Below are 211776 nucleotides of genomic sequence, written 5' to 3'. Positions count from 1 at the left end.
ATTAAATGACATTTAAAATACATTGTTATATTTGATTTGTTGTTTCAGTGTGCTTAAGAAGGTTGTACCCTTGTCTTCATCTTTTTCATATAGAAATAGGAGCACAATGGTCCACAGCAGAAGTAATTCTCACACATAAATAACTAATTTATGGCAGCTCATAACCTAATTATTAGTTAGAAAATACATCACTCTCTATAGCAGGTTTTACAAGCTGTGTGAAGTGGTATAAAGCTACAGTACTCTATACATCTGCACAGCCCTTTTGTCATGCACACAACTGCGTGTGCATTTGTTATGCACAGTGAAAAACTGTGAGTTTTTCGCACTGAGGCATACTGTAGAGGCTCTCACAACAATACAAACTTTTTTTTTTAAACTCTGGCCATTGTTCCAAGTGAGCTTATAAATCGGGGAATCAGGGGGGAGAGAAGAATGCAAGACACATATTTCGAACTGGCTGTGTAAACGATCTGGGGATAAAAATACCCTAACAAATATGACTTAACAACTCGGAATAAAAAGGTTGCTTCTTTAGCCAGTACCTAATCCAATGGACATTATGTATTTTAGCCAATACATAATACCCCCACATCAGTGTATTAAAACAACTGAGGAGACAGCAAAAAGCATCCCAACACTAAAACTCATGCAGACACATAAACCAAGGCACGGAGAATCCTCCTTGCCAGTATTACATTTATGAGAAACTGAGGAAAAGCAAAGATTGAAACCGTGAGCACAGAAGAAACTTACTTACTGAGCAAGGCTGAAGCTCAGTAGTTCCCCTTTATCCATGTGGGGTTTGTTTTTTGCCTTTTTTTTTTTAAAGTGAGGGAAGAAGGAAAGCTGAAAGGACTTTTTTTTTTTTTTTTTTACTGAGAAGTGTGTTTCTTTCTTACTTTTTAAATAAAAATACCTTTCAGAGCCCTTTCTTAGACCTTCTTCCAAAACAAGCAGTAACAGCAGAGGAAAAGCCGGGCTGCCAGCGCGGGGGCTTTGCGTGAGGCAGGTCTCCCTCGACCCCCCAGCTCCTAGAGGCGTGCGATTTCACACTGTCCTCCCGTCCCCGTCCCCCCCACCCCACGCCGCACCCGGCAGGCGGCCTGACGACGACAGGGACCAGCCGCCACCCAGCGCAACCCGTGGGAAGGCTGCTTTGATGTCCCTGCCTGTAAGCGAAGAGGGACAGGCAGGGGGCAGGATCCGCTCCCAGCGCCCACCCCAGAAGGAAACCACCCCGCGGCCTGCCCCGACCCCGCTCTCCCCCTCACCTCCCGGCCGCGGACAGCGGGACGGCGGGCGGGGAGGAGGCGCGAGCGCCCTCGGCCGCCCCTGGTTGCCACGGCAACCGCACGCCAACAGCCGAGGAGGCAAGAACGCTCCCGCCGCCGGCTGCGGCGCGCGCCCTTCCCACCCAATCAGCGTTGAGGAGAGAGCACCGGCGGGGGGAGGGCGGGGACTGCGCCTGCGCAGCACAGGCCGTCGAGCACAGGCGCGCGGGATTCTTCGACGGCGTCGGGCGAGTGGCTCTGGTCGGCGGCCTGAGACGCCTTGTGGGGAAAGGGCTGCTCGGGCTCGCTAGTGGCCATGCCTCCCCTGGCTAGACCCCTTATGTGGCCACAACGGTGAGCTCGGGTGGGGGACTGGGTGTGGCTTTTTAGCCTGTGGTCATGGGCCTGGCTACGCGTCTGAGGCAAGAGTGTTGCTATGCCTCAGGTCAGGGGCACAGGCACGTCCTGCAGCGAGGGTGGCCCCTCGGCTAGCTGGGGCCAGTTAGCCCACTTCAGGAGTCTGTAGAAGAGGAAACACAACAGGGGAATTTCCGGAAGAAAACTTTGAAACCTGCTAATGCGAATGGACTTGGAACAACATCTCCCCTACAAAGAGCTCATTGCCTTATTAATAGCTTAATAATGCTATGTGTTCTTAAATTTTGTTTACCTGCAGGTTTTCCATCTGGTGTTAACCCTTCCTGCATGCCAGGCATTTTTGTGAGCATGAATTACTGGCAAAACCAAAATTATATGGTTCATTTCCCCCATGCCTAAATTAGAAGGGTTAATAGTTTAATAAATTGAGTGGATACTGTATTTAACAGTAATGTTTTATAAAAAAAAGGTTAGCAAGTGTTTAATAAATATTTCCTAAGATGAAACATTCCAATTTGGGGTGTTTTTTGGTTTTTTTAAATCAGTATTACATCAACCTTTTTGGTGCCTTTTAAAATGAATTAATTAATTGCTGATGACACAAAACTGGGAGGAGTGGCTGATACACCAGAGGGTCATGCTGCCACCCAGAGTGGCCTTGACAGGCTGGAGAAATGGGCTGGCAGGCGCCCGAAGAAGTTCAACAAGGGGAAGTGCAAAGCCCTGCCCCTGGGGAGGAACAACCCCAGGCACCAGCACAGGCTGGGGGCCTACCAGCAGGAAAGCAGCTTGGCAAAAAAGGACCTGGGGGTCCTGGTGGACACCAAATTAAACATGAGCCATCAATGCACCCTTGCTGCAAAGAAAGCAAATGGTATCCTGGGCTTCATGAGAGGAGTATTGCCAGTTGTGGAAGGAGGTGATCCTGTCCCTTTATTGGGCACTGGTGAAGCCACACCTGGAGTACTGTGTCTGGTTCTGGGCTCTTGAGTACAAGAGAGACATGGACATACTGGAGAGAGTTCAGCTAAGGGCCATTATGATGAAGGGACTGGAGCATCTCTCTTTTGAGGAGAGGCTGAGAGAGCTGGGACTGTTCAGCCTGGAGAAGAGAAGGCTCAGGGGGGATCTCATAAACATATATAAATACCTGAAGGGAGGGTGCAAAGAGGATGGAGCCAGGCTCTTTTCAGTGGTGCCCAGTGATAGGACCAGAGGCAATGGGCACACACTGAAACACAGGAGGTTCCTCTGAACGTCAGGAAGCACTTTTTCACTGTGAGGTGACCAAGCTCTGGTACAGGTTGCCCAGGGAGGTTGTGGAGTCTCCATCCTTGCAGATATTCAAAAGCTGTCTGGACATGGTCCTGGGCAAGCAGCTCTAGGGGGCCCTGCATGAGTGGGTACATTGGGCCAGTTGACCTCCAGAGGTCCCTTCCCACCTTGACCATTCTGTGATTCTATCAATGAAGTATATGAATGACTCACTGAAGTCAATAAACTTCATACATGTTACGTGCTTGCTGTGTTGGAGCATAAAAGTGCATCAGCTGGTCAGTGACAAAATATATTGCTTCCAATGAAACCAAGATTAGGACTTTATTTCTCTTATAGGAAAAATGACACAAAATGTTGTTACAAGCAAGCATGTTCCACTTTGACCTTTGTTAGAAATGCAGACAAGGTATAAAGAATCCCATCCTTCCAACCTCGAATTTCCTATATCCTCCTCTCTGAGGATACGAAAGATCATAAGATGTCCTTATTTCTGTGGTGGAAACCAAACTGAGCATGCCCTGGAGCTGCTTGTTCTGGGAAATGTTTCTGTAAAAAAAGTATGTTAATATTCTGAAAGTTAATTTTGGACTTAGTTTGTTCTCCCTCATGGCTGTAGATTTTGCAGGTGTCTAGGGCTGTCTGTTAGTAATTTGATTTAAAGGCAGAAAAAGCTATGAGAAGTTTCAGAGAGAGTATTTATTCATTAAGATTTGAAATGGGATTCTCATCTGGTGGCACAGAGTATTAAACAATCATCTGTGTATTCTCCAGGATGGCAGTAATTTGGCTGAGTACAAAAAGTCCTTGTCTTCAGAAAAGCTTTTGGAAATACCTGTGTAAAATCATTGATGGCTATATTTCTTATAGTTCCAGACTGGAACATTGAACTGAAATTTACTTCTGAGGACATAAAACACTTTAAGGGCCTCCCTTGCATAAGCACTACCATGCATTTTACATAGTGCTATTTCTGCGTATCTGGGTTCTATATGTGGCGTGTGTCACACAATGAATAAGACAAATATCCTTAGAAGATACTCACACTACTAATTGTAAAACATGAAATTCAAGCCTAACAATTTCTGACAAACTTTTTCAGGGTCCAGTTTTAAACTTCTTATTCAGTCAAACTTTTTCCTGAGCATCTCTTGCCTTCCTCTTTTGTGGCTAGATAGCTATATAAAATGGAATCAACACAGTTGCTTCAGTATAGTTGTTTTAATATGTAAAATATGTCTGAAACAACTTTTTCCACTGAATTTAAATTTGTTTTGGTTTTTATCTTTTCTAAGAGGCAAATATAAGCTTCTCAAAAACACAGGGCAGAGCAAATAGTGCTTTAATTTCAATAAACTTGCAGGCAGCTATACTGAAATGTGTTTGTTCGAAAAATAAAGCTATAATCTGTTATGTCGGACATTGTCAGTCTGGTTTCTTAAGGACATGGTGCTTACCCGTTCTTTCTGTCTGTGTCTGTATGTACTGCCTTGTAACTTTTAAACCCATCAAGCCAGCTCTGGCTGAAACTGGCAAAGAGCAGAGGTATAGGAAGATAATAAATTCTACTATTTACAAAAATCATCAACTGGTTAGAAAAAGATTCCTAGCTTAGTGTCCTCATTTGAGGGAGGGGCTGAAGCGTAACCTGCACAGTTACCTGCTCGTCTGGCGGGTGGGCATTAGTCTGCCTCCGTCGGAAGTCCGACAGCTTGCCTTCAGCCACGGCCCGGTAGGCAGAAGGGAGAGCGGGAGCGGCGTGGAGGGCCTGTTACAGACGTGGGGATGGGGACTCCAGCTGTGACCCACTAACCTTTTAGTTACAGTCAATAGGGAATAAGATGTCTCCTGTAGGAGACAGGGCATCGTTATTTTTGCTGCTCATGAATAATAATTCTGGTAAAGATGTAGTTTCCTCGGTTTTGTCCACATGTCAAACTTCTTCTGAAATAGGTGTATGGCAGCATAACCCTACATGTTTATATTTCTATCCTGGAAGTGGTTTAGCTGAGACAGGTACCTGGAATAATTATTTATGTCAAGCCCTAACCTTGCATGCAGTGCTTCAAGTTCTTGGACTTGTTCTGTTGCATGACAACTACTTGACAACACCTCTTGATTCTTGATTTTGTTTGAGCAGGATCTCATGCACGCATGAGTAACAGATTACGCATTCAGAGCTAAGCTAATTCTTCTCCCCTGTGCTGGAGAAGCACTGGACTGGAGTTCTGTCCCTGCAGTGCCACCTTTTCCTCACTGACCATGCACAATTCATGTCTCATGCTACTGCTGTTTCACTGGTTAGACCTTATCACTTCCTCCATGATTGGATTAACACTTTTGATCATACTGACTGCTGATACCAACAGAACTGTGCAAGCCTAAGCAAAACCGGAGCTAAGACAGAAAACCACTAACATGATTAAAATGAGATAGATAACAGGCTGGCTGTTACAAAAGTTCCTAAAATTCTTTCTGCAAATACAACGAAAATCGAGGTAAAATATGTCCAATACCAGACAAGGCCTGAAGCCCAATATGGATAATTATTATTACAAAACTTTAAGGTCTGTTATTAGTACGAAACTGTTGTCATTCATATTATTGGCAGATGCCAAAAAGTGAAATAGCCTTTCTGCATCTCCCGGCATGAAAATCTGTTAGAGCCTAGAAGTAAAAGTGAAGTTATTAGAAAACTGTCTGTTTGTGAGGACAAACAGTTTATAGTGTTTATAATGCTTTTTAATGAACATTGTATCTTACCTCCAGCAGAGACTACAATGTTAATTTGGAAAATGCAAGATTCTGTCTCCAAAGATGAGTGATAAGAAATAATTCAAAACACACTTTTACAGTTTTCACCATAGAGAAGACAACAGCTTTCCAAATATTGTAATGAAGTTTGACAAATGAACCAAGAAGAGAAAGTAAAAACTATTACATGCTGCTATTATTCAGAAACAGTCAGAAGATGTACCAGTATCTCAGCATTATTTTGTCAAACACTGTACAGAGAGCAAATCTGAGTATTCACACAGTCATTCTTCTTTGTTCTTAAATAGATGTAGGATGTTATTTACATGTTATTTCTCCCTGGCTGATGTTTTACATAAATATTTGTGTTAAAACATTTTGCCACTTTCAGAATTTTATCTAGTTGTCCTAAGAAGAATTTTTAAAGTGGAAAAAAGGAAGATGTTCCACAAAAACTTGGTATAATGAGGAGCTAGTTTGCAGTTTGTATCACCATATAGAATACATACATCTTGTTTAAGTTGGAAGACTACCTGCCATTTTAGTACCTCTAGGTTTCTCCAGTTGTACCTCCAGCTTTGTGGAACTCAGACTGAAAGTGCCTCCCTTAGAAACACATTAAAAATATAAGCTTAATTCTAACCTCAAATGATACAGTAAGTGAATGCAACTTGTCTTCAGCTGGAGAAGTTCAGATGGTTGTAATTACTACAGATTGCATGCCATTAGATGCAGGCACATAAATTAATTTCCTTTCATAATAAAGTAATGCCACTGCAGTTATACACAAGCCCTAAGGTAATCGGGTCTAAAGCAAACAGAGAAATTCACACAGGAAATGATGGACAAATTACATAGGAGTTGAATGCATGTTTCAGTTGAAAATGAAGAGTTCCTAAAACAATATATTTATAATCCCCTCAAAGGACTTAGGCATTTCCTATCCGTGATGATCTAAACAGACAAACTATGCAAAACAGAGTAAACATTCTTTGCTAACAGCATTATTAAGAATTTCTATTTAAGGTGGTAATGTCTGACAAACTGGAGATGTAGCGATGACCTTTAGTGCATAAAAATGGTAATACTTACATATCCTTTTTCATCTGTATGTTTAAAAGGCTAATGATCAATCTCATGATTTCATAGAGAGGAAGACAGACACTAGCTCTGGCAAAAATGCCTTGCTAAAGTTTATGCACTCCTCGTTTGTGAAAAGTCAGGAAGAAAACCCAATTCTCCTGAGATGCAGTCCTATGACCTATCCACTGGACCATGCTACTTCCCAGAATACTGTAGTTTTCAGAAAGCCCTGTATGAAGCAATTTTTCATAATTAAAAACAAACCAAACGTCACAGCAAATATTTCATATGTTAGAAGTTTCATCTGAGGGTCAAAATTAACTTTCCTAAATTACATATTTCCTTGTGGATATTATTCCTAGGCTCTGAAAAGTAAGACTACAGCTCATAAAAAATACACCCCGAGGAACAAGATACTTCATTAATTCCTTAAAGGTTTAGCATAATTGTTTTTAACTCCAGAAAAATCCTTCAACTAACTGGAGACTCTCTGATGTCAGTTCTTCAAGACTTGACACAAGAAAAAAATTCTACGTGCATGTAATTAATCTTATCTATTATCACCCCATATTTTAATAATTTTCACCTCTTAGGGACTTGCACCCTTAAAATGATGCTAGCTCAACTCTGTAGTATTTAAATTTTTTCTGGTTTTGTATTTTTGAAAGTATTTGTTTTTACCATTTTGTCTTAACCTAGTTTATGGTATGATATACAAAATCTTTTATATTGGGATTTCAATAAATACTTTAAATATTGTATATAAACATATTATGTTAATTGTGTGTTAGTAGTATAAGGAGAGTCCAATTCTGATTTGGACTTTTTGGAGCACAGCAATAAAAATAGATAAAATAAATAGTATGTTTATCAAAGAGAAAGTAACATACCAAGCTTATTTTAAAACACTGACCTGAAATAAAAAAATCTCCAAAGTTTAGCAAAGGGGAGAAAATAAGTGAGATAATTAATGTTTAATTATATTTAGTATATTTTTAACCTTATAAACAAAATAGTAACATGTCAGCAATTAGCTTTACATCTTGGATTCTTGCATTTTTAATAATCAACATTAAATAATCAACTAGCATTACAGTTCATAATAAATGGAGGAGTACTATAGAAACACTGTATGCCTTGGGGCAACGTACTATGCTGTGCAGGAGTGATCCAGTACCCAAGTTCGTGGCAACCTTACACCTTCTAAAGCTACTGTATCTGTAGGAATAGCCTGCCACACTGAAGTTTCATGAAACACAAGACAGGTTAAGGTAAAAACAAAATATCCAAAACCAGATGCAGTCGAAGCTTTATAAAGGCACAAGTGATAGAAATGCAAGATAATTATGCTTCATTTACTAAATAGCAAGTTTAAAAGAGCTTATTCTATTTAATCTGAGCTCATGTGCACAAACTGAAGGCAAAGAAAACAAGAGAGTCCCTTGTAAAATAGGGCTCTGAACAGAGACATTGTGGCGTAAGGGGAGTTTTCCAGGGAATATCAAAGACAGACAGTCAACAGAGCTGTTGTAGCCAGCTCACAGCTGCCTGTTATTCCAGTACTGGAATTAAAGATAATTTATGAAAAGCTCAAGGAATATTTCTTCTGGCCTGGCGTGAATGTGAGGTAGAGGACTACTGAAGAACTTGTGACACTGCTCAAAAGCAAAAGACTAAGGTTAGCCTTTTTATTAGCTTTTCCTAAAGCAAAAATATTTCTTGACTTCAGTGAGGTTGTTCATACAAAGCTTGCTTATAAGTGTAAAGATTTACAGAGCTAGTATCAAAATCCAGATACTTGTGGCTAATGGTGGCTGAGAGAGTTTTTGGGAGCAAAACATTTTTTAAAATTTGGATTTCTTCAGTATATTGAGACTATTGCTTAAAACTCCCAATTAGGGCTAATCCTTCAGAAAGGCTCAGTCTCCAGTAGACATCTAATGTAAGAGACCTAGGGAAACACTTAACATCTAGTAACTCCTATTTTCCCTCTGAGTAGGTGCTGATTTTTGAAGATCTGGGTGTTTGGTGGTACAAATGGGGGCTGCTGAATGCAGAATTATTTAGAAAAAATTGGCCCTAACAGCCTGATCACCTAATTTAGCTTTTTACAGTTTTGTTCAACACTATCCACAAGCATTGCTAAAGCAAATGCAACCAGAGTGAAGATGTTACATTTTACAGATTAGTTAAGAATATATCTACTGAGTAGGTAATCTAATTGTTTATGTGGACTTCAAAGCAAAATTTCACTACCTTAAGTGTCTTGGCTACATATAAAACCTGAGAAATACTGCTTTATATGACCAGATACCTCAGATATACCATATACATAAAAATTTGAAATATTTCTATTGCCGTTAGTTACTTTTAAAATAATCCAGGAATACAACTTTGCAAGGTTCTGAAGTGCTTATTTTCAGTTCCATATATATATATATGGCAGTCAGATACAGTGCAGGCATATGCAAGATTAAATGAATAATTGTGCGTGCATGAGTCCTACATCTGCACCTCATCATTTATGCACTAGTCCTGAAACCATCTACTTCTCCAGTGTACAGCCTTTAGAAAAGAGGAAAACATTCTCCCCCACAGTCACTGCAATTCAATGTGTGTCCTCCAATGTGTTTATTTTCAAAAGTTTGTCTTACAGTTGAGTTACTATTCTCTGTGCAGTATTCTGGTTATTCAGAACACGAAACAATGGCTAGACATTGTACTAAATTATAAAGACAACCCAAGCTTGAATTTTGTTACAGACAGCACAATACTTCACATTTGACTTTACTGTCCAAAAGCATGGCAATACATTATAAAATACAGTCAGTATCATCGGGGTAAACTCCTCTCTGAAATGAGCACGTCAATCAGATGAAACCCCGAAGAGTTGAAGACAACTAAATATCTCAAAGTTTTCAGCTGGTATGGTAACTTGGCTCTTCTGGGTAGTCAAATAATGCGCTGATGGTGAGGAACTCCAAAAGGATCTCACAGAACTGAGTGAGCAAAAATGTAGCAGAGGAGCTTCAATGTAGATAAATGCATCTTGGGAAAACCTGAACCATGCCTACACAATGCTTTCCAGAGTTGTACCTACCAATTCAAACTTAAGCAGTTTTTAAGATTTTTAAATCATCTGCTTGATGTGCAGCAGCAACCAAATAAGCCAACGAAACACTGGGTGTCACCAGGAAGGGTACTAAGAACAAGGCAGAACTATTTTGCCTCTCTCTCAAACTTTGGTGCACCCAAATCTTGAGTACAGTGCAGCTCTGGGCTCTGCGTGTCAAGGACAAAGCAGGATGAGACATGGTATGGAGGGCAACTAACATGATCAAGTGGGTAAAGTGGCAGCTTTATAACAAAAGCATGAAAAAGCTGAAACTTCTCAATTTGGAGAGAAGGCTGAGGTGACGACACGATAAAAGCTAATAAATCATACAGGTGGAGGGTAAGGCAAACAAAACTTAATCAGCACATGCCACGCTATTAGAACTAGAAATACTCTATAAAGCTACTAGATCCATTCAAAACAGGTAAAAAAGTGGCCAGGTTCACATGCTCTTGCCCAGCAGCACTCCTACGGCTGCTGTTAGAGACAGCCAACCAGCAGGGCGCTTCCCATAACCCCTTACCTTCTCTCGTCTATTTGCATTTTAGGTAGACTGGAAGACAGGACAACAGGTGAACAGAAACAGAAGCCAGTCTCTCACAGCTGCATCACTCCATTCAGTAAATTTAAAAAAGAAAAAGGCAAGAAAAATTACGTCTTTTTTCTGGTTCCATGTGGCAACAGAAGCACAACCATTCAATCTTCAGGCAAGAAAATGAATTTATAGGAGCTGCCATTCCAGTTCTTACCAAATATTTGAAGGGAAATTCAAAGGAGAAGGAGGTCTGATAGGGCAATGAAGCATCTTTTGACTATCCCAGTAATCACAGAATAAACCTGAAAGGCTCTTCTTAAAGCCTGTGCACAATAAAGGCAAACTGGTACTCTATCAGGAATTACAGCTTAGTCCTTGGTATTTGATTGTTACAAATATGCATATATTTCTTTGGATTTTGTTGAGATTAGAATGTATAAATTGGTTAAAAATGCAATTTGCATACATGAGAAAGGTGAGCATACAGGACAACTTCAAAAAAGAAAAACAGAAGAACAGGAGAGGGAAGAAGTTCAAACACAATTCAGCATTTTCAGCATTCCACAATTTTAATATCTGTTGGCAAATACAGTTAGATGAAGAAATTAACTGTGGTCATTGAATTAATTTTTATTTATTAAAATGTCAAAGGCACTCAGAATTTTTGTATGCATGCTTGTCTCAAAAATCTAAATAAAGGGAACCTATTTGCATGTGCTTTAGTATGTACTGAATTACTTTAGCTGTCAAAATAATTACCTGGTATGTGGCACTCATTTGCATAAAATAATTTTTAAATAAAAAGTGGGTGCAAATGTGGAAGAATGAATTCACCTATTTTTTGATATACAACATGTATTGTTCTCAAGAATACCTTTATTCCTAATATTTTTAAAGTCTCAAAACTATTTGGTAGAATTAAGGCATACTTTCTATCCCTTAATGATTCTCCATCGTTCAGGATACACTTGTGTGCATGTGTGTACATATTGAATGACTCCTTTGTAGTAATCATCTTCAATGCATAGAATTCTGATCTCCGCTAAAGCAGAATTTGGAATAACGCTAGCATTAAAAATAGTTAATCAAAGACAAGAGCATTGTTAGTTTGGTTCCTGAACACTGCAGAAAGGATCCTATATAGGCCACAGGTATAGCCACACTACACGTATGATTTTAAATTGTGTTATAACACTATATGCTCAGCAAGTAACAACACATGTAACTCAATGGATAACTGTTTACATCAGCATTCAAGCATCAGCATTCATATTGCTACAGTTTATAAAACGACTTGGTATTTTGAAGCCAACTGTGACTAAAAACATTCAGTCTGAGCCTACATGCGTGAAATTTCAGCTCATTGCTATCACAAAGGAGGACAGTTTAAATACACTAAATAGACCAATATGAGATTAAACTATTATTTTATATTTCAGGTAGATACAAGATGTCCAAAACTTTTGGATCATGTTATGCAAAGAGAATTCCATAAAGTGGCAACATAGGTTATATTTCCTAATAGGTATTTATCTCACAAAAGCAGCATACTTCTTTGTGTAAACACATACTGAGTGGGACAATGGCTGTGTGCTAAAATTTAAAGTCTCACAAACACCTGTGGAAGAAAGTAAGTAGGAAAAGTTACTGGCCAGGTATATTTGCTGGGTATTCCTTGAACTTAAAAGGTACTGCTGTGGGCTTATGTACTGTGCTTGCTTGTACAGAAGTCTATCGCTGCCATTTCCAAGAAAATTAATAGCTTTGAATATTAAAATACCACAGCTTTCTTCTCCTGCCTCCCCACCACCACTGCCATGCTAGAAGAAGCATAAAATTGTTCTTCTATCAAACTGCACATCTGATAATTATCTCAACTTTACTAGCTCCGATTAAATATATTTTTCCTATACTGTTGGATGCTGCTGTTTTAAAACTCTTGATGAATTTCTGCTTCAGGGTATCTGCATTTCCCTGCTGAATGATAACTTTCCATTGTATAACTTGCATCTTAGCTTCAAATACACTGGAATCCATTTGGATGCAAAGCCCCAAATGAGTAATAGCTATTAAAATTTCCAGACCAAAACAAAAACAAAACCCACATCAAGGCAGAGTTAAGGTTGAAAAGGAGTATCAGTTACTTAAGGTATAAAGTGTAATGGCATATTGTATAAAGCATAAATTATCCCCAAAGTAAACATTCCAAAACCCCCAGGAAACTCAGGATTAAGGATAAAAACTTAAAAGAAATCCAAACATCTTGAATTATTGAAATGCAGTATGAAAGCCTCCAAAACAAACTTAGATCAGCCCTGCGGCAGCCCCATGTTGCAAGCCAGCAATGATGATTAATGCATTTTAGTATCTGTGGCCGTATTTCAGAGATAGTAATTTTTCATTTTGTTCCTTTGCATGCAACAAGTGACTATGACAAGCAATAGAAGGTGAGCAGGAGAAAAATAATGGTATATAACCATATTATTAGTTTCACTGCGGAACCGGTCATTACTTGACTACTTAGAAATATAAAGTGTCCATCATAAGTGTGAAGCTACAAGTAAAATACTGTTGTATCATGCACGAATGTTTCATCATTGTGAGAAGAAACCATTTCTGGCTGGACCAGTAAAACTAAATCAGGAAAGGCTCCATTATATTTAATAACTTGTTAAAAGATAAGCAAATGGGATTTCAATTCTTAAAAATTAAACACAGCAATGAAAATCTGAGAAACAAACTTCTTATACCGCATAGGTTACCTACCTAATCTGAGTGGACAGAACTTTTCTATGTAACAATAAGAAAAAGAGTAAGAAGAGATGAATGTTTGCCAAAAAATTCAAGCCCCAAAACACTCACTCATTTTCAAAATTGTTTTATTGCAGTTGGATAATAGAGATAAATACCTAAGAGCAAAATCCAGTAAGTCACATTTATTTTTCTTTTGGAACAGGTCTCCAAACTTGTTGTGTTTTATGATAAAGAACAAAAAGTTGCACTACATTTCAGAACATTTTGTTCTTTAGAACTGGTCAGACAGGTGGGAAATATTAAAGTACTACAAATTAAATGAATAATTTTCCACTCCAGCTTCATTTCCCAAATTGAACAAGTCCAAGCGAAAGAAACCATGACTTTTTCTGCTTTGGAGATGCATATCAGCTGGTGATGCACTTCAAGCTATATTAATTTGATTAAAAAGTTTATCCTTAATAACCTGAGACATCAATCCATGTATAGCTTCTATGGTGGTCTTGCAGCTGAAAAACAAGCATAAATTCAACATTGGCCAAACACCGAACTGAACTGTCATTTTATTTGAAGATACTCAGCTGTTTTGGAAGTTCAAGGTGCCCATAACCCCATGAATCTTAACAACTGTCCAGAAAGGAAAAGTCACACACAGCAATTTAGCCATTGTTGCCAATAGCTTTTTGTTACTTAAAAAGCAAACTTATGAGCGCTATACACAAAGACCAATTCCAGAAAACTTCTTTGTCTGGCAATTTAGGACATCTTACATTAACAATAGCAAGTGAGCTCTCTGGTCACCTGAATCAAAAAATAATAATAAAAAAAAAATCCCTGGGGGAATGAATGGAGCTACCAGCTGTTAGCAATACCTGAAGGCTCTCACTGTTCCTTGCCCAACCCCAGGCCAGTAGTGCACAGTAACCATAGCTCCTCTGAGAAACTTTACAGAGAACGTTAAAGGAAGAGTTTATAGAGCTCATCAGTTATTAGTCAAAATATGTAACATTTGCAAAACCCCCGAACAGCTGAGAGGATTCCTATTGATCCAAGTTTCATCCAGTGTGCCTGGCTTAGGGGGATGTAGTGTCAAAATAACAAATAGTAATGTCTCAGAATATACAAATGCAAAAGATGAATCAGCCCTGAAGGCATGGAGAACAGGGACAAAATACTACTAAATAGATAAAGGAATCCTAGGCAAAGGAAGCTGGCTTGGAGCAGAGTTTGGCTAATGCATATGTACTCTTAGAAAACAGCTCTTAGGATATGTATGTACAGTAACAGAAGATATCATATAGTCAAGTGTAAGCACCTTTATGCTAATGTCTTACAGTATTGTTTTTCCTAAAACGGGTATACCCAATAATCCTTTAGCAACCTTTGCAACCTTATTTCTTGAAAGTAATTTAGGTGCCACTAAATCAATTGTCCTGGTGTCTGCACATGTCTCCTGCTGGCTTTTCTCTTTTCTTACAAAAGCTTATTAGTTGAAGAAAAACATGAATCTGTAAAAGTGTTACAATCCATTTTGGGAACTACAGTAGCCTCTGTTACACAGGAAAGCAGAATTGATGACAACAACAATCCCTTCCAGTCTTACAATTTATAAACGAACTACTGATGATGACTAAATAAAAACAGAGAAGAAAAATCTCTAGAAACACTGCAAGAAATCATATAGTAGGATGTTCTTAGAATAACTGTAAGCACGTGAGAATAATGTGAAAATAAAATGCAGTCAGTATTATGGGACACCAAACAGGGATCAAAATCAAAGCAAACTTGTCAGCAACTCTGTCCTTCTCATGTCTTTAAAGCATTGTTATTGTAACTGTTTCACTACAGGAACTGGGAGGTATCACTTAACCTGGCTGTTGTCAGTTAGCAACAGCCTTAACTCCATTGCAAATGTATTCTGCAACTAAAATAGTCTACATGAGTATTAACTTCTATAAAGTCAACCCCCCTCCAACTCGATCATGTTTGTTAGAAAAATTGTAAGAGCTGTTAACTTTCCATAACAAGCAAACAAATGCACAGAAGACACTAGTGCAACAGCAACTCTGATTCTATTTAGCAATGACCACATTACATTTGCAGGTATTCCCCCACTGCTTACTGTGGAACAAAGGCTTGTCCAACACAAGCTGACTCCTCTCTTTATTAAGGCAAAGCCCGTGTTCACCTGAGTCATATTGAGCAAGATGTAAATAAAGTAATTTATTTATAAATCAGTCTCTTCACACAAGGCCTCCTTTTTGTCTCCTGTTTTTTTGGCCTATCATTAAACTCACCACTCATCTGGTATCTCAAAAATCAGTTCCTTAGTAAAGTTTGTACTATAGCACATGTTGCTAACATGGGGGGGGAAGAGAATACAAGAAAACTGTTCTACTTATCAGGATAAAATGATGAGGAAGAGGACCAGAAAACCTCCAAATCTGAAAAGTAGAACATCCCAGATTTTATTCAATTTTTGCAGTCTGTTCCAAGGGATTCTACAGAATTGTTCTGTATTAAATGGAACGATATCTCACTCAGAACACTCCTAAGATGCATGCAAGTGAGTCCTGTCTTCTCCACAGATGGACCTGAGATTGTACTAGCATGTACAGTGCAGTACTTCTTGGTTTTCAAAATCTGGAATTTGCCAAATACAATGTTCTTGAACAGCCCAAGGTACTGTATGACTTATTGGATACTATTACCCTTTGTTAAAGATTTTACTTGGAAAAATGGTGACTATAACATTATATAGATAGTCTAAGCACACATATCATTCTTAAGACTATTGGGAGAGAGATGTGAGTATTAGTGAGAAGCAACTTTTGTTCTTCAAAGCTCAAAAAAGGAAAGAGCTGATTACCAACAAACATATAAGGAACACGGAGGGAAAAACACTACAACTTCTTTGAAATACTGCTGTACACCCAGTAAACTTACTGGACTATTAGCTCTAGTTCTTAAAATCATGTCCTATATAATAATTTTATTTACTGTTAGTTTAAACCTGATTAACCACATAAAATGTGCTATTTTCTAGCAATGCTACCATTTTGCATTTGACAGAAAACAATCTTTTTTGGTTTGCTGTATCCTGATGGAATTTAACAGGGATTTTTTTGTTTAATAAACTGTAAACTAGAGTTGAATTTATTCCAGAAACAAAGACCGAAAAGCCATTGTAGGTTTAATAAAGGCAAGATTTTCTTAAACTTTCAAAAATAACAAGTGACATTTGGAGTCTCTCATTCCTATCTATAATCTAATCATTCTTATCTATAATCTTGGTAGGTTACAATTTAATTGGTAGGTTACAACTAAATGCATGATAAAAGTTTAAAACAAAATAACACTTTTTACAGAGAAGAACACAAGTATTCGTTATCTTACCTGTCTCTTGTTGCTTTTGCAAGTTTGTCTTCCGATTTCTTATCATGAGTCTCTAAACCCAGCATGAAACTGCCCCTTCCAAGCTGAGCTTCTGACTGTTCTAATTTTTCAGACAAATCAAAGACTTGGCCGGTGGTGTAGTCAGCATTCTTGGGAGAAAGAAGGCAATAAACATATTGAATTCTAAGCTATAAATTCAAGCATTTATACACAAAATAAACAGAATCTGAAAGGAGCCTTTAAGACTGTAGTACTGCACATTTTAACCTATATCTGCAATTGAAGTGATACAGAACTTGAGTGGCACACGAGTGGTGGTTGAGAACAGAAGCTGAGCATCTGACAAACGCTCAATACCTAAAGCCTGAAATGGGCGCTCTTTATTACTTTCCGCCCATGCCCTAAGTTATGAAAGAGTAAGTAAAACGCAGTTGGTTTTGACCAAGAGAAAAGGTATAAAAGTTGCTTTTGCAGAAGGAAGGTTTTGATGCTGAGCTGTTACACTGAAGGTCTACCTGCAGTATTTCTGTTGCAACCTCGTTTTAATAGTTCCATTGGTTTTTTGGGGTTGGTTTTTTTTTTTTTTTGAAGCGTTTACTCATTCAATACCATTATTTTAAGGCATACTATTCATTACAGTGCTGTAAAGAGATATAAGGTTAAAAGGTGTTTAAGACAAAATCTAAGCGTATAGAGAACTCAGTAAAATTAAACATAAGTTATTCCCACCTTCTGCTTTTAAAGAGCAGATATAAGGAACGTTTCAGTATTTATGATTAGGAAAACCTTCCTTTCTTGTTTAATCCGACAAATAGATTCTTAATGTGGATCTATATCTATCAGTGTCCCGTTAAGCATTTTTCAGTAGAGGGTCTGGCTTTCAGCACTAATGAATTAATATATGCACACGATAGCATACTATGGTACTTACAGTAAGCAAGCTAGAAGAACTGAGAGTGTTCACCCAGTATTTGTTCCACAAAAGCTCAAGCAATTTACGATCCAAAGATGATTTAAAGTACGAGACTTCTAAAGCATAATACCTTTAAAAACAAACATGCAAACAAAATAAGCTTCCATCTAAATATGTCTTGTTTGGCTGTGACACCCAAAGTACATGCATCGCAAATATCTTCAAAAATTCAAAGCACTGAACAATAAAAAAGTTACCCCCAGTTCCAATTCTAAACTCTAAGAGATTTTCCATAAGTATTTCACATATAGCTTTAATACAGGTATACATAATCCCCACGCATACTGGTGTGTTCCATTTAATGAGATTGCAAGGTTTTTTAAATTAGTCTCTTAACAACTTCTTGTGCAATGCAATGATGCCCTGTTCCACGCTTGGGATCTTCAATACTGTAATAATTGTTACTTACAGATGACTGCAGTTTTGCATATATCACCTCTAATTCAATTAGGAATGTTTGATGGCAGTAAATGTTACAAACAGGCAAACAATCTTACGTTCTACCACACCTATTTTGAAAGCCAGGCTTTAGTGGTGCTACAGAATTCACATGAGATGATAAAGCAGATAGAAAGCTGAGCTATGCAAAGTCATTAGTGTAGGTGAGTTACAGCAACATTAAAGAGCTATATTAAACTTTATTTTGATCAGGAAATTCTTGAGCAGGTTATCAATAATCCTATTATCTCCTGATTTCTCTGGAAAGTTATTTTGCTTGGCATTTCTGTAAGAAATTCCATCTGAGATAACAATGCTTTAAAATCTACCAACACACCACACTTCAATATTTCTGTGACAGAAGAAATGCCCTTATTTCACATATACTAAGAAAAATGAGGTACTAAGTCAGTTCTTCAAAGAGATGTGTGGCAGATTGAAAATTAGAAATCCAAGTTGTTTGAGAAATAGTGTAATAAACTTACTTAAAAAGATTAAATGGAAGCAGTTTCACATTGGGCATTGAACACCAATTAAAGAAGTTTGACTAAGATTATCCAGACTGCTACTATGAAGCAATTAGTGGTCACTGGCATTCCAAACAGACAGGATAATTAAGGGTCTAGAGCACAAGTCCTATGAGGAGCAGCTGAGGGAACTGGAGTTGTTTAGCCTGGAGAAAAGGAGACTGAGGGGAGACCATATTGCTCTCCACAACTACCTGAAAGGAGGTTGTAGCGAGGTGGGTGTTGGTCTCTTCTCCCAAGTAGCAACTGATAGAATGAGAGGAAATGGCCTCAAGTTGTGCCAGGGGAGGTTTAGATTGGATATTAGGAAAAATTTCTTCACTGAAAGGGTTGTCAAGCATTGGAACAGGCTGCCCAGGGAAGTGGTTGAGTCACCATCCCTGGAGGTATTTAAAAGACATGTAGATGTGGTGCTTAGGGACATGGTTTAGTGGTGGACTTGGCAGTGTTAACAGTTGGACTCAATTATCTTAGGTCTTTTCCAACCCAAATGATTCTATGGTTCTATGATCACCATTCAAGTTCTCTAAACTTTTAATTCTTAGTCAGACTACCCATACTACTGAGAGGACATCACCACTCTAGCCTTTCGTATTATCAGTAATTCAGTAACGTGACAAATTTCCACTTTTAATTCCCTCTCTTTGCCTAACTGCTGTTTCCTTCTAGGAAAGACTGGAAAATATTTTCTTGGTTTCGATGGAAAGAAATGGCTTGTACAAGAAGCCAACTTCCTGAGACGGAGATTATAATGATAACTATTAAGCACTTCCAACTTCAAAAAACCACCAAATGAACTCTCCCAAATGAGAGAGTTGACCACCTCTAAAATAGAAAGGATAAAACATATCCTCTTTTTATGCTTAAAAGCATGGGTTTATGGCCAATGCCAGACTTAAAAGGGCTACTCTGAAACGACAGGAACATTACAGTTCTACAAAGATTTCTGTGTAGCTACTGTTCTGGATTTTTCCTGAAATTGGATAGGAAGACCAATTCCAATTGTTTTAATTTCTTCATCTCTTCAGGGTCAGACTTTGCATGCAACTATAAATGCACTGAAGAACAGATATCCATGCACCAAAAACGTGAAAAAACTATGCAACAGCCTACAGGACACACTGGTGTCAATAAGATCTTCAAGTTCTTTGTACACAGATGCTTAAGCTGTAGTGCTTGTCAAACATCTGAAGGTAGAATTGAAACCAGGCCGTTATTGAAAGAAGCGGTCCCATCTTTCCTTAGCAGTTCTTTGCAAACACTGTGCCTCCAACATCTGTCTCTACTTTTCACCCCACCTTAGCTTAACCAGCAAGAATGTGTGTGCTCCCACAAGCTGGACCAGATCAGGGGACTGATCCAGCAAAACAAATGCCTCATCAAATAAGAAAATGTAAGTATGAAGTGAGGAACGTGTGGCTGGGGATAGAACAGTTAAAGAAAGAATGGTTAAAACTAAACTACCTTTTTAATTCATGGAAAGTAAACTAGCAGGAGAGAAAAAGCAGTAATTCTTCCTGTTGCTGTCATCCTTGAAGCAGCTCCACTTTCCAATCCTACCAAAGACAGAAACAATCTTAACATGCCCAGTGACACAAGATAAAGAGATGCACAGCACTTGCCACTACTCAGAAGAGCAGACAGATTACAGTCTCCCTAGCCCTGCTGCTAAATCTACATCTGACTCTTTCCTCCCTGCCCTACGAAAGTACCACTACTTAAAGGTGTTCGGGAATCAACTGCTAAAGCTTTTAAACAGGTTCACCTTCATCTTTGTAACAGTTCTCCCTTAAAATATCTCCTGCTAAATGACACCAACAGTGCTAAAGCAACAAAGAACTTCAAGATTTGAAACACTTCAAGAAATGTACTTTTTCATACTGAATCACTAACCTGAACACAAAAATTGAGAACTTGTGCTAGAGTTAGTAGCTTTTATGTTACTTACTGTTTACAATGTACACCAAAGTCTTCTATTTTATTAAGCGGAATAGTCTGGTATTCAGAGGGACCTTCATCTGGAGGTTTATAGCCCTAAAAATTCAACAAAGGGCAAAGATGACACAGTAATTTTCGGACATTTTTAAATGCCTAAACTTTTTGAAAGCACTTCACAAAAATTCTATTTTATGCAATTCTAGTTTATTTTTCCTAGGGAAAATGAAATTTCCCCCAGTAGCCTGAAATTCGGAATTTTCTCGGATCTCAGATTTACATTTGGCTTTCCTAGCAGTCATTACATTTGCAGGTCTATCAAAAAGCATGTTGGAAGCAAACTAGTGGTCATAGTTGAGATTTTTCAAACAAGTAAGATGGCAAGCTATGATTAGATCATTTCCTAGATCAAAGAAAGAGCAAGCTGCTTCTAAGATAATATTTCTCTACCTATTCTTGGCAGTGACTTCAGTCCTCTTTTGAGGGAAGATAGGAGGCATGAGAAGAGGGAAGAAACATCCATGCCTTGGATATGCCTTAGGGATACCTAAAACTTCAGTTACTTATTTAGCCGAGATGGTGCCACTCACAGCTACTGACTAGGCAAGAACTGCCCACAGACCACCGTGAGGACTCTCTAAAAATACACTTCTAACGTGCATTTTCTATATATGATTTGGTTTTCAGGTGCATGATTCTTCTCCCTGCTCAAAATTCTGAAAGTATTTATGAAGTGGTTTTGCCTACAGAAGTGAATACTCTCCTGAATCACTAACTGTTCCAAGATCTCTCGCATATTTGTCAACACAAAAATAATGCTTGAATGCAACTGGGAACCTCTCACAAACATTTTTGTTAATTACAGTTTTACTGGATGTCAGCCTGAGTCAATAACTGGCAATTTGAAGGATATACCTGAACTTTATTAGACTGAAATTAAATAGCACAGTTATATCTCTGCCAGAAGTATAAACAAAAGACTGCATTTGGAGATCTAGATCTCCAATATTTCTGTGATTTTCTAGTTTTTAGCCTAACCCTTCCATGTTGTTTAATTAACTGGTTTTTTGTACATTATTTTGTGAACACTCATAATATTTATTTGAAAGAGTTAAGTACATAGTTTTGAATCTTCCTTTTCTAAAATGAAAAGCAGATTACAACATATTGAACACGCTATTAACATTTGGTTTTAGGTCTAAAAAATGATAGAGAAGAATTAACATAAATCTATTTTGATGAATGCTACCTACAACTGTATCCCTTAAAAAGTGGCTATATGGAACTATATAATTTTAGGACAGCTGCACTATCTAGACAGTCTGTTTGAATTAACTGCCAAAAATCTATGAAAAACAAACTAGAAGTCAACCTTTGTAAATGTAATCAATATCCAAAGACACACAATAACCAGTATATCAGCATGTCTTTCTTTTAGAATGAACAATGACACACAGTACAGCACAGCAGATTAAACTGTCAGATGATCAAACTGCAGTAATCTTTAGAACCAATCTATTACTTACTTAAGGACAGTTTAGTGATCACACACTAGATAATTTTAACTATTTACCTTAGGATATGTCCTAAATGCCCCAAGATTTACTTTTCCTGCAGATATTGTTCTTGTTGGATCAATCTGTAGAAACATAAGTAATGCTTGTTATACGCACTTTATGAATTATTACAGGCATAAATTAACTTTACAGTAATTGTATTTCAGAAACATAATTAGTGCAAATTGTATTAGTTTTGTCATAAACAGTACTTTTTCAGCTGGCATCTGTTGGTATGAGACTCTTTAAAAAGATGGGAATATCAATAGCCTTCTATGTACCATTTTTTCAAACTCATTTTCCTTATTTCCCAAATACTTTGAAGAAATTGCACTTAAGAGCAATCAATAAACCAGAATAAAAATCTGCATTTTAATCTTATAACCACTAGAGGTTAAGAAAAAATATTATGTGATCTGCTGCATTTTGGTGGAAAATACAGGAAACCAATGAAGGAATCTCCTTGCTAACATACATACTAATGCCCTGTCTAATTTTAAAAGTAATTAAAAAAAGAAGGGGGGAAAAAAAAAAAGCAGTCCCAAGGAAAGTGTTCTGAACCTGTGAAATTATGTCATAACATAGGAGAACTCACACGGTGGAAATATTTCTTAAGGGTCATTTATCCTTTTCTAATGTAATTCTTCCATCAGAGTTATAGTCCTTCTTTCTGACTAATTTCAGTCTTTTTTCCTTTACTTCCTTCAGTAGCAATGGTTATACAAGTAGTATCTAAGATAAGGTTTACTTTTGATTTCAAATGTGATCTGAAGCCTGGGAGACCTTGAAGGGCCCAAAGAGTTTCTTCAGATTTTTTCTTCAAAGATAGATTTCCTAGTGTCTTCTACCTTGTACTATGCCATTGATTTAATCTAAAAGGCATTTTATGTGCAAAGTAACAGAACTCTGTGAACACGCTTTGCTCTATTTCGACAGATGAAGCAACGAAGAGAACAAAAGAAACAGATGTTTGTTCTATTGCAGGAAGTTGAATATGGATTGCTCAGTACAATTTTTTTCAAAAGTACCAAGTAGAACTTTAAGTTAAGAGTAATGTATGGATTTGTACAGAGCTACCATACCTGGAACAATGCAGTGAAAACGGCCTCAGTATGCAATACTACTGGTTTGACCAGTGTGTGGCCAGCAGAGCAAAAGGAGCAATACCAATTTAAAATTTGGATCTAACACTTTCATCATGCAAAAGACACACTACTAGAATGATAAAAGACAGAAATCTAAAAATTATTTCCCCCTCAACATAACTTGCTATGCAGTTTTATCAACTATCAGCCAGTACTTACAACCACTGCTACAAAGGGCTCTTGAAATTGCTGATTAAGCATCTGGGTACTGACGTCGATCCCAGAGAGCCAGCAGCCATAGCCAGGGTGACTGTGATACCAGCCAATTGCATTTTCTAGACGACCAACCTAACAGCAGGGAAGGAAAATAAACCCAGTGTTAACCTCCATTCCGAAAGTATCAGCTGCCCTCTATTGGGCCTTCCAGCATACTACAATACGGTGAGAGGATAAAAAAGAATACACACACAGCCCACAATAGTAACTTATTAATACTAAACATACACCTTACTTTGCTAAACTATTTTCTAGAAACCATACAATCTGTAGTATTAGCCTTCTCTGTTACAGCTAGTACCGCAGAACAAAGAACTTCAAGGAGCCAGGAGCTCCTTCTTCAGTGACAACTGAAGTACAGAAGAGATTCCACATGGTGAGATGGTAAGCAAGCTGGGACTCTTCAGCGTGGATGAGAAATTTCTTAGGGTGGATATGACGTGAGTATATATAATCTCATATAATGTATGGTACGTCAGCAGAGAACGAATGTTCATTATTTAGTACAGTAACACATCTCAGAGACATATAGAGAGATTATTGGTAGGTTTAAAAAATAACTTGAGAGGCATGTTTTCCAACAACAGAAGTGACAGAAATTATTGCCAGAGCATGATCTGAAAGCCAAAAGATGAATTTTTGAGATTTTTAGGATCAGAAAAAGTCAAAATAGGAATTTCCAAATAATACCCCTGGCTGTCTCTATAAATACTGGAAGAAAAACAAACAAACAAACCAAAAAAACCTCCAGGAGAACAAACACCCATTGCACCTAATTTTGTAATCCTCTCTCAGGAATTGCTTACTGGCTGCTCCATACTGAGCTGAATAATTTTGGTGTGACCTTATATGCCAGTTCTTAACTGAGAGTTGTGTGTTTGGATGCATCACCTGCTTGGTTTTGCCAAATACTGAATATGTCAGGAAGGTTAAATCAGAAAAATGTTAAGATGAGACAGAACACACAAACTGCCAGCTGAATGGAACATTTATTTTATTTTTGAATTGGTGAATAATATTCATATTTTCTTTACATCTCCCATAACAGAGAAGGAGAGACCAAGAAAACACTAAGAACGTGTTATTTTTCAAAGCCAAATAATATATTTTGACTGTATTAACACCAGATCCTGCCCATGAAAAGCAAATAACTGGAACGTTGGCATCTGTAAAGTACTTATGCAGGGGAATATATCAACTTGCAATCTAATATTAAAAAGAGTTATTCCAGGAACAACTGCTTGCCAAAATCAAATGTGGAACAGCCAGCACGCAAACTCTGCCAGAGCACCAGTAAAGCTGAGTTATTATATTTGCCCGCAAGTTCAATTTCAAAATTGTGAGACCAACTATAAACAAAACTGTACAATATAAACAACTAGAAAAAACTTTTATCATATGAGTACTCCTACATAAACCTGGACTGTTTTAAACATAAGACAAACTAACTGTATATAAAAAATACTAATTTTATGCTATATACTTACTATTTTGAAACCCATTATTTCTACCTAAGAACTGGATAGTATGAATATATCTTTAGGTAAAGACATCTTTTCAAGTTACCTACTTTTCTGCAACAACAGTATTAGCATCATGACATTAATAGTTTCCAGATAAAAGGAACTAGATTAAATAAATTATTTCTAAATTTTCTCGTAAACAGGGGTGAATTATTACAAAAAGTCCCAGAATACACCTACTTCTGGATTATGTTTACTCTTTTCTGATGGTATGATCCAACCTAATTCACATCGATTTAAATCTCTCTAACTGTATGTAAGGCTGTGAATGTAAGTACAACTCTCCAAAATAACCCAAATACTGCTCTGTTATCTCCAGTGAATAAGTAAGGGGCCTCTAATCTTAGCTGGTTTAAAATACTTTGCGGATTAAAGAAAAATCAAAGGGTAAACTGGGTCTCAAAACTATTTAAGCTTGGAGAGTTAGAGTTATTTCTACGCTTATTCGTAGTATAGGATTGCCCTGTATTGGAAGAAGCATGTCAGCAGGTGCTCTGATGTGCCATGCTGGTTTCTACATCAGCCACAGAGCAGATTCATATTTCTGTTACCCTTCTGCATGTGAGAATTTTACTGCACAGTCAGGCTTAATGTGACATGGATCTCTGAATACAGGGTGATGAAGAGGTGGAACAGACATCTGAGTCAGTTCATCTAAATTTCCAAATTATAAATATGAATAATTAAGTTGCACTGAAACTTACTTATTCCTTCATTGGCATTTTCTTCACAAATGTCTTTATTTTTATGGAAAACAGCAGCATGGCTATGCAGCAAGACTTCAGAAAGCAAGAAGGTAAGAATAAATGTCATATTCCTATCTACAAATAGTAAGTATCTCTGACACATACATATTTTATATTTAATTTTGCATACTGTTTTTAGAAACATGCATTATATCAGTTATTTTAGAAACACACTCCCTCCTTGTTCCATCCACAAGCCACCAGCTGCAGCCACAAAAACACTTCCTGAGCAATGAAAATAATTTCTAAAGGAAAGGAAAATCCAGTACTCGATGACCTACTGTAAGACATGGAAATATATATGTGAAAATGTTTAAAGGGGACTGTGTTCTTTGCTGCCGACACAGTTCTCTTAGCCATGTTTGAGAAGAAACAGGGCAACTGGACAGCACTGTGGGAGGGGGGAAGGCAGGGAAGCCTGCAAACCCCATAACGTATTCCTCCGTGATTAGCTGACAAGATCCACAGCCAGACCATGGAGGGAGAGAAACACCCTCTGGCACTTCTCCTTACCTGCTTTGCGTTTTCAATGTATGCAGCCATGTACTCGTAGGCGGCCGCCTGAGCGTTGACGCGAGTCTCGGTGCCCTCCACCGGTAGGGCGAAGCTGTCCATGATGATCATGGTTTCCCCGTCCACCTTGCCCAGCATGAGCCCCATCACCTCCAGGTTGCCCCCTGACCTGGCGTGCATCACCATCTTCAGGAGCGCCAGCGCCGAGATCTTGCAGTACTTGAAGTAATGGTGGCTGCAAGGGAGAGGCCGCGGAAGCCATCAGGGCCGGCCCCGCCGCCCGGCCCGCGCCTCAGGCCCTCGCCGCCCGCCCGCCTGCCCCTCCGGCCCCACCGCCCGGCCCAGCCCGGCCCGGCCCCGCTCTCACTCACTCTTTAGTCCAGGGTTTGGCCGCCAGGATCTCCTGCTGCTGCTTGCGGTCGTACTTGTAGATCTCGTCGATGCTCTGCGCCTCCTGCATGTTGTTGGCCAACTCCCACGTCTTCTGCGCCATCCCGCTCCCGGAGGCGCCGCTCCCCGCCGCCGCCGCCGCCGCCGCCATACTCCCCCTCACCGGGCCCGGCCCTAGCCCTGGCCCGCCTCACCGGGCCGCCGGCGGAACCACGCGAGGTGGGGGGGTTGCGGGGGGAGGTGGTACGGTCCGCGCAGGCCCCGGGCGGGCGGCGCTGCACCGCCAGCGGGGGCGCTCGGTTTTGCGCCGCGGCCGGGTCAGTACAGCCGCTGTCGGAGTCTGCGGGTGACTGTGGGGCAGCTCGGCGTGCTCCGGTTATAGCATGTTGCGGCCCGACAGAAGCGTTCGGAGGCCACAGTGCGTTCTCTCTCCTCGCCGCCGGTCGGCTGGCCAAGCAGTGTTTCACGGGGGGCGGCCCGCGAAGGCCCCCGTTGAGGGGAGACCGCCGCCGCCGCCTCCCTTCCCGCTCCCTTTCGCCGGTTAAAGCCGCGCCAGTGCGACCCCGGCCCTGCTCTCGCCCGGAGAGGCGGCGAGCCACTGCCGGCTGCGGGATAGGAGGGCCGCGTCGCGCCGCCCTCCGGAGCAGCAGGGGGCGCTGCTCGGCGCCGCCCGCCGGTTTCCGGGGAGGCGGTAAAGCGCGCGGGACGCGGGGAGAGCTGCGGCCGCCGGCGCCGGTGAGCGGTGCGCTCGGGACAGCGCCCGGGAACCCTCCCCCCGCAGCCCGGTCTGCCGGCCCCGCCGCACGGCGGCCGAGTGGCCGCCCTATTCACATCCCTGGGCGGGCCCTCCCGCTCTCCTCTGCGGCAGGCGGGACGGGGGCGGGAGGCGGCACAGGGAGCGGGCTGGGGCTGGGGCGGGGGCGCGCCGGCCGGGGCCGGGGCGGGGCCCGGGCCACGGCGCCGGGCTCGGGCGTCCCCGCGGGGGGCAGCGGGGCTCCGTGAGGCCTTCCGGTGGGAGCCGTTTGTTGTGCGGCCGTTGCCTAACAACGGCGCCGCGCTCCTTAAAGGGGCCGAGCCCGAAGTGCCGCCTCCCCGCCCGGCCCACAGCCTCCTGCGGTCGCGGTCTCGGGCGGGCGGCAGCGCTTCGCACCTGGCCCGAGGCGGGGTCGGTGCTTCCGGGGCTGCCTGAGAAATGCTGCCGAGGAGGGAGGTTGGGAGGCGGGGGCGGCCTGTGCGCGGGCGGGCGGTGCAGGCCGGGGAGAGGCCCTTCCCCGAGCTGTCACGCTTGGAGAAATAAAGCTGCTCTCCAGGCTCTGAAGGTTTTCCGAAATTAATGTCTTTTTTGGATCAGAGTACGTGTTCTGGAAAAGCAGATAAGCCCTTATGGCGAGGGGAAGTAACCCGCGAAACTTGTTGGCTGGTAGTTCTGAGGGTTAATTGCCCTCACAGTTACAAAAAAGTCGTGTTGTTTTAGTCAGAGTTTATGAATTGTGGGCGTCCAGACCCTGGAATTTTTTGTGCTTTTTCAAATAAGAATTTGAAAGAAACGAAGGTGAAAGGTACAGGAAGCATGTCGCTGACAGCAAGAGTTTATTCTAAATGCCATTCACAGGGGAAGAGAAGCAGCCAGTGCTGGCCTTTACGAGGCCTTAGGAAGTCTGGGTGAAACTTTGAAAGATATTTCTTAATGAAACACTTACGTGATCATATAATCTGTAAGTACAATTACTAAACGTGGCATATAGTTGCTTTTTTAAAGCACTTCCCTCCTTCCCACCCTTGTTGCAGTTCATATGCATGGGAATTGCCATTTTGCCAGTTTTCGTGATGTTATTTTTATATTATGGTAGCACAGAAGAGATTAAATCTGTCTACTTTCACATGCTGATTTTAAATTTTGTGCCCTGTTTTCCTGAACAAATAGGAGGGGATGGGAAAGAATAAAAAGGAATGCAGTAAACATTGCTTTAGATCATAAAGTAGATACACAATATACAGCTAGATATATTATATATGATACAATACATATGCACATACATGTTTTGAATATCTTGAATAGAGACACATGCATTAACAGCTCTGGGTATAGATCCAATAAAAATCTCATATTCAAACTTATTTTCTTGAATATCTATATGCTTTCTAAATATATATTTTTATGGGACATTTTCAGACACTAGCTGAGTATATAGCAGCAGTATGTTTAATAGAATTTCACTCTGAATAATACAATGTTTTGGGAATGCAAATACATCCAAAAGATACGAGAACTAAAGGAAAAGTTGATATATCTATGCTATCAAACATTTTTTAAAAACAGTAGTTACAAAATACTGTGTTTTTGAAAAAACATGAAAAATATGTTGTTTGCACCTCGTAATTTTGGGGGCATATGGTTTATCCTTGGGTTTTCAAATGTTTATGGCATGTTCTGACTTTCCCTTTTGTTCAGTGCATGTGCCCATGGAGCAATGTCTCCAAGCTTAGTTTTGAATCCGCTACTTTTACTAGTAATTGCAAGGGTCTAGAAATGCACAAAATGCATTCAGACACATTGCTAAACTGAAAATGGATTATTTTGTTTTGAATTGAAGTGGTTTTATAGTGGCAGGCTTTAGCTTGGTACGTTTGTGCAGTCATATGAAGCCAGTTTGAAGTTAACGGTTCGCTGTGAGTTTAGTGCTGTCACTTCCGAGGTAGTTCACTGCGGAACTGGGGACTGTGGTAACACTCTTTTCAGATAGAAATGTATTGTTTCTTTATTTTTAATGTGATTAGTCATGATCTCTTTACTTGATACAGTAGATGATAAAATTGATTAATATTCAGTAAGATATTTGCTCACATACTGGCATATGCTGCTAAGTTCAGAAAATATACATCACATTCAAATTGTCAGTCTTTTACTTAGAATATGTAAGATTTTTTGATTTTTTTTTTCTTTTTCAGTATAATATACTCTTTTTGCTTGTCTCATAAAGTTTGCACTCATACGTATTTTAAGAAGATCAACTCAAGCAGAAGGATGTAAGACATAAAATGTCTAGCTATTTTCTAAGAGGCATTTGGCCACTTTTGCTGACTATTTAGCTGTATTAAAGGTATACTGAATCAACAGTGCTGTAGCATTAGTCATCTTAGTGTTCTCCAAGGCCTGGAGTTGTGAGCTTTCTTCACGCCAATTGAATTGCCTGCGTAGTTCAACTGTAACTGTTTTGTCTTTGTTTTTTGATTTATTATATTGCTCAAAAGAGCAATATGATAGGAGTGCAGAATGCTAGAATATTCATTGTGTTCCTTGTGCTAGATAGAAAATATACTGCAAATATTCCTTTTCTTATACAGTCTCTCAGAATAGGTTTGGTACCATTCCAATACAGTGATTTGGAAACAGTTCTAGAGTTTATAAATGTTATTGTAAATAGAGGTAAGAAATCCAGATGTTAGAGTCAATGAACTTGTGGAAAGGGTTCTCACAGTGCCTCCTTCTACATGCGGTAATTTTCTTCTTGGTGGCTATGCAGCACTGGATAGGTGATGAGACCAACTTTTAAATTCTTTAGTATGACAAGTTGTTTCACCCATTCAGAACAGTTTTTTCGTTATTCTTATGTAACCTAATAGGCTGAATAAAATTTATCAGTGCCTGGAAACTTACCCTCTTTTAGATTTCTTTTATCCTTTATCAGTGTGCAAAACTAATGAGATTAAAGATTTAGGTCAAATCAGATGGGGGAATTTATTTTTGGAATTGATTGTCCTGTATTACCACTAGGAGTTGTAAATAGGTTGTCCTAGTTCTGCCTCCTTTGTAACAATATTATAATTTTATATTATGAATCAAAAAATGGCATTAATGTAAGAGGAAAAAGTTCAAAGGAATACATTTTAGGGAATACAACAAGCAGATGTATTCCTTAAGTTAGCATGCAATTATTTGAATTTATCTGATGGAGTTTTGGCATTTTTTTCTCTTCATCTTACTTCTGGTAAGCATTTATCTCAGTCTCTCTGGACACATTATTTTGTTTACCTACGTAGTATCTTATTCTGCTGGTCTTTAGGGTGGGTTTTTTTGGTTTTGTTTTTTTTAAATTCTTTGATCCTCTTCCTAAAAGTGTTTGCTAATACACTTTTATCATTGGCCTAGTGTTTACTTCATACAATCTGTAGGCTTTAGAAAGATGCTGAATTAGCCTCAATAAAACTGCTGTACAATCTGAGTTTAGATACTGGATGTGATGGGATTGCTTAGGAACCTGCATAAGCAATCCTATTGCTTAAGTTGTGTGGGTAGTATTAGAGGGATTTGAGGGTTATAATTTTCTTCTCAGTTTCATGCTTCCTTTAAGGGTGGAATATAATATATGGATTTTTTTATCTGTAGGCTTGGTTTTGCAAAACTTCTCCTCCAGTGGAGTTGGTGAAAATGCTGAGTGGAGATTAGGATGAGTAGACTTGTATGCAGTCATTCTTTTTGGTTTTGTCTTTCTTCTTTCCATGGTTACTTAGTATACAGCTGTGCAGTATTTTTAGTTCTGATAAGACTATCCTAACAAAGAATATTCAAAGTCTGAGTGTGTGCCTTAACTTCTGTACAGTTCCATTGTCATGAGTTTGATTCACTTTAATTTTTATTATGAGGTTATCTAGGAGCAGTAATATACAACAAATTGCACAAGTAAGATGCTAAAATTTCTGCTCTGAAGGGCTTTCAGTTAAATAGGCAAGATGCACAACTAATAGAAGAGAGGTAATCAGTTGTTCCTCAATACATGTTTTCTTACAGATGAGTGGCTTGTCTGATTGCAAGTCAATGCTGCCTGATATCCACGGTCTTACAATTATTGCAGAATTGTAGCTGTTCTTATTGCCTCTGCTATTTTATTGGTACGGGAGGTAATGGTACACTGTTGGCTCCAACTCCAGAAACACTATGCATGTATTTTCTGGTTTGGGGCGGGGGTGTGTGTGTGTGTTATTTTTTTACTGTGGTGTTTTTTGTGGATTTTTTTTTGTTTTGAATAAGCTTGATGATTGTTAAGATACTAAGTTAAGCACAGAATTGATTGTATGATTTAGTCCTTATTTTAGAGTATACGTGTATTTTGCACTTTTTGTACTTTTTTGTCTAATGATTCCTTTATCCTGTTTATTCTTTTATGTTGTCTCAATTTTTATTTTATAATTCACTAACAATAAGCTCGTGCTAGTGTGTAGTGAAGGGCCATTGGTAGACTTGCAGTTAAAAAAAAACAACCCCAAAACACTTTAATCAAGTTAGAAAAAAAGATTAGAGAAATATCTTCAATTTTATAATCTGGAATCTTTGAATGTTCTCTCTGGTGAAACATCAAGTAATCTCCTCCATGGATGGGTTTCCTGAGTCAGGTGTTTCATTGACCGAGAAAACATCTTAAGGCTTGTAGTTCTGAGGGAGAAACTTGAATATTACTTAACTGCTGTCTTAAGCAACTGTAATTGAGCTTTAAATTTTTGAGCTTCTGATGTAGATGCAATGTTCTGTGTCTTTTCTGTAACCTTAGAAATGATGGCGGATGATTTAGACAAATTTATTGAAGATCAGAAGGCCAAGTTGGCACAAGATAAGGCAGAACTTGAAAATGATCCACCTTACATGGAAATGAGGGTAAGAGTATTAAATAGTTTTCCTGAATTTAGACAATTCTATTGCTAGGGTCTTGATTTAAGCTTGCTTTTACTGTGCTCTTAAAACTGTATTTGTTGTTAAAGTATATATTAAAGATTTATTTATTCAAAGTAATTTCTAACTTAAATACTCTGTATTTGTATTTATGTAGATTTTTAAAAACTTGTTTGCCACCAGGCATACAGAGTAACATTTGTATTTTACAAGTGGGAAAACTCTTGTAAATGGTTATCATTGTTCCTTCCCCCCTCCTTAGGGAAGTGGACTAGCAGGGATCTGCTGTCTGCCCACTCCAGAGCATGGGTGTTGGGGTGGGGATGGAAGGTATAAATATCCTCAAAATTTCTGTTACAGAAACTAGGAAATATAAAAGGCAAATTACTTAATCCAATCAATTAAACAAAACCTGTTCTTATCACAATTTCCCTATTAGAAATTTTAGTACCTAATTCTAAAGCTTTAAAGATTTTATAATTTGCAGATCACCATTAAGTTGTTTAGTAGTGCCAGTACCTGGCAAAAAGCTATATCTAAATAATTCAAGCTAGCTAAGTGTTATGGTAACTAGATAAAGTCCTCAGTAAAAAAAGGCGTTTTGATTTGTCTGTTGTTTGACTTACAAAGCCCCAAACAGCTTGAGCTTTTACAGCAATTATAATATCGAGTTTTCACTCCCTTTTTTGTTTCATCAGAAGGTTATACGAATTCATCTTTCCCCTTCTGTGGGTAATATAAGTATTTTTACCTAGTTATAATAATTCTCTCTGGAAAGTTTTATTAATTCACTCTAGAAAGTTAATTCTTAGGGAGCTGTGAGGAGTTGGGCTTCCTTTATTTTTGCCTCCTCTGCTCGGAGCAAATTTAAAGAGAAGGAGAATGTGTCCAGCCTATAGTTTGATAAAGTCCTAAGCTGTATGGTGAAAGTGTAGTTACAGGGAACAGGTGTGTTAAACTTGCCCTGTAATACCCTGTAATTCTTTCACAGTTTCAAGCAGGGTGCAGTATGTCAAATCAGCCCCCATAAAAAAACAGAGAGGATATGTGTAAAGTATGAAACAATTGTGGATTATGACATGTGGTTTATGACATACATCGCAATATATATTGTCAACATATTTCATGACATGAAATATATTGAATATATTGAACCAGTAATTCCTGTGTTGTAGAGGAGAACTACTTTTTTGGTAGTATTAGTGAAATGTATTAACTTGCTTAATGTGTTAATCCAACATCACTTTCAATCTCTCTATTCTCCAGTGCTAATAATTATGTTAATAATGCTATTCTTACATGTGATATTTCTTTTACCTAGTGATGCAGCAACGCATTTTGTTTTGCTTTCAGAATAAGGAATCAGAGAAGCTTTCTGAGACTAGCAAAATGTTAATCTCCATGGCTAAAGAAAATATACCTCCAAATAGTCAACAGAACTATCCTTTAGGTATAGTATATTTTTTTAAATATGTCTTCTAGATTTAAGTAGCATTTAATTACCTTTGAGAATTTTTGGAAGGGAATTACTGCTTTGGATTTTTAATTATAAGATGATCTTTATAATTCAGGTGCATACCAATTCTTCAGTCTTCCAAACATCTTGGGATTGTGTGGAATTTTTTTTGTAGTTATGTTTTTTTTTGAATAAGGAAAACATGCCAAGCACTTTCTTTTTCTTCTTGTAAAGGTAGCTCCATTAAAACAAAACAAAGCAAACAAAAAAAAAAACCAAAACAAAAAGCTGCTTGCCAGTCCTTGATAGATGATCTGTCCTTTCCTGTTGTATTTGGGTGGAGCAAAAGCTTTGGAAGTCCATCTTTCATCTGGACTTTACTGCAAAAGGATGCAGTCCCTGTACTTTGTGCCAGGAAAGTAAGGATGCCTTTTCTTTCAGCCTCTAAGCTTAAGAGTCCTAGTCCAACTTGGCTAAAATGCACACAGTTAAACTAATTTTTCTTTTAAATGCTAAGTGTCTTTTAAATATTTAGGCATAGAGTACTAAACTGATTGTATTGCTTTTGTAATTTTGTTATAATGTAGTCATTTATTATGCAAGGAAAGAACAAGGACTTAGTTTTGGTTGAAATCTTAACCAAGTGAAATGGCTAGATTTGTTTTGCTGTGACTATTGGTTTAATCACTGTTTTCTTTAAAAATATACATTGCCGTATTTTCTTCTTTTCTCTGTTATTTGTGATTTCTGTTTGAAAATGTGTGATAGTGTTCCTTTCTCCATTTTACTGTTTCTGCAATGTGCCACCTTTCCTTACTTGTCCTACCATCTCCTTTCTGTAGGCACTACTGGTTTTTCTTAGTTACACTTGTGTAGCTCAGGTTTGTCTTGACAGCTTTAGAGCTTTTCTGTGTCCTACTTCTTGTTGATAGGTAACTCTTTTCTTTCATGTGTAGACACGTTGGGTTTGTACCTCATTAATTTTCATACTGTGCTTACTGTAATTCTGCAGCTTCCAGTGGGAGTAAAAGCTGTCCTTTTATTTTAAAGAAGATAAGTCAATGGATATTTGATGTTGTTTACCTAATACCAATCTAATCTATCTTTTAAATAAGTACTCCTGCTATGCTTAATGTTATGTTCCCTCTATAATTTTAACAGAATTTGTGACCAGAAAAGTGCATGTCAAATTAAAAAATGGAGCCTGAGCTTGTGAATCTTGGGGCCTGAACTGAGCTTAGCTGCATAAATAAAAACATGGTTTTTATAAGGATGTTGTGTAAGTAGAACTTCCAGCCATCAGCAAGGCAAGCTCCTCTAAAACCTTTACAGGAAAACTTCACTAAAAATTACCTGAAATGGTAATTGAATATTCCTTGCTGCCAGAAGTCACAATGGATAAACTTGGTTAGAGGACAACTCTTGAATAAGTATCTACCTCACATTTTTGGCAGTTTTATTATGATCAGCAGGTTAGTCTTGGTGTTGATAATTCTTTGCTTAACTGTGAAAACATATGATACAGAAAATAGAACACAGTACGCAGTATTTCAATGGCTGTGACAGACCACTACATAACAGTTAAGCTATTTGAATATTAAAATAATTTATCTCTTGTTGGAGAGCTATAATAGCACATGTCATGTTGTGTTTATTATTATAAATCGGACTTAACTGTTGACACCTAAATAAAGTAACACACATAATGAAGTATTACAGATGAGGGGCATTCAGGTGGTCTTCAATGAAAAGCAACAAGTAGGTATTGCTATGTCGTGGTTTAACCCCAGCCGGCAGCTAAGCACCACACAGCCGCTCACTCACTCCCCCACAGCGGGATGGGGGGAGAGAATCAGAAGGGTATGGTGGGTTGAGATAAAAACAGTTTAATAATTGAAATATAATAATAATAATGATTAATAAATTGTAATGAAAAGGAAAATAACAAAGAGAGAAGTAAAACCCAAGAAAGACAAGTGGTGCAAATGAAAACGATTGCTCACCACCAACCAACCAATGCCCAGCCAGTCCCCGAGCAGCGGCTTCCCCACCAACCTCCCTCCTAGTTTTATTGCTGAGCATGACGTCATATGGTATGGAATATCCCTTTGGTCAGTTGGGGTCAGCTGTCCCGGCTGTGTCCCCTCCCAACTTCTTGTGCACCCCCAGCCTCCTCGCTGGTGGGCTGGGGTGAGACGCAGAAAAGGCCTTGACTCTGTGTAAGCACTGCTCAGCAGTAACTAAAACATCCCTGTATTATCAACCCTGTTTTCAGCACAAGTCCAAAACATAGCCTTATATTAGCTACTGTGAAGAAAATTAACTCTATCCCAGCCAAAATCAGCACATTCTGTAATAATAATTTGGGTGCTGAACACATTTGGCTATCAGTGGATGGTTGTTGATGTTATTGGCTGGTTCTGCTTTAAAGCAATGTAATTTCCTTTTGATTAAATTAGACAGGGACTTGTTCCTTGGTAGCTGCTAAGTATGTTCTGTAGTTCTAGCAGTAGTGTTGAGAATCAGGCTGAATGAAGTTATAGTTATTTCTCAACATATTAAATGCATGCAAACTTTTATGTAAAAATGCATTTAAAACCTTAACTTTTTTCTAAGGAAAAAAAAAAGTTGTCAGTGTGATTGTGTGTGATTAACAGAATGTGAAATGGCAAATAAATACAGCAAATACAGAATAAACAAAAGCAGAAAACCAATGAAAAAGAAAGTATATCTCTTATTCCGGTGGAAGAATTCAGACAAATTGTGCATGAAATTAGGATGAATGTATGTTAACTGGAGTATTTTTGCCCTGCTAGGCTCTCCTAAAGTAAGTTTTTGAAGTAGATAGTTTTCAGATATCTCCTAAATTACTACCCGTAATTGTTACCTCAGTGCTTTTCTGGTGGCCAAAGAAAGGTCGTCTTTAGTAAAATTAACTTTAAACCCTCTTTTGTTTGAATACTTCACGTATTTGAATCAGAGCACTTGATTCTCACTGTTTTTTTTTCTATACTGAATTTTGCTGGCTTCTGTGAAGTTACTGAATGAATCTGCACTCTGACGTGTTAGTTGCTTTTCATTTTCTTCTTGGTTTCCTATAGTTAATCCAACAATAATTTCATGTGAAAATAAAAGGCAAGAGCAAGTAACTGAAACAAACCATTTCCTCTTCTGTATTCTACTCCTCTTTACACTTACCCCTTTTTTGAGGGTTGAAATGGTACATTATTTTTTAATGGAACTCACACCTTGTGTGCAAAATTAGGAAAAAAGTAACTTGCAAGTTGGAGAAGAGACTCCCATGCAGATTTCGGTTAGTAGTTGAACTCTGCAAGCTGTTTCAAAATAGCGTATGACATATTTAATCAGGTATTAGGTCCTTTGGTTCTACAGAACATGAGGCTGACTCCTGTTCTGGCTTGTGAGGATACATTCTGACTTAGCTGAAACTATCTCCAGCCAAGCCAGCTAAGTGTATTTTTGCTAAGTATATTTCAACCTTTTATCTGTTTCAGTAGCAGAGTGATTCCCAAGTTAGCAATTTTCAGCATTTATATAATGTCATTTTTACTGTACAGACACTGATTAATGCCCTAAACATTTAAAACAGTGGAGTCAAACAAAGTACCATGCAGTAAATTGGGACTGATGTAAGAGTAAATCGTAAATATTCCTCTCTTCCCTCTTACTCCTTGCTACTCATTTTACATAGACCACAAGATGTAGAAATGCTTTCAGAGAAACAATAGGAAATAAAAAAACCCAAACAGTTGCAATCTATGTCTCTTGTTGTATGGTTTTGTGGAACTCACTAGCTCTCTGTGGAGAGTGGTGAAAGTGGCTGCAGAGGTGGGCTTCTGGGGCAGAAGATATTTCTTATAAAGTACTTTAAAATGTGTTTTGGGAACAGCAAACGACTTGCATAGCATTATATTTTGAGAATGCAGCTGTTACGAGACCTGACAGTAATGCTGGAAAAGTACTAAATGTGTGTTTTGGGTCTACTACAATTAAAAACACTGAGGTGGAAAGAAAAAAAATGATTATTATTATTATCATATGGTCAGATTCCTTCTAGTTGTGTGGAAGCCAACATATTTTTCACATGTTTCGTGCTAAACTAGTAGCTTGTTGCTTTCTAGTTGCAAAGTATATTTTCTATTATGTGATAAGCACAGCTTAAAATATCAAAGTAATTTAGAAACTAACATGTCAAAGGAGATTTCCTTTAAAACATACATTGACAAAAGAAATATGTACAATATTTTGTTATTGTTATAGGTTATTTTATACTATTTGTCAAACTATCCAAATAAATTCAATTTATGTTGCTTTTTTTTTCTAGTGGGGAGAAGTGCAAGGACTAGAGGAAAACTAGTATCCAAAACCCAATCCATTTTTCTATGCTTTCTGCCCAACTATGCATACAGAGAAGGTGGTTTCTATTTCAGCTGTTTTGTAATTACTGGTTGCATAGTTAATTATTTTTATTGCTGATGTCTAATAAAAATCCAGATGTAGCTTTTGCAAGATGTGCTTTGTATTGATACAAAATAGCAGAATAATAATATTTAACGGCATTAAACTTGCAGGTGACTATGGCTTGAGTTTACCTCTTGGAGAAGAATATGAACGAAAAAAACATAAACTCAAAGAGGAACTTCGACAAGATTATAGGCGATATCTTTCTCAGGTAAAGCTTCTTGTCTGGTTGCCTGAATTTAGTGAGTCTTTTAAAATGACTCTCATTTTAATTGAATGAAAATTAATAAAATCTGTGGAAAATCTTTATAAGGCGGCATTCATTATGAGTGATGGCTGATTTCGAAGACTCGAGTAAAAGTAATTTCAAAATGTCACCGCTAGGAAGGGTTATATATTTTAGGCTTCTACAGATCTCATTGCCATGAGACTACAACTTACTTAGTACATTTTATTCTGAATACTTTTATTTATTTGTCTCTACTTCTTTCTTAGTTTCTTCTTAAGAATTTAGAATATCATCTGTTACTTCCTTAAGTACTTATGTATTCTATGGTCTGTAATTCAGGTAAGAATATTCCTATAATTAGTGTGAGTCCATTTGACAGCTGCTTTTCAATTTTAGAAATAAAACTTTGATGTTCTGCTTAGCATGATTTATTAAATGTCACAGTAAATTTAAAATTGAAATGGTATGTATGAAATGTCATAATCTTGGGAATATTCTGTATCCCTTCTCAGTCAAACAGAAAAAAATCAGGAACCAAATAATTTCTGTTGTCTGAAAATCCTAATTATCAGTGTCTTTAGTTCTTAAAATGAAAGAATGGATTGGCTTTAAGAAAAGAAGTCTTTTTTGTTAAGTCAAATATTTTTGAATGAAAGACTCTTTTTGAATAGTATCTTTTCCCTGACTTTTAGGGTATTTCACAGGCAAAAAGAAAGGTAGGGTGCCTGCAATATAAATTTTTTTTTTTCTTCAAATCAGTCGCTTTTTTCTTTGGTTGAAAGCTTTGTGCTCTTTGAATTTAAAAAAAATCATTACATTTTCTGTGCTTTGTGTGTTTGTGCATGCTGTAGTGGTTAGTTGTCATTAACAGCATTGTTTGCTTTGTGCAAAATGATTGCTTATATTTATTATTTTCCATTAATAAGATTTTAAAACACTTGTTAATTTCTTTTTTCCTTTGCAATTGCTATTGTTGCTATCTAATGCTGACTCTACAAAAGTTTTTCTTTAGTTCTTTCTTTAAGTAAAGGCTTATCAGTTACATAGATGTTATGAGTTCAGATTTTTTTTTTCTTGATATACGTGCTTTATAAAGCTGGAATAAAATCGTAAACTCTGAAATATTATAATATGTCATTGGAACCAGAGTAAGGGCTTTTTTCTTCCCTATCACTGTGAAATCTCATCAGTCGTGCTTAGGAAAGCAGTAGAGCCAGTTATTCAGCACCTAGTGGCCAGAATGCAAGAATACAAGTATTGTGAAGAAAAAATCATACCAGAGGCACATTTTTGCAAGCTTTGTTCAATTACAGTAATTTTTAATTATTTATATCATTATACTGTCATGTATATATAATTTTCAAATTTAACGCTGTCCATCCAGGTTGTTCAAATTAAGCAACTTCAGTAAAGGACGGGGAGGTAATGTGGTAGAAGCACAACCTTCTGGTTTTTCTGGGGCTTTGAATAACATACATATGATACAAATTAACTATATTAGCATGCACTAGAATTCCTGAATAACAATAGCAACAGCAGAATTAACTGGCTTCTTAACCTCTAATCAAAATGATGCTTATATAATTGTTCCTTCTTGTTTAATCTTAAATTTCGGATTATTTTCAAAGTTAGAATATTGTGTTAAAACTTAAAGTTTCATAATTCTCACCAAAGTACCCAAATAATATAATTTTTACATTAACTTCTAGTGTTTTATTCTCAATTGAACTTCAGTTTTACAAATTTAGGTTTAGAAGGGTTTGGTTTTTTTTAATGTAGTACACGTTAGCTATATTAAGCTTCTGAGGCCTGAGGAAGAGAGAGGATCACAATCTCTATTTTCTTTTCCCCACATAAAGAGAAAGTGCAACTTTTAGCAGCTCTCATAGTGATAATATTTTGGTTAATAACTTGTTTAGTCTCACTTATGTAGAAAATGCAGTTTACATATTAGCTTCTGGTTTTTGGCAAATACCGTTTTAACATCAGAGGTAATCTCTACATATGTGTTCAAAGTGTGAAAGAATTACTTAATAATGAGGATTACAATTTATTTACTTTTTCTAGTAAAAATAACTTGGTTCTCCATATTAATCTAGTTGTCTCGGTGCTTGAATATTTGCATGGTTATCAAATCCCTTAAATCTTTTAATGTGTAGTTGTGAAATATAATTCATAAGGATGTGGTTTTGTACTGGAACAGGTAGAGCTCTTTACCTGTTGACATGCCTCTAAGCTTTTAAGCTACGTTATGACATAGATAATGGGAGGAAACAATGCTAGTGAAATACCGTATCTAACCCATTCCCCTCGTCAGCCCATGCCACACAAATAGGTGATCTTTTTGTTAAAGATAATCGGATTTATAAAACATAGGTGATTGACTGAGAATGGCCTGGGGATGCTTTTAGTAAATGAGTGATGTATGAAGAAGCCACTAGACCTGGAAGCTAAGGACCTGTTCCAGCATTGGTGTTTGATTTGAAAGGCTGATACTTTGACTTGCTGCGCAGTCCAGTTCCCAAGCTGCGTCCCAGGGAGCTATGTGGAACAACATCATTGTGTTTTCAATGGAACGTTCTGTTCTGAACGTGACTGATGGTCCATAAGGAACTACAAGACGTGGTGATGGGTCATTATCCTGAAAAGTTTAGGGACTGCTGTTGTAGAAAACAGATAGTGTTGAGATGCAGAGTGGTGACTGTGCTAGTGTTAGCATGGATCCCATCTGTTAAAATAAGAGGTAGACATACATTTTTCTGCAGTTAGAAAAAGCAGTTTTTCATATTAAGTAAGGTAGTGTCTTGGAAAGTTCTCTTACGCTTGTACAGATGCTTGTGCTTATGCTGCTTGCTTACAGGAGAATTGAGTAATGGTGGGGGTTTTTTGAATAAAAATATATTTTTGTAATATACAGAGACTAACTTATGTAATCCTTGAAATGGTGTAACAGGGAAGAAGTGACAAACACTTTCAAACTCAAGCTTAAAGCTTGACAAAGCCCTTACTTTCCGTATTCCTTGACTTCACTTCATTCATGTGTTCCAAGAACATCCTACATTTTCAAAATGTGAAGGTTGTATTCAGTCTTTATTTCATTAAATTGATCAGATTTATTTCAGAAAATATAATTCCTAGCAACTATTTAGCAAGTAATATTTGATATTTTAAAATATACTGAATGATTTTTATTTTTTTTTAATGTAGAAAAATTATCTGACTACTGGTGAAGTAGATCCATATACTCAGGGATTATCTCTTCCTATTGATGAGCGAAGATCTGCCAAGGTAAATAGCTGGAGGAAATTAAGTAAGTGGTGTATAACTTGAAAATGAACCTGGATGTTTAAACTGTTGTGGAAAAATTATTTCCTCTGAAGTTTTTTTTTGTTTGGTTGGGTTTTTTTACACTGTCTACAAATGAACATTTTTGGATGTTGTCATTAGAATAATTTTCAGAAAAGTCAAGTCTTCAAATTTTGTTCTTGTTTTTAAATTTTTAATCCTAGGTTACCTGCACTCTTAACTTTTAGATAGTTAGATGTGTAATTCTATACTGATACTAGTTTGAGGTTTGCTACTTCTAATTCGCACCTGCAGGGCACTTGGTGTGTTCAAAAGCTCTAGTCGTTGTGCTTTGGTTTTGTTCAGCAATAAATATTGATCTGATAAAGAACATTGTTTTTCTTATATATATACACTTTTCTAATTTATTACTCTTGTTACTGCAGCCTGGGGATAATTTTAAAAATATTCGCTTGTAGTTGTTTCTACAGTGATATTCTTATCAGTCCCTATCAGAACTAAAGGAAGTGTACTTTCTGCTGTACACAATTTGTTTTGATGTCTTTGTGTATGCTTAACTGACCTGCTTATCCTCCTGTGATTTTTTGTGAACAGATAAATCCAGGACTCTAGATAAAAGCTGGTCTCATATTTCACGCATTGCCTTCTGTTAATATAGGAATCTTTCCAGTTTCCGATCTTTCTTTGAGAGTACAGATACTAATGTGTTTTGTGAAAGGAGTACACATTCTCTCTCTGCGTTTAGCCCCTTTGACTTCCCTGAGGTTTCTTACCAGTTTGTGGTCTTGCTTTCATATGTTGGAGAAAGATACCAGCCGTAACAGTCTCTCTGCTATTGGAGGTTTATGGAGGTTAGAATATGAAGATGCAACATGCATATGTGGATTTTCTTAACCTCTTAACCTCCATTCCTCTGATGCATAGCATGATTCTGTGAAAGCCTAAATCAGCGTTACAGGGCTCACCTCTCCTCCTGCCCTCACACTGTTGGCCTTATATTCCCAGTTCCTTTCTTGTGTTTGCTTGTAAATTGATGCAGGAAGTTGAATCAGCAGAAACATTGTAATTTAGCAAATATTTTTGCTGACTCAATGAACACCACTGGTTGGTTGGTAGGATCCATCAAACCCCAGTGGAGATGCAAGGCAGAAAGAGAAACTGTGTTGCTGGAGGAGGACTGGACTGTTGCACCTTTGGGGGTTTTACTCGTTTTTGGTTTTTTAACCTATGTTGCCTTGGAGTTGCATTGTTGCTCTGTGTTTGGGGCTACGCTGTCACTGTAGTCTGGCGCAAGACTTCTGCTATGGAATGTGTTGGTCTTGCCCTTGCTGTGCTTACTTATGCTTTCTGCATCTCTTGTGCTGGCAATAATGTTTGGCCATATGAGGAGCCAGGTGAGAACTCAAATAAGTGAAAATGGCTCTTATGAGAAAGTCCCAAACTCCAAATTATACTAGTGTTAAAAAAAAAAAAAAGGGAGGCAACAAGAAGAATGAAATGCCCAGGAAGGGGAATGGACTCCTTCTCAGTGGAAGCATGCACTTGTGCTGAGTTTATGTTAGCTTCAAGTTCTTGTGAGCTTTGTGTTAACCACTGCAAGTATGTGTGCTGAAACAGTGAAAGATAAAGTATCTTTGATTAATTCTGTGGAAATTAAAGATGTATCTGAACTGGGAACATTTCTGATAGTTGATGGTTTTATATCATAGCAGCTCAACGTTCATTGAGATTTTCTGTACAACTGCGTTGTATCTTTTTTACCCGTTTATTTATTGCTATTGCAGAACCTAAAAGCTGCCAGAAGGTGTCACACTGTGCCCTGCTAAACGGTTAGCCTCTGGGCAGATGATGATTAGAGGTTAACATTTGCATTTTGGTTTCCTCTATTAGGTAAAATGTGCAGTCACACAGCATATTGAATTTTCTGCTTAGTGTTTTGCCACCTGTTAAAGACAATGCTAGTTTCTCAGCTTTGGAAGATACCCCTCAGGCAGCTTTCATAGCTGTCTGTAGGTTTTATATTGTCACTGTCAGAAACCCTATAGACACAAATTTTGGAAAAAAAAAACAGTTTTGGGGAGTATTGGTCTCATTTGCAAAACTGTTACTAAGCTGGTATTTCCATGGTGATTGATATATAAATTAATTCTGTTTGAAATTTGTTCATGGGAAAGTAAATGTATATATAATGTTCAGATTTTTTAATACTTTTTGCTTTTTTTATTGGAAAATACTGCAGTGGAGAAGAGCATGATTCATAATACTGTAATATAATTATCTTTTTTTCATTTATATGATGGTTGAAATGAGGTAGTATAAGAGATGCCCCGTGCTCTAAACATAAGGTACTAATATAGGGGAATAATGCAAATTAGAGTTTGCTTTACCTGGAGACTTTTGTATTTCATATTACATTATTAGGCTATTGATGTACAATTCCTGCATATTTTTAGACCTGAGCAAACTGATTATAAATGTTATCACCTTGCAAAAGCAGCTAGGACAAGATGGATAGATCATGTTTTTCTTAGTTTTCCTTGCATTCTTTATGCTTTTGACTCTTTTTGCAGTCAGCTTAACTGCTCATTTGAATTTGGCAGTTCAAGTTATGTCCTAAGCTGTAATTGACACATCTTGTATTTGTTGTCTGTTTTAATTATGAGTGGGGCAAGTCACAACTAACCTTAACACAAAAAAAAAATTGTATGTTTAAAAATAATCTGTAAATACATTCAGATTGGAAATTAGAAGGTGATTTCTAATTGTGAAAGGAGTGAGGCTTTGGAACAATTTTGGAATAGATTTAGCAAGAAGAAACCTAACTGGTTTTAAGATGGAACTTGATATACAGTAGTGTTACTGGGGACTAGACTTCATGCCCAAGAAGCTGACTTCTACTTACAGATTTCAGATTAAGAGAAAGTACTGTGTTCAAGAAGGAACAAAAACCTCAAAGCAATTCTAGCCCTATTTGTACATCACAAAGCAGGGGGAGAGCAAACACACAGCTCGCATGTATTCATTTAATACTGCAGTTCTATGAAGTTAAAAGCTACTCAAAAATGCAAAATTATGATGCCCTTTTCAATGCTTGTTTTAGGAGAAACTACGGCTTGAAAGAAACAAGGAGTACAATCAATATCTCAGGGACAAAGAAGAATGGAATGAAAGGCTAAGGAAATTAGGGAAGAAAAACACAGAGGTAATACAGTTTTACTGAAGCTGATGCAAAGAAGAACATAAATGATCTTGTCAATTGTTTTGTCACTGACTGAGATATACAAAGACAAAATAAGCGAAGAATGTTGTTCAGTTAGGCCACAGTTTTATTAATATATCTAGCAAGTCCTGGTTACGAGTCATATAGTACAGTTCTTGGTTCCTGCTTCAGTCATGTCTATCTGGTAGGAGGATGCTTTCATTCTTCTGTGTGTCTGAAGCAAGTCCCTGGATTGTTCTTGGTGATAAAAGTGGTGGCCAAAAAAGCTGTATCTTTGGACAAAATGTTGAGCTCCACACAGTTCCTCCTTAGCTTTTATTTGTAGCTGCTTTTTCCTCAGTCTTTTTCCAGTATATGAGAAAGCAAGGGAAGTGCAGGCAACTGTCTAGTATATGATGCTGTGCATTTGCCAATCAAAAAAAAAGTCTTTACTACTGAAAGTGAGCTAGACACATGCATAATTGAACTCATATTCTGAGTTGAGGCCTTTGATTTGTATGGCAGTAGGCAGCTAAATGCCATGCAGCCACTCGCTCACTACCCCCCTCTGGTGGGATCGGGGAGAGAATCAGAAGAGTAAAAGTGAAAAAACTCGTGGGTTGAGATAAAGACAGTTTAATAGGTAAAGCAAAAGCCACGCGTGCAAGCAAACCAAAACAAGGAATTCATTCACTACTTCCCATCGGCAGGCAGGTGTTCAGCCATCTCCAGGAAAGCAGGGCTTCATCATGCATAATGGTTACTTGGGAAGACAAACGCCATCACTGCAAACATCCCCTGCTTCCTCCTTCTTCCCCCAGCTTTATATGCTGAGCATGCTGTCATATGGTATGGAATATCCCTTTGGTCAGTCGGGGTCAGCTGTCCCAGCTGTGTCCCCTCCCAGCTTCTCGTGCACCCCCAGCCTACTTGCTGGTGGGGCAGCGTGAGAAGCAGAAGAGGCCTTGACTCTGTGTAAGCACTGCTCAGCAGTAACTAACACATCCCTGTATTATCAACACTGTTTTCCTCACAAATCTAAAACATAGCCCCATGCAAGCTACTGTGAAGAAATTTAACTCTATCCCAGCCAAAACCAGTACAACAGTCAACAGGGGATTTTTAGGTCTAATTAGCATTGTTGTGAGACTGTTTTAGTAATCTGGAAGCCATATATTGATCTGAGAAAGCGTCTCTACTGCTTGTTAATTCTAAAATCTTGTGTAGAATGGGTAAGTTTTCTTTTTTACATATTGTTGTCTTAGTTTAGTGATGGACTGCAATAATTTGGAACTCTCATCTAATGCAGGTTTGATTTAGGAAGGCCTTCCACTTTTTTTTTTAATATGGAAATTCTTAAGTGTACAGTAGTGTGAGCGCTAGGTCGTTCTATGAAGGGACTTGTATTTGTACTCACAACAGCTGAAAGTGTATTGTCTTTCTTAACAGCAGTCGGCAAGTGCAAATACCCATGTATTTATAAGTTCTATCTAGAAGAATGTTTCTTGTCTGTCTCCCGAAAGATTGTTTTCGTATGAGAAAGATCTTTTCCTCCAAGTGCATTGGAGTGTCATATAGTTGAAAATTATTTTAATCTGTGAAGACAACTATAAGACAGTATTCAGGCATTGTTTAGACATTGGAATTCAATATCTGATTCTTCTTGGCTTTTTCAGGGGTTGGAGTGCTACACAACAGTGATCCCTAGGAAATAAGTGGCAAAAATGCAGCTTGTGTTTGTGTAACTGAGTCTATAAATCTCTAAAGATTTTTCTACATGTTTGGGCGTTTATGTTTCCTCAGCTGACTTATCTAATCAAATCTATTTAGGGAGTCAAGGTTCTTTCTTTCTGCTTTTGTTTGTCATCCCATTGGACCTTTACATCATATTTTTATTGTTCTTGTGTAGAAACAATTTTGCTGTCATAAAAGAACAAATAGGAAAAAAACCTTGTGAGAATTTGTTGAGGTTCTTCCATGTCTGAGGGATATTTGACTTGGAGTGAGAATCAAATGAATGGGTGTCATGATTAACATATGTGACCTCAAAAGTTTGATCCAACAGTTTAGATAATCATGGGATAAACTTCAGTTGCAAGGAACCTGTGGAAATCATGTAGTACAATCCCCTGCTCAGAGCAGGGTTAACTTCACAGTATAGATCAGGTTGGTCAGGCCTTACCTGGTTGAGTTTTGAAAGGATGGAGAATCCTCAGTTCCTCTAGGCAACCTGTTCCACTGCTTTAACTGCTTGATCTGAACTTCTTTCCCTCCGTATCCCATCAGAATTTCCTTTGCTGCAACTTGTGACCATTGGTTCTTTGAAAACCATGATTCTGATATCTCTGTAACCACCCGTTAGGTAGAGACTGCAATTACTAGTTCCTCCTGCCCCCATACATACCCTCCTTAACCTTCTTTTTCCAGGCTGAACAAACCCAGCTCTGTCAGCTTCTCCTTTCTGAGCTCAAGTGCCTTGACCATCTCAGTAGCCATCCTCTGCACTTTCTCCAGTTTGTCAGTATCAATGGGGAGGGGGGGAAACTGAGCACACTACACCAGAACCTGAATACTGAATAAATACTGAGCAGAGGAGAAGGATCGCTTCGCTTGAGCTGCTGACGACAGTCTTGCTAATGCAGCCCAGGGTATGGTTGGCCATCATCACTGCAAGGGAGCTCTGCTGACTCATGTTCACCTAGTTGCCCACCACTAACCCAGGCCTTTTTCTGCAAAACTGCTTTCTAGACAGTCAGTGCCCAGCCTGTACTGGTGCATGGCATTATTCTGTCTTAGATGCAGAATTTTGCATTTGCATTTGTTGATCTTCATGAGCTTTTTGTCAGCATATTTCTCCAGTTTGTCAAGACCCTTCTGAGTGGCAGTCATACCCTCTAGTATATTGATCCCTCTTCCCAGTTTGGTGTCCTTTTCATCTTTAATTTATTTGTCATTACATTTTGTAAAGTATGAGTTACTGTTGTCTTTATTCTACAGATGAAAGATCAGTGCACAGAAATACTACAGGGTTTATTCAAAACCATGTTGTTTGCTAGAACTGTGTATTGAACACTGGTCCAGTGTGTCATAAGGTTGTTTTTTAGCCACTAAACTGTCCTTTCTTATAGTGACATCTCTTGGGGAGCAAAGAAATAGATTAAGAAATGGTCAGGTTAAAAGGTTGTGCTCATAGGTAAGAAGTATTACAGACTTGCCTGAATCTGTATAGAATAAAGACATCTAGTCTCTTGATGAGGTGTAAAGTTCAAAGTGTTTTTTGATTCTTTGCACCTCTGAATCTGAAGGTCAAACTGGAGTTCGTAAAAGGCACATTCAGGATTGATAGCCATTCTTCTGAAAAACATTAGATAAGAGGAAGAGTGCTTCTTTTTCCTCCAGACAAAAAAAAAAATCCACAGCTTTTAAGCCCTCTTTGAAGTGTTTTTCTTGCTCACCTCCTACCTTTTCTCCAGTACCTGTTTAGGGATTGTTTGAATAAATACAAAACCAAGTTTTTGCTCAATGTGATTTGTTTATATTCAGATCTCTTAATATTTTTTTTCCATTAAACAGAATGAGATGGACAGGAATAAAAAACCTATTGCTGTTACCAGGCTCCAGCCAGAACTACATACAGAAGTACAGCCCTGTAATACAGGTGCAGAACCTCCCAAGAAGGATGCCTTTACTTCTACAGAAGGTTATGAAGAGCTGCTAAATAAGAGGTGGCTGGAGGAAGACAGGTATCATAGGTTAGAGGATGAGGTTGAATTAAGAAGTCGACTATTAAATAAAAGACTTGATGAAGATTTGGATGTTCCCAATCGAAGACATCGTGAATTTGCTAGCCAGTCTGTAATTAGGAAGCATCACAGACTTGATGAGGATCGTGATTTTGGTAAAAGATACTACAGAATGGACTATGATCCTGAGATAAGTGAAGGAATGGACCCTAGATTTAGATGTGAAAGCGCTTATGACAGAAAAACTCCCCGGGTTTTTTATGCTGAAAGGTATTCTTAATTCCTTTTTCTCCTTTATTTCTGTAGTGCTTGTTGACAGCCATGGTTTGCTCTCATTAAAAGTTAGACAAGATTCTCATGTGAAAGCAGGATTATTGTACTTACTTTAAAAAGGAGCTTTGCAATAATTTTTAGAAACAATATTTAAGAATTGGACTAGTACCCAAGACTACACATCATACATTAGGGAGCAGAGGGTGTTTTAGATAAATCATTCAGGAGTAAAACTGATATTGTGTATTGTTCATTATTAAATAGTCTTTACTGTGTTAACTGATAAATCAGTTTGGTTACTTTGTCATAAATTGTTAATCTTTCTCTTCTAGCTCACTCATTTAAAAGGAAAAAAAGAGCATAACCTTCACAATCATTCCGTTTGGCAGTCTGTCTGCCTTTGGTTATTCCATTGCAAGAACTGGTTGCTTTCAAAAGCAGATGGATTGTGGTGTGAAATAGTACCAAACTTAAAACAGCTGTGTTTTATACAGCTAAATTCAAATGAAATAAAGCAGTAAAGTTTCTTGTAAATAAATTTTAAAAAGGTGCTTGAAGAATGTTCATTTGTTCACTTTACAGATCTTGGGAACCATGAGTGGTGTAGATGCCTTTTTTTTTTTTTTTTTTTTTTTTTTTTTTTTTTTTGGCCTTTGTGTTAAGCCTGTTGCCAGAATTATTTTCCTGCAGTTGCTTCAGTGAAGGAAACACCACTGTCTTTCCCTTGTTAGGCAAAATAACCACTTTTTTTTTCTAGAATTAACACTTCTAGAAAAAACAGAAGGCAAATTGTACCACTCTCAACAGTGTTAAATATTATGATCATGTTTCATTGTTAATAGCTGGTGGACAGGTTAAATGATCTTTTGAGTCATTGTTTACAGGGATGATTTTCTGGATAGTACTGCAAAATAATAACTGGGAAAAACAAACCCTAAAATGCTCTTTTACTGCAAAAGCGTTTTCTAAATTGAATGAAGTCATGCTTCTTTTCCAGTTTCAAATGCCAATAGAGTTAAAATAACTTCTCTACAAAAATAGCTTTTGATAGTCTTTTGCAGCCTTTTAAAAAAAAAAAAACGGTGAAGGAATTAAATAACTATGGAGAAAATGAAATGTCTGGAAGCATTTGGGAGATGCAGACTAAATAAATGGGTTATTTCAGAGTTTCAAACTGTATGTTCAGATGTGCTTCTGAAAGCATGTATTTATTCATACAATGTTTCTGAAAAAGACTAGCAAATGGAAACAGTGGTTAAATAGATAGCAGGAACAAGATTGCCCGTTTTCTGCTGAATGAGATTTAGAGAAGAGAATGCAAAATACAAAAATTGTTCCATCCTGTAGTGTAATATTGGTAGAAATGAGCAAAGGAGGTTTTAGGGTAGGGTCTTCTTGTCCTACAACTTTTCAGAAAGAAAAATATTAGAAGCTTGACTTGGTGTCTTAACAAAGATAACCAAAATGTCCATATTTTTGAGACTAACAGCGACGTTAATCCTCTATGTTAACTAACACCCAGAAGGAAGAATGTCCTCTTTTTACTAGGTAGCTGTTTGCCACTGTCTAATGCAATTGGACACAGAGTCTAATATTTAAATAAAAATGACCGTTTGATAAAGTTTGAGGGTTTACTTTGTTTCTCAAAGAATATATACAGAATTATATGTGTAAAATATCAGCAAGGATGGTGTTTGAACCAACAGTAGACAGTATCATGTTGAATAGAAGTATACTAGTTCTTAGTTATTCCAGAAAACACTGATGGTGCTTATATAAAAGTCTGTGACCAATATATCACTAGGCAATTCATTGCTTATTTGGAGAGGCCTCTGAAACAGTTCTAGTTCCAGGTATTTTTTTAAAGAAAGTACGGAAGATAGTCTTATCTTTGTTACTGGCAAACTTGGTGCATCTTCCTAAAAGAAGCTGCTGAACCATCACCTGAATTGCCTGAACTTAAATTTATTAAGGTTTCGGTTTTTTGGTGTGTATTTTCTACTTTGCTGAATTTTTATTGAAAATTACTTTTAATTGGGTTTTTATTAAATATGCTTTGTAATCTAGTACTTTTTTCCTCCTTCGCAAGGAGCTCCACTTAACCTTTTATGAACTATATTCAGTCTCTCTTCAAGAAGGAGAAACACATCTGTTAGTTACTGACAGCTCAGCTTCTGAGGCTAGCAGTTTTTTTTCTACATTTCAGCCAAAGTCAGCTTTTCCAGAACACATTTGATTCATGACAGAAACTAAATTAATAAGGAGGAATATTTTTATTTGCTGTACTAAAGTTTTAATGTTTTTAAATGGGCTTTATTAGTTTGGAGAGGCAGGTGTTAGTAACGGGACTTTTCAGAAAGGTTTCTGTTTTGACGGAGGCACAAGGACTGTGGCATAATTCAGCAAATAGAAATGGTGACAGGAAACTGAGAGGAACTGCAAAATGTTTTGGTTCTTATGAGTGGAATGCTTTAGTCCATCCCCAGCAGCCAGGTCTGTCCTATAACCAGGATACAACAGCTTCTTGATTGAATTGGGCCAACATGTCTGGGCCTGCCATGCTAAGCTTGCTGCTTTTTACAAAAAAGGTTGCCTCTTGAATGCCAAGGTTTGTTTCTTTGCTTCCTTCCTGCATCCTTTCATCATGCTATGGACTAGGCTTTCTATTTCCTGACTGTGTTTCAGGCTTATGTGACCAGCCTTGTAAGTAGCAGATTGATCATTATGAAAAAGATGATCTTGATCACGAAGGAAGATCATGTTATGCCAAGAGGACAGATGTTGTTCTTTCATGTTGTTCTTGTGGGTTGTTAAGATGCCAAATCAGTGTTTAATAATCTGCTTGCATCATTTTGCCCTTGATTATTGGCTTTTATTTAAATTACAGAGATGGGCAGAACTGTGGATCTTTTTACATAAAAGAATAAGATGGTTTTTTTTCTATATTTACCTAGGATTTTTTTTGGTTTGCTTAATAGCAAGTCCATGGCTCTGTCCAGCTCTGGAAAATACATAACTTTGTTAGCATCTGTTGGGTACTTTGTTTTTCATTGAATACCTATTCTTGCCTAATTTTATCAAGATAACTTGAAGTTCTCATTAAAGAGTACTTAATTTGCAAGGCAAGAAGAGCCTGCAAATTCAACTACTCTGGATCTTTTCAGGAAAAGCTCCCTTGTGTCCATACAATTTTTGGCATCTTTGTAATTATTTGAAGTTTCAATTATATAACTTCATATGTAGATGATTCAAATTTTAGCTCCTGAATTTTTGTATTCACGATGTTACCTGTCTTTTATCTTGATCAAAAGTCACCTCTCTCTTTTAAATGCTGTCAGGTGCATAGTGAAGGGTAGGTTGTCACTGAAGAAGCTTTTCATGTCTGAATTAACTGTTTTACCAGACTTGCCCAATAGCTGTGTGCTGAAATCTGTTGTAGACTTTGCTGGCTCCTGGGGATTAAGAGCCGCAAGATCTGTTTCAATTAATGCAGTGTGAATGCTGAATGCTCTTCAGCTCTCAAAACTCTTAACCAGGCTCAACAGGTAAAGGTTGCATGAAAGCAGGCTTCGGAATTCAAACTGCAGACAGAGAGCTGCCTTGACAATGCTAGCAGAGTGGATTATTTCTAGAAATTTTGTGTGATATTTTCAGAACTTGTTCTACTGTCCAGTGTGCAATCAGGCTGAGGATCCATTTGCACGAAACTGCTGGACCTTCCATTTCAGAGTGGATGTTTTTAGGCAAGCATAGCTGAATATTTTCTATTTCTTTAAGGCCCTATCTGGATGGAATAGTAAGAGATCTACCTGCAGATTATGAAGACGAATTAAAGGAGAGATCACGTATGCAGCAGATCTCAAGAACTGGAAATTCTAGGTGTGGTATACAGTATATTTTTCTGATAATTGCACTACAAAATCATGGTGAAAGAAAAATGTTTATTTAAAAATCCCTAATATGCTGTTTGAAATGACTGATAGTTTTTCCTGCAGCTAGGATATAGTAGAACAAGAAAAACGTGTTTCCTTTGAGAAAGCTATGGAAGCTTGCATACCAGTTTTCTTTTTGAAATAGATCACCTATTTTCCAACTGAAGACTTTTAATGATTAGAATAACGTGGAATCCTTTTTTGATAGTAGTTTTAAAATTCCTTTTTTTCCCTCTTGTCTTGGTTTTGCAAGTCCTGAAGTGATCTAAGTGGATGAGGCAGAAGCAGAACACTTACAAAGCCCTTACATAAACTCTTGACTGGCACCACTCAGTCTGTCAACATTGTTGAAGTGCTCAACTGAGTCAGTGTTTCTGATGACTTCAGAAACCGCAGGCAAATGAGAACTGTGAGAAATGCCTTTTTGCCAGGCAGTTTCTTCTTTTGCTTGTGATATTTCTTTGGATTTTAGGAAAGCTGTTTGTCATAAATGTATCACAGTGATGTAAGTGCATCTATCATGTTTCACACAGACTGCAAGTAAATTCTCGAGTTTGATCTTTCCATTTTCTTTTTTGTCTTTGCCAGAAATCAGGTACAAATTAGTTCTTCAGCTAATGAACAGGCCAAGTCTGCAGCTGAAATGCCGTATGCAACAGGCCTCGTTCTTGGTATGTATAAAAACCTAACTAATGACACTAAGTTAGCCTTTCCTTGCATATTTTATTTTTCTTTGGAAATAATTAAAAACTAGAAAAATTACCTTTTTCTTTGTGCTAGTTGTCCCCAAGACTGGCAAAGAAGTATTATTTGCACAGAGAAAATAAAAAAAACCAAAACCATGTTCCTTTTCCCCCTTAAAGTAACAGGGCTTTCTAATTAATTTTGAAGAGCCCAAGTTTCTTCTTAGGTTTCATTAACAGTTTAAGGCCCAGATACATTCTTAAGATTTTTTACAAAATGAAGTATAGGAGAAATATTAACCTTTGTATTTTTAAAGACAGGACTTGGTATTGAATTTTAATTGCAGAAATATGGGAAATGGTACTGTTCACAACCTTGTGCAAGAACAAATGATTCTGATCATCTCTTACTGCTTAAATGTAGCCATAAAATTGAGCAGGAAACATCATTATTGAACGTAGTAGAGAGAAATACTGTTGAAAACATAGCATCCCTAGCTAAATTCAGAAAATTATAAGGCAAGAATAAAAGAACTCTAGTAGTTCTTCAGATGGGAGCCTTTGAAGGCAAGCTAGGTTTGAATTGTGGAAAAATTGACTAACAGTTGTCAGAGTAATTTCTATTTATTTTTACATTTGAATTTACCCGATCTTCAGTGCTATATGTGGCAGGTCATTTTTTTGGAACTGTTTAAAGGCAGCATTAAAACGGTGGTGTTGTAATGGTCAGTCTCTCTGATCTGTTCAGTCACCTCATTTGTAGTCACTTGAGTACACGAAGCTGTGAATTTGTATTCCTAGCAGTCCTGGTTAGGAGAAGACTATTGTTAACTATGTTGTATAAAGATTAAGTAAATTAAAACTTGAAATTTTTGAAAATGAGAAGTGGTTTTGGACTCCCCCAAAATCACAAACCATGAGATTATCTTGCACATTTTTGTCGCTTTGCAGTCCCAGCACAATAATTGAATAAAAAATTCAGTCAGTCATGCATCATGGTTTTTGTTGGTGTGTTTTGTTGGTGTGTTTTGTTGGTGTGTTTTGTTGGTGTGTTTTGTTGGTGTGTTTTGTTGGTGTGTTTTGTTGGTGTGTTTTGTTGGTGTGTTTTGTTGGTGTGTTTTGTTGGTGTGTTTTGTTGGTGTGTTTTTGCAGCTTCCTTCACTTTATTGTTCAGGTCTACTTCACTGGAAATCCACAGTGACTTTGTGTATGGAAATATGTTGGGAGTCCTTGCGTCTGATAGTCATACTATATAGAAAGTGGTGATGATGGGTCTTTTTGTTTTGTTTTTAAAATAGTAGAAGACTCCACGCTTATTGTGGGGGAACTACCACAAGTTGAAAGTTTTTTGGGTTCCTTAAAATCCATGTGAGATGTTGTTACTGTTTCCTTTTACATATACATATCTGCCAATACTTTGCTAGTTCTTAGTAGTCGTGGGAACCATCCTAAAAGTGGAGCAATTTGCCTTCCTCCCTGTTGGTTTGACTCTCTTCAGTTTTAACTTTCATTTTTATGCAGAGCAGTGCCTCATAATTTTTGAGTGCCATAGTGTATCTTCCTTAGTTGAGCATTAGGGAGAAAAAAATACAAAATTTCAGTAACTTTTTTTAGTTGCTGTTGTATCACATAGCTTTGAAATTTGTAGCTTCCTGACTATACAAAAACAGGCAAACTAGGAAAATAATAATGAAAATTTTAGTAGTTTTGATCATCGTATTCCAAATAAGCTGCATATTAAAACTAGATTCCCCCCCCGCCACCCCCCCCAGTCAGTAAAGATCCAGCGTTCTTGTGCACATTTCCGGATCGTATACTCTGCTGTGTTTCTTGTTTTAAATTGACTGAAATGCGATGTTTTTGTCCAGTACCTTTTGTGTATTTTGTGGAGCATTTATGCAAATGTGTGGTCATTTCCATTAGGTGGTCAGGACCAAGAACTTCTCCAAAGGAAAAAAGAGAAATACAGGCAAGAACTAATAGAACAGATGGCTGAGCAACAGCGAAATAAGAGACGGTAATGTATTTTTAAAAGATAATGGCTGAAATTTAAAGGAATTTCATGAATCCAATGTGGTAAGAATAATTTTCATAACTAAGGAATTCCAGCTAGCTAGGTAATATTGCATCCAATTAAACTCACTGGCATGAGAGCTTTAGTTTTTAATAAACAAATTCACCAGCTTTCAATGGAACAAAAGAAAAACCAGACTTTTTTAATTTTTAAAAAATTATTTTTAGTTTCTTAAGGGTAAAGAAGCTCTGACTGAAGTTATCTTTTTTGCTGGTAAAGGAGTGTCTAATTACTTTGCAAAGTTGAAAATGAATCTTGTTTTGCCCTCCAATTTAGGAGAGTAACATTTCACTATCAAAGCACTTGACCATCTGGCTTATGCAGAATAATAAAATATAAATTTCTTGCTTACCTCTTAGTAGCTGGCTGCTGAATGATAGTATGGATACATAAAAACACATAGTGATATTAGTGAAGGGATAAGGAATTAAAAATAAGTTACTGTTGACGGTTTCACTGTGATGAAAAATTGTACATGCTGAACAAGCCTGAGCCCTGAAATTACAATATACTACTTATTGCTGTACTTTTGCATCATTAATTTCAATATGTTTATAATAAACTTCTTGCTGTAACGTCAATAAAGATCAATTTTTAAGAAATGCCCTGAAAGGTTGTGGTAAAAAGCAATGTGGTGGTTTGTCCTTTTATGGTAGTTGGAATTAGGCGGAATAGATGATAGCCAGATACTTCTTGAGAGTTCTGTTTAGTTATGAATAATATACAGTATCCTTCTTCCCTGATTCCAGAAGAAATCAAGCGGAATCATGTCTTCTGTTGTCCTGTATTTTCAGAGTTATTTTAACTACAGATTTGTGAGGTCTGTGCTTTGAAAGAATGAGTATAGTTCTTACTGCTTTCGGATTTGATCTTTTTTTTTTTTTTCCTCTTTTAAAATAAAAACAGTGAGAAGGAACTTCAGCTCTCAGTTGCTGCTTCTGGAGCTCGAGACCCAGAAAAGAAGGTAAGGAACTTGGATTTTCTTTCACCTATATAGACTTTTTTTTTTTTTGTTACATGTACACTTGTAATTGTTGGTTGCTCATTCATAAAACTCTGTAGGGCTTTTATAGAATGATAAATGTTGTGTTTTTTTCTAATAGGGCATTAGCATAGAATAAAATTGAAGCCAAGGATGATAAGGCTGTAACTCATCACACATGCTTTCAGCTTAAGAGGAAAATATTTTCATGGAAGTTATTGAACATTTTCTTTTGCTGTAACCAAGTGGAAATTTTGTACAAGCAGTGGGTATCATGGAAAAAATACTTAGGGTCCAGTGGTAGCCTGTACATGCACACGTTAGTAACCTTTCTTTGGGAATGTAAAGTATGCTGCAGAAAGTTTTTGCTCTTTTTCAATTAAAAAAAAAAAATCCAGTTGTTTTGCAGCAGAGTTGATCTCATTGTAGCAATTTTAAATTTCAAATTTGTAATTCTTTTTTAAACTATCAAACGTAGTGTTCAGGATTACAAGCATTTTTATAGGATTTTGTAAAGAGCAAGATGTTTAATATTGTGTTGCTTGTAAGACTTGATGCAGAGTTACTACTGTCTCCACTTCCTTAGTAAGGTGATTATTGTACTAAGAATTTTGACTAGCATGTATGAAGGAGTAGATTGTCAGCATTAGTAACAGTAGTAGCAGACTGATTGTCACAGAACTAGTATGATTTGCATGTGTGTTTGCTAAGTGCCCGAAGCCATTGCATCTTGGGTGCAGTAGAGATCTGCTGTTGGAGATGTAGGATGGGTAACTTTCTCAAGCAAGAGTAAACTGGTTATTAATTTAACTGGTTACCAGTTTAAATTATCAATGATGCTGTTTTTTGGGGGAGGCTACGACACAGAAATAAACTGGTGTTGTTTCTGGAGAGTTCAGCAGAGCTGAAAGGAGCTCTTATTTTCTAGAAGATGACGATGAATGAATAGCTGTAAGATGCTGTTAGTCAGCATGTGAGGCAGGAGACTGAGAATCCACGTAGATAAGCAACGAAGCTGAATCAAAATTCTTACTCCTAAATGGGGAGGGAGAACACTGACAAGTGGTCTGGCTGCATGTTCCTGCCCTCTCTCCTTAAAGTATCTGTGGTGCTTGTTTGATCCCTTTTGCGAAATGATTCAGCCTGGTTAGCTGGCAAAAATCTGAATTTTTTTTGCTGCTTTAGTTGGCTTAGAGAGGTCAGTTGGCTGATCAGGGATTCAGATGGTGAAAGGGAGAGGGATGGGGTGTACAGCTGGGAGACAGGCAGGAAAAGAGGAAGAACGGAGCAGAGGATGCTGGCTCTTTTGGCACAGCAGGCTGTAAGCTCAGTGTAAACAGTTTTGTCTAATCAAAGCTGACTAGGCAGAAGCATGCTGTGCTGCAGCACTCTATATACCGTACGCATCTCAGAGACTGAAAAGTGCCTGTTGTAGGAACAAAATTATATCCAGAGCAAGTCCAGGGCATGTACAATGTTTTAAAACCATTAATTTAGCTGAAAGCCTTCAATTAAGTAGAATTGCTACATTCATCAAGCATCAGTCACTGTTAGCTTTAAATTGCCTCTCAGGGAGAGATTCTAATTAGGTAGATTTCTTGATTAATTACAGGTTGGTTAAATAGCAATGCCTGATTAAGAATCTATAAATGTAGACTGTTGTATATACTGCTTGTTTAAAATAAAACAATCCCCAGAATGAACTGAGTACCATAGTCACATCTGAAATTAGCTACAGAGCTGAAATCTGGGGCACTTTGGGAGCAGTTCACATTAAACTTGTTAGTGAGAAAGACTGTTTTAAATGTTCTTCTGCTCAAGACACTGGATTTGAAAAGACAAGTCAAAAAAAAAAAGTCTGTAGGCTGCTTTATAATTTTCAATTGCTGTAGCTCATATCTGTTACGTAATTTTGTATTCACATCTAGAAATTTGAAGTTAAATGTTATAAACAAATATTCATGTCTAGTAGATTTTGAGAATTTTCATTTTAATGCTGTAGTTCGTGATTGGTGAGTACTAACTGCCTTGTATATACTGTCTTGCAGCTAAGTGATGAGGAGGTAAACATTTAATATTTTGCTGAAATAGTTCTATATTGTAGGGTATGTGGTTTGCTGTTAGATATTTAATATTTAGCTGGTTGCTGGTATTACTTTGTCTGAATGCATGTTAATTGAAGCACTACAATGTTAGGACTAGTAAATTCAGAAGCAAAATCTGGTTTACTTATACAATGTATGAATTTTTTCTGATCTTCTATTATATTGACTCATTTAAACAAACATTAAAATATTTATGCATAGCAGCTGGTGTAAGGGCTTTCTGGGTTTGATAGGATAGTTCTGAAACTGACCTGCATGCCTTTGTGTTATTTGCATGTTGCCTTTGACTTTCTTCTGAGGCTGCCAGTTATCAATAAACATTTGATACTTTCATTTTAAAAAGAAAATCCCCAAAATTTTTTAATTGTTGTGGTTGAAAAATTTAACAAAATCAAAGGAACTTAAAAAATAAAATAATGGTATTGCAAGGAAATGTTTATTGGAAAAAGTCTCAGTATGTGGGTTTTTTTTTTAGTTTTTACTGATGGTGAACTATTTTAATCTTGGGGTGGGGGTGAGGGATTTCAGAAACTTTTCCTATGCATAATATGAGAATACTGTCCGTGTAGGAAATTGGCAGCTGTAGATAACCTGTACTACAAACAACTGTGGAAATACTTCTTTTTTTCTGGACAATAACGAGAACCATATACTTCCTGAAACCTGCCGTAGAGGCTGGTTTTTGTAAATCTGTGATAAACATGCTAGATATCCTTGTAGTATTAGATTTCCAGTAATTCCTTGGGAGAAAAAAATGCAATGACTAGAAATTTGAACAGCTAGTTGGGACTCAGTGAAGTGTTTAATGCAACCTAAATGGAGGTTCAGAATATTTCGTAGTAATAACAAGGTAACTGTTTGGGGTTTTTCTCTCTCTTTTTCTATGCCCCCCCCGCCGCCTTCAGCCAAATAGATTGAAGCAGTTTGGCTTGACAGCAAGAGCTTCTGAAGAGAAAGTACCTCCTGAAAGGCCTAGGGTGGCTTTCCAAACTCCAGTGCCCGTCCCTTCAGCCTCTCCAGTGAATGAAGACTTTCACAGGGGGCTAGCCAGCACTCTTGGTGAAATAGCAGCTCCCAGGTGCTTCACCATCATGTTCATTTTGCATATTAAATAAGATTGTTGTTAAGCATGTTATTACTGCTAAGGTAGAGCTCAGTGGTGCTATCAATTCTTCTCCAAGGAACTAATGAAGGTAGAAATAATATTTTGACAATTAACGGAAAACTAGACTACTTTGTGCTGAAATAAACTTTTAATGTCTATTTCTTCACAGTTTATTTTGAAAAATCTGGGGAGGCTGGATTATCTGTGAAGACAGCTCTCTCAGTGGATGTTTGTGTAGAATAAGGGACGTGCTGTAGAAATGGTGTCCATGCTTGTAATGTTGAACCATGTTGCGAGGATGCTTGGGGCACATGCCCAGCAGTGTCCATATTGTTAGAAGGCTGGTATGGCATCAGTTTGGCCCCTATCAATTAAGCGATCGCCCAGGGCTAAGCTCGGGAATGCAGTGTAGGCAAGGACAGCTTCCAGTAGACGCTGTGATTGAGACTAAACTGTTTAGGGAGAGAGAAGGAGCTTCAAGCACGTGGCTGAAGCTGTGCTGTGCCACTTGCCCTTTGACCAGAGACTAATCCTTGGCTTGTTTGATTTACTGTTACTGATGTAACCAGTAAGTATCATTAACTGAACCAGTTAAAGAAGGCATGCTTGTTTTATGTTCTTTAGATCTCTGGAATAATGTGGGTTCATGTACTGCTCCCTAAGGGAAGGTTAATTACCCACTGAGGCTTATTGTGTCTTGTTCCTGCATGGCGCTAATGAGAGGTCTTGGGCTGAGCTAAATCTAGAGTTTTCCTATGGCGAATTCTCTCTCTCTCTTTTTTCCTTTCTTTCTTCTTTTGATGATGTCTTTTTTTGTTGTGATCTCACAACAAAACAAAAAATTGTGTTCCTTTTTTCTTTAAGGCTTGCACCGATGCCACCGCCTCCACCACCAGTTTTGACAGACAACTATAGAACACCTTATGATGATGCATATTACTTTTATGGGGTTAGGAATCCTTTGGATCCCAATCTTGCATACTGTAAGTTGATGATTTCAGGTGAATCGGTTGTTAGAGTGATTCAGATGACGGATTTTAATCTAGTTAAACGACGAATAATGTAGAACTAGTAACAGCAATTTAAACCCATTTCTTAGATGTGTATTGAATGAGAAATAGGCTTTTTTTCAATACTGGTTTTGAATAAAGTAGTTTTCTCCAGCTGCAAAAGGGGCTATGGCTTCCAGAAATCTTGTTCACCGCTTGAACAAGCTCTAGTCTCAGCTACTTAGCCATTACTCCTCCCAGATAATTTTCTTTATAGTTTTGATAATCAAAACATTGTTTTCTAAAATTGCTTAAATTATATTATAATTGATTACATGTTTAGGTGTTGTTACAATTTCAGATATAATTTTAAATATTTTTAAAGGAACTATATGAAGTAATCAAACTTTTTAAGAACTCTTTTTTTTTTTATGTACCCTTTGACTGCTTCATGATGATTTCATGAGTGAAACACCTGTGATGTGTGTGGGCAGGGACTGGATTGTGTGGTGTTTGGTTTTTTCTTTTTTTCTTTTTTTGCTTTTTTAGAGGAAAAACCAGAAATACTTTTAAAAAAATGTTGTGCTACCTTCACAGAAAAGTTAAAATAAAGGAGAAAAAAACCTTACAATAATAACTCTTTTACTGGTTGATTTGAATGAGATTTGTATTCACTAGGGAATTTCAGGAATGCTAGAGGTTCAAGAGCAAAAGTTTTTAGAGGTTCCCCCCCCCCCTCCAGTGTAAATTTCTCCCTATCTTGAAATGTAATAGCTTATGGTTTGAGAAAGATTTTTTTTTTTTAATTTTTTTTATTTTTTTTTTTTTTTTACCTTTTCATTGTAATCTTATTTTCAGAGCACAGTTTTAACTCACAGAAGTTTTGGTGTGGTTTTGGTGTGGGGTTGTTTTTTGTGTGTTTTATTTTGGTGTTCTGTTTGTTTGTTTTTTTTACCCTTGTGTCAATATAACCTCTAGGGTAAAATGATCTACAGTTTGAAGTATTAAAGAAACTAAGACTTATAATTCACATACAAGAGTTAGGTTGTCTTAGAGCTTGTTGTCACAAACTGGAATATTGCTAGTGCTTAAAATTTGAAAGTGTGAAATTGTTTTAGAGATGCATCTCTTACTGTCTTGAACACAAGCAGTAGTATGCACAGTAATTTCAAGCCCTACTGTGGCAGAGTGCTGCAGGTCCTATTTCAGTAAGAGTACAGATGCCAAATGTACTGCATTTCTGCAGGAGGCAATGGGGCTCTCCTCACAATAGAGGACACATTTGGAAAGCATGAGGACAAGTGTTACATTAAACAAGTTACTTCTTTTTCATTGTAGAATATGTTAATGAAGACATTTGTAAATTTTAAAGGGATTTAGTTGAATTTAAGAAATAGATTTGTACCTTGGCATTGTATTTCTTGCTTTAGAAGGCATTAAGGATTAGCTAAGTTTGTTATAGAAGTTGAGAGTCCTGTTTGTAATTCTGCAGTCACAGAGTTTGAGCAGTGAGTTCTGTTCTTTTAAGTAATGGCAATTGTTTATATCTGAGCATTCAAAATTTAAAATAGTAATTTTTTGACTGTGTAGATGGTACAGGTATGATGGGAATGCAACCCACTTCTAATCTGGATCCTCCTTTAGGCCAAGCCCCAGTGGAGCAATCTGTGTAAGTATCATCTGTATTCATATTCTTTGTTTATATTTGTCTGTATTGATGCGCTTTTCATGTTGGGAGTATTTTGCTGACAACGGATATGCCTTTGAAATAAAGTGTGTTAAAGACAGCTCTTCAAACTTCTGATTAAGAATTTCTATCTAAACAATAATTCAGTGAACTCCTATTTTTATATGGATTTATGAAAGTGTTTGAGATTATAAACTACCAGGCTGTGGAAAACCACAGCTCTTAAATATTTCAGGCAGGGATGTTTGGGGTTTTTTTTTAATTTTTTTTAAACCTCCCCCCTCCTTGGACCCTATGATGTTTTCCTTTTATATGTGTGGTTTTCTAATTCAGAAGTAACATTGGACAGAGGAATACAGGAGACAGACAAAGAAGCACAGGAGTATTTTCTGAAGAAAAAACAAAGCCTTCCAAAGAGGCAACATTATCTTATCAACAAGAATTACAACAGCAGGTACTGAGGGATAAAGCTTCTGACATTTTCTTCTTTTACTTTTTAACATACAATGGTTGTAACTGTAGTACTCTTTCAAACATATTTATTTAGTTTACAAGTAAAAAGCTTTCTTAACTCTCTTTCCCTTCATCACTTCCTTCCTCCCATTCCTCTGACCCTGCTTTAGCTCATTTTAGCTCTTCAGGTGGACAGTAAGCTCTCTTCAATTTTTTTTTTTTTCCAGAGGCAGAGAGAATGTTAAGACTGACAGCAAACAGATTAGTTCCAGGCATGGAGTTTTATATAATTATTTTCATAAACATAAGAACCTGCATCTTAAAAGCAATGAATTCTATTGCTCTGATATTCCTACTGAAAGATTGCTTTTGAGCATTATTGCTATAATTATTAGGAACACTCTAATTTCAGTAAGTTCTTCATGATCATTTGGATACTAATTCAAAAGCTTCCCTAATGTTTACTTCCAGTGTGTTTGTAGGTGGTGTCTTGCCTCATTTCAGCTTCCTTTTTGATAGACTAGACAAATTTCTTGAGTCTCCTGTCTTCCAGTAGACATCCTTGTCACCTACTCATTTTCGTGGCCTTGCGCTGCTGCATCTTGTGGGAGTTTATAAAATGTATTTGACCATGATAAGACATGTTATTTCAGAAGAGATTTTGCTAGAACCCAGTTCAGTGGCACTAACATTTTCTTACCTTACTCTTCTTTATGTATTTCTTCAGTGGACGTAAATAATTGGTATAAAAATATTCTAGTTCTAATTATGATTGTGCATAGGGATAAAGGAGAGGCTGGCAATCAAGGTCAAATTAAGAATAAAATAAACATTTAGGAATAGTGTCTGATATTGCACTTACACTTCTCTGAAGGCGTTTTCTCACTATAGTCTTAAGAAGTAAATTTTATCTTGCCATATGAGAGACTGCACAATTTGACATAAAGGCCTAATAAGCATGGCACGATACAGTCTTTCGAAGTTATTATGCTGCTTATGGTTGAAAGTGAACAGAAAGTATTCTGCTTTTTTTTCCTATAGACAAACCTGACTGACCATTTTTGTAAACAGTTGAAGGGGCTAGATGGGTCTTTGTGTTGACTCATTATATCTCTTCTGAAATTGTCTGACTGCTCGATAAAGGGAAATATTTATCTAATGCACAGAAGAAACAAATTTAAGAAAAACACATTAATATATTTAAGCTACATAAATAGTAGCTAATGTTTTAAAAGCTTTGAATAGAAGATGGACTTTTTTTAACAGCTGTTCTCTTTATAAATGCTTCATTAAGTTATTAGGAGACTTAGTCATATAAATTTAACCTGATTTTGAAGAAAAGGAAGAACAAACCATATGAACAGTTCTGCATTATTTGCATACATCATCATGGATTACTGCAGAAAACTATTTCATGAATAGTTATAGAATTGTGTAGCATTCTATTAAGGCATTTATTGTTAGGAGTCTTTCTTTATCTCGTGTCATCTCTAGTCTAAGTTTTGGTTAAACAAAATATACCAGGTTGAGAGAAGCAAGTGCTGTAGTATTGTAGAATTTTGCCTGTTTAATTTTCAGGCAGTATAAACTCCTGTATCAAAGATCCAAAGATATGGGACTTCCGATCTACTGCAAGTGTCAGATGTGAACATTTCTGGAACTTGGAAGTCTTATAATGTGTGTCTGGATGTTTCTCTGTGATTATGCGCAACTGGATGTGCACGTTTTCACAACAGCATTCAATGCACTGTCTGCAGTATAGGCAGTGAAATGTTTGCGATTTGCTTGATACAGATGGGGGAATAGGTAATGATAGCATTCAGCTTGCTCTGTTAACTTTTTATTAAAATTATACTTAATGTGATATTTTCATGCAACTGACTTTGGTTTGTTTGGCTTTAGATAAAAGAGAGAGAGGAACGACGCAGACAAGAGAGAGAGGAGAAGGAACGCTACGAAGCCAAGTTAGAAGCAGAAATGAGGAATTACAACCCCTGGGGAAAAGGTGGTGGTGGTGCTCCTCTCAGAGATGCAAAAGGAAATCTGATAAGTATGTTTGCCAAAATTATGGGTTGTCTTTTCAAGATTGATGTTTTCTTGCTCTCATAAGGAGTCTATTCAGATATGTTATTCCTTGTTTTGTAACACTGGTAGCCCTTTATTGACAAATAGACATACTGCTTTCAAGCAGATGCACTCTAGGAATATTTGAGTAATTATTTTGATTTCTGTAGAATCATTCAAAAAGTACAATTTGAACAAAATGAGAAACATAGGATATGTCAACTGTAAGTGAAGACACAATGCAATAGTAAAGGGAGAGGGAGGAAAACAGGCTGTTAGAATCATCTGCAATACAAATGTGCTAAAGTCTGTTGTGAAGACTTTTATTTAAACATTTTCCAGGAACGGGGTTTTTTATTGTTTTTCTTTTTTAAAATAACTTCTAGGCTTAGAAAGCTCTACTTGTGACATGGAAAATGGAAGCAGGTTTGAATAAATATATAAAGCTAAGTGGAATATTTAAATTTCCGCAAGTAACACTGCTGGTAAATGGCTATATAAATAGCAGTCAACAGTAGTGTTTTTTAAGTTGTGTTCCCCCCCCCCCCCGCCAAGTGCTCTTTTATACAAGATGGGAGTAGTGAGCTGGGAGATAGCTATGATCCGGGCAAGTTGTTCATCCACCCCTCCAGTAAATCAGAGATAGATGTAAGATTAAAACTCAAATTCCTGATCCCGGTTCCTAGTGAACCCTACAAGAACAGTTAATCTAAAATAAAAATAGTACTCAGTAGGCACAATAAGATTTGTATATTTCAAAATCTTGGCCTGTGCAAGCTCACTTCATTCTTGCCTTTAGCATCTGAGCAAGTGAGTCTTACAATTTTATAACTATTGATTTCTAATGTGAAACAAATTGATTTTCTTGTTATTGGAATATGATGTTGAATTCTGATTAGATTTTTAAAATATGTCTGCTGGTAATAAAATATGAGAGCATGGAGCACTTACTGGATAACAGTTTATATATAAATAATCAGTTTCAGTTTTATGACACCTAAGCAACGTATGGCTAAATTCATAGTGTAGTTTGAGGGTAGGGGGTAAAGTTTAAATGCTTTTTAAAGATTGTGTGCCCAAATAATAAGTTTAGAAGCTTGTGTTGAGGATCCAAGCTTGTGTTTATTCCCAGAGCAGATAGAGGTGTTCACACTGCCTAACTTTACACACTGCATTTAAGTGTCTGGCTTCTTTCTCTAGGCTTTACAATGGTATGAGTAGAGTGGATCAGAGGAAAATGTAGGTCTCTCGTATTAGCCTGAGCTCTGCATATACCTGCTGAGAAGCTTATCTCCATTCGAAAATGAGGAACCAAGAGAAAGAAGTTTCTTAGCCTGTTTTCCTGTATTACACATGTAAAGTTATTTTTCCCAGCGTAGTTTAGCAGCATGATGGATAAGCTATGAGTCAAATGTCATGAAACGTAACATGCTTTCTGCCATGTCTTTTCTTTATGCAGTGTGACTTGTCTTTTTATCCTCTTGAAAATGTCTGTAAATAGCTTTTGAGACTCTGATGTATGCAAAGGCTGCTTTACAGAGAGGGATGTAATTTAAAGTTCTTGGAATCTGTGTGCTTAAATGACTACAGTAATTTGTAATTATCAGAAACACTATTTTAAAAGATAATCTGAAAACTGAGTAGTACTTTTTTGTTTTGAAATGAGCCTTCTACGTATAGTATGGTAACACTTCAAAATGAGCTGAAATTAACATCTTTGATCAGGGGTTTTATGGTAACTGAGAGGCACCATGTAAATTTTGGTGAAAATGTTGGATGATGTTGTTTTGCTTACGTACAGAAATCTGCACCTGAATTATTACCAAAGACATGAAGACCAAAATACAGTTTAATGGTTCAGTTGTGCTTATCACCCTTAGCAGTAATCAAATAGAGATTCAGTACTTAAAATACCAATACTAAACTCAAAAGTATTTTACAGCTTTAGGGAAATAGAAGAAGGAGTGGTTTCTAAATACATGCTTGTCAACACAGACTTGTCAGTCATTTTTGTCTTTGAGCTCTTTATCTTTCCATTTCATAGTATTTTTGGCTGGGGAGGGGGAAGGTTTGCTGTGAAGAATCATTCTTGGCAAAAGAAAACCAACAAAGTAAATCTTTTAATCAGTGAATTCCTAATGACTAGTATTTCACCTATAGTTTCTATATTCTTGTCTTTGCTTAATTTTTCGTTCCCATAGTTGGTATGCCCAGGAAAAATGGAGTCTGCTCAAAAATCCCTGTATTTTTGAGAATCTAAGGTGAACATGCCTTTTATGAGAATAAAATATTTTAAACAGTTATTTCCCCTTTCCTTTAGCGGACTTGAATATGATGCACAAGCAAAACGAAGATGCATATCATAATCCAGAGGCAAGACTATATGAAGATAAAAGGGCTATTGTATCTGTTGACCTAAGTTTGGCCTCCCCAAGACCTGAGAACACAGAAGCATCTACAAATAAAATAGCAGGTTTTTAAGAATACTGTATTACAGCTCTAATTACTTATAAGTCTTAGTGATCAAAATTCTCTAGTTTCTTTACTCCTTTCTAGTAGTTCTCTAATAGTGTTAGTGCTCTCTACCTGCGAAGTCAGTATCATGCTTCTTTCCCAAACTTCTTTATTGCTGTCACTGTGTGCACTGAAAATGTATTTTCTTAGCTGTCTTGTCAGTAATGATAACTAATAATTGTTTTAGCACTGAACAGTCAGGATCTGTATATTAGTTTTCCAGGTTCAATGTTATCTAATCAAATCTTCATACATACTTGTTTTACTTTTAAATGACAGTAAAATACAACTGTATAGTAGGAGAGAAGATGAAATAAAAAGAGGAGGAGGGTCTGCATATGTATGATGTTACAGGTTAAGATGAAATTGGTACAGTAACTAGATTAACAAGTTCTAAAAAGTTACAGGTAAATTGGGTACGTGCCCTGTGCACTGCCTCCAAGTTTTAGGGATTTTATTTTATTTTCCTATTTAAAAACTAATGCATCTTTCTCTTATGTTTTGTGAGACATCTAAATGAGAGAGCTGTAGTACTCCAGATCTGTCCCTAGTCTGGGATGGGCAAAGGCCAGGATTGGTGGTGGTCATCTGAAGTTAGCTTACATGCTGCTTTTCTTTATCCTGTCTGAACTGGTGCACTCCTATGGTGTATTTGGGGCATGGATCTGCTTCGCACGATTGCAATTCAGTGTCCTGACTGCTGGCTGTAGAACCAATTTTTTTTGTTCCTTCTGTCCCCACTCTTGCTCTTTCTCCCTAATACAGCATGTATTCAACCATTTAGGAAGAAGTGTAACAGGCAAGGCCAATAAAGTAATAATACAGAACAGCAAAGAGCCCCCTGGTTAGATCACTTACTTTGGGATCAGGAGGTGGTGCAGATCAGTGATGGGAACTTTATAGTCTTGCACCTTCCATTTGATCAGTCAGGCAGTAAAGTGGCTTTGTGTAGGTTTTGGGTTTTGTTTTGTTTGTTTTTGTGGGTTTTTTGTACACCACCCCATTAAAAGAGGAACTTGCAGGATAGTAGCTGGTACACAGTAAGTTCATTCCTCGATACCTTCCATAGTAACTTTTCTGTCTTGTGTCCATGCCTTTCAAATGGTATATAAACTTTATTCTGCTTTTTTGCATGGAATATATCCGTGTGAAGTAAATCCATTCTGAAAGAGCCACATGTAAATTTAGTTATATTTTGGAAGGATTCAAACAGTGATTCCATGTAAGGAAAAACAATATTAACCTCAAAGTGTATTCCTTGGTATGCAAGCAAATGCTCCTAAGGCTAGGCTGTAGCAGTGAACATGTGCATTCCTATGGGAATAAGTGTATGTGTTATTTCTGCTTTCATCTGACTTGGGTGGTACATCACCATATAGGGAAGTGTAAGGGAGGAACATGAGAACAGCTACAGCTGTGTTCATCTCAGCTCAGTGGATGGCTCTTGCACATCCTTGAGGCACTGTCCTTTGGAGCAGACATGATATGAAGGAAGAACATGCTGTGTCAGCCAAAAAGTTAACACAACTTACTCTACTTTTCCTTTACTTACTTCCTTTCTCCTCTGCTTCCTGTAGGGATCCTGTTCTGCAAAACCTGTTCTGTGTGGTATCTGAGTTAATCCTCCTATCTAGAGCTTTTGGGACTGTATGGTTATGACACATTTGTAACTCAGGGCTAAAGGACACCTGACATTTCAAACTTCATAGTATGGAAGGCACCTTATACTGGCAGAATTCAATATGCTGACTGCTTAGAATTTTATTTGCCAGTTTTGGGCTTTGTTTTTTGTAGCATCCATTGCTATTTTACCTAAATATTTGTTCTGTTAGGATGTTCTGTTTTTAAAGAGTGAATAAACCTAAGGAACAGAACTATGTGTGCTAAGTCAGAGTAATTGCAAGCAGTAAAGTTATGAGATGTAAAATCTTTGCTATTCTGATTAATTTACAGGTAACATTTTTAGATACTAAACTGTAGATTGGCCAGTAGAATATATGACTTTTATAGGTGTTATTTTGTAAAAAGACAACTCGCTTGGACATTATTAATTGAGCAGTTAAAACCTGACAGTATTCTAGGCAGACAACATAAGAACTTTTAATCCCAGCTATTGTTTTCAGCTATAGCCTTGAATTATGGCTGTCGTAAACTACCTTTTGAAACAAGTGTCTCACATTCCCGCTTCTTCACTCTGGCTTGCTGTCTTAAATTTGCTTTGATTTTTATCTTTAACTTCCTCCCCCTTAGGTTTTACATTTGCACAGGCCTCTCCCTTTGCTCGAGGTAATGTGTTCGGTGAACCACCATCTCCACAGCATCTTAAGCGACAGGAGTCGTACAAGAACTTTCTTCGTCTACAGGTGAATGTGCACACCAGTTATCACCTAGTTAAATAAATTTAAAAAAGAGGGATTACAGTCAAAGTAAATCATCAGATACTGCTGACGAAAGACCTTATCCAATCATAGCCAATTCTGTACACAAGAAGTGTACTAAGAGCTATATGCTATTGAGTCTCCCAGATTTTGCCTTACATAAGAAATGCCTATAAGAGTGATGCTATTAATAGTTGGCTTCATTAATCTAGATTCTTTTTTTTCTAAGTACAGCTCTAAATACAGTACTGAGTTCTCAAACTGTGCATACAGTGCAAGTTTGCATACATAAATATGTAAAGAAACAAAGCTGTTTGCCCTTGAAAGTCTATATGATACAAGTGCGTGTTCATCAGAATGAAATGGTGATCAGTGAGACAATAATAGTGTAGTTATTTATTGATGGGTATATAAAACATGATTGTTCTTCTACCAGCTTCTGTCTTCTGTCCGTAATACTTTGCATATAATCTTATGCCACAAGAATTAAATATCAATTTAATTAACTACCAGTATCAAGGAAATCCTAGATAATTTAACAGAGTACAAATGTCATATGGTAATTTGATGTGGATCTCTTAAAAAGAAAAGATCAAGGTTTTTTCCATGTATAGTACTGCCAAAAAGAATAAAGAATGGGCAGACCTTTGGCTTCAGTAAGTCAGCACTGTGTCTACAAATACTATAACTGTGGAAAGGAAAAAGATAATTGCTATGTCTTTTTTGTTTTGGTTTCCCATCTTCCATTATTTCATCACTGAAGAAAAGTGTTATTCCAGCACATCCAGAATAGAGTAAGTGTTAGAAAAAATATTCAGGTTTTATTAGTAGCATTTATAATTAGTGTTCTTACTGGAGGGTGGTTCAGTAAATAGTGGCCAAAAAGAAATAGTAAAATATCATCTCATTTTAAAGGAATTCTGAAGCTGAAATGTAAGACTGGCCCTAGAATTCTTTCATTTGCTCCATACAATCTTTGCTTGTGCAAGTAGGTACTGCAAAAGTCCATAGAAGATCATGGTGGTAAATTCATCAGATTATTGCTGGCTATTGACAGTTGAATACTTCTTGCTTTATTTTCTAGATTGAAGAAAAGAGACGTAGGGAAGAAGCAGAGCGAGAAAAACTTAGAATGGAAGAAGAAAAAGAAGAAAAACGACTAGCTGAACAGAGGATGAGAATTCAAAAAGCATATGAAGATGAACAAGAAGAGAAAAGAAAGAAAGAGGAGGAGGTGTAGTATTTTGATACCTTGACTTTTTTCCATCCTAAACTAATCCTTTGTAATATTTGTCCTCTAGATTAAGAAGGTAAACTGAGAAGTGTCCTGTGAATTGGTCTTTGTTTTTAAAAGGGTCTACATTACCCAGAGGAGAGGTAGAAAATTGTATTAACTAGCACATTCTTCTCACTCTTTATGGTATGCTCCCACTTGAAGGACTATTAATTCTTTTAAGAAAAATTGTATCGTTTTATAATTGACAGTGGTGCTCTCCTTTTAAAAGAAATTGTTTGTGAGGCCAATAAAAAGCTTTGTCAAATTGGTGAATTTAAGAACAAAACAAAACTTTTTTTGTTAGCCTCTTAAATCTAACTCTCATGGAATTATTTGTATTCTGAATGTAGCTATACAGGAAGATTTCGTAAAGCCTGTTTTTGAATTGGTCAGGCTGTGTCTTTGAGATACTTGTTTTGAAAGAATGCCAAGCAAATCTAATGAATACTTTTCATGGAGGTAAACTTGTGATTTAATTCAAACCCAAAAGCTTTATTTATCAGGTTTGAAAAATTGAATGAAATTGCATAATTCAGAATCTCATAAATAATTGTAGGAAAAGCACACAAGGCCATCAGAGATGGAAAAAAATCTTTCAGTACCCTGCGGGATGGTGAAAGATGAGTTCAGGATGTAGGACTTCAAGATTTCTAAGACAGAACACTTGGCTTATACTCTAGATTCTCTTCTCTAGTATGAGCAAGTTAGTTGGATGAGTCTTGTCTTCTGGATAATAGTGCTGGTCAAGTATAGAGTAGGAAGCTAACTGGTATCATCGCTTTTCACATACACGAGACCAAAATTGAGACTGGATGATAGTTTTCTCTGTGGGCTTGTGATAGGGTGGTGCATGTGCGTATGTTTTGTTGGAATCTGAATTTTTAGAAATTACTCCTACAGTTTAGTCTTAACTGGCAGCAGATCTGGGGATACAAACTGGTGTTTATTGAAGTTATTAGGAATTCTGTTAAATGATGTTAGCAGAGCCAGGACTGCACATGTTTAATATTTGCATGGCATAGTTTTTAATTTGAATGTTTGAAGTCAGCCTAATGAAATATGCTTTTCATTTCATACTAATCACTTTGATGTGTAATTTTAACTTCTCAAAGAAAAACAAAGCAAAACTTTAATAATGTCTTTTATGTACTAATAATGTTTATGTTACAGCGAAGATTGAAAAATAAAGAAATAAGTCGATTAGATGAAGAGAGGCAAAAAGAGGCAGAAAAAAGAAGAAAAGAAAAAGAAGAAAAGCAAGATGAACAACTTAGACAATATTTTGAGAAAGAAAAGGTGGAAGAGGAAAAGAAGATGGTATGGTTCAGTGACTTTCTAAGATACAAATACTTCTTCCTAACTTTTAAAAATAACTGAATTTTGAAGAAATTGCATGATTTCTTAGACCTCTACCTTCAGTGTTGTTCCCCTCTTAGTTTATCAAGCTATGGTACACTTAGTGCACACACAGAGAACAGCTGATTGAAAAATCAGACATACTAAAATGGAAACTTATCTTGCTGATCAAATTCGCATTAAAAAAATAGTAAAAACAAGATAAATAAGAGCAAGCTGCACTCTATAGTTGATTTTTATATCTGCTATGAAGTACCGTGGCCTGCTTTTGCTGAGGTCCAAACACAAATAAAGTTACATAATTTAGAGGACTGGAGGACTGTTCATCTTTAACAGTGGTGTTCTTTGTAATTTAATTATTTTCCTTTGACCTGGATGATGTAAGAAGTCCATCACATAGAATTCTGATGGATAAAATCTAAGTAAATTATAGAACTGTTTCTCTTCTAGAAATTTCTACATGTCATTTCTCTAAAATTGACAGATACAATGGAAGGGTCTAGAGGAAAAAAGATACGTAACTTAACCATAAATTTAAAAAACTACATCATAGCAAAAATATTAAAATTACTATAGGTAGCAAATAAAATCACATGATATAATTTTGGCAATAATTTCATGTGGTTAAGAGTTGAAAGCAAATTAAATACAAAAATAATTCAATTAAGCAAAAGCATTTTTCTGTCAAATGAAAAATATTAGCCAAGCTCTTCCTGTCCAAAATAATACTTTATTCAGAATCTATAGGAATGTAGTTTCAGCCTTGCTTTCTTCCTTGCAGTTTTCAAGGCAGCCTTCTCCCATCATTCCTGCTCATCAGAACAAATCAATAAGGAAAGAAGAAAGGATTCCCTCTGCTGAGAGCCACATATCATACTATGCACAAGTATGATTTTTATAGTCAACATTTACTGATTTATTTAAGACAGTGCAGTGTATGAAATCCTACCAGGTTTTTAATGTTTGCCAGTTATTACTGGAATACCACAAATAACTGGAGGCAGTCTTTATGTTAGCCAGTCTCGTAGCTCTGAAATTTAATGTGCAATTTTATTCAAAGTATTGAAGAAATTTTTGGAGGGTGTGTTACTTTAATTTTTTTTTCTGCATGCACATTTTCAGTAGAGATGCGCACCTCATTTTTGAGTGTAGATGCTCTGTCCAGCTTACCAAGGGTCTAGCGATCTCATGGTTTAGGATAAGAAAGTTTACATCTAATCTAGCAACTCGTTGTGTTCACTCAGAGAAGAACTTAGCTCAGGCATGAAGTTTAATGTTGATTCCTAGCTTACAGACATTATTGTTTTATCTTTTTGGTTTTGAAGGTACAAAAAGATTATAACTCCTAATACACTTCACTTTCTTCTTTGCATCACGAATGAGTTACAGTAGTGGTCCCGAGACCACTCATTTCTTTCACTTGATTTAATCTTCCCTGGGACAATTTTTTTTTTTTTTAAATAAATTTCTCCTGTGAAGAGTAGGTTAAGTAATCATCTATGATATTTGAATCTCAGACTACATTTCTGACTTTTTATTGGAAATGTTTTTTTACCAACTGTCTGTGTGAACTGGGCTAAAAATTTACAAAATGAATTTGCCATGAAAATGATAATTTAACAAAATACTTTATAGTGCAGTTTCAGAAAATGTTTTAAGTAAGACTTTAAACCTTATTTAAAACTGTTGCTTTCCCTAAATGTTAAGAATGCTCTGGAGGAAGGTCAGTTTATTTCTGTGTCTTTGCAGTGCTTGGTATAGCTTTGTCTAGATCACTGAATAGTGCATTATAGGTATTATCATAGTAATTTGGAGTATGCATTTAAAGATCAGATTTTAAAAAACCTCAAGCATTAACAACCTGTAAGGTTACTATTCTGTCTTTCAGTAGTAGTGGTAGTTAATGTAAATTGGACATAACATAAGGAAATAAAAATGTACTTATGTCTGCTATATTTTCTTCCTTTGACATATTAAAATTTCATATTCATTATGATCACTAGGATCCTCCACAACCAAGGGTTCCTTCTCCACCTGTCCCTGCTAGAAGAAATCAGTTGCGTGCATTTGGTAGGTATTGTCTTTATTGCAAGCTCACTTTCTGTTATAACGAAATTGTTCTCGGTTACAGTTCTCTTTCTTGCCTGGAAAGGAATAGTCTTATGAAGTTTGCATTTCTATGTCAGTGTTCTCTCTGTCTTACTATTATCAGTGTATTAGTATGGTGTGTCTGAAGTATTAATACAAAATAAAAATGCATTTATTATGTGTCTTCATCAGGAAATTTTTTTTTCTAAAAACTCTGATAATGGAATAGTCTGCATGGGAAGTGCTGGGACAGTGGTGACCACTGTGACCAGAACATTGCAAAATGGGAGAGTTTTGGATTGGCTGAGTAATGGATTAGACCAACAATGTGTAGAGCATTGCAGTCCTAACTCTTAAATTCTACTTCCTTTTGTTAATCTGCCTAATCCTCTGCTCATTCCTCTTAGCTTTCACTGGTGGTTTTAAAATTCAGACATGCTGGGAGGATCTCCTTTGCTCTTTATATGTTGGTTATCTTGGCAATATGTGGGTGGAAAGAACTATTTTTCTTCTGATTCTTTTTTACAAGTATAAAAGAAACAACACGTGGAATGTAAAAGTAAATTATGTCCTTACAAATGCTAAACCCCAGCAGTCAGTACCTGGGTCCATTCTGGAGAGTTACAGCTCTTCCACTAAATGGAAGGCAGAGTGGTTCTTAATACAGCTCTTGGAAATCGATTGATGCAGACCATCTGTCATGAGAGAAATAAAGACATATGAATTAAATCTTGTGTTTGAGGATTTAAGCTAGTAAAACTTGCTAGCCTGCTAGGTTCTGGACTCAGACTAAAAGTCAGTAAAAAATTAAGCATGTTATTTGGAAAATAAAGAATTTATGAAACTGTTTTAACTTGTGGAGGAATGCTGTCCTGAGCACAAAACCCGATCTTAGACCCAAAGTAGGTCTAAAAAGTCAACATAAGCACATACTAAAAATAAGTGTTGAAGTTAGAACTCTTGAACGCTTAAGAGAGTCTGCACTGAGCAGACAGATTCCCACTTTTGAGTCAGGAAACAGAAATGAGGTTGTATGCTTGCTGATACCACCTCAGTTCCTGTCATCTGCCTCTGGGACTCTGAGGACTGTGTAGATTTGCTAATTTCAGAATAAGGCTATTTACTGGCAGCGTCCACTTGCTGGTATTTCATAGCTTTTCCTTTTTTAAATACAGCAAAACATTTCCATTGAAGTTTGGATGCTTTCTGCTGTTCAGGGGATCTGGGCCTTGTGCTGTCTCAAAATACAAGCTTTGACCTAATTTCTAGTGTATGAAATGCTGCGATTCTTGTGTTTGTATAATCCATGTTTTAATTAACAGTTCATTATCTCTTTTTTTCACCTTACATTTATGAGGTAGGCAGAAAAGTGTCTCTGACACTCTTTATTTTTAAATTATTTGTGTTAAATTCCAGAGGAAAGAAAGAATGTGATAAATGAATTATCAGAGATGAGGAAACAGCTTCGTAGCGAAGAGAGGCGACTGCAGGAACAGTTGCTAAATGTGGCCGGTGATGATGATGTACCGATTACACGGTAAGAATTTCATCTTCAGTTTTTAAAGTTAGATTTTGCACAGGAACTCAAAGCTACTGTGTATTAATAGCTAGCGTTAGTTGGCTAATATAGGAGTGAAATGAAAATACAAAGACAGAACTTGTATGTAAAATTTTCTTCATTTTTTCTAATGTGTATGGGGTTTTTCCAAGAATCTCACTGAAGTTTAGTGTAAGAATGGCTGTACTGGTAAGATTGGAAGTTGCAATACTCTGTCTTGGAGAGTGGTCCAAAACAGATGTCTAAGGCAGAATTTTATCTCATTACCTTTTTTCCTAGGGCATAATTTGTGCCTGTAAACTGCAGTACTACTGCTGATGAATATGCTTAATGAATAGCATAGTGCTGTGGTAGTACTTTCTTTGTTATTGAAAATCCTACCCTTTTTATTTAACTAATACATTTTGGAAGTAAACCAAATATTTTAATCATATCAGTTGGAAAAGACTCATCAGATCATCAGTCTTAGTTCCACTCCATAAAGTATGAGGGTTTTTTTTTTTATTTTAAGTAGGTTATCCCTTTTTATTTATTTTTATAACACAATATGCAATGTCATTACTTTCAAATTTATTTTGCTAGTTTGATAGCTTTATTTAAGGATAAAAGATGTGAGCTTTATCAATATTGTATTTCCATCCAACTCATTAATATTACAGTGTTAAATTATATTCTGCTTGTTTTACAAACTTTTCAAGCGGGAGGAGAGAGAAGAATCCAAAGGACATATTTGAGATGGCCAGGCTTCGTCTGCAGGCTCCAGTAAGGCGACCATCATCAAAGGAGGCACAAGATCCTGTCAATATACAGAATATCTGGGAATTTAATGAACTTAAATACAAAGGCAAGTTGATCTTCTTGTTATTGATGAAGAAAGGTAGTGAAACATCTGTTCTTTTCCTCCATCTTCCATGCCACCCAGGATTTAAAGACAAAAATAAAAATCAGCCTCTTGACAGCTACTGCCCGTACACAACATACTCTGTGGACGGCATTTTGTATGTGTGTATATCTCTCTGTGTGGCCATTTCTACAAGTGCACACAATTCACGGCATTGCAATGCTGAGTTATCACTCAGAGCACTCACCTAGCTTCCAGTCCTTGCTGCTTAAACCTCTCAAACTTCTTATGCATTTAATTTTATGATGGTACTGAAAGTAGAGTGAATTTGATTTTTTTTTTCTTTTTTACCCACCAACAAAATATGATTCTGTGTAACTTTGTTTCTCCTTTACCAGAAAATATATTTTTTAATATAGTAAAATTGTAAAATCATTGCTGAAGTGGCTCATCCTCTTGGCAATTGTCACCATTATTTTTAATATTTTTATGACTTTGTATCTGTAGGTAGTTCTTTAAAAATGTTTTTCAGAAATGTTGGTTTAGGGAAAAATTTAAATTTCGTATCTTTGCTCTAGATTCTGAAACGCGTGTGGGCTTGAGGCACATGTATCCTGATCCTCCAAAAGATGACAAGACTCTAGAGATTCAACAGCAGGCACTGTTGAGGGAGCAGCAGAAGAAACTTGACAGAATGAGAATGAGGAGAGAAACGGAAGGTAAGGAATGAACGGTCCGAGATAATGTCAGTGATTTTTGTTTATTTGTTTTGTATTTGATAAGAATTAAAAAAACACCAGCTCTAGTTTTACTTCTTTCAAGTTCAATGTCAGCACTGCAGTACAAAACAGTAAAACACCGGAATGCTTAACTAGTGCTTCATACTTCAGAAAAATGCAAGAGAAAAGTAGTTTGGTTACTGTTTCTTAAAGAAAACTACAGAGCGGTAAAACTTGTCAGCTGATTTGTGATAAAAGCGTTAGCATGTAAGTTCCTTGTGGCATTTCTTCAGTTCTCACAGAGGAAGTAGATGGCTTTGAACTGTGAATTGGTTAAAATGCAGCCAGTGTGTCTTCACCTTGGTCTCCTTTTAATGGATTAAATTTCTTTTATTTCCATAGTCTTGGGTTGACTATTTCAAAGTTTCAGAAATCTGTATCCATAAACACGCTTTGCTTTAGAAACCACATGTAAGATACCATAACTAGTTTGAGGTTCCAGAATGAAAATGTTGCTTGTATCGCTTAATAGAGGTCATCCTAATATAGTAAAATATTAACATCCTAGCATAGTAAAATATTTTAGCTGCATATTGCAGAAGCAGTGAAAAGTAAATGTAATGCCCCTTTTTTGCATGCTGCACTTAACTCCAAATGTAATGTTCATTCAGATATCTTTTACGAACAGTCATGAAAGAGCAGTATCTCAAGTTATTTTAGATGTTATTTAAAAATATCATGAGAGTTGCTTCAACCTTTCCAAAAGTTACAGTTGCAACTGTACAAATGAACTCAGTTTTGAGTGCAAGATACAGATTTCTCAGAAGAGTGTTTGTCTCTGTAATTCATACTGGCCTAACTAAATTTTTTAAGAGAAAGTAACTTTATTTCTGTGGTGGGTTAGCCTTGGCTAGCAGCCAAAGTCCCACCCAGCTGCTCACCTGCCTATGTCCCCTCACTCTTGCCCCTTGGCAAGATGGGGGAAACAGGAAGAAGAAAGCTTGTTGGCCGAGGTACAGACAGGGAGACTGCTTACCAGTTGCTGTTGCAGGCAAAACAGACTCAACCTGGGGAAAAGTAACCTAATTTATTATCAGTTTAAATAAATATTTAATTACTGATTTTGAGAAGTGGGAAACAAAAAGACAAACATTAAAACCACACCTTTCATGCCCCCTTCCCCAGGCCCAACTTCACTCCTTCACTCCTGATGCCCCTGCTCCCCTTCCTTGGTACCACCCCAGGTTACGCTCATTCCTTTCGATGACTCAATGAGTGGCATAAGGTGGCGGGGGGATTACGGTCTGTATACAGCAGTTTCTCTCTGCTGCTCCTGTCTTCTTGCACCTTTCCGTCTGCTCCACCATGGTCTCCTCCAGGGGCTGCAGGGTAATATCTGCTCCGGCACCTGGAGCACCTCCTCCCCCTCCTTCTTCTATGACCTTGGTGTCTGCAGGGCTGCTTCTCACACTTCTGTCCTCACTGCCATGCTTTGCTTTGCCCTTTCTTAAATACGTTTTCACAGAGGCACCACAGGCTTTGCTGATGGGCTCAGCTGTGTCCTGCGGTGGGTCTGTTGTGGTACCAGCTGTGCCTGGCACAGGGCAGCCCCTGGTATCTTCTCACGGAGGCCACCCCTGCAGCCCCTGCCTTGCCACAGACACCCAGTACAATTTCAGATTGCTCCTTAGACTTTTCTTAGCTTTAGAGGTGAGGTGAAAGTTTGGCATAAAAAACCCCAAACACATATGAAAGGAAAATAGTTACACCTTTCCATACTGCTTTAGAAAAACTGAATGCCTCTTCTTATCACTGGTTGTGCTTTCAGGCTTGTTTGTGTTACCTGTTAATGTGAGTAAGATGAACAAAATTGATACCAAGATGTGAAGGGTGACAGTTACTTGCAGGGTGTTTTGTTTGGTACCCTGGTGAGTGTTAAAGATGATTCCTATTCCATCTCGGACAGATGTGCTGGTGTTCAAGCAATGTGTGCAATATTGCTTATGGATAACATAACATCGCAGTTGCAAATAAGCATATCTGTACCACTTTCTGTGTTAACTACAAGCTCTTGAATATCATTCAATGTCTAAATGGAATGTATAGGGTTGTCTTCAATCTTCCTCTTTGTGAGATTGACTGAAATGGTGAAAAATAATTCACTAGCTTCAACTGAGATCTGTGTGGGGTTTGGTTTTGTTTTTCCGCCATTAGAATATTTTTCAATAGGCCAGTCTGAGAAGGCTTTAATTTAATGTTGTCTGGAGAGGAACCTTTACCAGCTAGAAAGCAAATTTGCCTTTTTTCATTAATTTTAAGGACAAGCAGTCATTTTAGACATATGCTAATGCTAAATGGATAATGCAGGCTTACATGGTGACAAACTAAAGAGGCATTTGCTCGGACAATTTAGATTAGTTGGTAGACAAGCAGCTGATTTTTAAAACGATTTTCGACTGATGCTTATAGAGGATCGTCAAGCAGTCTTTCCTCTCTTTCTCTCTCCTACTGCTTTACAACATCATTTAACTTTATAGTCTGTCACTGTGTCCTGAGCGAGAGAACTAATTAGTTGCCATGTATCTCTGTTTCCAGTTTATTTTCCTCAGAGGCAAGTTCATCATCTTCCCCTCACTGAAAATAGATGAGTGGTTTTATTGTCTGATTTAAGGCAGAAAGAAAGATGAATTAAAGCAATATGTATTTTTGTACTGTGGCCAAACTGTCATATTGTAGGCTGTAGTGGCAAAGGCTTACCTGCTTTCCCACACTATATGTAAGTGTTCTTTACCCTACATGCTTTATATACTGTTTTCACTCTGATACGCTTTTTCTTTTTTTTTTTTCTCTTTATGTAAAAGAGAAATACGTGGACTATTAGTGGAAGTATAACCTGAGAAAGTAATGATTTTTTAAATGTCCCAAATTTTTAAAATGCTTTCTGTGTCCCTATAAGGCAGTCTTTTTGCAGACTTATGGATGTTTATTATTTTGGGGGATAAGAGGGAAGGGCACAGGAGCAGGTTTGATGTTGTTGAGCTGCAGTGCTGGGCTCTGCTTGACTAGAGTAGTGTATCAGGAATGGGCTGGTTGTCAGTCCAGGAGGAGTGACAGCCTGTGTGCTATGGTTTTTAGTGCTAGACAGAAGGTCAGCTGCATGCTGACTGTTCGCTAGACAGAGATGCAAGAAATAAAAACTATGTTATTAAATATTTTAGTTGAAGATTTAAACCAAATATGAAGAGTAACTTCAGTTTTGCTTCTTTGCATTTCCAGTGTGCATGAGGTCATTGTTAGATTAACTTTCAGGATGGTTCTCTGTGCTCTCCAGAGTTGAGGTTTTATCCTTAGACAAGTACTTTCCTCTGTGAAATGATCGCTGTCTAGTTCAACCTCTCAGCCTCTCTTTGAAAGCTGCAAACGCTGTGTGCTCAGCATGTTGAGCGTACATTCACTCTTGGGGCTTTCTGCAGTCTCCTCCTCTGATTATTACACACTGACAGAAGCCAAGAGAACTGATTTAATCTAATAGAGTTTATTCTGACACAGCATCCTTCTTGCTAGTCCATTTGACTGTTGAGATGTCCCACCTAGGGGAGAACATCATTAGGCTTGAGTTCTGTTGATATAAATACGATTGTTTAGCTACACAAACATGCCTATTCTGGGCAAACAGGTGTCTGGAATACAGAATAAATATTTTTTTGAGTATCCATGAGTTTTAACTACAGAACTGTTGTAATGTTTAGCTTCACTACATATAAATGAGACTCCTGACTCCCTTCATCTAGCTCTTGATAGACCACTAAAAATAATGGCAAAAACCAAAGTGGGGTCAGGAAATATGTGGCTCAGGTGATCCCTAATTATGGAAGAAATAATTCATTTTTGGCTCTCTAATTTTTGAAATTTGACGCAATATTGGTTTGTTTTTCTACTTGGTTCATAGCAAGTTTAAACAAAAATTGATAAATTAGAGAGATTTCTCTCCATCATTGTTTTTTTTTGTCCTAGCTGTGGAGTTCAGATGGAGTGTCAGATGGAGTGTAAAGCGTTGCAGTTTAGTACTAGCAACCACTGGGATGTTGAATACCATTAACTTCCACTCTTTTTTTTAATTCACAAATATTTTTAATATAAGGAAAATATGTGACGTATAAAATTTAATATGTGAAGATGATGGCAAGAAAACCAAAATACTTATGCTAGGGAAGGGAGGGTAATCTTTATTATAGTAAGAAGGCCATCGACTTTGAGTTCTTGGGTACACTTTGGAAAGTAGGTTTCTGTTTAAATGCTTTTTCATCTGAAGTTACTTAACCTGGTGTGCTTTCTCAGTACCATATTCCAGTTGCATTAGGATTCAGCAGTGTGCAGAACATATGATGAAAAAAAACATTTCTTGCTAGCTGTGTGACTGGATATTGTTTAAGATGCAGTAATTCAAATAATAAAGATCTTAGGGTATCAACAAACGAAACATAAGAGGGTAAAAGAGAGAAACCAAGTATTCATGCGGCAACCTTTTGTGCCCTAATGTGTTGCTTTGATGGCTTAAACCATGCTGCCTTCCCACAAATTGATGTTTTTTACATTATTCAGTCATACTTGGACATGACCTTTCTATAACAAGTGTTTACAATATTGTAGACATAGCACAAAAGTAGTTCTGACTTGCAGTATAGAGAACTTTTTCAGAATTCAGCGCAATTTAGTGCAATTGTAGCATTTAATGAAGTGTGATTATATCTTCTTAAAAAATTGGTTTTCAATAGCCACAAAAATAGTTATGCTTCCTTTTGCTGGATAACAAATCAGGTTTTGAACACGACCGGAAATGGCTGATTTTTATTAGCGATGAACAATATAGTTCTAATATGAAAAGTATGTTTGCTCTTTGGGAGAGACTGATGAATCCAGCCTTAAGAACGGCTTGCACATGCTCAATGTTCTTAGAAATAATATATTACCAAATTCTGTTTGATTTCTCTGATTCTACTTAAATTGACATAAGGAAACTGGAATAAACATTGCATTCAAATGTTTTAAAAATATTCATTAAGATGTGTGTAATTTTAAAGAAGTAATGCATAGTGGTCTTCATTTTTGTAATAATATGCTCATAATGTGTTTTAGTGTTAACTGTTTTTATGTCAATACTATCATTTTGTCCCTTGTCTATGTGGCTTTTGTTGATCAAGATGATGCTGCTTCTGGCGGTAATCCACAAACCATGGGACTGGTAAGGATAAAACGGGGTTTTTTATTATATTACTTTGCCTTTTTCAAGTGTGAGAAATATTGTGTCTTTCACAGATTTGGAGAAAGGAATTACACTTAAGTAACGAGACAGCAAGCTTATTTACTTCTCTTGCTTGTCAATACAATGAGTAACAGCTTCTTTAAACTTGACATACAAGTTGTTTATCTTGGTATATAGAGATGGTTTGATTCTTTAACTCCTTTCTTTTTATATTCATTGGTACTTATTTTATATTCATATGATGTTAGATTGCTGCTGGGCGTGGGAATTAGTAGAAAAAGCCAAGCCAGAAGCAGTTGCTCTGAATTCAGTTGGCTTAAGTGATGCGCATGGCAGTCAATAATTAGAACCATTGTTTCAAATGGGACGTTTATTTTCTGACTTGGTGAAAAGAGTGAAAGTGCTATCAAATTGGAATTCTGCTCTAACCCAAACTACAGAATAACAGAGTTCAATTGTGTCTCATGGGAATCTGAAACCATACAAAATGGAAGGCTGTGCAAGAGCAAAGCCATTAGCCTCAAGGATGATACTGTAACTACATGCAGACATGAAACATTTTTTATTAAAGAAAATCACCTTAACACATTTTATAGTTGTAATATATTGCCTGAAAGTCTTCTTCACAGCAATGCTTTGCAGTAAAAAATTTGTTTTCTCTTGTTCTGTTTCCTCTGATAGTTTCTACTGCTTTTATTTCAGAGTGGTTTTCAACATAAATTATTCCATAGTAGAATTTCTGTAACAAATTGTTGCAACTATGCAGTGAACTAGAAGTATTACTCTTAGTGCTTGTTATTACTATGAAGAAATGTGTTATTTTAATGCTTTAATATCAGAGATGTGGTGGGATAGGTGAAACATAAGGAATCATTCTTCATTTGATCAATACTTCATAACAAACCTTAGGTGCAAAGCTCACTTCTAGTGCTGACTGTTCTGAAACTCAAGCAGAGTGACGAGGATGTATTTCTTGATGGAAATGTCTGTGTTACACAAATCACCACAACAGTTGCCATGTGTAGGCAATTTCAGCAAATGGGATTACTACAGAAAAGTAAAAAAACCCTAATGCTTAAAGAGAACATGAGTTATTTAAAAATGTATAGGTTTTTTTATAGCCATAAAGTAAGGAATAGTACAGAACACTGTAGAGCTGCTGTTTGCTTTGCAGAAGTTTGGCAATTAATTTACATTAATTATAATTTGGCCCCAGAAAGATATTGACGCATCTAAATTTGCATCTCTTCTGTTTCGCTTTTGTAGTTCAGGAATGAATCTAACGAATTCTTGAAAAATTCACTGTTGGAATCAGATAGCGCTTTTATCGGTGAGTTTATACCTCCCCTTAACCATGTTATGAATGTACAAACATGTCACTTAATCTAATGATGTGTCTCTAAAATAATTATTACTGTTTTAAAAGTTGCAGTGGGTGTAGCTATGGTGATTAGAAAGTTATGCTTCCAAATTAAAACGCAGATCTTTATGGAATTGTACTGCAATAAATTTGTGTAGGTCACACCTAAAATTAATGATGCTGCTCACTTGGCTTATACCACTTCACATCTTTTCATGAGAAAGCATCTTTCCATGCTCATTGTGCTCTGACTGGGATGTTAGCCTTGTCAAGGAGCTTTTTTTGACATCTTCCCAGCTTTGGATAAGGAAAAGCTAATATTTGTTCAGCAAATGTGTTACAATGGTAGAATATGCAATGCTCTTCTATTGTTCTGCAGCAAATAAAATAATCTATTAGCAATCACAGCTTACAATTATGAGCTGTCCATAGTGAAATATAAAAGTGTTGGGCAGCCAGCGATTCTTTTCTTTTTTTTTTTCCTTTGTTTTACAAGCATGCTCGATTTTAAGTATGATTATTGGGTATAAAATAGTGATTCATTCTAAATTACTCACTTTTCTGCTGTTCACACATTACTTCATTTCTTTGAAGTGCATAACTTGCAACATCGTAGTTGTAAACATTGTCACTTCTTAATCATCTGAAGTAGATGATTTTTAGTTTTCTTAAGATTTTTGTATGGAGGACTATGTCTCATGTTGTCTTATGTCTCTTTATTCAGCCTTTATATGCATATATGTAAAAGTGCTGTTTCAGATGTGTTTTGTTTCTAGTCACTAGAAATAATAAGGCTAGAACTTCTCTTTTTTAAAAAACCCAGCCAGCTTAGGCCTCTACACATTATTTTCCATTAGTAGGCGTTACAGTACCATGAAATTCTCTTCAATCATCTACGAGAAGTCATCTTACAAGGTTTTATTCTTTGCTGTAGGGGAGATGCAGTAGATTCCTGCAAGTGCTTTTTAATGAAACTAGATATGTTTCTATATACCGATGATTGTTATCTCTGGCTTTGGTTAAAAGCAGAATTTTTCATTTGAAGTGTATTCTGTTATTTGTGTTATTCTGTATTTGAAGCTTATTCTGTTAACGTGCAGGTCCTGGAGTACGGGATAGAACCGGGCATTGGGAAGGGCACAGGATGGGGCTTTCAGGCTTGTTCAATGTATTTGGTACTCTCTGTAGTCTGCAATACATTCTTCTTCAGGTTAGGAAATACTATTTATTAGTTACAGCCCAAATGATGAAAGGATGCTCTAGGAGAGTCTATCGGTCTAGAATCTGGCTGAATATCCTGTCTCCAACAGTAGCCAGAATAGGCGCATGGGGAAGAATACAAGGCAGAGGGCAGACATGCAGCAACCCTGCAGAGTACTCTTCCAGCCTCCAGTGACTTGTACCTCAGAAGCTTCCTGAGTCAAATGCTGTGTGTTTGCGTTTAATAAGTCTTGCTAAGTTGGGTCTTTAATAGGTTGTCTTTCATGAATCAGAATCGGCATTTTTGAATCCCTCTAATTGTTTACTATCAGCAGTATTGTGTGGATAAATTTCCACACTATGCCTTCTGTAAACTATCTCCTTTCATCTGCTCCGAATCTGCCCCCTGTGTAATGGGGTGCTCCTTGGTTTTATTCACCACTTTCAAAAGATTCATGGTATTTATAGTCCTCTCTCCTCTTTCCTTCTTCTCCCCATCCAGCTGATTCTTGCAGCCTAGTGAGGTGATGGAGTTAACTTGTGATACTGTTAATCCCCTCCCCCCTTTTTTTTCTTCTTCTTTTTTTCCCAGATCATTTATAACTGTGGTGAAAAGCATGTTCCCCAATACTGAGGTGTAGGCACTAACTAAAACTTTGTTACCCTTTGCATTATTTGGGCTTTATAAATAGCTATTAAAATTCTGAATATGAATCTGGTGACTTCCATCCCTGAAATGAAAAATAACTCTCATTATCTGTGGGCTGCCTTCTCTGTGAATTGTGCTGCTCACATCGTCTGAGGGTCTTTTGTGAAATACTTGTGGTGTATTATGACAATGTTTTTCATTTCCTAAGAAGAGCATAACACTACCCTCTGTTTTGGGGTTTTTTTTGACATGGGTTTAAAATCTAACTCAATTTTGTAATAGGTATCAGCATTACAAATGAATTTGCCTTTATCTCCTAGGGCTCAGAAATTTGAGGCAGTTAGGAATAAAGAGGTTTATCAATTTCTTTTTCCCTTTTTTTGCCTCACTTCAAACCCTAGAATTCATTAGTGTTAATGCAGTGATTTGAAAGCATGTCTGCGCAGCAGCATCTGAATGATAGATGCTTAAAGGAACAGGTAGCATCTTTTACTGATTAAACACTAAAGGTACAAATAAATTGTTCTTTAGCTTGTACTTTGTTTCTGTTGTGATAAATTCATATGATTAAACAATTTTTTGTATTCTGAGTAATAGCACTATTTTGAATATAACGAAGTTCAACTGATCTTGTAACTAGAATTCTGATAAGTGGATTGTTAGCCATATACCATTTCAAAATTATGCTTTGATTTTTTTACTTGAAACATTTGTGATGAGAGCATGAGTACCTTTGGTGAAACTGGGGAAGGGAAAAGAGGAGAGGGGAATAAAATTTTTATTTCTAGGAAAAAACCAACTGGCAATATGAAAGAATTTTTTAAAATATCTGTCTTTGTTTCTCTGAACTTCCTTGATATCAATCAAATTTATTTTTCAAACCTAAATATTTCAATTTTCAACCAAAATAATTGTTTGTTACTTTTAAAATTTCATTTGAAGATCTTTGAAACTCGTGAATGGTATAAAATATTTCATTAAAATTTATTTTCAAATTGCTAGGAAATGAAAAACCTATTCCACAGTTGTGGTTTATTTTTAATGTCACAGTATGTCATTTCAGACAAATGCTGCAGAATTGTTCACTACTCAGTGTTTGTGTGTGTGTGTATATATTTACACACTTTTTTTTTTTTAACTTAATGTGTGTCCTGGTTTCAGCTGGGATAGAGTTAATTCTCTTCTTAGTAGCTGGTACAGTGCTGTGTTTTGGATTTAGTGTGAGAATAATGTTGATAACACGCTGATGTTTTAGTTGTTGCTAAGTAGCGCTTATCTTAAGCCAAGGATTTTTCAGTTTCCCATGCTCTGCCAGCAAGCAGGTGGGCAAGGAGCTGGGAGGGAGCAGAGCCGGGGCAGCTGACCTGAACTAGCCAAAGGGGTATTCCATACCATGGAACCTCATGCCCAGTATATAAATGGGGGGGAGTTGGCCGGGAGGTGCGGATCACTGCTCAGGCATCGGTCAGCGGGTGGTGAGCAACTGCATTGTGCATCACTGTTTTTTTCTTTTTTTTTTTCTTTTTTTCCCTCTTCTTTTTTTTTTGTTATATTCCTTTTCATTACTATTATTATATTTCACTATTATTATTGTTAGTATTATATTTTACTTTAGTTATTAAACTGTTCTTATCTCAACCCACGAGTTTTACCTTCTTTCCTGATTCTCCTCCCCATCCCACTGGGAGTGGGGGGCAGGGGGAGTGAGGGAGCGGCTGCGTGGTGCTTAGCTGCTGGCTGGGGTTAAACCACGACAATGTGTCATACTAGACTAAGAGCCTTTCCAAAAGGTGACTTCATTATCACAAAGAGTAATTGGTGGTAATGGATTCTGTACTGGTTTTGTTAAGCAGAGTCCTTTCTTTTTCTGGGAGGCTCTGTTCTTGGAGGTGCTAGAGGGACTGAACTAGAAAACAGAGCCCGCTGTCTGCAACATGCAGCGGCAAAGCCATAAACCAGCCCCCAAGCAGTGGTTACTGGTCCTGGACAGAAAAAAAAGTATCTGAAACAGGTTGTATTTGAAGTAGTTTCCAGAATCAGTAAAGGAGGGGGAAATAGACAAAACAAGTGTGAAGCAGAGACATCACCTTAGGGTTCATTTATATTATAAAAATAGATTAAACTCCCCCCACTGTAATGTGATAGAGGTATGATCAAAAATTTATTTAGTTATTTATTTTTGTATGAACAGATTTTAACACTTTATTATATGAAAAGGCTAAGATATGACTAAGGATATGTGATTAAGGCATTGATTATGTTACCATATTCCATGTAACATTATAATTCCATGTAACATTATTATATATTCCATGTAACATATTTTCTTACATAATTTATTACACAATTGTATCTTTTTATGCCTCCGATTTGCCTAGTGTTCTCTCTTTCAAGCAGAGATACTATACTCATTTGAGTACTTGTTTTCTTTAAAGGTCTAGGTATAAACAAGATATGGTGAAGTAAGGTAGGTGATGGATTTACAGGATGTGAAATGCCTTATCCTCTACATAAGAGAGATCTCAGTATATATCTCAAGGTATTCCTTGCCTTTGCCTGAAGTTCATCCCTTGCTGCTGTTGTGGTACCTTGTTCTTTCGTCTGCATCCACATTATCACTGGCTTCATGCAAGGTGTCCTAATGAATACATTCTTTTGATTCCTGTGATTGAATCAAGTACAATATATTGGCGCATTTCAAAACATAAGCAGGTTTGAACACTGTCTAGTATCTTGATTTCTTTGAAAATGATTTCACCTGTTTTTTCCAGGTGCTAATGGGGAAACGTTTCCTGCCTTAGGAGAAGTTAATTTATCACCACAGCTTCCACCTTCTGCAAGGGAGAGGAGACGAATGAAGCAGAAAGCTTTGGAGTGTGCTGTATGTATGATAAATGGATTGCTTTAAATATGAAGGTAGACCACAGATCCAACATCAGACAGTTCCTGTGGTTCCTTAGTGGCTAGATGATATGGATACTGACAGTGTACATGTATAGCTATTTGCCCTTTTGAAAAGGACGCTATTTAACTGAAGGATTTGTGCATTTTTGGATTTTCTGCAGGAGGAGGTTCCACCGGGCCAGACACTATTGCTGCAGCCTGACAGCTGCTCTTTGCACTCGAGCTTCAGCCTCGATGTTGATCAGTTGAAAGGCAAGAATGAAGAACGATTGCACAGACTGACGGAACTCCAGCAGAAATCTGCTTACTTAGGTATGCTCTGTGTAGTAGAGATGATGCAGTGAATACTAAGTAATTACAATAATTAAAGGAACAAATATTAATAGTTCAACTACTGCCTGTAGTTGAACTGTGAGCAACTGGCTCAAACGTAGGAATTATTTATAGAGCTCTGTAGCTGGTGCAAGAGGTTCCCCAGCAAACTTCAACATAGCTTTTTAGAGTAAGTTTAGAGGAGGGTAATAGGAAAAGATGCTCTAATTCCCGTCTGATCAGCCACTCATAGTTGTCCTGTATGTACCACTTTTAATATTGCAGTGTGTCACTGCTAGCAGTAAGATGTGGATATCCAGTTGCATAGCTGAAATGTTAGTGGAAAGAAATGAAACTCCTGGCTGATTAATGTTGATGGGGTGCCTGTGTGAGTTTATTGGCATTCCTTAGGAATCAGATGTCTGTTGTCCAACCAGCATGAAGATATGCCAAAAAATCACGTATAAAGAAGTATTTCAATTTCTAGTTAATTTGGATTTTCTATTGGTTTGTTAACATAAACGATCATTCAGTATTTGAGGTTGATATTGATACCTCTTTCACTATACATGCACTTGAATTTATTATGTATGTCTTGTGACTGTATAATACATCAAACTCTGGGAGTTATCTCAGAGCTTCTCCATAGGCTGACTGCCTGATGTAGATCCACTTTGTGTATGAGGTACCAATTAATGGCAGCCATTAATGGCCTTTAATTTCTCACATGGATTGTGACCCAGTTGATACACTTTGTGCTAATGATTCTTTCACATGAGTCTGAAATCTCCCTTTTTTTAGGAGGCGGTTGCTATGCTGTCTAGGCAATTACAGTATCAGTATCCTTTTTATAAACTTAATGAGAGTACAGATGCTGACAGTTTTTCTGATTCTGTTGCTATGGGTACTCTTACAAGCACTGCATCCTTTTTTTGTTTGTTTTAACCATCTCACTGTGATTTTTAAGTCACTAAAAAAAACCCCCGTTCATATACATTTCTTCTCTAATCTAAACAAATGCTTTACTAATTTTACTCCACCCAAACATTTTTGCTATGTGAACTTCTTTTACTGCTCTGCCCTTGTTCTATCTCACCTCTTTTATAATTTCACCTCATATCATGTGAACTACACTTTTTATTTTGTTTGCCCGCTGTTTGTTGCGGTCTCCAGAGCTTCAGCCTTTAGATACATGTAATTTGTGTGTGTGTGTGTGTGTGTGTGTGTATATATATATTTATATGTCTGTATGTAGCTTGTTTTTTGGAACATGTGGGGACCATCACTCAGCGTATGTGCCTCTTGGAAATGTAGCAACAGATCCTTTTGCTCAGCTGTGGTCGTTAGGGCTGCACTGCTGCCTGCGCTCCTGTTCCCTCCTCATACTCAGTGACATTACAAAAAAAAAAAAAAAAGTGAAGCCAAGTGGGTTTATTCCTTTTCCCTAGCAGTTTGACAGAACCCTTGTGGCGTCCTCTTGCTTTCCTAACAGCTAAGACTGTTATTTCTCCTTCACCCTCAGAGACACTGCTGGGAGAAAACGACTCTGTCAAATATATAACTAAGGAACTCTAACTGGTTACCTTCCTTGTAAATGACCGGGAGATGGCAATTTACAGGCTTTGGTAAATTTTAAGAACTGATCCTGTTGGCACAGTAAGGAGGCTCTGTTCACAGCAGTTCACTTTCCTTTATGGGACTGATGTGGGAATCCTAAAGCCACCCTAGAGTTATTTTCTTAATTGGAAAATTAGTGCATATTGGAGCCAGGCCTCCTCCTCTGTTTTCACCCATCCAAAAAAACCATTTCCATTAACGTAGACTTGGTGAGTACTTTGGGCGATGAAGTCTGCGAGCCAGCAGCTACTTTCTCCGGCGGGCATTGTAAGCATGTTCCTAACTGCATAAACAAGAGCAGACTCAGATACAGAATAGAGAATTCTCACAGCTTTGAGCACATTAGATATGTGGCTGAGACCCTGCTACATGTAAGAGAAGTTGCCTAAATTGCTTGAGACTTTTTAGGCATTCCTCTGTGCCTTTAAGTAAAGGAATGCCGGAGCCTGCAATGATCTACAGCAGGCAGCAGCACAGATTCCTGGTAAGTGCAGGCTGACAGAAGACAAACGCTAATATCCACTCCAGGGTGCCGAAGGAGTTTGTTCTCATCTAGGGGCAGGATGTGCTGCAGTCAGTGTTTAGCGGGAGTCCAGACACCACTCAATTTCTACATCAGTATTTCATGAGAAGGAAAGAGGTCTGCTTATCCCCAGCCTCCAGATACAAACTCTGAATTATCAAGTGGCAACTCCAAAGAAAATTGTTTATATGTAGCCCAATTAAGAACAGGTTTTTATGGAGTATACAAAATGTTGAAATTCATGATGAAGCAAGTTTTGTACTGTAGCTGATCTGTTGTGCTTTCTAAAAGCAGCACCAAATGAGTCTGATACAGTGATGTGTACTATGAGCTTATCTCTGACAAAACAGTTCTTACCTCTGACTGCTGGAAGATCTAATGGCTTTGTCTTTGAAGGCAGTAATAGTTAAACTCGGGGAAGTGCAGCCTTCTGGCCTGCAAGTCCACAGTTTGTTTGACTCTAAACAAATACATTACCTTATTTTTATTGTTTCTAAATGTCATCTCTTAAAAAAGTAGCAAAGAGAAAATTAGTTTTCTTTAGGTATTGTTTTTCCTGCCGTGTACTGTTGTTAAGCCCACCATAACTTATGTATGTAAAAACTGTGGGTTCCAACCCACAGGAGAGTTCATCTGACGCAGGATTTAGGAGACAAAGAGGTTCACTCTGCCAGCTTTACATCCAGCATCAAGCAAAGGAGATGACAGGCCCTAGGGAGAGGGAGGCCTGTTCACACTTTTCATGTTACAGAGAAGTTTTGTTTTAGCCAGACTGAGGCAGCTTGGAGGGTGATCAGATCACCGTCTGTATGATGTGACAGAACTCGTGGATTCACTGCCAAGTTCTTTTTGAACAAAAAGTGTTTGGCATTTTGTTTTAGAACCTGCATCCCGCCTTAGGCACCAAGAGGAAAACGGAGCCTTTGCTCCCAGTGTATGTGGGATTGTGCCGTTTCTGTCCTTCCCTTCACGTCTGCACACCTGGCTGCTGGTTCTGCAGGACTTGGGTTCTCACACCCATGCTTACACCATCGACTTTCAAGTTTTAATGAGAAGCTTCAGAGAAGCTTTGGTTTAAAGACAAATTTTAAAAAGTCTTTTTTTTTCCAGAATAAAAATCTCAAGTTTGGAAAAATCACCCAAATACTTAAATTACATGACACTTATTTAACTTAAGCAATTCATATTTCATCACTAAAGAACATACAATTCTGTTAGGTTTTACTGGAATGCGTATGTTTCTGCTTTTTTCCTAATCCAGAGTCTTCAAACATTTTTCTGCCCAGCTTAAAAAACCCCCAACAAACCAGAACCTCCTCGTTTACATGACTCAGCTTTAAAGAGGAAAACATTGCAATTTCCAGTTGTTATAAGCGTGGGGGTTTTGCATTATTTTTTGGTTTAGATATGTAAAAATTAAATGTTGTGAATCTGAAAAATGAAGAGCACAGAGAAATGATACATTTATATCCTTTTATATTTATATATAATAAAAATTTATGTTGTTTGATAATCCACACTAAAACCCATCTGTTTAAGGTATTAGGTACGTATGATTGCTGACTGAATTGAAACAAGTAATAGTAGAGGAGTTCAGAGTGATAACGACCCCAAGTTCAAAGGCAAGGCTGTTTTGGTTTTTTTGGTTTGTTTGGGGTTTTTTTTGTGTGTGGTTTGTTTTGTAGCTGGAAGATGGCGACTTACTTACTTACCCAGTATGCATTTCAGAACAACATTGCATTAAGGTTACTAGCTATGCTGGACTGTGATGTAGAGCCTTGCTTGCATCTGCACTGTTTACCAGTCTTAAAATAATTCTTCCCGAGTTCTCTCCTGAGTAAGAGGCTGTCTGTACAAGAGTGTTTAGCCATAACACTGTAATTTAATGATCTTATTTTTATATGCATTTTCTATGCATATATGCACTGACAGATTTGACTTCTCCCTATAATAGGAGGCTTTGGGAAAGCAAGAACCTTCTCCATCCAAGGTTGCCTGTATCGCCCCCTTGTTGATCTGGCAGGGGGAGGAGCTGTTGGCATTAGACATCAAGGACTTGGAGTCTTTAGCTGTTGACTCTAGCATGATTTATGCATTTATTGCAGACAGATAAGCCTGTTCAGTGTAACAAAACGTGATAAGCTTTTGTCCCCTTTAACATATGTATGTTGCTCTCCTCCTCTCTCAGGTGATAACACTTCCTTAGGAGAAGCGGATGACCTTTGGAAGCACGCTCCAGCTGACACTGGCAGACGGCCCAGTTCTGTTGACACAGTTGCAACAGAGCCCTGGCTGCGACCGGGGACTTCAGAGACGCTCCAAAGATTCATGGCTGAACAGGCCAGCCCAGCAAAGCTTTCACCCGAAAACAGGCTGCCGCTTAGCTGGCAAGGCCTCTCAACCGCGCATGGCTGACTCCGGCCCCCGTGTGAACCGGCTGTGCCTTGCAGCAGAGGAGGGACCGCTCAGCACTACTGCACTTTCCAGGGTCTCTTGTAGGGATAGTTCTCTTCCGTGTACAGCGTGTGGAGCCGTACGTATAATTTAAAATAGCAATAATAAAGTAACAGAGGCTGCAGCGTAACAGAGATGTAGAGCAGGGATGTTTTATTTTACGTGACGTGGGAAGTGGAGGAATGGCTTGGCGGGTTTTGCACTTTTTATACAAGTTAAGTTTCAGCTGCAGAGCTGGACTTACCACAAAAACTGTGTGTGTGTGTGAATTTGATATTAAATCAAAGTTATTTTCTAGCTTTGTTTATAGCCAAACTCCAAAACTGTCTGGAAATAGAGTAACCCAACAGCAGAGGTGCATTTTAAGCTTTTACCAAAAGAGTAAAATAACTTGGAAAAGGGCACTTTGCTTTTCATACAGTGATGAGTGCTGTCCTGCATGAAAGCTCAGCAAACAGTTTCGTGGAAAAATGACTATTAGCAATGTATCTTATGTTCCCTAACCTGTTATGTGCTGGAAATACAGATATTGTTGCATATATTTAATTTATGGTTCTGATTTAAGAGTTAATAAATTATTTTGTTACTAAAAATGTAAAAGCAGACAAATTTTTCTTAATCACTTGCTTCAACTTACATTTACTCATGAACAAACTAGAACATTAAGGCTGTCTTCAAAGCAGCAGGAAAAACACATGGAAAAGTTGCTGAATAAAAGCACAGAGCTTTAGCAAGAAGGACATGTAGATGGAAGCAAGACTTCAGGAGTTCAGTGAACTGAAACACCAAGGTGAAGCAAGGGTAATGATGGGTGATGCAAGGGTAAAGGGTGCCTGATGACTCTTTTCAGTTGCTTCCCGAGTTGAACTTTCTGGTAACATTCACTGTACTAACTCTAGGCTGCGTACAGAACTTACCTTTTCTTCTTCCTCATCTCATGGCCTACACAGGTTTTCTTTATTCCCTGAACTTTAATCAAAGTTTTACCCCCTGATAGAAGCATAAAGTTAGTGTTATCCTAAAAAGCCAGCCTCATTTAACTAACTGCAAGAATTTTTGTACATGTCACCAACCACCACAGGCTGGCATTAGTTTCCTCCAGTTCAAGCCTAGGACACCGCACAGCCCCCCCTTTAAGTTGGTTCCTTTACCCCTGCAGTGACCTGAAACCACTGAACTTCTCTTAACCTCGCTGCTCAACAGTATTGAGCACAGTGACTTACACTCTTCCTTGCAGCTACCCTCCCTTTGGCATCTAGGCTGCTCTTCAGGAGACTCTCGGTCCTTCACACCTTTCCACTTCTTTCCTTCAGCTTTCTCTGCATATCCAAAGGGTGTTTCTGCCTGCCTTCCTAAATTTATTTTTTATCATGACTGTCTCATCTGCAAAATAAATGCAGCTGCAATTATTTTGAGTTGAGATGACTAACATAGAACCCCTTTCCTGCGCCCGACCACGCTTTTCTGATAATCGTCATAGACATCAGCATTTAGAGAGCTGCAAGTTGAACGTGATACCCAGAGTACAGCGAGTGCAGTTCTGGCACTGCAAGAACTCAAGAGAGGTACAGAGAAGAGTAATGCTGATACAGGAGGAGTTCAGTTTCCAATGAACCAAGACTAAACAGCTATTAGGCCTTTTCCAGGTAAGCAATAAATAAGGTAAGGCATGAGAAGGTCATGCTGTAAAAAAAGTCATTACTAAATAGGAGTACACAACAGAACACAATGAAGCAGTAAGGTTTAAAACAAAAAAAAAATAAAAAACCAACCCAAACTACCAAACTTTTTAGATAATCTATTGTACTCACTGCCACTGAATGCTGTATCTTGAACACAGGCATTTAAAAAGGGATTAGGCAGGCACATGGATAACAGATACATAAACGGCTGTTAAAACAGCGCTCTGGCTAAGTGTCGGGAACACCTCGATAATGGTACCGAGATCTCTCTTTGCCACAGGCATGGGGGAAGAGTATGACATCAACAGGCATGGAACACTACTTTTAAGAATTATTACTGATCACCGTCAAACAGACAAGAAAGACCTCAGGTCTGGCCTAGTACAGTGGTTTAAGATTTAAACATTACAAAACAAACTGAAAAAATAAAATACGGCCCAAGAGGAAAGGCTGTACAATTACAATTAATGAAAACCACCTCAATTCTCCCCCTTCTGACTTACAAATGCGATTTGGTTTTGCTCCACCCCAATTAACATTATGAGAAAACTCACAGTCACAGGTCTTTTCCATAGCTTTTTCACTGAACTGCTTACGCTTATTTTTGGAGCCTGCTGTGAACGGCTACAGGGAGATTCATTCCTCTGTGAGATCAGGCTCCCTCATCCACTTTCTCAGTCTTCACGCTTCTCTCCTTTGGTAGTCGCGAGTTTTGTGAGAACACATCAGAGAACAAGCCAATTCCACTTCTACTTACAAAATCAAAGAGGCTGACAAGGCTTAGCTGGCTGATGTATTCCGGGTCAGCAGTCAGATGAACTGTAATCCCAGCCTTTCCCTCCCATCCACCCTTATCCTGTAGTCCGTTTTGTATTAATATTTTAATCCCCAGAAAGCAAAACGCGGTATTTGAGTTTCCATCTGTGCAGCACTACAGGGTTCATTTGACTAGCCCACCTACAAGCACTTTTTTTTTTTTTTTTTTTTTTTTTTTTAAAAACTTACCATGCTTTTTCACCCTGTATTTGCCTAATAGTGAGAAGACACATCCTAGTGAACGGAAGGGCACCCACCCATCTGTCCCTGGAGGGCTGGGGTTTGTTCCTTTGAAAGGAGAGCATGAGAGGCAAAGGAAATTGGAAAACAAGTAGCTGTGGATTAGACTGGTTTTGATTGCACTGATGAAAGAGTTCAAAAACTTTATTGACCTATAACCTGATTAGAATATGCCAGATGAGAACCAAATATTGTACAGAAAGTTGTACAGAATTTTTTTACATAGAAAACTTTACATATCTGTACCATATACATTTTGTCCATCTGAAAAAAATTTCTACATCCATTGTAATACAGAATGCTTGACAATCCTGTCTTTTAACCATCAGAGCACAATTCACAGTATGAATACATTTCCAATAAATTTAACCATCCCCAAACCATGCCAGATTTGTTACTTGAATATATTCAACATTAAATTCTGTACATAAGAGTGAAATCTACATCAAACAAAAAACATCTGACAGCAGACACAACCTAGACTTGTTTGCAGTGATTCAAGTTCCAGTCCTTTGAAGGATCATCATTTCAATGGCTCGTTATATTTAAAAGCCCTAAAACAAGTATATTACAGGTAGTTATGTCAGTCGTGATATTTCTACCTCTGTTCTTGACAAAAGTCAGCAACACTAACTTCTGGGCTACAACGAAACCAAAAAAAAAAAAGAAAAAAAAAGAAAAAAATCACAACCCAAAAAAATAACCCCAAACTTCTAGTGCATTTGGTAAACAATGAAGTGTTACGGGTTTTCAGCAAATCAATAATACAGAAATAAAACAATTCAGGAAGAACTGTATAGTGTTAAAGAGTTTATATTACAGACCTGCATCTCTGTACATTTTTCACAGAAGGATGATCACCAATGTCTCAGACAGCCTGAGTGTGCAAAAATCTTAGAATAAGAATATCAGACATAGTTGCTAAATATCTTTTACCATGAACAATAATCTCCATTTTCTTTTCACTATAAACATTTTATCCTTCAAAATACAGCTCTCCTGAGTTGTACTTCTTGCAGAAGCTCAAACCTTTACATATATAGTTCTTTGGGTACATTTTACTTTCACACCTGCCATAAACATCTGTTGCTATACTGCTGTCTAGGACAGTAAAGGATATTGCAGCCCATGCTGACAAGAGGACTGTGCTAAAAACTGGCTCTGTGCTCAGCATGAGCCAGATGAGAGAAACCGACAGAGATAATCCATCAGGAAATAAAGGGACTGGAGTGTTGCAAGCCTTAATTACAGTTGTAAGCATCCGTACCGTTAACCCCTGGATACACACTGCCCTACAAAGAAACCATTTTTATGGATATCCAGACAGAATGGCTCAGCTACCTGGTCCTTTTATTTAGCTGAGGAATATGAACTTTTAAACAGAGCAATACTCAGTCATTATCTGCTACTGCTTGCTTATTCCAGACTCTTGTTCTGGTGGTTGGGATATTTGGAAAACCACACCAATCCGCAGGAAAAACCTTCGTAGAACAGCTCGAAGTTCAGGAATAAGGTCAAACTGCATAATTTCACACAGCAGAGGATAGTAGAATGAGGCATGAGCCTTGAACTGAGGAGAAAATGAACAGAAGAAAGTATTCTATTATGCATCAATACACCTCAGAAAGCGTGTTGCAAGTGAAAAATTTTAAATACTCCCCCAAGTCGAGGTGAGAAACCCACAGTGACGAGTAGAAATTTCTTTATAACTGAAGCTAGCGGTGCTAGAATGAGGCTAAGACAGCTGTGATGTACCCTGACAGATGCTCACTAGCTACGCACTGCTCCTTGCTAAAGCTTATTCTTCCGAGAGGAAGAATTTTTCTATTATCAGTTAATTTTTTCGTCGTAGTTGGCCCCTTTCACTTAGTATTTCAGCTAATTTTTGTTAGAAATAGAGGCAGATCTAAGTACGGATTTATTTACTGCAGAATTGCTTTGGAGAAGGTCAAGGTGATGTGCATGTAGGACAGGAAGCAGAAATAGGAGTTATTTCTTTGAATAAAGTATCAGCCACTAATCCTCCTCCTCAGCCGGAGAGGGGTAAAAGCAACCTAACGCACACTACTAAAGGATTTTAGCATCTTTTAAATTTTCTCAGACACATTTTATTTTATCACTCACTGCACCCTCACTCTGCATTACTACTGTCAGTATCTGTCAAGTGCAGTTTCAATGTACATTCCCTCAACAACGAGTGTCTAAGAGCAGCAGGAGCTTTTAAAGTCAAGTATATATAACTGTGCGTGAAGAACCGGTCTAGAACTACTTCCTACTTGTAAACGTTGTCTTAAATACCATTCCAAACAGTTACTTACCCTTTCATCACTTATCTTCAGGACTTTAGTCAAAAATAAGAGTAATAGATTAGTCCAGGCTTCCCGATGACTTTCTGACGTAAGAGTGAGGAAATAACTCAGAGCCTCACTGCAGACACTAGAGAGAAAAGACACAAAACCTAACATTTTATTTTGAGCTCTACTGCAGAGAGGGAGCTTTGGCTTTGCAACTATACCAGTGTAGAGCCCTGGTGTAGAACAGCATCGTTTTATGAAAGTTACTGTAAGCCTGATTACTAATAGAAAGCAGTGATTTTATTCAACTCTAAACCAAAGTCCTAGGACTTCAGTATTAAATATGCTGATAAAACATGATTGCGCTGCTTGTACATGTATTTAAAGTGTATAGAGTACTCTTCGAGAGGTACTAAAATGCATGTGACAAAATGATACACAGACTTTAAAAATTAATCTCATGCTGATGTAACCAGGCAGTTTTAGGCTCTGCTCCCTGGTCTACAAACCTTAAAATACTTTCACGGTGTTACTGCCATGGTTTTAAGCCCTGTTATTCCAACGCTTGCTTGAACAACTTTGTAAACTAAAAACATTCAGGTGAACCTTAGTATTCACAGTAATGAATAACCAAAAGCTGCTGTATGCCCATAGGCTCCTCAAGCCCAGCGCTCATTTCTGCAGATGAGAACAAACAGCATCAGTTCCCTAAAACATCTGCGGTTACTGAAAGAAAAAAGCAGGGTTTAGGTGACAGTCGCTTTTCTTTTTAAAGAGGAGCCATAACAATCCCCCACCTACCCACATGCTACAAAAAAAGGTGACAAAACCTTTGTTCTCTCCTGCAAAACACGTAATCAGAACCAAAAGCAGAGGCAGCATTAGTAGCTGGAGGCACAGCACTCTCCACACAACATAAAAACTCTTAATATTAGCTGTGACCACCACCATTCTGTGTTAGCTCTAGGAATTTTACTGCAAACAGAGGAGGTCTATATCCTTTTACATAAAAATAAACATTCTTTAACATCAGAAATAACATCAACAGGTTCAGCTACATGGACCTTACTTTAGTAGTCTTTGCTGGACTTCCTCCCACGCACTGGTACGGCTTTCATCCATGTACATACGGAACAGAATGCGCAACCCACAGGCAAGACTACTAGTCTCCTGTTTCAGAAGATTAGGCTTTGATTTGCCTTTGAAACCTAGAGAAATTCCAAGCATCCATTTACATTTTTGTTTCATCTGACATTTTTCCTTACAGTCCTCCACTTCTCCTCCTAAGCATCTTCTGCACGTAGACAGCTAGAAGGACCACCTTACGTAATTAATTTCTCATGATGTTTAGTACAATGGAGTACTGCTAAAAATTAGCCTATGTATGTACACCATAATTGTGTGTGGCACCCATTTTTACACAAGCTGCCAAGTAGATGTGAAACCTGGGTGTACAATAAAAGTGCATTCTAACCACTTGAACAACGGATCATTTTGTCTCAATTATGTCTCTCTAGTGTATACTGTTTTATTGCTTGTGTTTGATAAAAATGTCTACAATACTACTGTTTCCAAAGCTGTTACTGTATAATTAAACTCAGTTTGCTAGTGGAGGTCCATACTGGCAAAAAGCATACCCATAAATATTAATACCACCTCGCTCAAGCTGAAGCGGCTCTTTGTATGCATACACCAATGCACAAAACAGCTTGCTGCATATTCACAGTATGCACTCACCATTAAAAATGTTAATGTAGCTAACTTTGGTGCAAGGAATAGATTAAACACAATGCTACAGAGAGTCCGTTTTCCATCTGTTTCAGAAAAATGACATATTTTTCACTTATACACTGGTAGGTAAAACAACCCCCCCTAACAAGTTTTGGGGTTTTGTGCCTGCAGCTTCCAAGCATGGGACTCACACCTACAGCCACGGATCAGCTTGGCAGCTGTCATCCAGTGAAACCTTAAATTTTAGGAAATCGAAAAGATATTTGCACCTGCACAGATGAGGTCTGCTTCCCTTAGGGATTCTAGGGTCATAAAGTTATAGCCTGATACTAAATTTTACATTCGGCATCAAAGTACTTTTGACCTATTTTTGTGTCAATTCAAAGCACAGTAACACATTCTCGCAAAATATTTCTCCAAGGTGACTGACTCACCTGCTTTCCAGAGAGCAGTTCTTTGTTCATTGTTTGAATTAAATGCTTTAGCAAATCTGTGAGATTCCAGCAGACAATCGAGAAGTTTGAAAAGCTGCTGTGATGTTAGAAAACGATACATCCCTTGATCTTGTGTATCCACATGGACATCGAAGTCTACTGCATCTCTCTATTAAAAGAAAAAAAGAAAAAAAAAAAAGGTATTTCAAGTAAAAATTCACAATTGTCTTCAGCGAGCTCCTGTGATAACTCAATCCTACCCTGGTTTCATCTGTGCTTGTATTTAAACTTAAAACTGTATTAAAAGTTGTATCCACATCCCAGTTACATAAATCCCTTTGAACAATACATGTTTTAATCTCCACAGTGTGCTGCCCCAGCACAGCAAATGCAATTTAATGCAAGGTGTAAAAGACCTCAACAGTCTGCTGGAAGTTCTCAAGGGCTTCTAAAAATTGTAAATTAGAAGATGTTACAGGAGTTTATGAAAATTTATCCACTAGAGAAAAAGCTGTTAAAAAGAGAGATACCTATCAGTTCTACTTACTTGTGCTGCTGCTAGATTCTCTGCATCCTCTTTTTTGCTCGTTGCTGGGAAGAACACAATATTGTCGATAGTCTGAATGAGTTCCAGTTGTACAACGCATTTGATCAAAAGAGCAGCAAATAACTTCTGTTCTGGAAATTCTTTAAAGGAAAGAAAAAGAAAATTGCTTGTTAACTAAAGAACTGCAATACTTTTTTCTTTTTTGAGCTATTTTGAGGGTAAGTTGAAGACCAGCTTAACTTCAAGCACATTCATAAACCAAACCTGGAGTCCACCCATCTGAATTACTCTTCTAAAACCAGGACTGATCATCATGTTAACAATTGGCAGGTTTTAAAAAACTATTTCCTAACTTTAAAGTTGCCTGCCGTATATTGGACAAATATTCAACGTTACCTAAAAATCACCAAAATTAGTGACCTTGTTGTTAGCATCACTGCAACGGCAAGAACCAGAGGCTGAGACCGTCCACAGGCAGAGGCGGCTTAGGATAGCACTGGTATCACTGATGCTTGTTTGTACTTGTGGCAAGTACCAATACCACCAGACATGAGCATTTTAAGCACCAACACATAATTCTGCACAAGTATCTTAAGGGTTTGATATACTCTCTTCAAATCAGTCTAAATACACTTTTTTTTTTTTTTTTCCAGCTATCGCTTCTGTTGCATTCTGCACAGGAAGAACTTTGCTTTTAAGAAAAAAAAAAAATTACTCATTTACATAGCATTATAAGGCGAGTACTATTTTTAATATTTTGCTTTGGGTAAAAAGCCTGCAAGTTAGCAGCTGAACTCTGTATTTTTAAAGCACAGGTCAAAAATGTGGACCCACAAGAGTCCAACAGAATTCTGTCATACTACATGAAGACAAAAATTTAACCAATGTAATTTTCTTCACATCATGTTTCTAAAATTATAGCTGGGGCTCTAAAGATACCAAACATCTGCTAAATACTACTCTTAACAGATATAAAATGCCAAAGCATTACAAAACACGCACTTGCTGTTGGCCTGGTTTTACTCATTTCTTCACCTACTGTGGACCCTGCGCTGGGTTGATATGGACGTCCATCTGAAGATCTAGGCTGAATAGAATCATGAATATCTACTGACTTCTGTGAGATTGTATCCTGAAAAGAAAGCCAAAAAAAAAAAAAAATTAATTTACAGAAAACTTCTGCGAGCTAATCGTCAATAGCGTTGTGCTCTTCATAGCTTAAGACATTTGCTGTTTCAACACTACACTTTTTCATTCACTTCAGTCATATTTGATATTAGCATTCAAGAAAGATGTACTAAAAAGATGACCTACTAAGAAAAAACTGAATATTTAACAAGCAACAAATACTTGCACAGCAAAGTCAATGAGTAGTATTCAAACAATATGAGGTATCATCAAACTTTAATCTTTACTTGCCTTTACTCCCTTGAATGTTCTGAATTACAAGCTCCTACTAACATGTTTGTAGGTGCTACAGGGATTTACGACAGTATAATGATGGAGGAGGAGAATATATGCATATCAAGAAAATGCTCTAATTCAAAGTCCTTTTGCCAGAGAGCTGCTTCAGCAGACTACTGCAATGTGTTCTGATTCTCCATACTGTATTGTGTTATCTCATCTTCAATGACTTTGGAAGATGAATTGTTGGGTTTTTGTTTTATTTTTTAATTAATATCTTCATTCTTGATCATTTGAATGTAAAGCATTAGAATCAATGGTAATACCTATTGTTTTCATTTCAGAAAGCATTCATTGAAAAAGAGGAAAATGTAATTAATGTAATGAATAACAAAATATGTTATCAATAACTGTGAAGGAGTTATATATAGCTATTACTGTTCCTTTCAATAACCCACCATTTCTATTGGCATTTGTTCCATAAGTGCCACTGGAGACTACGCATCAATTCCCTGCATTGTGGTGTTAGCAAGATTTCAATCTACACATACAGTTCCTATAAAGAACATATCAACTTCTCATACCAGTAAATAACCAAGGCTTTAATCTCTATTAAGTATAAATATACTTTTAATAGATACTATGTCTATAGATAGTAGAATGCTTCATTATATTTGAACTACCTGAAGAAAAATTAGATGAAAATATTTAAAGCTTGCAAAAATTCTATCCTACCAGATGAAAGGATCCAAAATATCTCTCCTTTAACACTTTATTATACAAGTTCTGTTAATTTTGAAGTTGTAAAGTCTTTTTACACTGAAGACAAAAAAGATTTTTGAAAACATTCATGTTAAAACTATTTCAAAGAGAAAAGATCTTTCAATTTATTCATGACTAAGACATTTAATATATTTGCCATTTTTGCATGCTATTATATTTGACATAAACGGACCAAGAACATCGCCAACATTTAGATCAAACGTTTTATACATCAAACCACTACAAATGAGTCACGATATAGCAAAGCACATTCAGTCACACAGATGTAAAACACCTGTATAATGAGAACTGGCCATCACAAACATTTACACTCTGTTTTAAGTAAATTATGTTAACACTCCATAAAGATAAATGGAGGGAGTCAGTCTCTCTTAGTAGAACTCATTTGGGACCATATCCTTGAATAATTTTTATCAAATACTTCATTAATCTATAAAGAACTTCATGCAGCAATCCTGTGAGAATGTCCAAAAGCTAAACTAATTCTCATCAGTAGTAAAGTAGCTACAGGGGTACCACTTGTACGCAAGTCCAAATTTCACATCAGTTTATTCAATCAGTGCTAAGAAATCTGACGGTTATACGTATTTTCTATTTTAAACACTGATGTTTAAGTTTTTATTACCAGAGAAAATTTGAAGGAAAAAGAAGTCGATCTAACTGGCAATCTCACCACCTCCAGCATTTTCTCATCATGCCAATATATCAAAGAGAATATTGAGCAAATGAAAGAAAAACCATGCCCCAAACCAGAAAACAACTCAAACCCTAAATACAGTATTACAGAGACCTACCAGACACAGGACACGACCTAAAACATACACAGGTAACGACCCACAGCCAACTTCTGGAAGCCAGCTTTGCTGCAAACAAATACATACTTTTCCTTCTCAATTAATTCCTTGCCATTTTTAAGCATTACATAGCACTTTATCTGGAAAAAACTTTTTCAAGTAAATAAAAATTGAAAAATGAGTTTAAACTAAGTATACTTTTCACTTGTTCCACATCACAATACATTTGCAACAAACTCTTGCAAGCTTTTAATATTTTTTATTTCAGCAGCTTACCAGTTTTTCTTTTGCATCAGAGGGAGATCCAGACCCAAACTCCCCACTGACTGGTCGCCAAGTCAGCAGCCTTGAAAACACAAAACCAGTACCAAATTTAGTAAGTTTGAAATACAAATCAGAACCGGTATTCTAAAGAGTCCACTTCAGTATGGTGGGTTTTTTTGTTTTAATTTAAATTAATGGAAGCCAAACATTAAAAGAGTCGGATATAGATACTTTCATAAATTAATAAGCTATTTTCAGTTTTAAGTATACATTTTAATCTTTTACACATATTGAAAAAATTTAAGTATTGTGTTTTTTGAACGTCAACGTTTCTGCCAATTGCCTTGGACAGACAACTGGATTATGTGGAGGTGGATTCATTTTTCTCAGAAATATTCGATTTGGCTGCAGGCCGTGCCCTAGTGCCACTAGTGGGCCTTGTTCTCCCACACTGCCTTAAGCTTTACCTGGAATAAGGAATGAATCTACCCCAGGACATATCAGCATGACCATCTGGAGATGTTTTGCGTTCTCTGCATGGGATATGTTCCAGCATTGTGGTCCTATTTCCACTTAGGATTCAACACTTCCACTTAGGATTCATTGCTGTTATGAGGTACCAAGTCACTGACAATACTCTGATCTCTTCCCTGCTGTTTTCCTATAGCACGTTGCTGTCTCGAGGATCTTCGCCTTAAGCACTAAAAAATTTCTACATTAATTGTAACTTACTGAGGCTGTCTGTGCCTGCCAAGAATTGAGGGAAATTGGATTGAACAACCGAAGTGGTCCCATCATCTCTTGTTCTATCAAATCTATTGCTACAAAGTAAGACTAAAGTTATTTGTCATTGTTAAGATCTCCAACTATTTAGCCTCAATCTGTACGAGGCAATGCTTGAGGGACATTTGTGTCTGCGTATCCTAAGTGAGATCTTTCCCATTGTGTTAAGGATCCTAAGTTAACATATCATTGATCTCCATACAAATAAAGACAATATAACTAAAAAGACAAATCGGAGATACAAAAAGATAAAACCTTGGGGCATGTAATGAGATAACAAATAAAGCAGAGCAGAGAACTGAATTGATTCTTTAAAGCTACCAGGACACGTATTGCAGATTATTCTGGATTAGAGGTTGTTAAATACAGTGTAATTTATTTTGGGCTATAAAGTCTTAAACGTCCATCTGAATAATGAGCCATTATGAGCCAGTAGAGGCCAGATCATCGTAATTTGTGCAAGGAACCAATTCTAACTCTTGGATTTCCCGAGGACAAGAGGGCATTCACCCTGGCTTTCTCAGCACCAGCGAGGCAAGACTTGCTCTCATGAAGCCTCAGAAAATTTCAATTAAAAAAAAATTATAAACAGAATAGAAATGAAATAAAAAGAAGAATCAAAGAAACTATTAAAATGAGCTAATGAAGTACACGCTGGATAAGCAAACAGTGAGGTGGATTGAAAACTGGCTGAACAGCTGAGCCAAGAGGGTGGTGATCAGGGGCATAAAGTCTAGTTAGAAGCCAGTAACTAGTGGTGTACCCCAGGGGTCAATACTGGGTCCAATTCTGCTCAAGGTCTTCATTAATGATCTGGATGACGGGGCGGAGTGGACCCTCAGCAAGTTTGCTGATGACACAAAACTGGGAGGAGTGGCTGATACACCAGAGGGTCATGCTGCCATCCAGAAGGACCTCGACAGGCTGGAGAAATGGAGTGACAGGAATGTCATGCAGTTCAACAAGGGGAAGTGCAAAGTTCTTCACCTGGAGAGGAACAACCCCATGCCACCAGTACATGCTAGGGGCCAGCCAGCTGGAAAGCAGCTTGGTAGAGAAGGCCCTGTGGGTCCTGGTGGACACCAGGTTGGACATGAGTCAGTAATGTGCCCTTGCTGCAAAGAAAGCAAATGGTATCCTGGGCTGCATTAGGAGAGTTGCCAGCAGGTGGAGGGAGGTGATCCTGCCCCTCTACTCAGCACTGTGTCCAGTCCTGGGCTCCCCAGTATGAGACACACATGGACATATTGGAGAGAGTCCAGCAAAAGGCCATGAAGATGATTAAGGGACTGGAGCATCTTTCCTATGAGGAAAGGCTGAGAGAGCTGGGACTGTTCAGTCTGGAGAAAAGAAGGCTCAGGGGGGATCTCATCAATGTATATAAATACCTGAAGGGAGGATGCAAAGAGGACGGAGCCAGGCTCCTTCCAGTGGTGCCCAGTGACAGCACCAGAGGCAAGAGGCACAAACTGAAACACACACGGCTCCCTCTCAACATCAGAAGACACTTTTTCACTGTGAGGGTGACTGAGCACTGGCACAGGTTGCCCAGGGAGGCTGTGGAGCTTCCCTCCTTGCAGATACTCAAAAGCCAGGACATGGTCCTGGGGAAACTGCTCTAGGTGGCCATGCTTGAGCGGGGGGATGGGACCAGACAAGCTCCAGAGCCCCTTCCAACCTCAGCCATTCTGTGTGATTCTGTGTTAGTATCTTCAGCTATCAACACCTCAATGATTTTGTGGAAGCTTGGCAGGAGTACAGTTTGGGTTTTTCTAGTAAGTGATCGTTGCTGAAATCGGTAGCTGAGTAAATATTCTAGTACTAAGTTTTCCAAACAAGGAAATAATATGATCATCTCTCTTTGCAAAAAGGTAACTTGCCAAGAACCAACAGAGGCTAGAACTGCAACTAAGAACTCCTGCAGTCAATGCTGCAACTCTTAAACTGAAGAAGTTACACAATACCTGGAAGATGTTTTATATGAATGCTAAAAAAGAACAGATGTAAAAACCTCTGCCAGAAGATACTTCACACTCTAGAGATTCATAGCATCTGACTATTTCAAGACAATTAGCAATAAAGCACTTGCCCATAAAACTTTCATATATACCACTGTGCGATTTGTCTCTGTCTTCATTTCAACATTAACTATTGCGTTACTTCCAGACATAGGGAAACAAAGGTAGAAGGAGCATTTGCCGCCTTCTCTTAAGTACTGGGGCAGCCTCCACTACAAGCTGGGTATTAAAACTGTGTTGTCAAAAAAAAAAAAGAATTTAGGCTGGGAGGCCAGGAAAAGCACCATCACAAAAATAACGCTAACAGAGGGACTAAGAAATATAAATATGAAATGCCAGCCAAACCAGGAGTCACAGAAAAAGAACCAGATCCCACAAAAAGAGAGGAAAAAAAGGAGCTGTACAGAAGGAGAAAGAAGTAGCCTCCTAGGGCTCAGAAAGAGAAGGAAAAAAAATAAGTACAAAGTCTCCATTAAAAATATGAACAAATACCTGTATATTGTTATCATGATTTTTTCTTACCCATCTAAAAAGCTTCAGCTTTAATTGAATATGGTCAAAGGGAAAAGACTGTTTTGAGCAGTTGTGTGTCACCCAACAATTATTTGGAAAAGAGCAGGCGTACTTTCACCATGGGAAAGGAGACTGACTACATATGCTCAAGGGATTACTGATGTATAAAATCCAAGTAAGATTTACTTTACCCTGCAAAAGTTGGGAACCTCCCAGAAATATAAGTAGGAATAATATAATGAAGTTCTCAAAGAAGGCATAGAAAGATTAAAAAAGGAGATGAGAAGTAAAGAACAGAAATCTATGGATGGAGTCAGACACCCTCCTAGGAAAAAGAACCCCTTTGAAAAGCAGAAGTGCCATAAACATCAAAGGGAATAATGCACATATTTCAAATCAGATATAGCTAAAGGCAACAAGAGTATTTTGAATATGTCTAAATATTAAGATATCCAAAATGCTGCTCTAGAAGGGTTTCTAATACTCAGCTCTAAGAATACCCAGAAACCTAAGTTTTGATCATATGTCGAAACCAAAGCAAATGTTCTGCTAGTGAGTATTCACTTCAAAATCTTTCCAAGTACGGGACATAGTAAGTTAGGGCCAATTCAATTGGACTTTTACATCCAGAGATTTGGTTTCAAATTTTATTTTTGGCAGTTACCAAAATGCAAAAAAAAAAAAATCTTGCTAGGTCCCAGATGTTTCAGCTTTATTTTAGTATTATTTTTTGGATGCAGTTGATTCATATCTACTCACATAGAAAAGCAGGTGAGGTAGTGACAGATGGATTAACTTATCTTTTAAGCATGAACAAAGCTCTCTTACAGTGCTACCTGATACATAACTCTAAAATTAAGGAAAGACTGATGTGCAGAAGGTTCCCTTTTGCTTCAGTTTTCTTCAGGCCTGAACTAGGCGATACCCAGAAGCAAACGCTATGAACTAGTTGACAGACATAGGACAAGTAATAATACAACAGTTCAACATTAAGACTATGCGATTTGAAAACAAGTAGTGTTTCACCTCAGTGTTGGTAGGGTATGGGAAAAAAAACCCTCATCTTTGATATAATGCTGGATGTGATTTCTTGTTATTCTGCTCTACGATGTATATGTGTAACACACTACTCAGAATAGTACAGCCTTGTTCCAAGAAACTTCACATAGTTATAACACAAAGGGAAAAACAGTTACCAAATATGCAAGATAATTCTCATACGAAGATTAGGATTCATAGAAACATATGATGGAAGTTAACCATCAACCACAGAGACTTAAATCTGTAAGACTGTTGCAGTATTTTAGTATTTTGTGGAAAAAGCTTCACATGTAATTACAAATTGCAAAGTCTGCCTATCAACAGCATTTTTCTATTAAAAAAAGAAAATGACCAAAAAAATCAGATAGTACTTCTCAAAAAATCCAGCATTTTAAAATTGAATCAAGTTACAGTTTTGGTTTTTGGTTTGGTTTTTTTGCTTATCTCCCATATGGTATTTCTAGTTTTTAACAGTTTACAACAAAACAGTAGTATATCTAGCACCTAATTTATTATTATGTTCCAAGAAAGTCTGCTTCTATTTAGACCACACATAACAGCTTTTTTTTCACCCCACCTATTAGATATCCAACAGTTTGAAATCAGTAAGTTGTCTAGCTAAACTATTTTACAAAGTACAAATATTAACAGTCATCTTACGCATGAGGGATTGTAGTTTTGAAAATGTCCAGCATGCAAGTACAAGTTTTATCCCAGATTTCTAGGGTAAACTTTTCACCATTTAGGATGACAACATTCTCCAAACAGTTTGTACCAGACCGTGCCAGTTGTTCATTGTCTGGAAAAGACAAACAGTGCATTTGTTTATTCACATTCAACAGAGTAAAATGTTAACATTGTTTAATATAATTTGGTACAGTCCTACCTTGCTGCACACACCAATACAGCTGTGCAAATATATCATCCAAAAGAACATCACTAAGTACTTCTAAATACTGTGTGAATACATCACATATTGCATAAAGTGCATGGTTGCAAGTAGTTGTCATCCATTCAGCTTTCTAGGAGGGGGGGAAAAAAAAAGTTACAACTTTGTTTAAGGTGAAACATTTAGGATACACATCCCTACAGGCAGACGGATATATGTATTTACTCAATTTGAATTGCTTTATAGTGACATGCAACTCCTTTCTATATCTCAAAACCGTCAAAACTTGGAGCCCCAACTTCTGCTTTGCTAACCAGCAGGTTTAAAAAAAACTACAGAAACAGACAAACAACTATTCTTGGAGACTAGATTATAGGACTGACAAGCACTTACCATCATGAGATACTGAGTTTGACATTAAACTTAGTGTCTAACCCTAGCTCAATAGTTTAACACCAAGCTAAGTGTTCTGTGTTTCTTCTGAATACTTTCCAGGGAATAAAAATTTAAAAAGTGAGACATGTCCTTCTACAAATAGTCAGACAGAGCCTCCCAAACAGCTGACAGCTTTGATCAAACTTCTAATATTAATAATTTACAAATAATTTACATTAGTAAGCCCATTTCTGTTTCACTTCCTTGTCAGGACAGTACCTGGTCCTGGTTTGGCAGGTCAAAACCTGTTTGGCTGGTCAAAAGGGTGCAGTGAAAGCACAGTGTTGTTTTGGGGGGTTTCTTTCCTAGTCATCAAAAAGTTTTGAACTAGCAGAACTTATTTCTTCTAATTGTGACTTCACTGATTACAAGCCTCATTCCATTGAGCATGTTGCCATGAAATGATGTGTGTCTCAGATTCCAGACATCATGTGTAAAAGCTGCAGTTCTTCTTACAAACCCTAGATATGGTGCATTTTATGCTATTCTTCTATTGTTCGTAAACCACTACGCCTTGTACACACATGGTTTAAAAAAATGAGAAAACTGACAATACCTCCAACAGAATTCTAATAACACAAAATAAGGCTACTAGAACCACAGGTCAACCATTCAAGTTTTGAGGTTTGCCTTACATTACTTTATAAGCTACATTACTAATCAGGTTTTCTACTGTAAATACAGATCTCATGTAAATTATCTTCCTCTGCTTTTTTCACCTCAGTCTGCTGTTCTGGCAGTTTCATGTTGTCAAATATCCTGAAGACAATCCGAAACAAATCTTGCCACCAGTGTTTTTCGTAAGTATGGCCGTATGTCTTCATTATTTCAAACATTACTGTTAAGCCCCTGAAATGAAGAAAGAACAACATATATTAAGAGTTACAAAAAGACAGTCACTAGACCAAATATGTCCAACTGCAACAGCAATAACAAACTTGAATACTGTTAACATTATACATTGATCTGATGCGTATCAGTCACACTAGTACACTAAAATTAAGTAGAAAATCAGCTTGTTTAAAAAGCACTTAAAAAAATCACAGGCAATAGCCAGAAAATACTTCTGAGAACTGTGGTAATTTCAAATTAAAATAGGAAAACAACTTCTTTACAAAGGACCACAAAAATAAAGGAAGAAGTACTTCCAGGTAAGACATACAGAGGTCTAGAAACGAGTATTAATCTTCACCAGCTATAAAGGGAGTCCAGATGCACAGCTTGCATGTAGATGTGTAAATTTAAAATGATTTGTATACAACCTCTCATATTTAGCATCAGAACTGCAACAGAATACACTTTATAAGGGAAAAGCCATAGTCAAGGAAAATAAGCAGGTTTTACATGAAACCAGAGCACAGCTTTGCTTTTTCAATCATTTCTGCAATCATCAACCAGTTAATCATGGTATAAAACCAGTTTTTAAATCCTCAAAGTTAGTATGATGGGCAAGACACAGGAAGGCAGGCAGGACTGGGGTCAAGAGTTTTAATTAAAACCAAAAAAATCATTCCAACAGAATTTTAGTGTTGGAGTCCCCTAAAACAAAACCTACTCATTGCATGGAGCATTTTACATTTGTTTTAAACAGAGCAAAACCAGAAATGTGACATGAGGATTATCCAAGTCAACTATGACAAATCACTAAAATGGAATAAGTAATGGGGGCATATATGATGGAATCAAACATCATACATTTATATTTACTAATGACTAGAGAGGATCAGTATTGCCACTGCAAAAATACAGATTTGGATATTAATCCAATGTAATACCTTATTTAAAAAAAAAAAAAAAAAAAAAAGGAGGGGGGATTTAATGCATATTGACCATTTAGAGTTGACCTTCCACTTTAAAATAATGCTTGCTTGTTATATGTTAGGAAAGTTGAAAGTTGACTTCTACATTTTACTGTGTTCTATGCATAAACTGCCTCTATTGCATCTGATTGTAAGTTGAGCTGAGCTGTTTTAAATAGTTCACAGGTTCTACAATGAACGGAAAACAGTCACTATATTTTAATTTACCGAAGCTTTAATTTATTTAAATAGTTCATTTGAAAATAGTTCTTATCTTTGTGATTTCATGGCTATTCATCCTAAACAGGCACTATTTGAATAATTAACTTTAAGGAAATGTAATACTTATCTATTTAACATAATGCAATCACAACCACGTAACTTCATTATTTATTATAATGGAAGATAAAAATTTCATATGTAAAGAACACGGACTTAATTTCTACATTCCAGCCTCTATTTACAAGGTGTTTTTAAAAAGTCTGGTGTTCCCACAGTGATATCACCTAAATTAAATACGTAAGTAATTTTACAACAGTTATGTTTACTAAGAGAGTTGTTTCTATTTTAAAAGTGTAAAGTAAGCCTTTTAAAATTTGAATTACAAATACTGATTGTTACCTGGTTCTTACATCTAATTTGCATCTATTGATGATACAGGACAACTCAAACAGAATTGGGAACCATCCTCGCACCCACACTCTGTCTTCGGGAGCTACATTCATATCATCACTTGTGTATTCCTTGAATGCCTTTAGAAGAAAACACAGAGTTATACAGAGTCGTAAGAGTTAGATTCTTCAAAATAAAACACAATTTGGACTGCAAATAACAATCTCTGCTGTACTAGTATTACACCCTGATACCTCAGGTGAGCTGGCAATCAAAATAATAATACTGAGAAGGTGAAGTGTTTTTCAAAGTAATGCTTAGTATATTATGAAAAATAAACTAAAAAAATAAACGAAATGATACATTCAAGCATCAGTTTTTGCTTGCAGTCCAGTCTGAGTCTCTTACTCTCTTTTTACAGACAGACTGAAAGTGAGGATCTACCATAACATTTTGAGGATATCAAGCATTTTTGCTTATGCCATTATCCATTCTTCACAACATTTGTCAGTAGAGAGCAGATCCTGAGATACGTTGATTTCCAGCAGCTCTCAGGAAAGCTAGCCACCCGCTGAACTGGGTGGACAGGGATGGGCGGGGGGGAGATAAAAGAAAAAAAAAAAAATTGCTGATACTTTCAAAGCCTGTGGTATTTTATACTCCTATTGCTCCTGAATAAAGTACATTTCTCATTAATATCTGAAACGTGAAGGGAAGCCAAGAAGGTTAGCGCAAGTATTTTTTTTCTTTATAAAAGCACTATTGATTAAAGCACTTATAATTTAGTTAATACAGACCATACCTGAGGCCTATCAGATACATATTTTGCACAGTGGCGAATGAGGCGGATCGCTTCCATACTGGTATCTGGAAATGCTGCATTGCAGGCAAATTCAGACAAGCACTTTACTGCATCCTGGAAAGAATCTATGGTTGCTGGGAAGTGTTTTTCAAACACAATTGCTGGGAGAAAAGTGTGAACAGAAGAAAGAAAGTGTCATGCTTTAAAATCTATTAATTCTAATATGAACTGATTGTAACAGAAGTCATGAGAGACTGGTTCATTGATTAGTGCTGTCAAATGCTTAAGTAGTAATAAAAACTAAAAAATGAACACTCAACCAAAAAAAAAAAAAATCACCTAGAGGGCATTCTATTTTGACAGTAAATAAGTGTCTGAAATAAATCAAAGTAGCATCTAGTCTAAAGGAGGGAAGTTTAACAGTTAAGCAAGAACAGAGCAACAGGCTTGCTGCTTAACACTAGTCTGTGTGATCAGAGCTTAAGAGGGCTACATAAAGCATGGAGTTACACCTACAAAAGGACTTCCCTCAGCAATACGGTCCTGTTGCCTTGATTTTAAATAGTCACTTTTGAAGAAAAAAACCCATTCTTCTTCAATGCTGAAAAAGTTTGAGGAACTTGCAGAGGTTGAGACAGAATAGAGATCCCTTATGGCACTTGAAGCCTGAGATCTAGATTAGAATGGGAAGGAGGCGGGGGGGGGAGGAATCATAGTGCCACCTAGCTCAGCACTTTCTCCTAAACAGGGCCATAGACAAGCACAATTCAGAAACAAGGAAAAAGATAAGCAAACAACACAATAGTAAAATGACTACAATTTTTCTTCTGGGGGGAAAAAAAATAAAAAATTCTTCACTTAAATGAAAATGTACAGATGAAGTAAAATTATCTAAGGCTTGTCTTACTACAGAATGCTACAAACAGATAATTTTTTGTTTTTAAAAGGCATAAAGGAAGACAGATAACTATAAACTTATTGAATTACTTTCATAAGTATTTTCCCAGAAGACTGGTTGAAAAGTGTAAAACATTGGTTCTAAAGCATGAAACGGGCTTTACTATGCAGGCTGTAGAGCCAACAGATAAACAAAGCTTCTCAGTCTCTGGAGTCACATACACTTTCATGATGTCTGAATATCATCAATACTCACTGACAATGTGTCCTGTAGTCTGGAATGCAAGTTCCACTATACTTTCATCCTGATCTGAGGCTGCCAGATGAAATACTGAAAAAATGTTTTTCCAGCCAGAACGAATGTTAGCAGCCTGGGAATTTACCATCTGTGCAATACACCGTACAACCATGTCTCGAATAGTAGGAGACCTAAATTAAGATAATAAACAGTAATTGTTTAAACTAAATTACATAATCAATTAGAATAGTATAATTCTCCAGCAACTGATTTTACAAAAGCAATTTGAACCATTAATTGCAAAAGTTGGTGCTTATGATGCCAGGCGATTCAGTTACCTGTTTCTCTTCATGATATGTTCAAACGGTCTTAGGAAGTCCTTCTGGAATCGGAAATTAGCAAGTTCTCCTTTTTCTAAGAACTTCATTGATAATTGCCTTAATGAGTCTACTGCGAAAATAGCTACATCTTCATTGGGATTGCAGCCAACCTGATAACGTAGAATAGAAATGCATAGTAAGCTTGCATCAGAATTCTTATGGATTCAGCCCAAGCTGCCTTTATGTTTGATAACGGAGAACTAAGCAGTACCGGAAAATTAACAAAATTAAACAGTAGCCAATTCCATAAACCACATTGTTAATGCAATTCAATAATCCCTAACCAATTCCAGCTATTTTCTACATTATATATCCTAGCATTTAAAACTTTCTAAAAATAAGCAAGCTGTCTAGAAAGACTTCAACAAGCTGTATTAAAAATGCATGTCAAACATTCACCTGATAAATAGTCAATTTAGACTTGAACAGAAAACAACCTCTTATCCCAAGCTTCATAAAACACCCTCAAAAATTAGAACACATAACTAAACGCAGCCAGTTCTAGACCCAGGTCACGACAAATAACTTAATGTATACTCCTGCTTTTACGGTTATTATATTGTGTACCTCTGCCTCCTCACAGGCCTTTCCAGCTTTACAATTTTTGTTGTGTTTTAAGCTACTTATACAGAAGGACAGAAAAACCAGTATAATTCACATGAGCACATGCTTTTCCAACAAATCTGTAAATAAATTTTATTTGTATCGATCATTCAAGGAGTATGCAGTATAATCATTAACAGGGATACCTTATTAAAATGATCTCCAATAACTTCCCAGATTCTAGACCACTGTAGCCTTATCCGGCCCATGTTGTAGTAAGAAATCTCTACTATCTTCTGCAGACTAAACATTCGAGGGTGGGTAGCAGACAGCAGTTCATCCATAGATACAGCACAAAGCCAGCGAACAAAATCCACTGTTAAACGACCACAGATTTTAATGCAGTATTTTTCCAAAGTTTAAGACAAAGCTGTTTTGTAGTTTACGGGGGGGGGGGGGGGGGGGGGGGGGGGGGGGGGGGGGGGGGGGGGGGGGGGGGGGGGGGGGGGGAGGACTAAAACCTACCTATAGCATTTCCATCCAACCTTGTAGAGCCCGTAAATATTCTGTAAAGTGCAGTTTAAGACATTGTTACAATTTCTTAAAAAAACATCTATTAAACATGTGTTCAAGATTTTTTTTTAACATATATAGACACCCCCGACTACTTTTATTTATTAAAAACCAATAAGTAATTGTGGAAAAATACTGAGCTTTGAAAATAAAATCAGAAATATTTCAATTATTTCTAATATTTAAAAATAACTCCCATAAGCATGCATGGAGACTGGGATGTGAACATTGTTTCTAATACTATCCGCTCATTGACAGTGACTGATGAATAATGTCAGTAGTTTAGAAACTGTTCAGCACTGCTCCAAATACAGAAGTCAAACTTCTCCAGAGTGCACAATTCCTATTTGCCATGACAAATAGATACTTGAAACACTGCCCATTATGAAGTGGGGAGAAATAACTGCAAACCTAAAGAGCTATTATGTGTTTGACATTAAACCTCCAGTTCGCTTGATGTGATTTTACTGCAAGGCAACTTTCATTGAACTGACATCGATCTTGCTGCCGACACTCGATCACAGAAATGCTTGTAAGCCTTCAGAATGATACCCCTTTGTGATTGTCAATTTTGACAACCATTAAGAAAATGATGTTTTCTGATTTCTTATATGCTGAGAGAGCAAGATCCATTAACACTCCAGTCTGATCAGTACTTCACGGTATAAACAGGGAATGTTTATGATATATATTATGCCTGATCAAATCCAGTCATGATAAAAATGATTCACAGACAGGAAGACTGGAATAATAAATTTGGTAATTTCAGACAACATCTACACAACCTAGAGCAAAGCAGGGAGTCAGTAATTACATTTAGGAGAAAAAGGGTCTGTCAATAATGCTCCCTGTACTAAGGCAAAATGAGATTTGCTATACGTTACTATATATAGCAAATCAAGATTCACCAGACAGTACAGCAGTCTTCATTCTGCAACTCTCCTGTAATAATTTTCATCAGTAAAAACGCTTCTTGCCTAATCTTTGTTCTGTTCCTTCCTGCAAAAATACTTCTGCTCCATAAAAAAGGAAAAAACTCACAAAACCAAAAAGCATTTTGATACAGTAATATTTATGTAATTTTTTCCAAATAGGGGTGAACTAATAATGTCCTATTATTAGCACAGGGTATTCAAATATTGCTTAAAAAGCTTGAGGTGGCAACAGCAAATTTAATACAATACCTGTCTACAGCAACGACAACACTTTGGGAGCTAGTTTCACCAATGGATTCCTGAATACTTGCTATCTGCTTCCAATCCACGTTTCCACCAACTACAGTGAACAAAATTTGAAAAATGGGTAAGAGATAACACAGAAAGGGCTGCGAAGAAAGAGGAAGAGAAGTTGTGCCACTACCAGTATATTAAATATATTTTCAATTCACAAAAATGAGAAGTACATTATTAATTTCCCTTGCATGAGCCAGGCATCTCAGTGAACAGTTGCATGTTGGTCTAAGTCCTAATTCTCTAGATTCTCTATCCCTGTATAAACTATATTAGTCCCAGAAAATTGTCCACATTTGGAACAATTGTATGAATAGATACAAGTGAAAAAAATTCAAAAGCACAAGAACCACCTTCTTCTCTCCATCTTTCAATGGATCTTTGGTAATTCTGCTCCTGAAAATACACCACATATGATAGAGAATACCACACAGAGGAGAACTTTTCACACTTTATTAGCAGCGAGTAAATCCATCCTGATAGGTTTTCTTTTTAATCATTCACAGAGAAGAGCTCCCACCAAAACTCCATCTTAAAGCTACATCTCAAGTACAGCAAAATTATCACCTAACAATAGTGAGAAAAGTCTGTAAATAAAAATAGCAATATATATATAAAAAAGTATAAAATATGTAAACTATGTATTTTGGAGGCTAGAAACTGTAACGCACACCTGGGAAAGCTCATGTTAAGAAAATGCTAACTTCACAGTGAACAAATTTCTGAAATTTCTGGCAATGTCTAAGCCCCCCTCCACCCCCCATCAAAAAAGGAGCAGGAATCTTGCAACCATTCTGGGTAATTCCACCTACCCTGTATTTAGGTTTTTTTTTTTCTTAGGCAGCCTACCAGAAAGATAGGGGAGAACAGAAGACTGAAAGAAGGCCAGCAGTTCTGTTCTCAGAGCTTTGCAGAGATGAAAAGTTCTCATGTTTCAGACTGCCTCCCAAAAGTCTGCCTCTGAGTCTTGCTGTGCTCCACACCTGGAGGTAGCTGGAGGTGACTGGCTGTCAAATCTAGGTAAACTGACCCATCTGAAGTATTTTTCTAGGGCATTTATGGAGTAACCTTTCTGCACATACATGCATACATATGTAACCTTACACTAGTATTTCAGCAATTTAGAACACTGTTGGGTTTGATCAGGACTTCTCTTGTAAGCACACAAGCTACCAGTATCAATTAGCTTGAATCTTGGTAATGCATCAGCTAAGAAACATATCAAACAAGCAGCTGTGTGAAGTGAATTTGAAGGGCTATTTCCAAGAAGTCAGGTAACCCTAACCAATTCTGCCAGTTTACATGAGAATTCCTTATTATCGTAAGATTTATAATCAGTGCTGGAAAACCTAAACAGACAGTAGATTTATATACCGACAGTTATGAGATCTTTTACAATGAAACATTGAGTTACCTATATAATTCTGCTTCAAGAAAAACTGATTCCTCAGATTCCCATTGTCCAAAGACGATTTCTGGTTACCTAAGAAGTACACTTTGGCTATGACCTACTCACAGCAGCAGGTTTTGTCTTCCAACTTTGTGAATAGAAACTAGAGCAGAAGAAAGCTGAACTTCACAGTTACAACTCCAAGTAAGACATCACTCCTACCCAAGCAGCAAAGGAATAGATGCTTATTTGTTTACTTCTACAATCCGCATGCTTGTGATGCCTTCAATTTTCAAGTAAAACAAAAAAGGGCCACAGCAGAAAGATAATGCAAGAGTAATGAAGACATTCAAATGTAGATGCCTGAAGAGTGCACACCTGAATCCTCGTTCAGGCAGTAAATGAGCAAAGGGGTTTTGGGGGTTGGTTTTGTATTGTTTTTTTAAAAAACACACACTTGTAACTTCAGCAAGAAGAGTGAATGCTGCTGCTTATGGACATCTGATTTTGCAAGCAGGTTTGAAAGATGAAGCGTCTGTGTCACCAGACTGCAACTTCACTTACTCTAATTAAACAACTATTTTCCTGTAAAATATGTGTCTGTATATATGGACATATGCACTATGGGTTCTTCACAGGAATTTAGGTGAATAGGAAGGTTGCTCAAAAGCCATAGTTCCAAAGGATACTTCAGAGAGATCTTAGAAAGAAAATTAAAGTATCTGCACCACAGGATCTGTGGAGAAGAGTGAAAAAACTAAAACAGTTGAGAAAATGACTATGTTCTAATAGCCCCTAAGTGCATGAAAAACAAATTCCTTTGAGTTAGGCATTTTCCTGTAAGATTGAAGTGATATTATTTAAAAAAAAAAAAAAAAAAAAAAAAAGAAAATGGTTAAGTTTCCATATGTGCACTGTAACAAGCATTCCAGAAATTCAATTCAGAGAGAAACATTTTATGCATTTGGGCACAGACTATTTTCCTTAGAAATGTAGTTGACAGAGGGAAAAAAGTCTTTATGAGCTGGATCTACACCAACAACTAGCAAGTATGATTTAGAGATACCTGACTACAGTTTACATTCTTGAGCTATTAGGACTTAAAATTTTTAAAGGCCAGTCACTTCAGCATGGAGAAACCACCAGCATTTGGAAATAGCAAAGTTGCACAGGTCAGCAGGGAACACTAAACTGGAGGATGCACAATTAGAAGGGCAGGAAGAAGCTCAGTATATGAGATGTTGGCAGACACATTAATTTCCAGGCATAAGGTTTCCCTTCAGCAATTCTTGGCAAGGTGAGAGGAGTACATAGAGGCAGGCCAAAGGAGCACAACGGAAAGAAAAGGACTGACTGCAGAATAAGAAAAACCGTCTCAGGAGAACACAAAGCCAGATGATTAGGACTAGCTGACAGCTAAGATCAGGGAAACTAGTAAAATAATCATTAATCCTCAAAAAAGAAAAGAAAAAGTTACATGAAAAATTGAGGGAACACAAAGCTTTTGCTCGGCTGTGGGTGAAGTTGTTCAAAAGGCAGGAGATACTGAGCATCATACTAAAATTGAAACTTTCTAACAGTCAAATGGAGTTATATATACTTTCTTGATGCTTCCATAGTTTCCTAATACCCGACACCTGTATGTCTTTAACTGTGTTCCTATTTAAAAAAAAAAAAAAAAAAAAAAATCATCCTTTTTAAGATAATTTAAGGTAAGACTGGTATACTTTTCTAGGAGGACAGGAAACAATATCTCATTTATGGAGTAAATTTTGGCCCTCAGGCCAACCTAAAAAAGGCACTTATTCAGTACCAAAGTAACTAAAAGAGGAGGAAACAGAATTTCAGAATTTAAGCTAAACTAATCTCCCACTTGGTTTGAATACTGCGTATTTCTTGCAAAGTTTCATAACAGGATGCTTAACCTACACACACTAAGCCTGTTTGGTAAAATACTTTGTGCACTAATGTTGCAATATTATTAAATCTGGTCATACCATCAGCAATCCATTCTCACTTGGTCAGCTATATTTTAATAGAAATGAATAATGTATCATTTTCTTACATTTCCCACTCTCCCATCCTAGCAATAACACTTAACAGAGCAAAACAAATATTCCAGAAATAGGAATAGGTCTATTCAAAGCCTAAGACAGTTTTATAAGGACTACTTCATGGTCTCGTCTCCAAACCTCACAGTCAACAATAATGAAAACAAAAGACAACCTTTAATATCTGTCTGAACAAAGCCAGCTAAATGAAATACTTCATATCTGCATTACTTACCCAGTCCCAGCCCCACAAATTCATCGGGTGCCTGATCTTTTGTTCCAGTAAAAGAACCTTCCCTGCCACGCACTGTCCCTGAGATGTAGCGAGGTTTTACTCCGGTTCCTATTAACTGTGCCAGTTCAAGTTGACTGATGCATTTCAGAATCTATTCCAGAGAATAAAGAAGTTGTTTACCAACAAAAAGCAGTTTGAAATAGTAAGTAAATAAATAAATAAAAATCTTGAGGCAGATCTTTAAAAGAAAAAAATTCTAAACACTCAAGGTCAGACAAGTATTTCTGTTCTTCTGTCTAAAATGACTATTAATTTAAATACTATTGGATTAGTCTCTCACAATTTTATTTCTCACTTGGACATGTTTTGCTACTTTAATTGGCTGCATAATGTGCAATTCCACATAATGTATGTACAAAAGTACATACTTGGCACTTATCTAAAAACCACTGTATTTATGCACAAACAAGTACACTCCTGTGTTCAAAATCAGTACACGTGCTTTCTTAAAGTACAAATGACTCTTGTACCTCATGCCAGGAATTTCCTAAATAGTTTCCATCTGTATGAGCCACCGTGATGAGAGTTTTAATTGTGTCAATATTCTTCTGCTTCATTTCAGTAATACCAGAACTCACTGTAAGTAACGTAAATCTTGCTAAAGCTTGGACATAGGCGTCTCTTTCAAGCTACAAATGGGAGGAAAAAAAAAAATTGTCTTGTAAGTATTTTCTCAGTTTCTTGTTCTTAGTACAATCTGTGTGACTTCAGCAACTATATCGTTTACCTTTCTCTTCCTAGAACTGAATTTCCAAAGCATTCTACACAATGAAAACATTTCATGTTCTTCTGTAGTAAGCTGTGGGATAAAATCAGGCTCCCTCTATTCAGGAACATGAAGTGTAATGTCTGACAGCACAGAACACATAGGTTGTTGTTAGGTTTCCGGGTTTGGTCTTTTCGGATTTTTGGGGGGCTTTTTTGGGAAACAGGATGCCGTTTCAGAAGAAATGTGGTTTCCTAGCTAAGCTTTTGACATTCTTATACTATACCTGGACCTACTCTGAAAATGCTGCCTTAGCAGACTCAAGTTGTAGGATTTTTTTGGCAACAGAATCTAATATATCTAAAAGGCATGTTTTGCCAATTCCACAAAACGTGTTTGATTTAATCTATGCCGTTTGGAGCACCTCAGAAGCTTGTGAGGCAAGACTGTCATGGGTGGGTAAACAGCAAGCGACCTATAATCTAGGCAGATTAAATCAATCCACAAAAAAGAAAGTTCCACATGTAGATACCCGATTTTTATGTATAGGGTGCCTATAAACACCAAAGGAAACTCCTCAGATCTCATATGAACCGATTACAACGGTAAAAAGGGGATTACAGCTGAGCTCACAGGCGCATTTTATTCTCCTGTTACGTATGATCCGAAGGCCATAAAGTGAAATGGTTGTACATCAGAGAAACAAATGACAGCTATGAAATATATTTAACTGTTTGGATGTTTAGGACTATTTTGAAATAAAAAAAATCATTGAGTACATAATAAAACCAACCATAAAATATTTCAAAAAAAAAATCCCAGAAAGAGTGTCTGTTGCATAGAGAAAACACAAACGCCACAACAGTGGGCAATGATAGAAGGGACGGATTCTCACAGAGCCACATAGCATGGCTGCCATGTTCAAACCCAACTACTACTACAGGGTATGCTGGCAAAGGCAAAGCAAATGATGTATAAGCACAGAAAAATGGAAGTTTCATGGAAAGAGTACTAACCAAAGACACTTTAGAGTCTACAAACTGTGTATCTTCTGTAAAAGGAAAATGTTTTCAGTCCTGCCTTCCCTCTCTGTTCCATAGATTCCCCCTCTGCCCCTTTTTCTAAGTCATCAAAGTAGGAGAAAAAAAACGTGTCCATCAACCAGAAAGTAAAACCAGATGATATAAGCAAATTAAGTACATCCTTTTGATGCGTATCTTGTTCCAGATGCTTAAAGACAAAAGCCAGACTGTGTGACAGTCCAAGATTAAAAGCGTAAATGATTAAAAAAAGAATCTTTAATTGAGGTTTTAGAGGTGAACATGCATAGCTTAAACTATATCGTGTACTTTGGGAATTTTCTTAAAACTAAAAGCCTCCAGCTCCCTCCATTATCTCTCAAGGTGTGTAAACTAATGTTAACTGTTCTTAGACACCAATCTTAATTTCTGTATATTTAGTCAATGAAATGTCAAAGTTGCCAGCATTAGTTAAGCACAAGAGGAAAAACCTGCTTCCAACAGAAAATATCCCTAAGCCATCTCAAGTACAGATTTGCCAGTCTCCTTCAAACCACCAGAGCTATCTGGCATCTGAAGTCAGACAACACTGCCATCTAATCAGGACCTTGTGCAATGGAATCATCCTGTAATGTACTGAAATCATCATCAAACCAGTGCTGTTTTTAATGATATCAACAAAACAGAATTCCCATAGGAAACCAAGAAGGAATATTACTGATATTGAAAATACAAACCCAAGTTTTTAAATTTCGGCAAATGAGAAAGCGTTGTTTTTGAAACACCTCCAGTTCAATCAAGTTTGTCCCAAGCCAATGGAAGGGTACGACTGATTCTGGTACATTCTTGGAGCATGGGGATCTCAGAGGAAACGTGTCCTTGCCATCCCCACCCAAGGCAGACCACTGCAGGACTGGGAGCTAACCTCTGCAGCTGCTGAAGTGGTATTTGCACCAGTTCCATTTTTGCAGCTTAGAAACAAAAATAACAGGAATGTAAATTTCATTGAACAGCTGCAGGCTCCAGGGAAGGCTTTGTTAATCAAATTTTTAGGTCTGTTCAGTTCGGGGGCAGGAATGAAGTGGAAAGACAGAGGAAGGAAACCTCACATGATCACAAACGGGCTTTTTTAAGCAGCTGTATCAGAGGTCCCACTGTGCCTTTCCACATTAGTGATAAGTTATCTAATTTGCTAAATACAAGTGCAAGGGGAGAGGGAAGCAAAGCATTCACTATCATATCATAGTTCAACAGTTTTTACTTAAAGTTAGTCCTACAAGGTTGTTGGTTTTTTTGAGTGATTTTTTTTTTTTAAATGTTTTGAATGTACACATGAAATAATGTAGTCAAACATATGAATTTTGCTTGCCCCTCTCTTCAGCTATCCCTACAATGAACTTATGGCAGACCAGTACTCCTTTTATTAACTAATAGTCTACAATAAGATAACAGTACGTTCACTACCAATGATTTTTAAATGGGGGGGGGGGGGGGGGGGGCAGCAAAAAAAAGCACCCAAGTTTAATCAGAATTACCCTCTGGAGCCAGAGAGTCTGGAATTCTTGGCGTTGTGCTTAATGCAAGATACATTCATGCATTACATCAGCAATGACATTTCCAGTGCCATAACTGTTAAAATGATATCCAATTATAGAAGTCTCAGATTAGTATAATCTCTCTGAAGTTGAGAACAGTATTTCAAACACAGTTCACAGAGATACTATTTTACTTATGAAAGAGGACAGAAAGACTCATTTTATGAAACAGCACAAAGCTGAACAGCTTTGTAACAAAGCTAGAAAGTATGTACTTTGACATAAACGTAGTCAACTGGTGGGGAAACAAAAATTCAGTACATAGGAACGGCAGCACTTACCACAAAACACCAGGAAAAATAAAGGTCACTTTATTTAAAACACTTCCAGTCAAATATCAGATGAAGTAGTAATTGCAGAAGCAGGCAGCCTCTAGGTATTGCAGTGCATAGCTTCAGGAACAAGGACTCTTAGAACCCCACTAACAGTTTGCTGTTACGTAAATCAAAGTATTGTCTCAATCTTAAATTTTTTACCTGAATGTTGAAAATGCAAGCAATCCTGATTGCACATCGTATACCCTCCAAACAAAGAGAGGCAACTTCTGTGTCATCACAGTCCTGTAGACCCACACTGAACGCAGCTAGAAAAGGCGTCCATGCCAACTGGAACGTATGCAAAATAAAAGTTACATTAGCAACTGTTAGTACTTGAAGGGAACGTTATAGTTTCAGCCTCTTGCTAAAGTGTAAATTCCATCCTGAACTCACATCATTAACCTTGAAGTGGCCTTTTGCCAAAAAGGAAATGGAATAGAATAGACATGAGACACAGAATAGCGCAGAAGTATGGTTAGAAGAGACATGAGACATAGAAGTAATGCAGATTGATGCTCCCCTCAGAAGCACTCTCCCTCAGCAACCAACACACACAACCATCTTCAGATAGCTGGAAAAAAACAAAACCCAAAGCTATGTCAGTTAGATGTCTATTGGAGTTTTGGTATTCCCGGGATAACCCTTACCTTTGCACAGTGAGAAATAAAGATAGAGTCAATAGTTATTGCAAGAACCAACACAGTGTATAATAGATTCCTTTATGATGAAAAGTATGTACATAAATAAGACAAGTTTGTCCTGATAACACCAGAAGGAAAAAAAAAAAAAAAGGGTAAAATACGGCAGCAAACTTTATTAATTCCACTAAAATTACGGTAAGACAACAATAAGAGACAGGACACGACTCTTTCCTTGATATCTCTGCTCTTAATTTTGTTGCCCTCAGCCCTCCATCTTTTAGTATGTAAGCCACTGTCGATGTTTCCCATTCCTCTTGCCTTAGGTGGGACTGAGAGTCTAATACACTCAACTAAAAGTTATTGCAGGAGAGTGCACATGGTCCTGTCCTTGTGGTCAAGGCTCCGTCTCCCACAGGCAGAAAAACCAATCAGAAGATGCAGAAGATCCTGCTGTAACTACACGTGGTTATGAAGAGGAAACCTCAGGGTACCCAGAACGATTTTAGAAATAATTTTACCTGAAGTCACCCCAGATGAAACACAGTCAATAGGCACAGCAGGGAGCAACAGATTTCATGCTTGATTTCATAATAAAATGATGCACCGCAGAGCTTTGGTTTCATTTAAGCAAGCAATTCCAAAAGCACTACCTCAAAAAAGTGTTTAACACTTGCACACACCAAACCATAACTCTGGGACAGTATTAAAGGCATCAGATTAATTCCTAGATCCAGGCCTTAATTCCCTATTGCATGACCTTTAAAGGTCCCTTCCAACCCAAACTATTCTATGATTCTATGTTTCAGAAGTGTGTGTGGGGGGGGTTCCCCTTTTCCAATTTTTCATTCCTATTGAAACCAAAACTAATCTTAAAAATCACAAACTGAAATACTTTCTTAAGAACTATCTAGAAATCTGTATAGTATGCTGAATAACTAGATTTACGCTGTTACTTGTAATAGACTGTTTTGTCATTAAAGGTGAAAATTAAGCATCTAAAATAGACAATCAATTTTGGGCTGCTTAGGTGGGTGCATAAAGTGAATTTCGGTTCTGTTTTAATCATTTAGCAAATCTAACTGTAAATATAGTTATAATGATAAATTTTATGTTGGTATCAATGGGCAAAAGAGATATTCAGAAATTTATTAAGTTTTACTGAAATAAAAATTTAAAAGTCTAAATAAAAAATGTGAAATTAAGTATCTAACTTCCACAGTTCTCACTTTTTTGAGAAGACAGCTCTCTGTTCAACATACTACATTGTCTTCAGCACTTTAATTAGTTTATGAACATCCTCAAGTAAGAAGACTTCTAATTCTTAACACTTTCACAAACGACGTTAAGGGTGTTAATTTACCCTGATGCTTCTCATTTTGCTCCTTTGAAAATGGATTTTGCAAATGTACTTTTCAGATACTAAAGGCTAGAAATGTTAGAGAGTAATAGGGCTGGTATATCTTAAGAAAAAATAGTCTATGAATTTTACAGATGCCTGCATACAAGTTATTTCATTTCAGCCTTAAAGAAGTCAACAGAGAGAAATTATGTACTGTACACCTCTGCTAACTGACACCCTTACACCCTGAAAGTAGATCTTTAAAAAGGGCTTAATTTAGGGTTATTCTGTACAAACAGAGTACTATCCTACTTTTATTAATACGGCAATAAAGAACTCGAAAGTTTGCCTCACGGACAGCAAACTTGCAGCTAGATCCTCAGTGTGCCCAGGTGGCCAAGAAGGCCAAGAGCATCCTGGCTTGTATCAGAAATAGTGTGGCCAGCAGGACTAGGGAAGTGATCGTCCCCCTGTACTCAGCACTGGGGAGGCCGCACCTCAAATACTGTGTTCAATTTTGGGCCCCTCACTACAAGAAAGACATTGAGGTGCTGGAGCACATCCAAAGAAGAGCAACAAAGCTGGTGAAGGGTCTAGAGAGCAAGTCCTATGAGGAGCAGCTGAGGGAATTGGGGTTGTTTAGCCTGGAGAAAAGGAGGCTCAGGGGGAGACCTTATCGCTCTCTACAACTACCTGAAAGGGGGTTGGAGCAAGGTGGGTGTCAGTCTCTTCTCCCAAGTAACAAGGGATAGGACGAGAGGAAACGGCCTCAAGTTGTGCCAGGGGAGGTTTAGATTGGATATTAGGAAAAATTTCTTCATGGAAAGTGTTATCAAGCACTGGAACAGGCTGCCTAGGGAAGTGGTTGAGTCACCATCCCTGGAGGTATTTAAAAGATGTGTAGATGTGGTGCTTAGGGACACGGTTTAGTGGTGGACTTGGCAGTGTTAGGTTAAGGGTTGGACTTGATGATCTTACGGGTCTTTTCCAACCTAAATGATTCCATGATTCTATGATTCTTGAGCCTGGGCCTGAAGCTCAACCTGACCTCACAGCACATCACTCCAGGGAACCATTTGTTTATTGTAATGGTAGTGGTCTGAGACTTTACCTCCCTGGAGCAGTTCACAAAGGGGTCATATGAGGACCACTACTTGCACAAGGGCAGCAAATGAGAGCACATGGTAAGGGTGCAACAATTTATTTCAGAGCTAGTTAACCGTAATGAGTTAGTTATGCCAAAGACCACATCCAATGGCATACTGAGGCATAATACACTACTGAATATACTCTGTATCTACGAATCTGAATCACTGGTATGGAAAAGACATTTGGGATGCAGATAGCTTTGCACCTACCCAATAGCGAAGACAGGTGTTGAGAATAATGGTTTAATACAGGTCCAGCTACCTCCCCCAAAACTAGATGACAGTACTAGCCTTTCTGAAATATGAATTTGCAACAGACAACATTAGACAGAAGTTTGTTCTGATAATTGCTCCCCGAAAATGCAATGAAGTAATCTCCCTTAGAAGGAGTAGGAGGGACTCAAACAATGAACTGGGATTAGTCATTTCTCACTTTTATAAATCTGTTGTTTTGACTACATCTCTATACCTGAAATAAAAATCCTATCATTTCAAGTTTTTAACTACTCTTTATACTTTTGTCCCCTCCTCATAACTCCTCCATTACATCAAGATGCTGCTTCTATCAGCATAGAAACTTCTTAAATCCCAGGGTAAATGAAACTGGAGTAGAAGGCTCAAAATTCCTTCTTTCCTGTAGCAAGTTAAGTAACTTACAAAATGATCAAAACATAGCAGACAGATCTTTAGTATTTTCAACAAATCCTGTCAGTCAGTATTTTGTATTAAGAAACTATGTGATATTCTCGGTAAATATCTAAACATGTATCTCACCTTAAACATGGGTCTCACATGCTCCAGGTGTGTTGCACTAGTAAAAGGTGCCTGAACGTGGCTCACTGCCTCCATAAGAGCTTTAGCTGTTTTAGCCATTTGTTCCATTTCCAAATTATACAGGAGTCTTCTCTGCTTTTCACTAGCAACACCTGCAACACATTTTTTCCTCTCATTTGTGCATCTTTAGCAGTGGTGTCTTCAGCAATATGGTAATTTTAAATTTTCCATTAAATGCCATACTCAGATGCATTTTTTGTATTATTTTTACTTTCTGAAATTACCATACCAGCAAGATATTTCTTTTATAATATAAATAAAATTTAACTTAAGGTATGTATGAAAAGTAACCTAATTTTAAACCTCCACAGAATTAAGATTTGCACAACAAACACTTCTTTGCCATCACCTCAACTGACACCATAAATATCACATCCACTAAGCTAAATTCAAAGTGAACAGAAGTTTCATAGCAATCCATCAGCAGAGAAAATAACAATAAAAATTAGTGGACATCCTTTTTCTGAGGGAGAACTACCTTAATCATCTTTTCATTTCAGTAATGGAACCTCCATCTCATCAAGAAAGTGAAACGCAAGTAGAATGTAATAATCAGCTTCTTTAAAATTACAATAAAAACATTATGTTAATTGAATGATCATTGAAAATAAGAGGGATTCTTTTTTCCAGATGCAAATTTCTTTAAGCAATCTGTTCATAAGGCTAACCTGTGACTTAAAAGTATACAAATTTGACTATGTTGGGAAAAAGTCAAGTCTCTCAATGTTCTCTGTAGAAAAGCTAGAATGAATAACATCCAAATCTTCACACTGTGCAGAACACAAAAAAGTTTTTCTGGTATTTGAGAGAGGAAAAGATAATTAATTTTAGAAGTGCATAAATTACAGCCCTACAAACCAAATAATGCAAAATTTTTGCAGATGAGAGACTGGTTATTGCAGGAAAACACAACGGTTACCCTAGAAACAGAAGGCACAACTACTGTGTTTGCTCTGCACTATGCCTGTCAGCAACACTTACTTCCTAAATCCCTCAAATGCATTTCCCTATGTTGCTGTTCAACAGCAAAACCTGTCTTCTCCATGGTCAATGCACTGAATACCAGGAATTTGGATGCAAAGGGAAGTGAAAATAAGTTGCATTTAACACAGATTTGAAGGTAGCATCATACATTTATGTTAAAAGGAAAAGGATATGAAATTAGAAGTTAGGATTCATTTTGAGTTAAGTGGTGCTTGCTTCATTCATCTCTCATTTTAAAAAAGGAGATAGCTTCATGAAGCTGAAGAGCCAATACTTTGAAGGAAGCTAACATTGCAACTACTTACTTTGTTTACTGGATTTTGTAGGTATTGTTAATTCTTTTGTTTCTTTCATTGAAATCTTCTTTCCAGCTATTTCATTATAGATGGCAGACAAATATTCTTCAGGGAGATCTTTACTGTCATTGATACCTCTATTCATTTTAATATACTGTTCTTTTGTCATTTTATTCTTAACCTGAAACCCAGAAAGAAGCTATTAATATCAACAAATGAGGCAAGTTCATAGCAGTTACAATGCTGCCTACAAAGTAGCCAAACAGATGAAAAGTTACCATCAAGGACAAACCTGCTGATTCAGAAGACATTTTTAGGTATCCAACATATGCAAGACTACACTGTCAAATCTACAAAATAACGCAAGGCCACATGGACATTACAACACTCAAACATTCAGTAGGATCCGCAGATCAATTAGACATACATAAAAAAAAAAAAAAAAAGTGTTTTATCTTGTCATACAAACCAAGCTATTTTAAATATAATCCCATAATCTCACAAGAGTTCAATACTCTTTCCAGATTTTGCTTAAATAAATTATGATGGCTAATCACCACAACTTTGAATATTGTGCACTGCAGAAGTGAGCTGTATTTATCACAATAAATCTGCATTATTTTTTCAAACAGACTGAAATCAGGAGCAGATTTGTGTTAAAATCAATGGGTAAGTAACTACATAAGTTCTGGCTTTCACTGTAGGTTAGATCACTACTGTGACTGCCATAATATGAAAGCAAACCCACACAACTCCTATTCAACACAGAGTAGGGAAATATCTTACAGAAAAGGTCTAACCAAAACAACTTAAAAATGTCAACACCCATGAAACACAATACTGTTACTTAAAAGACGCACAAACTTAAGCTACCATATTGCTTACACACATATAGGTGTTAAATTGAACATCAAGCTTTTACAACTACATTGTCACAAAGCCTGAAAGTTAGATGTCTATTGATTACACAAATATTTTTCTAGCAACATACCTGTGGACTGTGAAGATCTGTTGTCAACATGATAATTGAGTAAGCTAAAACATATGCAGTATCTGCACTAGCAAAAAGAGTTTGCCTGAAGGGGGAAAGGAGAAAAAGAACAGCGTATTTAAAATATTAGGATTTTTTACTTATTATTCAGCTTTCCAAAGTTCTGAAGACAAAGTATGGCTTACCCTTGGTTACATTCTAAATATCTAGCAGCAAATTTCTCCATTAGGCGATCAATTTTTTGAGCCTCTCCTGGAAGACGAAATCCCTCTAGAAACATGCGCAGAGCTGAAACAAAATCCTTTCCTGAAAAGTCGTGTTGGTCTACATATGCATACATGACTTCTTTGTTAAATTTATCATTGTCTCCCAGGAACTCCCCAACCTGAGTCTAAAATAAGAAAAGACAAACTAGTGCATTTACACTGGAAAAAAAGTAGTAAATAAGAACAACAGACTCATACCGCCCATATGTCTCACAAAAAGAGAGGCCTGTATGCAGTTAACTAAGACATATTTCCTGCTTCTCCTCTACTCTCTAAAGCAAAGTATTTTGGCCATATATTCCATCATAATGCTCTTACATGCTCCTATCTGCCTACTTTCCACCTTCTCTGGTTTTACTCATGTACAACTTTTTTCTATTAGATGAATTCCACAAGACAAAGTTAGTATTACCAATGATTGATTGTTCTCTGCTGTAATGATTTTTGTAGTTAGGAAACCTTCTACAGGAATGAAAAGCTTACTAAACTCAACTTTTCCCACTAAAGTACAGATCTCAAATAGATGCAAGTGATGCTCAAATATAAATGGCTGGTACTCAAATACATCCAAGTTGATCACTGTCAATGCAACGCAGTACAGTGAAAAATACTGTGCATTCAGATAAAGATGCCTGTATATGTAAACTGAGGTTAAAAATTTGTTTTGATGGCTGACTAAGTTCTAATACTGAAATTTGTGACTTCAGTCACAGCTGAAAGCATGGACATATGCAAGCCTTCCCCTAGAAGACAATGCGGGTGGCTACTAAGCACAATGGTGCAGACTGCCATTTCAGAAAGCTAAGTTTTTCATGACAATACCAACATGAGATATTCCCACCCTCCTCAGCCAGATATTGCAGGACCCTTCCAAGTCCAGCAACTGCTGCTAGCTGTAAATAAAATGAAAGAACTAATCTAGACTAAATAACTTTCCTTTGGGAGGCAGCAAAAAATGCTTTTTATGTTGTTGCACCACGTTATTTTTTAGCTGTCTCTGAAGGACAGTTACTGCTGGCAGTCCCTTATTGGACTAAAGTACATACAGTTTAGTAAGTTGCTTCTAGCTATACTAGCAACTAAGTACAAGTTTTGAGTCAGCTCAAGTAGGTCAGTCTTTTCCTTTACACTTTGCTGAACTGCAGGATACATATAGTACAGTGTATAACTCTAATGCATACTCCAATTCAAATTCCTTGAGCTTACAAATTTTAGAAGAGAGAGAGAAGTTTCCTTTTCTTCATTGTACAATAATGTTATACACTTTAAAACACTATCACGTGATTTGCAATTAGTGTAAAAACATCGGTATGAGCAAAAAAAACCAACAGGAAAAGAGTTTTCTTACTGAATCTAATCTTTCCTCTTGATGCAAAAACTGAGCAATATCTTCAGGGGTAGTGCCAAGCATTCCTTGTTCTTGCAGGTACTGAATCCCCCTCTTTGGTTTCTTATTGAATCTGTACAATCAAGATCAGGATGGAATGAGTGTTAACCCTTTTACCCATGCACAAAGCCTTACCAGCTTAAGTAAAAAGATTCAATAATTTTGGACAAGGTATTGAAAATCTATGTATTAAATAATTTTCCTTTATCAAACTGTGCATTAGACAGGAATGACCTATTTCCTTCTATGATTATTCCCTTCATCACTGGATGATTTTATGGGTTTTTTTTTTTCCCCCCTGTAAACAGCCTCCTCCTCTTCTTTGCTACATAACTGCCAGCATGGCATCCAAGCAGCTCCCAGTAAAGAGAGCTAAATACTATCATTTACTCTGGCACTTGTGAAGGAAAAAATATTCCACAGAAACAGCAAAGTCTTGGCTTGGAAAGGAACAATTATGCTCTGTTGCTTTTTGTTTCAATCTGTATGAAACACGCAAGAAATCCATGAGTTGCTTATAAGAATGGAAATGTACAAGACAAAGAACCAGGTAACTGAAAGAAACTGAAACCCTAAAGGACTAAGGCATGTTTGTTCAGGCTCTGAGAACTACACTACAGAAAACTTTTATTTTTGCATAAGGTGACCTCACTGAGGAGGTAAGGTGACAAGGCTGAAATCACACGCAAGATTCATGTCAGACTGCACTGAGAAATTATACTATCCCTCCAGTTCTAATCATGACAAGTTAATTAATCAGAAGGAAGCATCAGCTTAAGCATATAGGCACTTTCATCAGTAATGCGTACACTAAAACGGGTCGTATTCAACTGATCACGAGTTCAATGTTCTTTTTATCCAAATATAAAAATCTTATTTTTAGACAAGCAGGTCTGGAGAAAAAAGAACAAACATTCAGAGTACTCATCTTCTAGCTGTGAGGAATTAGGTTAACACAAAACACTGTTGACAGGCTCCAAAGGGGACACCATTCAGCACTCTTTCACCAGAGGAAGTGCTGTTACATCCAGAGTTTTTTTCCTAACACAAGATGAGTATCTATGAGGAGAAGGAAGAAAAACCCAGGAATCTTCATAGCTCCAAAAGAATCCACCCTCCCACGGGTGATAAAAGGGCACTCACAAGTCAATTCCTTGTTCTATTATTTCCTTTTGTTGCTTTAGGACCTCAAACTGCTCTGGGTTGTCAGTGCCAGACATCTGTGTGCTGTAACTGCCAATTCCTGATGAAGCAGTAGAATCCAAGGAATTTAAGCTTCCATATCTGTTAATTGTCTCAGGGTGTTTGGTTTCATTGCTGTCCTGTTCTGTGGGTTTTTCTTGGCCTATAAATTGGAAAGGTTACATACATACAAAATACATACAGTGAAAAGAAATTAAAATCACAGGTTATTCTTCAAATCCTCTCTGAAGGCTTCTAAAGCTTACTAGGGTTATCTTCAATGATCTATTTATTTTTATATAAATATTCTGCTTTTGTTTTGGTTGGGAAAATAACAACAACAAAAAAAAAAATCACTACAACCTATCAAGGAGGATTCTTTCAGTCCATCACTTACCTGAAGTTTAATCCTTAAATTACAACTATAATTTGTAGGTACATGGAAAAAAAATATACAACACCTTAGACACCTAATTACAGATCTTTCCTTTTATTTTCAAGTCCGATGTTACTTTTGACCTGAAGCGAACCACACTACTCTAAGTTTTTGAAACAGTGTCTAAAGCGTTTATGATCAGACATGCCAAGGAGCTGGTGCTCTCAGTTCACAGACAGCTGTGCTAACCGCCTCTAAAAAGGTTATTCCTTCACCTACCAACTTCAAGTGCTTAATCTGAAAATTCTGGTGTAACCTTAGTACTTTTCATCTCAGATCAGATGGAAACAAGATTAAAACAAGTAATGATTTAGCTACTTCACTGCTTACAACATTGAACATTCTACAGCTATATATTAATAAATAAAAAAAATGCTCTCCATCCAGATTGCTTCAGTAGTAATTTAATCAATATGAAGTTAGATGAAATTAGGGGAGCTTCACAGTAAGTTTTGTGATCCTTTTAAAATTAGAAATACAGAAAATAACAGGATTTAGTCATTTTCAGTGTAGTAGCTTTCTAGGAATTCATACAATTAAGAAAAGACAACTTAGACAACTTGTTCAAATGACACCAATCCAAACTTACCAATATTTCTACGAAAGAAAAAAAAAAGTTTATTCTCTCTCTTTTTTTAATGCAAGAGATTTTACCAATCTGGACACTAGCAGTATCAAAATACTGGAAATATGCAATAAACTCCTGCAGCACCTCTTTACTAAAGCCAGAAGAAACACATCTTGTGTCTTACCAAGTGTTGTCTGAGAATTGGGATTTACATATTGATCCTTACTCCACTCCACCATGCACTTCAAGATCGATACTAAGCATTCCAAGCCTTTTTTTCTCAAACTTAATTCCTAGAAAAGATTTCAAAAGCAATACATCAGTGGAATGGAGAATTTAGTCTTAACCTATCATGCCAGGAAACATTAAGCTTCATAAAGTTTGGTGGAATTTTTACCTGAACATTGGACATGCCAAGTTCTTGGCTACCCCTTCCTTGAGCAATCTTTGATAGGTCATTAACCAGCCTTTCAAATATATTTGCTGCATTTAAATCACAATCATAGTTCACGTAGATGTCCACTACGCTCTGGGCATCTATAAACAAAGCGACATTGTCAGACTTGGAACAAAAACTGGATCATTCAATGAAAGGAAAGTACAGTTTTGTTCTTCAGCATAAAAATGTAAAAACTAGAACCAAACGGTCCTTAATACCTGCACATATCCTTGTCAGCGTTTGTATAACCATCCATTTATGATCAAACGAGCTAGTAGAAGTTTCCAAGATATACAGGAAAATTTCTTTGAAGAAAACCTAGTAAATATTCCAGGAAGAAGGAGAAAAAAAAAAAAATCTATTACAAATGCAGTCACTAACTTTGATGGCCAATATTCTGACATAATTCTGAAAGCAGCACTTTAAAGGTACAGGAGATAAGAAAAAAAAAGGAGAAAAGGAAGAAATACAACTTATGCTTGATACATTCAAATTAGGAATTCAAATTATTACTTATGCACTTCTGGAGTTTTGTCCAGCTGAAAAATTTGGTTTATATTCTGATCACTCAAAAACAGAAGAACCAGGAATGATGTGAAGTCCTAAAGGACAATTTAGCCTAAGAGGAAGTCTAAGCTGCTGTTAGAGTTCATTTGGGATTTTGAAAGGAGAGGTACTACCTCACCACAAAAGATTTTCTCTACAAGATGATGATACTATGGCACAACATAACAAGCAGCCACTTATGCCAATTTAAAGTATCGGACCTTCATTAGAAGGGAAACATCTTGACACAAAAGAATCACTCTACGGTATTACTGGAAGAAGGGTACTGGTCAGGCACAGCATAAAAAATGCAGCAGGTCCATTAATAAGAAGATTATTCTTCCCTAAAAGAGATATTAATTCTCCCTGAAATCACTTCAGTACAGATGCTTTTGTTTGGAACAGAGATTATTGTACTCCCTCTCAATTAGTTCCTCACCAGATCCATTAGTATTATAGGCTGAGTATTTCAGCTGAGCATGCTTAGCAGCTAGGGCAGGCTTTTTCTCACTTCTTCCCTAAGCAGCAGCAACTGCTGTAACAGCATATGAACTCAAAATGTGAACTACTACATGGCATTACATCACCATCCTACACAGCATTACATCACCGTTCTGCACTTCTGAGAGCTCACCTCTTCATAGACAGTTGTGGCTACCAAATCCACCAACATATGTTTTTTTCTAGAATGCTGCCGGTAGTCTCAAGCCATCAAGCTCCTCTTCTCCAATAGCAGGATGCAAATATCCAAATATCTAACTACCCTTGTTTTTAATATTAGATATTCCCTTATACCACAGAATTTTTACAGAGATTTTTATGCTATTAGCCAGGCAGACATAAGCATAAGGCTAATTTCGCTTTAAGTCACATGTTCGGGGAAAAACAGCAACATTGCTTTTTAAGCGACTTTGATGGTAAGCTATTTCCTCAAGCAAAATGTACTAACAATACTTCCATTTTATTGGCCTCTTTAGAGAAGAGGCACACAGCACAATCCCAGTTACTAGTCTTAATAAGGAAAGTATCCTTATGAAACCTAAGGAGTTCAACACATAACAGATCAAAGACCTTCAAGCGCTTAAATATACTCAACAGTACTAGAATGATTTTAGCCACAACTTTATGTAATCAAAACAGAGGAAGACATAAAATTGTAATAAAGGTCATGCTATGAGCAATCCTTAGTTACATATTTGCTGTTTTCTGATTTTTTACTGAAAGACAGTAATGTTATATACCCTCTGGAATCAGGAAAATAATTTTTTTCTGGTAGATAATTTAAAAAAAGAAGTCACTGATGGAGTAGAGAAAAAAGTTTCAAGTATAAAATTTAAACCCAAACCCAAGCTAGAAGAAAAATTAGCTGGAAGGTCTACATAGTACGAAGACACTTTAGATCTCTATGCTTCTGAGACAGAGCGGACTTCTTGCTTCTGGTGTCAACTTTGGACAAGCACATCTTGGAATGAACAGCTTCTCAAAACCGTACTGATTATTTACATTTCAGGTATTTAAAAATGCTACCTATCACTATGTTACTTATTGCAATTCATGTCACAGAGTTGAGACTTTATTCCTAGCATATTGGAAAAGTAAACCAGAAAAGAGCTAATTATTTAGTTTGGTCAACTGAAAATAAGAGTTTTAAGATAGCTGATTCAAGTTATGAAAGGGTGGTAATGGTAAGTATAGCTAAATGACACCCAAATCTCCTGACATCTAGGACTTGATGTGCTGCAAATATATTCATTGACCCATTTAGAAATACGGTTACAATACAATTAAGGTACAACTCAAACTATTTTAACTGTCAGAGGGCAGTGTTAGCTGAATATTTAAGTCAAAGGATCAAGGGAGGGTCACTTTCAACAGAATCTGAAACTATTGTTTTAAAATATGCCAAAAATTTCTTTCACAGATGAAGAATGCAGCCTCAATCCCAAAATATATAGATTTTGCATATTATAAATCAGAGCATATGGCTTTCCTTACAGCTCCAAGAAACAAACTGAATGTGAAGTTATCTACTTGTCTACCCACCTCTTCTGAATAACCTGTAGCTGAAAGAAGAGGAATTCTTATCTCACAGCCAAGAAAAAGAATAAGTTTCTAGAAATTGCTGTCCCCCGTACTTTGTAATAGATGGATACTTTGGCAGCATCAAGCTTTTGGCTTTCATATTTGTGAGGAGGAAATGCAGCCCTGCTATGTGGTGATGGTCCTAATTCAGCATATTCTAGCTACAATAGCATAGGGTATCCTATATCCAATTTTCCTCAGATATGTCTTCATTTTCTGTTTGGAATTTGGGGAAAGGATGGCAGCAATGGAAGCTCATCAAATTTCTGTCAGGGAAGCCGGATTTCAATGCATTTACCACCTACATGCTGACTTGTAAGCTCTGTGAACACACAGCGAGTCCAACACTTTCTGGGAAGCAGGCTGTGTGACTGAAGAGCAGCTCAGCCCAGTCTGTCTGATGTGCTGAACACTGCACATGCACTACAGTCTTGTTGAGCACACACAGTTTGTCTTGAAAATCTTCAAAATGCATCATATTTTCAAGGCACATTCAATCAATCACCAAACCTGTATTTCTACCCAAGCTATGCTCAAGGAAATACTGCAAATCCTATTGTTTCTTCCCCAAAAAGGCATCAAAATAGCCTGGTAAGTGATCAGAACACAATACCCTCTGACATGGTACTGGCAAAATGAGGTTCTTTCTCCAAAGCTGCCACACCACATCAACTTACACAATGACATCCATAGATGAAGAAATCCCTGAATTCAAGGTCTTGATAACAGCAACATTATTAACATTTCTTAGCATCTTTTCACATACTTAACCTCCACGCTTATGGGGCAATCTGTAGGCTTCAGTATTCACATCGACTCCCAAAACATAAAATTACCAAAATGAACAGTAGGAACACACAGCGCACACTACTACTATATTCACCATGGAATTAAGATCTTTAACACATGGGACACACAAGAGGGTATCCATGTGGTTCAAATGGACAGAATCATTCCAAGAAGCTGCTTGTACCCTATGGCACAAGAATTAGAACTCAAGAACAAAGCCTCTACATACATCTTGCTTTCCCCTATGACTTAGAATATATCCCTCCAGTGAGAAAATCTGCAATGTCTGTCAGGACTCGGATAACTCTTATTGCTGAGAATAGGGATTTATCTCTACTTATGGCCCAAGGAGTTACATCGTGCGTACACCTTTTGAGACCTGAGGAAATGAGATTATCTTATTCAGGACATATATTGATGTAGGCCCTGATATACAAAAGGAAGTGGCTACAATAATCAAATAGCTGGGATTTCCCTAGAGAAAGAAATCTGTTCAAGTGACCTCAAAAAGAATCCACAATGCATTTCAAGTCATTAATTTTTATTCTAAAATTCCTTTGCAAAACCATATATTACAGTGTTTTCTTAAGTATACTAATTTTCTTAATTTGTACTATGTAGTGCAGAGCTACAACGTCCTAATTGCATTACTGAACATTGGTTGACCAAGCTTATCCACAAACCTACTCATTTCTGAGTTTCAGCATCATTCTGTGATAATACTATGCCACAGCCAACAGAAAACTCTGCTTTTAAATAAAGGAAACTAACTCATGTAGTAATAGTAGTGAGTATGGGCATAATAAGTCATGATTGTAAAAATTCACCTCAATCACAGAGTAAATCAAAGAATGTTTTGCACTGTAAAATTTCTTAGTTTATGTTAATGTCTATTATTAAGTGATGAAATGGCCTACTTCTTTATTAGGTACTTCATTTCATGTTCTAGTTAAAATATGATTGAAATTTTTTTAAACAGCCCTACAAAAGTTTTCCCATCACTTTCCACTTCACCAACAACTTAACACTACCACAAGTGTCACACTACTTCTGATGTTACAGAGCAAATCTTATTTAATCTGTATGTATTCCAAAGGAAACGCTGCTATTTTATTCAAAGAGGGTTTCAAGGGCATTGTTGCAAACAAGCCCGTTGCCACTGGATGAAAAAGAGCTTCTATGCATGGGAAGATTTGGCAAGTCTTAAGCAAAAGCTGAGATTCGGAAAGGAAAACAAATTTATCTAAGCAGGACCAAGCTACACACAAATATAAACAAATGTTCACTTACCGTCCCCCCCGCCTTAAATTAGAAATCCATGTAACGTACCTCGATCTGCATCTTTAGATGAGTCTTAAAGTTTGAGAGGAGGGTAAGAAATATGGAAAGTGAAAGTTCAAAAACTTCTGGAACTGATGAGACTCCATTTTTTGACAGTGCAACACAAAGGTACTGCTTAATAGCATTAATAAACATCTCATTTGTCCTGAAGATAGGTCCTGCATTTTGCAGAATGGACAGAAGCAACTGCAATGAAAGAATCTTCGATCGCAGTTCATGAGATCTAGAATAAAACAATGCAGTACATCAGTTCAGTGTAAGTCATAGAAAATAAAACGTTCTCTTGAAAAGTCAATACACACCACAATGATTTTGTATGTGGAATGTTCATGAAATAAACTCAAATTTGACACAACCTGGTGTAGAAAGAGTCATAAAAAGATGTTGATCTTTTTTGTTGAAGTAGTCACTCTTCAGCCAAGAAGGTGGGCAAGAATAACCTTTTCCAGTTACTGTTTCTCTCCATTACTATTGAACCACTCTCTCTTCTGCAGCACAGCACTGCAGAATGGCAACAACAGTAGGCAATGCTGCCCATCTTAGCCAGAGGATGAAGGGAGCATTCTTCCCTTTTAATGGATTTTTGGAAGATCCCATCTAAAATATCCAGCCCATCTACAGAACCCTGACTATCACAAGGTGGAAATTCCTCCTCCTACTCTATTTCCACCAGCATGGAAAGAGAGTTGAAGGACCATAAAGACAACTGCCTGACCTACTTCCTCCCAACACTTAAATCTCTTTTCTCAAATACAGTATTTTATATTGTTTATCAGTCACTGGCCCCATCCCACTCCAAGAGCAGCTAAGATACATAACATGCCTAATTTAAGCATGGCAATAGCAAAGTCAGGCAATTGCAGTGTTGTCAAGTGCTCCACAGTAACATCACGCTTCTTACAGACTGAAGTAAGCTAGAATTCATGTCAGAACAGTGCTACTATTTATGCTTAAAAAACAAAACAAAACAAAAACAGCCAAAAAAACCCCCAAACCGCACACACAAAAAGTGTAAAGGAAATCTGCATCTATGAAAATATCATGCAATTTAAATAGCATTCTGGGTGAAAGTATTCTCTCCTCAGACTCCTGATGCTTCTTCCCACTTCTGATCATCTCAAAAAAGACTACAGCTCTTCTGAAGAGCAGGTATAGACACAAATGGCTTTCCCAACAAGACAGTCCACAGCCTTCACTGAACAAGCACCCACTGACAGAGGACAGTTTATGAAACATAAGGAACAATGACAGGAAATTTTTCATACAGTACAGCCCAGATACAGTAAGGAACGCTTCAAGTCAACCCGTGACACACACACAATAGTTGCATATTTGCGGTATACTGCAAAAATACGAGCTTAATGAAAAAAAAGTAATTTCAGTCTAGCTAAAACAAAAAAATGCAAATTAGTAACAAGTATGCTGCAAATAAACTCAACGATTTCTGCACACTGGCAAACAAAGTAGAATGGGGGGGAATCAATCTGCAAACATTTCAAACTCACAGAATATAATCCCAAGCTTAGACTTTTTGTCTGAAGACACTTTTGAGAAGCAAAAGTCAAATTGAGTGAGGCACTTGTTCCTCCCATTCCTCCTAATGGGCTGCAGGTCAAAGTATATGCCCCAAAACAGCTCTCTGTAGGAGTTCAAGAAAATGCCTGGCTCTGGACACTGCACAGCCACATGGAACCTAACATAAAAATCTCCTTTGATGTAAAAGGCTTGATTTTTGCATCATGTTGTATCAAGTGTGCAGACAGCACATGACCAGACCATACTTTCCTATGAAACATAAGAATTTAAATATGAAGAGAATTTCAATCATAAATAAAATATTAAATATTGCCTACTTCCAGCAAGTGTCAGCTCATAACTGAAGTCCTAACTTGCTGGCCTTACCAATTCTGTATGATGTGTAAAGCCCACTTAATTTAAAACAAGTTTAAGGACTAAAATCTAGTAAGTGAACCTTCAAGACATTTCTCCCCCATCTTATTTTATTCCAGGGAAAAAGGAGATAAAGACATTAGAGCAGGTTCCCAGGAAGCATAACCTTGATCTCAACTCCCAGCCTTGTGATTTTAAGCTAAAGCTCCATGTCCAGTTACCTAAAATTTAAAAATATGTTCGTTAAAGACTTCATAGCTAATTTCACTGGAAAGATGATTTTTTAAGAGGCAGATAAGACTTTTTTTAAATGCTGTAGATATCCTACGCCTCCTCTTCCAATTACAGCATGTTTGTAATAGTTCAAAAAGCCATCAATGCCTCGGAATCACCAATAAGTTCTAGGCACTTCTCCAAACACAGGATGTCTTTGAATGCCTTTGCAGCTAATTCTTATTGCCCTAAATGCTGTTTCCTCCAATTGGTTCTATATGAAGAGCTTAATCAGTTCTAATACAAACATCAAGGACTCCATGGATTCCGATAAGATGCTCCAAGTGCCTCAATAGCTATTGCTGCTCTTCCAGAGGGAGTTAATCCATTACAGCCTTTAATAAATGGACAGGCTTAGTCTCAGAAAACTGACTAAAACCACAGGATTTTCATGGCATTTCCTGGAAGACAAATTCTCAAAAATAGTGAGGAAAAACCTCATGCCTCAGTCTTCATTCTTGAATGTCCTGACTTTCCATAGTGCACCACTATATAACAATTTGAAAATGGTTCTAGACTAACCCTTCAAAACCCCTTCTCCTACATCGTATTTTTTTTCAGCTTATTAAATCCACGACACATATCAGTGATTAAATTAAACTGTCTTAAACTTATCTGCTTTAAAAGTTAGACCTTGGAACAGTAAAGCTGATTTTATTTTGAAGAATACTGGGCCTCTGTCATCAGAAGTCATACTACAGTTTTAATATCTTAGGAACAAAGAAGCATTCCTCTTGAAAATTATTACTAATTGTTCCTAATATGCAAAAAAAAAAAGATGCATATAAATTCTATCCAAGATCAGAAAAGCAAAGTTCTTTGCCAACACTCACAACTAACTAATACTGGCACCCATCTATAGAGGGGAATAATTTTTTTGTTTGTTTACAACAAACAATTCTCTAAGCCAAATTGAAAACATGGTATCTTCAGTCAGAGAACAAGATTTCCAAAACAGCCAAATAAAGACTTTGTTTTCAAAATATTTGTGTTTCGATTAAGGAGGCTGTCACAAGTGTCCAACCTGAGCAAAAGAATGAAACACTGTATCACAAATTTATCATAACCAGTATCAGCTCAAAGTGAGGAGCTTGTATTAAGATGAAGTAGAGGTGAGTATGTGTACTGGATACCCAATATGCAAGAGAGGTAAGAAATTGTGGGGCATAAACAGCAACAGTTACGAACCTAGGTATGACTTAAAAGCAGAGCAATATTAGCTGAGACCAAAAATACCTGAAGACCTTCTTTACAAACCCTTCTGAAAAACGTTATAAAGAGCAACCAGAAAACATGATGTACTTACAGGAAGCATAGGCGTTGTTAAGAAACTTCTAAACAGGTAGATGGGTAGCAGCAGTTGCTTTCACTTAACATACAAAAGATGCATTAAAACAGAGAAGTACCTTTTCAAAGTTTCTAGGTTTTTACCACACCATTATTTTCTCCATAACTGAGGACTCTCAAAAATATTTAAATAATTTATTTTTATTTTCAAATAGAAAAGACTTATTATGAGAACTCTTAATTCTACTTACTTTGGATCTGGTGGTCCATCTGACAGGGGCTTCATGGAGAGTTTACACAGTGACCTGAATACAAGGAAGGCATCCTTTTGTAAAATGTGGGAAAACTTAGCACCAGGGGTAGGTCCTGAAGAATTTCCAGATTCCTAAAGAAGTTAACATATTTCAGTATTCCATTTTGCATTAGCAGGGTGTGTAGGGAAATCCCCACCTCCTAGCAACAAGAAGTTAACATATTATACAAATATAACCAATTCACTATAGCTTTACGGTCTCAAGAGTAACTAAAACAAAACAAAATATTCTGCAGTCCAGTCAAAATGAACAAACTCACTAACAAAAATTGCCATCTCTGTAAAAAGTCAGAATTAATTAAAGACTGTCATAAAACCAGGTAGGTCAAGTTTAAGTAAGGTAACTTGCAGTGAATTGCCTTCAGACATTTTCAGTAGATAACTAATTTAAAAAAAAAAACCAACCTTGACATTTTAATAGAATGCGAGTAATTACATATCTGTGACAAGATACATTTGGTAAAATTTCTATGGTACAATCATCACCCCTATTACTATGTTCTTGCAATTCTGTATTGTTGTTCCCTATATAAGCAAAATGTTTAATATTAATCTTCTACTTGCATGGCATATGTGACTGTAGCTTTTTAAGCTTATAATCTATTATTCCCAAACCTAATTACTCAGTACACTTTGACAGCAGATACCCTCTGTCAGTTGGTAGTGCACATATGCTGATATCTGATACAACAGAGGAAGTATATTTTCATATCTTTTTTGTTAATGAAAAATCAAATCCTCTCAAACATGAAACTCTTATCTGAAATCATCGCAGTAAGGTCATGCAGTAGGCTTGAACTTTCTATTTATCATTTGAAAAGAGCACACTGAAATTATACAAGTATGTCTATAACTGGCTATATTCTTCACTACATTGAATGCTAGTTTTATAGTTTCTCAGGAGCACTTCAAAAAACAGGGAACTGAGTTCTCTGTTGGAACAGTGTACTCTATGGGGCAGCTAAAAATATGCTAGGATAAAAAAGGCATCACATGTAAAATTTACTTGCAAAAATTTAAGTAGTGCATTAAAATAGAATAATGCTTAGAACATGACTTAATACTTGAAATTCATCTGAGTAACTTATTTTATGGAATTATATTAAACATTCTCTGCACAAGTGTTGGGCAACACTTAAAATATATTACTTTTTTCAGTATTTCCTAATTTATAACTGTCTGTACCTGAGTATCATTGGAAGAGACAGATAATCTGTCATCAGGTAAAGATGGTGTATAAGCAACAGAAATTGGAGTCCCTGGAATTCCATTTGCCTGAATGTTTTCACTGTCACTGCCATCCTCTAATGTACCAATTGTGCCATCACCACCTGCACTTTCAGCAGTCCCTTCCACATCTATCAGAAAAGATGAAAAAATTATGAACAAATGTTACATAAGAATGCAAATTAAAAAGAGCTTTTAAATCTAATGTTTAAATACTAAAACAATCATAAGCAAAGTATCATAAGGAGGAGCTTAAGGCAGAATTTACAAGGCATTATATAACTAAAAAAATTCCAAATACTCTTAATTCCCACTAATGAAAATTACAGTAAAAAAATTACTTATAACTTTACATTGCCAGGTTCACCATTCTACCAAGTTTCCAAGAAGTATTGGGGGGGGGGGGGGGGGGAAGTCACTGATCTGATACACACTTTCCAACAAATTGAAAAATGTAGTGCTACAGTGCTACTACAGAGACAGGGCCATTTGTGAAGAGCTTATGTGGAAACAAAACAGAAAAAAAAAAGGAACAAGAATTTGTATTTTAAAAAGAACGTTAGTCTCCAATACAGAGAGTGTAAATTAATGTATGAAATCTTGTCCATTTTACTGTTAAATAATACACAGCTAAAGTCAGACAACTGAAACTGTTTTCTTCAGCATGTGTTATTTAAATAATGACATATTTTAGTTAAATATTTAGAAGTGTTAAAATAATTCTTAATGTCAAGACTCAGACTGCAGTCGCTGTTGACTAAATAGATATTAATACCTCCAACTACTATGTTCACCATTTCCTGCACAATACTTTCTACAATTTCTTGCGCCTTCTCTTCACACTCATTGCTTTCACCATCATATGTTCCTCCATCAGCTTTAGAAAGATCTTTAAAAAGAAAAACAAACCCAAACAAATATTAATAAGAAACTCAGAAATTAAGGAGATATTTTACTTGCATTTAATATTTTAAAATTCAATTACAAATCGATTAATAGGAGAGTATACGTTAAAAAAAGCTGTGTTTGGATGCTTTGAAAACAGTATTTGCACAACATAAGTATTCCAGTGTTTAACCTGGAACTGGTAATTAATCCACAGGCCTATGCCAACAAAAGACATCTATTTTGTATTTTCACGTACATTAAACACTGAAAACTTACTGGTTTTGAGATGTTATTCTCAAAAATTTTCACAATACTACATAGGTGCAAAGAAGAACATTTGCTACAGTGACTACAACAGAGTGTAGGACTAAAGGATACTCACGATAAAGTTTAACAGTGGTAACAAGGACAACAGGCATTTTGCATTAGTCAACTATTTGAAAATATATGCCCGACTCCAGATTTGGGAGAGGGGAAAAAAAGACAATCCTCAAGCCTTTCTTTTTACAGACCTTTTCCCTCCCTCCATGAAACAGAAATACACACTGATTACTTTCTGCTGCTGTGGCTTGGTCAGCTTCAGTCTGTTCGTTTTCAGCACTAGAAATATCAGATCCATTTTCTGCCTCTATATCTTCTTGAAGGTTCTTGTCCACATCATTCGTGCTGTGGTCAAGCTCCCTCTCGTGTTCTTTGGACAGCTGATCAGTCTGTGTTGGAATATGTCTCAATTGAGGTGACTCAGGCTCATGATGGCTTACTGGAGACTGCTGTAGATGGTGTTGCTGTCTGTGTCTTTCCTTTTCCATCTGTTTGGCTTCCTGCAGCTACAAATACATTGCAATCACACAAGAATTTCACTATCAAAACAAAACAATGAGCTGTATACATGTTGTATACATCATTTTATAAACATGAAATCTCTATTGTCTCTGCTTACACAGTGCCTTCGTAAAGCTGTAACAGTTTAAGAAAACGCATCCTTTGTATTATTATAAATAATTTTACTATCACAGGATAAACCTTTGCAAGAGGGCTGCTTCCCAACTATGCACATTACACTTAACCATACCTTCACTGTGCAAGAGGGATGACTAAACTACACATGGTATAGGACCAAGAGTTGTCTGCCTGCCCTGTAAGGAAGTTCAGCCAGTAGATGTGACAATATACAAGGACCATGGAGAAACATCAAGGCAGATTTTTCTTTTTTGAAAGCTCTCACAAAGAGAAATACATTGGAGAACGTACAAGTCTTCTGTTACCCTACAAGCATATGGTATTAAGGGAAAGACTAAAAATAAAAAAAAAATTATAGGAAATTGACTAAACATCCAGGGAAAACAACAAAAACAAAGTTAAAACTGAAAAGAGCAGCACTTCCAAAACACTACAGAAGACAGATCCTGAGGAAGAACTCATCATACTTAAAATTGTAAGACAAAAACTATTTTAGCTTTGTGGTTGCTTGATCTGGAATCCCCGGAAAGGGAAGAATTTCTGTAACTTGTCTAATGGATTAAGACAACAGTCATTAAAGCCAACCAATGCAGGGTGTCCTTTGAAGCAAAGCTGTAAGGACTGGCTTTCTATCCCTGTGTTTACCAAAAGTTTTGTAACTTTTTATACTGTTATTTTGGCTACTATGATCTCAGCCCTTTACTCTTCCACTTAGAGCTTTCTATGCTGCATCTTTTGGGGTGCTATAGATCCCTGAGTAGATACTACCTTTCAAATTACAGCTCAAATAATTCCTTCTAGCATTTGTTAGCTATCATATTAAAATAACTGCCCTGACTGTGCAAAACAAGTAGAACTGCTTATCAACTTGCATAAAAACAGACTTATAGTCTGGCAAAAATGAAGACTTCCATTGTAGAATAATAATAATAATAACCCTCTTCTATATTAAGTTGCTTAAAAGGTCAGTAACTGCATGGATTTCTCAAAGCACTCAGGTACTGCACAGCTTTTGCCATGACTTATCATAAATATAATGTCTCACAAATCTTTGACTGTGATGGTACCACATACCAATATGCAGTTGCTTCTGAGAGGAAAGTAAGTACTACGTATTCTTAGAGAAAACTTATAGTTTGTAATAATACAGCAGAATTACTTCTAGAAGTAGCTAGGAATTCAACCAGTTCTCAAATCTGGGCATCAGCTTTTTTGTTTGCTTGGGGTTTGGGTGTTTTGTTTTGTTTTTAATAGGAATTAGGACAATTACTTTGCCTTATTGATCTTTATTATCAGCAGTAGAAGGCACAGGGCATATGCTGGGGTCCCTGCTGACAACTCACAATAGCAATTTCAGTGACATATAAGTATCTGTTAGTCACTACTACACATCAAAATGTTACAAAATGTAAATGATTACATGACTGGAAAGTTTTTTTGTTTGGTTTTTTGGGGTTTTTGTTTTGTTTTAATCATGGATTACTTCTTTGGTGTTTATCATCACAACAACATTGGAACATTTCACTAACACTAATGTACTCCATATGCACTCTTATGCAGGTAGAGTGGCATCTCTTCACAGCCTGACAATAGAAACTGAAGTTGAATACATCCATTAAATACAGAGGACCACTACGAGAAGTTTAAATCCTATACACCACCCCCCAAAAAACACATTTCACACCTATTTCAGAGTGCAAAACACAAAAAGAACAATGTAAGATACCAGATTCTTTTTTTTTTTTTTCCTCAAAAGTACCTACATTAGGAAAGCCAACAAGCTTTAATAATGACAAAACAAATCCCTCAAGCTGGTTTGCTTTTAAGAGCTAGTTTCTATATGAAGATACCGAGATACTCACTGCTTGATTTTCCATACGTGCAAAAATGACATTCAGCATTTGTGTTAGAGTAGCCTTGGCTGTGGTTTGATTTATGAGATTTTTGCTTGCTAGATAGATATTGTAACATGTTCTTACAGCCTGTAGCACTGTTCCTTCGTGGATTTCTATGTGTTGAGATGTTACTGCAGTTAGCAAAGCCTAAATAAACAAACACACATATATATATATTTTCCAGTCAAAACTTTTCTTGTCAATCAAATAGTTTGCAAATGAATAAATATCAAAATTGGATTACTTTTAAAATATAACTAAGTACATATCTTGAAATGCAGTTTAATTAAGTTTTCCCATGTACTCTTGTGGCCATATCAGAACATCATACATACCAGTGACATTAAATTCAGAGTGTTTTTAATCAACATATCTAGGAAATACATGTTTCATGGCATATAACAGCAAGAAGTAACCAATGGAGTTATCAGACAGGTAGTTAATAAAAGTCATCCTAGAATTTTCTAGACACAAAACATGTACAACAGACTACCTGTTAAAATCTGGAAAGCAATCCAAAGGGTCCAAAAGTTGTTTTACAAATAAATGTAAATGTGAAGAACAAAGACTGAGTATGAGATTAGGCAGTTATAAGTGGGACAACTACCCTTTCTAAACACTCTCTTTGGGTAGATGCTAAAATATTGTGTTGCCCTCTCTGTAGAAATTCACTTCTTTCTTTCCATTTGAGTTAGTATCTGCTTCTCTTTTTTTAAAAAAAAAAAAAAAATACGCAAATAAGCCTCTAAAAGATCAGGTAACACAGAAGTAAGGAACACATTACCTTTATGTGAGGTAGAGGCAGGCTGGATTAAAGAGCAGAAATAGAGGCAGATGAAAGCTGAGGACAGGGTGTGAAGACATTGTCAGAGGTGCGTGTTGGAAAGTGGAAGGAAAGGGGAAGAGCTTGGTCCACAATAGAACAAACATGTTTATACTGGTCATTGTACTCCAGTAGAAGAAATCAGGGAATTTTATGCATTAAAGACTTTGACAGAGTTAATGATTTAATGGGACGTTTAGGGTAAGTAAGAAAGAACTGGAAACACTAGAAAGCTCATAGTTTTGTAAGTTTATCACAGTTAAAAACAAAAGTTAAGTGTTGTATAATTTACTCATCAAACCATGCCTCATTTCTCTTACTGACATTGTCAGCCCTTCCATCCACACATGGCACCAACAAGTGAACAAAGAGTATCCATTGCTCACTCAAACCCTTTAAAAATCACTGTACAGCTTAACAGGAAAAAGAAAATCAAAGACCCACCTCACTGAGCTGCTGCTGAAGAGACCTGAATTCTACTCCTAGATAAGCAGTCCACTTACAGTCCCTTCTTGCTCTACCTGTGGTGCCTCAGTTCTCTCATCAGTGGACACAGGGAGGTACATATATGGATAACTGTACTTACATTTCTTACTGGAGAGTATACATTCTTATCTGCATGACGACTAAACAGCATCTCACGCTACAATCTACAAAGTAGTACTGCCTAAATGCCCACTAGAAGTCTTCTTTTATCAAAAAATCAAAAGAAAAAAATATTCAAAAAACACCCAACCAACTGAAGAAAAGAAATCACAGAGGCAGGCAAACTGTAGACAATGGCTCTGTTAAAGGAACTTAAGTCTCCGAGCACTGGTACTGTTCTTTTTTTCCCTCCCAAAATTCAGTTTACATGTCACCGGCCTTCTAAAAACCAAGAAGTGCTAAGTTGAAATTCATACCACCAATCCTTAATTCTTACCCTCTCCGTGCAACAATTCAATACCTCCATAGAACTTATCAATACTCTGCTTCTGCTAATGGAAACCTCATTCAGGGAAGAGGACACATAAAAACTGTAACAAAAACCAGTGCCTTACCTGGATGGAGATCAGTGACAAGTAGTGTCCCTCAGGGGTCCACATTGGGACCAGTACCGTTTAATATCTTCATTAATGACATAGACAGTGGGATCAAGTGCACCCTCAGCAAATTTGCAGATGACACCAAGCTGAGTGGTGCGGTTGACATGCCTGAGGGATGGGATGCCATCCAGAGGGACCCCAACAAGCTCGAGAAGTGGGCCCATACAAACCTCATGAGATTCAAAAAGGCCAAGTGCAAGGTCCTGCACCTGGGTTAGGGCAACCCACAGTATCAACACAGGCTGGGGGAATGAAGGGATTGAGAGCAGCCCTGCGGAGAAGGACTTGGGGTACTAGTGGATGAAAAGCTGGACACGAGCCGGCAGTGTGCGCTTGCAGCCCAGAAAGCCAACCATATCCTGGGCTGCATAAAAAGAAGCGTGGCCAGCAGGCTGAGGGAGGTGATTCTCCCCCTCTACTCTGCTCTGGTGAGACTCCACCTGGAGTACTGTGTCCAGCTTTGGGGTCCCCAGCACAAGACAGACATGGACCTGCTGGAGCAGGTCCAGAAGAGGGCCGCAAAAATGATCAGAGGGGTGGAACACCTCTTCTATGAGGAAAGGCTGAGAGAGTTGGCGTTGTTTAGTCCGGAGAACAGAAGGCTCCAGGGACACCTTATTGCGGCCTTTCAATACTGAAAGGAGGCTTATAAGAAAGATGGGGAAAAACTTTTTAGTAGGGCCTGTTGCGATAAGACAAGGGGTAGTGGTTTTAAACTAAAAGAGGTTAGATTCAGACCAGATACAAGGAAGAAATTTTTTACGATGAGTGTGGTGAAACACTGGAACAGGTTGCCTAGAGAGGCTGTATATGCCCCATCCCTGGAAACATTCAAGGTCAGGTTGGACGGGGCTCTGAGCAACCTGATCTAGCTGAAGATGTCCCTGCTCACTGCAGGGGGGTTGAACTAGATGACCTTTAAAGGTCCCTTCCAACCCAAACCATTCTATGATTCTATTCTATGATCTCTATATCAATGAGTTTGCCACCAAAACCTACTTATACATTTAAACCATTCACCACCTGTCCCTTCCCCTCTCCCCTTTGTTTTTAATACAAACACCTTCTACGCTGGCCTACACACACGATTCTGTGTGTCATATTTTCACTTATCTTTCATTAAGTGTTGTACTGTTCCACCTCTACCTTACTGCTAGGAATTCCTGGCGGGTTTGTGAGACTTGCAGGATACTGAGTTAAAACACGCTGAACCCCATTAATTAGAGTTGCAGATTTCTTCTGATCAGGTAACATAGCTACAACCCCTACACCACCGTACTCTTGCACGCCAAAATTTATCCCCAAAGCTACTCATATCAATCACAGCTCTGCTGACTTCTCCAACTCTTTCCTACATGTTTCAGGAGCAAATGCGATCACCCTGAAGGCAGGTAACTCCCAGTGATTAGATTCTGCACTCTCCAATCTGGCTGGAAAGGCTGCACACCTGTACGTATTTTAGTATTCTACTTTTTCAAGTTTTGTGCATCAAAGTCCTGAAAGGCCAAAACAGAAAGCTCCCTTAATCTTTCACTAATAACTCTGTAACAGAATTAACCTCGAAGACCTTTGTCCATGCTAGTTTAAAAAAAAATAAAATCAGTAACTCTTGAAAACAAGGCAAACAAGTGGAGCCCAGGCATAAATAGACAGCCATTTTTTCCAAAGCACTACTGTCTGGCCGCAATACAGTAAGTATTTAGATTTAGTGAAGATTTCCTTCACCCAGTTCCAAAAGATAACACTGAGACACACACACTTACAATACGTCAGTTTAAGAACCACCTACAATTTCTCACTTGGAAGACAAGGTCTCTTGCTGCATAGCATTTAGGACACAAACAAAAAGGTGCAGGGGGGCAGGTGATCAAGCCTTGATCTCTTTTGTTCTAGCTATGTCATTCACAAAGTTACTCCTTTGTGTCACTTTCTGTCTCCTTGTTAAATTCGGGTGATTAAGAATTTGAAAGTCCAATTTTAACTTCCATCTCAGTTCAGTAAAGTCTTATGGGTTTTTTTCCCTAGCTTCTAATAATAGGAGACAATGCCTGCTAGTAGAAAAAGGTGACAAGGCTACAGATGGATTATGTGCTCTTTTGTTTTAATTGGCTTAAGAGCCTGAATTTCCTAAGTTTCTTCAGTATGCTTGTTATGACTAGAGCTTGGTTCTTTTCACACCACCTGACAGGGGGTGTGGAGGCAAAGAAATGTTTACACACGCAGAGACATACTTCCTCAACATATTAATCCAAATTCACTGAATAACTACATCTTCCATGCAGACTGAGAAATTAGTCTTTCCAGCAGGGCACCTCCTTGCAGATATCTAACTATTAAAAAGAGTTCAACTTTGCTACAGAGGTCCCGACAGTCACTTCTTTGGGTTTCTTTCCTTCTCAGGCACTAGAGACAACGAACCCTAATGACTACTATACACGTTTGCAAACTGATAAGTATTTTTAACTTTGATCTTTTGCTAATATATTTCATATTCCTTCCAATTTAGAGCCATCCTCAGGCTATTAGTCATGCTTACTTCATGTCTCAATGCCATTTCTCTTCCTCTACTATCACAATCTAGCAGAAATATGAGAATGAACATGAGACAGGAAGTATTTTACAATTACTTTCTGACAACATCCTTCCCTCTTGCCTGCTTCCATTTAGGGCTTCATTTGACGGCATGACCCAAACAACATCACCTCATTCTGTATCATAAAAGAGTACATCATTACCACAACTGGCATGACAGCTAACCCTGAGAAACCACAGGTTACGATCAGGAGCGGCAGTCCTGCTCCTCTGAAATCCTTGTCAACTCAGATGTTAGAAAACTAATCCTTCCCTTTCTCATTTTATCAGTTTTTGTCAGATTACTCCCCAACCTTACTCTGTGGCCAAACAGCTACTAGGTCCAATGCAAGGAGGAAGAGAGGGGAGACACATGAGTAGAAGACAAACCTCCTCAGCAACAGTCCCCAGTTAAGCAGGATTACACAAAATCTCAAACTGCTACACAGCAAAGCACGTCCTTGAGAGGTGGAACAACAAAAGCTCTGCCTTCCTCCCAGCCATACACTCTTACTGCTTACTTTGCAACAGGTCTGGGGCATGAAGCCACCTGTGCTATTTTAATGGCAACACATTAATACAATTAAAAACAAAACAACAAAAAAATCCCACAGGTGCTTTTCTGGTGTTTGCTTTGGGGTTTTTGTTTGTTTGTTTGTTTTAAAAGTGGCTTTAGTTGATTCAGAGTATTAAATGCCTGCCGGGACAAGGGATGGGGTAGGACAATGTCTGGGAGGGAGCAAAGCCAGGACAGAAAAATGCCTCTCTGCAGAGGTCAGAACAGCAAGCTACTGCAGTGGCTCTGCTGACTATGGAGTCAACGCATTAGGTTGCGCTTTTCTATCATGGTAAAGATTTGCTGCTCAAGGCTTTTTGCAGCTGAGTTCCCACTCCTTCTGGTCACACTTAGCTCATCTGTTTTCATCCAATATCTTCCGTGTGAGCTTAGGAGAGTTGATTTAAAAAAAAAAAAAAAAAGTCTACTTTACTGTACTCCTCCCCTGTGCTGTTCTTTAGGCACGGAAGGAAACCTTTGTAAAAACATTGTTAGCACTACCTCATTACACTTCAGGTCCTTCCACAAAAGCTTTCTTTGTCACAAAGTCTGCAAAAATACCAACAGCCATCAAGCCTTCCTTGTCCTGAAATTAATGGCTATCATCCTGACTGTGAGGTTGTTTCCTTAAGCTTTCCTTCCAGTCTTTCACACCTATTGTTCTGTATTTGAGAAACACCCTATTGTTCTGTGCCTCTACCTAGTTACTATAAATAAAGCATATTCATTTTTATAAATAACCATCAGATGGGTTTGGGAAAGGAGAAAAATCTTCAGGATCATTTCTTGAGTTACAGATTATCATACCTTTGTATGACACCCATAGTATTTTTTCTTTTAGCCTGAGGCATGTTTGCCTATTTAGTGAATTTCCTGTTGTGTAAAATGAGTGTATTAGAACAGTACAGGAAGCATCGCAATTTGTGAGGCAAAATGAATGTAGCTTAAAAAGTAAACTAACATTAATTCTCTACGAAAAACATCCAGCACCCATCTGTAACCGTAAACTTTTCATTCCTCTCACACTGAATATTCTGCAAGAACAGAATGGTTACGGTGAAAGAAAGTAACTACAACCAGGAGAACAATTTAAGAACACACAAGAGGCAGATGCACGTACATAAAGACTTGCTAGGAAGCCCAGTTTTCAACTCAGGGTCATTCTTTTCTTCCTCTCAGCCAACTCTGATCATCTTATCTTTGGAAGATTTATGACACAGTACAGCCATCATCTGATCAGCACAGGCTTACTTGGGTAAAATACTCATAATTCAGTTGCCTGGGAAGTCTCGAGTACTTGAGACAGCCCATAAAACACAGTGGCCCTAACCCCTCTCTCTAGTGTATTAGCTACTGGAACCACATAATTCCATTTTCTTTGAGAAGGGCTACAGGGTTATTTTTAATAATAAAATTTTTTTTAAAAGTAAGCTTGAAGTCCAAACATTAACTTGCCACGAAATAACGTGTTACTATGGACTGACTTTTGGAAGAACACAGGAGACTTAAGTCCTTAAACCACAAAGCAATAAATACATCAAATAACCTTCACAGATAAATCATTTTTCAATATGGGTGACACTAAAAAAATCATACAGAATGCAGTAATATAGATCTCCAAGTGACATTTTCTTTGTGAGCTGGTGATAAGATTATCTCCTGCTTTTTACCATTTCCAAATTATTTAGTAATTCATGTTATACATTTACCATAGCTTTATAAGACCTACATTTACCTAACTTAGTTTACCAACTTTGAAGACCTATGGAAATACACTGTAAGGGTATGAAAAATAGAAAAATACAGTGTTTGCTTCCAGCATGCTTTCACAGTCAAGACAGTGATTTAAATCAACAGTGTCATATCCTAGATTCTACACCAGATTTCAGTAATAATGGATCATTAATTAACACTTCATATTTGATTAAAACTAGTATTTTCTTCTACTTAACATCAATTTTAAGAAAAAATAATCCATATTCACAAGCAAGTGGTCAGTTACCAGCCCTGAAACACACTGAAGGATTATGACTGTGGAGACTGCAGGAAGAATAGAACTATGTTCCAGTTTCTCCTATGGAAGATAATATAAAGAATATAAATTATATAAGAATATAAAGTTTTATTTAGTTTTATCACTGGGAAGTTAGGTGTTAAAAGTGAACTAGAATCTAATATGGAATTAAACGGATACGTATTTTGCAAAACAGGAGTATTTCATATCCAACTCTGAAAACGTAATCCTTCTCTGAAAAATAAAATTGCAAACTGACAGGACAGCATTTTCAGGTTAAGTAAGCAGTCCTAGCCATTAACTTAAGAAGAAAGCCTCAAAATACAAAGATTCAGAAATAAAACCTCCTACAACATTATTTTGATTCTTAAATCATTCCATAATCCACAGCTCCTTTTAATCTCAGCAGGAGGAATTAAACTTTCTACAGTCTTTTTATAGGAAAAAATAACCACACTACTACATGATATTGTAGATGATTAAGTTACTTAGCATTTCAAACTACTGAAACACAATCTGATATGGAACTGAAGAAGTTTTTTCTAAGGATCTTCTCGATTTGGAATCTGTTTTCACAGAAGTTTTGTTAAAATTCTTTCAAACCTATCATCATTCTCCTTATTCCTCAGAATTAGTTAGCTTTTACAATCTTCCCATTCTGTAATCCAACAATGAGTTGTTCTCTGTTTTTAGTTAGTTTCAAAAGGCGACTTGTGCAAGCAATGTTTGATTCAACTTTCCTTCCTCCATGGACACCAGTCATACTGACAGCGTGACTAGTTGTGAAAAGACACATATAGGAGTTGACCTTATGAACAGTCTATTGCACATGGAAGACTCCGAAAGCGGTCACTAAAATAACATTCAACTTTTCAAACTACAGCTATCAAGCACACACACAAATTTTTCTTTGCCAAACATGAGCAAGTCAAGCTGTAAAAGTATCTAGATAATAACAAATACTTAATATACAACAGACCAAGGAAAGAAAACACAGATGAGGATAAACAGTTGATCTCATGTCCCATTCTTCTTCCTCATCCCTATTCTTTCTTTATAGATTTAAAAAAAATTTTAATATAATTTTTGTCATAACTGTAGTTCTTCAGGAGCAAAAAGGCCAGACAGAAATGTAAACAGAACTTCAACTAAAACCTCTGCAGGTGTCAACAGGAAGTTTGCACACACACACCACAAATGCCACAGTAGCCCTAGCAGAGCAAGCCTGAAGGCAAAAAGGTTCAATCAAGGGAGGCTGTTTCAAACATAATTTGAATAAACAATTTTCAATGGCAGCAGTAGCCTAATTACTTGCTTTTTTTCTGCTCCAGCAATCCCCACCATAACAACTGAAAAAGAATTTGCATGGCTTCCCATCAAAATTACACCAAATCAAACTAAACTACAAGAGGAAGGAAGGAAAAGGCCAATTTCCCAATCTGGTTGATCACGGAGTCTGCAGATGAAGAATGAGGGGATTACAGAAATGAGAACATGCAAGCAGAAATAGGGGCAGAAAAGTTAAACTGGCCACTGTCAAAACTACCGCCAGACATACCTCTCAGCTTAGATACCTCAAAAGAGACAAATTACACTCCTCAGTCTCAGCAAGATTATCTCCTTGATAGTCAGCAGAAAGGTATTTTCAGAACACCTAAGTGGCTCTGGTTGTTGGGAACCTGCTTAAGACGACTCCACCACTGTAACACTGTAACTAGCAAGCAGCACAGCGTGCGAACTCTTACCCAATGCTGGCTCCCAGACCTTAGACTGAGGGCAGCATGCTATGTAAGGGCCTTCCATTCAGCATGCAGAACCGAGATAACCCTCCAGGGAGGAAGGTGTCTGAGTGATCAAGGTTCTCAGATTTTACTGTGGTGTTGGTGATGCAGCTGCCCTGCGGGAGCACTGCTCATGTTGTGAATAATAGCCTGGGAGTGCCAGCACAGAAAGCAGGAGACCCAGGTCCCCTGCCTTCTATCTCCCCGATGGAATTAAAATTCTTCAGAGAACATACTAATCACCAGGACCACAGAAGAGTCTGAAAGGACACATGATCCATCCTTCAAATCATACTGGAGAAGTGGGGTCCACACTCAGCCCAGAACTGAAGAGGTATGAAGCCTAAGAGAATACGACTGACTTAGCAGGTTCATTATTCCCCCAAAGCAAGTCAAAGTTCTGGTCTTTGCTAAGGTTATTTCTAATTTTGATGCTTTTTATAGTGTCCAGTGTACTGGACGAACATGGAGTCAAAGCCAAAACAGTACTCTCCACTTTCCCAAGCATTCCAACATGACCATTAGCTAAGTCTAAACAGCCAAAAAATTAAGGCACTAAATGAATTTACACACTTCATGCATTTTACAATTGTTGAAGAAGTTGCTTTCTCAACTATTTTCTTGGACAGAAGGAATATCAGCTCACAGAAAACCCCCACCAGGCGGGGAGGACCGGAATAAGAAAGCATTCAGAGAGAAGGTACTACAGTGAGAGGGAGATACAACGGTTTCAGCCACTGAAAGTTTAAATCAACAAAAACTTCCCTTTGCAAGATGAAAAATGTCTTAAATGCTTGGGCAAAACAACACAACAAATCTAGAAAACGGCAGCATAAACCAACATTTGTAACAACTATCTGCCGGAGAAGTGGAGTGTCAAGAAAAAGGAAGATTTGCGCTATGAAAAGGAGCACAACAAACCACATTCTTTGCAGTAAAACAAGTAAATACAATCTGCAAGAAATGTTAACACCTCAGGATACATATACACAAGAATACAAGGTAACAACCACTCCATTCCTCATAACTAACTTTAATTGTATTCTTCACTACTGCTCATCACCACAACCATTCAAAGACTGCTGTTACAGGAGTAGGGTATCGTATTTCCACTAGGTGGCTAACTTCTATTAGTTGGCATAATAATTTCCTGTAATAAATACCCATAATTAATGGGTGCAATCAGAAAACAGCTAAGGTTCCCCAGAAACACTTATTTGTACAAACTCCACAGGCAACTTTTATATAAGCTATGGAAAGAAACCCTAGACCTGCTTCAAGCAAAAGCCTATGACACAGCAGCACAAAGCTACCATGGTAATACCTGACTGTCAGGTCTAATTGCATTTCATAAAACAATTCCAAAATGGATTTAAAAATCTGCTGCTTAATTACCATCTTCCTCCCTGGGAGTGCAGGATTATTTGATTGTAATTCCTCACAATTAGAGAGCTCCACAGGTCTGCTGTAAATGAAATTTCACCCAGTGGTCTGTGCATAAGACTTCAGGTCACAACCATGAATTCACCCAAAATGCAAAGGGAGACAGTAGGGAAAGGAGCATAAGATAGGGAGTTTCCATCTCAAACAAACAGGATCAAGAAAATATTTTAAAATTACCATTACATTTACAAATTAAACACTTCTGGTTTTGAACTCTGAGGCCATGAATGTCTTCCTGCTGTCATCACTATAAATACTGGAAGTATTAATTGTATTACCTTTATTATTTGTAGCTGAACCCCTTCGTCTGTTTGAGGGCCTTGAAAACAGCCACATATTGTCTCAATAATTCTATCAATTAATTTTTTGCCTGGAGCTGTACTGTCTGGAGCATTCCCTGTCAAGTGCCCATATGCTATAAGTTTCTGGAGAGAAGAAAAAAACCCACATAAATAAGAGCTTAAAAAATAAGTCAGCTTTTCGTTATAATAAATAAATTCACTTGATAGCTCTAACTTGCACAGAATAATTAAAACAGTACATTTTACCCTCAGTCTCATAAAACATCAAGGACTTTTTTTTTAAATGTCCTCCAGATTTATTTGATTTTCACTCAACAACTGCAATACAAAGTTTGTCAGCAAGCTTAACATTAAAGCTCTTGTTCATCAATTAACGAGGTCTTAAAACAAACAGGATTCTACAAACTAACTCACATCACAAAAGTCTTCATATGTAGTCAGCACACAAATGTTTTTAACACCAGATAAACCAGCTGCAAATGCTTTCTATTTAAGCTACTAGCTAGTCTTCTGTTTTTAAGTGTTCTATTACCCTCTTCTCTCCCTAGGTCTTCAATACTTTGAAATGGAATTTATTACAAAATTAACAAAAGCCTCCTCCGAACACTTCAGGCATGAGAGTACTTGTAAAACTCCATGGCCCACCTACTTAAAAATACACAGAGTAGGAAGGCATCATAGCGCGACAGCACGCCAGGCATGCATGTGCCTGTGAATGTAAATATATGAATCGAGTTCACTGCTGGGCTACTCAGGAGAAGCAAATGGCTAAATTCCATGTTGCAGAATTTGTTTTGAAAACATTACAGGAGCCTCTGAGTTTTGAGAGGCTAGACATCTCAAATTGAAAATATTTTACTGCTATTATAAATAGCATAAAATGAATTTCATAATGCTATACCTGCTGTGTTAGTTCAACACATAGATATACACATGAAAATAGGTAGTTGTACACTAACATAATAAAACTGATCCAAACATGTAACTGTGGTAATACATATATACACAAATAAACACACACATGCACTACATAATAAATACGACATACATTCACCTTTTGTGAGAAATATATTCAATTTGGTTGTGTGTGCAATAAAGTAAAATAATAGAAAAACAATGACATTATTTTTTACATACAACTGTACCTCCCCTCCAAAGCAACAGAATTTTATAGTTGACAGTTAAAGCTCATCTTCATACAGACCTGTAAACAATCTAGAGATGTACTGACAATCCTGGGGCACTTCGACTGGCACGCCAATTCAAATGGTAGGAAGTATTTGTCCGCTTCAATGAAGCTTGTCTTTGATTTCACAGGTGGAAGAGTGCTTGAACCAGGCTTTGCTTCTCCATGAGGGGGACTAAACAGAATCATTGTATTAGAATGCTTAAGTGACCACACAAATACTTCTCACCACCACAATGTTTATGAATGAAATAAAATATCAAGAAAATTAACATTAGGAAAGAGTAACTTCTATGAAGTTAATACAACAGTAATATGGTCATATAAATATTTTTAATGGCTTTTATACTTCATCTGTCTCCTTTATGGATCAGGCAAATTGACCCTTTTGCACACTAAGTGGATATTCAGCAGTCCCTGCTGGTTTGAAGGCATAAAGACTTGTTTCCTCTGAAAACAGAAAAAAGAAAAAGACTCCCCTTACTCGGTTGGTGAAGGCAGAGGGGAAGAAGGGAAACCTATTCAGTGTCATTTCCAGATTAAATGATAACTCTGAGAGAAGTCTAGTCTGTTACTATTAGAACAGATAACAATACAACTTGCCAAAAATTTTAATGACCCTGGAAGTTAAGAACTACTCAGCTACTGTATGACATCAGTTTGGTTCAGTACTTTAGAGAAAGTACATCTATTTTGGAGATGAAATCATACTTGAACTTCAATCCTGGACATACTCAGGGAAAAAACAAACAACCCCCCACCCCCACCCCCCCCAGCAACAAACAAAAACCCCAAAACTTTGCTCTATCTGTGCTTCAGATGACACCACAGAATTTAAGAGTTCAGTGGTTACCAATGTATCTCACTTGGGCAATGTATCTGAAATGAGTAACTGTACAAAATTTGAGAAAATTATTAGCTGTTGAAGTCTTATTGCTTACAGCACCTTTAGAAAGGGCATGCTCATTAATACTTAGCTAAAAAGGACAATTAAGAATGGGTAATTTTCCACTAATTTGTACGCATCAATGCAGTTTGCCTTTGACTCAAAGCAAGATGTTCAGATTTTTCGTTTCACAGAATAGCTCATCACCTTTATATAAAGCATTCCTGACCATTTTTGTGCACACATAAGTATCTTTACACAAAAGGTAAACTACACTGTCTTACACAGGAGCATAACTTCATATTCTGTAGTGAAGGATTAAAAAATTCTTGCAGTAATTCAAATAGATCTTTACAGAACAACTAATTTCAAATCCAGGCCCTATGCATTGGTTGCAAATTAAATCAGATGCTTTAAGGAATGCAGATGGTAGAAAATATACATTTTTCATGTTGCTGAAGTAGAAGAATGAACTGCTAAGAGTTTATTATAAATGCAAAGAATGAATGCAGTCGTACGCATCATGGAGAGGGCCTTAAACTAACCAATATGATAAATCATTAATTTCAGCTTTTCAAGGAACAAGCTGGATTGTCCTTGAGAAGATGTTTGGTACCACATTCAAACAGCCCTCCTTGTTGAGGCTGCTTAAAAAGGACACCTAAATTCTAAGTCTTAATAGTGAATAATTAGTGTTAAGATTCTACTTTCTACTAAATAACTTCTCTTTTGAAGGTCTAAGGATTTATCTCTACATATTTTTTTCCTGAAGAAGAGCAGAGGTTTGTTTTTCTGTTGGATGCATAACTTTATTTATTGCCCAATATTGTTTTGCTGGAAACAGAGCTCTTTTGGACAAAACCCAAATCAGGTAAGTTGCAGAGGAAGTACATGATTCTTCTACGTTCTTAAACCTCTCTGAAATTCCTATAAAAGCTTTTCTCTGAGGAATGGAAGGGTGGTAATCTCTTGCTCATGTCTTGTGACAAGACTGTTCTTCATCTAGTGATTATGTCTATTGAAACCATTAAAATTAGGTTAAAAGAGCACTCTGGAAATAAAATCAGAATTTTTCAGAAACAAGGAGCAGGCCATGGTGAGATTCCAAAAATGAAGAACCCATGCCACAGCAAGCAACTGCAGAAGCCTGAAGCTTCTTTTAATTGAAAGCTATTAAAAAAATGCCCAAAATAATAAATATGGAAGATGATGTTCCATTTGTCTCTGGAAAGATAACTCGATAAGCTCATCACCTTGCTGATGACGGAAGGGAAGGGGATAGCAGGGAGAGGAGAGAAGAGAAACCCAAAAGGCCTTTTCTTCTTAATGTCAGCGAAGAAATTACTTCAGCTGTTTTTTTCCAGCAAGCTGTGAAACCAGAAACTGTCCCCAACAGAACTTTCTCCCACCAAGGGATCTACCAAGCATGAGAATTATGAAATATGCTGATATTTACGTATCAGCCATAGAAACAGGCTAAGGTATGTATCAAACAATGAATTTTTAAAATTATTTTGGCAGCATTTGCTGTGTAATGGTTACATAAATCAGCTTGTCCTTTTCTATTCCATTCCCCTCCGCCCCACTACCAAACACCAGTTCTGTTTAAAAAAACAAACAAACAAACAAACAACAAAGCAAAAGAAGCAATTTTCCATGCAAAATATCTGGGAGGTGGAAATGATCTATTTTTCAATGCTTTCCAGGTTAACTGTGAGATCAGTTTCCTTGAACTGGAAAAATTTAGAGAATTATCATTAGAAGTCCCCTGTTAGGATATTAAAATCTCAATTACAGAAATAAGAAGCTGAAAATAATTCGATAAACTAAGAGGTTTCTCTATTCTAAGGCCTAGAAAAACAGTATTTTCTACTGCATCTAAAAAATTTGACTCTACAGTGAAACAGGGCAAATCCATTCACAGTTTCCAAGTGCAGCAATGCCTTCATAGCAGCAAAAGGCTACTGTCAAAATAAAGACAGCACTGAAGAAATCAAAATCTATTTAGAAAACGTACATAGGCAGGTAAGACATACACATTATACCCAAAAAATCATGACTTCAGATATTAATAGGACAGAATTTAAGCACCTGAAGTTCAGAAATGGCTGAACCATACTTATATAAATCATTATAATTCAGCGTTCTCTTTAGTTTTAGCATGGTTTTTAACTACAGGATTAGGTATTACTTTTCCTTATGCAGTGCCCAGAACAAATGTCCCTCACTGAATATTTAACTTTAAGCATTTTTTTCTTATCATGCTTCACAATGTAGACTTCTGCTTTATTTATACTACTCTAAGTAAAACCTATTATAAAACCACATTATTACTTTCTGTCTGAGACTGTCTTGTGGTACTTGGTGCAACATTTTCTGAACACTACACAAATATTAAATTTATTTTTACAACCTTACTATGAGCTGATGGTATTGGCTTCATTTTGCTGGTGGAAACTGAAGCACAGCGACTCAGTCAGATGCATCCACTAATTTTTATGTGCCCAATTTGATAAGCTGCGAGACTAAATTTTTCAGCATATTTGATACTAAATTGTCCTTTACATCTTCTGAAACAAAATTCCCACTGGCTTCCTTTCCAGCTAGAAGTGCTTACATTTTCCAAACCAAAACTTGTAGATTTTAGCTCAAATGCCCAGGAGACGAAGCAGAAATCATTAGCAGCCAATTTTGACAGCTGTGGTTTAAATGATTTGCCTAAACCAAAAATTCAGTTATGGGGCAGAACACAGGTCCCCAAGCAGCACTCATCTGCTTAAGCCCTAAGAACACTTTCATCATCAGTTTCACCCACTGATCCGATTCTTTTAACAAGTGGTATAAACAGTCTTCACCACACAGCCCTGACTCATGGTTAGTAACGTACATTGAATGAGGAAGAAGATCCTGTGGAACATGTAATTAAATACCAATAATGGATTCCAGTTTACCAATACTTAATATTTAATTGTTGATAGCGGAAGAGTGCTGAACATCAATTCTGGCTTCTACCTTCACTTGTAGATGAATTGCCTGCAGAAATCTACACCTATTCTCTAACAACGTCCTTTCCAGACACCATCTTTTGAAATTACACTAGTTTTCTCTACCCATTCCCACTTCCTCACCCCAGCCTCCTCCCCTTGCTCACTCACAGTTCAAGTCTTATTTTCATTCCAGGCTCCTCCCCCTCCTCTGAACCCACTTCAGGAGCCTTTTAAGCTCTGGCCCCTCCACCAATACTTTCTCTCTGTGGCACCCACAAAGACCTTTTCTAACCTTGATCCCCATTCCTACCCTCCCTGGCCAGACAATATCAGCCTGCTCCCTCTAAGCTATCTTCTGCCTCTACTCCCAGGCCCTACGCCTTGCACCACAACAGCCAGTCACAGAAGCAGCACTTTTAGCATGTTTCCAGATACCACCAACCTTACAAAATATACTGAAAATGCTTTTCAGAGAGAGCCTGTACTCCCAAATGCAGAACAAGTACAATACACATTTTAAGAGGTTAAAAGCACTATCAACTCAATACGATGAACTATCACATACCTTTGCTTTTCTGTCTCAGCCTTTATTTCCTCTGTAAAATGAAACAAAGGCATAGTTATGGAAATGGTATCATAACCACAAATATAAAATTAAGTAACTGAAAATGATAGGAAAGCAAAACTATTTAGGCAAACATTTGAAATCAGGATTAGTTTAAAACAGAAAATACATGTTTATAAGCAGTTTCATAAGAGCTTCTACTCTTCACCTGCATTGGTTGCAAACTGTATCAAAATTACTTTACAAATCTATAGTCAAATTTGCATCCAGTCATGCCAGCTAAACACCTTAGCATGTACCAAGACATTGGCAAGCTCTTTCACAGCTCACGTATATAGAAATAATGAGGAAAATGCAAATATTATTAAAACTATTAATCTATCAATAAAGGATACACTGCTTGTTAACTGTGGATTATATAGAAAAATAATAAAGAAACCACCATTGCTGATTCTTACATGAAACCTTGATGACTAATAATTATCTTTGGTTTTAACAAAACAGCGTTTTGTTAAACACAGCGTTAGACACCACAGTAATGACTAGAGGGGAGGGAAAAAAAGTGTGTAGAGGCTCTACTTCATACTATTTTAAAATACATTAAAACAGAAGGACTAATAGTTTAATGCTGTTGACAAAACATTCTCAGTAATTTTTTACAATACATTTTAAAAGTAATTTTAAATTACTGAAACTAATTTTAGGAAATATCTTCAATTTCAAGAGTGCTTTTGTCTGTATTCTCTAGTTATTTAGCACACTTAAATCACAGGAAATTCCAGAAAGACTAGGATTTCCAATGTTGTAGGAATACATTCTTGAAATAAAATGTACAGGGTCAAGTATGAATATATATATATGTTTTAAGAAATCATCTCAGGAAATCCATTCTAAAATCAAGTCCTGCTCAAACATGCAAAACCACAATCAACTAAAACCAACACTTCACTTTGATTTTTGTGTCTAAGCTTTAAACTAGTGGCATGGGTTGATTCTAACAACAACAAAAAAATAATTAATATTTCTAACTAAGCTCCCATGCAGCAAAAGCACACATCGTCTGTGTCCTATCCCTCATTTACCGTTTCACACAGTCATACTGATTCACTTACATAACACAGGTTCCTAAGTTTGACATTTTATCACAAATCACTAGTATCAAATATGTTTACTAACACACTTGCTCAACATCAAGAGAAGTGAACATAAGGAGTACACGTCAACCTACAATCAAAGTCTTATTTCTGGTATGACTGATGCTCCTGTTTACCCCCAGTAAATCCCAGAGGTTAGCAGGTCAGTGGTTCATCTGAGAAACAGCTAGTCCAGAAGTGGTTCAAATCTGTGTTACCCAGGACTAGACAAAACATGAAAATAATTCCATATTCCAGATAGTCAATATTCCTCAATGAGTAACAATAATAACAACAAGTCTTATAGTCAGCAACATTTCAGGAAAGTATGCCTTCCCACCAGGTTATGACACTTGATTAATTTACTTGCTTGAAGACAAATTCCTGACCAACAGGAAGGCGAAGAAACTCCTCCTCCCTTCCAGCATCTACATACCTTTCGTTTTTTTACCTCCCACCTTAGTATTCACACCCAGGAACTCTCCTCCCTGAGATGCTCTGAAGTCTCTCCAACAAACAACATTACCAACCAACAGATACAACTGCCAAATGGCTTCCAAGTTCAAAGTTTCCAACTAAAGCAACAAAACTGAGCAGATTCTCACCCAATACCCAACTATTATTAACACAGAATGAAACACAGTAGACTGCAGAAAGTAAGGGAATCGTAATCCTCTGCTCGGATAGTAATTCCATTAATAACAGCAATGAAATATTAACAAATTTTGCCTGTAAAATGACACAAGGTGTTAGAGTAGTATCATTAAAAAGGTGGCAGGCAGACACCCAACACAAAAGTAGAAATCATGTTTTACTGAACTTGAATTAGTTTGAGTGACTAAAACTCCTTTACATCATCTTTTTTTATATATAAAGTTCTTGTTTAAAATGATTAACACACAAATTTAGAAACCACTTAGTTATAAAATTTGAACTTAAGTCATGCTAACAAACATTTCTACTGTTTTATATTTAAATTATAATTCAAGATTATAACCCATTTTATGGTATTTAATACAAAGAAAGATGACATTTCAATTCAAGATAAAGCAATCAATGTCAACTTGTTATAACAAATTTCAGTTTACAATTTTATCAGATTTTAATAATCTGAAACAAACACAATAGTTCATTTAACAGTTTTACTTAAGATCACTTAGGTACAGGAGTCAACGACTATTGAAAACACAAAGATTTGTGCATTTACAAGCTGTTTTATACTTTGGCTAGGGGAAAAAAAACCAAAAACAAACAAATCTAGAAAAAGAATTATTTCAGACTATTGCTATAAATAAAACAGAATGCGAAGCCCTACTTAATGTCCAATTCTGGTTGCCCTTCTCAGCCTGCACCACACCACTGAACGCTAACCCCCTGAGGCTAACTACTCTCTGCTAGGGAACGTGCAAATTATAGTGCAACTTGTTCATTGTTCAGAATAGAAACAGTTGTGAGTATTGAATTAGTGTGAAAATTGCTTAAGGAAGTACAAGTAAGCCAGTTCTCAGCTCCCCACCCTCCCCATTTCCCCATGAACAACAGTATTTTTCCACTAAAAGACAGCACATGTCCTAAACGCAAATACTCTTCCGGCACTACCTAAAGCAGATGTGACAGTAGCTGAGTGTTCAGACACCGTAGTCAACTTTACAGGTTCCAAAACAGTGGTTAAACTGTATGCTTAAGCAAATTTCTTGAGCTGAAAGCAGTGCATGAACAAAGACAGTCCCTGGCAAACAGACAAACATAAAATAACATTCAGGAAAAGAAAGATCAGAAACAGCGGTTCCGCTTTGCACTAACTCATTTTATTCCTGAACTAAAAGAATGTATCAAACCCGCTAGCTGTCAGCTTGATGCTACATCAGATTATCTCTGAATTTATTCTCTGCTTTGTAAACTATAAACAGTACTTGCAAAGATTACCAAAATAATAATAATAAAAAAAAATCCAATCAGAGCTGCTTAGAGCCCTCATTGCGCTGCTGATACTCTAATAAATTATCACTATTCGTTCTTAAAATACTACAAGAGATTGTCTTCAGAATTGGTCACAACAATTCATATCAGAAAATGGAAATTTTTGTAATTGAAGGAAGTATACTACAATTACAAGGAAAAAGCTTATGCAAGCGTCAATCTAATTAAATGTTACTACCATTTCGAGCAGCACTGCATCAGTCTATTAATGTGAAAGTACGGATTTTATAACCTTTGTTAAATAAAAAGAAAGGTTCTTATAGTGGCCGACGTCAATTATTTTAGAAGATTAAAATATTTTAAATGGCAGATAAGCACATGATATGATACTATTACTATGAAGGAGGTAGACAGCAGACTTAAACTTTACTTTTACCCTTGAGAACAGAGAAAACCTAATTTCCTTCACTGTCTGATTGCTCCCTCTGCTCTCCACAACAAAACATAAGTTAATCACAGTACAATTTCATGGTCATGTAACAACCACATCCAGTAGGAAGCACACAAAAGTTCAAGAAGCACTATCAGCAGAAAAACAGGTTATAATAAAAGTAACTAACAATTCTCACACCAGATAAACAATCTTAAAGACAAATGAACCAGAACACTGACTGATACATTATTTTAAAGGGGAAAAAGTAATCCCTGCAAAACTAAAGATTAGCTAGAAAAGGGAGATGAAGCCAGGCTTGAAAACATAGGCTGCTTCCTTGTTTTGCTCTCCCTCTCTCCAAAACACACAACCAAAACCACAAAGGAGAGGATCCAAGAGCTGGAAAAGCTTATTATCTCACCAACACCACTCATTCTGGGAAGGAAGAGTAAGGAAGGATGTAAGATGCTGGAACAGGGGAAGACAACTGCAGAAAAGGACTACAGCTTCCAGAGTCTTTCTCTGTATTATGCGACGTAAACACAGAATTACCATGGAAAACAGCTCAGATTATTCTATGGCACTGAAAGGATGATGTGTCCTAAAAGGAACTAATTGGGGTATATTTAGTACTCTTAAATAAAGTGCAGCAGAAATACTAAAATAAATCCCTCCTGCACTCTCACATTCACACACAGCTCCAGAAGACGACCTCTTCATAGAGCTCTATTATAGAATTAATGGAAATATATGTAGCTTTTGCACACAGAAGATAGAGCTGATCAAAGAGATGCAATATTTTGCGGTTTTACAATAGTATGCATCAACTGTTTCACAAAGCAGGTAAGATGAGTCATGTACATTAGTTTCAACATAATTTTCCATTTCATCTACACTTGTACAGACCATCATAATTTCAAAGAAATCTCTGAAAAGGTCTAAGACCTTTGTTATACAGGTGTACTGGTTTTGGCTGGGATAGAGTTAATTTTCTTCTTAGTAGCTTGTATGGTGCTGCGTTTCAGATTTGTGCTGAAAACAGCGTTGATAACACATGGATGTTTTAGCTATTGCTGAATAGTGCTCACACAGCATCAAGGCCTCTTCTGCTTCTTACACTGCCCTGCCAGCGAGCAGGCTGGAGGTGCACAAGAAGTTGGGAGGGGACACAGCCAGGACAGCTGACCCCAACTGACCAAATGCATATCCCACACCATATGATGTCATGCTCAGCAATAAAAACTTGGGGGGGGGGGAGTTTACCTGCCGTTGCTTGGGGACTGGCTGGGCACTGGTCGCCTGGTGGCGAGCTACTGGTTTTTTGCATTGCTCGTGTTTCTTGGTTTTGTTTTTCTTTGTTGTTCTCCTCCCCCCCCCCCCCCTTTTTTTTTTATTAACCTGTCTTTACCTCAACCCAAAGTTTTCGCACTTTCACCCTCCCAACTCTCTCCTCAACACCAGCCAGTGAGTGGCTGCGTGGGGCTTAGCTGCCAGCCGGAGGTAAACCACCACAACAGGTATCCATAATTCCATTCTCACCTCTCCAACTTTAATTCACTACTTCAGCATGTCATTTGAACACTTTTCCTTACCCTCTTCAGACTGCTCATAGTTTCTAGCAGGAAAAAACCAAACTAGTTTCCAGTTTTCTTTGTCTCCCTTTATCATCTTATAACCAGCTAATCTCATTTGCAACTATAAAATTAACAAATCTCTCTGTAATGACAGTGGATAACACCGAATCAGCAAGGTCAAAAATGGGCCAAGTAGGTCAAGCAGGTGCTGTGGGCAATACTGTCTTAACTGGTCTATAACGCTGATCAAACTCCAACTTAGAACTAATTTACTGTTTACCCCGCTAATCCAATTCAAAGGATGATTTAAACCTTAACTACACTGAAGGGTATCTCTAATTCCCATTTGAAATTTGTTTATGACTGGATTATTCCCTTGGTTACTATGCCAACATCCCCCTACATCTGAAATAGATCCTCTCCTCTAGGTTATCTTTAGATAGTATTTCCTTCTGCTTACCTAAATATGCCGAGGTATCATGTAAACTATAAATATGCTGCGGTTATACTTTGGCAGAAGTCAAGGATAACATTCTCATCAAGTAAGGGATAACTAAAGGGTTACCTTCAGGAATGGTACACAGAGCTAAATTCTACAGTATCAGCTCAACATCAAGTTGTACATTAGATTACAGGGAAAAGAATTCTTATGGAGATTGCTGTTGAGAAAAGGGCAAACTATTTACCATAAAATGGAAAAATACTTCACAATTTCATGACAAAGTATGATGCTAGGAAAAACCCCCACACTTAAACATTTAATACATATCTCACATTATTTTTTTCCATTCTTGCATGAGAATTGTATTCAAAAACAAGAGCATATTACATTCCCACAATACAGTACTCTAAACAACTGACGTTGCCTGCCAGAGAAGCATGTGCATAAGTCTCAGTTCTACAACGATCTGCACATCTAAAGACTAATATTCAGTGTAAACATCAGAATTAAAAGTTTACCTAACTGAAAGTAAATCTATTGGAACAGAAAACATCCTGTATTTTCACTGGGAAAAAAAAAAGTTTACCTCATAAAAATTACATCCAAAATGTATACGGCTGTTCCTCTGCTCACTGCCGGAGAGGCAGAAGCAGCTACTCTTCCACTTAGTATTGAAAAAAAAAAAATTGGATTTTGCAACTCTTCTTAATGCCAAAAATGTACGCAGATGACTAAAAATCATAACGACATTACAACTAAAAAAAGGGTATTAAATACATAATGAATTCAAGATAGTAAGCAGTGGCATTTTAAAGAATTGTAACCATCCTGGATAATCAGAAGGTAGAAGCAGCCAAAGCAGCACAGGCTGCAACACTCCAAGGAAACAAGTCAATGTTTGGACCTCACATTACTTGCAGCATAGAAGACTACTGTGAGAAGGAAGCAATTTGAATTCAATTCTTTCAAGTCAAAGCAGGTGGATGAGATCCAAGGAACATGCAGTGAAGAGGAATTTAAATTATATTGATATCTATAGTTAAAAAAAAAGTGAAATCCTATTAGAACATTAAAGGCTTTGCTTGAATTGACTTGGCTTGCTTCCTTTCATCCAAGTATTCTAGTGACTGTCTCCAATATCATACAAAATATTGTGGTAACCAAGGGATTAAAAAACCCCCAATTTTTCATCATTAACAATACTGAAACCTTCCTTCTCCATGTCAAGGTATACGGAAACCCTCCAAGACCTAGCAGTCTAAAGGTATTTGTCAATTTAAAACTGCAAGATAAAGTCAGATGTACTGTAAGTAATATAAAACTAGAAATTCAGTATTTATTTGAAGAGAACTTTAATTAACTATATTCCCAACTGTGTAATAAGATTATTCCATATACAGTGATAGTTTAATTAAAAAAAAATTACCACGTTTGAAGTCACAGTAGTAAAGCCATATAAATGTGACAGGAATAAAAAAACGTCCCAAAAACAATCTCTCTCTCAGAGACAAAATTCCAAGCAGATCATGCTAAGTAAGGTTTCCCCCAAAAGGGGTTATTAGAATATATTTTTAAATAAATATCTAAAACTTGTTTCTTTTCTTGATATCTGCTATCCGTTAGCTTCAAACAGTGTCAAAAAGTCTCTTGCCTATTCAGCTAAAGTAAGGAAGTATTAACACCCAAAAGCCAATAACACACTTCAGAAAAAAACTAAAATAATTAGGTCTAAGGAGTCCAAACAATAGAACTGGAGAAACACACAGCCATTTTCAACTCAAGATCCATTACACTCAGACAATGATGATCCAGAGATGATCTTTGTGGGCACCTTCTGCCAAGTCAGTACGTCGAAGAAAAAAGAGCAAGTTTATGTAAAAATACATGCTGCAAATTTGGCACTTGCTCTTACTTAAACATTGTTCCTAACATCTAAACCCCTTACAGGTCTTCTGCAAAGCTGAGGATTTGCTAAGAGACAAACAGTGTCAAGCATATACACTGCATAGAAATTTTCTCCACGCTTCCAGCTGACCACTCTTCTTGCTCTCACAGAGCCTCTGCCTCACTACTTCTAAACTCTGAAATACTCCAGTTTCAATATATTTTCTGGTGCTGAAGATGTATGGAGAAGAGTCACTAGCAAACTCCAATTATGGTATTTTCCTCTCTCATTTCCTTTTTAACTGTAACAGTGTAATTAACTTTCAGTAACTTTTAATACATCTATCTTCAATGTTAATCCGGATCAGTGTATGTAAATAGCAAACAGACAAAAAATGAAAGCTTTATAAAAAGCCTCACTGGGATCTCAAATTACCATAGAATAATTAAACAGTTTAGTACAATACTGTTATTCCCCTAGATTATCAAATCAGGTTGACTTGCCTGAAACTGGTAATAGTGTATGCAAATTCATTATACGAAGATAGTACTGAAAAGATCAGTATTTTAGGTAGCCTGCAGAAGATATCACTCACTATGAAAGTTGAAATTGTTCCTTAAATGGAATTCCCAAGATGCATATCATAGTACTGTGTCTTCCTGTAAATCCTATAAACAGCTTCCTCCATCGTACCTTCTAGGATGCACAGAGATCTCTCCTCCCTTCCCTCAAATCCTCCTGAACACAGCGACTATAAGATGGACAAAAAATCCTATTTGTGGGAGTCCAAGGAGAGGCTGATAGCAGCACTGGGCCTTTAGGGGTGCAGTTTTTGTTCTTTGTTTTAATCCAGGAAGCTAACCTGAAGAGAAATGGGATCGGAAGAAATACAGATGCAAGCACATATAGCATCAAAGTGTGAATTTCACCTGTGTACATTCTCCCCACTGTAGAACACCATGAGTGTTTCTTTCCCCTCAAAATTCCTGAGCCCAGACTTTAGCATAGACCCTCAGTTACAGTTTATTTACACATCTGTTCTCATGACTGCTGTTATTTGCTGGGGTCAATTAACCTTTCATTCTACTTAGTTTCCTCTATCTGCAAGATTACAGCTAATACAGGTATGGCTCATGGATGGAAAAGAGCAAAGCTCCATGCAGATTTAAGGAAGTCACTGCTGTGGTCTTCATGTAGCATTTATATAATAGCAAATAATTCTTGTACAGACAAACAAAACAACCTTAAGAGTATATTTGAACACTTCCACTTGCTTTCCATTCCAATGTATTATGCTGCTGCAATTTCAGGTTTACAGGTATTGAAGGAATAAGTAAGGAAGTGTCGTGGTTTAATCCCAGCCAGCAACTAAGCACCATGCAGCCGCTTCCCGCTCCCCACTCCCAGTGGGATGGGGAGGAGGAAAAAAAAAAAAAAAGTAAAACTCGTGGGTTGAGATAAAAACAGTTTAATAACTAAAGCAAAATATACTACTAAGAATAATAATATAATAATAATAATAATAATTGTAATGAAAAGGAATGTAACAAAAAAAAAAAAAAAAAGAAATAACACCCAAGAAAAGACAAGTGATGCACAATGCAATTGCTCACTACCTGCTGACTGATGCCCGAGCAGCGATCCGCCCCTCCCGGCCAATTCCCCCCAGTTTATATACTAGGCATGATGTTCTAGGGTATGGAATACCCCTTTGGCTAGTTCGGGTCAGCTGCCCTGGCTATGCTCCCTCCCAGCTTCTTGTGTACCTGCTTGCTGGCAGAGCATGGGAAACTGAAAAGTCCTTGGCTTAAGATAAGCACTACTTAGCAACAACTAAAACATCAGCATGTTATCAACATTATTCTCACACTAAATCCAAAACACAGCACTGTACCAGCTACTAAGAAGAAAATTAACTCTATCCCAGCCAAAACCAGGACAGGAAGCACAGATTAATCACACTATTTAAGAAGCATTCCAAACAGCAGTTATATTTTGAGTCTGACAATTCTTGATGAAATTCTGTATAGATCCTCCTTGTGGTCTACAAAATCCTGAAATCCTCTAATCAACTGAAATACTAAGTCATATCTCATAAGCTTAGAAAAAGACAGAGTAGTAACCTTTGAAGCGCGTAAAGAAATATTCATGTGTACATATACAAAGTAAAAAATCAAAAGCCACAAATACAAACTTTGTACAGGTGAGGTGCTTTAGATGACACTAATTCTCTGAAGAGCGTGCTAATACAAGAAAGGAACATTATATGTTATTACTTCCCATGCCACATTTTCTGACATGTTAAAGGTTTGCAGCAAATCCTATTGAAATATTTCTTTACTTCTATATCTGCAATTCAAAAGACAGTAAGTATGTCTGATGGTCCTTATAGGGCTTTTTATCTGCAAAGCAATCTTCTCACTTATTCTTAATTTGCTTTTTAGACAGTTATTCATACAGAGCTACAGCTTGTCCCCACCCCTGCTCATGATATAATATCATTCAGGAATATGCAACTCTGGTGTAAATTCAGAAACTTGAATGCACAACCCGTCTCCACTCAGCCAACCTTACTACCTGCTCCTTCAGCTCATTAGGTATGACATTTTCAAACAGAGAATCACTGGCAAATCTACTCAAAAGAAGAAACTACTCTAGTGGCCTCATTCTGCTTAAAATTAATTCAGAATCATTCAGTCCAATGGGGTTTTATGACTAGATTTTCTCTAATAATCTTCCTACTTGCTAAATCAAGTCGAGACTACTGTCAAGTTGCTTCACTGACTACTTGGGAAGAAGAGGAGGGGTGACACACATATAGGTCACATATTGCCAAGGATAACTGTAGTCATTATTAGTAGTATTTATATTCTAACATGTGGCTGAAAAGCTCGTTTTCTGCAGTAGTAAATCCCTCTGCTTCCCCTCAGTATTATATGGGTCTCCACCCTTTATTAAATCTACAGCAAGCTCCCAGCAGTATACAAACCTGTGTCTTCACCCCTTAAAGAAATTTCTTATACTTAGATCAAAATCAAAGAATGGAAATAGACTTTTTATTTACAACTTTAAACACAGTTACAAGAAGAGGACAGCCATGTACATTTAGTTTAATCAAGCAGGGCATACCTTTCAAATACCTTGTTCCAGCCTTTTTTGATACCTCTTCCCACTACCCCCGTATATTGGTTTCACACTCAGAACTCGTGGCACAAGTTGCTGAAAAGGTGCATTAACATACACGCAATTTGGTTGCTTACCAAACACAGTCACCTAACCAGATTATAGAAAGGATCTTGCCTAGAGCTACAGTTTTCCAATATGCTTAAATCCAGTCCAGCTGAGGGTGACGACCAAAAAAGGTGGTTCCTCCTATTCCACGTGTCTCTGCTTATTTGCACGCTCCTTACACAATCACTGCCAAAGCACAAAGTTTAAATAGCTTGATAATTTTAGTTTTCATTGAGTCAGTGAGCTATTTCAACTCACTGTAGAGCTGCAGGATCACGAGTTGCCACACCTCATGTGTATCACATGTTTCGGGAAGGAAGAGCTGGAACAGAACTGCCCATTGCAGTGGATGCCCACAGGTGCACTGGAATAAATACACTGCAAAACCATACGAAGTTTACCCACTATGTTTCATCAGCATTAGTATTTTTTGTAATGAAGTAAGTTTTGCAAGGACAATAATGTTTCTTTATCAGGTAAAGGGGGGGGAAGCCTGCAGCTGCATATTCCTCTTCATATTCACAACGTGTATAATGTTTTCTGACCCTTCTTTCTCATGTCCTGTGTTAAAATTCTTGTGAGTTGTGTAAATCCTGATTCTAGAAGCTACAACCCCAGTATATAAACACAGCAACAGCTATCCAAATAAAGAGGCAGATAGCACAGCATTTTGAAAAGAGCATAAACTAACTTCACTCAGATATTATTACTTTTTTATATTTTTTGCTGCTTAAAGAAAGTAAGCAGCATATATATCCTATGCAGACAGATGAGTCAACTACTACTCAGAACAAAGAAAGACTACTCAGCAAGAAAAACTTAGAATGTTGTTCAATGTGTTAAACAGCACAAACCTTTTTGCTACTTAACATCCCTTTCCTCCTGACTGCATCATCTATCTATATTACGGCAGTACAACTGTCTGTGCGTGCCTGCTATAAAATTTCAGAGGGACCTTACCAGTTGAAAAGTAACAAAGTAACACTGGATTAAGAAAGTAAATGTTGAAGTTTTTAACTTAAATTTTAAAATTTTTTTAAAAAAATATGGATCAGTTCCTTCATCTGGTTTTACCATGTGGCTAAGGGTAGGATGGGGAAGAAAAATACTTTAGCCAGTATTACTGCTACTGCTGGGGAAATATGGGGTGTTAAATTATAACAGACTGGAATCACAGAAAGAACAGAAAATTAAATTCAACATGGAAACATGAAAATGTGTGTTGAGGTAGGTCATTTATTTCTTTACTAAAGAATATGAGAGGACAAAACACTGCAGAGAAACAACCAAATTAAGACACACCCCCTAGAAGAGTCTGATCAAAAGATATACTACAATTATTTAGGTCAGAATAACTGTAATTTACATAAAAAGCAATTTTACCAACTGAGTGCAATGGTATACAGGATACAGATCAGTATACAAAAAGGTTCTTACCAACTCATGTTTCTCATGAAAATACCAACATGCTGGACTAAGAAAAGCATTGCAAGTCTTTGGAGACCCAAAAAAAAAAAAAAAAAAAAAAAAAAAAAAGGCAGCTTCTCTGCCTCAGTAATTGATTTTTCAAATATTCTTGCCGAGAATCATAACTGCCATCTAAGTAACCCATAACAAGGTAAGAGAAACTAACTACCAATTATAAATTCCATAAAATAGGGATTATAATCAACATAATTCTTTATAAAAGTGAGACTTTATATCCCCTCCATCATTGCAACCCAATATTACAAAGCACTCTGTGTGTGTGAAGTTCCTGGAAATACCTGTAACTCCACTAAAAAGAGTTAGGAATCTACTAATTGAATCAAGTTTCAAATTTAAGGGAGGGGCGGAAGGTAAGCCTTGAAGGATGATAGAATTTAATGGTCTGAAATAATATGTAAATCCTCCAGTTTCTCTAGAATAGTTCGTGCAAGATAACTGGACTTCCCCTTCCCCGCCCCCCCCCCCTTGTTTACCTGATTCAACTGATGGGACACATTAGTTTCTCAGCATATTCATCAAAGAGAAAAGAGTGAAAAATCAGGACAGACAGAAATTCTCAATAGGATGTACTGAGGAGAGACTCAATACATCCAGTCCTCCTCTCTATTAATTTTCTCAAATATTCCCTAGTTCATTTGAGTGATTATTTGCTTCAGTCAGCAGAACTGTAGCTTGTACTCCATGTAAGAGCAGGACTGCAGATACTCTCTGAGCATGGTGGGTCTACACTTCCTCAAAGCCACAAGGAAACCAGTAGTTCTGTTGTTTAAGATTGTGAAACGTGTTTGCCTAGTTCTAGAGACGATGAATCATCAATAACTCTTAACTTGCCACAGCAGCTTGATATGTTGCCCTCTGAAATGTAGAGAAGTCAAAAGCAGCCTCAGTTTTCAAGAAAGTTAAGTTCTCGGTTAGGAAATTAACTTGAATCTAGGTCTTTATATTTTTCCCTTTGAGCACTGAATATAATATAGCTATTTTAGATTCATAGTAGAAAGTAGAGATTTAAGACTATATATATCCCCCAAAATTTTTTTTATATATATACACACACATATGTGTACACACACACAGTATCTCCATATAGAATGTGATTTTTACTCCCCAGTAACTTGAAGAGGAAGTTTTAACTCAGCAGAACATAGGAAACACCACAAGCATTTAACTAATAGTTTGAATCAGAAGATAGGTCATGACTGAAACTGCAGTCAGAATACTAATACATTTCCAGCCTCTACCACTGTTTCAGACATCCTGATAAACTTTTCATAAAAAGTACTCCTATCTACTCAAACATAACATAGATGATTCTTTTTTATTTTGAAAATTCAGAATTGAAACTCATGAATACAGGCAAATAAAAGAATTGATTATGTCTGATATTTCTGGTGAAAACTATCAGATATGAAAGAAGCGTAGCATTATTTCTTACAAAGAAGGCAAGCCTGTGGTAATGCACATTGTGCCTTTTCATGTCAAGTTGGGCTTCCTCCTGCCCGTTAACAGAGCAGGTTAGTTTCCCTCATTTTTAAGATCAGAAACTCAAGCACATCCCTCATACTCTGCTTGGAATGTGACTTTCTGCCAAAACACAAAGATGACAGAAGCAGAAGCAAATTTTGCAGACACAAAAGTACGTTCAAAATGGGGAAAGCATTTTCAATCAAATCATTTCCATCTGTCTGAAAAAGCATATCTGAAATTAAATATATCCAGAACAAAATCCTGCGATTTGTAACTCATCTGAAAGAACACAATGAGCTTCTCTCTGAAGATCATCTTTAAGTCTGACCTTTAAGTTCAAAGCAGGCAAACATGAGCAGCCCAACTCAAAAAAACAAAGACCTGATAGTAAGAAATTCTCTCACCCCTCTGCAATGTAATGGCTGGATTCTTCCACCATATCCATGCCTGTAAGAGCGAAATTTCTGCACAGTCTGTCCGATACGCCAGCGCCTATTTATTACCTTTGGTAATATCTAAACAGTGAACAGGCTGCCCAGAGAAGTGGTAGACTCTGCTCTGCTGGAATTACTCACACTACTGCTTGACAGGGCTCTCAACCTAATCTAAGGCCCTGCTTTCAACAGATGATCTCCATAGGTTCCATTCAATCTAGACTTCTCTATGACTTGACTCCACACATTTCCAAAAGACTTCTGTCACACAAGAACATCTCTTCAGCATTCACTTGCATTCAAACAATGCGATAAATAAAAGGCTTAACAGAAACAAGTCTCTTAAGTATCTGAGTAACTCTTAAAATTTAATTAACATTTTTAATTGTTTGCATTGACAACTGAAAAAGCATCCCAATCGTTCAATAGAACCTACATCTAGAAACACAAAATGTCATATTCAAGGTAGGATTCAGTTTGATATATATGATGTTTCTACCTGCGTGTTTTCATGCATGCTGCCTGACCTCTTCTAAGTGCAAGCTGTCAATGCAATCAACAGCTGAGGAAACTCTGCAGCAGACCAGCCAGCAGGTGTGCTTCAGGACTTGCCCAAGCATTCTCCAAAGCTAGCAGAGAGCTGATCAATATAATCAGTGGAATACAAGAGATTTGATACATATGAAGGCCCCTAACCTCAGGCATCTTACTCTCTAACTGAGTCCTGTTTCAAGAGTTTATGCTCCCATGACAGAATCAACAACCTAGTAACAGAAGAACAAGTGATAGATAACATTTAAGTCACAAAGCCAGTTTCTCAATTTTTCCTCAGCACCGATACTCTCATATTTTAACAACAGTATTACAGTTGTAAACATAAAGCGCTATATATACATAAATTATGACAGAAACTCAAACAAAGAAAAAAGACTATATTTTCACGTATGTACTTGGGTTATTTATGAATCAAATTCTTAAGGCCAAACCAAACATAAACTGGAAAATGAAGCTGCAGCATATTTCGCAGCAGTTGAGCTCTCCTTGTGTTATACAAGCATTCTGTTCTTCCTACTTCAGATACAACACAGCTTTTTACACCTATATGCAAAGTTTAATTCTAGATGTAGTCTATCTTCAGTTCATGATGCCATTCCCAGAACACCAGTATTTTCATCATCATTTCATGTCATAAGACAGGGATTTGCATGCAGTAGCTCTAGTCCATTTAGTTAAGAAAACCATTTTTTTCCTTTGTAGTTAAACATGCATTTTAATACATAAAATAATAATAAAAAAGATAATTTAGCATAAACATTTTCAAACTTTTGCACTACCCAGCTCAAAAGCTATTTCACCACAGACTGCAGACATAATGGAACTAAATGAAAATAAATTTCAAACAAGAGGAACAAAGGCAACTAATCAAGCTCAACAGACAATGAATGTTTCATGAAACACATAAGCAGATCAGTGTTCAAAGATGCAAACAAAAACAGAGCATCCCTATCCCAGATTTTTAAATAAAGTTCACGTAAACTTTGAGAACTGGGGAACAAACGCAGAAATCAAACCTAAAAACATCAGACTGTATTGGACAACAAGATACAAGAATGGCAAATTTTTCTTAAACCCTTGATACCTAGCCTGTATTTTGCTTCCATGAGTGGCCAACAGCATATGCTTAAGTAAATGCAGATTATAAAAGCAGGGCAAGAATGCTGCAATAGTCCCCTCCTACCAGCATCTAGCCATCTGTGGCTTATACTCTTCCTGCACAAAGACTGTTCCTGCAGGTTTGACAACCCTTGCTAAATTTTCATTTAATCACTTTTTAAACCATTTAAACTTTTGGGATCAACGTAATTACAAGCTGCAGGAAAGAATATTTTTTTTGCTTTACTTTCAGTAAGCTGGGTTCTTTACAGGATCTCTGGATCTGCATTATGAGAAATTACAATTATTCTCTCTTCGTGTCTATGCCACTTACAATCTTACAAACTTCCTTTACATCCATCTTCCCCATTTTTTTCCCCCTCCATGGAGCAAGAGGCATAGTCTGCTTGATCTCTTCTGGAAGACATTCCATACTTTCAGTCATCATTGTTGACTTCCAATGCATCATTTCTAAATCCACTGTCTCTTTGGGAGGCAGCAGAGAGCAGAACTACACATGGAATACATGGTATCTTTATAAAGTGGTGTAACAGCTTCATTTTTTTCTCTATTGTTTTCGTATTTGTCTTTTTGACAAAGGAATCAATATTTTGATGGAATCTTTCACAGTAACCGAAATTCTTCCCCCTCCAATGGATAAAAGTCTTACTTAGAGCCCATGTTTGTGCATGCACAATTTGAACTGGTTTCCTCCTCCACTCATATGGATTAGTTTGCATTTATCAACACTCAACTGCTGCCATCGTATCAACAAGTGGGTCAGTATAGCACAACTGCTTTACACAGGTCGTTTTCACTCTTTAAGAGTGAATATTTAAGATATTTTCTTTTGTCAACCTTTGTCACCTCACCATTCACCCCAAAACACCACAAACCTCTACAGAACTGAAATACCTCTCGGTTGGGAAAGCAGAACATGTACTCCTTGACAGCTCAGTACCTTCAGGAACCTTGGGTGAGCAACCTGGTTGAGGTTTACTGTAAAATTGGATTACCTTACGCTTATCTACACACTCATCGACTCTGCCTTACAGATCTGTAATGGTAAGTTTCCCCTCTGCAATCTTCTTCACCACAGCACACGCATCCATTCTGTTCTCTACCAGCTTTATTCTTTGCTACAGTTCAGACTTGCCAGGCTGAAATTCTCAAGATTTCTCCATCCCTCATACCCTTGGCACTTTCTTGTTTTTAAAAAAAAAAAAAAAACCAAACAAAAAGACTGTCGCTACTCACATTTAGTACCTCCCATTCCTTTGTTAGCAATCAATGAAATTTTAATATTACATGCTCTATTAAACAGTTCAGCAATTTCAGATTAGAGGCCCTTTAAAAACTCCTAATCCTAACCAGTTAATAAGAACTTTGGTTTAAACTTCGAATTGGGATTTTTTTCCTGACTAATTCCTTGTAATTCCACTATAGGAAACTTCCTCAGCTTCCATATACAACAACAAGGCAAATAATGTATTTTGGTCTCCTTCAATATCTTTATATTCCCCAAATGCTTCTGTGATACCATTATCATTTACAAGCCATACAGATATGGGTGTGTTTTCTTCTTTGCTATTTGTTCATCCTGACTTTATCACAGGCTTTTCATAAGCTTTTATCAATAGCTGGTATACACTCACTCTAACTGTTAACAAAACACGTGACAAAGACTCACCATGTTAGCTCTAAGCATTTTGCTCCCTTCAAAGTGTCCTCAACCCTGTATTAGTCTTTTTGAAATAACACCCCCCCCCGCCCCCCCCGTGCTTTAGGGAGTCTTTTTCATTACTACTATGAAGCTGAATTTGAGCATATGTTTGAGCATGTAATGATGAGAATGCTCACTATTACAGACCAGCTCTTCAGTTGCTACATCTTAAACCAATTCCTGGGCAGTGCTCGAGAAGGACTCCAAAGCTGCTCAATACATCTTAAGTGAACGTTACCTGTCAACGCAGTTGATTTATTCACCTAACGTGACTAAGTTTTCTGTAAAGTACAGCAAATTAAACATTCATACCTACATAATGAATGCTATGGAATTAAAACTTTTCCACAGATTATCCCTCCTCATTCCTGGTCTGTTAAGACAGCATCCTCATTTTAAAACCACTGATATTTCAGCTGACCATTTTTAAAGACTTCCAGCATTCATATATAAGCAAGCATATATTTATTTTTGACATAGTTACCTATTGATGATACTATTTCTTGAGACTTCTCTGTTATTTTCTACTATGTTCTACTTGCTCATTTGCTTGCTTGGTGACAACGGAAGACTGAAATAAATGTTTTACTAATGCTTTGTATTTATTCTGGCAAGGACAGGCTGCTACTGCAGAACAAGACCATCATTATGTTTCTCAGTCTTGTTTCTGGATCATTTGGCAGTATGAACAAAAGCTACACGTCCACTTTCCACGCAGCCCACCTCTTCAGTAATACTTTGTCATGTAAAGCGATCCTTCAAATATTCTTATTTTTTCTTAAACGTTTTTTTTCAGGAGTAAGCACACATGCATAGCAATGACGATGCATCCTTACTCCATACTTTTTAAAGTATAACCAGCTACTACAAACTAATATTACATACATAGAAGTCACTCAAGTTTCACAGTTTGCTCAAGGTAAAAAAAAGCAATTACACCTCTGCTGTGCCCTCCATGAACACAAGCATACAATATATTAAATAGATGTGATATACATACAGAACAGACTCATGGAACAAAATAAATCCTGGCATATAATGATGACTATTCTAAGCCAGGCATGTGAGCATATTTGTCTCAAAGTAGGTGTTTATTTTGACTGCTAGAATCTTTTTTTTTTTTTTAAATAAAATCCAGAGTTAAAACTGATCAAACTATTTATGTAGTAACCCTTCCCACATCCTGCAAAAAGGGAACCTTCATGCTTTTTGATTATCATCCTGACAACAGGGGCAATCATTTGCCATAAAATTTTCGATGTCTATGAGAAGGTTTCATATACCTTTCTGTCAAGCAATCAGTACTGTGAATTGTCAAAGACTAGATACAACTGAGGACAATAAGCTCTTGTGCAGTGTGAAGTTCTAAGAACAGCCAGAATCAAAAGATCCCTTTGTAATATGGGAAAATCTACATTTTATTTTTAAATAAAAAAATAAAATCCTGTAAATAAGATTCTGCAATTAATTTTTGTCCTTTTGGAAATGGGTACTTTAAAAGGTAATTTAGAAGTTGGAAATTACTAAGTTTTATTTCAGACTTAAATCCAAGATCCTTATAAGTTTGTAATACCTTGAGAAATGGCAAAAAAAAAAAACCCCAAACATATTCCCATTAAGTAGCCTGCTCACTAGAGTAACTTCAAAAGCAATCTGCAAGTAGGGATAAACAACAAGAAGCAAAACACATGACACTGCACGACTCTTACCCATTTCAAGCACTAAAACTTTAAAGGTCACATGTAAGTCTATACAGGAATTATACTACTGGTAACCTTCTAGTTAAAAAAGCATTATGACACTTCCCTCTTGCCGTAGCTCTGAATCATAAGAAAATCATCATCTTTTCCAGATACAAGAAGATAGCCAGGAGACTACAATTTAATGATTGTCTTAAAATTCATCAAGCTACATTTGACAGAGAAAAAAAACCTGGATAACAAAAAAGTATGGACTTAAGTTTATTTTTATGTCTATGGTATGCCCCCCAAAAAGGTTACAACCGTATCAACTTTGTAATTTTCAGTCAAACAAAAATTTGTATTTGTAATAGAAAGCTCAGATTTTAAATCAGAAGTCCTGATGTGAGATCTTTCAAATGAAGCTTTCAAAGTGATCAGATTGTTACTGAAGTCCTGATTTCTTCATTAGATTCTGATATAGGAAGCAGCTCAGACTAAGATGTTTGAATGAACACAAGAAGTAAGAATATGAGTATTACAGTACTCTGAAAGCTCCAGTGTGGCTGCCTTCAGTACAGCACATATGCATTAGATTATTAATACAATGAAACCTTTATTCTCCATCTCCTATTTACATCCAAAAAAAATATTTTTGAAAGTTCAGACTGCTTAAATTAAGACAACTACTCATACGACAACTACACTTTCTTTTCTCAGATGCTGATCAGGAGGCAAGTGAAAGACTACCTAAAAAGGTCACCACTATGCAATATTGTTAACTCCACCCATGTTGCACACTGTGTTACAAGGAAGTGCTTCTTTTACCATTGCTTACCAAAGCTGCGAAGAACAAGATAATTCAGGTATTCAGTTCAGTATTTACTGGATCCACTGGATCCATAGTTAATAATAAACTATTATGAAAAAGTCTACTTGCATTGACTACACAAATGGTTTATATATATATATATATACACACACACACAATTTTTATTTAACAGTAATTACTCACGCTTTCTACTGCACTGAGATAGTGCCTCTCCTACTTGTTCTTTAAGAGCATTTTAGGACATGTGATTAAATAAATGCTGTTATAAAACTACAACAGTCAGTCAAAGAACTTTCAAAATCACCTTCTCTGTTATAAAAGGATACTTAGTCCTTCTAACTATTTGTTGTTATCAAAATAATGGAAGTTTCCTCGTATTTCAGAAGCCAGCGCATAGTTCTGGCTATTTCTATGCAATTTATTTGTGATCAAATGCAAACATCTTCCAACATGAGCTAGTGCTCATCAGGTGTATATTAGATTACATCTAATCTGTGCTATGTAAGGCTTTTTTAAAATTATTATTATTAATTTTATTTAAGTCATTGGTATATAAAACTATTTTGGCCATTTGTACCTCTACAGAGGTAGAAATCTTTTATATAAGTGTCGTGGTTTAACCCCAGCCAGCAACTAAACACCATGCAGCCGTTCCCTCACTCCTCCCCCCTCACAGTGGGATGGGGAGGAGAATCAAAAAAAAAAAAAAAAAAAGTAAAACTTATGGGTTAAGATAAGAACAGTTTAATAACTAAAGTAAAATAAAATACAATAACAGTAACAATAACATATAATAATAATTGCAATAAAAATGAATATAACAAAAAAAAGATAAATAAACCCCAAGAAAAGACAAGTGATGCACAATGCAATTGCTCACCACCCGCTCACTGATGACAGAGCAGTGATCCATCCCTCCTTGCCAACTCCCCCCCGTTTATATACTGGGCATGATGTTCTAGGGTATGGAATACCCCTTTGGCTAGTTGGAGTCAGCTGTCCTGGCTGTGCTCCCTCCCAGCTTCTTGTACACCTGCTTGCTAGCAGAGCATGGGAAACTGAAAAGTTCTTAACTTAGGATAAGCACTACTTAGCAACAACTAAAACATCAGCGTGCTATCAACATTATTCTCACACTAAATCCAAAACACAGCACTGTACCTGCTACTAAGAAGAAAATTAACTCTATCCCAGCCAAAACCAGGACAGTAAGTTAGTTATGAATCATTAGTGCATGTACTGCCACAGGTACAACCTGTATACGAAAATAAACCTCTGAAGTTACACATATCCTTTAAGTTTTATAGATATTGGCAATAAATAGTAAAAGAATCTCTAACTTTGTTTTAAAAAGTCCTCAAAATTACACTTTATTGTTCTTTAAAAAAGAAATTTAAAACCCTTCCTTTCCCTGTCAGAGTATTTCACCCTGACCCAGTCCTCCCTCTGGTCCAGTTTCAGTGAGCAGCTTTGGGCAGGGAACGAGGGGGATTTTTGGTTTGCAGGGGAAGGTGGGCGACGTTATTAAAGTGAACTCCCACACAGAAGCATAAAAAAAACCCCATCACCCAAAGGGTAGAGGTAAGAAATGTCTTGGTGCCATGCCACCTGCCTCAAGTTCATCACTGAAAGGCCTGGAGAGCAACCAAGCAGACAGACAGCAGCTTCTGCTTTCACGTGAAAAGGAGGCGATCAAGGAAAGAATGGTCCAAGTGCTGCTTTTCCTTCAATGTAAAAGACAGTGTTAATAATTTGAATGTAGAATTTTGTTTTGAGCTTTAGAATACAATGTAAGACTCAGGGATGGAGCTCAAACTTAGCTCCTCTTCTCTTCCTTTCTGCATCTAAGACACAAACCTAAAGCTCCTCCAAACATCACTAACCATCACAGTCTATTTTCCCCACAGTGTTAGATACAATTTTAAAGAAGAAAACTATTTCTCTTTACAGCAAAATTTCTAAGCATTTGGGATCTATTTATATGCATAATTATGCGCACATAATCACACAAAATAAAAGTGCCATGTCTTAAATCACAAGTGGAAAACATCTAAGTGTCTCATTTCACTGCAGGTGAAGAAAATTTTAATCATACTTCTCAGGCACTTAGGCAGTCTTTATCCAGCTTTCAAACTTTCATGCAAATGCAGCTGTCCTATTCTAGCAATTTTACTTACAGCAGTTATAAAGCTCTGTTTCCATTTCAGGATAATGAAAACAGAGGTTAATTTATTCCTATCCACTTTCCCATACACTGTACAAGATCCAGTATAGCATTCTTGCAGACATCACAGTCCATTAGCCAAATGAAGCGAGCCGAGTTAAGACTCTGTTTTCCAGCTTTCCCAAGTTGCAGAAAAAAAATCTGTGATTTTATGCCAGCTGCTGCGCTCTCAGTCCATGCCACAGTACCACCCAGACCTTTATACACACTGTTAAAACCTGCAAGGTTGCTTGCCAGGCATGCACAGGTGTTTTAGTTTTGCACACAACAGAACCACACCTTTGCAAAAAACATCTCCATTCGAAAGGGCATTCCCATTAGTTTATGCTTATTACCTGCATTGAAAGTACACTGTTTTGTGCAAGTGTATCTGTGTTAATTTGCAGCACAGTTTTAAAATTAAAATATGATGGGAAGCTACCAAAGAAATCAAACCAGTGCCACACTACTTACAGTTAATTTACAGATTTGAAACTTTGTAAGTGTACCTCATACTATGCAACTGGACAGCTGAGCCCTGCCATATAAAATACTATTTAACATCTTCAGTAAACCCCAACATTTTTATCTCAATTTGCAAGTCTAAAAATATCTTCTCCCCAGTTTCCCTCAAACTGCAAAGCTGTACATTGCAATGTTGAAGCACGTTGGTCATTCAAACATTCCTGACAACTAACTGCAAAGCAAATTGACACTCAAGAGTCCCACATTTACGTCAAGTGAAAACACAAAGCAGTAGAACACCCCTGTATCCAGCATTGACTAAAATCTCTTGACATGAAATATTTACAAACCTAATTATACTTCTATTTCTAAATGAAAAGAAGGAATAACATTACAAAACCTCTTAAGATTATTAGAATAGCAAGTGCTAAAGACAGCGAGTGTAGAATTTGTATTATTAATGGATCATCTTTTTTAAACCTATCTCCCTCTGTGTTTAAGAGCAGACAGAAAAGAGGGCTTGAATAAACCCATTTATCTCAAGGGTGGGTATTTTCAATTATCTTAAAAATATCTTAATTTTTTTTCTGAACCAAGAAATACATGAAATAAAAAAAGACCAAAGAGCATTGAACAGCAGACATTACCCATTTGAACAAAAACAAGTATTAAACAGAATAACATGAATAACCATGTAATCTCGTACCACATTAGCATACATGATACATAGAGTACCAGAAATGTTGGGGTGGGAAACAGTAGTAAAACATTCTGAACTGAAATCAACAATTAAAAAAAAAAAAAAAAGAAAAAAGAAAAGCCCACAGCAATCATCCCATAGTTGTCTTAATAAAAGATTCTCTTGGTTTTGGTAAAATTTAGTTAAGCTGTTAGAGTGTGTATACAATTCTAAAATAAAAAGCTGAGATAAAAGACAAAAAAAATTACCCAAGCATGACAAAACAGCTAGTTAGATTATGCAATTAGAATGAAACCTGTTTAGCAGAAAAATTAAATAATACCAGAACAGAACAAGAACAGCATACCTGCAAAAACAGAATCTGAGCCGGTTAAACAGGCAGCCATGTGAGTTTATCAAAGTAGACAGGGGCTACTGTCCACTACTTTGGTCAAGTGTAAATCTGCTTTTCAGAGTTGGGTTTGTCCTTTTATTTTAAAATCTACCTGAGATGCTACTGAAAAAATTGTTCTTTGTTCAAACTCAAAAAAAAATCACAGGAGAAAAAAAAGATTAAAACAACTGAGCAGAAAGATATTTTGGGAATCTAATGAAACGTTGCAACCAAATACATTACTGCTTTGGGATCCTTCACTAGCATGAGTACATTTGATCACAGCTTAGAGAAAAGCTACAAGTAGCCCCTTCAGGGAATAAACACCATCAGAATGCAGCAATGATCACTCAGTTCAGGACGTTTTGGCAATTTATCATTCCTGAAGAGGTAAAAAAATCAGCGGGCAGGTGATCAAGGTGGAAGAAGTGAAATTCCCTCTCAAAATGAAAGCTCTATTTGTCTTTTTTGGGTTTCACACGAACAGCATTTCCACAACACACTATGTACACAAGCTTCTTGGTATAACATTTAGAAGTACAAGCATAGTTTTACTTACAATTCCCATAAAATCAACTGTGACTTTTGTATTAAAAAGAAAGGAATTTCCAAAATAAAATCACCCTTTTGGCAGTTTAAGAGGAAGCACCCAGTGTGACTGCCTTTTAGAAATTCCTGAAAAGCACAGCCAGATGTAAGACATCTCCAAAACAATTTTTGCTTGAATTAAAACACATTTTTGGAAAAGAATGAGTGATACGAAGATTTGCAACATCAGAGAATAAAACCAGCCCACTGTTTTCCTACCTGTGTCTAAACAGAAGCAACAAACATAATCTTGATTCTTGCGCTATTTTTTTTCATTCTCTAATTCATATGGCTCTTCAAGCATGTCTCACTGATAATAAAACCCACGCACTGCTGAAACCAGGGGTAACATTACTCTAAAAGTTTTATCAGGTACAGAGTTCGTATAACCTCCACATTCACTACCCAAGCTTCAAAGCTGCTCTTGACTACAGCATCATACTAAGAGCTCAGATTCCTCAAGACCAAGTTCTTTTAAGAGTTCCTGCTTCCCAACTAAAACCTCATCATCTACTAATACAGCCACACTGAAAACTAAAATGTAAAACTTCAAATTAAACAAAAACAACAAACAAAATCAAACCCAGAAGCCCCCAAAGAAACCCAACACCAAGAAGAATACCTAAAAACTAAGACCATGGATACAGTGGAAAGAAGCAATATGAAAAATGGAAAAAAAAACCCACCAAAATTTGTCAATATTTATCAATTCAAATGAAATTTTATCAAGCCCTTTCCTAACAGTTTGGCAGTTTTTACTTCTAATCATGCAAAATTAAGAACTGAAGAACACGAGTTAGAAAAGACTAAAATGTAGGGGAAAATGCCTTATAATCTATCCCAAAAACTTAAACTGGTAGAGGCCTTGCTTTTCTTTTTTTTTTTTTTTAAATCCTTCTCAAATCCTTGCTCACTGGCATTTTTGTTCTCACCCACATCATGTATCAGCTACTCCACTACCTTGCCTGGGATCAACATTAGGCCAATACACTAGTAATTACCTAGGTCATCCTGTTCATCCTTGTAACAATATTGGCACAATAGCAGATGTCTTCCAGTCCTTCGGAATTTTCTCAGTGTCCTAAGACTGATTAGAAATCAATAAGGGAGCTCTGCCAGGTATTTCAAACTCTTGGGACTTTACAGGCCTATTTTTAGCAGCTCTTTTACATTTATACTCAAAATGGGAAGTATCATACAACAAGTATCATCTACCTTATCCCTCAAAACAGGTAATTTTTATTTAACTCCCTTGCATTCCATTAAGATATCTACAAAATATATAGGCTGGGGGGTTTTTTGGGGTTTTGGGTTTTGTTTTTTTCTTAAATTCTGACACTAGGTGTTTTTCATAGAAACAAAACACACCAGCTACCATTTGTTCAATTGTCCTTGTACAATATTCTCTTTCTATAAAATCCCACAGAAGTATTTTATGTTTTCCCTGGTTGTTTGGAGACTTTTTGTATGCATGTGATTTTTCTTAAACGTTTGATTTGCTTAACTGTAACCTATAGTTTCTTCCACTATTTACTCATGGAAAGGACATGGTAATATCTGCCAACTATGCACAGAATACTTCTTGGTCTGTATCCATCTGACTAGCACAGCTAGATCACATATTTTTGGCTTTCAGACACACACAATAGAGTTCTGCCTCCTCTACCAGATAAAAATTATCAAGCTTCTTACTCAATTCTATTTCCTTGATACCTCCCTCCTTCCTCGAAATCTGCAGAGTTTTGTTTCCCAAGTCACTTCAGCCTCTGATGCTCCACTGACAGTAGCTGTCTTTCCCAGACAAAAATATTTTCTCCCGGCAAACCACCAATTTACACATCACACAGGAAAGCTCTCTGGCTTGATGCAGAAAACACAAAACTCCCTTCCCCCTGCCTATTCAAGTCACCGATCTACCACTGGCTGTTGCAGAACTGAATGAGAGTCATGTACAAGTTTGCTGGTCTTGCTTCCCAGGCTCCTGGCAGCATTTGTTTACTTTAAAGTACTGACTAATCAGCAACTTGATAAAAGTATCAACACCAATGAAAAACCCAAAACTGACAGGTAGGTGTCCCAAAAGAAGACAAGGCTTCCTTATCTAGCTCTTTGTGAGTCCATGATTTCAGCTAGCAGTTTCGCCAAGAACAGTGAAGAGACGCTGACTAGAACAACACTGGCTGATGCTTCCCTCTCTATAAACACCCATGTGACAATCCTCTCTGACAGCTCAACAAGTTAGCATATTTAACAACATACTATCAAAACACCAGCTCAATACCAATTATTCTCTGAAGGACTCCAGAAAAGGTCTGGAATGTACATCTGACATCAATGGGCAAGCTAATTTTTTTTCAACTGTATATGAAGAAGACACACAAGAATGGATACTGTTGTCATCCTGAAAAAAATGAAACAGTGGTTAACTGAAAACAAGAACCAAGAGAAGAGATGAAAAGATGACAATTACAGGAATAATATACTGGAAGAGGGTACAGGAAAAGATCAGCTAGAACAAAAACCCACAAAACAGTAAGGATATTTCATTATAAGAAATAGATGCACTCTGGTCACAAGGCAACAACTTTTCATTTTAAGCTTCAACATTCCAGTTAGTGCTCTAAAATATGCAGCAGAACAGAGGTATTTAAAAGCTGCCCTGTGTCACAAAGATGTGTTGAAGTCTTTCAAGATTAGATTTTAAAAGATACTGAAAATCACTGTTAAAACTTTCAAAATATCAAAGGCTTTAACTGAGGACGTATTTCAGGATAAAGTCAAAGTTCCACCTAAAAAAAAACCCCATTTTTTTTCCCTTCCAAAACAAAAAGCAAGTATTTGATACTCATTCTCCATTAACACTTTTTCAACTCAAATACAATCTACCTTGTTTTCTACAAAAGTGTTTTTATGTGCACCCTGCCAACCATCCCCTTTCTCAAGGGAGATTAAAGCTTGTCAGCATTGCCATTCTACACAGCCAAGAACTGATCACATTTAAAACAATAGAAATTCCCACTATACACAACTTCTCTTAAATTAGCCCCATAAATTCAACATAAATGGCACTTTACACCTCAAATGCAGAAGGCAACCAGTTTATGAGGCCAACCAAACTTTACCGTTACCAAGCCAAGTTTTAAATCTTTGCAAAAGTAGATGAGATCTTAACCACACAGAAGCCCGGGTAGTTAAAGCCCAAGCTTAGCAAAGCAAGCAAGAGGAGGGAAGGGCAGCTGCAAATTTTAGAGGTTTTTTTTTTTCCTTTAAATATACATCTTGGTTTGTACTAGCAAAAAATCTTCATTTATCCTGCTTGCTTACTTCAAAATAAGTGTTTCAGAAGAACAATTACAACCACAAAATAAATTCTGTATGGACAATGGTGACTTGTATATTGTGAAAATAAATGCCTATAGCACATGCAGACAACAGACAATAGTACAATACTGATCTCTTTGTATTCAGAATAGAAAAGACTCCAAAAATTCTGGGCTTTGGCTTCTAAAAAAGGACAACTAATTTTGATGAAAGATGGAAGGCAGTCTACCGAGAACAGCATTATCCAAAATACAAACAGAAATTTAGCTCGTCCAACACTTCTCCAGTAAAATTAATTCCAGAGGAGTAACACGATAATGGTCTTCAAAATGCATTTTTAACTGTTCATGCTAGTTTAGGAAGGTTTTTTTCAATCCACTCAGTGTTTGCAACAGGTACATGCATTTCTGTATCGACTGTTAACCTAGCTTACTCTGATAACAGAACATGATTATCTATATATGCGAAGGACACGAGAAAATGAAACTAGGAAGGGTAAAAAGAGAGAGAGAAAAATTTATGCAGGTGAGACTTTCCCAGGCCATTTACAAATCTGTGTAGGTAAAGATATAGATGATTCTTCCCACCTCTGGGGTGAGTTCTACTCCAAACATTACCTGTTTTCAGAAAAACTAATATTCAGTGCTTAATTATATCCTGCTGCTTCATCATCCTATGTGTGTATGTAATGGCAGCACAAACTGAATGGAGCTGTTACTTTCACATTGCACGAGACCCACATCATCGAGCAGGCTCTCTGCATGACAGACTACACAATCCAAGGAGCACTGAAGAACCTTTTAAAACTAAGTTTCAGCCCTCTTCAGTCAGTACTTCCAGAATTCCAAGCAGCACATGCATGCTTTTCTTTTAATTACATACTAGGTACATATCCGTATCATTTTACATTATTTGCAGTTCAGAGTTTTACAGAAGAGATTGCTTGACTCCTAATTTGCAGTTGAACTAGCAGCCTTTATACAAGCAGGGAATTCTGGTTTGCTCAGCTTGGTCCTTCTGTAAACCACCTTTCCAGGCAGAGAAACCCACACCCCAGATTCTGACACGAACTAACGGTTTTTGTTCAGTCTATTAAAAACTTTAAGTTCAGCTGAGGAATTTTTTTTTCCCCAAGACCTTTTATGGACTATGCATAATGCAGTATGTTTACTGTAAAGTTTCCTAGACTGTAATATGGCTAAAAAGCAATAAAGAAACAGCAGTGCAGGGAACTGACTGGGAAGGGAACCTCTAAATCTAATTCTGCTGTCAGCTTGCTGCCTGATGCTCTCTGCAAGAGGACAATTTTAAAGATAAACTCATTCCTTACATAGATTAAGAGTAGCTGCTATGCAAGTAAACAATACGAAGTTCTAAATTAGCCGTATTTCATTAGGTGACTAGAGAAAGAAATGTTGCATTTTTTACATACAGCGAATGTCTTTCAGAAAGTACAATGTTACATGAAAAAATACATTAACCTTGGAGTCAACTATTCTGTATTAATCCAGATACAACCTGGTGAATCATTAGATACAGGATGCAAGTATCAGGCTTAATTTTGTGCCTGTTAAAAAAACAAAGGACATCTATAATTCAAGCTGCAATATTTAACTCGTATTTTGCTTTCTTATATTCTAATAGTCCAGAAAATCGGTCATACTAGAAGGACCTCAACTTAACACCTGTTCAGAGGTCAGACCGCCACAGTAACATATACCAGGAATGCTGCAGGGTTTTCCTCCTTTAGAATTCACAAATCAAAAATAAATTAAGTATAATCTTGATGGAATGCAACAGTACAGGTTTATAAGAAAATATATAGGGATTAAAAATTACAAAAGGATATTTTTAAAGATTCTTAAAATACTGCTTGTCAACCTCAATCTAAAAAGCAGAGTTTTAATTTGTTTGCCTATTGTACAGGAATACCGTATTTCTGCTCACTGCCTGCTTGTTTCTGAAATACTTCAATAGCAGTTCATCTTACACAAACAATGTAAAACAATGTAAATAGTGGATTTAGAAAAAAAAACAAAACAAAAAATGAAAACGTCAAAAAAACAAAAAAAGAGTCTGGATTATTAACAACTACTAGTTAGACTATTTGATATACTAATAGTAAGCAACATTTTACTACAGTCATGCAGTTGGAAAAAAAGATCTCAATGGCAGAGTTTTGTATTACATCAGATAATTTCAGTGAAGACTAATCAATTAAATATTCAGACTAAAAAAACATGATGTTGATTTGAGAATGTGTAATTACTGCCATGATTTTTTACACCTACCTTTTATTTAACAACCATTTTTAAAAATCCAATAAAACTTTAAGGTTAGACTTTGCCAGAGTTAACGCCAAACTGAACTTAACTCTAAATTACTATTTTACTAATGTTTTATCACTAATGTTGTTGCCTCTAAAATAAAGCAAGTTCTCAGGAATAAGAAGTCTGTACTCCTTGCTTAAGGTGGCAAAGCAGCATCCAGTTGAGTACTCTCCAGCAGATGAAGAGAACACAACACATGCATCCTATTTCCAATTCTGCTATGAAAATAACAGCTCAGCTTTAACACTCAGTTGCCCTACATGGGAAATAAGAAGGATATTTGCTTTTCTCTGAAAAGCTTTTTATAGTTAGACATGAGCACTACTCTATTTAAGAGTTATACATTGCCACTTTTGAATTAGGAGTCTATCACACACAAAACCAGACAATGGACCATACTACCTTTACAATCACCAACTATATTTCATTGTGCCACAACCTAAAAAAATTTATTTCAGTAAGACTCTATGGTAATTAACATCACGTCTGATACTTTTCAACTTCATGAAGCCCTTCTATATAAATTAGCTAATACACACAATCTTGTATTTCTTTTTTCCTGCTTCACTGGCTTTTAGACCCACACACCATATTGTTTTCCTATTTAAGCCCCAATCACACAATCAGATCCACAGGAGAAGGTTTCAATGAAGCTGTAGCGCATAGAAATCACTGGGCTGTGTGCTTGGGGGTCTCCTTGCACAAATCAGTTTACAAGATAAAAGATGCACACCGTACAGTCTAGAGGGCTTGCTTTACAAACTGTGTAACACAATGGAGCCATGCTTGGAGGGATCTGGATGATACTTAAGACAGATCAAGCTACTGAAATGAAGTACAGCAGAAACACAAGATTAATACCAGTGTCTAATTCTATGGATGACATACAGACTGGATATAAATTCATTTTAATAAGAAGAAAATATTTCTCTGTTTTATTTCTAACTTGAATACGCAGTCTAAAGTCAATGGAAAGGCCAAAGGGTTATCAGTTTAATCCCATCTGCCTAAACCGTAAGATTGTTATTAATAATTCTAGTGATGAGAAATGTAAGAAAAAACTCTTTCCAATTTATTTGAATTATTAAGAAATAAATAGTTGAACTACTGCCAGTTCTCCCCCTCCATTTGTCAGGGTCTTTCACAGACAAAGAAAACAAGGATTGGTTTGGGTTTTTTTTAAATTGAAAGTATTATAAAAGACAAATTACTAGAACGACAAAAGAACAGCTTGGAATTACTTATATTCATTTTTAAAACAAGCAAGTTTCAGTTTAATATTATCTCTTCAAACAAATCCATTTAAACAGACATTATTACTGTACAAAATCAAGATAATTATCTCCAAAACCAGAAACAATTACACAAGAATGGGAGGGACATAATCCATTTATGTATTATTTAAATAAAGCAGGCCTTTCTCCAGAAGTCTTTCAGTAAATACGTCAATATTTTGCCACATCAGTTCAAACTCTGCCTGTACTCATCATGCCAGAATTTTGACGCCCAAGTTCTCCTTTTATGCTGCCTGTTATTCAATGTGTACATATGCTTTGTACCACCCAGCCCCGGTACTTCCGTCACGCTTCTAGACGAGGTGGTGTTGACACAGCTGCACTACAAACCCAACACCCCTCTTCAGCCCGAAGCAGGCAAACATTCCCACATCTTCCGCGGCTGCACCAGCTCTGACATGCATGAAGGAAGCCCCCTTCTTCATCAGCTGTTTCTCCGCCAGTAACGACACGGCTAAAGCTCTCCCTCGCATATCTCCTGGACCATCCTCTCCCGCTCTAGCCCTCCTCCCTAGAGGACAGCGTCCCGACTCCGAAGGGCCACCAACTCCAGACGTGGCCTGGTGTCATTGTCTCTCGCTTTCCGCCACCCCCGCTTCCTCCCCCGTCCCTCCTCCCTTACCGCTGCCTGTCACCTGCTCCCTCCCCGCCGGCCGTCTGCTTCCAGGTCAGCTCAGCTCGGCGCCTCCGTCTCTCTGCCTATTCATCCTGCGAGCGGGGAGGAGGAGAGCCCGCCGGGCGCCGCAGCGCCCTCACCGCCGCTGTCAGCGAGGGGCAGTGCGCGGAGAGGCCGCTCTCGGCAAAGGGGCGAAGCTCTCCCCTCAGGGCAGGGGCACACGCGCTGCCAGAGGGCTTCGCAGGGAGACCACGACAGGCCTCGGCCTCTCTGCGCACCCACCCCGAGTCTCACCCAACTAAACAGACCCTCCACTCGATCCCAAAACCCGTGCCACGGCTCAGCCCGCAGCCGCACCTCTCCCAGCCCTTTCCCTCCGGGCAGCCCCCTTGCCTCATTTCCCCAGAGAGGCCCCGCAGCGCCGCTTCTCCCTCCCTCCCCGCCCCCGCAACACAAACGCACACCAGGCACTAGGGGAAGGGGGCCCCGCAGCGCACCCCGACCCCTGGCCGCCCCCGTGCAGTCACCGCCGGCCGCCCCTTCCCGCTCCGCGCTGCCCCTCACCTAGGGCCACCTCGCAGGCTTTGCGCAGCTGGGAGTGATGCGCCTTCTTCACCTCCTTGTCGGCCAGGATCTTCTCCAGGGCCCGGGTCAGGAACATGTTTTTCGTCTTCTTCCCTTCATACATGGGCGCGATCGAGCCGGGAGAGGGGGAGGAGAGGAGGAGAGGGGAGGGGAGGGGAGGGAGAGCGGGGCACCGGCCGCTCCCGCCGGGGGAGGGCTGCGAGGGGCCGGGACAGGCGGCGAGGCCGCGGGGCCGGGCCGAGGCAGGCGCGGGGGAAGGGCTGCCTCAGAGGGAGGGCCGCCGTGTCCCGACGCCCGCTCGGAGGCTCCCCCCGAGGAGACGCTGGGGTGGGCCCGGGCGGCGGCGACAGCCAACCCCCGCGGCTGAGGGAAGACGAAGCCTTCTCCTTCCTTCTCCTTCCCCCCCCGCCCCCGCTGCGTGTGTGCGCGGACGGCGCCCGCGACGCGCTCAGTCCCCGAGCCGCCCCCGGACGGCACTCGCATCCATTAGCAGCGGCAGCAGCGGCGGCGGCAGCGGTGGTGGCGGCGGCTGCAGCAGCAACAACCTGCCCTCGCCATGTTGGAAGGAAACGACGTCAGGGCCGCGGCCGCACGGCTGTGGAGCAGGAGGAAGCAGCGGCCGTGCCCCGGTCGGGCAGGCGGAGGGAGGCGGGCGGGCGGGGAGGGGGGGCGCTCGCCTTCTGCCCGCCCCGCGGGCGCGCTACAGGTGGAGTAGACCCGCGGGAGGCAGCGCAGAGGGAGGTATGGAGATGGTTGCTGCCACCTGGGAGCTGGCTGAGGAGGAGGAGGAGGAGGAGGAGGAGGGGCAGGGCTTCCCTTCCGGGCCACCAGCGCTAGGAGCGGGAGGAAGGCTCCCTCGGGAAGCGCCACCTGCCCCTGAGGGGGGGCTCCGCCGGGGGTAGGGCAAAAGGCTCCCTCGGAGAGGAGCTGCCGTCCCTTCCCCGACCGCGGCCTCCCCTGACGAGGCTCAGCCTCCTGAGGGGAGCGGAGGAGCGAGCGGAGAGCAGCTCTCCGGCGCTGAGGGAGGAAGAACCGCGTTAGGCTGCAGGACGTGACCGGGCTCTCCGCGCCCCTTCCCGGGGAGATGGGGAGCGCGGTGCCCGCCCCGGGGGTGCTCCCTCAGCCCCCTCTCCGCTCCGGCGGGGCGCGCAGGGCCTCACCTCTGCCGTGTGGGAGCAGCGCTTCCCGTGAGGAGCGTTCGGCGTGGCTTCTGTAGCCGTCTGCCCTCAGCCCGGCTGCCTTCATCCTTGCTGCCCGCCGCTCTCGGGCGTTGGATGAACGCTTCACCTGAGTGTTTTCATGGTGCCCTTTCTGCTGGGGTGCCCCTTCTCTATCACCTTCCTCCTCTGCCTTTAGACATCCCGCACTTCTTTCCCGTACGTGCACTAGGAGTACAAAGCGTTAAAAAAAAAATTGCACCTTCAGTTATAACTAAACAGTGACTTTTGTGTTTTGTTATTTTATTAAATTGTTATAATTTTTTGTAAAATTGTTGGGTTTTTTGCTTGTGTTCTTTGGCCTTTTTCCCTCCCGGAGTGCTAAGGGGTAATTTCCTCATGCTTGGTTCAGGGCCAAGAAGAGCTCTGGTCGACTCTGGCTAACTGGTAAGCAGCAAAAACATAATAGGGCAAGTTTTTGCACTCAGAGGTGGCACACCAGTATTTAAAAGTAGAATATGGCACTAACTGAAGCCAGGTCTGTTTTAGAAAATTTTTACCTTAAACAAAAAATATTAATTAAAAATTAATCTGAAAATGACTGAATTTCTAGATGTAGCTTTCAGGCAGAGCGCGACAAGGCTATAGCATCAGCGTGCAGAAAGCAGAGATGGTTGTGGAAACCAGGGGCCATCTCTGACCTTGGAGGATGGGGAGACAGCACACGGGAAGGAGGTTATCCCCAGCTAACTTTTCCTGTCTGTTCTCTATTCCTCTGGTCCTGCTGCAAAGAAGTTAATCCTGATCCCTTCCTCATGGAGAATTTGAGAGAGCCTGCCCAGGCTATCATGCCACCGTGCTAAGGCCTCGCAAGCAGCATTGCATTCTTTACCGAATAGTTAGTTTATTTGAGCACCTCTGTTTCTTTTTCTACATCAGAGCAGTTGTAGCTGCATTAGTAAAGGTACAGTGATCCCAGTCCCCCTAATGAAGAGGCAGCTAATGCTGCCCAGTATTTAACCACTTTCCGAAATGAAAAATGGTTTGTGCCAAAATGACTTGTTGCCTTATAGGTATCTGTATTTGGACTTTTTAAGGAATACCCTGGCATGGGGAATTCCACCAAAGCTATGGGTGAATGCCAGGCCTGACTGTTAGAGCAAAACACATACTTTGTTGAAATGACTTGATCTGCACCAGGGGCTTTTTCTAGTCACTGGCAGTTAGAACGTGCAGGCTATTTTATTACCCAACTAATAAACAATACTGAAAATATTAAGAGGGTAGACCTAATTTCAGCCTTATAACAGCACTGTGAGAGAGTTAGAAGTCACATCACCAAGCACAATGATTCCTGAAAAAAAAAAACCACACAAGTTTTTTTAAATTACCATATTCAGGTTGGGTTGGTTTATTCAAAAGACTGCATCTTCAGCAGCACAATTACTAAGCATAATAATTGAATTATTTCTAGTCATTTATTTAGGGAAAAACCTTTTGCTTGTTGGTTAAATCTCAGTTTCTTTTATACACAGGTACAAGTTCAGATGCTGATGTCAAAATGACTTGGGTCTTTCAAAGCTGCCCGCTAGTGACCACATAGCAAGAGTAAGAATTTCCACGGAGTTCTTGCTGGTAATTTTGAACAAACCACCCGAGTCCAAATTTCCTTAGTCAAGTCAGAGCTTGCAAGTGTTATTTAGCAAATGGAGTTTGCTATTGATTTTCACAGTCCATTTGGCAGAAATAGACTTGCAATTGCAATATCATGAAGACAGTGGGTATCTGTGTAAAGAGCGCTGAGGACTGCAGTTATCTGTTTTGTTCATATTAATGCCTATTTTCACATGCTGTACACAAAATTATTTTACATGTAAAATATGTTTTAGTTGAGCATATAGAATTGCTGCTGAAACATCAAGCTACTGGAGGAAAAGACCTGTCAAAAACACACTTACTTCCATGTCTTTCATTCCTGCTCTAATATGAATAGGTTAAGCTTCTTGTTTTGTTTTATTTTGTTTTTTTCATGTGGTTTTAATCTTCAGTTTCTGTTCTCAGGTTCAAACAACGGCTGCTCAGTTCACTCAATTTATAGCTTGGCACAGCTGGTACTTTACATCTACATGCTAGTCACAAGGCACCCCCTGCCTAAACCCCACAACAGCATAGAGCCTGTATGTTATTGAAGGACTGCTTCTGAAATTACACGGGAAGATCATTGTAAATCATCTGTGCAGCAGGTTGACATCCAGTTTCCTTCCAAGAGCTGAGCCAATAAGGATGGAAATCACAGGGGAACTATGGTATAAGCATTGGAGATAAAAAGACAGTCCAATGCTCTCCTTTATGGCCAAGATATAAATGGTTGTCAGCTTGTGTGCTGGGTCGCAGTGCTTTGAATAGAGCCCGTTGTTATGACAGCTTTATTTTCTAGGGAAGCCATGTATTAAAATAATGTTTGGTCAATTATGAAGAATTTTATGGACTTTGAGGAAGCATTTTGAGGGCAGATTTTGTTACAGAGACTACAGAGCATAAGGAACATGTTTAGCTCTTTGCTGATTACTTTAAAAGCCAGGGGTTTATCCCTGTTGAAGGGAGAATAAGAAAACTCACAGGAAAGGGTGAAGATTTAAAATATTTCTGTCTTACATGTGTTCCTAACTATAGATAGAATCACAGAATCATGGAATCATTTAGGTTGGAAGAGACCCTTAAGATCATCAAGTCCAACCCTTAACCTAACACTGCCAAGTCCACCACTAAACCATGTCCCTAAGCACCACATCTACACATCTTTTAAATACCTCCAGGGATGGTGACTCAACCACTTCCCTGGGCAGCCTGTTCCAGTGCTTAATAACACTTTCGGTGAAGAAATTTTTCCTAATATCCAATCTAAACCTCCCCTGGTGCAACTTGAGGCCATTTCCTCTTGTGCTATCACTTGCTACTTGGGAGAAGAGACTGACACCCACCTTGCTACAGCCTCCTTTCAGGTAGTTGTAGAGAGCGATACTATCTCCCCTCAGTCTCCTTTTCTCCAGGCTAAACAACCCCAGTTCCCTCAGCTGCTCCTCATAGGACTTGTGCTCTAGACCCTTCACCAGCTTCGTTGCTCTTCTTTGGATGTGCTCCAGCACCTCAATGTCTTTCTTGTAGTGAGGGGCCCAAAACTGAACACAGTATTTGAGGTGCGGCCTCCCCAGTGCCGTGTACAGGGGGACAATCATTTCCCTAGTCCTGCTGGCCACACTATTTCTGATACAAGCCAGGATGCTATTGGCCTTCTTGGCCACCTGGGCACACTGCCGGCTCATATTCAGCTGGCTGTCAACCACCACCCCCGGGTCCTTTTCCTTCAGGCAGCTTTCCAGCCACTCTTCCCCAAGCCTGTAGCGTTGCGTGGGGTTGTTGTGACTCAAGTGCAGGACCCGGCACTTAGCCTTGTTGAACCTCGTACAATTGGCCTCGGCCCATTGATCCAGCCTGTCCAGATCCCTCTGTAGAGCCTTCCTACCCTCAAGCAGATCAACATTCCCACCCAGCTTGGTGTCATCTGCAAACTTACTGAGGGTGCACTTGATCCACTCGTCCAAATCATTGATAAAGATATTAAACAGAACTGGCCCCAATACTGAGCCCTGGGGAACAGATGGTGCCATACAACAGCAGTGCCTTGCAAAGAATTCCAAAATGCTTGTTAGATCCAGTGATTCCAAAGTCTGTATTGTTTTGGTTTCAGCATGCAGATTTCTGCTTTACTGGTAATTGGCATCAGTCAATGGCTGACCCAAGGACTGTAATCCTTGTAGCTGCCGAGATCCTTATTTGGTTGCTGGTGAAGTCCTGAAGATGTGGAAAAGGACTGATAATTGTTTTTTCTGCTCAGACTGCTAAGTCTGCAGGCAACATGTATGAAATATTATAGTTGTGCTATCTAACCTGAGAAATGTTTCCTGTCAAACCTAAAAGAAACATGTTGGTATGTATGTACTAAAGCACAAAAGCATCACTGCTTTGTTGGAGCCTTTACGTTTAAACATAAAACAGCACAAGAGAAAAAATGTATTTGAGAAACACCCCAAAAATTACTGTCTAGTACTTTTTTATTTACCAGTTAATTGGAGTATTCCAAAAGCCATTTATATCATTTCATATATTTAAAATGTTTTCCATGAGTATTAGATACGTGTTTAGTAAAAAACTGTAGAGAACTTTATGTGTGAGAGGGAACAATTAGCACCTGCTTCTGATGATTTTACATACAACAATTGTATGTAGTGCTTGAAAATGCTGAAAAGCTAGGACTTTTAAGCCTTTCCTTCTGATGGACAGTAAAATGTGATAGTAAAAGTGCAGTTTCATGCTTGGAACAAGCTGGTGACCTATGGCTGTACTGCCTCCCAAAGGGAACTATTTCACATGTATGAGGTCTCACCCCCTTCCTTGTGTTGGTGCAGTTGTGCAACTGTGCAGTCAGCCAGTTCAGCTCAGTGGTCCAGCCAAAAATCAGTCTTACAAGAAAGTTAGTTTTCAGTGGGATCAGTGAATTGATCAGACTTAACCTGCATATTCAGTACTTCTTACACAAGAAAGGGAGTGAGGACGTGTGGTCAGGGGTGATGAGGAGGGCCATGGTGGCACTGTCGTCTTAAATCATCCTGATGAGCTTTGAAACAGCACAGTAATAGTTACACTGTGATCACTTTTAGCTAGAATAAGACAGAACTGCCCACTAAAAGAAGCAATCCTTCTTCCTGCTCCTACCTGTATGTTTCTTGCTTCCTTGGTCAGCATAAACATTTGCATTGTCATGTTGTGAATTATGTGCTGAATTATATTCCGAATTTAATTAGGTTGAAATTAACCTGACAAGAAACAGAGGATTTTTAATCCAGATATATTCCATATCCTGATTCATCAGGCATCCTCACAAATGTTTGTGTTAGCTCAAGGGAGGGGATAACGCAAGGACAGGAACAACACAATGGGCAAGAAGAGGGTAGGCTTGCATTTTTTGGCAACAATACCAGCTTATGCCAACTTAAAGTATTGTTTAAACTACTGCTTTTAATATCAGTTTTCTTCAGTATTTCCATTGTGCAAGAAACCACTCAGCCCTGTCTTTGTATGTGACCCCATATATAGGATGGATGGGTCAATAGCTAGGACCAATGTATTAGTGCCAGTGTATATGATCCTTTAATTGTGGTGGCTTACTTGTTGGCACCTTCTTTAGCTGCAGTATAGTACTTTGCATTTGCTCCCGTTCTGTTTTCATGTACCAGATGCAGATAATCAGTGCGTGATGGATCAGGGTCCAGATGGATCCGGCAGATGGGAACCTGGAACAGGAGAGAAGCTGTGATTCTGTTCTGCAACTGCAGGCACCTTGGTGGAGAAGTTTCCAAGGCTCTTACTGAATGTGTAAGATTTAACAGGTCTGCTAGTAGTGCTTGGTCATGTAATACTGAGGTACAAAGAAGCCATTTCTCTCTATTCCTTTGTGGAGTCCTAGGCGTGCCACCCTTGTAAAAATAAGTGAAGCATAATTCAAAATATCCACTGTATCCGTTATGCAAAGGATCACAATCTGTCAACCAAACTGCAAGAGATACACTCACTATAAATGTACTTTAATATTTTTGGGGGGGGGGGGGGTTAGATAAATTCAGGAGCTGAAATTAAGAGTCCATAGTTTGTTCACAGAGTGAGTATTCTAAGAGGTTAAAACAGGCTGCAGTATATCCACTGCTGCACTGAAAGAACAAAAAGCAAATGTTTATTAGCACAGGGAATGTTAATCAATAGGTAATTCCTAGGTTGCTTCCAAACATTTGTACAAAAGCGTATGACACCCTGGAGTGACCAATAATGAAATAAACATCCATCACTGTGAAGAGCCTCTTGCAAGGTGACAAATTTATTCTTTAAAGCTAAAAAGTACAGGCTGTTGCTGTATTGAAATACATTCTCAATACTACAGTTAAGTGAGGATACATACTCTTAGTAAAGCGTGATATTTGTCAATTTGTGACAGCTGCAGGGAAAATGTCAGATAGCAGTGAAGAAAAAAAACCCACCTCTTGTGGTTGATGGAATAAAGTTTTGAATTGTGGCTGGAAACTGTGGAGGATATCAAATGTTCCCGGCTGTAGCTTGCATTTATGTGCTGGAAGCTTATACTGCTGCATTTGCTGGAATGTGATCCCTTTTTGCTAGGACTTTTTCTGTCGGAATACATTTTCTTCTAGCCTACCTACAGGAGTTTTCAACTTCTACTTTCTTCAGCATTTTGCTCCTGCTAATAGATGAATAATTCAGTTCCCAGCTTCCATGGCACCTCAGCATACCATTTCCTAATACTGTGAATGAAGAAGGAATACGAGTATCCATCTTAAACACAGAAGGAAATATATTTTTTAAAAATTGGTTGTGTAGGGGTTTTTTTTTAAGTTTCTGTAGTAGTTGTTCAGACTTGAGGACCTGATTATAAATGTATCAGCCATAACTGTCTGATAAGGTGATTTTCTGAGATACCCTGTTTGAGAAAAGATAGAGTGTTTCTTTTGGGGAACATAGAAATGAATAGCACATCTTCACCCTGAACCAGGAACCTACTATACAGTTATTGTTGTATATGAGGCTATGCAAATGCAAAGGTAAATCCAAGCCAGTATAGTGACTCCTTCATAATGACAATTATTTCTGTCTCTGAATACCAAGAATACAAAGTTCTGGCAATTTCCTGAGAGCCTTGCACTGCAAAAGATGATGTGCAGAGGATGTATGGCAAAGGTAGCAATAAGATCCACTGATTTATTGCTTCTCCTAGCAAACTCCAGCAGATAAAATTGCTAAGGAACTGTTACTGGGTTTTAAGGAGAAACTACTGAAAGGGGGGAGCCACAACATGATCGCCCTCGTTCTTGGGAGGTGCTGTCCCTACTGTTACGGCTTTCCTAGCATACTCTGTGGGTGTGAGCCTGGTTAATTAGTTACCTCCCCAAACACCTGTGACAGGAAGGACTGCCATAGTGTATGGTTATCCCGAATTCTTAACCTCCAGTTTCAGTTTACAAAATGGGAATATTCTGACTTGTAACAAATTAGAAAAGTAACAAATTTACTGAAAATGATGACTCTCCTACCTTTAAATCCTAGCTTCAGACTCCTGCAGGTCTTTGTAACTGATGTGACATGACCAGTGTAATGCATGCTGAGTTGTCTTACAGATTAGGCATTAAATAGCCTAGATATTGGAAGCATGAAACATTAGTTTTAACCTAATTTTTACATGCTGAATGACTCTCTTGCCCTTGATCTGAGGTGAATTCAGCATACCGTTTTAGAACTTGTGCATTTTCAAAGGTTTATGCAGATCTCTCTCAATAAGCTGATAATAACAAAAGGGTTGAAAATGAAAGGGAACTGAGAAAAGTTGAATGGAATTCAGCTGGAGAAAAATATCCCTTTAATCTGTGGGTAGGGTAAGTCAAATGCATAACAAGGATGGTTTCCAAGTATTTTAATATCCATGCTGAAAAGCTTAGACAGTGGGGTCATAAAAGTCATGTGAATTAAGGTGAGAAACAATGAGACTGGAGCAATAACCACTTTTAACTGCCATGAAGTGATCTTTGAATCTGCCTGATTGTTTTCTCCAGCAACTGCAGTGGGTTATTTCCTGTCAAAAATGCAATAACTGATATTTCAGCATATACATTATAAACTGTGGGCTTCGTGGCAGGAATGAAAGATTTTGAATATGAATAAGTAGAAAGATAAAATTGAATGGGAGCTATGGATATTCTTGCCTAGAAGAAAGACATTAAAGAAGCACTGTAGTGATTCATTCTAGTATCCCAGCTAACTCACTAAGTATTTACTAGATATGTAGTCACTCAAATATCTTTACAAGACATTTTGAAATACCTATGACAATTTTGATTAAACTTCCAAGATGTTTCTAGTTTCAAGTCAAGTGTCAGAGCTGACATGCAATCTGGAGCATTTAAAACTGGACTGACTGGTTCACAGCATGTACGATGGATGGCTTCTCATGACATTCAGAGCTGCTGCTGTCTGGGTTCAGATCCAGGCAGACCTGGAGTGTTTAGTTTTGATATCTGAAAGTGTGTAGTGTGTCGTTTCTTGCTAAAAGCTTTATAATTTCAGATCTCCTCATACAGGAGTAGGGACAGTGGCTATCAGAAAATGTTGCTGTGCCACTGGTGGGACTGTTGAGGTGCAATTTATAATTGGTTGTAGCTGAGAAGGCCAAACAAACAAATGTTGTTGGGCTGGTAAAAATCTCATTTATCATAGTTTGTGAGACATGCAGCAGATAATTCTACAAGCCCAAGTTCCTCTGAATCCATAGAGCCATTGCTGATTTTTGTGACTGCTTCTCTTCTCAGTTCCTGACAAATGTGATCTGAGGGAAGTTGTGCTTACCAGTACTGCAACCCTTGCTTAAACACAGAGTCTGTAAAGAGGAGGCTTTGTGCAGGGCCCTTATAATAGATACATAATGATACAAGTCAACAATAATGATATTTATGGTGTTTTATACGTGCTTGGACCAAACTTGCTTCCTTGGCTAGCACTGGGACTAGATACATTTTGCAGTAAAAGCTTACTTACATGAATTTAATAGCAGGTTATAGCAGTGGAGCTTGAATTGGTCTACTTGTGTATGCATGGGATGGGGGTCACACCTCTGGATAGCTGCAGGTGTCATCCTTAAAATGCTCACTTGACAGACCACTTCTGTTCATTAGTTTGTTCTTCCTTAACTTTTCCTGGATTAAACTCTTGTCAGCACATTGCTTCTCCTTTGCTTACCGTTTTAGAACAGAAATAGTACGTGGGATATTATTGCGCACAAATGGCATGAACACAGATGTAAGAAGGAAACAATATGGTATGGTTTTTCAAAACAAAGTGTGCTGGCAGTAAGCTCTCTCACATGCATGAGGTCAGCCCAAATCTGGATACTTAGAAACCAGAACGCTCAGCACGGGCAACTGGAATTTCTGCCTTTTTTGGTGCAGCAGTATGTATGGCACCTGCAAGATAGCTTCCTTAATTGTAAAGCATATGTATTGGGTTTGAGTGGCAAGGTTTTGGTAGTGGGGGGGGGGCTACAGGGGTGGCTTCTGTGAGAAGCTGCTAGAAGCTTCCCCTATGTCCGATAGTTAATGCCAGCGGGTTTCAAGACGGACCCGCTGCTGGCCAAGGCCAAGCCCATCAGCAACAGTGGTAGCGCCTCTGTGATAACATATTTAAGAAAGGGAAAAGAAGTTACAGGGGAGTTGCAGTTGCAGCCAGAGAGAGAGGAGTGAGAATATGTGAGAGAAACAACTCTGCAGACACCAAGGTCAGGGAAGAAGGAGGGGGAGGAGGTGCTCCAGGCACCAGAGCAGAGATTCCCCTGCAGCCCGTGGTGAAGACCATGGTGAGGCAGGCTGTCCCCCTGCAGCCCATGGAGGTCCACGGTGGAGCAGATATCCACCTGCAGCCTGTGGAGGACCCCACGCCGGAGCAGGCGGATGCCTGAAGGAGGCTGTGACTCCGTGGGAAGCCCGCGCTGGAGCAGGCTTCTGGCAGGACCAGCGGACCCGTGGCCCCGTGGAGAGAGGAGCCCACGCTGAAGCAGGTTTGCTGGCAGGACTTGTGAGCCCACGGGGGACCCACACTGGAGCAGTCTGTTCCTGAAGGACTGCACCCCGTGGATGGGACCCATGCTGGAGCAGTTCGTGAAGAACTGTAGCCTGTGGGAAGGACTCACATTGGAGAAGTTCGTGAAGGACTGTGTCTCCCGTGGGAGGGACCCCACGCTGGAGCAGGGGAAGAGTGTGAGGAGTCCTCCCCCTGAGGAGGAAGGAGCGGCAGAAACAATGTGTGATGAACTGACCCAAACCCCCATTCCCCGTCCCCCTGCCCCGCTCGGGGGGGGAGGAGGTAGAGAAAATCAGGAGTAAAGTTAAGCCTGGGAAGAAGGGAGGGGTGGGGGGAAGGTGTTTTAAGATTTGGTTTTATTTCTCATTATCCTGCTCTGATTTGACTAGTAATAAATTAAACTAATTTTTCCCCAAGTCGAGTCTGTTTTGCCCGTGACGGTAATTGGTGAGTGATCTCCCTGTCCTTATCTTGACCCACGAGCGTTTTGTTTTATTTTCTCTCCCCTGTCCAGTTGAGGAGGGGGAGTGATAGAGCAGCTTTGGTGGGAACCTGGCATCTAGCCAGGGTCAACCCGCTACAGCATAATAGTCCATGGAGAAATATGTAAAGGAGAGTAGACAACTGTACATAATTTTAAAATAGTAATTTGAGGCGTTCATGTCACAAAATGTGAGACCCCACCAGAATTTTTCCCAAGTTTGTGGAGGTTTAAATTCATGGTTTCACTTCTTTTCATTGTAGTGCTGGATCAAAGTTAGAAGATTAAAATCCAAATGGACTTTAAATTCACAGTGTACCATATAAGAATGAGGTTGTGTCCTTCTAAGTAGGTGTGAGCCCTCCATGGAAGCTGACTGTGCTCTGTTTTAAAAATCCGAGACATAACAGCAATGTCTTATAAGCAGGCTTTGCATATTTGTGCACATTTGGTAAATGTGGTCACTGTGTGAACTATAATATTAAACCATTCTAGTGTATTTGCAAACCTAAATGTTGTTGCAATAATTACAAACATTCATTTATTTATAAAATCACAGAACACAGAAATCTGTAGTCACTATTTCTATGCATAAATCCTGAGGTTATTTTTACTATGTCATTTACTAGAAAGCATTTAGTTCACTCATACAATTCTAATAAATGTTTTACCATGAAGCTGTGACTGCATTTTGTTTTTCTTGCTCATAAAAAGCTCAGAGTGGATTTTCTTTCTAATGAAGGTATTGGGTTTTATAAGAACAAGATTGGTTTCTGCAGTGGGAGGCTGAAAAGGCAATAGCTTACTTTGAGTATTTGTTTACTAGTCTCAATGACTGATCGTTTGCCTCAAACATGAAGTTCTTGTACATTCTTATAAGATAACATTTTCACTTTAAATTCAGAGAGCACTTTAAACTCAGTAGCCTTTAAATATCATATAATGCCTGCTATGAGCAGGAAAAAGAGATTATTAACAGAGGAGACTGACTGCTTAAAGGGGCGTCTCCTATGGATTCAGCAGGCAGCTGGCAGCCAGTCAGCTGCTGGGGTAAAATCCACAGGGTCCCACCAACCCTGGAATTTGCTGTTTTCGGTGACAGATTTGGCACTGCCCTATGATAAATTTTGAATACTCTGCATTGCTTGATTATTCATGTACTGGTATGTTGTGTGTCTTTGGTATTTTCTGTATGCTGTATGGTATCACTTGTTTAACTTGTAAAAAATCTGTCCAGGAAAAAAGAAAAAGAATACATTAAACAGCTAACTCAAAGTTAGAGAGCAAATTGTAATTAATGGGGACTCTTACATTTTTGGCTCCCTCTTCAGCAAACTACAAGGACAAGAAATGAAATGTGAATGTAGAGTAACAAAAATAACTGGCAGGATTAAAAGAGACATGAGAGAGAGGGACAGAAAGGGAGAAGTGTTCATGGTCCACAGCACCTGAAAGACGCCAGGCTTCATTTGTGGTGGCTGAAGAAATTAGGTCTGCCTGAATTATAGTTAAAGTTACATGGCAGAAATATATGTAGACAGTTTGCTGATTACGTGTACGTTATTTTCTATAAGTTCTAAATGTTTACAGCTAAAATAAATAACATTTATTTTTAAGAAGGCTGTTTGTTCCCTGAATGTCCCACATGCCATGGGCAACCCTGAGAGAAAGAACTTCAGGCATCTGAATTCAACCAGAACTGGTATGTAAGCATGGTTGATGTACTGGAAGTTAAAGGATACGTCTCGTCCTAGGGTGGAATTTGTCTTAATTAATTTTAACAGTTATAAAAGCTAGGCACCTAGTCTAAGCTGTCATCTGGGCTCTTGCTATGCAAAATAGACTAACATCTAATGAGTAACTCATGCAGTACCGATGGTACCAAGTCTAAGATAGATGTGACCTGTCATCCTCTACATCCTTTATTTTCCTCTACTGACTACAGAGACAATTTAGTTTAGATGAATAGCTTTCATATAGTTGAAGTCAGATGAGTTAAATCCCACCTTCAGAGCTGGAGGACTGTGAAATTCTCCTCCCAGACAGGTGAAAGTTGAGGCCTGCCACCCCAGGGGATGAATACAGAGAAAAAAAAAGAAGGTGAATGGCAGCATCAGTAAGCCTGTAACTCCAACACCTCCTTGTTCCTTAGTACCCTGCATTACTGTCCCCCAGGAGGAGGTACAAGGGCTGCCTGTTTTTTCCAGCCATGAAAGAATGAGAGGATTTACTGGGATATCTCAGAAATCTCAAGTACGCTTTTGGCTGCAGGATTATTGCCAATTGTTGCAATATGCTGAATAATAGTGAATGGGCTGTTAAAGATTTGGATCTTTTTCACAGTGGTGTGTACAATTGTCAGGGAACACCGAAGGTGAAGCACAGAGAGATTTGTGATTAATGTGTGTGAGCCTTGGTAAGTAATACTCTTCTGTATAACAAATTTGCAGAGTTTAAAGATTATTATTTATTTATTGTTCCTTTTTGAAAAAGATATATACTGGGCAAATAGACTGACTCTGGCTGTGTTAAAATTTCCCATACTGAACGGCAAGTAAAATGATACATATCCAATAGTTTTGCCTTTCATTGCAGCCTTGACTTCTGTACTCTGGTGAATTTGAGCATAAAGTGTGGTTTAAACAGATACACATTGTCAAGATTTAATGAAGCCTAGGAAACGTTCCCATATTGAGTCTCATCTCCTGGGTTCCAGTGCTGCTCTTTGCTTGGAATTTATTGCATGTCTTTAATTTCATACTGTATATTGGTGGTACTGCAACTTTATCCTTTTCAGCTGT

At 37.8% G+C, this 211776-nt stretch overlaps 3 protein-coding genes across 3 annotated transcripts; 1 reads left to right on the top strand and 2 right to left on the bottom strand.

The window, feature by feature from the left end:
- Nucleotides 1–13276: 13276 nt before the first annotated feature.
- Nucleotides 13277–26802, bottom strand: COPS5 (COP9 signalosome subunit 5). Its single transcript, XM_050891256.1, has 8 exons — nucleotides 26508–26802; nucleotides 26137–26371; nucleotides 23298–23426; nucleotides 22011–22076; nucleotides 20451–20536; nucleotides 17496–17607; nucleotides 16565–16713; nucleotides 13277–13677 (listed from the first exon to the last, which is right to left on the bottom strand). The coding sequence occupies exons 1-8, from the start codon at nucleotides 26675–26677 to the stop codon at nucleotides 13593–13595; spliced, it is 1032 nt and encodes a 343-aa protein (XP_050747213.1). The 5' UTR covers nucleotides 26678–26802; the 3' UTR covers nucleotides 13277–13592.
- Nucleotides 26803–28177: 1375 nt separating this feature from the next.
- Nucleotides 28178–94524, top strand: CSPP1 (centrosome and spindle pole associated protein 1). The gene is made up of 30 exons (XM_050892267.1): nucleotides 28178–28241; nucleotides 32073–32176; nucleotides 33545–33641; nucleotides 38240–38340; nucleotides 41566–41646; nucleotides 44765–44866; nucleotides 48437–48876; nucleotides 52657–52758; nucleotides 53400–53482; nucleotides 55418–55511; nucleotides 56475–56532; nucleotides 59561–59733; nucleotides 60625–60743; nucleotides 62340–62418; nucleotides 62770–62890; nucleotides 64792–64939; nucleotides 67274–67426; nucleotides 69718–69830; nucleotides 70930–71079; nucleotides 72292–72438; nucleotides 73259–73363; nucleotides 74481–74547; nucleotides 75982–76102; nucleotides 76828–76967; nucleotides 77543–77683; nucleotides 78456–78511; nucleotides 84213–84276; nucleotides 88927–89036; nucleotides 89221–89371; nucleotides 93700–94524. Exons 2-30 carry the CDS (start codon nucleotides 32075–32077, stop codon nucleotides 93924–93926), a joined length of 3645 nt encoding a protein of 1214 aa, XP_050748224.1. The 5' UTR covers nucleotides 28178–28241; nucleotides 32073–32074; the 3' UTR covers nucleotides 93927–94524.
- A 2276-nt stretch (nucleotides 94525–96800) lies between these two features.
- ARFGEF1 (ADP ribosylation factor guanine nucleotide exchange factor 1) lies at nucleotides 96801–197875 on the bottom strand. Its single transcript, XM_050890783.1, has 39 exons — nucleotides 197627–197875; nucleotides 165281–165311; nucleotides 160861–161017; nucleotides 159633–159779; nucleotides 149049–149228; nucleotides 146780–147053; nucleotides 146114–146227; nucleotides 145297–145469; nucleotides 144050–144183; nucleotides 140337–140571; nucleotides 135809–135908; nucleotides 135549–135688; nucleotides 135336–135444; nucleotides 134109–134310; nucleotides 132927–133038; nucleotides 131498–131703; nucleotides 131313–131397; nucleotides 130331–130502; nucleotides 128982–129133; nucleotides 125239–125367; nucleotides 121913–122071; nucleotides 121383–121533; nucleotides 117662–117752; nucleotides 116430–116470; nucleotides 116111–116280; nucleotides 115320–115471; nucleotides 115000–115172; nucleotides 113847–114007; nucleotides 113054–113184; nucleotides 111353–111482; nucleotides 110196–110331; nucleotides 109970–110108; nucleotides 104967–105036; nucleotides 102712–102841; nucleotides 101710–101849; nucleotides 101163–101331; nucleotides 100067–100205; nucleotides 99022–99139; nucleotides 96801–98273 (listed from the first exon to the last, which is right to left on the bottom strand). Exons 1-39 carry the CDS (start codon nucleotides 197748–197750, stop codon nucleotides 98109–98111), a joined length of 5541 nt encoding a protein of 1846 aa, XP_050746740.1. The 5' UTR covers nucleotides 197751–197875; the 3' UTR covers nucleotides 96801–98108.
- Between the last annotated feature and the right edge of the window lie 13901 nt (nucleotides 197876–211776).

Source organism: Gymnogyps californianus, chromosome 2, assembly GCF_018139145.2.
Source record: "Gymnogyps californianus isolate 813 chromosome 2, ASM1813914v2, whole genome shotgun sequence".
Taxonomy (NCBI): Eukaryota; Metazoa; Chordata; class Aves; order Accipitriformes; family Cathartidae; genus Gymnogyps; species Gymnogyps californianus.
This window is presented reverse-complemented; position numbering and strand designations above follow the sequence as displayed.

What these genes read in the sequence shown, in the direction of transcription:
- COPS5 (XM_050891256.1), bottom strand. Translation starts at nt 26,677, where the DNA reads ATGGCGGCGGCGGCGGCGGCGGCGGGGAGCGGCGCCTCCGGGAGCGGG. An exon ending in TTTGGTGTACATTGTAAACA is followed by an intron (nt 17,608 to 20,450) that starts GTAAGTAACATA and finishes TTGTTTTTAAAG; the next exon opens with GTATTATGCTTTAGAAGTCT. An exon ending in GCAAAAGCAACAAGAGACAG is followed by an intron (nt 13,678 to 16,564) that starts GTAAGATAACGA and finishes CTTGTTTTTCAG; the next exon opens with CTGCAAGACCACCATAGAAG.
- CSPP1 (XM_050892267.1), top strand. Translation starts at nt 32,075, where the DNA reads ATGATGGCGGATGATTTAGACAAATTTATTGAAGATCAGAAGGCCAAG. An exon ending in GGTGAAATAGCAGCTCCCAG is followed by an intron (nt 59,734 to 60,624) that starts GTGCTTCACCAT and finishes TTTTTCTTTAAG; the next exon opens with GCTTGCACCGATGCCACCGC. An exon ending in TGCAAAAGGAAATCTGATAA is followed by an intron (nt 64,940 to 67,273) that starts GTATGTTTGCCA and finishes CCTTTCCTTTAG; the next exon opens with CGGACTTGAATATGATGCAC.
- ARFGEF1 (XM_050890783.1), bottom strand. Translation starts at nt 197,750, where the DNA reads ATGTATGAAGGGAAGAAGACGAAAAACATGTTCCTGACCCGGGCCCTG. An exon ending in TTGGCATGTCCAATGTTCAG is followed by an intron (nt 135,445 to 135,548) that starts GTAAAAATTCCA and finishes AATCTTTTCTAG; the next exon opens with GAATTAAGTTTGAGAAAAAA. An exon ending in TTGGAGATCATTTTAATAAG is followed by an intron (nt 115,472 to 116,110) that starts GTATCCCTGTTA and finishes CTACGTTATCAG; the next exon opens with GTTGGCTGCAATCCCAATGA.